The following is a 288,358-nucleotide window of genomic DNA, read 5'->3' on the forward strand; positions in this document are numbered from 1 at the left end:
CTGGCCGCTGGCTAGATTCTTGTCAATAACCCTAATGGGATACTTGAAGTCTATAAATGATTACTATGTCCAGGATGCTACACTTCACGGGAGGTGCTCTCAAGACCCTTACCCTTAATTTTAAGCTGTATACATGATTAAGTACCCCGTGGACATCTCTACAGGCTAGTAGCTTGATTTTCTATTGAATTTTGCACGTTTTTAGTTCTCAAACTATGTACTCTTCTCTCTAGTTCTAAAGACCTTTGCACTAGAGGAATCCTAAGATGTGTAAATATCCTTTTATCTGCAAATAAGATCTTTGGAATCCATGGAATCTTTCCAGAGGCTTTGATCAGATCAGGTTTGGATTTTAGGGCAAAATTGCCTCATAGGCTTGCTGTGTTTTCCTCCCCAGAGGCACGTCAGGTCTTTGGTGGCTGTCTTCTGGCAATTTCAGCATACTTTTTGGATTTCCAAATTATATTCAATTTTGGATATCTCACATGGCTTTGTCTCAACTGTGGTCACTGAATTTGAGATTGTCTTGTTGACAAGAAAGTATAATATATCCAACTGGCAAGCTATACCTCTTGATTTCTTGCTGTTTGCAGATATACGGTAGAGAACACAAGTTCTTTTCCTTCTGTTGCTTCTTGCCCAGACTACTCTGTCCCTGGAATTTTCCAGACAAGAATACTAGAGTCAGTTGCCATTTCCTACTCGAGGGGATCTTCCTGACCAGGGATCAAACCTGCATCTCTTATGTCTCCTGCATTGGCTTCCCTGGTGACTCAGACAGTAAAGAATCTGCCTGAAATGCGGGAGACCTGAGTTTGATCAGTCCCTTCAAATGTTAGTTGATGATATTAGGGAATTATTTTTTTTTAAATTTAGATCAGATATGGACTTCTCTGGTAGTGCAGTGGCTAAGACTATGCTCCCAATTCAAGGGGCCCGGGGTTCAATCCCTGGTCAGGGAACTAGATTCTATATGTAGAAACTAAAAAAGATCCCTCATGCCGCAAATTGATGCTTTCGAACTGTGGTGCTGGAGAAGACTCTTGAGAGTACCCAGTTTGCATTACCAGTTGCCTCATAAACATCACAGATTTTTTTTTCCAGTTGCTGCTGCTGCTAAGTCGCTTCAGTCGTCTCCGACTCTGTGGGATCCCATAGACAGCAGCCCACCAGGCTCCTCCGCCCCTGGGATTCTCCAGGCAAGAACACTGGAGTGGGTTGCCATTTCCTTCTCCAATGCATGAAAGTGAAAAGTGAAAGTGAAGTTGCTCACTTCACTGTGAAGAGTATCCAACTCTTCACAACCCCATGGACTATAGCCCACCAGGCTCTTCCATCCATGGGATTTTCCAGGCAAGAGTACTGGAGTGGGGTGCCATTGCCTTCTCCCACACCATGCTACTAGTTCCTATGTCTCTTTAGTTTTTTTTTTTTTTCTTTTTTCTCCTACAGGCTCCCTTTCCATCTCTCTTCCCCTGTCCCCTCCTATCCCCTTAGAGCTTATTTTTGGAAGAAACAAGGTCACTTGTTGGACATCAACTGGGATTTTGCTGATAGTATTCCCGACTTGTTAACTGTTTCTCTGATGTCTGTATTTCCTGAAAGCAGGTAACCAGATCTACAGGCTTTCATCCCTCAATACGGATTTGACTTTTGGGCAAGATTATGTCATATGTGGTGTGTTTTTCTGAAAAAACACATCAAGTCTGGTCATCTGTCTTTCTATGATCTTAGCAACAGTGGAAACTCAGTGCCAGGATCTAGTCAATTCATGGGGGAGGGATCTTCACTTTAATTCTGATGCCATCACTCCTTCTTCAGGCTAAGCTGAAATGTTTCCATAAAGAGACATTTCTTGAATTGCGAGAACAGCATGGAAACACATCCATTACCATATGTAAAATAGATAGCCAGTGAGAACTTGCTGTGTGTCACAGGGAGTTCAACCCAGTGCTCTGTGACAACCTAGAGGGGTGGAATAGGATGCAAGATGGGAGGGGTTTAAGGAGGGAGGGGACATATGTAGACCTATGGCTGATTCATGTTGATGTATGGCAAAAACCATACCTGTAGAGCAATTGTCCTCCAATAATTGTATTTTGTTCTATACTTCTCAGTATTGTAAATTATAATCTTTGATAAATATTAGTGACTCGAAGGAGAAGGCAATGGCAACCCACTCCAGTACTCTTGCCTGGAAAATCCCATGGATGGAGGAGCCTGGTAGGCTCTGGTCCATGGGGTCGTGAAGAATCTGACACGACTGAGCGACTTCGCTTTCACTTTTCACTTTCCATGCATTGGAGAAGGAAATGGCAACCCACTCCCGTGTTCTTGCCTGGAGAATCCCAGGGACGGTGGAGCCTGGTGGGCTGCCGTCTATGGGGTCGCACAGAGTCAGACACGACTGAAGCGACTTAGCAGCAGCAGCAGCAGCAGTGACTCAAAATAGATAAATATCAGGAAAAAGAGACTCTTCACACATCTCCAGGTTGGACACCTAGTGGTCCAAGGTAATCTGAACTTTGCGCAGCACATGGCAAAATCAGACACTTCTGGTCTACACTGGATGTTAATGGAGTCAAGCAGGTCATACCTGGGGCTCCTGGGTTTGGTTGGATTTCTGGGGGCTGTCATGGCAGACTTCTGTTTTCTGGGATTTCCTAACACTGGTCAGGACACTTCTATACATTCCAATCCAGCCTTGAGCAACAGCAGGAGCCTGGGGACAATTTTCCAGGAGTATTAGTCTTCTGGGGCCACAGTAGACAAAGTGCCACAGACTGGGTGGATTAAAGCAAAAGAAATTTATTCTTTCACAGTTCTGGAGGCTCAACGTCTGAAATCAAGGTGTCAGCAGGGCCACACTTCCTTTGAAGGCTCTAGGAAAGGATCTGTTCCAGGCCTTTCTCCTAGCTCCTGGTGTTGCTCCACAGCGTTTGTTGACTTGTAGACACATCACTCCAATTTCCGCCTCCTTCATCACAGGGCCTTCTTCCCATGCGTCCGTCTTTTCTTTTCTTCTAAGGACACCAGTCATGCTGGGTGAAGGGTCCATCCTACATCATTATGACCTCATCATAATTTAACTAATTGCATCTGAAATGACCCTATTTCCAAATACTGTAATGCTCACAGGTTCTAGGGACAGGACTTAAATATATTTTGGGGGGCACGTAATTCAACCCGCAACACCAGGGAACCCAGTGTGTAGGGGCAGTGGATGTTCCTCTTGCCAGCAGCATCCTGCTGACCTTGGGGAAGTAAGTGGGCTGGCAGAGAAGTCCTGAGGAACAAGTGGTTGGATTTGCTGGGACGGTGCTTCTTTCCCCAAAACACTCTTCTGTGTTGTAGCTGAAATTGCTGTCCCTTTGGAATGTTCAAAAGACACAATGACTAGATGTCAAAGGTATAGACAGGACCCTACGTTCTGATGGGCTTTTGCTAATTTTAATGCTGTGTGACACACGGAGCTCAACCCAACATCACCATATTGACATTATTATTAATATTTTTTATACAAGGGGTCTGCTGTGGTCTATTATGTTGATGTGCCCCCACATTCATATATTGAAGTGCATGCGTGTGTGCTCAATCACTAAGTCGTGTTCAGCCCTTTGCAACCCCATGGACTGTAGCCCACCAGGTTTCTATGTCCATGGGATTTTCCAGGCAAGAATACTGGAGTGGGTTGCCATTTCCTCCTCCAGGGGATTTTCCAGACCCAGGGATTGAACCTGCATCTCTTGCATCTCCTGGATTGTGGTTGGATTCTTTACCACTGAGCCATCTGGGAAGCCCATATGTCAAAGTCCTAACCTGCAATGTGATGGTATTAGGAGATGGAGCCTTCAAGAGCTGTTTAGGTCATGACGATGAGCTACGAGAATTCAATCAATGTTCTTTTGAAAAAGACCTCACAAAGCATGGGAAGAATTCTCCCTCAGAGCTTCCACAAGGAACCCAACCTGGCCACACCTGGATTTTAGTTTTCTGGCTTCCAGAATGTGAGAATAAATTTTTGTTGTTTTACACCTCAATAAAATAAAATAAAGGCAACCTCACAGCGCTCCCTAAACCTTTCCACCCTGTGAAGACACACCCGACCATGCTGGCACCCTGACCAAGGGCTTCCCAGCCTCCACAACTGGAAGAAATGAGTGTCTCTTGTTTATAAGGCACTCTGTTTGTGGTGTTTTGTGGAAGCAGTCTGAAAAGGGTCCTGCCTTTTCATCTGGCACTGCAAAATGTACATGGCAAACTGTGTAGTCAGTCCTGGGTAGGGACATGAGGCAGAAGAGAGGCAGAGGAAACAGGCAAAAATCAAACATTGCTGATGGCATGGTTGGCTCAGGGTTGACTTTTTGCCCACTTCTACTTCTGTGCCAGGTAAGCCAGGCTGGACTTCACAGAGACATGGCCTAAAGTTAAATGACAAACAAATCCAGATTGTTAAATAAGCTCTCTTATCATGCACAGCTGAGTAGCCCTTGGCACCTCTTAAATGCGAAACAAAGCCCTATTGATTATGAAGTTGAGTAAGGAAAACACTAAGCAGATGGCTCCCTGAATCAGTATTGTAAAGTGTGTGTGTGTGTGTGTGTGTGTGTGTTAGTTGTTCAGTTGTGTCCAACTCTTTCGTGACCCCATGTGCTGTAGCCCTCCAGGCTCCTCTGTCCATGGGATTCTATCCATTTTTTCCTGCCTTTGGACCCGAAGTGACACATCAGCTCTTCTGGGGTCTCTAGCCTGCTAGCCTTGGACTGAACTCATACCACTGGCTCTCCTGGGTTTCCAGATTGCTAACTCAACTTTTCCTTACTCAGCCTCCATAATCACTTGAGCAAATTCCTTATAATGAATCTCTTGATATATGTATCCCATTGGTTCTGTTTCTCTGGAGAACTCTGACTAATATAGAGGTCAAATAAGATGGTTGATGCTTTTAGCAATAGCCAGATCACATTGCCCTCAGTTCAGTTCAGTTCAGTCGCTCAGTCGTGTCCGACTCTGCAACCCCATGAATCGCAGCACACCAGGCCTCCCTGTCCATCACCATATCCCGGAGTTCACTCAGACCCACGTCCATCGAGTCAGTGATGCCATCCAGCCAACTCATCCTCAGCCGTCCCCTTCTCCTCCTGCCCCCAATCCCTCCCAGCATCAGAGTCTTTTCCAATGAGTCAACTCTTCGCATGAGGTGGCCAAAGTACTGGAGTTTCAGCTTAAGCATCATTCCTTCCAAAGAAATCCCAGGGCTGATCTCCTTCAGAATGGACTGGTTGAATCTCCTTGCAGTCCAAGGGACTCTCAAGAGCCTTCTCCAACACCACAGTTCAAAAGCATCAATTCTTCGGTGCTCAGCCTTCTTCACAGTCCAACTCTCACATCCATACATGACCACAGGAAAAACCATAGCCTTGACTAGATGGACCTTAGTTGGCAAAGCAAAGTCTCTGCTTTTGAATATACTGTCTAGGTTGGTCATAACTTTTCTTCCAAGGAGGAAGCGTCTTTTAATTTCATGGCTGCAGTCACCATCTGCAGTGATTTTGGAGCCGCAAAACATAAAGTCTGACACTGTTTCCACTGTTTCCCCATCTATTTCCCATGAAGTGATGGGACCAGATGCCATGATCTTCGTTTTCTGAATGTTGAGCTTTAAGCCAACTTTTTCACTCTCCTCTTTCACTTTCATCAAGAGGCTCTTTAGTTCCTCTTCACTTTCTGCCATAAGGGTGGTGTCACCTGCATATCTGAGGTGATTGATATTTCTCCCGGCAATCTTAATTCCAGCTTGTGTTTCTTCCCACCCAGCGTTTCCCATGATATATTCTGCATAGAAGTTAAATAAGCAGGGTGACAATACAAAGCCTTGACGTACTCCTTTTCCTATTTGGAACCAGTCTGTTGTTCCATGTCCAGTTCTAACTGTGGCTTCTTGACCTGCATACAGATTTCTCAAGAGGCAGGTCAGATGGTCTGGTATTCCCATCTCTTTCAGAATTTTCCACAGTTTATTGTGATCCACACAGTCAAAGGCTTTGGCATAGTTAATAAAGCAGAAATAGATATTTTTCTGGAACTCTCTTGCTTTTTCCACGATCCAGCGGATGTTGGCAATTTGATCTCTGGTTCCTCTGCCTTTTCTAAAACCAGCTTGAATATCAGGGACTTCATGGTTCACATTGCCCTAGTTACTTATATTCTCTGGGCCTTGATTTCCCCACTATGAAGCCTAGGTACACCAAATGTTACCATCAATTATATGTATATTACAGGGCTTCTCTACCAGCACTAGCAACATTTGGGTCTTATGAGTTTCTGCTGTGGGGCTGTCCTGGGCCCTGTAGGATGTTGAGCAGTATCCCAGGCTTCTTTCTACTCACTGGGTGCCCGGAGCATCCTTCCATCCAGTTATGACAACCAAAAATGTCTCCAGATGTTGCTAAATGTCGCCTCGGGGCCACAGTTGCCCCGGTCGAGAAGCACTGGTATGTAACAAATATCTCAGGCTTGTTGTTCCAGGATCTAATGACGTTGCCTGTGTTCCAAAACTGTTCCATTCACGCTACAAAAGAGACTGATTTATAATGCTGGTGTCATCAAATGAAAAAAAAATTGTTAATAACCCAGAAAGTGCTCATTTCTGTGTCGGATAAATCTGCCCTCTTGTTTCTGTAAGCCTGAGACTTCCAAGCTGGTCTGCTTGGCTCATAAAGCAGAGGTCTGCAGTTGAAGAGTCTGTTTTTCCAAATCCACAGGGGACCAGAGTCATAATCCTAAACAGGAGAGAACCCAGCCAGGAGGAAGCATGTGTAGTATGCCGGCTCATGGCAGCTGTGTCTTCTGAAAATTATGGTTCGCCTGGAATACATTTCCATTTGGCTCGCTAGCATTCTGTCGAACATTACCCAAGGGTTGGGAAGGAGGAGAAGCAAAAATATAGCTTTGGGAGGGGAGACTTGGAGAGGAAGGAAGTGGGTGACAGCAAATGTTCTAAGTTTGGATGAGAAATTGGTCTTTTTTTTTTTTTCCTTTAAACCTGAAGTTTAATAACCCAGGTACAAATGGGGAGTCCGCCTACAACATGACAGCCATGAACTGATGCCAAGGACATTGCTGTGCACGGAGAAGCCAACACATAGCAGCAGAAAGCACTAAAATGACCAAACAGACTGCCTGGTTCATCCACACAGCTGACTCTTTTGGAATACTTTGCACCTCTCTGGAGCGGAAGATCAGGCCGTGAGAAAACTTCATCTCAAAACTGCACAGATCTTCCCCAATCAAGGAAGTCCTATTTGACGAAAGCACTCCCTTGGTCCCCGTCCACACTCAAAAGTGAAACAAGGGCTTCCCTATCACAAGTCACATAAGCGTTTGAAGTTAAGAGACTGAAAGCCATGAAAGAAAACCTCAGGGAATAACCCCACGCACCCCCTTTTCTCCCGGAAATAGTGAAGGACAGGGAAGCCTAGCGTGCTGCAGTCCATGGGGTCTCAGAGTCGGACACGACTGAGCGACTGAACAACAGCAACCCCTTTTAGCTCCCAAGCCTGGGGAGAGGTCTCGGATTAGAGATGTCTGTGTTGCTCTCTGCCTTTGCAGTCTCTAAACCGGCAAGACAAGAATAAGCCAGAACTCCATCTAATCTTCCCCACAGCTTGGGGATTTGCATTATTTAAATATATGGGAAGCGCCCATCATTGAGTAACTATTCCAGCATTTAAAGAATGCCAAACAATGAGCCATTTCTTCTTCAGACCCACTCCTGCCCATTTCCGTTTTCCTCTCAGCACATTGTGTAGAATTACCCAATGTGTCACTTCCTAGAACACTGGATTGTTTATACAAGCAAGCAAGACTTCTCTGGCAGTATTTATTTCTCTCATTTTCGACATGACGATTGCAAGCTTCCCGGGGCTCCCTTTTTCCAGAAGCTTCTCAGGTATTGAATGTGGAGAGAGGCATTGAATGTGTGAGTTTCGTCCCTTCCTTGATAAGTCAAGGTTCTCCTTTGGGAAGAGAAAGTGGAATCTAAGTAAAAAACCTTCCAATTCTGTATGCTTGCCTGGCATGCAAGGAGTGTGCTGGATTGACTCCTTAACAAGCATTTTAAAGAAAATATTCTCCAAGCTCCACTTGAGGGCAAATTTTCACAGTGGGGCAAAGGGATTTCCCAGAGGGTCTGCGAGGAGAACAAGTATTCGCATCGCCAGTACCCAGGGTCTAAATGGATTTTTCCTGAGCTGTATTTCCATCAGAAATCTTGGTGGGAGGAGAGGTCATTACAATGTTTGTACTTTTGTTGTTGGCAAGGCTGTGGTTTGAATATGGAGGCAGTGAAGAATGCGTAATTGTGTTTTCGGCTCGGAGGAAAGCCTCCTCTCCCTGCACTGTTTTATGTGTGCTTGTGTTCTTTAGTCCAACATGGAAAGCCCCACTCGACTGTGGAAAAGACTGGCCTTATTCTCCCAAACACAAAACACATGCACTCAGTTCTTCCCAATTTATGGCAAAGCCAGAAGGTGACAGTCCCTTCGAGACAGTCTCCATAAATTTCTCTTGCATCCCAAAGCCCCACACAGGTCTTTAGGGACCATCAGCTTCTGCCTGGGGCAAACATTACAAGTCAAAAGGGAAGATGGAGCAATACACAGGCCTCAATCATCCCATGTTCTAGTTTCTTCCTTTAGTTGCCTCATTTGAGGAAGACAAATGCAGTGGGCCTGCTTGGCTTTTCTGAGTCAGAGGTCCCGGGATGCTGTGTGGGCCTGTGGATGAAGCTTTTTCAGGTAGGGGCTTCAATGTGTCTCCACTTGCATGCATGACATTTCTTCCGAATTCTCCTCGGTTGATGTGCAAATGAAATTAGGAATACCTGTAGATGTTGTCATGATAACCAAATGGTGTATATTTGCTAAGTGTTCCAAAGAATAAGCACAACAGACTGTCTCTCGGCAGCTACATGTGCCAAGGGGCGAGAGCTCAAGACTTGGGAATTTAAAGACCCGAACCTCATTTTCCTCATCCACACCATCTCACCATCTTCCTTTCAGTCTCCCAAGGCCTCCCCTGAGTTCTGAATCTGAAGCTGGCACACTGGCTTGGTTTGTAGAAAAGTCACAGTCCCAGGTGCCTATTTCGGGTTTAGTCCTTGACTTGAGGGGTAGGGGTGCACAGACCCTTTCCTGTTCTATGCAGCATCGCTGCACCTTGTGGGTCCACCGTCAGTCCAAAAGAGTCCAGAAGAAGATCTTATCGTCAGTGAAAGGCCCGTCAACACTTGCCTCTTAGCTCCTCATGGGCTGTAGCTTCCCCCACCCCTGACTCTTTATCTGATACTTTTTCATCTTGCCTTTCCTTCTGTGAGTCCTTTGATGTGTGTGGGTGTTCTCTCTCTGCAGAGGTTGGCATCACTCCAATGTACTCCAGCCCCATTCAGGATAATTTCGATAGCGCCCAGATTTGTGAAATTCTGAGATGACACGATGCCTGGGAGGGCGGGGCGGGAATGCGGCTTCAGCTTGGCCATGGTGGGTGGTAGGGTGACTGTGGTGTGGGCAGGGGGAAGGGCACAAGGTGGTGGCAGACCCCTTGGTAATAAACCACGGCAATCACAAGGGAAGATGTCACGGCGGGGATTCTCAGCACTGGGCCATTCTCTGGAACATGCCAAGATCACAACATATTTGCTCTTTTGATACTCTGTGCCCCTTTCCCTTGGACATTTAATAGCTGTACATGTTTCATTAAAAGGACTCCAGCGGTGGAATTTCCGGCATATGACATTCGGGTGGGGGTAGACTCTAGCGGAGCAAGGAAGCTTCTGTGCTCTGGTGGGAGAAGAGGCGGAAAGGCTTCCTCGGATGTGTCCTAATTACAGTCTCCATGCCTGCACATTCCTTTTTAAAACAATTTTCCCCTTATAAAAGGAATAGAACCCTTTTACAAACCATTTCGAAGGCAAATAACTAAAAAAGCAACCATCCCACTGAAGGAATGCAAACTACTGTGAGCATTTGGGGACATTTTCCTCCCTTGCTTCCCCTATGTAGCTAGATTTGAATCGCTGTTAGGGTTTTTATTAGAACTTTTTGTGTCACTGTAACAGTGTTTTAAAACCTCTGATACTTTCCTGCGTTTCCTGGCATTGTCTTGTGGCCAGAGATCTGGGGCACTAAATAACTGGGGAATTTGGAGCAAGAAGAGAGCCAGCCCTGTCTTTGGACTTCAATTTCTCCAGCTACGAGCTGTGCATGTAACATAAAGTACCAATAGCCATAGAGGTTTCATGTTTTAGGAGCTGACCTGGCTTCCTCTCAAGCAGAGGCCTACTTGGGTCTCCACTCAAACCATCGGATCTCCCAAACTGGAAGATGGAAGAGCTCAGGGCAGGTCAGCGGGTCTGAACCGGAGTGGGGACTTCACATCAACCCAGCTGGGGCTCTCCTAGCAGGGACGAGAAGTGGCACCTAACCAGCTCCCCACTTTCAGGTGTCCCCCAGGCCCCAGCCCAGAGGACCGGCCTCAGGTTCCTCCTCCAGCTAGGGAGCTCCTTCAACCTCCCTTCAGGGGACCCACCCACATTTGCGGGGGGCATCCTTGGTTTTTGGGAGACCTAAGGCGCAGCTCCCCTCCCCCATCACGTGGGCAGAGAGGAGGACCCCAGACATCCAAGGCCTGGGAATGGGTGCAGTGAGGTGACCGCCCTCTCCCCCGGGAATTGTTTGGGTCCCAGGAGTCAGCCCCCGGCAGGCCGCGTCTGCAGCCCGGGTGGGGCCGCTAACCTCCCGGCCCTCCTTCCTCTCCGCGGTGGCCCGGGGGCGGACGGACGCGGCGGCGCCCATCCTGGCCCCCGTGCGGTTTCCCGGCGAGGCCCAAGGAGGTGGTGGAGGAGAGAAGAGGGAGGAGCGCGCGGAGCAGGAGGGGAAGACCGAGGAGCAGGGGGCGAGCGTTGGGAGGGTCGGAGCAGCAAGCGGGGGAGGAGGAGTAGAAGCAGCGGGCGGGGGTGAGGGGGTGGGGGCCCGAAGGGCCGAGAGCCAAGGAGCCCCCAAGGGAGATTGGAGGCGGAGCGGCCAAGGGAGATCGAAGGGCTTGCAGCAAGCGGGGGAGGAGCCGCCGAGGACTAAGGAGTGGAGGGAGGGCCGGCCGGGCCCACTGACAGGGCGGGGCCTGTGTAGCCCCGCCCCCAAGACGGTGCTGTGAAACGAAGATGGCCGGGCGAGCCGCGGGAACTGAGGGGCTGCTGGCAGCGGCTGCGGCAGCTCTGGGGCTGTGACTCCACGCGCGGCGGCGACCCGAGTGATCCAAGCACTGCAGGCGGCGTCGCGCAAGGCCGAGTGGGCGGTGGGCAGGAGGAGGTAGGCGGGCACCGGTGCGCGGGCGCCGGGCGGAGGATGCACCGGGCGCGGCGGGAGGGTCCCCGCGGCCGCCCCCGCGCCCCGAGCGCCGGGCCTTAGTGCTGGCGGACGAGGCGGCGCGCGTGGGGCGGCCGGGCGGCGGCGGGGCCCGCGCCGTCATGCCGTGGCTGAGCGGCGGCCGGCGGCGGCGGCGCGGACAGCCCCGCGAGGCCCCGCGGGAGCCACCGCAGCCGGCGCAGCCCCCGCGGGAGCCACCGCCGGCCGCGCCCCCCGCAGCGGCCCCCGTGCCCCCCGTGCCCCCCGCGCCCCCCGCGCCCTCGGCGCCCTCCGCGCCGCCACCGCTTCGGGCCCGGGAGAGCGCCGAGCTGCCGCTGCCTGCCGGCTGGGAGGAGGCGCGCGACTACGATGGCCGAGTCTTCTACATCGACCACAACACGCGCCAGACGTCGTGGATCGACCCCCGCGACCGGTAAGGGGGGCGCGTGGGCCAGGGTTAGGGCGCCCCATACGTTGGGCCCAGGGAGAGGATCAAGGACCCGGGGGCCCTCCGGGGTCTGGGCGAAGATCGTGCGTCCTCTGGGCCCGGAGAGAATCTGGGTGCCCCCACCCCCGGGACCCTGGTCGAAGATTGAGGCTCTCCCTCTCCCGGCCTCGAGCCCCTGGTGTGCGGAGCCCCGGCTTCCACCGCGGGACGAACACTCTGACTTGGTTCTCTCACGTCACCCGCTGACCGATGCCTGGGAGCTGGGCGCCTGTAATTTCCTCTCCAGGGGCTGATGGATGGCCATCTTCCTTTTTCCGCTGCAGTCTCGCCCATCCCTGCCGGGCCTCTGCGGCCCACCGCCCCCGACTGTGGGCCCACAGGCGCCCCTCAGCCCCGCGGTGGCCAAATGAGCTGTCATCTTGTAGCACAACCGTGCGTCCCAGCCTCGTGGTGTGGGTTCCTTGTCTGGCGGCTTCAGCCTAGTTTCCAGTGAAGACTGTGCCAGATGGGACACTTCAGAGTCTTTGGAGTAACCATCAAACTGGGGTGGTTACTCTTCAGCGCCTTAGAAAGTGACTTCAAATTCTAGTTGAAAAAGCCTTGTGTACTGCGGCCAGAATGGACTATGATTAGACCCATATGCTTCTGGGATAAAGGGAAAACAAGAGTTGAATTTTAGGTTTCCTTTCTGTGCAAGATGTGAGGAGAGCCTTCAGCTGTCTCATTATTCATGTGAATGAATCCCCCGGAGTGAAAAACGGATTCTTCCAAAAGTAGTGCTAGATTGCCATTAAGTTTCATGTAATGACTGTTTTCGATAACTTTTTGTTCCATTGCCTGTTGGTTTCAGTGGCTCAGCTGCTTTTGGGGAGAGGCATTTCGGGATTCTCTTGAAACCCAGGGATTCCAGTGATTAACTGATATCTTGTCCTCTCTGGAGCAACTTCTCCTCCAGGTTGGGTCTGAGTACCAGAAAGGAAATACTGCAAGCTTCCCAAATGATTTTAAGACTTGAAAAGGCCCAACGTGGTGACAGGCTCTTACATCTTCTAACCTGCACAGGAAAGGCAGCACTACATGGCACTGGCCTTTGAAAATAAACTTTTCAGGAGGGAAGCTGCTGAATTATTGTTTGAAGATTTCTCTAGGTTCAAATAGGGAAAGACCAAGAAAGGCAAAAGGCTCGTGGTTCCCTAACATTCTCTTTGAACCTGGCCAACTTCTGGACTCAGAAACTCAGAGAAATTATAGCACAGTTTATTGGCTTAAAAAGGTGCTTCGTTATTTTAAAAATCAGGTGAGATCATATTATAATTTTAACTAAAGCCTAGAGCCACAGCTGTCTGATCAAGCCTTGGAAGGTTCTGGAGTTGGTAGAACTGCTTCGAATGTAGTGCCCTTCTATGTTGTATGTCTGTTAAAAATCCAAACAACTGGAAAATGAGCCAATTAAAAGTACTGTTTTGCTTAGAAAAGGTGAAGACCCATTTTATGAAGATAATATAAAACAGTTGTGGTCACATTGGAGTGTAGATTCATGAGGAAAAGTATAAATACAAGAATTTTAATTTTATCGGCACAATTCAAGACATAGGTGAGCTGACCCCACAGAAGACAGCTGGTAGAAACTTCCTTTCTGTGTATTTCATACACATTGCCTGCGTTCCTCTTTCCAGAAAGCTGTGTTACTGAATGACATTTTCACCCTTTTCAGACATCACTCATGCTACAAATTTTTAAAAAGTCCAGTTTCTAATGCTCAGAGTGTCGATGGAGTGAACAAAAGTAGATGTTTTGCATTTTTTTGTAAAGTAAAAACATGTGTACAGTTTTATGAGACATTGTTTTTATAGTGAGTGAAAATTCAGTAGGGGACAGCTTGCACTTCAGCTCCCATAATACCTTGCCCGAAATATGTATGGAATGTTCAGCAAGCCACAAACATTTAAGTGGAGTCTACGGAAGGGTGTAAATGCTGTAATAGTCATTCTCCTTCTTCTTTCAAAACAGAGCCCTGCCGATTTTTATTAGTGACTGATTATCCTTTAAGGTTGTGATTGATTTTTATGATATGGAAAAAATTATGTGTTGGAGCACAGCATTTTCTCCTTGTGCATCTGACACTTAAAACCCTTTTTGAGTCTAGTTTGATTCACAGGACCAGAAAACGGTATTCAAGAAATGAAGACTTCCCCCAAACAGCTTCCAAATGGAGAACTGTCAGAAGAGGCAAATAAATAGGTTCTTAAAGGCAATGAATTATGGAGAAATAGATGAATGTAGTTGGTTAGGTGAAGATTCTTGCTGACTGAAAGCATTTTATATATAATTTATGAAAACTGTAATAGCATAAAATATTTATGCTGCTGTAAGCAAAGTAACCGAGGGCCAAGGGTTGTGAACAAACTCTTCTAGAGTTGTACAGTAATTCTATTCAGTGTTGTGTCTAACAGCATTTGTATTGCCAGCTCAGGGCATGTTGGTGAATTATTGTAGCTGTACTTTCTTTTTCATGTTACAACAAAGAGGTTGCAAACCTAGGGAAATATCTTTACAGATGTGGTTGCAGATGTGTAAAAAAACTCAGTATTTTCAAAACAGAATTTTTTAATTTTTTAAAAATTAATTTATTTATTTTAATTGGAGGCTAATTACTTTACAATATTGTAGTGGTTTTTGCCATACATTCACATGAATCAGCCATGGGTGTACATGTGTCCCCCACCCTCAACCCCCCTCCTGTCTCCCTCCCCATCCCATCCCTCAGGGTCATCCCAGTGCACCCGTTCTGAGCACCCTGTCTCATGCATCGAGCCTGGATTGGTGATCTATTTCACATATGGTATTAGACATCAAAACAGAAATTTTTTAGTTGGATTATGAACTCACTGTAGGTTTAAATTCACCATCTCTGCAGATCAGTACTGTGCATATAATTTTCATAGTTTTCTGGGAGTCATACCCCAAAACTTTGTTTAAAAATAAACAGTTGGAACCTCCCTGGCAGTCCAGTGATTAAGACTCCTTGTTCCCAATGCAGGGACACTGGTTCGATTCCTGGTCAGAGAACTAAAATTCCACATGCTGCACGATGAAGCCAAAAAAATCAAATCAACCAGTCAATAAAGTTAATTCACTGTTTCTGTGACTGGTATTTTCTGTGGGTGAGTTGCGTGTGTAGTGGCACATATGTATTCCACATATATCAACTTGGAGGTCAGTGGCCACTTTATAAAAAGGTATTTACCATTTAGATGGAAAATACAGGAAGAACTTTTTTGCCTCTCTTAGAAAAATTCAGGGACTTTGATGGTTGTATATTTGTCTGCTTTTGACATTGTATTGTTATTAACCTTTAGATGGACTGAGCAGTTGAAACTTACTGTTCTGTTTTCCATAGCTCAGTTGGGACTGTACATTACTGGAAATGCCAACCTCAGGCACTTTAAGAGTGGTGGACATAGCACATTTGAGATCAAAGCAGAGTATAAACGATCAGGATGATGGCGGCAGGCCCAGCTTTTAGGTATCCATTTGTTCACTAGCTGGGGTTTGACCTGCGCCACATGTAGAAATCCTGTGATATATCAAAAGTTCTTTGAATAGGCTGTTGCTTTAAAGAGAAAACAATCCATGGTTCTCGAATTTTGCCAGGTTGGAGCCCCACATAACAGGGCCAGATGACACCCTTGCTGTGTTCTTAGAACCTTTATTCAGTGTTAATAGGAGGTTTACTGTATTTTGGGTTTCCCTGATGGCTCAGCAGTAAAGAATCTGCTGCAATCCAGGAGACAGGAGATATGGGTTCGGTCCCTGTGTCGGGAAGATCCCTTGGAGAAGGAAATGACAACCCATTCCAGTATTCTTGTCTGGAAAATCCCATGGACAGAGGAGCTTCGCAGGCTATAGTTCATGAGGTTGCAAAGAGTCGGACACGACTGAGCATGCACTCAACTCAACTTAGTATATTTATCCCACAGGGTCTATTTTGGGATTATTACCAACTTTGTGATAAATAATGATTTTTCCATTTTTCATTCTTTAAGGTTATAGGGGTGTGTGTGTGTGTATTTGTATATACATAGAGGAGTGTCTTGCTTTTAAATCCATAAAGAGTGGACTTCTGTAAGAATCTTCTTCCATTTAGATTATCAACAACCATTTCTTGATTTGTTCTTGGTCTAATATCTTTCTTTTTTTTTGTTTAAGAAAAGTGAGTGGAAAAGTCATTCATTTCTAAAAATAGCTCCCGGATGTTTGGAAATCTCTTAGTTTCCTTTTCTTCCCTGTTGCTCTGATTTTGGAAGTGGAAATTGTGTTTCCCCTTCTCCCATAGGTTCTACTGCAGAAACCCGTGGGTCAAGTGACGTGTTAAAGGTCACTTTAACACTTGAGCCCAGTGAGCTCTTCTTGCCCAGGTCCTTTTGCTATTTGGCTGCCTTTCCAGTAAATTCAGTAAAATTAATCTGATGGAATAAAAGCAGAGCTAAAATTTCCTGAGTTCAGTTATTCTTATTTCAATCCAGTCAAATAAAGTAATATTCATAGGTTCTTGGCCTCCTGTGTGCTAGGATAGTGGATGGAGACCAGGTTTGTGTGGGAGATGGGAGACCCAGAAAATGCAGACAGTGGTGGTTGCCAGACACCCTCAGTAGAAGGTGGTGGCTTCTGAGAAAAGGAGGTGGCTCAGTAGAGCCTGGGGGTTCTTTATCCTTGTCCATTGTCTCCTAGGTTGAGTGTATCTCACGCTTCCTTAGCATTGGGGATGAGAAGAATGCTGCGGACAAGGAACTGCTAGGTGTTTGGAATAAGGATGGGAACCGGTTAGCTTGACTGACCCAGAGTCTTTGTGTTAGGCAGGTCAGGCCCAGGCAAGACCACGTGGAGCTTGAATCCTCCAGCTTTGGGCTTAAAAGAGCCAGGATGGCTTCTTTCCTCTCCTCATCTTGCATGTGAGGGCCACAGCCAAGGGGTACGTTCCACCCACTGTGGGAGGAACTGCGACTTGAGCTGAATCTTCTGACCATGATCAAATGCTCTGTCACAGACGCCACCCCACTGCCCTGTTCCTATTCAATTTGAGGCATCCTGACTCTCTTCATTCATTTGTTGGCTCATCTGTCCATTCATTCAGTAACTGTTTCACAGCCTCCCCATCTCAGGTACCCTTCCGGGTCCAGGAAGCACCAGTGGTGAGCACCAGCAGACGGGTACCTGCCTCCAGTGGGGCTCACACGTGTTCATGTTCTATTTACCCTGAGGCCTCACTGTGTTCTTCCTGCCTCCTGCTTTCTCCCTGCTGGGGTCCCTTGGGTCTTAGGACATACGAGCGGTGCTGCTTGTGGGCCACCCACTCCAGGGCACTGTCACTGAAAGCTGACAAAGGCTGCGTGAGCTGTCAGTGGGACGATGATGGAAGTGAAGCCCAGGGGCTTGCCTTAGTAACCTTGCTTCCCAGAGCCAACAAAGAGTGGCGTCTGTCTGACTCCAGACTTGAACCGAAATCGACCTTCCCCTCCCTTGGCTTGGTAACCGTGTGCCCCCTGTGCTATGTTCGATTCCCCTGGTTACTTTTATCTTATATTCATTGTTGTTTGATATTTAAGAGACCTCCTCCCTGTCCCTCCCACCCAGATAGAAGAATGGCACTCCAGAGATGTCCATGGCCTAGTCTCCTAAATTGATAAATAAGTTACTTTCCCAAAGAAATGGCCTTGGTAGGTGGGATTAAGTTAAGAATCCTGAAATGAGGTGATCATCCTGGATTATCTGGCTGGGCTTAGGGTAAGCAGAAGAGACCTGACCAGAGGGAAGCAGAACTCTCAGAGTCAGAGAAGGAGATGGCGACAGCAGAAGCAGATGTTGGAGCTGTGTGGCCAGGAGCCAAGGAATGTAGGCGGCCTCTCAAATCCGGAAGAGCCAGGAGGTGTATATTTCCTTTGCGCTTCCAGATGGAGTGCGGCCCTGCTAACACCTTGCTATTGGCCGAATGAAACTGATTTTTGACTTCTGACCTCCAGAGCTGTGAGACGGTAAACGTGTGTTGTGTTAAACTGCCTGATTTGTGGCAGTTCCTTACAGCAGCAGTAGGAAACTCCTGCACCCTGTGTGTTGTTTCCCAGAGAGAATGGAAGGGTCTGGTCAGCCTGGTGTTGTTGATAAGAGCCGCACGGGCTGAGGTGTCCTGGGTGCTCAGGGGCTGCTGGGCCAGGCATTTTACATCCGTTTTTCTCCCAGGCTCCTCACAACACCCCTAGGAGTCCTGTTCCTCGTGAGTGGGGCCTGGAGTTTCAGTCATGTGAGGCACCAAGTCCTGCTTGATGAACTAGCCACGTATGTGTGATGGACAGGGTGCACTTCTGAGAGAAGAGGGCAGTCAGAAATTGTCGGAGGTTTTCACAGATGCTGATGGACCTGAGCTAGAGATATTCAGGGCTCTTGGATTAGAAAAATTGAGGATTATGTCAGAGAAATTGTGAGGAGACAAGCAGTGCACAGGACTAGCCAATGCTTGAATTAAGGCAGGGGAAACCAGGAGGTGGGGGGTGTCAAACGAACCTTTTTTGCTGACACCTTAGGAGTAGTTGGGACTCAGCAGGGGCCGGGGTGGAGGCCTCCTATCAACCCCACTATCAACCATCACTATTTTTGCCACCATTGTTGATGATGGTGTTATGTTTAGTGATTTGGTTACATAGAGAAACAAGTGGGGTCATTCAGTGTGCTGTACTGCTGATAGACAAGGGCCTACAGGGTGTCCAAACTGAGCAGGTGTTACTTTAGACTGGGGTTTTGGAGCCCTGGCACTGTAAATGGTTCAGTTCAGTTCAGTCACTCAGTTGTGTCCGATTCAGGCTTCCCTGTCCCTCACCAACTTCCAGAGCTTGCTCAAACTCATGTCCATTGAGTCAGTGATGCCGTCCAACCATCTTACCCTCTGTCGTCCCCTTCTCCTCCCGCCTTCAGTCTTTCCCAGCCTCAGGGTCTTTTCCAATGAGTCGGTTCTTTGCATCAGGTGGCCAAAGTATTGGAGCTTCAGCTTCAGCATCAGTTCTTCCAAAGAATAGTTGGGACTGATTTCCTTTAAGATTGACTGGTTTGATCTCCTTGCTGTCCAAGGGACTCTCAAGAGTCTCCTCCAAGCTGTGTCTGTGAATGTTTAGGGGTGGGGTAATCCTTTATTGTGGGACTGTCCCGTGTGGTGGAGGATAGTTAGCAGGACACCTGGACAGGTTGCAGCATCTCTGGTCTCTCTGCTGAGTGCCTGCCAGTAGCGCACCTCTCCAAGTCACGGCAAAACCAAAAGTGATTTCAGACATGACCCAGTATCTGCCTGGGAGCCAGATGGCCTGATGAAGATGCTCAGTTGTGTCCAACTCTTTGTGACCCCATGGACTGTAACCCATCAGGCTCCTCTGTCCATGTGATTCTCCAGGCCAGAATACTGGAGTGGGTTGCCATGCCCTTCTCCAGGGGAGCTTACCAACCCAGGGATTGAACCCATGGCTCCTTCATTGCAGGTGGATTCTTTACCATTTGAGGCACCAGGGAAGCCCTCACCTACCATAGAACATACCATTTTAAACTGCACCATTTAGTGTTCATACATTTACAAGGTTGTGTGATCACCACTGCTGTGTGATTCCAGAGTAGTTTCATCGCCTCAGAGAGAAAGCCTGTACCCATTAATAGTCATTCCCTATCTCCCCATCTCTTGCAACACAGTTCTGTTCTGTGTCTCCAGATTTCTCTGTTCTAGACATTTCGTGTATGTGGAGTCATGCAGTCTGCGGACTCCTGCGTCTGGCTTATCTCACTCAGCATCATGTTTTCAAGATCTGTCCACATCGCAGCCTGGATCAGTGCTCCATTCCCTTTCCTTGCCAAATACTGTTCCCTGGTGGGGCTGCTGCCTTGGAGCGACCCACCTGTCCAGGTGTCCTTGCAGGATCTAGGAAGTAACTGTGTCTTTAATTCGATGAATGTCAGCTCCTAGCTGTTTTACTCACAGAAAAATGATCATTTCTCTGTTTACAGTGTCAAAATGTAAACATGACCTTGTGTACTCGGTGGGGGGAAAAAAAAGAGCTCTCAGACTGGCTGTGATTAGCTGTTGTCTGTTCCCATTGGTCTTCTGCTTGTTTTGGCTCCTTGAGAATGGGGAGCAGGCTTCGCCGCTGGAGACGTGCACAGTCTCAAGCTGGCTGGGAGCTTCAGGAATGCTGGTGCCTCCACAACAGGGCCCGGTAGCCCCAAGTTTTAAGCTCTCCTGGAGATTACAATGTACAGCCAGGAGTCACAGTGTGGCTCCAGGGCTAGTGGAGAAGTAAGGCTTAGGAAGTGCTGATGGTTAACAGAATTGGGGCACTGGGTGCATTTATGAATTTTTCTCTGTCAGTTGGGCAAAGATGGTTATCTGTCTCATTCAGAAAGAGGAGAAGGTACCCTCATCCTGTGCCTCATTGCTCGCACGACTGCAGGACCTTGCCTGTCATGTCAGGGACCAGGCTGTATCACTCCAGCCAGTTTGCCAGGGCTCCAGTCTCCAAGGGGTTGGGGAAGCCTGGCATTCAGAGAGCAGCCCAGAGATGGTCTGGCTGCAGCCAGCCATCCTTGCCCCCTCCCCTCCATTGCCCTGTCCAGAAATGCCCCTCTTCAAAGAGAAAAGGAAAGATTGTAAAGGGTGGTAGTGGGAGGGGGTGGTGCTGGCCTGACACAGGCTCTTCTGAGGCCTGCGGTACTCATTTATGAAACTTAACGCACTTCATGGGATGGACCAACTTCGATGCCAAAGGAGCGAAAAACTTGGTAAAAATTAATTGCTTGACATCCTAGTGACCAAAGAGCTGCTTGATGGAGTTTTTCTTTGCAAGCAGCTGTGCACACTTCTCTCCTGCAGACCAGCCCCCTCCACCGCGACACCCCAAGGCTCTTCGGGTGCTGTGCTCTGATACACAGGTGTGCATGCCTGCCCTTTAATAAAATGTGCAGGCCCTCAGGGACCTTGGGGTGTTTTTCTATGACATGGGGGACCCACTGAAGCATTCCTCCCTGCCTTATTGGAATGACACAATGTGGAAATATGTAGAACATGAGAAACTCCCCAGCTGCCCCCCTCCCTGGTAGAGCAGCAGCTTGCTGTGTGGCCTTTTCTCCACCTGTGCCTAAGTGTATGTGCAGAAGCCCAGATCTTTGTTTCGGAAGTTTACATAAATGCAATCTTGCTGTCAAAAAAAAATCTTTTTTTTTCCTGTGACTTGCTATTTTCATTTAACACTATGTCTAGGTGCTCTTTCCGCCGTCAGATTGTACAGGTCTATGACCATGTTCTAAAAAAACTTGTTTTTATTGAGGTAGAGTTCACAAAACAAAATAACTCATTTAAAAATAAACTACTCAGCAGCACTTGGTACATCACCAGTGTTGTATAGCCACCTACTCTATGCAGTTCCAGAACATTTCCATCAGCCCAGAAGGAAACCTTGTGGCCATGAAGCAGTGGCTCCCCAATCCCTCCTTGCCAGCCCTTGCAACCACCAAGCCACCAGTCTACTTCCTGTCTCCGGATTTACCTGTTCTGGGCTTTTCATACAGGTGAAATCATCTCTATTTAATTCTGTACACATGGCCTCTTATGTCAGGCTTTTCTCACCTTGCCTAATATTAGTGAGGTTCCTCCACATTGTAGGGACCTGGTTTTGTGCTTTTGCTCTTAATGCAGAGGACACACCATCCTGTGATCCTGAGGGCTGCCAGGTGAACTTTGCCCACAGGAGCTGCTGTCACCCTTTAAGAAAAATCAACTGAGGGTCAAAGAAAAGAGCATCTTAATTTAGGTTTTAGTTTGTTACTCTGAGAAAGAGTCTAAAATATTTCACATTTCTTTTTAAAAGTAGGTACAAGTAGCCAGAAACGAGCATGCGGTAGGATTTTTAATAACCTAGATGTGCCCTGTGAGATGGAGGATGAAAAGTGTTAGTCGCTCAGTTATGTTCGACTCTTTGTGACTCCATGGAAGGTATCCCGCCCTGTCCATAGAGTTGTCCAGGCAAGAATACTGGAGTGGGTTGCCATTCCCTTATCAAGGGGATCTTCCCTACCCAGGCATTGACCTGGGGTCTCTTGCATTGCAGGCAGATTCTTTACCATCTGAGCCACCAGGGAAGCCCCTGGAGATGAAAGATAACACATAATTAATATATCCTAGCCCTTTTCCTCAAGGTGATGCAAATACAGCTGGGGAAACAAGAAGGACCTATAGAAAATAATAGGCCAGCAACACAGTGGTTACCAGCCTGCTGCCAGGGTTGCTGGCAGGGGCAGTGAATGGGGGGAAGACGGTCAGCCTTGAAGTCAGAGAATCTCGAGGGTCCAAGTACACTCCTGTGCCTTCACCATGCCCCTACACAAGTCCCTGAAGTTCCTTGTGGGTGGATTCTCTTACATGTACGAGAACAATAAGGCTTGTTGTCAGTCGCTGAACTGATGCTGCCCCTGGGAGGTCTTAGGACAGGGGTTGGCAAACAGCAGCCTACAAGCTGAATCCGGCTGGCCACCTGTTTTTTATACAGCCTGCCAGATAAGAATGGGATTTTCACTTTTAATTGGTTGAGAAAGAATCAAAAGAAGAGTCGTATTTCATGGAAGTGATGTGGATTTCAAGTCTGTGTCTATAGATAAAGTTTTATTGGAGCACAGCCACACTTACGTGATTAGTTATTGTCTGTGGCGGCTTTTGCCCTTTAAGGACAGAGTTGAGTCTCTGGACAGAGACCATGTGGCCTGCAGAACTGGAAATATTTACTGTCTGGCCCTTGATAGAAAACCATTTGTGGACCTCTCATCTTAGGAGAATACTGGGTCTAATCAAGGTAACTATTAGTTACTGGGGGTTGGGTGGGCAGGAGTGGGATGGGAGACACAGGATAGGAAGACCCCTGCAGGAAATAGGAAGACCCCAGCAGGAAGTCTAACCAACCAGAGAAAAGGTACTCAGAATCATAAAATCCAGTGAGAGACCCTTTTGTCACATGAACCCTCTCAGTAGAGATTTCTTTCCTCCCCCACTTGCCCCAAGGATGCTGCATCTAACTGTCATTACGACAACCAAGGCAAGTCAGATTAGATTTTTTAAACAACATGCCTATTAAGACTACAGTTGACCCTTAAACAACTTGGGTGTGGACTGTCTCAGTCCATCAGATTTTTTTTTCAGTAGTGAGCACTACAGCACAGAACTGTGGATACACAGGGCAGAATATAAGTTATATGCAGATATTCAACTTTGTGGTGGCTGAAGAAAGTGAGTGAAAGTGCTAGTCATTTAGTCATGTCTGACTCTTTGTGACCCTGTATGGATTGTAGCCTGCCTGGCTCCTCTGTCCATGGAATTCTGCAGGCAAGAATACTGGAGTGGGTAGCCATTCCCTTTTCCAGGAGGTCTTCCTGACCCAGGGATTAAACCCTGGTTGCCTGTCATATACCCCAGTACAAAATACAAAATTTAAAATAGTGGGGAAAAAAAAAAAAGAAACTAAGGTTTCAAGGTAGAAAAAGTTTTAGTTCTTGGAAGAATTCAGATATGGGCCTCTCATTCTTTTGTGTTCCTAGGTAAGCAAGGGCCCCATTCTCCCATCTGTGCTCTATGAACTTGCATGGTCTTTAAAGGCCAGTTAAAGGAATTATGAATTGTGCACATGCATATCTGTGCTTGCTCACAGCTGCTTTCCACCTTCCCTTATCCCCTTCACAGACCTGGAGTCACAGAAAGACCCCCTGGGACCCCACAGCTACTGATCCATGATGTCCAGAAAGGCAAATCCATCCAAGTGGATTAGTGGTTGCCTGGGGGTGGAGTTAGGAAAGGGGAGTGGGAAGCAAGGGTATGATTGGGGTGATGGAAATGTTCTACAATGTCCTAAATGTTGCACATCTAAGTAAATTTACTAAAAATCATTGAAATTACACATAAAATGGGATGATTTTAGGTTTCATAGATGATACCACAATCAAGTTGTTTGTAAAGTTCTTTTAAAGTGGTCTTATTTTTAAATTCAGGTGGTTGCCTTGTTTTAATAGTTGAACAGACCAGGCTATGTAAATTAGGCTGGCAGCCTCTAACCATGAAGAAGGCTTCTGGTTTTCTTAAAATGTTCATACAATGACTCCAGACACTTACCAAGAAGCCACATGTTAACATTGCCCAGGAGTTTGACCGACTGTAAGGGAAGAGTACCACCAGCAACAGCCTGATTTTACTAGGTTAAAAATATAGTTGATTTCACAAAGGCAACTGACTCTTTCATTCAGAGGGATTTATCTTACAGAAAGACTTCCTGGCACTGCTGTCCATTTTAGAAAAGTTGATGTGGTATGTGATTATGTGTCAGTGTTTGGGGTGAAATGAAATTTGTGGATGAGAGACCAGTTGATACTTGGCGCTTTGGAGATCAGCATTTTTATCTTTCACATCTTTTTGAAAGAACATCTTAAAACTATATTGTATGCTTCTTATTTCTTCTTGGATTTACTACAGTGTAACATTTTCTTGATAGTTAAGGTTTGTATGCATGAACATGGATAATCATATGTTCTTGGAATGTACCAGTAACCACAGAGACCACTCAGACATTGTTAGCCTTGATTTTAGGCATGGATGGTCTTGGCGTTTGACTCAAGGCTCTGTTGTTTCATGTGTGCCCTAAGGCAGTATTTGGAGTCTCTGAACCTTGTGGTTTCTTCTTTCAGAAATGGGGACACTAAGGTCAATGTCTAGTGTGTAGTAGACACTCACATTTTAATTGTTCTTGTGGTCATACTGAATAAATAGTCATTCAACTTAGTGATTCTTCGTCTTTTCTTTCCTGCCCATCAAAATTTCCTCCTTCTATTATGTCACTTATGCTTCTGAGTTGCTTGCTTCGTTTTCTTCTTGTATACCCCTGGTGACCCACCAGAGTAAGGACAAGTGCTCAGAGAGTGCATGATAACTTTTTTCTCTCTGCTTGGAGCTGTTCTTTGCATTCCCTTGGTTTTGTGGCTGGGAACATGAAGTTGCTAGAAATGAAATGTTACAAAGAGGTTAGTACAGAGCCATCAAGCTTTGTGGGTACAGGGCTAGGTAGTGTGGGGGAGAATGGATACATGTATATGTATGGCCGAGTTCCTTCACTGTCCACCTGAAACTGTCACAGCATTGTTAATCGGCTATACACCAATACAAAATAAAAAGGAAAAAAAAAAAGAAGGGCTAGGTAGTAAGTATTTTAGGCTTGGCCAGCCTTAGAGTCACTGTTGCAACTGCTCAGCTCTGCTTTTGTAGCTAAAAAGCAGTCATGTGTGCATGCTAGGTCGCTTCAGTTGTGTCGGACTCTTTGTGACCCTATGGATTGTAGCCTGCCAGGTTCCTCTGTCCATGGGATTCTCCAGGCTAGAATACTGGAGTGGGTTATGATTTCTTCCTCCTGGGGATCTTCCCTACCCAGGGATCAAACCTGTGTCTCTTATATCTTGTGCATTGGCAGGCAGGTTCTTTACTCTTTGAGACACCTGGGAAGCCCCAAAACAGTCATAGGCAATCCCTAAATGTGAATGTGCCTGACTGTGTTCAATAAAAACTTACAGAGAAAGGAGGCAGGCTGGGTTTGGCCCTTGGAACCTAGTTTGCTGACTGGTGATCGACGTCATGCTTGTTTGTATACTGTGTTAACACCACCAAAGCTCTTACATCTTCAGCTTTCATTGTAGTTGTGTTAGCTTGGATATAGATCTGAAAACACCCCAAATATGTACAGAAATATTGACTTTCAGGTAGAGATATCATATTGCGGAATTTGGTCTTTGTAATATTTGGTGATGTTAGAGGTTTTACAGATTCCCATCACATGGTGAGATCTTGTTTCATAATTAATAGACACTTAACATTGGACAGGTATTAAGAATTGAGAATTAAGAAGTTGGGCTTCCCTGGTGGTCCAGTGGTTAAGAATCCACCTGCCAGTGCAGGGGAAATGGATTTGATCCCTGCTCCGGGAAGGTCCCACATGTGGTGGAGCAGCTAAGCCCATGCGCACAACTACTGAGCCTGTGCTCTAGAGCTTATAAGCTGCAATCACTGAGTTTATACACTTAGAGTCTGTGTTCTGCAGCAAGAGAAGCCACTGCAATGAGAAGCCCATGGACCGCAGTGAAGAGTAGCCCCTGTTGATGAAGAGTAGCTGCCAGCATCAGCACAGGGGAGCCGGGCCTTTTGCCTGGCTTGTACCAGGTTTGCCAACGGGGCTGTGAGGAATGCCATGGACCAGGAACTGCTGTGCAGCAGATGTGTTTCGTTCCTATTATTTTAGCAGTCAAGTGGTGCATTTTTAAAGAGTATGTCTTTAAAGAAGATTTACATATACTTTTGGAATGCCCATATAATATTATCAGTTCTTCGGTTTAGAAATGAATTATTGTTACTTAAAGAAAAAGAGGTGGATAGTTACTTTCTAATGGCTGGGTGGTTTGAGATCTAAAATGATGAGGCTGAAGCCCATGGCGGTCAGCTCTGTGGAATTCTTTCACATTGTGACTTTCCCTCAGGAAAGGCACGTAGTCGACCTGGCGGCGCCAGGTTATGGATGGACTGACTGCTTTGGAAGGCATCTCACATAGATCATTCTGATTGATCCGACCCAGGTCAACCACGATTGCCATCTCAGTAATCTCAGTACAAAGAGCCAAGACGCCAGAGAGCAAGCCTCCCCCCGCCTCCAATATCACAAACCTCCAAAATGTCACCATGCAGATGGCATATTGACAGAAATGTCAAGGATTACCAAGAATAGCTCCTTGCATTCTCATGTACTGAGGAGGAGAAAGACAGAGTACCATTTGCATTTTAAGTGCCACTGTGGTGGCCAGAACCAGTACTTTCCCCAATTCTGTCTTGGGGCTTTAGGTGTACTTTCCATTTTGAAACAAGACCTCATGTACTTATTTTACCTTGAAAATGATTAATAGAAGTCTTTTTCTTATGGTGTGTTTTATCACCTGGCTCCTTTAAAAATACAGATCACTAATAAGGTTCTATATAAACGTGTAACTGATCAAATCCTTGTTTTTCCTGAGTCAGTGTCAGCATTTCAGTTCTACTCTAAATCTAGTGCCAGTGCAGTAAATATTTGGAATCCAAAGTCTGCATTTCCTTCAGGCTAACTTTTATCTGGTTATATAAAGTAGAGAAACACAGACTTTCTTTCCGTCTGTTTCGAGGTGCTTAGTAGCCACTCAGTCATTGGCTGGTGCGGGCGTCATCCCTTTTTTGCACCAGTGAAAATGATACCCTCACATGTCCCTTCAGGGATGAGTGCTACTTTTGTCATTTTCAGGAAAATCACGTACATTAATCCCAACCAGGTTGTGGAGTAGGAAGAAGAGCTAAGGTTTTTCAGGCAGTTCCACCATCCTGAGCTGCCAGATGAGTTTGGAGCGTACTCTCCAGACTCGTGGATAGTCCAAGCCAAGTTGGATTCCACAGGAGCCCCTCATGGATTGCAGACCAGAAAACACGCCTGGGTGTCTTTCCTCTTTCCCCTGGCCTTTTTTATGTGTCACTGGTGTTAGATTGCTTTACCTCTCCACCTGGAGTTAAAGAAGGTGCCTTGACCCATTCCAAACTACTAAAATAGATAAAAAGTGGGAAATTTTCCGAGAAGCAAACCAGTGACATAATGGTACTGCAGGCATACAAATTACTGGAATTGGTTTTGTGAAGCAATTGGCTGATACTGTTGGCAAAGCTGGGTTTTTTTCTCACCAAAAAGGTAGCCCTAGATTAAAGTTGATTGTTCCCATATCAAGTTCTTTTTTCGTCCCTTGAAAGTAAAGGTAAAACAGAAGTATAACCTTGAGACTGTTGTTCTTTTGATCATCAGGTGTTATTATACTTCCTGGAAAGATGGATCAAAGGCAGAACTTTCCAGAAATAGGGATAGGAAGGTGCTGGAGAAAAAGTGTTAATTGTAGTGCAGTTTGTTTATAAAGGAGCCAATGAATACTATGTACAATGGTCCATCATGGAAACTACCTCCACTTCGGTGGAATTGTGCAATGAAACAAAGCCTCACATCTCTAGTCAGGATTTCTCAAGCCAGATTTCTGAAACACCTTCAGGAATTGTCACAGGGAACACTGTTGGAACGCCAGACACTTGAAGCCACAAGGCATCATGCCTGTTTCAAGAGAGGTCTTGAGCCTCAGGCTTCCATAGCCATCACAGCCTGTATGCGGGGCCATCGGCAGTCAGGTGGCCTGATGATGTCTCTGACCGTGAGTATCAGCCAGCTCAAGAGTTAGATCATTCTTTCTTTTGTTGAGCTGGCCTGGGTGGCAGCTTCTGTTTAACCTTTCCCTCTGGTCCTTGTCGGCTCTCACTAGGGTCCATTAACATTAGCCCTAATTTGGGTGTCCATAAGGAGCTACAGCCTCTGACTGTGTGAATCAAACTGGAAAATTCTTCAAGAGATGGGAATACCAGACAATCTGACCTGCCTCCTAAGAAACTTGTATGCAGGTCAAGAAACAACAGTTAGAACCAGACATGGAACAACGGACTGGTTCCAAATTGGAAAAAGAGTACGTCAAGGCTGTATATTGTCACCCTGCTTATTTAACTTACATGCAGAGTATATCATGTGAAATGTCCTCCTCAAGGGGATCTATTCGACCCAGAGATTGAATCTGCATCTCCTGCATTGGGAGGCAGATTCTTTACCACTGAGCCACCAGGGAAACCCACAGACATATCAAACCTTCATTCCTTTTCAGGGCTGAATCCCATTTCATTGTCTGAGTAGAGCACATTGTGTTTACCCCTTTCTTTGTTGATGGGCATTTGGGTTGTTTCCACCTTTTGGCTGTTGTGAGTGGTGCTGCTGTGACACTCGAGTATCCACTTTCAGTATTCCTGGGTATATACCTAGGAGTGGAATTGTTGGGTCATGTGGTCATTTGATATTTACCTTTATGAAGAACCATAGAACTCTTTTCCACAGTAGCTGTATACCATGTTACATTACAGAAGCAATGCATGAGGGTTAGTTTCTGCACATCCTTACCAACACTTACTGTTTTCTGTTGTTATTTTTTGTTTGCTATTTGAAGAAGTGACCATCCTATTGGGTGTGAAGTGGTATCTCGTTGTGGTTTTAGTGTGCATTTCTATTTCCCTAATGGCTCAGGATGATAGGGCTCTTTCCATGTGCTTGTTGACCGTCTGTGTATCTTGGAGAGATACCTGTTCAATTCCTTCATCCATTTCTTGCCCATTGGGTTGTTTGCCTTTTTGTTGTTGAACTATATATTGTGAATGGGCTTCCCCAGTGGCTCAGTGGTAAAGAATCTGCCTGCAGTGCAGGAGACACAGGAGATGCAGGTTCAATCCTTGGGTCAGGAAGATCCCCTGGAGGAGGACGTTGCAAATCCGTTCCAGTACTCTTGCCTGGAAAGTCCCATGGACAGAGAATCCTGGCGGGCTACAGTCCATGGGGTCGCAAAGAGTTGGAAACGACTGAAGCGACTTAACACATAGCACATATATTATGAATACTGAACCCTTGTCAGGTATATGATTTGCAACTGGTATCCATTTTTGCAAAGTTTTCCTGGTGAGTTCAGTTAGCAACCAGGCTCAGGAACCACTAATCTGGACCAGTGATTCTTGGTGCTACCTCCAAACACCTGGGAAACTTTCTGAAAATAAAAAAAAGTGCAGCCCTTTGCCCCCTACCCAAGGGGTTCTGATAACCCCTCTTTCCCCCTCAAACAGACAGCTACCTGGTGAAATAGTAGTTTAACTAAGGTTACTGACAACCTGGCTGCATGGATGGTGCATGCATGCATGCTCAGTTGTATCCAACTCTTTTGCGACCCCATGGATTGTAGCCCTCCAGACTCTGTACATGAATGGACTGGTGTCATCAAAGCAGAGAATCCGGCAGGTCTGTAGAAGGTCAGCTGGCATCAGCTACCTATTCCCTGTTCTCCAGAATATTCTGCACAGAGTTTATATTCTGTGGGAACTTGAATAGAATTTTTGTATCCTACTGTTGTGTGAAAATTGTATAAATCTCAATTACATCAAACTGGTTCATAGTGCTTTTCAGGTTCACTATATCCTTCTACTTCTCTGTATCTTCATTCTATTAATTTTTGAGAGTTTGATATTGAAACTCCACCTAAAAATCTCAACTTATCTACTTAAAAAACCATTGTAATATATAGGGGAACTATATATAACTTTGTTCTGTATTTTGCAAGTCTCCTGTACCTGTAAATGTGTTATCGCAGTTTCATAATTTAAGAAATTTTTAAAAAGAGAGAAAAAATTCAATAAAAAAGAATATTCTGTGCAGAGCCACATGCTCACTCACATCACAGGATGGCCTGGCCTCCCTGAAGTACCACCAAGGCTTGTGTTGTCAGGCCTCTTGGGAGGTGACATTTCAACTGCCTGTTTCTTCTCTGCCCATGGGAAGGGCACCTCAGCTCACATGTGACATGCTGAGCTGTACACTTATTATTTCTTTCCAATCTCTTCTCATGCAGAGCGCACTGTTGGTGCTTGCTCGCAGCATTTCTGCTTTAATCAGGGTAGTGTGGAACATTGTGGTTTTCTACTCTGAAGAAAGATTCTATTGTCAGTCAGTTTCCCCCCTACCTCATGACTCCTGCATTTTCATTGGAAGGACTGATGCTGAAGCTGAAGCTCCAATATGTTGGCCACCTGATGCAAAGAGCCAAGTCACTAGAAAAGATCCTGAGCTGGGAAAGATTGAGGGCAGGAGGAGAAAGGGGTGGCAGAGGATGAGATGGTTGGATGGCATCACCTGCTCAACGGACATGAGTTTGAGCAAACTCGGGAGATGGTGAAGGACAGGGAAGCCTGGCATGGTACAGTCCATGGGGTTGCAGAGTCAGACACAACTGAGGGACTGAACAACATGACCCTTAATTCTGAAGGAGACCGAGAGCTTGGCTCAGAACTGAGAAGGTGGATGATTGTGGGGTGGTTGGTGGAGTTTTTTAACTTTTGGTTTATTTTTATATATTTTTGGCTGCCTGGGTCTTTGTTGCTGCTGGGGCTCCTCTCTAGTTGCAGTGCACAGGCTTCTCATTGCACTGGCTTCTTTTGTTGCAGCGCACAGGCTCAAGAGCGGGCAGGCTTAGTTGTTCTATTCATGTGTGTAATCTTCACATGCTAGGAATCAAAGCCATGTCCCCTGCATTTGATAAGAATAGAACCACAGATTCTTAACCACTGGACCACCAGGGAGGTCTGGCTGCTGAAGCTTTCTAGTGGAAGTTCTCGTCTGATAGGAGGCTGGATGTGGGGGCAAGAGAGGGTACACTCCCTGGGGTTCTCTGTATCACAGAATCTCTTCTTCCGCTCACATGGAAGTGTTTCCCGCAGCATCTTTATCACCCTGGTGGGTCCCGTCTTGCCCCTGGGTTCCTAGGGGCTGAGGCTCTGCCATGTTCTTCCTTCCTGTACCTTCTGCTCCAGGCCATCCCCGCCCCCCCCCACCCCCCATGTCTCCTGCTGTTCGGAAGTGACTTATTTCCATACACACTTTGGGAACAGCGTAGGGACTCGTAAGAACAGATTTTGATGGGCAGAAGAAAGGTCATCTTGAAAGGATTCAATTCCATAGAAGCGCATGTGTTTTATTAAATTCCAAGTTAGGGCACAAAGTATATTTAGCTGGGCATTTTTATAGGATCGTTCTGCTCAAGTGCTTCATCATGGTCATGCTTAGAAAGAAGGCAAAGGAAAGTGTTTGGAATAATCTCCTGGCCATCCTTCCATCTCATGCTTATCACTTACTCTGTGTACCAATTTTAAAGCAACCTAGACGTCCATCAGCAGATGAATTGATACAGGAGTTGTGGTACATATAGACAGTTATTACTGAGCCATAAAAAGAAACACATTTGAGTCAGTTCTTATGAAGTACATGAACATAGACTCTATTCTACAGAGTGAAGTCCCTCAGAAAGAGGAAAACAAATGTGTGTGAATGAATATATATGTAATCTAGAAAGATGGTCTTGATGAACCTATCTACAGGGCAGCAGTGGAGATGGAGATGCAGAGAACAGACTTGTGGACACAGTGGGGAAAGGAGAGGCTGGCACCGATGGAGACAGTAGCATAGAAACATGTAAATTACCATATGCAGGAGAGAGCCAGTGGGAATTTGCTGTTATGAAGCAGGAAACCCAAAGCTAGTGGTCTATGACAGTCTGGAGGGATGGGATGGGGTGGGAAGTGGGAGGGAGGTTCCGAGGGAGGGGACATACGTAAACCCATGGCTGATTCATGTTGATATATGGCAGGAACCAACACAGTATTGGAGAGCAAGTATCCTCCAATGAAAAATAAGTAAAAAAATTGATGCCTGTTTTAGAATCATTGTCTGCTTCAGAAAAAGGAGAAACTGACCCTGGGGTGAGCGTGGCATTATACTGGTTACCACGTGCAATATTGTCGTGAAATGTTTTAAGTCCATGTATTTGGCTGGTGCTTTCCCTTTCTCTCGTCTTTGCCAGCCTGACCTCATCCCTCTTGTTTCCCACGCCTGGGCTGAATAAATAATTATTTGAATTATAAAGATATTTTAAATGTTCTAGATGTAGTACTCTCAGTTTGAGAAGCAGATGCTGGTTAAAGTAGCTGATCATGTTCCTTACTCTGCTCACCTCCCAACTTCCTTCTTCATGGAGATGCTTGCTACCTCTCCCCCCATACCAGATGGATGACTCTTTACCTTTGAGAGCCATACTTATATGAGATGGCTCAAGCTCGTATAAGGATTTCAAGTGCTGATTATCTAAAGAGTATTTAAAAGTACTCCTGCTCATGCGCCCTGAAAAATCAGTGAGGTCTAACTTCTAGGGTGAATCTGGAAGTCCCCGGTAATCTCGTTGCAGCCACTGTGAACATCCACTGTCGTCTGGACTCTGTCTTATTCACAATAATGAATGAATGTTTGCTGATGATTGCAACCCCGTCATGAAACTTTGGCAGATAAGCCTTCACCTTAGAAACCAGAAACATTACGTTTTCTAAAGGGGAAAGAAAGGTGAAATAGCGAGCTTTTGTATTGTTGTATACAAATGCAAATGCTGTTGTATTGTTGTTTGGGAGCAGTGACTGGTGGTCAGAGTTTGCTGTCCTGCTGAACGTGAAAACCACTTATGTTTTTGTTGCATTGATTTCTTCCCTGAGCGTCCATCGCCCTCTTTGTGCCCCTACCATTGAGGGAGTTTGTCAGGTAGTAACGATTTGTTATTTATTTGCTCCCTGACTGAGCTGAATTCCTGGCGGAAAACTCCTGATGCCTAGCATCTTAGATAGCTTTCCTGCAGTGAGTACTGAAACAGATGAATAGCACTGTACAGTTTTCATAGAGCTTCTCCTAGGGTGGGGTCCCCAGGCCCACTCATCCTTAGCTAAGATCACATGCCTGAGACCATGAGCATCATTTATCCAGGCCGTGGGCCCTGGCTCTGCATGGCAGGAGCTCCCTGTGCAGCTGGGACCATGTTCTGCCAAGGGTCTTCCCACCCATACATCTCACCTTGGCAGGGTGACTGCAGCCTCAAATACCCACCAGTTGCTGGGTCCCCAACCAAACCACCAGATGTCAGAGACAACAGGGAGTGGTGGGCACTGTGGCATGCTAGTGGGTGGCCCCTCCTCAGGGGATGGCCCTCATCAGCTTTAGCCATTTTCGTCTTTGGGGATTATAATCCGCATGTGCCAGCCCTTCCAATTTTCAAGAAACTTAGAAATTCAGGTGTTTGGAACCAAATCTCCTGAGGTTAAATGCTGGAAATCCACTCGAGTTTCGGTAGATGACCCGAGGACTGTTACTGCGCACCAGACAGAACGTCACCGGCAGGCTGAGTTGGCCTCAGGGCAGCCTTGGAGTCATGTCCTTCCAGCTCTTGCTGCCTGGTTACCCTTCTCCTAGACAGAGAGAAGAGGAATCTGGGAAGAATTCATAAAAGAATGGAATACAATATTATAAAGCATCTGTACCCCTATACTGCACCCCCCGGTATGGGATGCCAGGGCACAGATTATACTGAAAAAAGAAGCATATTTTACTTATTTTTATTGTTTTAATTATGAAAGTATGATACTACATCTACAGGAAACTTGAAAAATACAAAGTTATGTATAGTTCCACTATGTATTACAATTATTTTTTCAGCAGGTAAGTTAAGACGTTTAGTTGGAGTTTCAATATCAAACTCTCAAAAAATAATAGAATGAATAAACAGAAAGGGCTTATTTTATTGGTATGGACATACCACAGTTGCATCTAGTCCTCTACCTACAGTAGCCACTGTGTTTGGGTGTCTTCTCTAGCTCATCTTTTTTCTTTCTGTAAATAAAGAATCTAAAATGTGGTCATATATCAAGTAATTTTATAGCCACTCTTTCTTCCTGACGAGTAGGCAAAGCACTTTCAAGTTATTACAGTGTCTTATTAAACACACTTTAAACATTATCCCAAGTAGGTCTCACAAGGAGGGGAATTCTGTTTTGCTGTTTGCTCCGTTGGGCTTCCCTGGTGTCTCAAGAGGAAAGAATCCACCTTCAATCCAGGAGATGTGGGGTCAATCCCTGGGTCGGGAAGATGCCCTGTTGAAGGAAATGGCAACTCACTCCAGTATTCTTGCCTAGAGAATTCCATAGACAGAAGAGTTTGGCAGGCTGTAGTCCATAAAGTTGCACAGAGTCAGACATGACTGAAGCGACTAAACCACCACCACCACCATTATCTGCATTGCCTGAGTAGAGCCTGGCATGTGGCAGGTCCCCAGTGACTGACTGTTGCATGATTGTTGCTGGGCAGTAGTTTATTGGATCCCATCCTATTGTTGGCCATTTGGCTTGTTTCCTTTTTCCTGTTATTGTATATAGTACTGTGATGCCCCTCTGTATATATTAAGCTCTTCACCTATTTTAGATCTTGGCCTGGGTGAGTCTTTGTGGGGGAGGTGCTCTGTGCATTGTAGAGGGTGTAGCAACATTCCTGACTTCTGCTCTCCAGACTCAGTAGCACGTCCCCTCCACCCCTGTAACAACCAAAAGTATCTTCAGACACTACCAAGTGTCTGCAGGAGGCACCGTGGCCCTTAGTTGAGAATCACTGTACTGGTAGGATTAGTGAACCAAAGAGTGTCCATGTAGTTTAAGATTTTGAACCTTAAAATATATGCTGCTTGGGGAAAATACTTCCGTGAGCTGTTGTCTGCTGCTTCTCTCTATTCCTTTTCACCCAGTCTCCTTCCCATGAGACATCAGTGTCCTCCCCTGTGACTGTCTAGAGCAGTGCTGTCCAATACAACATTCTGTAATGATGGGATGGGAATAGTCCATGTCTGCCCTGTCTAGTATGGCAGCCACTAGACGCACATATTTCTTGAATGCTTAAAAGACGACCAGTGCAACCAAAGAATGAACTTTTCATTTTAACTAATTTCAATAGCTAGCCACATGTGGCTAGTGGCTGCCTGCATGGACGGTGCAGGAAAGTCCCTCTCTAGGGCACCCTCAAATCATCCACCCTTTCTCAGAGTGGCCTCGCTGAGAATCAAATCAATAGCAGATTTTGAGGTGACTTCTTGATTGGTGTGTGGTTTGAGTTCAGCTCCTTCTTTTGTTACCTTCCAGCATCTCAGTTAGGAAAGCAGTCTAAGGAAATAAAGCCTAATTGAGACACGAAGGAATGGGGCTGCCCTCTGGCCCCTTAAGCCTGCCTGGAATGTGTTTGCCTATAAGTCCTAGGGGGCCTGATTTGGGAATTCTGACTTGTAGGAGAGACACGATAGGAAGATAGACTTTTCCCTTAACTCATTCCATTCTCTTCTTCCTTTGCTAGAAGTTTCTTCCCCACTAATCTGTATAGATGAATTCATCTCCTCATCCCTCCCTTTATCCCTCCATCCTTCTGTTCATCATCCATCCATCCCTCTGTATATCTTTCCTTCCTTCCTTCCATTGACCCATGTACTGATCCAACTGTTTATCCATCTATCCATCCCTTCATCAGACCCTTTGTCCATCCTCATTCCATCCATCCTTTCCTCCATCCATCCTTCTCTCTGTCCATCCTTTCCTCCACCCTTCCATCTCTCCCTATCACTCCATTTCTCCCTCCATCCCTCTAAGCATAGTGCACTTCTACTATAGGGTCAGTGTCTGTGCCAGGTACTGAGGAAGAGGACTTCTAGGATCCTTGACTTTGTGATGTGCACGTTTCTGGTGGGAGTGTCTGAAGACACTTACCCTTTGATGAAGATTCAGAGCAGAGTCTCGGGAGCAGGATTGCCCCTACTTGTAGTCAGATAGCCTCTGCAGGGAAAGGGGGCTGGGGACCCTTGGAGTCAGAAGATGGGTTAAGGTCATCTCAGTCGAGAGCATTGGGCTGGTTTTGAGGAGGATAAGGCCTGCTCTTTGCGATCTCATTCTCTGCAATTGGATTGCTGGGCCTTGATGTCCCAGGTAACTCAGCTGGTAAAGAATCTTCCTACCAATGCAAGAGTCCGGGGTTCGATTCCTGGGTCAGGAAGATCCCCTGGAGAAGGAAACGGCAACCCAGTCCAGTATCCTTGCCTGGAGAATCCCATGGACAGAGGAGCCTGGCAGGCTACAGTCCGTGGGGTCGCAAAGAGTCAGACACAACTGAGCGACTAAGACGGGATGCCCCAGAGCCAGGCAGGCAGAGCCCATTGTTCTTCCTTGGTTTCTGGTCCTTGGAAGAACTCCTTCCTTCACTTGTGTCCCCTCTGCCATCATGAAGCAGACCCCAGGCGCATGATGGGAAGCAATGATCCAGGGGCCGGCCCCATTGACCTTCAGGGTGGTTTGGGGTGACATCTCCGAGCTCTGACCAGGTGGGCTCAGGTGCCGAGTGCTGGTGGCTTTAGGTCTAGGAGATGTGCACCAACAAGTAGTTAAAAAAAAAAACAACAACAACTTGTATTTCAAAAAAAGCATGAATTACTTGTCCTAGATGTTGCTTTCTGTTTTGGATGCAGGTGGGCCTTGTGTTTTTGCTCTCAGCAGCCAGCAGTCCTGCCCAGCCTGACCCCAGCTCCCCAGCCAGTGTCCAGCAGAGCATGCGCAGAGCCTCTGCCCTAGTGCCTGCAGTCTGGCGGGTATTTCTTCCTAGTTCCTGGACACTCTCCTCCAGCCTAGTGGTCCCTGCCTGCCTTGCTCGTGCCTGCGCTCCCCGCTGGTGTCTGCCCACCAGTGATGCTGCCGTAGAGGCAGTGATGCCCCATCCTGCCTCCTTGGGGAGTCTCGAGCCCCTGTGAGGTAGAACCTTTGCAGGGAGAATGAGTTTCCCACGGGGCGGGCCCACATTAGTGCAGAGGCGCACCTCTTCGCCCCCCGGCTGCCTCAGAGACCTTCAGCCCTGTGTTTCCTGATGTCCCTGTTGGGGGGGAACCCAACAGGAACCCGGAAACAGTGGCAGTGCTGAGTCCTGTTAGCCTTCCCACCTCTTCTCCCTCTTCCTGCTGTCCACTTTCCCTGTAGCCTGAGGGACTTTCCTCCCAAGAAGCAGATCGGATGTCTACGCCCCGCCTCCATTCCTCAGGCCTCCGTGCAGCTTGTAAACTGCAGCCTTGCACGCAGGCTGGGCCCGTGCCTTCCAGCAGAGGCTTCCTTGTGACTCACCTGTTCTCACCCCACCTGCACGAGGCCTGGGCAGGTCCCCTGTCTTCCTTGGCAGATCAGAAGTGGCCTGGATGCTCCTTTCTCTAGAGCTGGAACTGGTCTTTACCTCAGGAGCTGGTACGAGGAGCTCTCTTGCCTCTTGCCCCTGGGTGGGGTGCTTTGGGTACAGGGTTCCCAAAACTGGACTTCCCAGACAGGCAGCATTTTGTGTATATACGAGGGCAGCTCTTTGGGTATTTGTGTAAACACATTTTTCTAGGGAGGAGAGTGATGGCTTGTCTCAGGTTCCCAAAGAGATTGAAGAACTGAAAGACTGAGAATTTGCCAGTCCCCACATCCTTAGCTGCCACGTATTCCTTCATCCGAGCTTGATGGGCGACTGAACGCTTTAGATGTTCAGGCATTTTCCTTTCTGCTTTTATTCATGGATTCAGATGCTGATATGTGCGAAGGGGCATCTATAAAGAATGGAATTCTCATTCCCAAAAGAAAACACGTTAAATTACTGCTGAAGAATCCACTTGCCAGTGCAGGAGACACGAGTTCTATCCCTGGGTTGGAAAGATCCCCTGGAGGAGGAAATGGCAACCCACTCCAGTATTGTCGCCTAGAGAATCCCATGGTCAGAGGAGCCTGACAGCCTACAGTCCATGGGGTTGCAAAAGAGTCCGACAGACATAACTTAGTGACTGAGCACACATGCAAAAAGTTGTGTGTGTGTCTATTTCTTATTTTTATTTTTTGGTGGTAATTAATGCAAAAAAGGGTGGGCGATAAAATCCTTGAGCTGTTACTCTTAGAAGCCTGGTGCAGGACTTCTGCAACTGGGAACAATGCTCAGGGAAGAGCTTGATGCCGGCAGTATTTGCAAACCTGACACAGATCAGAGAGTCCGGAGTTGTGTGCCTTCTCCATCGCTGTGTGCCTGGGCCGAAAGGATGGCCAGACCTTCCCGAGTCGCCTCCCCATGTGATGCCATTTCTAAAGAATGTTATTGTTGGGTCTCTTTGCTCTCCTTGGCCAGTGGGGTTTTCCTCTCCTATTTCAGTTGAATTTTCTTCTTCCGTCAATTGTTGCTGGGTTTTTTTTTTTTCCCCAAATCCTTCCTTAAAACCTCCCCTTTTGATTTTTAAATATCCCTTCCTGTCTGTTGTACTCAGTAGTAAGAACCAAAAGTTTATAATACTGTACTTTTTTTTTTTTTTGAGGAGTATTTTAAATTCCTCTTCTGTCATTTTGGTCATATTAAAAATAAGAAGATGGTCATTAACTTCCCAAACTGTAATCTCTTTGGAGCAATCATCATTAGCAATTTGTCAGGAGAGTTAAGAAGGATAAAGATTACTGAAAATCTGCATATGGTGCGTATATCCTTATCCTTGGGCTTCCCAGGTGGTGCTAGTGGTAAAGAACCCACCTGCTCATGCAGGAGACATAAGATACTTGGGTTCAATCCCTGGATTGGGAAGACCTATTGGAGAAGGGCACGGCAACCCACTCCAATATTATTGCCTGGAGATTCCCACGGATGGAGGAGCCCAGCAGGCTGCAGTCTATAGAGTCGCACAGAGTTGGACACTAATGAAGTGACTTAAGTACACACGCACGCATGCTTATTCTTATTAAGCTTATTCAGCATCTTAATTTCTAGTATTTTTCTCAGAGATGGTGGTTCCTGGCTGACAGGAACCCTTTATTCTTGCCTGGAATCCCTTCTTTGCACTTGATGGACGTGCAGAGAGCCCCCGGTGACCCGTGCAGGAATCTCCTCCTGGTCTCGCCAGTTCTTAGGTGCACATCCCTGAACTCATGGCCCTCCTAGGTAAAGTGGAGATGGTGATAATGGTGCTGATTGAGGAAGATTTCTCCCATCCGCCTGAGCACAATGGGGGCTCATGGCTGTGGCTGTACACTTTCAGTGCTGTCTGCAAAACCTGCAGGCTGGTGGGCAGGAGCCCCACACATTGAGCACGGTGGTCCTTGTGTGACTGGATACACTCACCTGTAGGTATATCGTGGAGCATTGCCTTTCTAAGTACTGCTGACTGCTCCAGAAAGTAGGAGAGCATTTGTGTCACATGTGCAACGGAAAGAAAAGTTTCATGACATAGTATGTACCATCTTAGCCTTGTGTGGTGTTATATGCTCCAGTATTTTCTTTTTAAACCAAAACACTGATTGGGACATACTCTGTCAATTTCAGAGCTCACTGATGGGCTGTGGCTATAGCACGAGCATGATGTTGAGTAATGTGACTCAAATACAGAGGACTGGGAATGATGGGTTTAGAGAATGTTTTAATATGTGTTTAGCGATTTGGAAGACTTCTGGGACATTGATCAGCCATGACTTAGAATGTATGAATCAAAATCACCAGATAACAGCTTAACATGAGTGAGATGACAGTCACCTATGTCCTTGGTTTTTTTTTTTTTCCTTCTCTCCAGAATTTCATATGACTTGGAATCCTGAAATTGTCTCTTCCCACTGTAAATGAAGTACTTGTTAGGAGTCTCAGTGCATGTGTGTATTTATTTTTTAACATACCTTTTAGTAAGGTGTAATTTACATACCAGGGCTTCTCAGGTGGCTCAGTGGTAAAGGATTCGCCTGCAACACAGGAGATGTGGATTTGATCCCTAATCCCAGAAGACCCCCTGGAGAAGGGAATGGCCACCCACTCCAGTCTTCTTCTTTTTTAAGATTTAAATATTTATTTAATTTATTTATTTAGCCATGCCAGGTCTTAGTTGTGGCACACTAACTTTTAGTTACCGCATGTAGATCTAGTTCCCTGACCAGGAATAGAACCTCAGCCCCCTGCATTGGGAGCTTAGAGTCTCATCCACTGGACCACCAGGGAAGTCCCCCACTCCAGTATTCTTGACTGGAGAATCCCATGGACAGAGAAGCTTGGCGGGCCACAATTCATAGGATCGCAAAGAGTCCAACACGGAAAGTGACAAAACAACAACAGCAATTTACATACCACAAAAGTCACCATTTTAGTGTAGTTCACTGAGTTGTAGTGACTGAATGCAGCTGGATGACCATCACCTCAATTTGGTGTTAGAACATTTCCATCTTCCATCCCCCACTTTCCCACTCTAGTCTCCGACAGCCTCGGATCTGCTTTCTGCCTGTTTATTTTGGAATGCCTGCTCTCCTGGTTCCTCTTTGTAAATGGCGGGTTCCAGAAATCAGACTCTTGGGAGTCATCATTTCTCCATGCCCCCCAGCTTAGAACTCCAGGGGCTGGGCTTCTCCACAGTGGCCAGCCAGCCTGGTTGGGAGCCCAGGGAGGAGGAGCCATTGGCGTCCATCAGAAGTGGACTAGATTCTGAGGGCTGGTTTGGGTGGGTGCCGGGGGCTTGGAGGAAAGCAGCTGTGGCAGATTGGAAGGCCCTGAGCTGACTGTGGGTCTCCCAGTGAGGGCCCTCCAGCCCACACTGGCTCTCTGTTGTTAGCACTGTGCGTCCAGGATGCAGTTGCCCACCTTTCCTGGCGCTCTGGTAAATATACCCCAAGCACCTGTCCCTCCCAGCCCTGAAGAGGAAGCCTGCATCCACCGTGCAGCAACCCTCTCTCTTGCATCCAGTCTCTCCAATCTCAGATCTGCACACCTGCTCGTGAGCATATTCTGTGAATACAAAGATGTGGGAGAACAGCTCTTGAGCGGTGTGGATGTATATTGGGTGGCAGGCTGCCTTTGCCATCGATTGGGTTGTGTCTGACTCATGCTGTGTGTGCAGCCAAGCACCTAGTGGGTGCGCTGTGGAACTCTGTGGGGGCAGATCAGAGCCAGAGGAGGTGCCAGTCTTGCCCAGAGGAAACAAATATTCTGGGAGGTGCTGTGTGAGCCGATAACCACATTCTACATAGAGTTTAGGAAATGTCCCAGGAGGAGAGAGGAAATGCTGAGGCTGGCGCAAGAAAGGACAGCTTACTTCCTGCTGCAGTGGGCTGGGGCTGGACAGGAGGAAAGTGAAAGTGAAATTCACTCACTCATGTCCAACTCTTTGACACTAGGCTCCTCTGTCCATTGGATTCTCCAGGCAAGAATACTGGAGTGGGTTGCCAGGCCCTCCTCCAGGGGATCTTCCCCACCCAGGAATTGAACCTGCATCTCCTGCATTGCAGGCGGATTCTTTACCACCTGATCTACCAAGGAAGACCCTGGACAGGAGGGATCTGCATCAAATCTTGGAAGATGGAACAAGATTGAGCAGGAAGAGGGCAGGAGGGATGCATGGGAAAGAGAGAGTGCTCCAAGTTTGAGAATAGCTGTTCAAGCAGAGCTTGCTAGGCAGGTGGGTGGACAGATGGGGCCGGGGGCGTGGGGGCAGTGGGTGTTGAGGGAAGGGAAGCAGTTCCCTGCCAGAGGTTTTATGCTCTTAGGAACCTGGCTCTTTCCAGATCCCCACCAGAGGCTTGTGAAGGACAGTCTCTTGCTCACCCCTCCATTCTAGCACCTCAGTCCTAGGATTTTAAACTATGTTGTTCCACTCGTACAGTATTATACTGCCAAATGAGAATAATGATCACATTCCCCCAGTTTTTAGAGGGAAAATATAGCATGGAAGGAAAATGTATGTTTACGCAGTATGTAAAAAGTGCCCCAAATCTTTGTAATGGTTACAGCCTTTCAGCTCCACCACCCCATAGTAAAGATGAGAAAACTGAGGCACAGCCAAACAGTCATTTTCCCAGGCTCATCCTCACTAGTAAGTTCTTAAAAATATAGTTGCCTCAGTTGGACTTTTTTCTCCCATGACACCTTTACAAGTTGTGGCAGTGTCCATCCATTGTGGACAATGGACACATTGTGACAATCACACATTGTCAGTGTGATTTAACAGAACATACACTGTGAAGGACCTTACTTAGTCACCAGTTCGTGGTCTTTTTCAGGTGTTGTGACTTCTGTTCACCAGTGTGTGAACCTGTGTGATTACAAAGTGGTAAGTGCTGTCAATAACAGAAATATGGACAGTGGTCCTGCTCACCCCTTCCCTCTCCAGGCTCCATGGCAGGAGAAATATAAGATATCCAGCCCTTTCCCAATAATATCTATACTTGGCTAACATGCTCTGAATCACTAACAATGCTCACATAACCAAATAAGGTTAAATGTTCAGACTTCTTGCAGGTTCTGAGTATTTATCTCCTTTTTCCAGATCCCCAGATGTGTTAGTTAGCTGACTGTTCTAACAAACAACTCAAAGTCTCAGTTGCTTAACAGAATAGAAGTTTGTTGCTTATGTCAATTTAATGTGGCCTATCGGGGTGGAGAAGGGGCTCTCCAGACTCTTTGATCCACCCAGACTTCTTCCGTGGCTTGGTTCTCTCAACTTCTCAGGTTTTGCTCTGGTCTTACTCCACCCATGCTGCTATTACAGAATATCGCAGTCTGGTTTGCTTATAACCAGCAGACATGTTTTTCTCACAGTTTGAGAGGCTGGAGATCAAAGATCAAGGCTCCAACATGGTCAGGTTCTGGTAAGAGCTCTCTCCATAGTTCAGAGCCAGCAGCTCCTCATTGCGTCCTCACAAGGTGGGAATGTTATGGAGCTCTCTAGGGTTTTCTATAAGGGCACTAATCCTATTCCCAAGGGCTGCACCCTCATGACCCAAACACTTCCCTCAGGTTCCACCTCCTAATTCCACCATGTTGGGTATTTCAACATGTGAATTCTGGGGGACACATATTCAGACTGTAGCACTCATTCTCTGCTGAGTTGTTTGTTTCTGGCTGACAGACAAAAGATGTGAGAGGGCATGGAGGGTCCTGCCAGGAGCTTGTGGGACAAGCCTGGAAGGGGTGTACGTTACCTTTGCCTGCAACTGATTGGCTAGAGCCAGGCCATGGGGCTCCACTCAGCTACACGGAGGCTGGAGAATGTGATTTTTCTGTGAGCCCAAGAGGAAGATGAAGCAGAGGTTTGGTGGAACTGTTTGTCTTATTCCTACTCAATTGCTTTGGGTAACAAAAGTGGACTTATAGGAGGGTAGCCTTTAAATATTGGCTCACCTGACCAAGCAGAACTGTTCTATTGTGACTAATGAAAGTTGCATTTGCCATGATTCTCAATGGGGTTCTATGACCCAATTGATACCCCCACTGGGATTTCAGTAACAGTGAGTTTTGAACTTGAGTGAGTTGACTGTGGTCAGGTTCCACCTCCTTTCAGGCTAGCCAGCCCATTTCTCCACTGCAAAAAGCTGTTCCCTTCCATTCACGATGCCACCTGGGTTTGCATGCGGAGGTTCAGGAACACAAGTGCGTCCCTAAATGATGTTTGGTCCCTCAGAATGACACATAGACAAATCTCAGTGAGAGGTATCTGGTTGAGGCATCAAAGATAGTGGGAACACCTGTTGCCACTGAAGCAGTGAGTCTGCTGCTGGGCTTTTGTTTTTTAAATCAAAGATGGTGGAGACTGGAGGTCTGCAGTTGCAGTCTTGTGCTACTGGGGGAAAAGGTTTTACCTGCATGTGAGTCTCTGTGATCATTTGTCTTGTGGATTCACTGCTATTCATGAAACCTGTGTCTCCTCTTCCCCTAAGATTTGTTTGAGGAGCTGTTTGCTCTTCAGATTAGCCTGTGAATCTGCGTGTGAACTGTAAGTGTTATTTTTTTGTTTGAGTCAATGAAAAGCAGAGGGAAGATGCCTGGAAAAGACCCTACTGACCATGGCTGGCTTTCAAGATGCTGGAAGCCACCACGGATGCCAGCAGTCTCAAAGCTGGAAAACGAGAGAATGGCTTCTCCCTAGGGCCTCCAGAGAATGCAGTCTATGGACATCTTGGTTTTAGTTCAGTATAATCAATCTGGGCTTCCAGTCTCCTGAGCTGAAAGATGACACATGTTGTTTAATGTCACCTACTTTGTGGCAGTTGGTCACAACAACATAAGACTAGTACAGTCTCAAGCAAGTCTATTGGAGGTGGAGGGGGAGGCAGGAGGTGGAGTGGATGGAGCTGGTCTCCGTGCTATAACTCAGGAGGCCACACCCAGCCAGCAGGACCCCATGAGATTCATCAGATCACCTCCATTTTAAAGACTAGGAAACTGAGGCAGGCCCAGGAACAGAAGGAATGACTTATCCAAGGTTTCTCGGCAGTTTCTCTGGGAACTGGTAATGGCTGAGATGGTCCAGTGCCGCTTCTTTTTTGTTGTTATTTTATTTTGTTGTTATGTTATTTTCTTTATCTTTGTTGCTCCACAGGCTTTTCCTCTAGCTGTGGCACACAGGCTTCTCACTGTGGTGGATTCTCTTTTTGCAGAGCACAGGCTCAGTAGTTGTGGCGCAGGGGCTTAGTTGTTCTGTGGCGTGTAGGATCTTCCCTGACCAGGGATCAAACCTATGTCTCCTGTGTTGGCAGGCAGATTCTATACCACTAAGCCACCAGGGAAACCCCCCAGTGCCACTTCTTAAAGAGCCCTACAGGATGCAGTAGGCGAAAGGGAACAAAAAGAAGCCCATGTCTGCATCCTCCAGATTCTCCCCCTTCCTGTGGACCAAGTCTAATAAGAACGACCAGCAAAACGTATTCATTTCCTCTGCGGAGGCCAACAGGAGCTGTTTGAGAAGTGGGGAAGTCAGCGACTCCGGGTCAGTGTTGCTCAGATAGGAGGAGACTGGGGAGAAATGACCACACAGGGGCTTCGCCTTGGGGAACACTGAGTGCCCAGCCCCTCAGTTCATCACCCAGCTCCTCCACATTCTGAAAATGCTGAGGCACTTATGTTGTGCGCCATACCTGCTAGTTCCTTGATAGTGAAGCATGCTCGTGCTGTCCAGGTTTGTCCTGAGCCCTTGAACAAATGTATTCAAGAGATCCCCACAGGGTGATGAAAAAGCCCATTTCTTATTCCACTGCTAGGAGCATGTGCTGATGTTAAAGCAGTTTGGCAGTGTGCATCAAGGGTTTGCTATAAGCTCACATCCATTATTTATAAGAAAGAACAGAACATTGGAACGTGGCTAAATTGATGACTTGAGGTTCCTGGTAAAACAGTTACGGTTCACTGCATGTGGCAGAAGATTCTCACATGATAGAAAGCAATGGTGACAGAGACTTAAAGGACACGAGGGGAAAAAAAATGAGTGTATGAAATTGTATCTAGTGTGATATCAGCTGTGGAGAAATGTAGGAAAATAAGCTAAACCATCAATCCAGGACTTCTGGATCATAGGTGCTTTTATTTCCTATGCTTTATATTTTACTGTCTGAATATTTTACATTGGATTTACGATAAAGAGAAAAGAGCTTCATATCCTTTAACACTGTAAGTTTATTTCTGGAATCTTTCAAAGAAAATAATTGTAAATCCAGTTTACAAGCTGTATGCATAAAGATGTTCCCTTCGTCATAGTTTTTTAAATGAAGATATAATTCATGTATACCATAGAAGTTTCCCTTTAAAGCATGCCATTCACTAGTTCTTAGTGTAATTACCCCCTAAAGGAAGCCTAACAACCTCTTAGCAATCACACCCCATTCCCACTTTATCTCCAACCCCTGAAATCACTGATCTACCCTCTGTCTCTGTGAACTTGCATGTTCTGGACATTTCTCGTAGATGAATGCATACAGCATGTAGCCTCTGTGTCTGGCTTCTGTCACCCAGCACAGTAACTTCAAAGTTCATCCATATTGTAGTGTTTGCCAGTACTTCATTCTTTTTTTATGACTGAATCACATTCCATCCATAGACCACATTTTATTTGTCCATTCATCAGTTGATGGCCCTTAGTTGTTTTCACCTTTTGGCTACGGCGAATAATGCTGCTATGGACATTCTTTTGGGTGGATATATATTTTCGTTTCTCGTAGGTATACACATAGGTGTAGGATTTCTGGCTTACATGGAAACTCTTCGACTATTTGAGAAATTGTTGAAATGTTGAATCGTGAATACTTACACTAGTGGAAATTAGGAAATAATATATCTATTAGGAAATAATGTATCTACTGATTGTAGGAGAGTGCTTGAGTTATGTGCTTAGTCGCTTAGTCATGTCCAACTCTTTGCAACCCCATGGACTGTAGCCTGCTAGGTTTCTCTGTCCATGGGATTTTCCAGGCAGGAATACTGGAGTGCATTGCCATGCCCTTCTCCAGGGGATCTTCCCAACCCAGGGATCTAACCCATGTCCCTTGTGTCTCCTGCATTGACAGGCGGATTCTTTACTGTAAAATATATTAATTCTCCTTCCCTTAATGAACAAAATGTTTGTAAAACTGCAACGTACTTATTCTTAGGCCAGGTGCTGGGGGTCAAAGGCAGTTGAGACAGGGTCATTGTTCTCTGAATCTGCTGTTCGGATTTATCCATCTATTTATCAGGATGACACATCCTCCAGGGGCTTCCCTGACGGCTCAGCAGGCAAAGAATCCGCCTGCAGTGCTGGAGACACAGGAGACATGGATTCGATCCCGGGGTCAGGAAGATCCTGGGAGGAGGAAATGGCAACCCACTGCAGTATTCTGGCCTGGAGAATTCCATGGGCAGAGGAGCCTGGTGGGCTACAGTACATGGGGGTCACAAAGAGTCGGATACAACTTAGCGACTCAACAACAACAACGACACAAATTAAGTGAGCTGGGTTCAGCAGCGCTGGAAGAGCAGGCTTCCCACATATGTTTGTTGACTAAATGAGGTCATATATATAAGAGATGCTTTGAATGCTCCTGTGCTTGGCCATTTTCTCTAGGCTTATGCGTGAATCTAGAATAGCAGAGATGTGCTCAGAACTCAGTTTATCTTCAGGTGACACTGTGTTGTGGTTTGGTCCCATTCAGGACTTGAGTCATGCACAACACCCTGCCGTTACTTGTTTGACTTGGAACCATGCCACCACTATCCCATTCCCTACCTGTAAAGGAACTGTGCTGTGGACGTTGGTGTTTGGGGCCAGGACAAAGGGTATGCAGTAGGCTCATCTTGTGATGTTGTAGGGTTTTGAGCGCATTGTATTTAAGAGGATTTCCAAGGATGTGTTTTACTTTCTATATGTATATTTCTGTTTTGATATTGACTCCTAACTTCTTAAAACCATATGTTTAAAATGAAGATGAGACCGATTAGTGTTGTTCTGATGGTGCTGATCAGTTTGTAAAAGCTGCTGAGAGAGACAGAACTTTGTTGTCAAACCAGTTTGGGGAAATAACATGTTCAAAATTCATACTGGTCTTGTGGGGTTTGGCAGTGGTTGTGGTGTCTCACTTTTCTGGGGCGAGAGACTGAAACAGAGATGTGGGAAGATTGAGTTAGTGAAATTTAGGTTATCAGATTCTCATGCATACCAGTCACTGTGCAGTTTTAGAGACAACTGAATAGATAGCTGCCCTGACTCAGACAATTTTAGGGGTGGCCTGTTTTATACCACAGCTGTCCTGTCAATCTCTGTGATCATGAGATGTAGGGGAGGGGGAGGTTCTGCTTATCTGGAAAACCTTTCCTTTATCTCTCTGTGTCAAGCCAAGCTTTCCTGGATCAGATTGACTTCAAGGAGAAACGTCTGTAGACAATATGCTTTTGTTGTTTTTTGCCAGAAAACAAAGAGGATCCTTTGCAGTTTCTGACGCCTACTGAGTAAGGAATCCAGGCAGTATTTAGTAGGCATCTCCTTGTATCGTTACCATGCTTGTTTGGCTTTTTGCCTTTGGTCAGTGGTAAACATTTAACTCCTTTGCTTATGCCCGGTGGGGGTTGGGGTATAGATGAAACTTACAAATACATTTTAAATACATTGACACTGTAATGTACAGAAACCGAAAGTTGAGACCGGGGAACATTTGTCAGAGAATGAGAACAAAACATAGGTGCTCTCATGTTGTGGCAGAGCCACATTCCATTGTCATCAACTCATTAAGCATACAGCTTCGGAGATGCTTGTTTTACCTGTTTTGTAACTGTCAATATCTGTTTTCACTGGTGTTTAAGGTTGCGTTGTGGGATAGTCATGCTTTTAACCATGAGTATACTGATACTGTTACTGATGATTATTTAGGCAAAGTCAGTGACTGACTTTTCCAACCAAATACTTGGAACAAAAGCAGTCAGTTTGTTAAGATGATACAGAATTTTGTATTGAAACCAAATTCTAGAGTTGGCTCAGCAAACTTAGGTGAACCTGACCTCACTTTCATATTTGCTTTCGTAATTTTATTTTGCAGGATAACAAAGCCATTGACCTTTGCTGACTGTGTTGGGGATGAACTTCCTTTAGGATGGGAAACTGTATATGATAAACAAATTGGAATTTATTACATGGACCACATAAATAGTAAGTAGAATGCCACACTTGAGTTGTTATATATGGTTGAGTTTTCATGTTGATCTCACAGATGCTAGGAACTCTTTCTGTAGAGTGAAACAATTGTTACTCACTCTCCAACACAGCATTAAACTAGATTTTATAAATGTCATCTGAAGTCTTCGTTAGCTGAGTTGTTCAAAAATTGAAGCGATTGTATGTTGGCTTGTATGTTGCCCTGTATGTTGCCCAGGACTGCATGGAATATGTTGAATGCAGAGTTTCAATACCTGATAGAAGGAATAAATTTTATAAATTTCCCAGGCAGTCTGGTAATAGAAGTTGCTAACCAAATGAGGAGAGTATTTCTTGCAGAGTGGAATTTACAAGTTCTTCTAACAATGAATGCCCAAATGATGATCTGAACTTCATTTTGTCTTATCCCTTTGATTTTTAACTGTAATGTGCCAAACTTTTTGGAGCTTTGGGAAGGGAGAAAATGATGTAAAGACCACAGCTAAAATCACAGGTCCTAGACCATGCCAGCCTTCTCTGTAGAATTGTTGGGAGCAGTGGTTCTCATCCAGGGCTGGCGTTACCTCCAAGGGACACTTGGTGTTGTCTGGGGGCATTTTCAGGCACTCAGCCTGCAGTGATTTGGCTCTTAACCAATGCCTGAGCAGAGGGGTGAGTGTGGCCCCAGCTTTGCCACCCTCTGCTGTGGTTACCCCATGGGCAGGAGGGCTTCTTAGGCAGATCCACTGCTGACAGGATGGACGTGGTGCTTAGCAAGATTGCACCCAGGGGCCACAGTCCCCTGGCCTGGCTGCCGAGCACCTCAGGGCTGCATGCAACTGGAGTTTCTGGCCATCTGGGCCACCTTCCCCTCAGGTCAGGGCTCCACTGTCTCCGGGCCCGGGTGGCGTTACTGAACGGCACAGGGATCGGCCTTGCATGACTTTTCTGGAAAGCCTGCCAAGGCCCAGGACCACCTTGTGCTGGCTCTTCTCCTCCTGCTCTCCTCCTGCTGTGTCCCCTTCTTTGCTGTGGGTGTGCCTTGCTTGCCTGCTCACTGAGTCACAGCAAGTTTTAAAAAGCACCCCTCCATGCTGGCCACTCAGGAAAGTGAGACCCAGGATCCACCCTCAAGGATTCGATATGACACATTAGACATGGCCACGAACCAGGAAACCAAGTAATCACCAAGGACTTTCTTCCAACCACCTTGAGTATAATTGGGGTGACCCAGCACCATGGAGGATGTGGCTGAAGACGTCATCTCCAGGGTCATGCCACCTCCTCTCTCTGACACCTTTAGTGAACTCAACTTTTTTTTCTTCCCTGAGGACAAGAAAGGTTTTTATTGTGATAATGGGCCAAAGACGCCATTCCAGAAAACTTGCTTCTCAGAATCAAGCTCTTCTTTTCTGTAGATTTATTTATTTATTTATTTACTGTGATGGGAGCTAAAAAGCCTCTTGATGAAAGTGAAAGAGGAGAGTGAAAAAGTTGGCTTAAAGCTCAACATTCAGAAAACGAAGATCATGGCATCCGGTCCCATCACATGGCAAATAGATGGAGGGTGGGAAACAGTAGAAACAGTGTCAGACTTTATTTTTTTGGGCTCCAAAATCACTGCAGATGGTGACTGCAGCCATGAAATTAAAAGACGCTTCCTCCTTGGAAGAAAAGTTATGACCAACCTAGACAGTATATTCAAAAGCAGAGACATTACTTTGCTGACTAAGGTCCATCTAGTCAAGGCTATGGTTTTTCCTGTGGTCATATGTGGATGTGAGAGTTGGACTGTGAAGAAGGCTGAGCACCGAAGAATTGATGCGTTTGTACTGCGGTGTTGGAGAAGACTCTTGAGAGTACCTTGGACTGCAAGGAGATCCAACCAGTCCATTCTGAAGGAGATCAACTCTGGGATTTCTTTGGAAGGACTGATGCTAAAGCTGAAGCTCCAGTACTTTAGACACGTCATGCGAAGAGTTAACTCATTGGAAAAGACTCTGATGCTGGGAGAGATTGGGAGCAGGAGGAGAAGCGGACGACCGAGGATGAGATGGCTGGATGGCATCATGGACTCGATGGACGTGAGTCTGAGTGAACTCCGGGAGTTGGTGATGGACAGGGAGGCCTGGCGTGCTGCGATTCATGGGGTTGCAGAGAGTCAGACACGACTGAGTGACTGAACCAAACCGAACCAAACTGTGATGGGTCTTTGTTGCAGATGTGGGCTTTCTCTAGTTGCAGTAAGCAGGAGCTACTCTCTAGTTCTAGTGCTCAGGCTTCTCTTTGCAGTGGCTTCTCTTGATGTAAAACACAGGCTCTAGGCACACAGGCTTCAGTAGTTGTAGTGTGTGGGCTCAGTAGCTGTGACACACAGGCTTAATTACTGTGCAGCATGTGGAATCTGCCCAGACCAGGGATTGAACCCGTGTCCATTGCATTGCAGGGAGAATTCTTAGCCACTGGACTACCAAGGAAGCTCCCCTGGAATCTTAACTCTTGCTAGCACAGATGTAAGGGGAAAGCTCTTTAAAGACAGAGAACCTGAGCAGTCACATGTTAAGTTGGAACTGTGCTGATTGACAGTGCAGTGAGGGACCAGAGGGGCCCTGGGCTGGTCACCTTCGGGGTTCCCAAGACCCTCAGGGGCCCTGGACAGAGTGCATACGATGCCTGTTGATCTTGGTGAGTCTGATGCCTAAATCATCATCAGAGACATCTGGGCACTTAAAACAGCTGTGACCTCCCCCTGCCTCCCACCCAGGTCCACTGAATCTAAACTCCAGGGCTAAGTCAAGACCCTGAGTTTTGTTATTTTTTACTTCTCCATGGGAGCTTTTAAGACCCAGAGAGGCTTTCCAGGGGGGGCCCTGGGCTAGCAGTGTGAAAGAGGTTAGGGGATGTTTCTCGAAGGAGATTTCAAAAGAAACTTACTTTAAACATCCTAGTGAGTGCTCCTGTGTATGTGTATGTGTGGTGGGGCGGGCGGGGGAGGGGGTAGAGATGACATAGAATTTACATTTGTAACCATTTTGAGGTGAGAGGCACAGACTGTAAGGTTCACCATTGAAAAGTGTACAGTTCAGTGGTATTGGGTGCATGGAGTGTTGTCCAGCTATCATCTCTAATTCCAGAACATTCATCATGCCCTGGTAAGACCTTGTGCTTTAAAAGAGGCTCACGTGGTATAGAATCGGAAGCAGAGTTGGGAAGGTGACTGTGGCGAGCGCTCAGAGGATGGCTTTTGGTGGGATGAAGCAGGCAGGTGTTTTGGGACAGAGGTTCTGAGAGTCTGATTGAACTAAGGGGAGAAGGAGGGACATCCCAGCATCAGTCACTATTATACACAGGGGCAGGAATGGCCAGTTCTGGAGGGCCCATGAAATAGTCTGTGTGAGGGATGAGGGGCAGGTGTACTCTGAGGGTAAGTTCTCGGTTGGCTCAGTGGGTCGATGAGGATGAAGCCACTCATTCCAAGGGGGCAGGTGGAGAAGCAGGCACTCATCAGTGTGGCTTCCTTTGGGTTGCTGTGGTTTGGGTAGCAAAAGGGTGCTGTGTGAGACTGAGTTGTTTTGGACCAGTGACTCACAAGTACTTTGCGTCCGTCCGCGTGGTGATGCCTCTTGGAGGCAGGAGGAAAGAAAAGACGGGCACTCAGGAGAAAGGTCGGAGCTAGAGGTAGGCGTGAACCCTTTGAGGAGCTGGTTAAATGACAGAGCCAGAGCAGCAGGTGGGGGATTTATAGGAAATCCATGAAGGGGATTTCCCATGCAGAAAGTTCTGGTCTGGCATGGGAGGTAGGAGAAGAGGAGCGAGCTGGTCCCAGGGAGAGCAGAGGCAACAGCATCCCAGGTTGAAAAAGGCAGGGAGAGAAAGGTTGTATGTGTCTCTTAGTTTGAGAGTGATGGGCTCCTTTGGGTTCCTGTCCACCAACATTTACTCATAGATAGCTAGTGGGAAGCTGCTGTATGATGCAGGGAGCTCAAACCAGGGCTCTGTGACAACCTAAGAGGACTGGGATGGGGTGGAGATGGGACGGAGGCTCAAGAGGGAGGAGACATATGTGCACTAATGGCTGATTTACGTTGTATGGCAGAAACCAACAGCATTGTAAAGCAATTATCCTCTAATTAAAAATAAATTAAAGGGGCGCTCTTTCTGCTCCCTTCTGAAGTCTATGTGAGGAGCTTTCTCTATGTCTTTTTTACTTTAATAAAACTTTTAAAAAAATTAAAAAAAATTGTCTGGTATCGTCTTCCCTTACGCATCTACAGAGCTTTCTTCTCGACCCAGACATGGCTGTGTTGATAGGAGGTGACCCAGACTCTGGGAGGGTTCAGCATACAGATGCTTTCATGGTGTACATCATGGTCAGTCATTAACTTTTGTATTGATTAGACACGTAACTGCACAATTATTCAGCCTAAAGATTGGACTTGGAAGACCCTCATGTTCTTCCCCTTTCCGTTTCAGAGCTGACCCAGATTGAGGATCCCAGAGAGCAGTGGAGGCGGGAGCAGGAACGGATGCTAAAGGAGTATTTAATTGTAGCCCAGGAGGCTCTCAATGCCAAGAAAGAAATCTACCAGATTAAGCAGCAGCGCTTCGAGCTGGCCCAGGAGGAGTACCAGCAGCTGCACAAGATGTGTGAGGACGACAGCCGCTCGTACACCAGCTGTGAGTTGAGCATCCCCCTCCAGGAGCACGTGGGGCTTCCAGAGTTGGGTCTCCGCGGATCCTGATCTCTACAGACCCCAGGCGCAAGTTGAGCGAGACAGCTGCATAAAGTGTCTGATCGCCTACTGTTAGGTAGTCAGCCTCCCATGCCGGCATCCAATGGTCACTCCCTACCACTCCATTGGCAAGTGTTTTTCAGGTGCCCACGCAACACGGTGGAGCTGAGATAGGAGAGGCCCCTTCCCTCCTGGAGTTTCCATGTAGGGAGGGAGGGCAGGGAGAAAGCAGGCAAGCACAGTTTCAGATAGTGATACGAAACCACCTCCCAACTCACATTTGTCAGCATGGAAAAGGGCTTCCCTGGAGACCCCTGCTCATCTGGGGTGATCCTGGGGAATTACTTACAATGGTTTTATTGCTCAGGAGCCTCCACACATGTCAGGCCCCTGTCTCTTTATAGCATCCTTTCTTGTGCAAGACACTGAAGGTGGAGAAACTCAGTATAACATGGGGAAAAGTGGGGAACTCTGCCCAAGTAAGATGGATGCACACTGATGTTCTCCAAAGGGAACCCCTCTGAGTTTCGGAGCCCGCCGAGCATGGGCTCCTGTTATTAGGACTCAGGAGATGCGCAGGAACAGAAGGAATCACTCAGAAGCCAAAACCTCTGGTTCCTGACCCATTCAGTCACTGCCTGAGCCAGTCCATTCTCGACAGAGTTGTCACACTTAACTGCCCACTGAAGGTGTGTGTGGCTGTGACTCGCCCAGTGGCAGTGAGCTTGGGGAGAGTGTATGAAGTTGGTACCACTAGATTTTATCTTATGAAAACCTAAATCTAATTGAGACTTGGAGGGACTTACCTGTGACGTGAGTGCCATGTTGCCAGGCGTGTAGCTCTGGTGACACAGCTTTGAACGTTAAAGACATGCTCAAAGCTTTGTTTATCCTGTGTTGCAGGTCAGAATGGAGTTGAGGCGAGGGGGCCAGACATCTTTTTTACTGCAACTGCTGTCGAAGGTGAATAAGCCATACGAGCTGTGGAGAAGAGAGCGGAGGGTGGAGTTTGCCCCCTGTAGCAGAAATTTAGGTAGCTGTGTTTCTATATACCGTAAAAGATTGCAGGCTCAGGTATGATGGTGTGTAGTTTCCAGGCTGCTTCATCTCTTGCCCTTCGCCTCTTGGTATGTACTAGGTTTTTTCTTGTTTGTTTGTTTTACTGTCCATCAGAATGTGATGGGTCAGCTCCATGCTAGTTTTTAGGAAAAGCTGGTTTCTTCGTAATTTTCTTTATTTGTCATCTCTTTTTCTGATTTTGGTATCAGGATAATATTGACCTCCCAAAATGAACTGGGATATGTTTCCTCCTCCCCAGTTTTTGGAAAGTTTGTGTGGGATTGGTTCAGTTCAGTTCAGTCGCTCAGTTGTGTCTGACTCTGCGACCCCACGAATCGCAGCACACCAGGCCTCCCTGCCCATCACCAACTCCCGGAGTTCTCTCAGACTCACGTCCATCTAGTTGGTGATGGCATCCAGCCATCTCATCCTCTGTCATCACCTTCTTCTCCTGCCCCCAATCCCTTCCAGCATCAGAGTCTTTTCCAATGAGTCAACTCTTCGCATGAGGTGGCCAAAGTAGTGGAGTTTCAGCTTTAGCATCATTCCTTCCAAAGAAATCCCAGGGCTGATCTCCTTCAGAATGGACTGGCTGGATCTCCTTGCAGTCCGAGGGACTCTCAAGAGTCTTCTCCAACACCACAGTTCAAAAGCATCAGTTCTTCAGTGCTCAGCTTTCTTCACAGTCCAACCCTCACATCCATACATGACCCTTGGAAATACCATAGCCTTGACTAGACGGACCTTTGTTTGATATTTAATTCATTGACAGGCAAATTCTTTACCAGTGAGCCACCTGGGAAGCCCAGTGTTGATACTTTCTTAACCGTTTGATAGAATTCACCCGAAAAGCCATCTGGTTCTTTGTAGGAATGTTTGTAACTATAAATTCAGTACCTTTAATAGACATGGGCCTGTTCAGGTTTTCCTGTTTTTCTTGAGTCAATTTTGATGTTTGTGTGCTTCAAGGAATTTGTCTCTTTCATCTAATCCAAAAATCAGTAAGCTTTTCTGTAAAGGATCAGATAGTGAGTGTTTTAGGCGCCATAGGTCATATGGTCTCAGGTGCAACCACCAAACCCTGTTGTTACAGTGCAAAAGCAGCCAGACATGACACGTAAGTGACGTGTGTGGTTTATTCTGATAAAAAGTATAAAAATAAGAAACAAGCTGAATTTGGCCCACAGGGAATCTGCTGACCGCTGATCAAGCTGTCAAGTTTTTTGAAGTTTTCATAGAATTCCCATGTGATTCTTTCAATGTCTAGACTCTGAGCTAGTGTCCTCTCTTATTTGTGATAATAATAATTTGTGCTTTATTTTCTCAATCAGTGGAGCTCAACCTTTATCGATTATGTGTAGCATTACAGCAAACTGGGTTTTGGTTTTCTGTTTTCTTCCCCTATTTTTATCATTTTTTAATTTTTTAAATTGATTTGTTCTCTTTAGTTTTTCCTTCATTCTACTTAGTTTGGCTTGAATTTCTTTTTCTGCCTTCCTAAAGTGGGAGCTTAGAGCATTGATTTCAGACCTCATTTTCTCACATAGCCTCTAAAGGTATAAATTCTCCTCTAAGTACTACTTCAACTGCATCCTACAAATTTTGGTTCATGTTTTATGAACCAAATATTCATAATATTTTCTCATTTTCTTTGTGATTTATTTTGACCCATGGATTGTTTTAAAAGTAAGCTATTGGAACTTTTTAAAGGTGTGATGTTGTTGATTTCTAATTTGATTGTGGTCAGAGACTAGACTATGTAAGATTTCAGTTTTTAACGTCTATTGAGATGACTTTATGGCTCAGCATATGGTCTCTTTTAAATGATCTCATGGACTTGTGCCTCCAGGTTGCATCTGGTTGAAGCAGTGGCTTAGAACTGTTTCTGAGAGTATAGTTAGTGATTCCAGACCTTTCCAAAAGTTACTTGGTAGAAGTAGGTTGGGCCATATAAAATTGTCACTTTTGTAGATTAAAAAGGGCCAGTTATTGGCAGTTTCATATGATTCAACCTAATAGAGTGTTTCTTCCCAGGCAACTGGTCAGGTTTGGTTAGGTTTCCAAAGAGACTTGCCTATCAGTCTTGCTAAGAATTGAACGGAAAAAAGAACATAACAGAAGAACTTGGTAAGAAGTTTCTTGCCAGCAATTGAAAGGAAATATTAGATGACGAGAAGGTATGTTGGACTTCCCTGGTGGTACAATGGATAAGAATCCGCCTGCCAATGCAGGGGACACAAGTTCCATTCCTCGTCCGGGAACATTCCACATGCCGCAGGGCGACTAAGCCCATGTGCCCTACAGCCCGTGTTTCATCACAGGAGAAGTCACTGCAGTGAGAAGCCTGCGCACCTCAAGGAAGAGTAGCCCCTGCTCTCTGCAATGACAGAAAGCCACTATGCAGCACCAAATGCCAAGCACAACCTAAAATTAAATAAATAATTTAAAGAGAGAGAGGAGGTATGTCTATGTACTGGTTACTGTACTGGTGCAGCCAGGACTTCAGTTGCAGACCATGTGGGGACTCAGGACTGGAACCCTTGATGCAAATATAGGAAGACCTGGTTGCAGCCTATGGGATTCCACACCCAGCTGGAGGGGAAGATTCCTGGAGCATCGCGGAGCCTAGAGCATAAAAATATCCAGGACTTTTTATATCCAGGAGTTGGGACATCCCTCAGCATCAGTTTTTATATTTCCATGGGCTTTTCCCTCCCCAGACATTTGGGAAAATAGGGAGTTGCAGGTAATTTCATTCTTCCTGTGCCCTGTAAAATTTTATCAATGCACAGTAAAAAAGTAACAGTCCAGATGCTGTCTTTAAAGTAGTGTATGAAGAAACATTGAGTCAAGGAAGGTGATGACTCTGTGGTGTTGATTTGAGATTCTGAGACTCCACCTCCCAACCCACAAGAGGTGCTGGCATAGACTCCATCTCTGCTTCTACTCATGCAGTAGAGGAGGCCAGGTGGGGCCTCCCTGTTTTCATGAAGGGCTGGAAATGCCAGTGGCTCTTCCTACAGCCTGTCTCCTCAGGGAGAAAAACTGTGAATGGAATCTAGGAATTAATCCAAGCATTTTATCAAGTAGCTGCTGTTCCTGGGTTTTCACCAAGCTCCTTCCATTTGCCATTTAACCTGAACTCCATTGAGGATACTTCTGTTACATATGACTCAGACAAACTATTTCTGGCCACAGGCTAAAGTTCAAGACAGTCATTCTGGTGGCTTGTGCTATAACAGCCCAGACCTCTGTAAGGTCTGGGCCCATGTCAGGAGCTGTTGGTGGCAGGATCTGTGGCACACCTGGGCCCCTGTTGGCCACCCAACAGGTCTCACACAGCCTAGATCACTCACATTGTTAATCATCCAAAGCAGGGAGGTGTCTCTTTGCTTAGGTACTGGCAGCAGAAGGACCTTGGGACTTAGCGCCCGTAACTTCCTTCATTGAAAGTGACTCAAACTAAAGGAACCATCATTGAATGGCCTAGTGTTTTCCTGAATTGTTGCGACTGCAACATCATGAAGCATTGTAACACGGTGATGTTACTTTCCTTGTACACACAAGAAACAATATTCAGTAGACTGATCTTCTTGAAGGTTACACTTCCGATAAATGGTAGACCTTGGATTTGAGCCCAGATCTTTGGTGGAGCTAGTTATCAGTGCTGTGTATACTATTTTGGAGACATGGAAGAGTCAGCTTGGAAGAATGGATCATGTGATTTTAAAACAGCCTGCCCTCCCATGTTCAAGTGACCCGGAAATAAGGACCGACTGTAAACTGACAAGTCGTCTGGCAATTTCACAGCACCTGAAGGGACACGTGATAGGCAGAGATCTTTTTACTTCTCGATTTCCTCATGGCCCACAGTGGGATAGCCAGACTAGTTGTTTAGTTTTCAACAGAGAGTTCCTTAGCACCTGGTGTTGGGGGGGACACAATTTATCTGTCATGGCTGATTATAGGGGGGAAATGAGGCAATAAAGGTAAACAGCCATTTCTAATATTGGAGCAAAAGGGCATGGGGGAGGGCAAACACTCTCTTCCACAGCCTTCACAGATTTCCCCCTGAGTTATGGAAGTCCACAATAAATCTCTTGTTTGTTGGAGAGGAAAAATTTCACATCAATATTGGGCCATCTGGTGTCTGAGAATATCCAAGCGTTAACCTTTCTTGTCTCTGACCAAAGCAGATTCTGCTTTTCTGGCTTTGAGCAGACACGTCCCCTTGAGACTAGGAGCCCAACTCGGCTATAGTTCTTTATGCTCAGGAACTAGCTGACAGGGGCCCTGGTCCTGTGTGATGCTCTACAGAGCCCTGCCGTGGAACTTCTCTACCATAGACTGTTTCTGAGACACACCGAGTACTTTCTCTGCAGCTCCATCTTGTAGAGTTTTCTCCTACTTTCTTCATTGCAGTATGTTTTTCTGTTTATTTTCTTTTAACACTAAATACATTCGTTATTTCAGAAACTTTTTTTTTTTTTCATTCTTCTTGAGAAACTGGCCTCCAGCTGCATTCCGATGAAGTATGTGACCATTGCAGGACCTTTTGGAAGGAATTCTTGCTTGGGGTAAATTATAGTCTGAACCACGGGTCAGCAAAGTTTGGCCCACAGGCTGAATCCTAGGCACTCAGGGTGTTGTGTAAATAAGATTTTATTGGGACCTAGCCAGGTCCATTCACTTAACCATTGTCTGTAGCAGGTACAGGAGCAGAGTTGAGGGACTGAGACAGACGGTGTGGCCCACAAAGCCAGAAATATTTACTATCTGGTTCTTTGCAGAAGAATTGTCACACAGTGGTTATCAACTGTGGCTGCACTAGAGAAATCTCTTGAAGGGCTTTTAAAACATCTTACAGCCTGGTCCCTACTCCCACCCCTAGACATTTGGATTTAATTGGCCTTGACTGGGGCCAGACACTTAAAAAAAAAAAAAAAAAAAGCTTCCCAGGGGATTCCCAGAGTTGAGATCCACTGATCATGACCCTTTCTTCCAGCGGCAGGAGTATGACTTGTTTGTTCCCCAGGCTCCTGGGATCTCCCAGAATCCTCCAGCACAAGTCTCTTTGGTGCCTGGGAAAAAAGTCAGCCTTATCTCCGGTGAGAAAGCGCTGACCCGCCCTGAATTCCTGGCTCAAGCCTGGAGAGGCTTGACCTTATCAGTCCTCAGTCTGGCTTGCATTCTTTCTGAGGCTCCCGGCCCATCCCACAAAGACTATCTGGCCTTCTTTCCCTGGTGAGGGTTTCTCATCTCCTGCCTAGCCTGGGATAAGGGCCACCGTCCACCCATTCAGCCCTTCATCTTCCTGCTCACAGGCATGTTGGAGCAGGCAGGGGAAAAATGGCTCACGCAGCATCTTCCCAGGTATTAGTTGGCAGGACTCAACCTCAAAGGCTGTCGCCGAGCTCACATGTCCATCAGATCTCCCAGTCTGCCTGAGAGAGGGAATTCTTGGTTTGGATTCAGTGGCCTTTTGTGTTACTTGTATAAGTTGCCTCTGAGAGGGCTCATTTGATTTTTTTTTTTTTTTGTCCCTTTGCTTATGGTGCCTTTAAGAAAGAGGTCGTGCCCTCTTCATTTGGCCTCGCCTGATTATAGACACGTCTTGGTCGGCTCTGGTAATTACTGCCTGTCAGCACGGCAACTGTCCAGGCTTGCTGTCCTTTGTGCCCGAGTACTCCTGGGCTCCCTCGAGCAGGTGCCTGCAGTGCTGACTCCTGGAGGCGTGCACCTGGTCCAAAGGCATAGTCTGCTCACAGGATGTCTTTGGACAAGGGCTACCCTCTTTGAAAAGCATGGCCTCTGCCTGGGGCGATCTTGGGTTCTCATGGTCCAGAGATGTAAGAGGAGATGGAGACAGACACAGATGGACGCATGGATGGACACATTTCCCCCTTTTAATAGCCCATGAAATCGAAATCTGAAGTAATGACTGGGGTCTGCAGCATTCAGAGCGCTAAACACAGACTGAGTTCACTTCTTGGGCACTGGGGAGCCGGAGGCCCATTTCTTCTTCCGTTGGAAAAGCTAATCTGACCCCCAGGAGCCCACATTCTAGACAGAAGTCCCTCTTTGACTGATGGCCTGATGTAGATCAAATCATTGCCCACTCAGCCTTTGTCTATAAAAGCAGGGAAACATACTCGTCATCTCTCACAAGAGGCAGTGCTCTGTGACAACCTGGACTGATGGGTTGGGGAGGGAGGTTCAGGAGGGAGGGGACATATGTATGCCTGTGGCCAGTTCATGTTGATGTATGGTAAAAACCATGACAATATTGTAAACATTTTTCAATTTAAAAAATATATATATTTAAAGAAAAGAAAGGTGCAATAAAAAAAAAAGAATAAAATTCTCATTCCAAAGGGGAATAAAAAATAATTTCTGAGAATAGATGAAATTAATATGAAAGTTACATTGTTGTAGCCAGGTATAATAATTTATACTGCTGAGGTCCAGCTAAGCCTTAACCTTCTTATATCATCCAAAGCAGTGCTTTACGCCTGCACGGCCTCCTGAAACTGTTTAATAGTTCTGCCCACTCAGACTATTCAGATGAGAAGGGAGCTTCAGAGGTGAAAGTCTGGTATTTATCCTAAATCTTGAGATTAGAGACGTGTCTCAGCAGAGACGTTTCTTTTTCTCAGTGTTGTGGTGTACGTGCCATAAAAGGGCTTCCCAGGTGATTCAGGGGTAAAGAACTCGCCTGCCAATGCAGGAGACACAGGTTCTATCCCTGGGTCGGGAGGATCCCCTGGAGAAGGAAATGGCAACCCACTCCAGTATTTTTGCCGGGAAATCCCATGGGCAGAGGAGCCTGGCAGGCTACAGTCCATGGAGTAACAAAGAGGTAGACATGACTTAGTGACTAAACAACATGCCATTAAAAATGGGGTCCAGAGTTTTGAGCTTTTCCCTGGATTCTGCAAATGGCTTCCATTAGACTTACTGGCAAACTTCAGGAACTGAGAATTTGTCTTTAAACTCTTGAGTTATATTATTAAGTTACACCAGTGTTTATCACTCTCCTTAGCACATTAAGATACAACGTACTCACTATCTTAGGTACTTGAGTTGCCTTTTCCCTCATCCCAGTCTTGGATTTATATAGTTTTAGAGACTGTAGCAAAAGTAGCATGAATGGTATCTCTAAGTAAAACCTTTCATCATTTAGGATTATTTCATCTATAAGTAACAGAAAAGACTAACTCTCCTGGGCCTAAACAGTAAGGCCATCCATTGTGACCTAGCAGTGTCCAAGGTGGGAGTGGCCTCCCCATTGGTGGACTCAGCAGCTCAGTGATATCATAGTATGTCAGGATCCCCTCTAGGACTGGCCCAGGCTGAGTATCCTAGGGGAGAGACAGATGCCCGAGAGCCTTAGGACTCAGCTACGCCGGAGACCTGGGCAGCAGGTTGCCATGTGTCTGTCCATCTGTACCCATCACTACTGCAGTGTGTATGTACTTCAAGTCTCTTTACTAATTTACCCTATGAAATTGCAGACAGAGTTTTGGCAGTGATTTCAGACCATTGTTACTGATGTTTAACATTGCAGTTAACTTCCCTGGACTTTGGTGGTGGGGTTACTTTCAGTTTGGAATGGAAAAGATCCCAGGCAGTAACTGTTGGCATTGTCTTCCTTGCCTACAAGGTGACAAGCGGACACACGTGGTAGGAGTCAGGAAGCCCTTGGCTCATTTGCTTGTTATCTGGGCACCAGTGGAAGTCCCTTCCACTCGGGCCTGGGAAATTTACGTCCCAGGAGTTAAATTTAGAGGTTTTGTAGAAATGATTTTTGTTTCTTTATGATCATTGTTTGAAGTGTTCCTTTCCTTAGTGGACTTAAACGAGACCAACTAGTCAGGCAAAATGGAGGTTCTTGGATTTGGAAATAGACGTTCTTCATCTAAGAAAGAATTCTGTTTTAAAAACATTTTACTCTGTGTTTTGAGATTAGAATTCTAAATATAAGAACATTTGAGGTAAAGTTGACAAATACTTAGCTCCTCCAGGTATTTATTTCCAGTAGATTCTAGTAGTTTGACATTCTGACTGATGGGGACTTCAATAGTAGACATTCCATAGAACTATTTTTTGTTTGTTTGTTTAAGGAGACATCTGGAGAGCTCAGATTAACTTGGGATGTGGTTCTATTTGAGGATATTAAATAATCTTGCCATTTAAATCACTTGATGGCCTTGAGACATCTTCTTCAGTATTAAATCAGGACATGATTATAAGCTAGTTTCTGGATGTTGACATCTAAGTTACCTGAATGACAGTCTTTTCTACCCAGATCAAAGGAGTTAAAGAATGCATGCTGACATGGAACTGTACTCATTGTCCTGTGGCAGCCTGGATGGGAGGGGGATTTAGGGGAGAATGGATACATGTGTATGTATGGCTGAGTCGCTCTGCTGTGCCCCTGAAACTATCACAACACTGTTAATCAGCTATATCCCAATACAAAATAAAAAGTTTAAAGTTTTTTTTTTTTTTTTAAAGAATGGATAGTGGCCTTGCAGATGGCCCTTAGGAGCAGGTGAAACTAATGAAAATGACCTAGAGGCAGATTCCATAAATGTGGGATGACTCTCAGATGAAGAAATAGGAACCTACACAGCTCAGGGGGGGGCAGGAAGCAAGTCACTGCAGCTGCAAGGCCTAAGAGAAAGGAGACAGAAGCATGACAAGAAAGGGATGCAGAGAAGTGGACGGGGTGATAGAAATTAGAAGTGGCTGAATGCTGCTCCAGTTGCTGAGACAGCAGAGAAGGCTTGACTGACCATGCCTAGCATGCAACTGGGTAGCCGAACGTGTCTCATTCACCCCCGGGTATTGGCCATCTGTAATCACGATGCTGTGTCTGTTACAAGACTTTAACTCATATGTGCTGCACTGCTGAAGAAAGCATTTAGCTATGTGATCTGATTTAGTGGAACATCCATCAGAAACAAACTAGAATAAAAGTGTGGGTGCTTCACTTCGGCTCTTGGGGAGCCAACACCATGAACACTCAAGCTTGCCACATACTGGCATTTGACTAGGAAGTAGTCGTTTTCATTTTTTACAAATCTTTAGGTTTTTTTTCCTTTTCTGTGTCAAAAATCATTCATGTGGAAGCTATAGATATGAAAAGAGTAAATATAAAATCTTTTGGAATGAGACCATGGAGAAGAACAGTCAGCTTTTGAGTTCTGTCCTTCCAGTGACTTCCATGGTGTGTACGTTTTAAAAGGAAGTAAAAGTGGTTTCATACTATACTGTTTTCATCGTAAAGAATAGTTTTCTATACCATAACCATACCTCCCCCACCCCCACCTCCTGTGTATATGTGGTTTTTAAACCTGATAGTTTTGCAGTTGAAGTAAACAGAGTTTTGATTTACCTATAGCTATATAGTTTATTATGTAGAATCAGGTAGAAGGTAGTCATGTGAAAAATCAAACATCAGGATTCAAGGTGGTGAGATGTATGTTCTTAGGAGCGAGGACCAACTTGGAAATCTGAGACTGGGAATTCATTACTTAATATAATGATTTAGAAGCTCCTGTTTATGTGTATTTGTTTACTTTAAAGGACCCATTATAAAATTATGTTTTCCTTCTCTTTAGCCTTCTCTGGATATTCAACAAATACAAAGTATGACCCATACCAAATTAAGGCAGAGATAGCAAGTCGTCGGGATAGGGTGAGTAAAATGAATATTTTCATAACTAGAAACCCTGTATATATTTGTACGTAATATCACTTATCATGGTTCATTATCTGATGGTCAGTGTGTCTCACACTTATATTTTAGTAAGATTTTCAGTTTCATGAATTATTATTATTATATTTGGTTATACTTTCTACTATTTTATCAATAGGAGGAGAAAAGCTTCATTCTCAAGCCTCAGCTCATCTAACAAAAAAATCGCCCGCACCCCTCCGTGTTTCAAGGGGCTAGATTTACTCCCCATTTGGAAAGATTTGACAGTGTCAGGGCCCAGCCTCAGAGGACTGGATGACTCTTAGCAGGTTTAGCATCTGTCTGCTGTTCTTTCCTTGTGGCTCTATTCCCAGAGAAATTGTGCCTGCCATAGTGTTTGACCAGAAGGTTCCGAGGCACCTTCCCAGTGGTGCCCAGTTCTTTGGGTGCCACCATGTCCCATCCCTCAGCCTTTGTCATGCGTGTCTGGAAGGAGGGATGGAAGACATCGTGGAGCCCAAGCCTCTGGTCCTGGTGTCTCAGTCCCTAAACCAGAGCATCTCTTTGAGTGCCATGGCTCTCATATTCTACCACACCCTTAAAAACACTGGGGGCATCAGTTCGAAATGAAAACTCCAGGCCACCCCCCAGTTTTAACACAGGCCTGGAGTGAGTCCCAGCACATTTTAAATAAGCGCTCTCCGTGACTGAGTTCCAGGTACCCAAAGCCATGCTTTGAGCAATGGCATCTCCTAGGTGGGACTTTAAACAGAAGGGAGGATGGGGAAAAAAAAAAAAAAAAACCATGACAGAGTTTGCTCATTGCATTATGTCAGTTAATACCTTGAAAAGAAAATCATTGACGATTCCAGGGTTCCCTGTGGGTAGAAAGCTCTTGGGGATCTGGGCCTTGTGTGTCTCAGCCAGCCAGCTCCTCTGCCAGGGCTGTGTGTTAGGCCTGTCGATGGAAGGTCCTGGCAAGAGGGTGACCCAGGGAATTGCAAGCCAATCAGAAATTAAGAGGACAGTGCTAACAACTGTAGAAAAACCATTTTTCACAGCATGCTTTTGAGAAAAAAAATATGTAATTTGTCTTTAGCTTTCTAGATTAAAACGAGAGCTGACCCAGATGAAGCAAGAACTGCAGTACAAAGAGAAGGGAGTGGAGACCCTGCAAGAGTGAGTGGCCTGTGGTGATGGGGGGAGCATTTCCCTGCGGTTTCCTGTTGTGCTGACCTCTTCTATGCTGGGACATGTGTCTTAAAGCTTCTTGGGTGTTCGCTTTTCTGCTTTTATTTATGCTCGTTATGTACCTGTCATAAGCATCAGATCTCTTTTCCTTGAAGATACCTTGTTCTTGTTTCCTTGGGAAGCAAGATCTTTATTAGAATATTTGTGCACATTTTTGATAGCTAGCTGTCTAAAACACACAAGGCTATTTCCATTTGAATTATTGTTTGGCTAGTTTCAGTCTCTTCAGTGTTTTAGTTCTAAATTTTAAATTAATTAAAACTAAATAAAGTTAAACTGTTAGTCCCCAGCCTCAGTAGCCACATCTGAAATGCTCAGTAGTCATGTGTGTCTAGTGCAAATCTTCTCCACTTCAGTGCTCATGACTTTTTGGGCCAGATAGCTGTTTGTGGTGGGAGCTCTCCAGTGCACTATAGGATGTTTAACAGCATCTGTGGCCTTGACCTCCTATGTGCCAGTAGCAGCCTCTCACCCAGTTGTGACAGCCAAAAATGTCTCCAGATATTGCCAAGTGTTTCCTGGAGGGCACGTGTTTCCGACGTGGAGGACCACTAAGCTAGTGGCCCCTGCATTGGGCAGCACAGATAATAGGCTATTTACATCCTCACAGATGGGTGATCCCCTGGAGAAGGAAATGGCAACCCACTCCAGTATTCTTGCCTGGAGAATCCCATGGATACCAAGCCTGGTGGGCTACAGTCCATGGGGTCACAAAGAGTCAGACACGACAGAGAGACTTATCATATATCTACACAGAACGTTCTGTCAGGCAGCCTGATCTATAGGTCATCCTCCTGTTGACATCTTTGCAATTAGAACTCTATCCCTACTGAGAGTTTGGAGATTTTAAGGTTCTTATTATTTGCAAATTCTATTAAGTGAGCAAATTAAGTGAACAATAGTTACTGTGTTAGTGGTGATATTAGTGGTCTGAAAGAATTAATTTTCTCTAGAAAGGGTTTTGCATGCCCGTTGGTTCTAAGTCTGTTTCCTTTTGATTCAGATCCTGGTTTCACTTGCTGAACTTAGGCATGTGCTTCACACCTTCTACGCTGACTCTTCTCATGTGGTTGTCTGAGTTTGACTGCTCTGACAAAATACTTTAGACTGAGTGACTTAAAGAGCAGACAGTGACTTCTCATGGTTCCAGAGGCCAGAAGTCCAAGGTCAAGGCACTGGCAAATCCATTATAAGCCTTTTGACTGTATCTTGACATGGTGGTGTTGTGTGGTGGGGGACTCTGGTCTCTGGTGTCTCTTCTCTTTCTTTAAGGACAATAGTCCCTTCATGGGGCCCCACCCTCATGACTTCATCTAAATCTAATAACCCCCTAAAGGACCCATTTCCAACAGCAGCCCATTGGGGATTGGGATTCACCCCAAGAATTTGGGGGGATGTGAACATTCAGTCCATAGCAGTGACCATTGGGCTAAATTGTCCAAGGACAGCAACAATGCCTGCTGCACAGTCAGCCTTCAACAAATGACAGGAATCCATGTGGCTACGATTCTTGGTAAACAGGGGCAGCGTTCTACTCTCTTGGCATCCTAGGTGTAGATGCAGTGACCGCATGTCAGATGTATCATTCTTTATAAGGAGGGAACATGGATGTGAGTGTTTGCCAAAGGTAATGACCACAGCCTCACATAAAGGGTAATCAAACCCTGTTGTTCAGCATGAGTAGAGATTCACTTTCTTACTCACCCAAGATTGCTTCGGCTGACGACTTTTTTGTCTGCTTCTTTATTGAGGACGTATTATAGAAACCAGGGGAGACACCATACAAAGGTGAGCTGGGTCCTGCTCGGAGGGCTTGGCTCTTCTGGCTCTGAGACACTGCCATGCCCCCTGCAGGTCCCCCCTGAGGTGGGATTTGGCCACATGCTTAGCATGGGCTGCAGGCTTTTAAGCTTACGATCAGCTTTTTGCTTTCTCTGCCACTACCTGCAGCAGCGTGTGTGCGTGTGTGCATGTGCATGTGTGCAAGAAAACCCCTTCCCCTTGACATTGCTAGGAAGTAACTTCATCTCTTGTAGGCAGTCATTCTTTAAAAAAATATTTACTAATCTTTGGCTGTGCTGTCTCTTTGTTGCTGTGAGGGCTAACTCTCTAGTTGAGGTGTGTGGACTTCTCATTGTAGTGGCTTCTCTTGTGGAGCATGGCCTCTCAGCATGTGAGCTTCAGTAGTTGTAGCCCCCGGACTCTGGAGCACAGGCTCAGTAGCTGTGGCTCAGCTGTTCACATGGCATGTGGGATCTTCCCAGACCAGGGATCGAAACCGTGTCTCCTGCGTTGGCAGGCAGATTCTTTACTTACCTGTGAGCCACCAGGAGAAACCTCAGCATCATTTTAAGACTGGAAAAAGGTGGCCTCGGTTTCTCCAGGTTTCTGGGACAGGAAGCAGAAGCCGGTACAGAAAGTTGTCAGTTTACACCTGCAGCCAGAGAGGAATATGAGCCTGCAGAGAGAATGCCAGTGCTGTTGATCCTCTTTCTGCTTTCCTTTGCAAGCCCCCTTGTGTGGGGTCAGCAATGGTAAACATGCCCCCTGCCAAGGGGATGGTCCTCACTCTGCGGCAGAGCCTATGGGAATGCCCGCCTTCCCCCATGCAGGCTGAGGGGTGGCCTGAAGGAAAGCTCTGGACCTGAACTTGGTCTTGGGGTGTCCCAGCCCAGCTTTCCAGATGAAACTGCCTCTTGAAGCAGCTTCTGGTTGGGTGCTGTATTGTCGTTGCGCACAATCACTCTATGCTATGACACGACATCTCAGGAAGGAGAAAAAACAGGAGTGCCTGTGCCATGCCTATTTGTTAATACAGTGCTCTGCCAGTGAAAAGGTGGCCTCATACCTTCCTCTGAGTTACACAAGCCATGTATAAGATGAAAACGGCCTCTTTATTTTCCTGGTATTGAAGACTGGCTCTTGTGTTTGGATCACATCATGTGGATTGGTATGCTTTATTGAGAAATTGGGAAAACCTTGGGTAAGCATCGATAATGTGATTACCCCACCCCTACTGCAAAATCCTGACTCTGAACACAGATAATACATGCACTGTTGTATGTCAATGGGCTTCTCAGATATTATTACCAACCTTGACTTAAGGCAGAAACCCTAGATTTCCCTCCAGAAAAGTTTCTGCTGTTCTTGCTTCCCAGAATATCCCGTGTATTTTTTTCCAGGGCACCTCACTGAGAGTTTGGCGACTCACAACATTTTAAACTCAACTTGTTTATCTTGGTGAACTTTCCTGGCTAGCAAGGAAATCCATCATTACGCTTGGGTCCAAGTGAGGAAAAAAGAGCCTTTTGTATTTTTTTTTTTTAAGTCTATGTGCGTTGTTAATTTTTGTAGATGGGAACTGACCATGAACAGAATCTTTGGGTTAATGATAGAATGTGTGTGTTTGTGTGTGTGTGTACTATATATAAACTTTTAATGATGGAAAATGTCAAACGTACACAAAAGTCAAGAGAATAGTATAAGGGAACCTTCCCGTATCTGTATCCCCACTTCTACAGCTAACTACACAATGGCCAGTCTTATTTTGTCACACAGCTACAGAGCCTCATTGCCCAAGCTTTTACCATGTTATTGAAGCAAATCCCAGAATCGTATTTAGTCCATAAACGTCTCCTAAAGTTACGGACTCCTTTTGAAAACGTAACTAATACCCATGCCACTTAGTAGTAACTCTTCATGTTGTCCATTCTCCAGTGGGTTTTTCCCCACCTCCCTGGTTTGTTTGGGTCCAGGTTCAGACTAGGTCCATACCGTATGTGTGGTTAGCATGTCTCTTCATCTCTACCCCCCTCTCCCTTTTTCTTTTTTCCTTCATTTCTTCGTTTTGACAATGTACTTGTTGAAGAAGCTACTCTCCTTGTCCCAAGGAATTGCCCCAATCCTGGATTTTGCTACAGGAATGTGCATCGCATCATTTCACATGCTCCTCTGTCCCCTGCTCTTTATTTATTTAAACTGGTGTCATTAATCGCACAGACTTGATCTGACTCAAGTTCCGTTGCATTTTCTCTTCTTTTGGGGGTTAAATATGGTTTGTAGCTGGTGGTGGTACTTTGATCAGGAGGTACACACTCTCTGGTTGCCTCGTGTGTGTGTGTGTGTGTGTGTGTGGTGTAAAGATTATAACTGGGGTTTGACATTGGCAGCCTGATACATCCATTTGTGTGTGTGTGTGTGTGTGTGTGTGTGCACTCAGTTGCTCAGTCATGTCCAACTCTTTGTGACCCCATGAACTGCAGCCCTAATTCTAGGGCCCAGGCTAAGTAGTTGTGGCATGTGGGATCCTCCCAGACCAAGGATCAAACCTGTGTCCCTTGCATCAGCAGGTAGATTCTTTACCACTGAGCCACCAGAGAAGCCCCCAGAGCCTTCTTAATAACTGCCCTCCAGCATTTCTTCTCTGCTCCTTATTGTACTATATTGTGCTTGAAGAAATCTTATTTCTACCACTGCTGTTCAAATCATAAAAGTAGGTGCTCGCTAGATGTGCCAGTAACCCCTTTCCTGGAGGTGCGTGCTTATCAGCCTCTGGGTCTGTGCTTCGAGCCTTTTAATTGCTTGATGACTGTCTTCCATCTTGGAATGCCATGATGGAGTTAAGCCCGTGTGTCTCCTTCAGTGACTCTGAGCGACTGCCCTCTAAGGAGCGTTCAGTATCACGGCGAGGCAGTGTTAGATCTTGGAATTAGCATTTTCTCTCTGAGGGAATTTACAGGTTTCAGGAAAGCATGGGCTTGTCCGCAGTCCACACAGGCTTAGAGCAGGATATCCTGTTACCATAGCTCAGAGGCTCCTCAAATAACAGTAAAACCTACAGAAGTGGGGGTGGAAACAAAAAGAGTGTTGTTCCCAGTCGTGGGATGGATCTGGTGTTCCACATGGGACCGACGGCCGATAGAAGCTGCCAGAAGCTCTTTGGGATTCTGGTTCGTTCAAGGCCACCTGCCAGAACCAGTGATGTAAAGATAGAGTCATAACAAGACTCCTCCTTCTTGGGGGTTGTAGTATGTGCTATTAACGTGGACGACCTTTCGAGACCTGGTGGCCCTTTCCTCCAAGATGTGGGTCGAAGAATTTGTTCGGTTTGATTTTTGCCAACACAGTTCTCTTGACATCTTAAGTTGAACAAGAAATATGGACGCTTGAGGGCAGGGGGAAGTTAATGAGAAATACCTCAAAATGCCTTCTCGGTGGTGTGCCATCAGAGTTTGATGCTGCGCCTTCTTTCCTCTGGCTTCCCTGGTGACTCAGACAGTAAAGAATCCACCTGCAAAGTGGGAGACCTGGGTTCGATCTCTGGGTCAGGAAGATCCCCTGGAGGAGGGCATGACAATCCACTCCAGTAATCTTGCCTGGAGAATCCCCATGGACAGAGGAGGTTGGCGGGCTACGGTCCATGGAGTCACAAAGAGTCAGATGCGACAGAGTGACTAACACTTTTAACGCACTTCTTTTCTCTCTAACAGTTTCTTTTAAAGGCAGGATGTAAAGAGTGCCAGTCTGCTTTGGCCCGCCATCTGACTGTGTGGATAGTCCTCAGATTTGACATGGTGTCACTTTGGAAGCTTGAGCTTGAATGTATTGCTAGCCTGGTGACAGAAGAGGCTGAGTGTGGCATGAAGGGCCTCAGTGTGGACCTCGCTGTGTGCCCTTGAGCAAGTCATTCAACCTTCCTGGTTGAATGTTGAGTGAAAAGTAAAGGCCAGGTGTTAGAGGGAATTTGAAAACTCCCAAATAAATCAATTTTGCAGATGTGATATAAAAGAGAGTTCCTGTTCTTTGAGGTTTTTGTTAGATGAAAATTGATCACAGTTGACAGATGGAAGTGGTTAGAGTTCTGTGGAGCCTGCTTCTTCCTCTTACCAAAGCATACGGACCCTACCCTGGCTACCCTGAGCAGGAGTGCACCAGCGGGTAGCAAGGGCCATTAGCTACACCAAGTTTTTCCATGCTGCTGCTGCTGCTGCTAAGTCACTTCAGTCAGACTCTGTGCAGCCCCATAGACAGCAGCCCACTAGGCTCCTCTGTCCCTGGGATTCTCCAGGCAAGAATAATGGAGTGGGTTGCCATTTCCTTCTCCAATGCATGAAAGTGAAAAGTGAAAGTGAAGTCACTCAGTCATGCCTGACTCTTAACGACCCCATGGACTGCAGCCTACCAGGCTCCTCCGTCCATGGGATTTTCTAGGCAAGAGTACTGGAGTGGGGGGCCATTGCCTTCTCCAAGTTTTTCCATAGAACAGCTAAAATGGAAAAACTCCAATTTGGACTTGAGAGCTGGGAGATGTGGGTTTGAGTTGTGGGTCTGCCAGATCTTAGCTTGTCCTCTTGGGCCACTTAGTCTCTCTGAGCCTCAATTTTTGCATCACAAAGTCTGGGAAGATTATGCTTATCTCATAAACCTGTTCAGGGGATTAAATGAGGTGAGACGTAAAGCATGCAGCAGGACAGTCACCTAGTAGGTGTTTGATACTTGAACTATTGTAACATGCTATTTATATACCTATCTAATTTAATCAAACACACACTTATATAATTCAATCAAATAGATACTTGTATAATTTAATCAGGGACTTGCCAGGTAGCAAAGAAGTGGTAAAGAATTCTCCTGCCAGTGAAGGAGATGTAAGAGACATGGGTTCATTCCCTGGGTCGGGAAGATCATCTGGAGGAGGACACGGCAACCCATTCCAGTATTCTTGCCTGGAGAATCCCATTGACAGGGGAGCCTGGCAGGTGACAGTCCATAGGGTAGCACAGAGTCAGACACAGCTGAAGCGACTCAGCATGCATGCATGCATGCATGCATGCATAATTTAATCAAATGCATATAATTTAATCAGATAAAGTATAAAATATCTTTATAAGGTTTTACTTACGTAACAGTATCATTTCACATAATTGCATATTCTATAATAATTCATAATTTTTTAAACAGTTACATTTTGGAGATTCCTAGAACTAAGAGCTTTCATACTTTTTTGTTAAAACGTGTGTAATCTTTTCCCTTATCCTTACCCTCCAATGACGTCTTCTGTGGAAGAAGACTGTCTGAGATGGAACGAAGGAAGGTGCTTGCCGAAGTAGCAGTGAGGGGCCCCAACTCGTGGGTGGGCTCTCCCTTTAGTGACCCCAGCTCACCGGACTGGGACAGCCTTGGGACAGAGTGAAAACAGCTGCTCTCGGTCAGTCTTCATTCCTTTTTGAGGTCTCAGAGCTCCTTGGGTGGAGCTAAGGTCAGGGCTGAGGCCTGCTGCCTTGAAGTTGAACTTTTGTTCTTGGGTGGGAGGGGGGGAGGGTCGGGGGGCTCTGCGGCATCTGCTGGTGAGATGTATTACAGGGTTTGCTGTTCTCTCTCCCTGGTGGGAACTGGGGCCTGTTTTCCTCCAAGCCACCAGCTGATGGTGCCTTGACAGGCGGCTGGCTCTGCCCCGGGCTTTACTGATGGCTGCACTTAGGCTCTGTCACTGCTGAAAGCCATAAAGGAATCACAACACCCAAGTATGAGCCGGAGCCGACGAGGTTAGCGTCTCACATTGTGGCCTTAACAGCGGCTGTGTGTCTGTACTCTGTGACCATCCGATGAACACTGACTTCTAAGCAGTTGAGAACATTTTGTGTGTTGCATTTGAGTTTCATTTTTCTATAGGGGTGTCGGTGTCAGGTGATGATCCCTTAGCTGTATGAAGTTTTCTTTCTAGAAGAGTCAGTAGACCTATAATAGCAAAGGCATTGGTCATTAACTGTTAAGGATAAATCACACTTTTCTGGCCTCGGGTTTTCTGTGTTGAAATGATGTCACCCTTTTCTACAGACTTCATCAGCCTATGTCTGTTGTGATTTGTGACATTAAATGAGATATATTCGAGAGCCTTTTATCAGAAGATGGATATCAGGAGACATTATTACATAAATGGGTCTAACTTTTCTCTGCAAGAAAACTTGAGCCCCTTCCTTGGCAGATGTAGTGATGAGAGATGGATGGCCTTTGTGTCTGCCTTGCATCAGAGACTCTTGATTCTCCATAGAACAGCTAAAATGGAAAAACACATGGCCAGGCCACATTGGGATGCAGGGATAGAATGAAGGATGAATGGATGTTTGGATGGAACGGGAGTACTAGAGAGGGAGTGATAAATTAGAACCAGGATAAAAGAACGAAAGATAAGAGGAGCCATAAGACTTCCCAAGTTTTGTGCAGGGCATCACTATTGAAAACTTCACTACTTTTTGCTGTTTCCCATATATTCTTGTATACAGACTTCATTGGTATGTTTACTGAATAGACATTTTGGACTACTAACTGAGATGCTGGGGCTAAACGAATAAGACATGATCCTGCTCTCAGAGAGGGAAGTTTAAAATCTCTGGAAATGATTAGGAATCTTGCCTGGCACGTCCCTGCCTACAGAAGATGCTCTTGGAGCAGAGGGAGACATCCACCACCAGTCTTATCTCCTTGTATTCACCACGAACAAGGAAGGGCTTATGGGATCTTTTTTTTCCTTTGCCAAAACATTGCTTTCAGCTGTTCCCCGCCCTTCTATGAAGCTTTTAAGTTCTGGATTATTACTGTTTAATGGGATGTTACACTCTCGCACAGAATGACTCTTTTATTTCTTTTTGAACCAGGATTGATCGCAAGATGTCTAATGCTCACACCAACTACAAACTGGATGAGGCACAGGCTATAATGAGCGAGCTCAGGACCATCAAGAAAGCCATTTATACAGGAGAGAAGGAAAGACGGGACCTGATGCAAGTAAGAGGCCGGGGAGCTCTTCAGAGCCCGCATCTGTCTCTCTGCTCTCCTGCGTATCGTTCCTTTATTTATTTATTTCCCTTTTTAAACATGTTCATAATGCCAGGGTTATCTAACTTTCCTTTATGTAAACATTTAAAAATATATACGTATTTATATCATATCGTTATTATATAATCATGCAAATTTTAAACACATACATGTTTGTACAATATATATGTGTATTTGATATCTTCGATATATGTGTGTGTACGTATATATATATATATATATATATTTTAAAATGTGCATGTTAGTTTCCTAGGGTTGCCATGACAAAGAACCACATACCAGGTGGCTTAGAACAACAGGAGTTTATTCTCTCCGAGTCTGGAGGACGAGAGTCTGATGTCAAGGTGCGGCAGGGCCACGGTCTGTCTGGCGGCTCTGGGGAGGTCCTTCTCGCCTCTCGCAGCCTCTGGGGGCTGCTGGCAGTCCTCGGTGTTCTCAGCTTATAGATGCATCACCCTAGTCTCTGCCTTCGTGATCACATCTCTGCATATAAATTTTTTCTTCTTATAAGGACACCAATCATTGGATTAGAACCTGTTCTCATCTTAGTTTGATTTCATCTGCAGACTTTTCCTTCCAAATAAGCACGTATTCCCAGGTTCTGGGGGTTAGGACTGAAGCATCTTTTTGCAGGACACAATTCAGGCTATAGTAAGGGGTGACATATTTATATCGTTTAATAACCAAAGTAATTTTAAAAGTGTATCATAAGAGTCTTGCTGTCACCCCATTTTCTCACCTCCTATAACTACTGTTATAACCTTCTTGTGTGTCCTGCTAGTGATCAGTTGCCCTCGCAGAAAGCTGGGCCTGTAACTCTGTATGGCTGCATAGTATTCCACCATGAGGATAGACTTTATACTGGTTTATATTTTTGCCACTTGAACTCCTGTAGCTTCTGTTATTTTTAGAAAAACTGAGTTTTTGCCAAGGGACGCATGCCGGGCTCTTGCTCCATGCCGGAAAGCATTTGATGCTCTCCGTCGTGGCTTTTCTTTCCAGCTCAGTTCACTGAGTCTGCACCTGGCACTAGTAGGCGTTGGTTTCAATTCTGCAGCATGTAAAACACACAAGGACATGGGAGCAAAGCTCACCTTCTTAGGCCAAGTGCAACAGGTGCGCACATGACCGCCTTGCATGGCGGTGCTTCCTAATGTCAAGGATGTGAGGCTGGAGTGTCCCCAGGGTGCTTGTTCAATTGCAGATTACCAGGCCATACCCCAGATCTCCTAGGTTAGACTCTCTGGGGGTAGGATACAGAAATCTGTATTTTCAGATGCCCTGTATTTCCGGGTCATGAGAGGTAAATGACACCCAGCTGCCTCGAGTGGGTTCCCCACCATGGAGGCTGGAGATAGAATTTCTGGAAGATACCTCAGACCACAGCATCTTCTCTGAGACACTCCAGGGAGACACACAAGCAGTGTCTTCATCTAGTAAAATCAAATAAGTTGTTTCATCTTGGCCCATCCCAAGACACCTTTGTCTAGATCCAGAGGCACCTGCCTGGGGTCTACTGCACCTGGGCATCTCGTGTCTGCAGTCTTTTAAAAATCTTAAAACATCTGGTTTCTCTTGAACTTTCACCCGAAGGGGTTCTAGGTACCAGAATTTATACTTACTCTAATATTTGGCCTACTGACATCCATATAAGATGACTTTGACCCTGTAGAATTATGACTGAAAAAAATTTGCTAATAAGAATATGTGAGCATAGTCTAGGAGTTGTTTTCACCTTCTGTGTGGTTTTGAAAATCTCCAGGTAGCATTCCTTTCTGATGGAATTATTTATTGAAGGAACATTTCAAATAGGAGTGCTATCTCCCTTCCCCTTTGCTCTATTGAGGTACAGTTGACAAATAAAATTTTATAAATTTAAGGTGTACGTGCTGGTTTGATAGACACAACTATTGTGAAATGATTACCACCATAAAATGAGTTCACACATCTGTCACCTCACATGGGTACATTGATTTTTCTGTGCTGAGGACTTCTAAGATCTTCTCTTAGCAACTTTCAGACCTTCACTCCAGTATTGCTAGCTATTCTCACTGTGCTGTGGACCTAAGATCTGGGACTTATTCCTCCTGCTTTCCTGGTGGCTCAGACGGTAAAGAATCCACCTGCCAGTGCAGGAGACGTGAGTTCAATCCCTGGGTCAGGAAGATTCCCTGGAGGAGGGCATGGCAACCCACTCCAGTGTTCTTGCCTGGGAAATCCATGAACAGAGGAGCCTGGTGGGCTACAGTCCATGGGATTACAAAGAGATGCAATTGAGCACACACGTATGCACATTGCTCTTAATGCATGGGACTTTGGACCATTTGACCAGCATATCTTCATTGCCCCGAGCTCTCTAGCCCCTGTCAGCTGCCTTTCTACTCCCTATGTTTTTGGCTTTTTGGAGGGAAGGCTTATTTTTTCTTTAGGAAACACAGAGGTTAAAACAGTAAAAATGGTCCCTCATTTGTTCTCTGTATTATTCCCTTGCTGCCAGGAGGACTCAGTTGCCATCTGACTTAAATCACTACGAGTTTCATGAAAGGTGCACGTGCTGATCAACATTTCTTTGGAATCTCATGAGAATGGGGTTGGGGTGGGCCTGCTCTCCAGGAATGAGGCTGCCGACCTGGAATGGGAAGGAAATGACTGCTTGGAAAGGGAAGAGATGCATCGCCATGGCTATTCAAGTTGCTTGTTCCCTTCTGTTCTAGAGCCTGGCCAAGCTGACTGATGGCTTCAGGAATAGCTGTTCTCTTACCGACCCTCTGCAGGAGTTCCCTCCTGGTGCAGGCGCACTGGGCGAGTCTTTATCTCACCAGTTTTGTGATGCTGGCTCTCAGACTGACATCATAGGCGAGGTATGCTCACCAGGCAGTGGGGGGGCGGGGGCGGAGAACCAAGTATATCCAGAGAGACAACAAAAGGGCTGCTTTCATGTGGCCATCACCCATTTGTTTAAATTTTCCACTTTCCCTTCAAAAGGGTTTTGGCTTTTGTGCCATTAAGTTTGAAGAAAGAATATGGTTTTTTTTTTACATCCAGGCATCTTGAAGGTTCAGAAGGGCCTGAGAGGCAATTGAATGGCTTATTACCTCTCTCTTCATAAATTAGATTTTTTAAAAAGGCAGAATCCTTTTGAAAGTTGAGTTTAGCTGTTTTTTTTAAATTTAAATGTATTTATTTTAATTGGAGGCTAATTACCTTACAATATTGTATTGGTTTTGCCATACATCAACATGAATCTGCCACAGGTGTACATGTGTTCCCCATCCAGAACCCCCTTCCCACCTCCCTCCCCGTACCATCCCTCGGTCATCCCAGTGCACCAGCCCCAAGCATCCTGTGGGAGAGGGAGAAGGTGGGATGATTTGGGAGAATGGCATTGAAACATGTATAATATCATATAAGAAATGAATCGCCAGTCCAGGTTCGATGCAGGATACAGGAGTTTAGCTATTTTTTGACAGGTGTAGGACTCTTTAGAGCATGGATCAGCTAACTTTTTCTGCCAAGATCCAGATAATAAGTGTTTTAGGCTTTGCCGGCTATGCAGTCTCTGCCATAGTCACCTGTGAATGGGTGGGTGGGGCTTGTTCCAGTAAAACTAAGAGGTGGTGGGCAACATTCATCCTTTGGGCTGTAGTTCTCTGAGCTCTGGCTTAGACCAGTGATTTTCATCAGCTTTGTGGCTGTGTTACCCTTGGGTTATACTTTGATGCTATTTCTTATTCTTCTAAGAGAATGTCAGAAAATTAAATTGAAATTAATTTTGTTTGGGACTTGGAAGAATTTCATAATGCCCCTTTTGATAATTAGTGAAGCCTTGAGTTAGCCATCAAAGCAGAATTGGCTGCCATCATGTGAAGCAGGGCAGTGAATACTTAAAGACACTACTGTTATACTGTCATTGAGTGAAGTTTTACATTCATTTGTTACAAATGGAAAACCAATTTGTATGGATTCTTAGGGCTCACTAAGTAAAGTTGAAATATCAGTGAAATGCACAATGCCCTCCTAAAAGTAAATACATAAAAAGGGAAAACCATTGACTAAAAAACTGTGAGTTTTAAATAATTAACTATATTTTAAAATGTCAACAAATAGTGCCTCTTTGAGGGGAATATCATATAGGAAATAATGCCTCTGTGTCCTGGATGTCCTGAACTGCCTATGTGCAATGTTCCCCCTCATTGTTCTCAAAACTACACTTGGACATTTTTTTGACCAGGTTTAAGACAGAGAAGAATCTGTAAGTCAAAACTGTCTGGCATTTTTGCCTAAAGATTTTGGCATGAGAAAAGGAAAGAAGTACAATATGTATTGAATTCCATGAATAACTCATTGCTGCTTAACATAAGGTTAGAATTAGAATAACTTTAGCAGTAAATTGTCATTATTTATGAGTTTACTGGGGCTGGCCCTGAGTTGGCAGCTTCATGACTGTTACTTTGATTTAAGTAGCTGTTTCCATCTTCTTTTGTCAGCTGAGAGGGTCCAGGTACCAGGTTACCTAAGGTTATATAGCCAGGGAGAGGCAGATCTGGGTTTGAATCAGCAACTCTGATCCCTAAACCCCTGTGCTTTCTACTACATCTTGTTATTGAAAAATATATCAAAAGGCTTTAACTGTATTAGTTAGCTATTGCTGCATAACAAAACACCCCTGAAACCTAGCATTTGAAAACAGCACACATTTATTATCTCACACTTGTACTGTGGATCAGGAAACTGTGCTTCATCTTCTGCTTCAGGGGCTCTCAGGAAACTGTAATCAAGGTATTAGCTAGAGTTGCAGTCTCATCAGAAAGCTTGATTGGGAAGGGTTTACTTCCAGGCTTATATGATTGTTGGCAGGATTCAGTTCCTCACTGATTATTGGACTGAGAGCTTCTATTCCTTACTGTATGAACCTCTCCAGAACGGCAGCTTGCTTCGTCACAGCATGCATGTACTACACAAGTTGGGATGAATTTTTTTGTGTGTTTATATCAACTTTGAGGAATTCTCTATTTCTTTTCAAACTTAATTTGCTGTGGGCATTACAAAATAGACAAGTGTACTTCCACTATTTTAAAAAAAATCCGCCAGTGTTGGAACAACCAAAGTCTTACCAGTCGCATTCCCAACTCCCGATGACCAGAGGTGGCAGCTGTTATTGGTGTGTTTCCTTCCAGACCTTTGAAAAATGGAAATTAGAAGGTGAATTAAAATATTCTTCACTGGTGCTGGAAGTTTAAGTGAGTTTTCTCTTTTGAAAATGGGTTTTTAACATGTCTCCCCCCTTGTTTATCTTCCTTCTGTTCCGAAAAGTTCATCTTTGATGATAAAACAAGGCTTGTGGATCGAGTCAGGCTTAACTGGCAGTATGAGGAAGCCAGAAAGAGGTAAGAAGCTCCTTTTTCAAACCTTGCCTTCTCCTTATTTCCTTCCTCCTGTGGGAAGAGGTTTTATGGAGTTTCAATGTGTGATTTATCCACATCTTACCAGAAAGCAATGTCTGACAGAGTATAGAATTAAGACTCTTCAGTTTACGTGTAGCTTCGGAACGCATGTGACAGAATTTCACATGCATTTAAAATGGGAACTTCTCAATATTGCAAACAGTTATAAAGATGGGATATAATAAAAATAGAGACTTTTCAGGCTCTCTTTATCCTCTCAAGGAATTCAGAACTCCCTCCTTCCCTGCCTTCTAGCTGAGCATCAGTCCCTCAGAACAGCTTAAGCATAACTGTTTTTTTTTTTTAATATATGTGGCGTCTCATTTTATAGATTAACAACAAGAGCCATGTATCTTGGTTCAAAGACAGTTTAATAAGGATTAGGTCCATGAGTGACAGCAGTACCTAATCTATGTCATTCTGACAGAGAACTGAAACACAATCGTGTCTGTTAACCTGTGTTGTAGGTTACCTGCCTTCTGCGAATTGAGACTTGACCTTGTTTGTGTGTTTCAAAATGTATCTCTTCCTCCTCTCTGTCCCTCCCTCCCGGTCTCAGCCAGGATGCACAGGCAGCACCACCAGGTGGGCTGTTACCCTCGCAGGCAGTGTTTTGTTTAAATTTATTTTATTGGGCTGTGTCGGGTCTTAGTGGCGGTACACAGGCTTCTCTCTAGTTGTGGCACATGGATTCAGTAGTTACGGTGCGTGGGCTTAGTGAATCAATCTCTCTTGTGCCTTCTGAAAAGAGTCTTAAATTCAAGCTATTCCAAAATCTGGGCTTCAGAAAGCCATGGTGCCTGTCTTTTTCAAGAAGTTTCTTTAGTCACATATGAACTGCTGTGCGGGGAGTGGAGGAAGAGGAGCGAATGCCAAGCAGGTCGAGGGCGTCCATTCTGGAAGCTAAATAGTTGGGTTTGGTCAGTATACTGTATCATTCAGGGATGTCTGGAAATCCGCTTCATGGCCTTTTTAGCAAATGTAAAAATAGCATCCAAAGCAGATCATCTGACTCCCTGCTGGAGGGCCGGCTGGAGATGACCCAGCCTTTGCTCTGAGCCCCTCTGCCCGATCCTTCTGGCTCTTGCTCTGCAGGATGCAGTGATATCCTCAAAGGGGGCACTGCACTTCCCCGTGGACCACTTCCCTGGCCTCAGGCATCCACTCTCTGGAGCTTGCTGGTGGCGTTTGTCCGACGCTGTTGTCTCAATATTGAGAATATTGTCTCAATAGTCCTCTGCTCCTTGCATGTTTCTGTGGCACTATGTGGGTGTTGGAATTCGCTGCATTGTGTTAAACCATAGAAACTTGTTGGGTGCTGTACTTAACGTAATTGTTACTGTTTGGCTGTGACATTTACCAGCCATTGCAAGGGATATTTTGGTTTTCTAGAGATGAGATTGATACAGAGTGAGTAATCTTTTAAATATCGAGATAATAACATTTGGGCGGAAAGTCCAGGATTTAAGAGCATTCTTCAGGGGAGGACACTGTACTTCATCAGTATCTTTTAAAGGGGAGGAGTATCTCAGGGTCACCAGAACCTTGTTAGGAAAGGCACTGCAGTTGCAGAGGAGGGTCCTGTCCCCAGTGCGTCGACCTTTGTAGGAAAGTACGGGCTTCTCCAAAGTGCCTTTCTGAGCTGCCTTGCACACATTTAGAGATCTGAGATTCATTGTAAGGACGTGTCAGGTTGGCTCACAGTTGTTCTTTCCCACTAGAATAGTGGTTCCCACTGGAACAGGGAGTGAGGGAGGGGTGCAATGGTGGGACTCCCCCTACCCCCAGTGGGCTTCTGGCTACATTTACAGATGTCAGTAGTTGTCATAGCTCTAGGGGAGGCACCAATGGCATCAAGTGGGGAGATACCAGAGAACACTCCGGCCCCCATGTCACTAGTGCTAGAGGATTGTGCTGTCTCAGCAGGTCCACATCTGCGTCATTTCCATATGGGCAACCCCAGCAGCTTCCTCCACACCCGGCAGCCATTGGCAGAGAAGCTGCCAGGGGTTGGGTGGGGGTCTGGGAGACTGTACTTCTGACTAGCACCTGCCCTGTTCACAGACGTGGCGTGGTTTATGTGAGGCCATAAGGACATATAAACTCCCCCACAGCTAGCAGACATTGTGAGGACCTCAGTGAGTCTGCCTGGGGGTGGAGATAACCCCAGATAGTACCTGCAGGGTGTGCGCCTGCGTGCACGGACACTGCCTATATGTATAGACACACAGGGTTCAGAAGCATGTACAAATCTGCTTGTATGTCTATGTACACATGTAACATATGTATGCTTGCATTTATTTGTGTGTATATATAGGGCTTCCCTGGTGACTCAGACAGTAAAGAATCTGCTTGCAGTGCAGGAGACCTGGGTTTGATCCCTGGGTTGGGAAGATCCCCTGTAGGAGGGCATGGCAACCCACTCCAGGATTCTTGCCTGTAGAATTTCATGGACAGAGGAGCCTGGCGGGCTACAGTCCATGGGGTCACAGAGTCGGACACGATTTAGCATATATATACCTGTGTGTTTTCCTGCTTGTTTTTATTACATAAATAATACATGAATACATTGCTTTTGTCAAAGATGCAATCAATAGAGACCTCCCATCTTAACTTCCTCTCTAATCCTACCTCCCACCATTAATGATTTGGTGTGAAACCTTCCAGGTTTTATGTAAACATTTAAGTAAATGAAGCTCAGTGTAGTTAAATCTAGTATATGATGCATAGCTTTTCTAATGATTACAACCATCCTCTCTGGATGGACATCTCGATGATTCCAGTTTTTTTTTTATTTTCACAAATAGTGCACATCTGTGTATAGGCCCCAGCCTTGCAGGAATACCTGTTTCCTTGGACAGATACTTAGCAAGGAAACATATGGGTCTAAAGACCTTTATGTCGGAAGTTCTGATCGGTCCCACCGAATTGTCTTCCAAAATGACCTATATGCTTTACTCTGCCATCAGTAGCAACGGAGAGCCCTGATTTCTGTGTCTCCTCATCCTGGTTAAATACCATCATTTTTTGTACATTTTTTTGGAGTCGTGGACAAACACATTCTGTGAGTTGTCACGTCCTTCCCTGGTGAAGGTTGCAGGGAATGGTGTACTGATGGTGCAGATCAGCATACTTTCAGTTATTTAAATTGCCGGGTCTGAATTGTTTTTGCAGACAAGCACTCCTTTCACAACATGTTAGATTCCATCAGCCCCTAAGGGATGGGGGTGGCCCCCCAGGGGATGTTTTTGGTTCTCGTGACTGGAGAGAGGGCACTTCTGGCATCCCATGTGGGGACCCCAAGGATATTGCTCAACACCCCACAATACCCAGGACAGTCCCCCCCAGCAAAGACTCAGATGGCCCAGAGTTTCTTGCTGCCATCAAAAAATCTGACTCTTCGGCTTCTTATCTTGCTCTGAAATCCCAACTGTGTGTGGCAAGACCCAAGGACAAGTCTTCCACTGACTCAAGGCATTAGCCTGTTCCAGCCATTCTGGCTCCCTCAGTGTTCCTCACACACATTGGGCCTAACACCTGTCAGGCACACTCCTGGTTTAGTGCTGGAGGTTGGCACAGTAATGGCCCCTGAGATGTCCATATCCTAATCCCTAGAACCCATGACTCTGTTAGCTTCCTTGGCGGAAGGAGCTTTGCAGATGGCCTCAAGTTAGAGATCTGGGGGTGGGGAGATGATGCTAGATCACCTTGATGGTAGCCATTTAGTCACTCAGTTGTGTCCATCTCTTTGTGACCCCATGGACTGTAGCTCACCGGGCTTCTCTGTCCATGGGATTATCCAGGCAAGAATACTGGAGTGGGTTGCCATATCCTTCTTCAGGGGATCTTCCCGACCCCGGGTTTGGACCCGGGTCTCCACATCACAGGCAGATTCTTTACCATCTCAGTCACCAGGGATTACCTCGATAGGCTCAATGTAATCCCAAGGGTCCTTAGAAGAGGGAGAAGCAGAGAAGGAGATATGAGGATGGATGCCGAGATCAGAGTGATGCAGGCCCGTGAGCCAAGGAAAGTGAGCAGCCCCTAGAAACCGCTGTAAAATATATTCTTCCATTGAGCCCCCAGAAGAATCACAGTCCTGTCACTCATTGTTGACTTATGTCATCTGGAATTGTAAGGTCTACAGCCATACCACCCCAGATGTGCCCGATCTCATCTGATCTTGGAAGCTAAGCAGAGTCGGGCCTGGTTAGTACTTGGATGGGACTGTAAGGTAATGATATGTGTTGTTGTAAGCCTCCCAAGTTTGTGATCATTTGTTACAGAAATGCAAGGCAAGTAACACAGTACCCTTGGCCCCTGCTGTTTCCTCTGCCTGCAATGGGATGCTTGGCCTCAAAGGGTCATGTGGCCTTTGCTCTCCTTCTGCTCACTGTCAGAGACACTTTTCTCATCATTCTGAATAAAGGATCACTCCCGTCTACCACCCCATTACCCTGATTCTCCCAGCAAATGTAACCAGCTAACCTGCTCTATACTTTATGCATGTGCCTGTTAAGTCTCTTCCATCATGTCCAACTCTGGGATCCAGCCCGCCAGGTTCCTCTGTTCATGGGATTTTCCAGGCAAGAATACTGGAGTGGGTTGCCATGCCCTCCTCCCCAGGATCTTCCCAACCCAGGGATCGAATCTGCATCTCTTGTGTCTTCTGCATTGGCAGGCGGGTTCTTTACCACTAGCACCACCTGGGGAGCCCATATTTTATGTGTTTGCTTTTTCTACTGTTTGTTTTTCCCTGCAAGAATGGAAGCCTCCTGAGGGCAGAAATTTTTATCCAGTTAGCTCATGACTATAATTCCAGAAACTAAGTGTCTGGTGAATATTTACTGAAAGAGTAAACAGAGGTCCCCTTAGATCACACATGCTCTTTGACCTTCACCCCTATGAACAGGCGGGTGGAAGGAATTCTTGGACCCAGGTCAGTGCCAGGTCAGCTGCTCTGCTCCTGGCTCCTGCCCCCAAAACCCTCATCCTGGTATGAGCCTTGGGCTAATTCCCCTGGATTTACAAGAAGAAAAGGCCTTTAGACACGCATGCCCTTCAGGATCTCATGAGGGCAGGTCATGGTCTGTTCATTTCAGAAATTGTGTTCACATGACACATCATTGCTCCCAGCTCAGTTTGTGGTTCCTGGGCTTTCGTGGTCATTCAGAAGGGCTTGTGGTCATGGACCACCCCGTCATGAATCCTCCTCTTGGGTATTGGAAAAAACAGCTTTGGAGCTGGGCCCTGAGGGATGTTGGAATTCCCGCTGCCCATGTGTTGAGGAAAGCTTTCTCAATCAAGGGGGTGCAGGGATCAGGGCAGAGTTGTATAATTGCAAGTTTCTTAGGGGGCAGGGCAGAACAACCCCAGAGAGAGTTCTCTGAGGCTTGCTTTATGGTCAAGGATCACTTAGGCTGTGGATCTTGATATTTGATAGTTAGTTTGGTGCTTTCATTGGAGCTTCACCTGCTTGAAAACATCCTTGAGGCATTCCTCTTGTTGCCAGGCTGCACCCCACGAAGATTAGCTTCCTTCCCCTCTGTAAAATTTCCTGGGCTTTGCCACTTCTAAATGAGGAAAAGCTGATGCCTTGATGTATTTCCTTGTATATCTAGATTCGAGATTCTCAGAGCTGGGAAATCATCAAAAGACAATAAATGTTCTGAACAATGAGGGATTTCATGTCTCTTCAGATTTAAAGGAAGTTTATAGAAGTGGAACTCATAATTCCAAACGATGGTATGATTTCTAGAGAATTCTCTAGACCAGACCACCACTGTCATGGTGACTAGTTTTGTTTTCAACTCTGGGTCATGTGTGCCCAGTCACTCAGTTGTGTCCGACTCTTTGCAACCCATGGACTGTAGCCCACCAGGCTCTTCTGTCCATGGGATTCTCCAGGCAAGGATACTGGAATGGGTTGCCATTTCCTCCTTCAAGGGAATCTTTCCGGCCCAGGGATCGATTGTCTCTTGTGTTTCCTGCATTGGCAGGTGGATTCTTTACCACTTGGGAAGCCCTCTAGGTCATGTAAAATATATTCCAACAACTGTTTCTTCCTTTTCCTTCAGGAACATCACTTTGGTTCCCAAGGCAGACCTTATGATAGGAGTATTTTCACACTATTGGTTAAAAACTTGAAAGAAATTTTCAAAGCCAGTTTGGAGGAACAAGTCTTCTTGAAGCAACCCTGATGACGCAGATGTCTCCTTATTTTTAACCTAAGAGTGCTTGTTCCAGAACTGTGCACAAACTGTAGCTGTTTCCATAGAAACACTTGCCGTCCTGATAGGAACAAAACATTTGGCCTGGCCTGTGTCTCCGCGTCTCAGTGTTTGTTGCCAGGACGGGTCCTGTGCCGTCGCTGATGGAGCGTTAGGATTCCAGCTGAATTCGATCAGTCCTTTGGATTTTCCCTTCAGTTCTCCAGTGACGGTGTATCTGGGTTTGGGAGTGGGGCACGGCCGTGAGAGACAAAGGAAACAGGCCAAGAGAAAGAAACCTGGAGACCATCTGCTTTCCATTTAAAGAAGTCATTCTGAAGCTCTGTTTGTTCAGAGGGGACAAGATGTGAGGGCAGGGAGGGGTGTTGGGGTATTTGTAGGCCCATATTTTTTTTTTATAAATTTTTAAAAGATTATTTATTTTTGGCTGAGCTGGGTCTTTGCTGCTGCATGGACTTTCTCTCTAGTTGTGGTGAGCGGGGGCTACTCTTTGCTGAGGTGCATGGGCTTCTCCTGGTGGCTTCTCCTGTTGCAGAGCACAGGCTCTAGGTACACAGGCTCAGTAGTTGTAGCACACAGCCTTAGTTGCTCCACAGCACGTGTGACCTTCCTGGACCAGGGATGAAACTCGTGACCCCTGCCTTGGCAGGCAGATTCCCAACCACGAGCCCACCAGGGAACGTAGGCCCTTCTTATGCCGCATGGTCTAGAGTCAGACTCCATGAGTTTCCAGTGTAAAGACTTGAGCTGAATAGACACTAGTTGACCAAGATTTAGTTCATTGAGGTAAAGTGATTTCACTGTCCATACGACTCAGATCTCAGATGAGACTGTGGTGGACTTTTGATTTCCATTTAAATAGATATTTGCAGAAAAAAAACTAAAGAGAGAAAACATAAAAAGCATCAAGTTTACAGCTATAATTGACATCTGAAGGCATGAGACTCTAACCTGGCACCATGTCCTAGAACGTGGCATTGGGTCCGTCATGTCCCCTCACCCTGAGTCAGGGATGTGGCTGGCCTGGAGTTCCATTTCTGTTCCAGAAAGTGGCATTATTTTAGGAACGTGCAAAATTGTATCATAGATCCCAGAGTTGAGATATAAATTCAAAGAACTGGGGATTACTCTGAATATGTAAACTATGCAATATTAAAAGCACATTTTCTTCTTTGCAAAATGCAAGTCATATTTAAGATTTCCACATGAATCGTAAGGGTCCAAGCAGTTTCTGCCACATAAATGCAGGTTTCCATTCATGGTTTAATGGTGCCCAGGTTGTAACAGAAAAGGTGTTTGGGCAAAAATAGTAAGGGGAAAATGATTCATATTTGACTTCTGTCTACATTAGGCCTGTTTAAGGGGTGAAATTTAGAAATCACATGATAAATGTGAGACTGGAGTGCTTGACTGAGAACTTGCTTTCATTTCTTGACTATTCTGTGCACAGGGACGTGTGTCTTAAAGCCTTTAAAAGACATTTATGAGAGGATATATATAGGCTATAAAAGGGGTTACCTATCAAAAATAAAAATCAGTAAATTCAGCTGACTCTCAGGGAAAAAACAAACCCTCGCCAGTTTTAAGTTGATCTTGATTCTCTTTGAAAATGAACTTAGGCAGTTCCCTAGCAGTCCAGTAGTTAGGGTTATGTGCTCTCACTGCCATGGTCCCGTGTTCAATCCCTGATTGGGGAATTAAGATACCACAAGCCACATGGTGCAGCCAAAAAAAAAAGGGGGGGGGACTTGGAAAAGTTTCTTTTTTTGCAAATTTTAATTGTGACCTCGCTTTGTTTCCTTATGTTTCATTTCACTGAGAGAATATGGTAGGAAATAGCCTTTCTGGAAATGGTTTTCCCTTTATTTTCTAGAATTGGAATGATGGTATTTGCAAGAGTGGGGTTCCAATTTCGCACTGCATATCAGCTACTGGGTGTGGCTATAGAAGGGACATCAGAACTGTACATTTGTTATTTAGCCTGAGGTAGAAGGTCTCTTGGATCCAATAATCCTAACACAGGAAGGGTCCGCCTTGCAGATGCTCTTTTCTGGACCAGCAGCATGGTACACAAGGCTTATTGTTTTAAAGGTAAAGCCATCCTGCCTCTTCTGTGGCAAACATTCAAGACACCACTTGTGCAAGAAAGAATTCTAGCATTCTTGGTTCCCGGTACACACAGACAGACACATGCTTCTCTCAGCCTGGCTAAGAGCAGACCCCCAAATGTCTAACTCCAGATTATGGATCTAGAGAAAGAAATTACACTTTCTAGTCTATTCCAGTCAGCTTCCCTTGTGGCTCAGACAGTAAAGAATCTGCCTGCAATGCAGGAAACCTGGGTTTGATTCCTGGTTCGGGAATATCCCCTGGAGAAGGGAAGGGCAACCCACTCCAGTGTTCTTGCCTGGAGAGTTCCATGGACAGAGGAGCCTGGTGGGCTACAGCCCATGGGGTTGCAAAGAGTCAAACATGACTGAGCGACTAACACACACAATATATGCCAGTATTCCTCTAGATTCATAGGGAGCTCTGCAGTGATTTGCAGTGCTATGAAATTCAGTTACTTTTTTTAAAAAAAAAAACAATAAACCTTGTTCTTAAGCACAGTGTGCTCATCTAGTGCTCAGAACAGCCCAAACAACCTTTCCAGGTGGGTTACATTAAGTCAGCTTCACCCAAATTGTTTCTGCTACAGGAGTCACCCTTCACCATATGTCCATACAGCTTTTTCTTTTGAGCTCTGGAAAGTTACAGTACACTGTTTAATCCTGGTCACTGTACTGTTTTTTTTTTTTTTTATGAGTTTATTTCTTTTTTTATTTTTTTTATTTTTTTATTTTTTTTTAATTTTAGTTTTTTATTTTTTAAATTTTAAAATCTTTAATTCTTACATGCTTTTATGCTCACAGTGGGCAGACCTTTGGAAATCTGCCCTTTGCCTCTCTTTCCTCTTGTACTACAGTTTTTTCTTTATACTTTGTTCTGATAGTGGATATTACTTGGGGGCTTCCCTGGTGGCTCAGATGGTGAAGAATCTGCCTGTAATGCAGGAGACATGGATTCTATCCCTGTGTTGGGAAGATCCCCTGGAGAAGGAAATGGCAACCCACTCCAGTATTCTTGCCTGGAGAATCCCATGGACAGAGGAGTCTGGTGGGCTACCGTCCATGGGGCCTCAAAGAGTTGGACACGATTGAGTCACTTGAGATTTTCCTGGAAAAAGCAGGATTATCTAGGATTGGATCTCCACCCACCCTCAGCAACTTGAATCCCCGTGCAGTGGTGGCTGACCTGGAGCTGGCCAGTGCAAATGGAATCTTGATCTCCTCACATGTTAACTTCAGAAAACTCAAAAGGAGTGCTTTTAAAAATATGTGTGCTTGTAGTATGAGAATTATTATTATATATGACCAGGTAACACTGCTAACTTTACTTGGGCTCAAATAGGCTTTCCTGTATACATTGAAATGAAAAATTACGAGGACCCAATGGATTTGCTCTTTGTACATCTCTTCTATATTTATTCCTTACCTTTGACTTGGCTTGATCTACAGTAGAATGTTCCAAAAATTTTGCTGGGTCTAATGTCTGATTTGGTGCTAATTTATGGGTCTGCTTGGAGTGCTTCCTTGGGCTTCAGTTATATGACTGCCATAAATTTTAATTACACTAATTAGAGAGAGGTAGATGCTTAAGCTCAGTTGGATTCCTAACCCTGTTGAGCTGCATCTGTCATTAGTTTTTTCAGTGACATGGTTTGGCACCATTTTCCAACACATTTGCAGGAAATTGGTCTTATGTTAGAAAAGAATTTGCCTAATAAAGCTACTGACATTCAGCTATTTTCTTTACCTTCTTGGGGAATTGGGCTTGAGTAAAACGTGCACATTTAAACTATGACTTGTATACGCTTTTCTTTTCATGACTGTGGATTTTCTAATTGGTTTGGTGCTTGAAGAAGGTTGTTGTTGTTGTTCAGTCGCTCAGCCATGTCTGGCTCTTTGTGACCCCATGGACTGTAGCACGCCAGGCTTCCCTGTCCTTCACCATCTCCTGGAGCTTGTTCAAACTCACATCCATGGAATCAATGACCCCATCCAACTATCTCACCCTCTGTCTGTGGTCCCCTTCTCCTCCTGCCCTCAATCTTTCCCAGCATCAGGGTCTTTTCCAATGAGTTGGCTTTTCGCATCAGGTGGCCAAAGTGTTGGAGCTTCAGCTTCTTCCCTTGAAGAAGGCGCCTTGGCCAATCCTTTTGCCAGATTGACTAATCTCATGCTCATGTCTAGTTCAGGAGCAGCTCAGACTGGTACAGGGATATCCCACAGCCCTTAACACATGGGCCAATGCCAGTTGACTGTCAGTATCTGCGAGGAAGCACAGTGTTGAGACGGATTCTGAAGTTTGGACCCAGCGAGGACACCAGCTTCGATTCATGATATGTGTCCTGAGCACCAAATGGGACGGTCTCAGAAGTACTCGTGCCTTTCTCATTTTAGAGAGGATCATCCTATCCCTGCCTGATGGAAGCCCTAAGCTCCAAGGACAGTTCGCATTCTCCAGACCAGGCTGGGGTGCCTGAAAAGCAGTGGGTGTCACACTTGGCAAGAAGCACCTAGGAGGGCTTGTCAAAACCTGGGTTGCCCCACTCCATCTGCAGAGCATGGTGTTCAGCAGATCTGGGATGGTACCTGAAGTTTGCATTTGTAACGAGCTCCCAGGTGATACTGAGGCTGACTCAGGGACCCCACTTTGAGAACCACTGTCTTGAGGCTAGAGGACTGAGTGCACCTGCCACTTCACTACCCTCACAGCTCTCTGTGACCTCAGAGAAGGCATTGGATTTAGTTTTGGGCCCATGTGCCAACCTCTGTCTGGCACACGGCTGGCTTCTGGTCAGGTCTGCAAATCCTTCTCTCTGCCCAGAAGCCACTGCCATCTTGAGCCACATATAAACATAAAGGGCTTAAAACATCATGCTCCTGCTTTTAGGGATCTCTGAAAACACGGGCCATGTCTCTTTCATTTCCTCTGCCTTCAGCACAACTTCAGGACACTAGTCTGTCTGCCCAGTGGGCCCACAGGCCATTTGGGTGCACAGGGTGGGGGTGACAAGAGCTGTATTTCTGCAGCTTAAGGGGTACCCTGCATCACATCCAGGCTCACTGCGACTTGACTCCCATTCTTTCATATACTTGCTGGTGTGTTCATTCTCCATTTCACATGTTTAGCTTTGGTTGAGTACCTGCTCTCTGCCAGGCATTTTGAATATCCTTCATGGTCAAGGCCTCCGGCACTCTTGAGGATCCCATGAGGGCTGTGATTCTCTTCTGGGTTTTCTCAAGGTGGGCTCCGCAGCTAGGCGCACAGAGAAGGCAGGCGGCTGGAAGCATCTCTCATGCGTCTAGCACGGTATTCAGCTACTGATAAGGGAGGGGGTGTGGAGAGAAATGAGCCGGCTCTGTCTCGTTCCAAAACAGCACATATAGGAAGCAACGCCAGGCATGTGGGTGAATCGGGGTCTTCTTTGAAACAAACATGCGTGTGTGCTCAGTTGCTTCAGTCATGTCCAACTCTGTGACCCCAGGGACTGTAGCCCGCCAGGCTCCTCTGTTCATGAGACTCTTCAGGCAAAAATACTGGAGCGGGTTGCCATGCACTTCTCCAGGGAATCTTCCCAACCCAGGGATCAAACCCAGGTCTCCCGTAATGGCAGGTGATTCTTTACCACTGAGCCACCTGGGAAGCCCTGCAACAAACATCCTTACTGTCATCCCAAATGTCATAGGCCAGGGCAGATGATGCAAAGGGCTTCCACATCAGGTTCGTTCCACCTCACTTCCAGATCCCTTATTTGTGCCATGTGAGGTTGACTCAGTGCAGTCATTCTGCTATTGGTCAGCGTGAGTTTCTAGAATCTGCGTGACGGTGCTGAGACTGTGTGAAGACACGTGTGTTTCATCAAGTTCGTGGATCTTCCCATGTCCCTTTCCTGCAGAGTCTCGAACATCCAGCAGCAGCTGGCCCAGCTGGAGAGCGAGTCGTGGCCGGGCCTGGCTGAGGCTGACAGGGACCGGCTGCAGCTCGTCAAGGAGAAGGAGGCCCTGCTTCAAGAGCTACAGCTCATCATCCAGCAGAGGCGGCCGGCAGAGGACGTGGTGAGACTGGAGGAGGAGCGGCGGCGCCTGGAGGAGGAGATCCAGCGCGCCCGGGCCACGTCCATGCAGGGCGCCACCGAAAGGTGGGCAGGTAGCGCCGGAGGAGCGGCTGGCAAAGCCAGATTGCACAACTGCACATGGTCACTGATTCCTCCGGCAGCTACTGCCTGGTGGAAGGTGGAAGGAGCATGTACCTGCCTGTCCTCCAGGGGTCCCAGCTCTGCTCAGGGCTCCAAGACTCCTGGTCCCTGTTCACAAGTGGGAGACGGTCGAGAAGGGGATAGAGGAGGGAAGAAGACCGGGGAACCCATGACTTAGACCCTGCCTGCTCCCGCTGCAGGTGCCGGGTGCCCTGCCCCTGTATTTTCAGGACATTGTCCTTACTCACCCCATAGGAAAAAGTAGAGAGAAAACTACCTCCCACACTTGGGCAGTGGCTTTTTTATTTTGGGCTTGATCTTTGAATTCTGTGGATGTTAGAATTTCATATGGTTTTGCCTGGAAGAGGGCTTAAAAATGAGGGACTCTGATTTGTTCCAGGGAATTGCAGTAGATTGTGGCATGCTGGGCATTTGTATCCATCTTCTAGTCTACTCTCCATCTATCTGTTCATCTACTCACACCCATCCTCCCATCTTTATGCCCATCTTCTTATCTACTGTTGTCCATCCAAACTACTGTTCACTCATCCATCTATCAGCCTGCCATCCTCCCACCCCTGTATCCATCAGTCCATGCAGCTACCCACCCATTGATTTATCCATCCTTTTATCCACCCATCTACCCACTCATCCATCCATCCATCCGCCCATCCATCCACTCACCTATCTATCTATCTGCCTACCCACCCAGTGTATCAGGCGCTGTTCAGGGGGCTGGTGGTACATTTTCAAGCACAATACACATCTCTGTTATCTTGGTGTTTATGACCTGGATGTGCTTTTTAGAATTTAGTCATTCAAACCTCAGTCAGTTCGGGGGAATTAATAGTTGCATTTCTTGTTAGGAAAATATACTTGCTATCTTTGAAATCCACCAGTGGACTGTTTTCATACCTATAGGATTCTGCTTCAGGAAAAAAGAAACTGTCTCCTGATGCAGCTGGAAGAAGCCACCCGCCTCACGTCCTATCTCCAGTCCCAGTTACAAAGGTGAGTAGCTTGATTATCATCTTGTAATGATGTGGTCATGAGCTTCACAATGCCCTTAGCTTGGTTTTCTCTCCCAGAACTAAGAACCTGAAGTGGTTGTAAACACAGGACAGAAAAGTGGATACATGATATTTTTTAAGAGGAGCTGCTCGTATCATATATGATCCAAGGACACTGAGGAGATCACCAAGTGGGACTTCAGAATAACTCAGATTTGCCCAAGGATTTTGTAGCTCACAGCATCAGAAACCATATATTTTCATGTACATATATGCACACATACATTTTTATTTCTTTAAGGCACAAATATCTTTAAGATGTGGATGCTCAGTAATAGGTCTGGAGTTCAAGTACTTAACTATATTGGTGTAAAGGGCTTTCTGTGTATTATTTTCTCAGTTCCCCTCCTAAGAGTGCCTTGAGGCGGGAACTGTTCTCATCACAGCACTCCCCACCCAAGAAAGTGGGTGGCTCAGAAAGGTCAAAAAGCCCTTGACCAAAAAATACCTTCAGCTAGTTTGAGTGTGAGCTGGAACTTAAACTCGGGCAAGAGTCCCGGATGTTAACCTGTGTTCTCTACTGACATGTACAGAAACAAAGGAAATAGTCATGAACTCAAGGGTGGGGAGTGGGTGTCTTAAACAGCTCGCAGGTGAGGTTGATGAGCACGAGGCAGGGTTTTGCTCCTGGAGCTTCCCAGAGGCTGGCCTTGGGTGGGGTCGAGTGGGCTCCAGCCATGGGCTCCAGGCTGCTCTTCTCTTTTCAGCCTGTCTGCCAGCACCCTGACCATGTCCTCAGGGAGCAGCCGCGGCTCCCTGGCCTCCAGCCGGGGCTCTCTGGCTTCCAGCCGGGGCTCACTGAGCTCCGTCAGTTTCACCGACATCTACGGGCTCCCACAGTACGACAAGCCTGACACCGAGGGCGGCCCGCTCCTGCGCTTCGACCTCGTGCCCTTCGACTCCCTGGGCCGGGATGTGGGCCTGGCAGATACCGCGGCAGCCCCGGGCCTACACAAGCCGAGGCGCTCCCTGGACACGCCACAGTCACTGGCTTCCCTGTCTTCGCGGTCCTCCCTATCCTCGCTGTCCCCTCCCAGCTCTCCCCTGGACACGCCCTTCCTCCCGGCCTCTCGAGACTCGCCCCTGGCCCAGCTCAGTGATGGCTTCGAGGTGGCAGGCCTGGGTGCCCTGGACAGGCTGCGGGCTCAGGCTGCTGCCCTGGGAGATGAAGACCTGCCGGGCGCTGCAGCCCTGCCGCTGCATGGGTGCCCCGGGGACGGAGAAGGATCTCATGAGCGAGGACCCCAAGTGGCCACTGCTCCCACAGCTGCAGGTATCTACCGATGAGTCCCATGGGTGCCCTGGGCTGGGAGGCGAGGATCCAAGCTCATTGAGGAAGCCATGTACAGGGAGGCCAGCTGCCCTGCTGTGGCCTCAGGGGTGCTCAGCTTAGTAGGACCCTCGATGGATGGTCCTCGATGACAGATGAGGAAGCCCGCACGCCCACTCTGCCTGCGTGCTTTTGCTTTTGTCTTGTCCCTGGTCCTTGAAATGTCATGGAAACTGACAAGTTTCCATGGAAAGACTGTCATAGTCTTTCCCGGTATTTTGCTAGTTTTCAGAATGTTAGTTGTTATAAATAAAGATAAGAACCACCTGTTCCTCCACACTGGGAGCCTGATAAAGAAGTACTCGGGCCATAGTGAAGTTCCCAGGGAGTGTGCCCAGATGGAGCATTTCTGTGCGTGCCTGCCTCAGAAAAGCACGGGGGTAGCTGTCCGCCTATAGCCCCCCAGGAATCTTCCTTTGGCCCTGTAACTTCACCCTTTATCCTTTGTTCTTGTACTTGTCTATCATGGGGGAAGTGAAAAGGCATACCTGTGAGCATCAGTCCTTGCTACCAAATTGATTTCTCTGATGCTGTTCAGATCAAAAAACACGTAGCCATGAGAATTTCATCTGTCTAGTTGCTGTCAATTCAGCTTGTCAACATGTAGCCCACGTGGAAAACCAGTCTGCTGTTTCAGAGGGTATTCTGGCTGATGGATGGTGCACAAAGCTGAACCTGGGCTTCAGTCCTCCCTCTCTTGACCCCATGTGCTTTTGTGAGCCAACCTCCAGTGATTTGAACCCACTTCATTTTTGGAGAAGATAAAAAACCGCCGCCCATTTAATTAACTTCCATTTGCACGGCCAAACTGTTTTCAGACATTCCATTCAGGCAAACAGTAGATAATTTGTAGAGCACTGTGGATCTCAACCAGGGGTGTTTTTGCCCCCTAGAGGTACTTGGCTATGTCTCAAGACATTTTCAGTTGTTGTAGCTGAGGGGCTGGTGGTGGTGATGGTACTACTGGCATCTGGTGGGTGGAGACCAGCGGCACTGCTCAACATCCTTCAGCCCACAGCATGGTCCCCACTACAAAGAATGATCCAGCCAAGGTGTCTGTAGTAACAAGACTGAGAAACCCTGGTTCTGTACTGTTACGTGTTTTAGTAGCAAAGGAGAGAGAGAAAACGTGAGTATAAACCCAAGGTAGTGGAAATGGCTTCAAACTAGCAGCTTAGACCCAGCCCCTCTTCCCTGTCCTGTTGACTCATTAGCTGTGTAACCTCAAGCGCATCTTTGAATGGGGCTAAGTCTCACCTTTCTTGCCCTTAAATGAGGTAATCTTTGTGAACTCTTCCACTCACCACCATTCTGTTACCCATCAGTTCTTCTTTATGTATAACCATGTTGGTTGTTGGGCTTCCCTGATAGCTCAGCGGTAAACAATCTGCCTTCCAAGCAGGAGACATGGGTTCAATCCCTCGGTCGGGAAGATCCCTTGGAAGAGGAAATAGCAACCCATTCCAGTATTCTTGCCTGAGAAATCTCATGGACAGAGGAGCCTGACAGACTGCACTCTATGGCATCACAAAAGAGTTGGACACGACTTAGCAACTAAACAACAGCAGTGCTGGTTATTCAGTTCAGTTCAGCTGCTCAGTCATGTCCAACTCTGCAACCCTGTAGACTGCAGCACAACAGGCTTCCCTGTCCCTGTCCATCACCATCTCCCAGAGCCTGCTCAAACTCATGTCCATTGAGTTGGTGATGCCATCCAACCATCTCATCCTCTGTTGTCTCCTTCTCCCACCTTCAATATTTCCCAGCCTCAGGATCTTTACAAATGAGTCAGTTCTTCAAATCAGGTGGCCAAAGTACTGGAGCTTCAGCTTCAGCATCAGTCCTCCCAATGAATATTCAGTACTGATATATATATATATATATATATATATATATATATATATATATATATATATATTAGTTTCTTGTAACATTTATGTGTTTAACCAGAGATCTAGTATATTCTTAGGCAGTCCTGGAGCTTTTTGGCATCTCTTATTTCAGTGTCTTCCCCTCTCATATCCCCATATACGTCGTTTCTATAATTCACATGTCCAGAGGAACTTTATTCACTTTATTCTTCATTATAATCACAGGTTCAGTATGCCGTGTTTATTCCTGTGATTCAAAAAAGAAAATACAAAATAAGGACTGAATTGTGCGTCTGTTGTTGCTTGAGCTTACTTTTCTGTGTTCCCCGCCCACTTCCGGTGGCACAGTGATCCCTAGGTTGGGAAGATCCCTGGAATAGGAAATGGCAACTCCCTCCAGTATTCTTGACTGGATAATTCCATGGACAGAGGAGACTGATGGAATGCAGTCCATGGGGTTTGCATGTGTCCAAAGAGTTGGACACGACTGAGTACACACACCCACACACCCGTACCAACGTTTCTTTAAAGGTCGAGATACAAGAGTGTCAGACTGTGTATGCAGAAAGTCCACACAAGGCCAAACATCCCTTTCGGTCCAGGATAAAGATAGGGTGGGAAAGAGAAGAGCCGACTTAATTTCTGATCCTGACTTCCTTTTCTTTTCCTCTTTGTGATGGATGTTATGATGCTTCACAATTCTTAGACCGAGGGCTTTGCTTCTGGCATGGTCAGATACTGCCATCTGGTGGTGTACTCGTATATGACACTCTGAGTAGAACTATTCAAATTACAAATTAATTACTTAAATTATAAGCACTTCACAGGTGGAGCTAGTGGTAAAGACCCCGCCTGCCAATGCAGGGGATTAGAGACATGGGTTCGATCCCTGGGTCGGGAAGATCTCCTGGAGGAGGGCATGACAACCCACTCCAGAATCCCATGGACAGAGGAGCCTGGCAGGCTACAGTCCATAGGGTTACACAGAGCCAGACACGACTGAAGCAATTTAGCACACACTCAAATTACAAATACCACTTACAAACTAGAAGTATTTGACTCCATGAATGGGTCCTGATGGGTGCTCCATGAGGGCTGGGTTGGGTAAGCAGCTTGAGGCATGGACAATGGATGACTCCTGGCCTCTCTTGGTCTTTGGGAGTGCCCAAGCCTAGAGTCATCACAGCTTCATAAAGTTGGTGAGGATCTCAATACTCATTATATTAACCCCGCCCCTCATTTATGGTTCCCTGCAGTCTCCAGTCTAATAACAGTATGTGTTTAAGTTTGACTCAAGCAACCTTGAGTAAGATAAAATTTTAGTTACACAAAGTTCACAGTCACCCATTGTGTTTTAAATCAGTGTGAGGAGACTGAAGGTGGGACAGGGGAAGGGGAAAATAAATGGTCATCTTCAGCAGTTTTTACATGTTTACTACAGTTTTATCTTCCCCAGATTTTAAAAGTCAGATGTGTCATGATTTTGAAGTCCATTCCTATTTTCATTCCCACTGGTATTTGCTAATATAAATCCATGAATATTTTTACTTTATTCATCTGTTTATTGATGTTTTTATTACATTCTTTATCCTGTTTAAAATTGTTGGCTTAACTTCTGCAGTGCTTTCACTTTCTGCTTTTTTATCTCTTTTTTCATGCGGCGCAACAGAAACGTTCACTGTAAGTGACCTTGGACTTGCCTTTGCCTTGCTGGTCAGGCTGTGTGACATCTTTGTTCAGTGAATCAGTGTATTTAGGATGGTCAAGGCGTGGTCAGGAAGAGCATAGCTCATAGCTGTCCTTTAAAGTAGCTCAACAGTTATCTTATATTGTCGTTTCAGTGGTATTCATCTGGCTATGAAAGTCGTGTAAGAACTTTCTTAAAAGCTTGGAGTATTTCTTTCCTCCTTTCATTTCCCCCTAGACTTTAATATTTCCATTATTTTAGTATGTCAACTGGCAGCTTTGCCCACAGTATGATTTTCCTTACACTTTCTTACTTTTTGTCAAATGGTATTGTTGTCCTTAGGTCTCAGTGTCTGTCAGTCTGTGTTTCATGATGAAAAGTTCAGGGGCTTTAAAAATAAATGTGAAGAAGACTGTTTCTTCCTTACTTCATTGGCTGCTCCCCACTGTCCCATCGTTGCCTTGAAGCCTGAGAGCAGACAGTTGGGGTGTGTAGTGTGGGGTCTGCCATGTGTTTTTTTCTCACCCAGGGCAACAGATGACCATACTTCCTTCTTCTGTCTACTCCTGCATCCTGTTGTTCCATGAATGCAGTAAGCTTGTGAACACTGAGGATTAAGCCTTTCATTTCCTTTCTCTCTTCATCCATCTTCATCGCAATGAGAGAAATTTTGTCAGAGTCACGTTACCGGGTTGCCTGGAATTTGACTGGATTGTTGCATGGTGTTACTTCCTTGATGTGTAAGGCCAAGTGACAGAACTGGGAATGGAAGTAGTGAGCAGTTGTGTTTTCTGAGGTTCCATGCAGCAATCTGAGGGCTTCCATCTGCAGTTCAGACCTGGGGGCTTTGGTTTCTTCCATGGGGCAGGGATGATGAGCAGAGCTGGACTTGGGATTGGTGATCTATGATGTGTGAGTCGGTACCTCCAGCCACCCTGGGACTGAGTCAGTTTTTGCCTCTGACTGAGGCGGAACTGGCGGCCCCTAAGATGGGTGCTGCACGCCTTTGGAAGGTCAGCTTTTGTCTGCTTTTGTCTGCAGTTAACATCGTGAGACCAAGCCACAGACACCCCCATCTGTTTTGCACCCCACTGAATGTGTTTGGGTTTAATTGTCCTGTGAATGAATAATTTGGTTGAAAAGAGAGTTGGTCATTGGTGGACTGAGGGAATGCACTAAGCTTGCGATCACTGAGGATTAAGCCTTTCATTTCATTTCTCTCTTCGTACATCTTCATCACAACGAGAGAGAAATTTTGTGAGAAATTTTGTTGAGACATTCCCTCAACTTAGGGATGCGCAGGTATCTAAATTTTCAATTTCTAGAGCTTAGATGCCTGAAGAAAAGTAGAGAGACCAGAGGGACCTGCGTGACTTAACAAGAGGCATCGTGATGCCAGAGTGAGGTTCAGTTGCGGCTTCATGGTTTAAGCCTGTGTTCTAACCACATGTGCCTCTCTTGAAAGTGTGGAGGCCCCTTTGTCCATTGTCACAGTCAGCGGAGGGCACTTGGCGCTGTGAGGGAAGGAGTAGAAGGACTTGATGAGATGGTTAAGGGGAGAGTGTCAGTGGTTCTTGGTTAAAGTAGGCCTGAGACAAAAGTGAAGCTGCTCAGTGACAAGGCTGCCTAATCCCAGGAGAACCTTCTGGAAACCAGTGTGTCCCCAGGACTGCTGAGGAGGATGCTGCAGTCAGAGAGAAAAAAGGGCCACGGAGACACTGACAAAGGCCGAGTCTGGGTTGCATCTGTATATCCTCTGACTTGAAAGTCACTACGTTTTGTTAGGGATGATTTTTTTTTTTAATTCTGTTTTCCAATTGTGAAGCAGTGTAGTCCACATTTCTTGTATGAAGCGTGGAGGCTACCAGGCAGCATCGAAGAGGAAACACTGACCCTCCCAGCTCTCAGAGAACTCGCTGTCCTTCATGCCTGAGTGATCTGTCTCCCTGACACTCTCTCAGAGTGCCACCATGCCCAGGGCCTTCCCACCACCTTCTGTCCTGTGTGCTCATTAAGGAGGTGAAAGGAGATTTATGGTCATTTAAAGAGCTTTTAAAGAAGTAGCCGGAAGCCCGTATCTTCCAGTTTTCATTATCAGAAGGTTCTCGAGCAGCGTGTAGTTAAGCACACATCTGTGCGCATGCTGGCCTGTCTCTGCCGCTTTGTGCTTTTGTCTGTGCTGTGACCTGGCCTCCTGCACTGTCACTTCCTGAGCCTGCCATGTCTCTTGCTTACAGCAGTGACCCTTCGAGAAGACAACGCCCAGAGGCTGGAGCAGAGACCGTGCCACATGTCCACCTGCCTGTCTGATTACTCGCTGGCCAGCGACAGCGGCGTGTTTGAACCTCCCAACAAAAGGTTAGAATCTGACCTTCTCCCCTCCCTGGGCTGATTTCCCAAAAGACAGCCCTGCCCATACGTGTCTGGCTTGACACTGTGTGTCTGTGGGGTGCAGCTCTTCTACTTTCTCTCCACCCAGGAGGGGACTCTTAGCATTCCCAGGGAACCCCTCTACTCCCAGGTGGTGTCTGGGGTCTGGCCTGGCTCCCTGTTTCTAGGACAACTGCTCTCTCTCCAGCCCTGGGCGGGGGGCAGTGAAAGGCACAAGCCCCATAGAGCTGGAAAAGGAGAATCACCTGTTTTTTTCTAGAAAGGATGTTTACTTGAAATGAATGTCCATGTCTCTCCATCCCTCCCACTTTCCTCAGCTCAAGGAATCACTTTGCAAGGGCAGAATGATTCTGGGCTTTATTTTGTTTGAGACCTTTGATGTCATTTATTTTGCTTTGGGTATCTGTACGCATCTCATTTATTGTGTAGCATTTTAAAGGACATGGTTTTGAACTTTGTCCTAAACATCACATGTGGTCTTCAGAGGTATGCAGTTATTTTCTCAAAAATACCACTTGGTCGGCAGGCACCCTGGGCGATGGTGTCATGGATCCTGGGGACCTGCCGTACCCTTTCATTCACTTCAGAGCATTTATTTCAGTCCCCACTTAATAAAGCCCCTCTCACTAAGAAGCACTCCTAGCAGGAGTTTCTGCTGAGCCCACAGTAACCACATCCCCTTGGAGTAATGGGTCCTTTTCTGATTGTGTTCAGGAGTGAGGATGCTGACGAGCCTGTTCGTGGAGATGCTTGCAGTAACGAGGGGCCCCAGATCCATGTTGGATTTCTGTGAGTATAGAAGACTCTTTCCCTGTGGATTGTGAAGATGATGGGTAGATTGGGGCCTGCCCACCAACTCAGAGCTCCGCCCACAGGCCTGGAGGGATGAAGGGACCTGTGTAAGCAGTTCCATTGCTGTCCCCCAACACCAAGTCACAGCTGGGGACTGTCACCCTGTGGAGCCCGGGGAGCTGGGTGCTTTGCAGTGCAAAGCGTTTGAGATTCTAGTTACAGTTTCTTTCTTTTCTTAAAAAAAAATTTTTATATATTTATTTGACTACAACAGGTCTTCGTTGTGTGTGCAGGTTCTTTAGTTGTGGTATGCAACTTCTTGGTTGCAGCATGTGGAATCTAGTTCCCTGACCAGGGATCGAACTCCAGCCTCCTGCATTGAGAGCATGGAGTCTTAGCCACTGGACCACCAGGAAAGTCCCCTAGTTACAGTTTCTATCGAGGCGATAACTAGCAGTTCTCAGAGGAACAAGGCAGGATATTCACATCCCAGCAGCTTTCTTTTGCTTACTCATGTCATCCTAGCTGAGTGTTTCTCAGTGTTGGCGCTCATGACCTTGGAGCTGGGTCGTTCTTGGTTGGGGGCCATCCTGTGCACTCTGGAGTGTTCAGCAGCAGCAAGATCCAGTATCCGCACCCCCCCGCCCCCGCCACCTCCACTTGCTGTGACAATAAGAAATGTTCCCAGACTTCACACCAGTCTCCTGGGAGTTGGGTGAAGGCCACTGTGGTAGTTGCACCAGAAGGATTTGTCCACCTCAGGGAGTTTGCAGTCTGTGAACTCGTGTTTTATTTTCCAGGCTTGACAGGGCCAATGAGTGTCTCCTTGTAAACGTGCTCCAACTGAAGAACTTTGCTGGGCTGATGATAAAGGAAGACTGCAAAATGTAAGCTTCCCCAGGCCCTCCTCCACACCACACCGCTGGCTAACCTGTGTTGCTTGGCTGTTTGGGCAGGGGAAAAGACTATTTTAGAACCTGAATTCAGAATAAAACGCCAGGGCATGTCTGTCTGAAATATAAAAGATTGTAAGTTTTAAGAAGAGGCTGGTTTATTATTGGAAGCAGGTGGCATTCATGGAGCCAGTCTGGTTATGTGTGTGGCCATGATGAGAAAGGGCTGTGTGCCCTTCGTCGGTAGCCTTTGAGCTTAAGATGTCTCTCCTGGTCACAAGGCTTGGTGGTGACACAGCCACACTCGTCTCTTGAGACCAGATGAGGTGCCTGAACTGGGAGAAGGGAATTTGAGTTGTCCCCAGCGGGAAGATGGGTGCCTGAAGGGTGGGAGGGGGAATCCTACTTAGCCAGGTGGGTGAGCCCCCCGTGTGATGGGCGTTCAGGCCAGACGACACCCTTCCCTCCCATGAGTCATCTTCACAGACTGGCCTCGCAAAGCCCTTGGAAGCAGCCTGGTTTTGGGGTGGCTGAGGGTTTGCGGCATCCACTGGTTCTTGAGCGTCTCCTGGGTGCTGGCTTCCATGCCGGGGGTGAACAGGGCAGGGAGCACAGCCTGGTGTGGCAGGCAGAGCTTGGAGAGGGAGCCAAGGGGCCGTGGAGAGATCCGGCCAGATTTTTTCCCACAAAGATGGTGAAAGCAGAATATTCATTTGAGTCCCTCTCAAGTCCTAACCACTGACCTGGAAGTCTTCCCTTTGAGTGGGTTTTCTCCCCGTGATCTCTAGGGGCATGCAAGTTCTTTGACCTTATTCTTAGTTGACAAAAAGAATCTTCTCCAAAAGAGTAAAACTCTGCGTATGGGCAGTGAAACAAGGTGGCATATCTGCACGCTTCTGTGGTCCACGCGTGTCCCTTGCAGCTGTGTCAGTAAATGCTGCCTCCATCTGCTTTTTTCCTCCCTCTCTCGGTTGCAGACACATCCGTGTCTATCTGCCCCCGCTTGACTCCAGCACGCCAAACACTTACTGCTCGAAGGCTCTGGAATTGCAAGCCCCCCTGGTATTTAATGAAGTGTTCAGAATCCCTGTGCATTCAAGCATGGTGACGTTGAAGTCTCTTCAGTTATACGTGTGCTCCGTGAACCCGCAACTGCAGGAGGAACTGCTGGTACGGCCCCTCCCTGCCCCCGCCCCCTCCCTCCCCGCCTGCCTAAGTCCCCAATGGGACACTGATGAATTGTGCTGCTGTCAAAGGAACTCTGTCGTAGGGAGGAGACAAAGGGGTGATAAAACCCCTTATCTTGTCAAGTGTTTTGTACTTGTATATTATCTCAACGAATACTTGTAAAACATCTGCGTAACCACTTCTGCAGTATCCTCATCTTCAGTCACAGGAACTAATAAATAGGTCTCATAAACTTGGCAGACAGAACTATAGGATGGTCAGTTACATTTGAATTTCAAATGAACTATGGATCCCTTTTAGTATAAGTATGTCCCATGAAATATTTGAGACAGAATTGATTTTTTTAAATCTGCTGTTTATTTGAAATGACAGTTCACCCAGATGCACACTGTTTTATCTGGTATCCTTGGAACTGGGTGAGTCAACTATCCATCTTTACCTAGGCAGCCAGGGTGGGGCTTGGAAACCAGGCTGCTTTCTTCCCAAGGTTGGAATTTTCCCCCCTAGTCCCACTCCATCAGTGTCAGAATTAGAGAAGAATTTCACCAACCTTTTTTAAAAAATTCCTGTGAGAATCACCAGCTCTTCTAAACGACCCACCACTTCATGTTGTCCGTTTTCGGCCCTACTTCCCCTCCTAGCACTTTCTGATCAAGCTGAACCTGCAAGCAAGGAGCTGCCCCCATTAGATCTTTTGTGATGACTTTCATTTCACTGCAGCCTTTTTAGGCTTCCCTGGTGGCGCTAGTGGTAAAGAATCTGCCTGCTAATGCAGGAGACTTAAAGAAACATGACTTCGATACCTGGGTCAGAAAGATCCCTTGGAGAAGGAAATGACAACCCACTCCAGTATTCTTGCCTGAAAACTCCCATGGACAGAGGAACCTGGAGGGCTACAGTCCATAGGGTCACAAAGGGTCGGACACAACTGAAGTGACGAAGCATGCATGCATGCAGCCTTTGAATAGCAGTGAAAGATTGTGTGGCCTTTGTGGTTAACATTAAAGGGTGACTTTGTTTGGTGCTCGTTGGTTGTTAAGATGTGGTCATTCAGGACCTGTTGTGCTTTTTTTTTCCTTAAACACCTTGCAGGGCATTGCTCAGATTAACCTGACCGATTACGATTCGAGCGAGATGCAGCTGCGATGGTACTCAGTCCAGGTGTTCACTGGCCCAGAGCCGCCCCGGCGGGAGGAGGAGCGGCCAGGAGACTGTGCCACCCAGGACCTGACACTGGCTGCTTGCAGGAAGACAGTAGGTGGCCCAGCTTTGAGACAGGCTCTTCCTGGGGACATTGTTTCTAAGAAACAGCTATGTAAACATGGACTTCCCTGGTGGCTCAGACAGTAAAGAATCTGCCAGCAATGCAGGAGACCTGAGTTCAATCCCTGCATCAGGAAGCTCCCCTAGAGGAGAGCATGCCGGCCCACTCCAGTATTCTTGCCTGGAGAATCCCACAGACACAGGAGCCTGGCGGGCTCTCCAGTCCATGAAGTCACAAAGAGTTGTACATGACTGAGGGACTAGCACTTTAATAACAGAGTTTGTGGTGATAGGAATAGAAGTGGTTTTAGAACACAGTGGCTATGAAGAAGTAGGGTTTCAAGAGAAGTAATTAAAATGGACTATAGTGATGCTTGGGCTTCCCCGATGGTTTGGCGGTAAAGCATTCATCTGCAATGCAAGAAACGTGGATTCAATCTCTGGGTTGGGAAGATCCCCTGGAGAAGGAAATGGCAACCCACTCTAGTACTCTTGCCTGGAGAATCCTATGGACAGAGAAGCCTGACGGGCTATAGTCCATGGGGTCACAAAGAGTCAGACACAACTCAAGTGACTTAGCATACACACGTTTGTTTCAGAGAAGACCCTGCTGACTCACCCACTGAGCAGCTCTGCACATAGTGATGCATGTGGCTGTTCAGGATAATGTTTTTTTTAATGCAGTGTGTTCTTGATCATAAGTGATGCGTTGGTTGCTTTAAAATTTGAATCTTCAGAGCTCCCTAAAAAGGCCAAGTCAACTGACTTTGTGTCAACCAGGGCTGAGCTGCTTCCTACTGGAGGGCAGCCGGGGATGGCCACTGGACGGCTGCCAGCCGGCCAGGGCAGGAGGGTGCTCCCCCAGGCTTTCCTTTTTGCCACCACATACTGCTGGCCTCAGATGCCTCTCAGTGTCATCCCTTTGGTCCTGCAGGATGCAGTGACGGTGCTGCTAGCGAGAACCACAGCACAGCTGCAGGCAGTAGAGAGAGAGCTGGCCGAGGAGCGTGTGAAGCTGGAGTACACGGAGGAGGAGATCCTGGAGATGGAGCGCAAGGAGGAGCAGGCCGAGGCCGTGTCTGAGAGGTGAGTGTGGCCGGCAGCCCCTGAGAAAGACGCAGCTCATCTTCCTGGAGTAAAGCAGCTACAGTGTTAGTTTCTGTAGAATGTGCTGGGCGGCTCTTGGATACCTTTGCGCAGAAGTCGGAATTCTCATGAGGGGGTCGTATGGTTGTCTTCATGAAGGCCATACTTTGACTCCAGCTGTAGGCACAAGCTTTTCACCTTTCCTCCTATTCCTAAATTTTCTTAAAGTTGGGGGACTGTTGAGGGCTCCCTCTGCCAAGATTGGATATGATAGATCTTTAAAATTCTGGGTTTTTTTTTTTCTTTATTAACTGCTTTATTGGTATACAATCTCCCTACCAGGGTTTCCCTGGTGGCTCAGACAGTAAAGAATCTGCCAGCAATGCAAGGGACCCAGGTTCATTCCCTAGGTCAGGAAGATTCCCTGGAGAAGAGAATGGCTACCCATTCCAGTATTCTTGCTTGAAGAATCATCATGGACAGAGGAGCCTGGTGGGCTACAGTCCATAGGGTCTCAAAGAGTCAGACATGACTATGTGACTTTGACTTTCACATTTCAATCTCCCTACCAACAGTCACCCCTTTAAGTACACACAGTTTGGTGGATTTTAATACAGGCACACAATTATGCCCCCAAAGCCACAGGCAAGTTTAGAGCATTTTCATCCTGCCAAAAGGAAACCCCATCCCCATTAACAGTCCTCTCAGCCCCTGGCCACTGCCCATCTCGATGCCGTCTTCAAGGATTTGCTTGTTCTGGGCATTTCATGTAAATAGAATCATGCGATGCCCCTTTATGTCTTACCCAGAGCTCCCTGTGAGCAAATGCTTGACTAGGGCAGATGTGTCTGCAGTAGAGGAATCACTCAGAGGAGTGGCACCATCAGTGTATTGCTTTCTGGCAAATCCTTTCCAGGGACACTTTCTTATTGCTTTACTTCCACATTTTTCCATAAAGAGCATCATGTTTCCAAAGCTTGCTACTTTTTCCTAATAGCTTTCTCAGGGTTTATTTTCAAAAGGAGTTTATTTTTGGGAGGGAAAGTGCATGGCAGAGGGGTGGGCTCAGGGATGGGCAGGAAGATGAGAAGACTCAGAGAGGTGGTCCCAGGGTCCTGGCATCTTCAGCGACTGCAATTGGGCGAGACAGATAGACAGACCCTCTAGATGAAAGGCCTCATAGCACTCACTCTCTTCCCTAGAGAACCTAAATGCCTTTCACTTTATGAGAAAAGTGCCCATCTTCAGTCATCAGAAGCAAATATTGAGCGTCTCTGCTACAGTGCTTTAAGTACAGCAGTGAACTCAGTCCTTGATGAACATTTTGGGGGCTTTTGCCATGTCCACCTGCAGGAGTTGGCAGGCAGACTCAGTAGACAGTGGCTGTAGCAGCTGTGCCCAGACCAGCCCCCCGCACCCAGAGCCCTGCTGTGTTGGTGTTGACTCTATCCATGGACACACGTTTGCTGGCCAGGCAGATCCTTACAGCCCTGAGAAACTTCAGCCCCCAGCTCTTAAGGTAAGTAGAAAAGGTCAAGGGGTATGATGGACCCCCTAATATTTTGCCTGACAGTACCAGGCACTGCCCTGGAGTGGGGAGTGTGTACCCCACATGAGGGAAGCCAAGCAAATGCCCTTGCATCTGTAAACAACAAGTACGATGGAAACATTTGTCTTCTTTAAACTAAAAAGGTTGGATTTTTACTCATTCATGAGCCGTCTGGTGATGATCCATTCCCATCTTCAGGGTCATGTGTGGCTTGGGATATTTCATGGGTCCCTAAGGTTTTGGACACTTGTAGTTATTTTCCATTTGTGACATTAAGAACAGTGCCTCAGGAGGAGATGCTCTGGGCATGGCTACCAGTCATTGCCAGCATCCAGCTTTCTCAGACCTTTACAAGCATTGGTCCAAGTCAGGGGAGTGGCTTGCTTAGTGTCTCTTCCTCCCACAACTTTTCATTGTGAAGCATTTTGAATCTATAGAGAAGTTGCTAGAATAGTACAATAGATACTTGTAACCCCTTCACCTGGATTCCTGAGTCGCTAGTTCTTCAACCACATTTGCGTTCTCTGTCAGCCTGTGCTCTTGGTAGCTGCTAGGCATTGCAGATGCAGCAGCAAAGAAACAAATGGCGAGTCCTGCCCTGTGGGCAACAGACAGGGTAAATCAGTACAACTCAGCAGCAATGGAGGTAGTCAAAAGGGCTACTGAAGAATGAAATGATAGGGAAGCAGGGCTTGCATTTTTAGAAAGATTTCTCATTTTAGAAAGGGGTACATTTAGAAGTGTAAATTGGTATCTACAAAGATCAGGACTCTAAAATGGTGCAGCCACTATAGAAAACAGTGTAGAGGTTCCTCAGAAAATTAAAGATAGAATTATCATCTAATCCAGCAATTCCACTTCTGGATATACATCCTAAAGAATTGAAGGAAAGTCTCCAAGAGATACACGTACATCCACATTCATAGCAGTATTATTCACAGTAGCCAGGAAGTGGAAGCAACCTACATGTCCATCCGCAGATGAATGGATAAGGAAAATGTGACATGTGTACAATGGAATATTACCTTTAAAAAGGAAGGTAGTCATGTCACATGCTACCACATGAATGCAACTTGAAGACATTGTGCTGAGTGAAATGAGCCAGTCACAAAAGAATGAGTCCTGTATGATTGCACTTATATGAGATTCCTAAATTTAGTAATTAAATTCACAGAGACAGGAAGTAGAATGGTGGTTACCATGGGCTAGAGATGGGGAAATAGTTGTTTAATGGTGGCAGAGTTCAGTCTGGGAAGATGAAAAAGTTCTGGAGGTCTCTTTCACAACAATATAAATACATTTAATACTACTGAGCTGTGCACTAAAAAATGTAAATTTTATGCTTTTTACAAACCATGAGAAAGAAGAATAGAGCTGGAGGTACCATGTTCTCTGATTTCAAACTATACTACAAAGCTATAGAAAGCAAAACAGTATGGTACTGGCACAAAAAAATATACATAGATGAATGGAACAGATTAGAAAGCCCAGAAATAAACCCACGCTTATATGGTTAACTAATCTATGAGGAAGGAAGCAAGAAAATACACTGGAGAAAAGACAGCCTCTTCAGTAAATGGTGTTGAGGAAAATGGACTACTTTCTCATTACATTTTTAAATGGATTAAAGACTTAAATGTAAGGTCTGAAACTATAAAATTCCTAGAGGAAAACATAGGTAGTATGCTCTTGGACTTTAATCTTAGCAATGCATTATATTTTAGAATTTCTCTCCTCAGGCAAAATAAATAAAAAAAAACAATAAACAAATGAGACTTTATCAAACTAAAAACTTTTGCCAAGTGAAGGAGCCTATCAGGAAAACAGACAGCCTACTGAATGGGAGAAGATAGTTGCAAACATTATAGCTGACAAGGGGTTAATATCCAAAATACACAAAGAACTCAAGACAACATCAAAAAAAACAACCAACCCGATTAAAAACTGGGCAGAGGACTTGAATTGACATTTTTCCAGGGAAGACGTTCAGATGGCCAACAGACATATGAAAAGATGCCCAACATCACTAATCATTAGGAAAATGTAAATCAGAACCACAATGAGATATCACCATGTACCTGTTAGAAGGACTGTCATCTAAAAGACAGCAGATAAACGCTGGAGAGGATGTAGAAAAAAGGGAACCGTTGTGCATTGTTGGTGGGAATGTAAAGTTGATGGGAACACTGTGGAAAACAGTATGGAGATTCTTCAAAAAATTAAAAATAGAACTACCATACACCTAGCCATTTTACTTCTGGATATTTTGCTGAAGAAAACAAAAATGCTAATAGAAAAGATACATGCACTCATATGTTTATTGCAGGTTGATTTATAATAACCAAGATACAGAAACAACCTAAATGTCCATCAATAAATGGGTAAAGAAAATGTGGTGTGTGTGTGAAATTAAATACTAGCCGTAAAGAAGAAGGGAATCTTGTCATTTGCAATAGCACAGATGGACCTAGAGATTATCATGCTAAATGGAGCAGTCAGACAGACAGAGACATATACTGCATGATTTCACTTGTTCAGTCACTCAGTCGTGTCCAACTCTTTGCAACCCCATGGACCGCAGCACACCAGGCTTCCCTGTCCATCACCAACTCCCGGAGCTTGCTCAAACTCATGTCCATCACGTCAGTGATGCCATCCAACCGTCTCATCCTCTGTCATCCCCTTCTCCTCCTGCCTTCAGTCTTTCCCAGCATCAAGTTCTTTTCCAGTGAATCACCTCTTCACATCAGGTAGCCAAAGTATTGGAGCTTCAGCTTCAGCATCATTCCTTCCAATGAATATTTAGGGTTGATTTTCTTTAGAACTGACTGGTTGCATCTCCTTGGAGTCCAAGGGACTCTCAAGAGTCTTCTCCAGCACCACAGTTTGAAGGCATCAGTTCTTCAGGACTCAGCCTTCTTTATGGTCCAGCTCTCACTTGTGTACATGACTGCTGGAAAACCATAGCTTTGACTATATGGACCTTTGTCAGCAAAGTGATGTCTCTGCTTTTCAATACATTGTCTAGGTTTGTTGTAGCTTTTCTTCCAAGGAGCAAGTGTCTTTTAATTTCATGTCTGCAGTCACCATCCGCAGTGATTTTGGAGCCCAAGAATATAAAATATGTCACTGCTTCCACTTTCTCCCCTTCTATGGGCCACTTATATGTGGCATCTAAAAAAACCGAACAAATGAACAACCATAACAAAACAGCAACAGATTCATAGATACAGAGAATAAACTGGTGGTTGCCAGGGTGGAGGATGAGGGGGAGGTGCAGGGATGAGGGAAATAAGGGAGATTATAAAATAAGGAAATCATATGGTCAGTAATACTGTATCAGCTGTAACTTGGCAGATGGTAACTAGACTTATCATGGTGATCATTTTGTAATGTGTAAAAATATGGAATCACTATCTTGAGCACCTGAAGCTAATACAACAATGTAAGCCAGTTATACTTGAGTAAAAATGAATGAATGAATGAATGGCATCATACAATATATGGCATCTTGTGACTGGCTTCCTTCACTCAGCCTGATGTTTTCAAGGCCCAACACACTGTCATCGCCTGTCAGCACTTCCCTCCTTCTCATCCCTTGTGTGAGTACAGGGCATTTTGTTTATCTGCTCATCCGTCCATGGAGGTTTAGACTCCTTCCACCTTTCAGCTGTTTGACTAAGGCTGCTGTGAATCCGTTTGTGCGCAAGTATTTGAACACCTGTTTTCAGGTCTTTAGGGTATACACCTAGGAGTGGAATCACAGGGTCCTACTTCAATTTTATCAGGATGTCTCTGGCACTGGGTTGAGAAGTATTTGAAAGGAAGAGGGAGGTGTGGAATCAGGGAGCCAGGTGAGAAGCCTCCTGCACTGAGCAGGCAGAACATGATGGTGACCCAGATGGAGAGTCAATGACAAGAGGTCACAACATGCTTAATCTTGAACACAGAGCCAACAGGACTTGATCTTGGACCAGATACAGGGCGTATGAAAGGGAGCTGAGTCCAGAATGACATGAAAACTTTTTTGCTTGAACAAACTAGTTAGGTTGAGATGCTTGGCCGAGGGAATATCAGAAAATCTGGACGTATTAAGTGTTAAATGCCACCTAGAAGTCCATGTGGAGGACGGAAGAGTGGGTCACATGGAGTTGATTGCTTATGTCCTAGCAAGAGTCATGGTAATAAATTGTGTCTAGGTTGATAAGGAGACCAACACAGAAGATCTTTTCCCCGAAGAGGTAGCGAGTCTTCGGAAGGAGAGGCCCAGCCGCAGGGCCCGCGGCTCACCCTTCGTTCGGAGCAGCACCATTGTCCGTTCTCAGACTTTCTCGCCTGGAGCACGAAGCCAGTACGTTTGCAGAGTAAGTTGGGATTCCTTGCCACTTGTCTAGAAGTTTTCTTTATGTCCCCTTTATTATTATTTTTTTTACTTATTTATGCAAAAGACATCTATGTTCTCACAAATGATACCACTAAAGGCACACCATGCATGGGTGGGTAGGAAATTGATGTTGGTCTCATCTCCTCACTTTGCCCCAAGCAAATCTAACTCTGTGTGGAAAATAAGGCCATGAAGGCAAGGACTTTGCTTTCATGCAGATATACATTGATCCCAAAACAAGAACCTGCAGCCAAATAAAATACAGGCTGTCTTGGCTCCCATGAAGCTGGCATTATTTATTTTTCTTTTTAAAAGCGGGCCTTTTCTCTTGGTGAGCAGAGTGGGCGTTAGTGGTGTGCACTTGTCCTCCTGCCAGGAACGGGGCTCTTTCCTGGAACGCCGTTCTTTCCAGCTCTTGCCAAAGCTAGAAACACAGCAGACAAGAACGATTGATAAAAAAGTGAAAAATGCTGAGGGCAGCGCAGGCTTTCATGAGTGTCCCACTGTATCAAGTGGCAGTTGGCACTGATAAGATGGAAATTGTGTTGCTGGATCAGCCTGGAAACCTGACCTGGTTTGGCTGATGGACGCAAGGGAGGAATGGGGATGAGGGTTGGTCCGCTTATTCGCTCTGCCTTTGTTTTGCTTGAAACTCTTGTGTAGGTTTTCTTTTAAGTGATACCCAGAGTCATGGTAAAAACTCTAAAAGCCTTAAGGGTGAGTACCTGCAGGAGAAACAGAGTAGTCCAATTCAGAGTACACAGAGGATGCATGTGAATTCTTAAGGAAGTGTTTCTGAACCTTCGTCTTTTCGATGCAGCTTTATCGTAGTGACAGTGACAGTTCCACACTGCCTCGGAAGTCCCCCTTTGTGCGGAACACTCTGGAAAGACGGACCCTTCGCTATAAGCAGGTATGTGCCCACGTAGACTAATGTGTAGTCTTTATGTACCCTGGGAGCTATTTCTACAAGCCTGACAAGGTAAGATTTTAACTATATTATTCAAAAGGTAATATATTTATTTCCTTCTTTACTTAGATATAATTTCTTAAAACTGTATATAAAGCCAACATTACCAATATTTATGTTTCCCAAGATAATGTCACAATCAAAGATAATACATGATCTTTACATTTTAAAATATAGTAAATTAATAAACAATCAGCCATCCTATATCAGATTTTTTTTTTCTTTTTTGAAAAGCAAGTATATACAGTTAAGAAAATTTGAGGCTTCCAACGTGGAGCATTCTTCTACATAAGACTGTTCCTTTCATGTCCTTTATATAACCAAGTTTTTTTCCCTACATCACACCAGTGTACAAAGTTTTGCTACTTTTAGTTTGTAAGTTAGTGGTTCCCTTACTTTCCTGGGGAAGGATTCTTTTAAAGAAAAATAAATTCCCAGATCTCCTTGTGGTGGTTTTGTTTAGAGTAGCTGCTGGCTGAGAATGATAAGAAAATACATAATTCAGCTACAAACATATTCGTCAACAGCAATGCTGTTGGCATTTTGGCCTAGATCATTCTTTGTCATGGGGGCGTCCTGTGCACTGTGGGAAGCTGAGCTCCATCTCTGGCCTTGCCAGTAGCATGCGCCACCCCCCCCCCCCATTTGTGACAAACAAGAATATCCCCAGATGTTGCCAAGTGTCCCCTGAGTGGCTAAGTCACTCCTGGTTAAGAACTCTGTTATGAATTCAGCAGTGCTTTTATATAAATTTGTATTTATCAAGTCATTTATATTTGCATTTAACTTCTGCATATGTGCAAAATAGTGTTATGAGTATGTAAAACACATACGGTGATTCAGTCCTCTGAAGAACGTTGATATGCTCATGGATTTGTGATTTTGTTGCACTAACTGCCTTCCCCAGGGTTGTTTGCCATGCAGTGGGAAGTACTGCTTTCAACTCCATGTACAAAATTCTTTTCTCAGAGCTTAAAAACAGCAGACTTGCTTATTACTTCAGGCTTATACAGGGAAGAACATTTTTTGTTGTTTGGCTACATCACGTGGCTTGCAGTCTTAGGTTCTCCAGCAGGAATTGAACCTGGGGTGAGGGGTGCCCTAACCACTGGACCATCTGGGAATTCCCTGGGAAGGAACTTTATTTGACATTGTGTGTGTGTTTAAACAGAAAGCCCTCACATGGTTTATTTCATGCTTTTTTTCTCCCTTACACAGTAGATCTTTAAGATTTTGCCATGTTGGTATAGGTTTCATCTTTTTCAATGCCTGCGTTCTCTGCTGCCCTCATAATGTATTTGATCACTTTTCTCTTGTTAAGTGAAAGTGTTAGTCGCTTAGTGGTCATCACCTCTTTGCAACCTCATGGACTGTAGCCCGCCAGGGTCTTCTCCATGGAATTTCCCAGGCAAGAATACTGGAGTGGGTAGCCATTCCCTTCTCCAGGGGATATTCCCAACCAAGGGATTAAACCAGAGTCTCCCCTTTTGCAGGCAGATTCTTTACCATCTGAGCCACCAGGAAAGCCCTTTCTCTTGTTAGCTATTTAGAATTTTTTCCTCTCATAAACCTTTCTGCACAACATTGCCTGTGCCTTTCAAATGCAAGTCAAAATTAAATGTCAGAACCAAAGAAAGCTCATGTCAAGTTAACTTTCGCTTATATTGTCAAACGGAGAAGACAGTGGCACCCCACTCCAGTACTCTTGCCTGGAAAATCCCGTGGACGGTGGAACCTGGTGGGCTGCAGTCCATGGGGTCGCACAGAGCCGGACTCGACTGAGCGACTTCACTTTCACTTTCCACTTTCATGCATTGGAGAAGGAAATGGCAACCCACTCCAGTGTTCTTGCTTGGAGAATACCAAGGAGGAGGGAGCCTGGTAGGCTGCCGTCTATGGGGTCGCACAGAGTCGGACACGACTGAAGTGACTTAGCAGTATATTGTCAAATAGCATTTGAGAAAGATGACTCCCGCCTGCCCCATGTGAGAGGGTATATTTCTGTGCACTTGGGCCAAAACCTAAGATGGTCCTTCCAGCGGACAGTTGGCTGTCACTGGCTTGTTCTTGGACATGGGTTTGAACCCCGGTCACCCACATGGATGGATGGTGTGTTGAGAAATACCCCTCCAGTGGCCCCTTCCCTGGAGTAGGGGACGGGAGATGGGGACAGGCCAGGGGAAGAAGCTGCTGGCAGGGCGCGGGGGGTGGGGGGTGGGGGTGAGGTGGGGTGCTCACTGCCCTGGACTGCAGCCCTGCAGGTCCTCCCTGGCGGCGCTGGCAGCGCGCACATCCCTAGACCTGGAGCTGGACCTCCAGGCGTCGCGGACGCGGCAGCGGCAGCTGAACGAGGAGCTGTGCGCCCTGCGCGAGTTGCGCCAGCGCCTGGAGGATGCCCAGCTCCGCGGCCACACCGACCCACCGGCCTGGCTGCTGCGAGACGAGCGCTTCCGGAGCCTGCTGCGGGAGGCCGAGCGGCAGGTGAGCGGGCGCCCTCGGCGGGGCGAAGGGGGCGGGCCGGTGGGCGGGCCTTTCTCCCCCTCCCGGTGCCCCTCCCACACCGGAGCTGGTGGGGCTTCCGGCGTTCTTCTCGTTGACCCCGCGTTGCTGGTTGCTGTTCCAGACGAGACAAACCAAACTTGACTTCCATCAAGAACAGGCAGCCGAGAAGATGCTGAAGAAGGCCTCTAAGGGGGTGTGCCAGCTGCGTGGGCAGAACCTCAAAGAGCCCATCCAAGTGCAGACTTTCAGGTGAGGAGAAGCCCGGGCCTCACTTTCCCGCAGGCTTTTTACTGTCAGCCCTTTGTCGTTTTAAAAAGTCAAGTTAAGTATTGAAAAAGACCCGCAGGAGGTCGAGAACAAAGCAGAAATCTTCACTGCTGTTAGCATTGTGCTGTTCTCTTCTGATCTTTTTTACCCCAAGCACTGTTTTTTTCAGCTACTTGTAATCATACTGTGCATTGGAGTTTGCATTTAGCTCTTTTTTAAAGTAAAATATCCCCTATTGCTGCATCATCTGTTACCTTTTTCGGTAGTAATCTCTCATCTAATAGATATAATTTACTTCTAACCAATTTATCCTCTGCTTCTTTCCAGATGTTTGCTTTTGTAAACAACACAGTGATTCACATTTAGATACATATACATATCACCTTTGCCTTTTTAGTTTTTGATTGAATCATAATAGACATTTAGGGAAGCCTGTATATCCTACATATGAAATGTGTCAGTGAATTGTCATAAACACTACACAGCAATAATCAAATGTTACTAGCATTTCCAGATTTCCCACACCAGAATAACCACTATCTTGAATTTGAATAGCATAGACTAGCGTTCCCTGTTTTTATTTTTTTAATGTGAGGAAAATTACCTAGTTATATCCATTTTGTTTTGTGTTTGGCTTTTTACAAAACCGAGGTGAAATTCACATAACATAAAATTAACCGCTTTAAAGTGGACAGTTCCATGCCAGTTAGTAGTCACAATCTGTCCAGTTTGAAAGCATTTCCATCACCCTGGAAGGAAACCCCTGACCCATTAAGCAGTCATTCCCCATCCCAGCCTCCCATCAGCTCCTGGCCGCCACCATTTTCCTTTCTACTCTGTGGGTTTGCCTGTTCTGGACCTTTCATGTAAGAGTAGTCGATTATGATTTAGAACTTGTATAGTTTTTCATTTATTCATAAAGAAAAAATATACTGAGCATCTCCATATGCCAGGCACCATTCTAGTTACTGAAGAAAAACCCTTGCCCTCATGGGGCTTTGTAACCTCTATTAAAATTGGGAGGGGGGGTGCAAAAAGATTTAGAAAATCTATATACAAACAGATGTGCTCCTGGGAATTGAAATTCAATGCATTCTCTCAGTAAGAAAAGCTCTCATTGATAGCAGATGCTCTTGCCAGATTTTGTTGGATTTCCATCAACCCCTAACCTGTTATTCTTTCCAATCCCAGGGAGAAGATAGCATTTTTTACAAGACCAAGGATTAACGTACCTCCTCTGCCTGCCGATGATGTTTGATGTAGTGCTTTGTACACATGAAGTATTTATCTGCCTGTTTTATTTTAATGAAGTTCTTAGGCTAGCTAAATTTGTCTTTAAAATATTTGTGCAAAGCTATTAATATACACATTTTGTAAAAAAAAACAAAACACATATATCTATACATACATATTTTATAATAGTGACGGCAACAGGGCTTGGTTTTTCCTTGTTGTGAAATTGACATCTCTGAAGACAGGTTATTTTATAAGAGATCAATTATCATGTTAAGAGTGTACAGTTTTTAACGCTGTTTTATTTGACTTAAAGGCTGGAAGACAGAAACGAAGTGAGTTCAGGCAAATTCACTGTATTATAATTTATTTATAGTACTTTTTTTTTCCTTGAAGGAAAATACTGACTTTAAGATGTATTTTAAGACTGAAATTTTGTTCTTCAGTATTTGTCATGCGGTAGAATGGAACTTTGGGGCCGGTTTTGTATCTGACACCCGAAATGCAAACACTATATGCTGAATTCTCCTCCTCCATGCATTTATCATGTATATCATACACTTTGGCACCCTTTGTGTTCCCTTAAGATGCCACCGCAGGGGCTCAGTCAGGTGCCACCGCAGGGGCTCAATCAGAAGTCAGTGCCTGGTGCCCTGCGGGCACCTAGTGTCCCTGTGGCCCCAGGTCTGAAGGCGGTTCTAGAGCCCCTGGCGGCAGCCACACAGCCCGCCCTCCCCCGGCCTCTGCCTTTCTAGTCCGCCCTATCCAGTTGAGACCGAGACCCAACAAAGAGGGCAGTGGTGGAGCTTCTGCTCTGCTTGCAGGAAAGTGAAAAGAGAAGGAAGGTGCATTTTCAGCGAGTCAGTGGATCCGCTGATGGATGGAGCCGTCACAGCACGGACACGAGAACCTTCCAAGGCGCTTTTTTTGAGGAGGCAGGCTTCTGTGGGAGCCATATCTAGCCAGCAAGTGGCTCACAGGAGAGCATTTGCTTTCAATCAGATGGCCTCCGCCCCATACTGGAGTCGTCCTGATATTTCTTAAGAAATCTTAGAATTAGCTGACGAGGAAAAAAATTCTTTACGTAATACAACTATACCATCCTCATAAAATGCCAAATGGTATAGTTTGTCTACTACGTATTTATTATCTATGGAATGCACTCTCCTTCATGAGGCCTCGGAGAAGTAAACGAGGTGAATCACACAAAATGTAAGAGAAAATGCCCTCGTCCCCACACCTCCGTCTTTCTGCCCTTCCCTTGAAGGTGTCCCCCCTCCCCCCTTAATCAGCAGCATCTCTCTTCTCATTAGTCTATAACCACTCCCTTGTATAATCTGCCTTTATTTTCACATTTATTAAAAATGAATTTTGTAAATGCATTTCATTGACCTATCACGGACAGTGAAGTTGTCAGTGGTGGTAAAGCTGAAAACTTTGTGCTTTTTCACACTTGCCATTTATTGCTAAGAATCTCTGCCTCTAGTCTCGATTTTTTTTCCTTTTTTCCTTTGCTCATTTCCCTGTATACATACCCACAACAGAGGTAGAGACACATAAAACATCAGTGCCTGCCAAAAATGCCAGAAGACAGCGTTAGTGTCAGGATGGTGGCAGGCCCTCCCTGTCCCCAGCTGTTGAGACTGACGAATTGGCTGGCGCTGGACTCTGGGGTGTGTGGAAAGAATCATGTACATTTCAGGTGCATGGCTCCCCAGAAGTGGGGCAGTCCCAGCCACCTTGCCTAGGCGCTCTGTAGCCACATTGCCACTTGAAGCGCTCAGTGGGTTGAAGGGTTGAAGCAGCTTTTACTTTCAAGCTCTACAAAGTGGCAACGTAGGGAAACCCACTGTGCCTGTACAAAAAGCCTGCAAGGATTTGCAGATAAATGTCACTGCCCAGTCAAGACTGATGATTTTTGTTTGGCGTGCTTCCCCACCCCAGAGTTTAATGAAAACAAAAAGAAATCCCTGCTTTGCCTCAGTAGAAACAGATATAGTCTGTGCTTTGACATCAGTTCCGGGAGCGCTGCTTGCACCTTTCTGTGTGTCCCTCCCTCTCTCCTGAGTCTGTCTGCTTTTGCACCTGAATGGGACCATCCTAAGAAAGCAAAGAAAAGCCAGGCAGATGAAGGAGGGGAGGTGATGGGTTTCCTGCTGCTTGGCAGTCTGTGGACAGAAGGGGCAGGTGGACAGCGATAGAGGCCAGCTGAGGAGGCAGGAGGACACAATGTCCCCTAATTGGCTTCTCTTTCCTGACTTGATTTTGCAGCTTCTGACTAGTTAAAACTACCACCCCCTGGAAAATATCCCACATGTCTAAAAAGTGAAGTCCTATCGTCTTAAGGGGTATTTTCTTATGTTTAAGTTTGTCCATAACTGTGCCTTGTGGTAAGAAACCTCTGCCTTGTTTTATCAGCAGTTTAGTCCAGAAACAATCCAAAGTCTGCCACCAGGGTCCTTTAGGAACACTACAGCAAATAAAAGGGAATTTGGTCTTCCGTTCATCTGGTAACTTAACTGTCACCACCGAAATATGTAACCTTCTGTTGTGGGAATAAGTTATAATCAGTATTCATCTCTATTTTTGTCTCTGTTCTAATTGTGTCATTTGTATCTTTTGAAAGTATTTCTTCTATAAAATTAAACTAACCTGCCTTAAAAACAGAATGGAAGTTGTGTGATTTTTTAAAAATGTAATTATAGACTTAAATATATAAAAATGTATGTAAGAGATGAGATGGTTGGATGGCATCACTGATTCAATGAACATGAACTTAGGTGAACTCCAGAAGATGGTGATGGACAGAGAGGCCTGGCTGCAGTCCATGGGTCGCAGAGTCAGACGTGACTTTGTGACTGAAAACAGCTTTTTCAACATAAAAATAGAGGTATGAAAATAGAATAATACAGTGAACACACATAAAGCCCTCTCCCCCAACCCCTTCAACATAAATCATTCTTGGCCCATCTTGTTTGGTCTACACCGAACTTTCCGCTGTCCTTGGTTCCATCTTCTGAAGCAAATCCCATCTACCTTCTTGGTTCAGCTGGAAACATTTCAGTATGTATGGCTAAGAAAGAAAGGCGTGGACAGTAGCCTTATCACATCATAACGTTTAATAACTCCTCGATGGCATTTGTCATCTATGGTTCACCTTTTCACTTGTCTCAAGGTCATTCATTTTTTAATTGAGCAGAATCCAAATATCTGTTTTGGGGATTTTTTTTAAAAGCCCATGTGCTTTTTTTGGTGTGTGTAGGGGGGTGAACTTTCTCTGGATAGAATTCACATACCATACAATTCACCTGTTTAAAGCATGTAATATGTAATTCATCCGTTTTTAGTATATTAAGAGTTGTTTATTCATAGCACAAAAGCTACAATCAATTGTAGAACTTTTTCCTCACCCTAGAAAGAAACCTTGTGCCCATTAACTGTCATCCCTATTTCTCCTCCCCCACCCCCTGACAACCACTGATCTTTCTCTGTGGATTTGCCTATTTTGGATGTTTCCTAGTAACGGAATCAGTTGGTATGTGGCCTTTGTGTTGGCTTTGTTTTCTCAGCATCATGTTTTCCAGAGTCATCTACGTTGTAGCCTGTGTTAAGGACTTCATTCGTTTTTATTGCTGAGTAATATTCCTTTGTGTAGATAGACCACATTGTGTTTATCTGTTCAGCAGTGGATGGAGATTTGGGTTTCCACTTTTTGCCTAATAGGGATAATGCTGTTATGAACATTTGTATACAAGTGTTTTTTTTTTTAATTGGAGGATAATTACTTTACAATATTGTATTAGTTTCTGCCATACATCAACATGAATCAGCCATAGGCATAATGTTTGCCCCTACCTCCTGAACCTCCTTCCCACTTCCCACCCCATGTTACAATTTTTTGTGTGGACATAGGCCTTTATTTCTTTTGGGTCTATACCTTAAAGTGGAATAGCTAGATCATATGATAACTCTTTGTTTAATCATTTGAAGAACTGCCAAACTTTGCCAAAGCAGCTGCCCATTTTATATTCCCTACCAGGGATAGGAATATACAAAGGCTTCAATTTCTCCACTTTCTGGCCAACACTTGTTATTTTTATCCTAGCCATCTTAATAGGTGTACAGTGATATCTCACTGGAGCTGTGACTGTTTTTGATTCACAGAACCTATCCCCCCCAACACATACACACACCTTTGTTGAAGAAACAAAGTTTTGTGTTCTCTAATCTCCCACAGTCTGGACTTGGCTCATTGTATCTCGTTGTAAGTATAATTTTAACATGTTCTTCTGAATTTTATTTCCTAAAATTAAATGCAGAGAAGAGCTATTGTTGAATCTAAAAGCTTGATCAGAGTCCAGTTTCTTTTTTTTTTTCCCTTTCTTTTTGGGGGTATGGGATGAGGAGCAAGACATACCTTCATCTATCAAGTGAATTATTTTTCTTTTTATAGGGTTTGCAACTATTGATAATCAATACCTTAGTTCAGTTCAGTTCAGTCACTCAGTCGTGTCTGACTCTTTGCAACCCCATGGACTGCAGCACACCAGGCCTCCCTGTTCATCACCAACTCCCGGAGTTTACTCAAACTCATATCCATTGAATCGGTGATGCCATCCAACCATCTCATCTTCTGGGTGATGAGACCCAGACCCATGTTTTACCCATCTCATCTTCTGTCATCCCCTTCTCTTCCTGCCCTCAATCTTTCCCAGCATCAGGGTCTTTTCAAACGAGTCAGTTCTTCACATCAGGTGGCCAAAGTATTGGAGTTTCAGCTTCAACATCAGTCCTTCCAGTGAATATTCAGGACTGATTTCCTTTAGGATGGACTGGTTGGATCTCCTTGCAGTCCAAGGAAGTCAATAGATAGATCCATCAATTCACTAAAGGTTGCAAAATGATGATCTCTCAATTTTTAAGACATTATTATTTACTTTGAAACACTTAGGTTACAGTCCATGGGGTCGCAAGAGTTGGACATGACTTAACGACTAAACCACCACCACAACTTTTATAACGAGAAATTTACCTATTTGGTTATTCTGTGGTACAGTTTGGAAAAAGCAAGATAACTGCTTGATGTTTTTCTTTATTGACCAGTTTTAAAAATGATTCCCAGCACTGTTACAGTGGTGACCTTTTTTTTGGGGGGGGGTTTGGAAATTTTTTTTTAGTATGATTTTTGTTGTTATTCAGTTGCTCAGTCGTGTCTGACTTTGTGACCCCATGCACTGCAGCACGCCAGGCTTCCCTGTCCTTCACTATCTCCTGGATATTTTTAATAATTATTGTTACTAACATAAATTTAAACATGTTTGATATGCTTTAATCCATTGGAGTTGTTATCCTTACTGATGCTCAAATTCTCCCCTCTGTGGCTGAAGCAGCCTCTACTGGTTGACTCCTGGGTCCTTTATATGTGTCCCCAGGAGTCTGAGATGGCTTCATTGTTACTGAAATGGAACAGGACGCTTCAAAGCCTTCTCAGGGACAGACACTGCCCAGGCCCCATGTCATCTACCCACCTCATTTGTAGAAAAGCATTAGCATCCTAGACCTTCCCTAAATTCCAAAAAGAAAAATTTAATAAGAAAAAAATACAGGAACAAAAGAAAATGTTCAAGCAACATTAGTAATAGTTTAGCCCTAAAACAAAGCCAAGAGTCTTCGGTTCCTCCTCAAGGGCTGTACATATTACCCTGGGCCATATCCTTCAGTTGTTGGGCAGACATGAGGTGGAAGGAGTTAACTGCATGCTGATCACCAGCATGTATGTAGACCTCAGACACATTGGAACCAGAAGGTTGGTGATTGAGATTCCTGAAACATCACCCTGTTAGCTCACCATCAGCCAATCAGAGAATTGTGCATAAGCTGATTACACACCCTGCCACCTTCTCCCTCACACTGTCTTTGAAAATCCTTTCCTGAAAGCTATTGGGGAGTTTGGGTCTTTTGAGCTAAGCTGCCCATTCTTATTTGGCCTTACAGTAAATGCTGTGCTTTACTTCACCGCAACCTGGTAGCAGTAGATTTGCTTTGCTTTGCAATGGGCAAGCAGACAATTTGGTTTTGGTAACACCACCCTGCGTGACTAGATGTTTCTGACCTAGACACGGTCATTTCTCCAAGGAGACTTGGTTTCTTGGTGCCGAGATGTTGAATGGGCTGTTGTCTAACACTCAGAAATAAATTGTCCGAGGAAACACACCTGCTGACAGAGCAAGAGACTTTATTGGGAAGGGGCGCCTGGGCAGAGAGCAACAGAGTAAGGGAACCCAGGAGAACTGCTTCTGCCACGTGACAAACTCTCAGGTTTTATGGTAATAGGATTAGCTTCTGGGTTGTCTCTGACCAATCAGTCTGATGCAGGGTCCTTCCTGGTGCACATGTATGCATTGTTCAGCCAAGATGGATGCCAGCAAGGAGGATTCTGGAAGGTGCTAGGACTTATGGACTGGCGTCTCCTCTCTCCTTTGGAGTTTTCCTCAAATTCTTCTGGTTGGTGGTAGGTTGTTAGTTCCTTGCTCCTTATCAGGACCCTCTGTTGCGATAACTCATGCAAGTGGTTACTATCATGCCTGGCCAGGGTGGGCGGTATCAGTCAGTGTTTCCCGAACAGGGTTACTCATTGCTGCAGTCATTGTTTTTATGGTTTTAAGTAGATAGACAATATTGTCTGGTCATGTGTCTCATTTTTTGCTTTGACAAAAGTAATCACACATGCCCTCTCATTTTAAAAAAAACATTTAATTAATTAGTTTGGCTGTGTCAGGTCTTCATTGTGTCATAAAGGATTTTTGTTGCAGAGTGCCAGCTCTCTAGTTGTGAAGAGAGGGTTTAGCTGTCAGGAGGCATGTATGATATTAGTTACCGACTAGGGATTGAACCCACATCCCCTGCATTGCAAGGCAGATTCTTAACCACTGGACCGCCAGGGAAGTCCCTCACGCCTATTATTTTGGATCAAGATTTGCAGGCCCCTGGTTAGATCCAAAGGCAGAGGTTACACATTTTGTGGTGTTTGGAAACATCTTGCCTGGGACCTGCGGCCAGAGGCATGCAGCCTTCTGGAATCTGTGCTTTTCTGTCTTTCTCACCAACAGACACTCTCACCAGATTGCCTTCCCTGCTCTGTAATTACAGGCAGAATTCCCTGAACAATAATCACAAATTGTTTTATTGCAATGAAATTAGTTTAAAAGAAATGCTTTACAGCACTATCCAACAGAACAATCTGTGATAATGGAGTTATTTTATATCTGCACTAAAATATGGTTGCCACTAGCTGTGTGTGGCGATCAGGCACGTGACATATAGCTAGTGTGACTGAGGAACTGAATTTTTTATTTTATTAATTTAATTAAATGTAAGTAGCAGCTTGTGGTGGTGGTTGTTCAGTCGCTCAGTTGCATCCAACTCTTTGCAACCCCATAGACTGCATCAAGCCAGGCTCCTCAGTCTTCCACTATCCCGGGAAATAAACTCTTTCCTCGCACCTAGACAAGGGGCAGCTTTTCTTACCCAAGACCTGGCTTTTTGAGAAAAGCTGTTCCTTGTCCAGGTGCTTCAGATTGGAAATATGATTTTTGTAAAATTGCGCTGCTTCAATATAGTAGCCACTAACCACATGCTGGAGAAGACTCTTGAGAGTCCCTTGGACTACAAGGAGATCCAACCAGTCAAATTCATGTTGACTGAGTCAGTGATGCCATCCAACCATCTCATCTTCTGCCACCCTCTTCTCCTTTTGCCTTCAATCTTTTCCAGCATCAGGATCTTTTCCAATGGGTCAGTTCTTCACATCAGGTGGCCACAGTACTGGAGCTTCAGCTTCAGCATCAGTCCTTCCGATGAATATTCAGCAATTTCCTTTAGGACTGACTGGTTGATCTCCTTATAGTCCAAGGGACTCTCAAGAGTCTTCTCCAGCATATGGTTAGTTGCTACTATATTGAAGCAGTGCAGTTTTACAAAAATCATATTTCCAATCCAAAGCACCTGGACAAGGAACGGCTTTTCTCAAAAGCCAGTTCTTGGGTAAGAAAAACTGCCCCTTGTCTAGGTGTGAGAAAAGAGTTTACTTCTGGAACTTCCCTGTTGGTCCAGTGCTTAAGACTGCATTTCCAATGCAGGGGACACTATTTCAGTCCCTGGTCAGGGGACTAAGATCCACATAAAAGAATGTACTTCAATTGCCTGGATACCATGGAGATATATAATGCCACTGTCCAACTACAGGCTCAGTAGTTTGAAGCTGGCGGTGGTGGGAGAATTTATACCCTTGCCATCTGCAACTGCTACAAATCAAGCATTCCAACCCCTCCCATCCCCTCTCTTAGAGAGTTGGGTTTTTGAACTTTGACCAGCATTCCTCTGTGTTTATGCTAATTTGAGGAGCCAAGCCTACTGAATTGACTTGGAACAATCTGAGTCTACTGGCACCCAAAGAGAAAAAGGAAAGGCTATCTACTAACAGTTCTTTTCTGAAAGGGCAAGGATTTGCTTAGCCCTCGAGGGTGGCTCAGATGGTAAAGAATCTGCTTGCCAGTGCAGGAGACATAGATTCAATCCCTGTGTCAAGAAGATCCCCTGGAGGAGGACATGTCAACCCACTCCACTATTCTTGCCTGGGAAATCCCATGAACAGAGGAGCCTGGTGGGCTATATAGTCCATGCAGTTGCAAGGAGTCAGACACAAATGAGCAACCAACACTTTCTTTCAGTGCTACCCAGGATCTTCTCTCAGGCTTCCTGGAATGACAACATCTTTGACAATGATGCTGCTGTAGAAGCGCAGAGAGCTTTCAAGGCTGATGTTTGTCACCACAAACAGGGTAATGTGGTCCACATTTGTAGCCTTCAGGTGTGCATCACAGTCTGTGACCACAGCTCAGAGTATCTGGGGAAGGTTGGATGGCATCTTCTTATCATCTACCTTTTTCACTTACTTCCCAAATCTTTTGTGAGTTGGCCATGTGCACAGCACCCAACTAGGGAAGGGGGCTCGCATGCATTTGCTCACTTGGACAGTGTGACTGGATGCACATGAGCTCAGGACAAAGAGATGGAACAGGTCTTCACCTCCAGGCTTTATCAGATACCCCGCTTATAGTACAATGTACCAGCTACACAGGGCTAGAATTTGTAGGAGGTGAGAAAGGCACTATAGCCTTGGAGGCAAAATTTAAGTGGGCATCAAAAGATTTTGTCATCAAGATAATAGATTATTCATGAAAATCAAAATTAATGCCCACATTCACCATGAGCAAAATGTCACCTTTTACAATAGAAACAAGTTGTGTGTTTGATGACTCTGTATTACTGTGCCAGGGGCACAGTCATTTCCAACTGGCTGGGAGTTCCAAATGTTCTCTCACACATGCCCTGCTTGCACCTGTGGGTGCATTTATATGAGTTAGGAATGGTGTGCAAATGAATTGGGTCATGTGGGGCTTTATATGTAGGTGTGTGTGTGTGTGTGTTTGTCTTTTTAGCATTTTTTAATTTATTTATAGTTTTGGCTGTGCTGGCTCTTCATTGCTGTGTAGGCTTTTCTCTCTAGTTGTGGCTAGCAGGGGCTACTCTCTAGTTGCGGTGTGAAGACTTCTCATTGCAGTGGCTTGTCATGCTGTGGAGCATGGGCTCTAGGGCACGGGGCTTAGTGGCTGCAGCTCGTGGGCTCTAAGTGCAGGCTCAATAGTTGTGGTGCATGGGCTTAGTTGCTCTGCGGTGGCAAGCGGGGTCTTCCCGGGCCAGGGATCTAACCTTAGTCTCTTGTGTCTCCTGCATTGGCAGGTGGATTCTTAACCACCAAACCATGAAGGAAAGCCCTGATTGTGAGTCAGTATACCTTTTTCTACTTGTATGAGAGGATATTTTGATAAGCATATATAGGGGTACACATTTTTCCTTGTGTCTCAGACTTCACGAAAGCTCTATCAACACTGCTTACTCTTTCCAGATCTATCACGTAAGCCTCGAAACTGCGGCAGGTGGTGGATACTGTTACTACCCCTACTGCTCCCCACTTTCCAGAAGGAAAAATCCAGACTTGCAGAAGCTTGGCAAATAGCGCAGACAGTAACATGTAACACAGTCATGTATTACTTTAAGGTAGTATCTGAGAACATTTAGAGACCATGTTGGTTCTGGTGTAACACGGTATCTCAGAGAGAGTTTTTTTTTTTTAAATTTTAAATCGTGTTACGTGTTCCCATGTCTATGAAAACTTTCCTCTCCTCTCGGTGCCCCAGCCACTAAGCTCTGCTTTCCAGAGATGACCACTGTTCACAGTTTCCTGTGCACTGATTCTGAAATAGTTTATGAATATACAGGCAATTAGGGCTTCCTAGGTGGCGCTGTGGTAAAGAATCCACCTGCCGATGGAGGAGACACAAGAGATCAAGGGTATGATCCCTGGGTCAGGAAGATCCCCTGGAGTAGGAATTGGCAACCTCCTCCAGTATTTTCTTGCCTGGAAAATTCCATGGACAGAGGAGCCTGGATGGTTACAGCCCAGGGGGGATGTCACAAAGAGTGGGACACGACTGAGTGACTGAGCACAGACACACACATACAGGCAATTAGACTTTCCCTGTGCCAGCAGTACCACATTTAAGGGATTATCATGAAACAGAGATTCCAGCATGTTATATGACGGTGAACAGGAAGGGGAATTTCCCTGGTGGTTCAGTGGTGAAGGATCTATCTGCCAGTACAGGAGACATCCACTTGATCCCTGGTTGGGGAAGATCCCACATGCCCCAGAGCAATTAAGCCAGTGTGTCGCAACTACTGAGCCTGCGTGCCTAGAGCCTGTGCTTTATAACAAGAGAAGCCACCACTCTCTGCACCTAGAGAAAAGCCTGCACAGAAAGAAGACCCAGCATAGTCACAAGTGAATAAAGAAATAAAATTGTTTTTTTAAAATAGAAAATGGAGATAACAACATTATATACATATTTTTAAAAAAATGACTGGAAGGGCCTTCCCTGATGGTCCAGTGGTTAAGATTCAGAACTTTCAATGCAGGGGTCCTGGGTTTGATCCCTGGTCTGGGAACTAAGATCCCACAAGCCTTGTGGCCATAAATAAATAAATAGGCTGTGAAATGGAAAATTCGGGGCATCAAATTATACTTTATATGCAAGGTTTCTTGGCACCCCCCAACCCCCCCACCCAGTTGCGACAACCCCAACTGTCCCCAGGCCTTACCAAATGTCCCAGCAGCAGATAAGAGGGGGAAAATGTAACACATTCAAAGGGATTATCAAGTAGAAATGTGTGAAGAAAATAGAAGGCACCAATATGGAGAAATTAACACTCAAAGGTTATTACACAAGTGTTTGAAGAATCTTTTTAGGAAGGATCGTAACAGCTAACTTTGAATCTTCACACAGAGCAGAATAAGGAGTGACTTTATATGGATGAGAAATTAAGGCTGAACCTACAGAGGATGAAAGGGTAATTCCAGTTCCGAGTTGCCACCTTCTTTCTTAAACATTTTTATTGGCAGAATAAACTCAGTTCAGTTCAGTCGCTCAGTCGTGTCCGACTCTTTGCGACCCCATGAATCGCAGCACGCCAGGCCTCCCTGTTCATCACCATCTCCCGGAGTTCACTCAGACTCACGTCCATTGAGTCCGTGATGCCAAACTCAGATGACTAGGAATTGTTCTCTCCTGAGGTTAAAATCGATAATCTTCAAGTCATGAAATATGCATCAAAAAGTAGCAAAATACACATATTCCATGATCATGTCTCCTACGGTGCTTAAAAAAAAACAACAAGCAATAGCAATTGCTTGTTACAAACACATTGTAGGTTAATCATAGGAAAATTAGAACACCAGCTAAGCCAAAAAGAAGAAAAGGAGAAAAACCCTTAATCTCACTAATGAATGAAATACTAAGGGTGATACTTTAATGAATATGCTTCCCAGTTGTTTTCTATGTTCATATATAAAACATATGTAAAACTTTTCCCTTCTTCCCAGTTTTTTGACTGGTCTAATAATTAAATTGATACAAAATGGATTAACAGCAGAAAAATAAATTTAATTTCCTACTGTAGGGGACTCCAAGAAGTCATCAAAGCAGGCAGCTTTTATACCTTCTAGACAGGGAAACAATGTAGCAAAATGGAGAAACAAGAGGGTCCCAGTAGGCTGGCAAATTAGTGAAGTTAGCAAGGCTTGTTTATACAGCCTTCCAGGAGGTGAATTCCTTTTATCTACTGGTACAGGGAGGGTAATTTCACATGCTTTTAGGGGGACCAAGGAAGGTCAGTGTCTATTTTGCACAGACTGTTTAAAAATCGAAATGCCAAGTGACATATTTGGGGTGGCATATTTTGCTTCCCTTCAACACGTACAGACATACATTCGTTCCATCATTCAGCACATAATACTTTGGAAGTTGCTTTTTTTCATTTAATAGACCGTGAATGTCTTTCCAGGTCAAAAAATATCTGCTACCGGATATTTTAATTCTTCCATTGTACCTATGTCTCACAACTGAACCCACCCTCTGGTTTTGGCCACTTAACTTGCTTCTGGTGCTTTGAGGTCATAAATAATATTGCAGCAGTTTTTCCTTTCACAACTGTTTCCATTCCTTCCCTTTTTTCCCCCCTGGAGCAAGTTCCTGGCCCACTGTATGGGCCTGCTCTTATTTGCAAGGCTTTTGGTAGGAATTGCTAAACAGCCTATCAGGAAGATTGATCATTTACATTTTTATCGGTTGTATCTGTTTTTATATTTGTTTGCTTTAGTTGTGTTGTTTTCTGTTTTTGTTTTTATTTTGGTAAACCTCTGCCTAAAGGATAATTTCATAGGTGGAGGTGGAGGATGTCGGAAGTGACCTCATTCTGTTGAAAATTACTGCGCCCTGAATCGCCTGTTTGCTGTAATGTTTTTCACACTTGAGCAATCACCTGGAGAAGAGGTGAAACCTACTGACAAAAAAAAAAAAAATCGCCCCACGCCGAGGAAGGTGACTTTTAGTCATTTCCGTTAAGTCAAAGCACAAAGCAAATCATTTCAGACCTCGGAGGGCATAATAGAGATCATCCCCGGCCCCACCGCCATTGATTCTTGGAACGCCCATCACTGTCGTCCACCGAGCCCAGTCCCAGCGGGTTGCGCGTCCCGTATTGGGGACGCGGAGTTCTCTCTGGACCCGAACGCACCGGCTGTACGAGGCGGACGAAATGGGCAGGGCCAGCCTCCGAGGTGACCGAGCCGGCTGGGTAGGGTTGAGTGGCTGGGTGGAGCACGTGATACTCCCAGACTGGCTCTCGGCGGGGGGTAGTTGGGGGGGGGTTGGGGGTGGGGCCGGCCCGGGGCGCCTGAGGCTGAAATCGACATTTGCCTTTGGCAGGAAAATGAACTTGTCTGACCCTCAACCCACTGGAGCAGGGGATTATGGTAGCATTTAAATTTTATATCCCACGAAGCTGAAAGCAGAAGGTAAGTTACTTATCCCTCAGAAAAACAGATGAGAGGAGGGCCCGAGAATACCATGTGGCCACTTTGTAGATTTTTTAAGTTGAGTTGAAAATAATCGATTGCTGTGAGAGGCAAGGGCCAAATTACAGACTGACCTTCTTAACAGAAATTCGGTTAATCCGGAGGGAATGGTGGTAAAAGAGTCCAGGTTTAAATATAGAAGGACACGAAAGCTGCCAGAATAAATAGCAAGTAACCCTGGCCTGCTCGTAAAACAATCTATTTCACATCTCTTTCAGGGGCGCCAGCGAAGGGAATGTTAAAATTGCCATTTAAACTCAAACGAAAAGCAACTAATCTATATGAAGCTGGAAATCAAATAAAAACAGTTCCTGCTTTTGCCCTTTCACATTTCGAAAACGTTTATGCGGTTTGGCAAGAAAGTTGATATTTTCACAGTTTAAGTTTGAAATATGCCATTTCAAATTTACGAAATGGTCACAGTTGGAATTTTCTAAGTCTTTCTAGGCAAGGCTGTTTCAGTTGTGAATGAGAAATATTGACATTGTACATATTTTCTGAAATAGTGAGATGATTCACTTCTGCAGAATGTGATAAAAATTAGAAAACGTGAAATAATGAGTTACTGGGAATTAACTTTCATGTCTGAGAGATTAAATTCTTTGCCAGAAGATTTACGAAAACAGACACAAGTACAACGTTCATGCAATAGCACTTTATTTTAAATCATCAAATGTTCAAGTAAGAAGTATAAATATGCGATGGCACCGTTTTTTTTCAAAACCACATTAATATTGGCATGCAGTATTTGTTATGGATTAATAGCATTATAGTGCAATTAGTATTATATGCCACAATGAATATACTTCAGATTAATGCTTTTGATGTACATTTGAAACATGGACCCTCTGTGCAAAGTATGTATATGCACTCCATATTTTAACTGTCATTTTGATTTGCACAAAATAGATTTATTTAGTTCTTCATTGCATTTGATGAAGACTGAAAAATAAAAGACTAAATCATTTCCTTTCATTACTAATCCCCTTATTGCTAGCTCTTTTGAAATCCTATTACCTGCGTGGAGCCTGGAATCATTTGAGTCTTCCCTTTTGTGTGCTGTTTGTTTCCCACAGTTCATGCAAGTCTAGGCCAGCTGCCCACATCAAACAAGCCGCCCAGAACCGAGGCCAGAGCGGGGCTTCCTGGCCACTCCCTCCTCACTTGCAGGGTCTTCCCACCCTCCCCTCTTTGCCCCTAGGGCGTCACGTGGCGGTGTGGGCACCGCCTCCCGGTGACGTCAGCGCGCTCGCAGCCGTCGCGCTGAAGAAAGGATGCTCTAGGATGCGGTGCAGGTGGGCGACCGGCCTGCGCCATGCGGCACTGCAGGTAAGAGACTCTGCAGGCGAAGCCCCTGCAGCCCGTCGGCACCCCAGAAAACGAAAGTAGGGTCTCTGGCTGTTGGGGCTGCTGCAGGCATCAGGCATCAGGCATCAGGGGGGCGCGGGGGCGGGAGTGGGGGACGACTGTTGTAAGGCTCACGCGTGACTTGGGTCTTGTGCCCATCCATCCCAGGAAAGTGGCCTGGGGCCAGACAGAAAGACCCCGGCCTCCTGCGCAGGAGGGGGAAAAAAAATCAGGAATGATCACAATACATGCATTGTAAGAGAGAGAGGGGCTTGTCTGAGAGAACTGTCAACTGTTTACCGACTGTCAGAGTGATTCCTAAATAATGACACATTTACTAATTCTTCTTACAGGGGTTTGTTTTGTTCTCCGTATTTAGCCTGATTTCTTTCAAAGCCAAAGCTGCTTTGCTTGAAATGGAACGGAAACTTACTGGTTAGCAATTGAAGAGCTAGATGTTCTGTCTAAATTGTTTTGCATTATTTTGCAAGATTGTAGCATTTAAAGGGGATATGTCAGAAATGTTTGTTTCATCCCGGTGTTTTAAATAGATTTTAAAAAATTAACAGTATCCAATTAAAATAAAGCTTCCAATAGACGTGTAAGAGAAGGCAAACCAGTTATATCTCTTAAGAACAAAATGGTCTTTAGAAGGTGGTGGAGCTGAACACCAAACCCTATGATTTTTCAGTGTTCTAATTCCCTTGCTAAATAATTTGCTTGCTGGAAGAAGGGGCTGATGATGCAGCGACAGATGAAGGGGGAATCAGGTGACTTCAATTTTAACAGGACAGGGTGTGATTTTAATGAACACTTGAGATTTCCCACCTGTGTTTGCATTCCTTTCTCTCCTTCACATATGAGGCCGGGATATATGCAGTACCCTTAGGAAGAGAATGTAGTCGATCTTACCTGTAAAACGTGATCCCCTGGGAAGCTGTGGTATTGCTAAATTGTACTGGACCTCACACCATGTATCCTTTGACCCATCCAGCAATTGTTGGAGGACCAGTAAAGCAATGCTGTTTTAGTTGATAATTGAAGAAGGCGTTTCTTTCAGCAATTGGACACCCTGATGTTTTGCTACAGTAGTTTAGTTATTAAATTTACTGCAGTTTTCTTCATTTGGCTCAGGTTGACTATAAGACTTTTATGATCCTCTTGTTCCCATGTTTCTTTCTCCCCCAGCCCAACCCTAGACAGAGCAGAGCAGATGATAGATGGCAGAGACCTAGCTCCACCTCTGCCTTTGGGACTGTGCAACTTGGACCAAGTCACTTTGTGCCTTTGGGCCTCAGTTTTCTTGTTTTCAAAGTAACCGAGGAGTATTATATCAAGGTTTCTCAGCCTTGACACTATTGACATCTTGTCATTGTCTAGTTGCTCAGCCGTGTCCAACTCTTTTTGACTCCATGGACTGTTATAGCCCACCAGGCTCCTCCATCCATGAGATTCTCCAGGCAAGAATACTGGAGTGGGTTGCCATTTCCTTCTCCAGGGGATCTTCCGACCCAGAGATTGAACCCCCGTCTCCTGCCTTGGCAGGTTGACATTTGGGGCTGGAGAAATCTGTTGTGGGGGTGTTCACCTGCACCCCTGGCCTCTACCTACTAGATGCCCCTAGTTGTGACAACCAAAAATGTCTTCAGACCCTGCCATTGTCCCATCATGGGACTCCATTGCCCCTGCTTGAGAATTGTTGATTCAGATGACCTCTCAGTGTTCTTCAGGCCGCAGTATTCTAGAATTCATTTTCTTGTGAGTTGTTTCATGCTGAGCCCTCGGTCAGAGATCTGATTCCCTTTCATGATGGTGTATATATTGGGAAACACAGTGTGAAGGCTTTTTTTTTCTGCTGTGGGGTTCCAGAAATAGCTTCTGTTAAAAAGGGGAGGCCTGTGTGTGTGCCAGTTGTAGCTGGGAAGCTGGCTTGGCAGAAGGGAGAGTGTCAGGGAGAGACAAAAAAACACAAGCACTAGACCATCATGTCTGGAACTAGAGTAGCCCAGAGTCACCATCCTTATCTGCAGAAGTGGGAATAGCAGGACCGGGTGGAGGTGTCACAAGCGGGGAGGGAGATAACGGGGGTGCTGTTGCCCGTTGTGGCAGAGAGATGCTGGCAGCACGTATGGCTGGAGGAGGCCAGCGCCAGCTGCCCCCAGAGTCCCCGTCTGGCCCCCGAAGGTGGTGGTGGTCACGGTCTTGCCCTTTAAGCTTCAGTGCAGGACTGACCACTAAAGCTCTGGCTCTGACACTTTGCAGAGCCTCACTTCCACTCCCAGAACTGTTGCCGAATCCATAAAATAGGGCTGCTGTTCCTGCTGGTCCTGCTGCTTTGAGTTTTCAGGGGGTCAGATGGATGGTAAAGGGTCAGCACACTGGGAACTCCTGGGAGACGGGAAGCGAGGGTGGCAGTTGCATTTCAGGATGAGGGCCATGCGCAGTGGGTTTGGGGGAGGAGGCTTGGAATGATTAGAAAAATTATCCTTGTCCCTCCGGGGGCCTGGCACTGCAGTGTGTCCCTCCTCCAGTTCCCTTGCTCTCAGCTCGCTCTCTCTGCCTCTTTGCGGCCCCATAAAAATGACTCTCCTGGGAAGAGGGTTGGTGTTTAGTGAGAAAGGCCCAGTGTGCAGAGGCCAGGGCCCAGACAGCCTCCTTTGTCCACTTCCAGCCATTTTCTTTGCAGGTGGCACCCGCAGCTGGCCAGGAACCTCCTCCCCAGAATGGCTTGGCACCCTGGGCGGGCTATCAGGTGCTGTCTTTTCACGCAGGCAATACTGAGAAAGAAAATGAAAAAGGAGGCGTATTCTCCATCAAATGAGACATAAGACTTAGAATCACTGTGCTAGGCAGCTCTGGTTCTATGACAGAGTACCACACACTAGGTGGCTTATCAACAACAGACATTTATTTCTCATAGTTCCAGAGGCTGGCAGTCTGAGATCATGGTGCCAGCATGGTTGGATTCTGGTGGGGGCTCTCTTCTGGATGCAGAGGGCCATCTTCTCCCTGTGTCCTCATATGGTGGGAAGAGAACACGCTAGCTTTCTGGTCTTGTCTTGTTGTCGTTGTTCAGTTGCTAAGTCGTGTCCGACTCGTTGCAACCCCATGGGCTGCAGCACACCAGGCTTCCTTGTCCTTTACCATCTCTCGAAGTTTGCTTAAAGTCATGTCCATTGAGTCAGTGATGCCATCCAACCATCTCATCCTCTGTCACCCCCTTCTCCTCCTGCTCTCAATCCCTCCCAGCATCAGGATCTTTTCCAGTGAGTTGGCTCTTTGCATCAAGTGGCCAAATATTGGAGCTTCAACTTTAGCATCATTCCCATGAATATTCAGGGTTGATCTCCTTTAGGATGGACTGGTTGGATCTCCTTGCAGTCCAAGGGACTCTCAAGAGTCTTCTCCAGCACCACAGTTCAAAAGCATCAATTCTTTGGTGCTCAGCCTTCTAGATGTTTCAACTCTCAGATCCACACATGAGGTCTCTTCTTTAAGGGCACTAGTCCCATCATGAGGGCTCAACCTTCATGACCTCATCACCTCCCAAAGGCTTCACCTCCTAGTATCATCACATTCAGTTCAGTTCAGTTCAGTTGCTCAGTCGTGTCCGACTCTTTGCGACCCCATGAATTGCAGCACGCCAGGCCTCCCTGTCCATCACCAGCTCCCGGAGTTCACTCAGACTCACGTCCATCGAGTCAGTGATGCCATCCAGCCATCTCATCCTCTGTCGTCCCCTTCTCCTTCTGCCCCCAGTCCCTCCCAGCATCAGAGTCTTTTCCAGTGAGTCAACTCTTCGCATCAGGTGGCCAAAGTACTGGAGTTTCAGCTTTAGCATCATTCCTTCCAAAGAAATCCCAGGGCTGATCTCCTTCAGAATGGACTGGTTGGATCTCCTTGCAGTCCAAGTCACATTGGGGTTTAGGATTTCACTATATGAATTCCAGAAAGATACTTTCAGTCTATGACAGTAACCAAATGTAACTTGTGCCCTTGACTGGATCCTGGCCTGGACAGGCATCTATAATAGGTGTTGGGGATACCTGGGTTATTTGTATGTGACTGCCTAGTAGATGACATGAGGAGACTACTGTAAGTTTGATTAGATGTGATAATCTTACGGTGCAGTTGGCACCCAGCTCAGTCACTCCTGATTCCTGATACAGAAACAGTGAGATGAGACATGGTTGTTTCCTGCTGTCCTCTGTTAGGCTAATCTGTTACACAGCAGAAGATAACTGACACGTGTGTATGTAGAAGAGTCTTATTGTTCAGTGGTGCATGCTGAAGTATTTAGGGCTGAAGTGTCATGAGAGCTATAGGGTCCTTTTAAAGTGTTTTTTTTTTTTTTAATGCCTTGGAGCTCTCTTTTATGTACTTCTGAATAGAAGACAGATGAATTCTAAAACCTGCTTTTGCATTCATTGCTGCAATATCACATGTCATGTTGCCTCTGGAAAATTCCACTGTACACTCCTGAGAGAATGAGAATGGAAAAAGGCAAATAATGTAAGATTATTATACAAATGTTTTTGACAGCACAGACCCCTTTAAAGGTCTTGGGAATCTCAGACACACTTTGAGAACCACAGTAATTTATTTTTTCTTTTGAACTTTTTATTTTGTATTGAAGTATAGTTGATTACTTTGGCCAATACTTTGGCCACCTGATGCGAAGAACTGACTCATTGGAAAAGACCCTGATGCTGGGAAAGACTGAGGGCAAAAGAAGAAGGGGATGACAGAGGATAAGATGGTTGGGACGGCATCACTGACTTGATGGACATGAGTTTGAACAAGCTCCAGGAGTTGGTGATGGATAGGGAAGCCTGGTATGCTGCAGTCCATGAGGCTGCAAAAAGTTGGACATGACTGAGTGACTGAACTGACTGACTGATAGCTGATTACCGATGTTGTAATAGTTTCAGGTGGAAAGTGAAGGAAGGGATTCAACCATACATGTACATGTATCCATTCTCCCCCAAACTCCCCTCCCATCCAGGCTATCATATGACATGGAGCCGAGTTCCATGTGCTATACAGTAGGTCCTTGTTGGTTATCCATGTTAAATATAGCAGTGTGTATACACTTTGATCCATTGGAGAAGGAAATGGCAACCCACTGCAGTGTTCTTGCCTGGAGAATCCCAGGGACAGGGGAGCCTGGTGGGCTGCCATCTCTGGGGTCGCACAGAGTCGGACACGACTGAAGCGACTTAGCAGCAGCATACACGTCCATCTCAAACTCCCTAACTATCCTTCCCCCCATCCTTGCCCTCTGGTAACTAAGATTATTACAGAGTATTGATCAGAGTTACCTGTGCTGTACAGCAGGTCCTTGTTGGTTATCCATGTTAACTGTAGCAGGATGTACATGTCCATCCGAAACTCCCTAACTATCCCTTCCCCCTGGCAAGTAGTTCATTTGATAAGTCTGTGAGTCTCTGCTTTGTAAGTTCATCTGTATCATTTCTTTTTAGATTCCACATATAATGCACCTATGGTAACAGTAGTTAACTTTTAAATGGTTCAGTTGAATGGAGAGACAGTGCGAAGAGGCCAATACAGTTAAATAGGAACACTGATGGAGTCTGATTGGTGTGTTTCATTAGACTCTCCTCCATAATGTGCTGTGTATTTGAAAATGTGCCCAATAAAAAGTTTAAAAGAAGCTAGAAAAGAAACACAGACTCTTGGGCTTGTGGGGGATTCTGATTGAGATCTGGGGAACATTTTTAACCTGAGCTCAAGGTGCCCTTGACTGCAGGGACCTGAGGTCCCAGTTGAGACCTACTGGCTTGCAAGTTCCCAGCTCACCCAGAAGCCCTCCTGAACCAGACCTAGGAGGGTGAGTTAGCAGTGAGGAGGGGATGTATGTGAGCACTTGGCAAACTCTGGCAAGTGGGTGGTGGGAAAGGCCTTATTATCAAACCCTTGCTTGACTGTATCTGCAAAGGGTGACTGGAAATGAGTTTTCCTTTCTAAGAGAAGGGATGATTTTCTTTGCAGAACGTGGTGGTTTTTGAATGACTTGTTTTCTATTGAAATAGTAATACTTGCTGGTTGTGCGAACTTCCCACAGGATCAAGGTTATGAAAATGAAATGAAGTCTCTTTCTCATTCCCAGTCCCTCATCCCCCTTCCAAAGGCAACCACTAATGACTTTCTTATATATTGTTTCTGAAAATGTCTGTGCAAAGACACCCATGTGTAGAATGTGTATAGCATTTTCCTTTCTCTTTTTTCTTCATTGGGATGTAATTTGCATGGAGGGAAATGCATGGATCTTAATTCAGCTGATTTTGACAAATCAGGATTCTCAGTACTCCTAGGGGGCTCCATCTTGTCCTCTTTTAGCCAAATCCTCCGGCAACCACCATACTGATTTCTGTCAGCACAGTTTACTTTTACCTGTTCTTGAACTTCATATACCTCAAGTCCTGTGATCTTTATACTTTTATATCCAGCTTCTGTCACCAGGCATGATTGTGAGATTCATCCATGTTGTTTCACGTAGCAGTGATTCATTCATTTCATTTTATTGTGAAAGTACTTTTAAAGAGAGAATGGAGGCAGTTGGTATACGTTGCTTCTTTTCATTCTTTGGAGGCTGTTTTACATCATCTCACTTACAGTTGAGTTCCAGAGTGTAGACGGTATGGAAGTTTACTTAACCAGTCTCATTTTGATGGGCATGTGGATTCCTCAATCTTTTGTAATCTGTGTTCATGGTATTATGCTCATGTAAAAATGCCAAAGAGGAAAAGACCTCTCTAGGATTAATTATGGGCTTCCCTGGTGGCTCAGAGGTTAAAGCATCTGCCTGCAATGCAGGAGAACTGGGTTCGATCCCTGGGTTGGGAACATCCCCTGGAGAAGGAAATGGCAACCCACTCCAGTATTCTTCCCTGGAGAATCCCATGGATGGAGGAGCCTGGTGGGCTACAGTCCATGGGGTCGCAGAGTCGGACACAACTGAGTGACTTCATTCACTCACTCAGGATTAATTAAATGCACAGAGTATAGATGTTGGGACTTAGCTTCGAGATCAAAGCAACTCTTATATTTTACATATGACCAAGAGATGTCCAGAAAAGTCAGGTGACTTGCCCAAGGTCACATGACCGATAGTAACACAGTTGGGGAACCCTCCAGGTCCCAAGATGCCTCTAACAGAGTGTTTCCTTTGGCCCTGCCGTGTAGCATGTGGGATCTCAGTTTCCTGACCAGGGACTGAACCTGAGCCCCTTGCAGTGGGAGCATGGAGTCTTAACCACTGGACTTCCAAGAAAGTCCCCAGAATGTTCTTTCCTGCACTATGAGCTCTGTGAACACAGGAACTGTGAGTGTTTTGCTCACCAATGTAAACCTAGCACATAACTCGTGGCAGAGTAAGTACTCATTAAATATAAATTAGAGGAAAAATTAAGGGAACTATTAGTCCTCTGAGAAAAGCCCACTGATATCCCTGAGAACTGCAGGGACATTCGTATGAGACTTGAGCCTCCAAGTTCTTTTGTTCATTCGCTCCCTCATTTACTTCTTTGTTCTGCCAGTGTTTGTTGGGTCCCTGCTGTGTGTCTAGGACAGGGCTCCTCACCCTGGACTCTATGGGCTTTGAGGCTGGAGGACTCTCTGTGGGGGGCCATCCTGTGCCCCAGAAGATGTTGAGCAGCATCTTCTGGCCTCCCCCCACTTGATGGGGGTTGCAACCATGGCCCCAACCCCGACTTGTGACAGCTGAATTCGAGACATTGCCAAGTGTTCTGGGGCAGGTGAAATTGCCCCTAGACTGGTTGAGACCGACAAGTCTAGGCACTGGGGTTTGCTGTGGAACCAAACGGACAAGGTTCTTGCCTGGGTGGGAGTGACCTTCAAGTGGAGGAAAGAGAAGATAACTGGATTTGATAGGTTGTGCGATCATGTGAAGTACAGTGAGAGGCAGAGGGTGGGCAGCAGTGGATTCAGAATCCTGGTTAGACGGAGTGTTTACCCAGGCCCCTCTGAGGGCTCACATGTGACCAGGGACTGATGGGGGGCCATGTGAACACTGAGGAGCTGGAGAGCTCAGGGTTGAGGAAGCAGCTGTGAGGTGGGTATGTCCAGAGAAGAGCCACCCAGAGAAGCATGCTGGGCAAGTGCTCGGAGGGGTAGCTAGGGTGGACCATGCAGGGACTTAGTGGGAGTGAAACCAACCCTGGGTGACTAAGTGTGGTGACAAGCCATGGAGTGCTTTTGGGTTGGAGAGGAACACATCAGTACTTGTGTTCGAAGGCCTGGCTCTGACTGCTGTGAGAACAGTCAGAGGTGGGCAAACGAGGTAGCCGGGTGGCCAGTGAGGAGGCTGGGTGGCCACGTGAGCTTAGAAGACTGTGCGTGCGTGCATGCTCAGTCATGCCTGACTCTTTGTGACCCCATGGACTGGAACCCCTCAGGCTCTTCCATCCATGGGATTCTCCGGGCAAGAATACTGGAGTGGGTTGCCGTTTCCTTCTCCAGGGGAATCTTCCCTGATCAGGGCTTGACCCCGGATCTCCTGCATTGCAGGCAGGTTCTTTACTGCTGTGCCACCTGGGAAGCCCTTGGAAGGCTGTGACCCTGACTAATTGAGCAGCCTTGTCACGCTCAGCAGCAGGCAGGCCTTGGCTATCACAGGAGCGCGTGGGTCAGGTCACACTGTAACCCTGTAACTATGGTGCCTCAAGGTGGAGGCCACCTGCATAGCCTCTCAGGACAGTGTCACTGGGGCTAGGCAGCGGTGCACAGGGACAGCAGAGGCAACAGCTCTTGCATTCCACATATGATACCAGCAAGGCTTACCTTTAGGCCTCCTGTTGTGGATGAAGTCACCCAAGCTTTCTTGAGGCCCCTTGAGCCCACCAGCTCCCCTGCACCTGTGAGGTGGCTCTTCTTTGCCTGGAGTGCTGTCCCCCACCCCCCCATGCTGGCCAGCCCAGGTCACCCATGGTCACCTCTCAGCAAGCGCTCTCGTGCAGGTCCTTGTGTGGCCCTGAGAGCTGGCCATCAGTTGGTGGAAGTTGGAGACCAGAGCCTTCCCCGTTGGTGGTAGCTGTTCCTGCTCCTGGGGTCCTTCGAACTCCCCAGGATGCTATCAGGCTGCTTCCACCAGCAGCAGCACCAGTGCTGGGATGGCTGTGGGGTTTGGCTAGAGGGAGCCTCACCAAGATGCCATGTTCCGTTTGTCCCCTCAGGAAGTCTGCTCCTCGCCTTGGTGCCCGGGGACCTGCTGACTCATTTCTTGTGGTGGCCGTTGCTTCTCTTGTGCTTGCCCAGCACTTTTTAACCACATCCCGGCGGATGAATGGAGGTTACCTCCTTCTGGGATCTTAGTCTCCCTTCTGGGTTGTGATATAACTCAGGGTGAAATTTTCTTTTTCTGTCCACCGGAACCCTTGGAGGCACTGATTGGGTTAGGAGGAGAGGGGCCACCCCAATGATTACAGACATATTCTTTTTCCTCTTAACTCAGTCCGGCCTCCCACCAGCACCCACTTTACCCAAAACATAGAAATCAACTGATGTTTCAGCCCTCCCCGGGGTCAACCCCGCTGGGATACGCTTAGGACACCGGGGAGGACAACTCAAGGCTGTGCTGGAGGACTCCCTGCATTTATCCTTCATGGAGGTGCTGGTTGTGAGTGTCTATGACATTGTTTTCATCCACAAGGGTACGTAGCCCACATAAGCACAAAGTTAGATTGTTATGGTGGAAGGTGGTTTGCAGAGCTCTTGGGAGAGGGAACTGTACTGCACGGGGTTTCTTACCAGCATTGTCTTCAGCTGCTGTTATGGGCTGAAACCATGTCTTAAAGTGCATTTGAATTCCTAACACCTATTACCTCAGAATCTGACCTTAGTTGGAGATTTTGTTCTTGTTCAGTCACTCAGTCGTGTCTGACTCTTTGGAACCCCATAGACTGCAGCACGCCAGGCTTCCCTGTCCCATCACCAACTCCCGGAGTCTACTCAGACTCATGGCCATTGAGTCGGTGATGCCATCCAGCTATCTCATCCTCTGTCACCCCTTTCTCCTCCTGCCCTCAATCTTTCCCAATATCTGGGTCTTTTCCAGTGAGTTGGTTCTTTGCATCAGGCAGCCAAAATATTGATAGAGTCTTTAAATTTTTTTTAATAATTTTTATTTATCAATTTTGGCTGTGCTGGGTCTTCACTGCTACTTGGGCTTTTCTCTAGTCGTGGAGAATGGGGCTGCTCTCTAGGTGTGCCTTCTCTTGAGGCAGAGCAGAGGCTTCAGTCTGTGCAGGCTTCAGTGGTTGCAGCTCCCAGGCTCTAGGGCACAGGCTCAGTAGTTGTAGTGCACGAGCTTAGTTGCTCCGCGGCATGTGGGATCTTCCCAGACTAGGGATTGAACCTGTATCTCCTGCATTGGCAGGTGCACTCTTTGCCACTGAGTCACCAGAGAAAGCCGAGATAGGGTCTTTATAGAAGTAATCAAGTTAGAATAAGGCCATGAGGGCAGCCTCAGTCCAGCCTGACTGGGGTCTTTATAAGAGGAACTTTCTGCAGACAGGCAGAGAGAGGAGAGGATGCATGGTGTGCTAGAAGACGGCCATCAGCACTCTAAGCAGAGAGGCTGTGGCTGGATCCAGCCCCAGGAAATCAATCGTACTGGCACCTTGGCCTCAAGCTTCTGTCTCTGGAACTGGGAGACAAGTTTCAAGCATTTGAGCTGCCCAGTCTGTGGGGCTTGTCAGGGTAGCCCTGATGAACCAGCCCAGCAGTGTTTCCCAGTGCATGGGTGCCTTTGTTCACCTAGGAGAATGGAGGAGAGCCCAGCAGGCCTTTGCTTTGGTGCTTTCTGCACAGTTTAGAAGCTTGACGAACAGGACCTTCTCTGTGGGAACAGGTAGCTCTTGCTTCCTGAGAGGAACGAGACTTCTTCGGTCCTCCCACAACCCAAGAGGAAGGGCCTTTGGGGCCCTGGTGGGGATCTGGCTCCCCACTCACTATCTGGGGAACTTGGGCCAGGGACCTCACCCCCTCCTCTGCCTCAGTTTGCTAACCTGTCAAATGGGCCTGAGGCTGACGGTATTTAATTCAGAGAGTGTCAGGAGCCCTGGTGACTGATCCGTGTGAAGTGCTTAGACTGGGATTGTTGTTAATTATCATGAAGATGATAAATTAATTGAGGACTTCCCAGGTGCCACTAGAGGTAAAGAACCTGCCTGTCAATGCAGCAGATGAAAGAGACATGGGTTTGATCCTGGGGTCTGGAAGATCCCTGGGGGAGGAAATGGCACATTACTCCAGTATTCTTGCCTGGAGAATTCTATGGATAGAGGATCCTGGTGGACTATAGTCCATGGGGTCGCAGAGGCCCTGGGGACGTTCTCCATCCTTGATCCTAGGCACCTGAAACGCCAAGACCTCAGGGCCCTCTCCCTGCCCTCTGGAGTGGGGGGTGTGAGAACACTGAGTCCATTGTGTCACCCGGAGGAGGCTGTTTGCAGTTGGCCTTATCCCCTTCCCACACACAGGCTATGTTCTGAAAGGGGACAAAGAGCCCCCCTGAAAGGGGCCACAGGAACTGTGCCATGGCAGAGGGGGCTGCTGGGCGGGGGCCGAGGGGGATGCAGGAGCTGGAGGCGGAAGTCACCCTGCTTGACTCTGCCAGCGCCAGGCAACAGTTTGAAATTGACAAAGGTTAATACTTGTGTCTCTGTCTGGGCGTCCTGTGGCTTTGAGTTTTTTTTTCTCCTGGGCCACCAGGGGGCTCCTGTCACTGTTGGTGCCTCTCTGTGTAATCCCCACTCCCTGCCCAGGGAAAGGACTGGGGCGTCACTCAGAGGCTGGAGGATTGGCTAGAAGGGCATACAAATCATGGCCCCTCACTGTCCTAAAGGTGTCTACATTTTAAAAGCGAGACTTCATCATCTCAAGGGGATTTGAAGTTGGTGGAGTTTCAGGTCAGATGGAGAGGGGAGGGAAAAAGCTTTGAGTGGTTGGGGAAGTGACCAAGACATTGCTTTACAAAAAAGGCTGAGGACTGCCTCCTGCATTCATCACACCGCAGTCTTCATCCACACCGAATCCATCAGGAGTGACTCTGCCACCAGTGGGGCATGCTGGAAGGGACAGCATGTCTTGAAGCATGAAGAGCAGCCTGGCTTGTTGGGCGGCTACAGGAACTGCTAGCTTGCAGTCCATCCCCCACCCCGCCGCCCGTGCTGTGACAGGTCCAAAGTCCACTCCTTTGGGCCCCTGTGATTCTGGGTCACACACCTATGGTGGGGTGTCAGCCAGAATGCCGGCCGGCTGCTCAGAGGAGGAGATGTGTCTTTATATTTGTCAACCCAGTTTTTTTCTGGGGTTTAAAGCAATAAGGGAAAAATCAAGATGAATTGAGCAGTTAAGGAAACCCCCAGAGCCTAGTAGGGGAAAGCAAGCCATGCCTTCCAAACTCATATTGAGGCAAAGGATAGAACTGGTATGGGAAAGGCATACAGTCAAAGAAGCGTGTCCCAACTTCTCTCATTTTCATCTAGTGAGTTGAGTATGGTTTACATATTCTTTTTATCCTGTATATATGCACAGACAAGCTGTTTTTCTTGTATTTTTGAGTTTGCCTCTGCAGTGATGGCCAAAGCATTGAGCTCACTGCTTGATAGAGTTATCTGTCTTGATGGATGTAAATTTTTTGTTTTTTTGAAAAAGTGTTCATTGAAATATAGTTGATTTACAGTGTTGTATTAGTTTCAGGTATATAGCAAAGTGATTGTTTTTTATATATGTATATAAATATACTTTTTTCTACATTCTTTTCCATTATAAGTTATTATAAGATATTGCATAGAATTCCTTGTGGTATAGAGTAGATCTTTGTTATTGATCTATTTTGTATATAGTAGTGTGTGTATTTTAATTCCAAACTCCCTCCCTATCCTTTTCCCCTTTTGTAACCATAAGTTTGTGTTCTGTGTCTGTGGGTCTATTTCTTTTTTTATAATTAAATTTATTTATTTTAAATTGAAGGATAATTGCTTTACAGTATTAGGTTGTTTTCTGCCAGATATTAACTTGAATCAGCCATATATCCCCTCCCACTTGAACCTCCCTCCCGCCCCATCCCATCCTTCTAGGTTATTACAGAGCTCTGGTTTGAGTTCCCTGAGTCATACAGCAAATCTGTGGGTATATTTCTGTTTTGTAAATAAGTTCAAGTGGATCATTTTTTAAGATTACACATATAAGGGATATCATATGATATTTGTCCTTCTCTAACTTTCTTCACTTAGTGTGATCATCTCTAGGTCTAGATGGATGTAGTTTTTAAAATTTATTTTTAATTGGAGGATAATTGCCTTACAATGTTGTGTAGGTTTCTGCCATACATTAACATGAATCAGACACAAGTATACATATGTATCCTCCCTCTTGAACCTCCCTCCCACCTCCCACCCCATCCCACCCTCTAGGTTGTTACTGAGTCCCAGTTTCAGCTCCCTGGGTCATACAGCAAATTCCCCCGGCTATATATTTTACATATGGTACTGTATATGTTTCCATGCTAATCTGTCAGTTGGTCCCACCCTCTCCTTCCCCCACTGTGTCCACAAGTTTGTTCTCTCTGTCTGCGTCTCCATTGCTGCCCTGCAAATAGGTTCATCAGCACCATTTTTCTATATTCCATGTATATGCATTAATATATGATATTTGTTTTTCTCTTTCTGACCTACTTCACTCTGTATAACAGGCTCGCAGTTTATCCACCTCATTAGAACTGACTCAAATTCGTTCCTCTTTGTGGCTGTGTAGTGCTTGGTTGCTCAGTCATCTCTGACTCTTTGCAACCCCATGGACTGTAGCCCGCCAGGTCCCTTCATCCATGGAATTTTCCAGGCAAGAATACTGCCGTGGGTTGCTGTTTTCTTCTCCAGGGGATCTTCCCAAACGAGGGATCAAACCTGGGTCTCTCCTGCATTGTAGGTGGATTCTTTACCCTCACAGGGAAGTGTCTAAAAGGCTCCTTTGATCCAATTTTGGATTAAGGCAAAGAATTTCTCCACTTCAGTGCTGTTGGCATTTGGGGCTGTCCTATGCATTGTAGGATATTGAGCAGCATCTTACACTAGATGCCGGCAGCATACCTCATCAAATGTGAACCACTGCACTGGTCTGCCCATCTTTGGTGTCTGCTACCCGGCCTTATTCCTTCCTGCAACCCCAAACCTGCCCTAACAGTGGTGGCTCCCAGGTTAACCACTTCCTTCAAAGGAGGGACCTGGTTTTTCCCACCATCTGCACGTGGCTTTGTGTGGGTCCCTTGCTCACTCCCCAGTCAGTGGCTGTGCACGGTGGTTGGAGACTTTCATTGGCCAGCCTGGGTCATGTGCCCACATGGCAGGGAGTGGGGGCAGCTTTGGTACCAAATGGGCGGAGGGACAATTTTAGGGGGTGAGAATGGCCCACTCTTGCACCCCTGTGTGGAGCTAAATGCTCGACTGGGCTGTCATCCACTCAGTAACAAGCTCATCTGTCAAATGCCAGGTGCCATCCTTTCCTGACCCATCCCCAGGCTACCCTTGGAGGGTGTTCAGCCCTTTTTCAGGTGAGCAACCTGGACTCCACCGGGCCGAAGATGTGCCCACATTGGCCTGCAGGGCCCCAGGATCCTAATCCCCTAATCCCTCTTCAGTTTCTTCCCCCCAGGTCGCCTTCCACAGGGCTGTCACAGAGCTGTTTCAGAGCGTCCTGTTCTTCTCTGGACACTTCTGCACTTTGGAAGAAAGTGAGCAGGATGTCCCTGGTGATCTAGTGGTTAAGACTTCACCTTCCAGTGCAGGGAGTATGGGTCCCATCCCTGGTGGGGCACTAAGATCCCAGATGCCTCAAAGCTAAAAAAAAAAAAAAAAAAAAACCTGAATATAATATGGAAACAGTATTGTAACAAACTCAGTAAATACTTTAAAAATGATCTACATCAAAAAATATCTAAAAAAAATAAACCCCAGAACATTATACAGAAATAACACTGTAACAAATTCAATACAGACTTAAAGGTTATCTGCCTTGAAAAAAAAAAAAACTTTTTTAAAAGAAGCGAGCGTTTTTTAGACAGCCCCAGAGTACCTGCCCATCGAATGGGAGCTTCCCTTGCCACCATAGTCCCTTTGGACCTAAACTTCCATGACCATGAAGAGTGGGGAAGGGCTTGTGCTCCAAGGAAAAATGACACTACCATCACTGGAAGAAATAATAGATGTCCTGGGCAAAAGCCACAGATGAGAATCACGCCTGAGAATCTGCATTTACTGATGAGCAGGTCACATTTTCAGACACTTCTTCAAATTGCAAAGTATAGCAAACACTCCCCGAAGTGCGTAACACCTAAGTGTATGGCTTAATGGATTGTACAAGAAGCGTCCATGCCTCCACCCCGCTTATAATGTATATGATTCCTTGTAGATGGGATCACTGGAGGAGGAAATAGCAACTCACTCCAGCATTCTTGCCGGGAAAATCCCATGGACAGGGAAATCTGGCGGGCTACAGTTCATGGGGTCTCAAAGAATTGGACCTGACTGAGTGACTGAGCACTCACAGATGAGATCACAGTCCAGATTCTAACGGGTCTCAACTCTGATCAGCAGGCTTGTGAGAGCTGCCCATTACAAGTACATTTAGGGAAGCACTGGAGTCAGAGGGTGATTATTGAGTCAATGGACATGAGTTTGAGCCAACTCTGGGAGATGGCAAAGGGCAGGGAAGCCTGGCCTGCTGCAGTCCATGGGGTCGTAGAGAGTCGGACACGACGGAGTGCCTGAACAGCAGCAACAGAAGCTGAGAAGCCACTGAAGGTGACAGAGGAGTAACCACAGGTCACAGTGGAAATTGCTCTTGAGTTGGCTCAGGGCACAGAGCCCAAGCTGTGGGCTGTGGAGACAGGACTTCCCGTGACCTCAGGCAGGAGTTAGGGCTAAAGGAAGCTGAGGGAAGGATGGCAGGGGAGGGAGGGAAGGGTACTGGTTGCAGCAGGTGGAGAAAAGAGGAAGGCTCTGCCCAGCAGACTCATCTGCTGGTGGCAGCAGGGCTGCTTGTAGCGCACCCTCTGGTGGCCCAGTGTTGCAATGACACCCTCTCTGAGCCCAGGGGCGCTTAGGCTGGTGGCCTTCAGAGAAGTGGCCGGCAGGCATCAGCCCTGAGGTTAGTGCCTGGTGTAATCCATGCAAGTTGCAAGAAAATCGACTTTGTAAAGGCTGCTTGTGGTTGGTTGATGGAGCCTCTGGAAAATCTGTAAGACTTGCAGTGTTCTTGCAGTTTTTTGGTTTTTTTTTTTTTCAGTTGCCATCCAAGGTCTGGCTCTGAACTCAGTGTTCTTCCTTTTCCACCATGTCCTGTGAATATGTGTGACCTCTAGCCCTGATGACCTTGACCACTTTGTCAGAGAGATGCTATGACCTTATTTTTATTGACATGCCAGGAGCATCTGCCGTCTTGAAGCATTAGGATAGCTAATTAGTTGGAGAAACTTCTCTGATAGTAAGATGTCATAGAAACGTGTGTGTGTGTGTGTAGAACTACCTTTTGTTTCCCTGAAGCTTTCAGGTTGAAATGTTGCTAGTGAGGTCCTGTGGTTGCATTTCCGGGATCTCATCCTTCCCTTCCAGAATCCTGTGCGAGATGGCTGCACCTCTTTATCTTTGTGAATTCCCAGTGGATTCTGATGCTTCTTTTGCTGTTTCTGTTGGTAGGTGAGGCTTTCAGGGCTGTCAGTGACTCTGACAGCTTGGATAGGGGTTGGGCCAGTAGCAGATGCCCCGTGAGTGCTTGTGTGAAGCAGGGCCGGCAGCCCCCAGCCACCAGCTTGCTGCCTGTTTCTGTAAGTCACATGTTGGGGCCCCCTGGCACACGCCTTCTTTCCATTCTATCTGGGCTGCTTTGAGCTTCAGTGACCAAAGGGCCGACTGGAGTAATTGTGACCGAGATTGTATGGCCCCCTGAGCTTGAAAGAGTCCCCATCTGGCCCTTTGTAGGAAACATTTGCCAGCCCCTGAAGGGCAGTTACGTTACTGTGAGGAGGAAGGAGAAAGGTGGTGAAGCCGGACTGCTAGAAGGGTTTATGAAGCCAGGAGGAGAATTTGGTAGCAGTTTCTACCATGCCCACACTGCCAAAGGAACCTGCTGGAACTCCCCCTCAAGTGACCAGCCTTCCTTATCGACTGGAGACTTTTAATCTGAATTATGACTTTGCATTCCACCTGCTCAAGTCATCTGGGGATTAGCTAGTAGAGTCGGTAGGCAAATAAGTTGTCACAGTCTGACTTGGGAGAGGAACTGGCATGAACGTTGTCAGGGTCTCATGGCACCCGGCCCTGCTGAGCAGAGAGAGGAGGGGACGGGTGGAAGGGTTTTTTGCAACTTCTTGGAGGGGATGTACGTGGAAAATGATGGCGGCATGATGTGTAATTGATGGAGGCACCATGTATATTGGTTCCAAGTGGGAAATCAGCCCAATGTCCATCCACAGGAGAATGGATAAACTCATTGGGGTTTGTTTCCAGCATCGAATACCATAGAATAGAAAGAGGCAAAGTACGTCATCTTGTGGACCAAATCCAGCTTATCCCCTGAGCCAAGAATGAGCTCAGAATGGTTTTTACATTTTTAATGATCAAAAGAAACTGAAAGAATATTTTTTTGTGACAGGTGAAGATTATATGAAATTCAAACTTCAGTGTCCATGAATCAAGTTTTATTGACACATAGTCCCAGTCATTCATTTGTGTATTGTCTCTGGCTGCTTCTACGTGACAGAGGCAGAGTTGAGTAGTCCTTGTCAGAAGCCACGTGGCCCACAAACCTCCAAACCTTTGCTATCTGGCCCTTAATGGAGAAAATTTGCTGTTGAAGAGCATAGAGAATGAGCAAATGGTAATTAGACAAACTCAACAACATGCATAGATCTTATAACATAGAATAAAAGAAGCTGGAAACAAAAGAATCCATTTATATAAAATTCAAAAACAGGCCAAATTAATCTGTGGTATGAGGATAGTGAATACCTTTAAGGGTGGAGGAGGGCCTGGAAAGGCCCATGAGGGAGCTTCTGGAGGCTGGTCATGTTCTGTTCTTGATCTGGATGCCAGTTATGTGGGGGATTTCAGTTTGTGAAAATTTGTTGAGGTGTATACTTAGGATTTTTGCCTTTTTATAAACATGTTTATTTCAATAAAAAAGACTTCACTAAGAAAAGTGGTTTCAGTCTGGCAGCTCCTCAAAGAGTTAAGCATACAGTTTCCATATCACCCAGTAATTTTACTTCTAGGTGTCTACCCAAGAGAACTAAAAATACATGTCTGCATGAACACTTGAATGATCATAGCAGCATTAGTCACAATAGCCCCCAATTGCAAACAGCCCGGATGTCCATCAGCTGTTGAACAGATAAACACAATGTGGTCTGGCCACACAATGAAATATTACTCATAAAAAGGAGTGAAGCATTGATGGTCCAACATGGATGAACCTTGAAAACATTATGATAAGAGAAAGAAGCCCAGCACAAAAGACATATATGACATGATTCTGTTTCTATGAAATGTCCAGATGAGTGCTTACCAGGGGCTAGGCCAAGAGAGTGACTACTCTGGGCATGAGCTTACTTTTAGAGAATAAAAGTTCTGGAGTTAGATAGTAATGATGGTTGTAGGACCTGGTGAATGTATTAAATCTCACTGTAAAAGGGTGAATATTATGGTATGTGAATTATATCTAAAAATATGTAGAAAAAGAACAATTGCTATCACCCCCTGTGCATCTCTGTAAGCCAAAAGGAAAAGGTTCCAAGATGGCAGCCACCTTGCTTGCTCTTCCGTTCCCCTCTTCCAAATACAGGTGACACAAAGGTTGACCAGGGGAAGGTCTGACTTTTCCACAGGGTAATCCAGACCTGCCCCCAGGCCAGCTGAGTAGCGCAGAGCAGTTACTAGAATGTAGCTAAAATGAGGACATTAGATTTGCTGCTTCTGTTTACTAAAACTGGAGTTCTACCAAAACCAGGGCATAACAGAAGATTGTAAATAACTTGCTTCTTGGACTTCCCCAGTGATTATGCCCATATGCCCAGCTCCACACCCCACTTTCCTGATTGCTCTTTCCATCTGGTCTGATTGGAGAAAAATTAGATTGTGGCAACTACTGGTACGCATGCACTTCCATCAAAGAAGGGAACACGGACTCTTGGCTTCTTGCTGGTTACAAGATCCCCCTACTTACCCGGGGCTCACTTTTTCTGTGTGTTTAGTAATCTCTTGTGTGTTATACTTCTGGATTCCCATTTGAAGTATGAAGGGCAATATGCTCACATATATTACTATAATTTTTGAGGATGTGAGATTATCACTCAGATGATCTCATTTTAACTTTGCCAACAGGGAAGAGTATGTTTTTTTAAAAGATGCTTTTCTGCTCTGTAATAACTGATATAAACAGTTGGCGGTGAAGATAGCTCTTAAATTTCTGGAAAGTTCCCTAAGCTTAACCAATATCTGTACAGAGACAAAAAGTTTTGAGGAATTCAAAAATGTTTGCTTGTCCCCACGCATGTGAAAGGGGCTAGTAGTAAGTTTCAGGCTCTGTGTCATGTGCGTGCACTCTGGAGTGGAAAGCACCTGAGAAACAGTCCAGCCCAGGACTCTGGGTTTTGAGAGGAGGGAGTGAGGGTCAGTGGAGATCAGTGGCGCTCACACAGCCAGATGGGATTAATGCAGATTTCTCTGTTAGTGAAAATAGATGTCTTTCATTTGAAAGAAAATAGTCTCTGATAAATGTAAAGACTTTGAAGAGTTTTCAGGGAAAGATATTTAAAATGCCAGGCATGGGTTCATGTTTTAATGGCCTCACGGGTTCTTGGTAAACAGAAATCACCAAGGGTCCCCCAGAAGTTCAGTTTGACTTTGCTTAATCTCCTTGAGCAGAAATGGGATCCATCAGGTTGCTTCTATCAGCTGCAGACATCAAAGGATGGATTAGATAAACTGTGAGAACAAGGGAACGTGTGGGGTGGTTAGGAAACGTGTTTTCATGAAACACTTCAGGTTTTTCATTTGACAAACAGTTGTGAAGCCCCAGCAATCCTGTATCAGGAGTAAAGTGCTTCACAAATGTCTGCTCTTTAAGTGTGCTAACAAAATTCGGAGGTAGATGCTGTTAGACCACCCCTACCCCTGCCCCCGCCCCCCAATTCAGAGATGCGTAGACCAAGGCACAGTAAGGTTAAGCAACTAGCTTAAGATCACGGAGCTACTCAGTGGCAGAGCTGAGATTTGAACCAAGGCAGTGCTGTTTCAAAGCCTGTGTTTTTAACCACATGCCATGGTGCCTTTCCAGTGGTAATTATTCAAAAAATGTAGAGGGGAAAAGCATGAAATTAAACAGCCAAATATGTGATACTTTGAATTCTTTTAAAATATATCTGTGAAGAAAATATACCAGCATGTTACAGTGAATCTCTCTCTGAAGAATTGAAAGGTTGCTGCTAGGAGCCGTGAACAACGCTGGGATTCTTGGCCTCCGGAGGAGAGGAATTCGATCCAGAGCCAGTGACGAGGCTTGATTGCTCAGAACTTTTTGTGTAATAAAGTTTTATTAAAGTGTAAAAAACCACAGATTTTTGAACTGTGGTGCTGGAGAAGACTCTTGGGAGTCCCTTGGACAGCAAGGAGATCAATCCAGTCAATCCTAGATGAAATCAGTCCTGAATGTTCTTTGGAAGGACTGATGCTGAAGCTGAAGCTCCAATACTTTGGCTACTTGATGTGAAGAGATGACTCACTGGAAAAGAACCTGATGCTGGGAAAGATTGAAGGCAGGAGGAGAAGGGGATGACAGAGGATGAGATGGTTGGATGGCATCACCGACTCCATGGACATGAGTTTGAGCAAGCTCTGGGAGTTAGTGATGGACAGGGAAGCCTGACATTGCTGCAGTCCATGGGGTCGCAAAGAGTTGGACACGACTGAGTGACTGAACTGAACTGAAAATATAAAAAAGATAGAGAAAGCTTCTGACACAGACATCAGGAGGGGACAGAAAGAGTGCCCCCTTGCTAGTTTTAGCAAGCAGTTACATACCTATTGGTCAGTCAGTCAGTTCAGTCTCTCAGTCATGTCTGACTCTTTCTGACCCCATGAACCGCAGCCCACCAGGCCACCCTGTCCATCACCAATTCCCGGAGTTCACACAAACTCACGTCCATTGAGTTGGTGATGCCATCCAACCATCTCATCCTCTGTCATCCCCTTCTCCTCCTGCCTTCAATCTTTCCCAGCATCAGTGTCTTTTCAAATGAGTCATCTCTTCACATGAGGTGGCCAAAGTATTGGAGTTTCAGCTTCAACATCAGTCCTTCCAATGGACACCCAGGACTGATCTCCTTTAGGATGGACTGGTTGGATCTCCTTGCAGTCCAAGGGACTCTCAAGAGTCTTCTCCAACACCACAGTTCAAAAGCATCAATTCTTCGGTGCTCAGCTTTCTTCACAGTCCAACTCTGACATCCATACATGACCACTGGAAAAACCATAGTCTTGACTAGATGGACCTTTGTTGGCAAAGTAATGTCTTTGCTTTTTAATATGCTATCTAGGTTGGTCATAACTTTCCTTCCAAGGAGTAAGCGTCTTTTAATTTCATGGCTGCAGTCACCATCTGCAGTGATTTTGGAGCCCCCCAAAATAAAGTCTGACAGTTTCCCCATCTATTTCCCATGAAGTGATGGGACCAGATGCCATGATCTTTGTTTTCTGAATGTTGAGCTTTAAGCCAACTTTTCCACTCTCCTCTTTCACTTTCATCAAGAGGCTTTTTAAAAAGTTCCTCTTCACTTTCTTCCATAAGGGTGGTGTCATCTGTATATCTGAGGTTATTGATATTTCTCCCAGCAATCTTGATTCCAGCTTGTGCTTCTTCCAGCCCAGCGTTTCTCATGATGTACTCTGCATATAAGTTAATAAGCAGGATGACAATATAGAGCCTTGACGTACTCCTTTTCCTATTTGGAACCAGTCTGTTGTTCCATGTCCCGTTCTAACTGTTGCTTCCTGACCTGCATACAGATTTCTCAAGAGGCAGGTCAGGTGGTCTGGTATTCCCATCTCTTTCAGAATTTTCCACAGTTTATTGTGATCCACACAGTCAAAGGCTTTGGCATAGTCAATAAAGCAGAAATCGATGTTTTTCTGGAACTCTCTTGCTTTTTCAGTGATCAGCAGATGTTATCAAGTTCATCTCTGGTTCCTCTGCCTTTTCTAAAACCAGCTTGAACATCGGAGTTCACGGTTCACGTATTGCTGAAGCCTGGCTTGGAGAATTTTGAGCATTACTTTTACTAACGTGTGAGATGAGTGCAGTTGTGTGGTAATTTGAGCATTCTTTGGCATTGCTTTTTTGGGGAAAGAAATATAGCTATTAGCAAGCTGCTAATTAGAGAAAGGAAACACCTCAAAACTGAGAGAGCTACATCAGGCCCCTCACCCACAACATGCATTTTGAGACGGCATCGTCTCTTTTGAGACCAGCACAAGGTGAGTCATCCCAGGCCGTAAAACAATTGACATGAATCTTGAAGAAAGGCAAATTTCCAAGCAAATGCATAGTTCATTAACATAGCTTAAGAAGACATTTCCATAAGAAAAATTGCTGCACTCAATATGTCAGCAAATTTGGAAAACTCGGCAGTAGCCATAGGACTGGAAAAGGTCCGTTTTCATTCCAATCCCAAAGAAAGGCAATGCCAAAAAATGTTCAAAATACCGCACAATTGCACTCATCTCACAAGCCAGCAAAGTAATGCTTGAAATTCTCCAACCCAGGCTTCAACAGTATGTGAAATGTAAAGTCCCAGATACTCAACCTGGATTTAGAAAAGGCAGAGGAACCAGAGATTAAATTGCCAGCATCTATTGGATCATTGAAAAAGCAAGAGAATTCCAGAAAAACATCTATTTCTCCTTTATTGATTACGCCAAAGCCTTGGACTGTGTAGATCACAACAAACTGTGGAAAATAAAGAGATTGGAATACCAGACGACCTTACCTGCCTCCTGAGAAATCTATATGCAGGTCAGGAAGCAACAGTTAGAATGGGACATGGAACAACAGACTGGTCCCAAATTGAGAAAGGAGTACGTCAGGCTTTATATTGTCACCCTGCTTATTTAACTTATATGGAGAGTACATCTTGAGAAATGCTGGGCTGGATGAAGCATAAGCTGGAATCAAGATTGCCAAGAGAAATATCAATAACCTCAAATATACAGATGACAGCACCCTCATAACCGAAGGTGACAAAGAACTAAAGAGCCTCTTGATGAAAGAGAAGAGTGAAAAAGCTGGCCTAAAACTCAGCATTCAGAAAACGAAGATCATGGCATACGGTCCTATCACTTAATGGGGAAGCAATGGAAACAGTGACAGACTTTATTTTTGGGGACTCCAAAATCCCTGCAGATGGTGACTGCAGCCATGAAATTAAAAGACGCTTGCTCCTTGGAAGAAAAGCTATGACCAACCTAGACAACATATTAAAAAGCAGAGACATTGCTTCATTGACAAAGGGCCAACTAGTCAAAGCCATGATTTTTCCTGTGGTCATGTATGAATGTGAGAGTTGGACCATAAAGAAGACTAATTGCTGAAGAATTGATGCTTTTGAACTGTGGTGTTGGAGAAGACTCTTGAGAGTCCCTTGGACTGCAAGGAGATCCAACTAGTCAATCCTAAAGGAAATCAGTCCTGAATATTCCTTGGAAGGACTGATGCTGAAGCTGAAACTCCAGTACTTTGGCCACCTGATGGGAAGAACTGACTCATTGGAAAAGACCCTGATGCTGGGAAAGAGGGAAGGCAGGAGGAGAAGGGGACGACAGAGGATGAGATGGTTGGATGGCATCACCAACTCAATGGACATGAGTTTGAGCAAGCTCTGGGAGTTGGTGATGGACAGGGAAGCCTGGTGTGCTGCAGTCCATGGGGATGCAAAGAGTCAGACATGACTGAGTGAACTGAACTGAGCTCAAGGTTTGGGATAAAGTTACCTTCGGGCGGAACCAGGTTTTGCCATGACAACATGGGATTAGAGAAACGAAAAAAGTCTGCCACTTGCAGTTTTAGTTCCTCCTGCTGCTTGGGGATCTCTGGCCTGCCTACAGAGGCCATTGACACTTTCAGTATGATGACAGATAATTGCTCTTTTCTTCTTGCTACTTTTCCGAATTTTCCAAGATTTTTTTTTTGCAAGTTGGGTGGTAAGTTGTATTTTTGAAAAATGGTACAATATTTCTGATTTTGAATGCTCTTCTAGAGCCTTGCCATTCCCTTTAAAAGTAATGGAATTTCCTTCCCTCCCTTTGAACCTGAGCGGCGTTTTTGTGACTTCCTCAATGAAAGTAATGTGGCCAGGGGAATTCCCTGAAGTTCCATTGGTTAGAGGGGCTTTGCAGGTGGCTCAGTGGTAAAGAATCCGTCTCCCAATGCAGGAGATGTGTTTTCAATCTCTAGGTCATGAAGATCCCATGGAGAAGGAAATGGCAATCCACTCTAGTATTCTTGCCTAGAGAATCCCAGGACAGAGGAGCCTGGCGAGCTACGGTCCATGGGGTCGCAAAAGAACTGAATATGACTTAGCAACTGAACAACAACAACAACCAGTGGTTAGGACTTGGTACTTTCACTGCTGGGGCCTGGGTTCAGTTCCTGGCCAGGGAACTATGCAAAGTTACCACCTCCTTCTGAGTCCCCTAAAAGGCCCCCAGTTAGATCTACAGATTAGATCATATTTATTTTCCTTTACCAATTATGTCTGATTGTCATGACCATGTCATGCTCTATCAAAAAGCTTAAAGTTGCAGTTGTTCTCCAGAGTGACTTTTTGTTTCAACCATTATTGCCCAGAGTTGTTGCTTGTTTACAGATTTGGTAAAGTTTCAGGTAACATGAACTTCTTTATAATAGAACATCCAAGTGTCTGGAGTTCTTTGCTCTGCTGCTGGTTAGGTTTTTCTTACAGGGGCTCCCTGTGGTGAGTTAACAGCCTGCCACCTTCTTTTTTCCCATTAGAGATTTTCTTCACCGCATATAATACAAGGCTATTACCATCTTGTTTTTGTAAAAGTGAGAATGAAATCTTTGCTTTCTAACTTTATGCCTTCCCTTTTCTTATTGGTTGCTACTGACTTCGGCAGTATTCTTTGCTGGGCACTCATCAGTGGGTATAGTTTTCAGCTTGGCATGGCTCAGACCTCAAACTTCTGAAGTTTTAAAAGCAGCTAAGTTGCGCTGTCAATAAATCCATTACTATGGCCACTTTACTGTGTGTAGGGTGATTACTCCACTTTGCTCGTAGCGACTTCTCAATGTGATCAAAATGCAGTTTTGTCAGGTCATGGGTGAGTCCTCCAGATATAAAAATACATAAAGCAGTGAGAGAAGCTTGTGCTCAAATAGTTTAATAACCACCCTTCCCTTCTTTAACCATCTTTTGCTGGCACTTTTGTGGTCTCCGCCTTATAATTCACATTGCCATGCTGTTTGCCAAAGTAACTTTAATTTAGTGCTTATTCCTCCTGTCTTTGTAAGAGTGTATGATTTTTCTCGCTAACTTGGGGTGAGTGTTGGTCCTGCTGCAGGGTGTTTTCTCTGGGTCAAATGAGTTCCTATGTGATCTGTAAATCAGGTTCTAATGGCAGTATAACTGCAGGAGATGTCTTGGTTTATTTGCGATTATTTTCCAGATGAGGGGAGCCAGGGTGATGGGAGCGGAATTGTTATCTTAGGCAGAGAGGAAGAAACACGCAGCTTTGCTACTGCCCTGGCAGCAGGCGCCCTTTTGACTGGATTTTAAGGAAAATTAGAAGTGAGTGCCTGCACTCAGGGCAGCTTGCCCAGGGCAGTGTGCCTCCAGCCTGGCATGGCTCTTGGCTTGTCTTAGTCTGTTCAGGCGGCTATAACAAAATACCACAGGCTGGGTGGCTTATAAACAACAGATATTTATTCCTCACAGTGCTGGAGGCTGGAAGTCTGAGATCAGGCTGCCAGCATGGTTGACTGAGGGCTCTTCTCCCAGTCACAGATTTCTTGTGTACTTATGCGGTGGAAGGGGCCAGTGTGCTCCCTGGGGCCTCTTTTATATGAGCGCTAATCCCATTTATGAGGACTCTGCCCTTAGCATCCAATCGATTCCCAGAGATCCCACCTTCTAATACTATCCATTGGAGATTAGGGTTTCAACGTATGAATTTGGGATTGGGGCACAAACATTCAGACCATAGAATGACTCTCCCACCAGTTAAGTCTCACCAGCATTTTCACTCTCCCATTGCTGCTCCTGGTGGTGGTGTTTTTCAGTCACTCAGTCATGTCTCACTCTTCGCAGCCCCATGGACTCCAGTACGCCAGGCTTCCGTGTCCTTTACCATCTCCCGAAGTTTGCTTAAAGTCATGTCCGTTGAGTCAGTGATGCTATCCAGCCATCTCACCCTCTGTCGTCCCCCTTCTCCTCCTGCCCTCAATCTTTCCCAGCATCAGGGTCTTTTCCAGCGAGTCAGTTCTTTGCATCAGGTGGCCAAAGTATTGGAGATTCAGCTTTAGCATCAGTCCTTCCACAGAATACTCAGAGTTGATTTCTTTTAGGATTGACTAGTTTGATTTCCTTGCCGTCTAAGAGACTCTCAAGAGTTTTCTCCTATATCATAGTTCAGAACCATCAGTTCTTCGGCATTCAGCCTTCTTTATATTCAGCCTGAATATTACATTCAGCCTTCTATATATATATTCCATATACTCACATCTGTACACGATTATTGGAAAAACCATAGCTTTGACTTGACAGACCTTTGTAGGTCTTGGCTATCCACACTACAGCCCCAGAGGCTGCCTGCCTGCATGGTCCACTTTATCTCCTAGGGGAGCTGGTTACTGGTTTGATTACAGTGCTTTGGTTTTGAGTGATAGGCCTCAACCCTATTCCCTTCGACTCCACCACCTCTCTCATTTTGATGTCCTGCTTTTGCAGAATGTGAGGTTTTCCAGAAATGTGTATAGTCGACTGTCAGTATAACTGGCTCCGTATTTGTGAATTTGCCTTCTCACTAAAATGTATTTGTAAGCCCCAGAGCACTCAATACTTGTGGTGCTGGCCCAGTCATTTGCTGAGTGCACATGGTGAGCTGCCAGAAATGCGTGATCCTTGCTGAGGTTGGAGAAGGTGGTGCTCAGCCATCTTGTTTTAGTTCCCAGACCAGAAACAAGTGTCCTTTTCACAATTTGTTTGGTGCCATATTTTTCCCATTTTTGTTCCTTTTTTTTTTTTTTTTTTTACTGGTAATTTCATTGTTTCCAACAGCCCTGAGATTCAGGGCAGGAGGGCCTGTAGTGTTTCTGAGCCTGAGAAGGCTACGCTATGCCTTAAGGAGAAAATACATGTGTTAGACAAGCTTCCTGCAGCATGAGTGACAGTGCTGTTGTTGTAAGTTCAATGTGAATGAGTCAACAATATATATTTGATATTTTTGCTGTCGTTGTTTAGTTGCTAAGTTGTGTGTGACTCTTTTGCAACCCCATGAACTGTAGCTCACCAGGCTCCTCTGTCCATGGGATTTCCCAGGCAAGAAGACTGCAGTGATTTGCCATTTCCTTCTTTAGGGTATCTTCTCAACTTAGAGATTGAACCCACACCTCCTGTATTGGTGGGTGGATTCTTTACTACTGAGCCATCTGGGAAGTCCATATGTATTTGATAAGGTGTCTTTAAAAGGAAACACAAAATAAAGTTATATATTGATGTTGTGACTAAAGGCTTCAAGTAACCTAACCTTACAATTCTCTTAGGGACAGTGCTTCAGTACTCACTAATTCAGTGGCCATGGTGACTTTATAGCACATAACTGCTTCAAATAATAAGTAATTAATGTTTGGGTTTCCCAAAGTGAAAGTGAAGTTGCTCAGTCGTGTCCGACTCTTTGTGACCCCATGGACTGTAGCCTACCAAGATCCTCCGTCCATGGGACTTTCCAGGCAAGAGTACTGGAGTGAGTTACCATTTCCTTCTCCAGGAGATCTTCCTGACCCAGGGATTGAACCCGGGTCTCCCGCATTATAGGCAGATGCTTCACCATCTGAGCCACCAGGGAAGATATGTTGAAACCTAATCCCTAGTATGATAATATTAGGAGGAGGGACCTTTGGAAGGTGATGAGGTCATGAAGATGCGGCCCTCCTGGATGGGGTTAGTGCCCTTATGAAAGAGACCCAGAGACCTCCATCACATGAAGACACAGTGAGTAGACGGCCACATGAACTAGGAAGTGGACTCTCAGCAGGCACTAAATCTGTTAGTGCTTTGATCTTGGACTTTCCAGCCTCTGAAACTGTGAGAAATAAATGTATGTTGTTGATAAGCCAACCAGTCTGTGGTATTTTTTGTTACAGCAGTCGATGCTGACTAAGACAGACTCTTTTCATCACAGCAGAACCACTTATGCTGAAATGAGTCTTTCTGGTACCAGAAAATAGAGCACATAGACTGTCCTTCCAGGACTGTGCAGATGCCCTGCTTTCATTTCTAACCACAGATTTTCTCTTCCAGATGTAAGTAGCATGGTCAATACAGGAGTGATCAGTAGTTCTGGAAACCTGATGGATTTCCTCGACGAGCCATTCCCTGATGTGGGGACATATGAGGACTTCCATACCATCGATTGGCTGAGGGAAAAATCACGGGACACCGACAGACACAGGAAGGTCTGTGCTGTTCATAAAGCTACATTGAGGGGAATCCCTTCAGAGGGCTTAGTCATGCTTTCAGCAGATAGTTACCAAGCTAGTACTTGGATTCATGCGTCATGTTCTAAGGCAGGGTCTAGAGAAGAGAAGGAAGTGATGTGAACAGATACTTATAGTACCAGGTGCTTTGGGTGGGAGGCTGTGTCATACCAAGGTGTGGTGTGGAGGGCGAGGAGGGGGCTGTGGAACCAGATAGATGGAGTACATCCTGACCATGCCACCTTCAGGCTGGGTCACTTTTGGGGTGCTATTTCTGGACCTTGTCTTCTCATTTGCAAGGATGAAGTTAATTATACCTATAGATAAATGAGGCTATGTGTGTATGAGAGCACATATTACAGCACCTGGCATCTCGCTGGCATCAAGATGCATTTTAATGGACTCCAATAAAGTTGTGTATCAAGTGCTGTGGGATCATTTAGGAGGGGCCGTGAAGGAGGGACTTTTTAGTGCGGGTGGCATTTCAATGGCGTGTTGATGGATGAGGAAGAGTGTGCTAGGCAGAGGAAGGGGAAAGGGTCCTAATCAGGAGCTGCCCTGTTTTAGGTCGCAGGAACATGAAAGACTGCACATTTAGGCAGTTTAAGGAGCTCTGAGGTCTGGTGGCAGATTCAAGGAAGGAGAGGACTGGAGATGAGTTTGGGTGCATGGGCAATGGGGCCACATTGGGAATGACTGAGTAGAAGAGTTGACATTTCCTTTTGATGGCCACAAGAGAGATGTTCCACCAGGGGGTAAACAGGAAGGTTGGAAATGAGTTCAGGAGAAAGGAAGAAGATGTGACAAGAGTGCCAACGAAGAGAGGCTTGGGGTCACGATCCTTCACAGGAGCCATTGGCAGGATGGAGGGCAGTACTGGGGTCAGGATGATGGCCTGGCTGTGGTCAGGAGGGGGTGAGGCCTTGGATGACGAGATGGGAGAAAAGCAGAGCAGCAGATTTTAGGGGGAGGCCACTGAGTTGTGTTTTAGCTGCTGTGAGTTTGAGCTGTTTGTCCAGCCTGCATCCCTGTACCGTTCAAGGGCATGGTCAGGATTGTGGTGGAGAATGAGGTGTCCTTGGCATGTGAGTAGGTGCTGAAGCTTTAGAAGTGGTCCAGGTGGCCTGGGTCTGGAGAGGGAGAGATCAGGAGTGTTGCCAGGATTTAGTGGGTTCCGTGGGAGGGGCTGGGGACCAGGGATGGATGCTTAGGTGAAGGAGGGCAACCAGCAGAGTGGCTGTAAATAAAAGGGGGAGAGAGTGGCGAGGATGGAGCACCTTCCACCGAGAAGTCAGGTCAGAGATGCGGCAGCCACAAAGGCGAGAACAGCTCAGAGAGTCTGAATGAGCCGCCATATCCAGAGTGAGCCCGAGTCACACCACGTTACACAGTGGCAGGGAAGGGAGGCTGAGAGACGTGTAGGGAGTGAGGTCCCACGGACACTGATGCAGGCGATTGGCTCTGACCTGGAGGAATGGAGGCGAGGGGGCAGCCTTCCGTCTGGAACAGGGGTGGCACACTGTGGCCCGTGGGCAAATCTAGCACTTCGCCTGTTCCCAGAAGTCCCACTGCCTTGGCACACAGCCGCGCCTGCGCGTACTCTTTATGGCTCTTTTTGTGTGACAACCGCAGACTCCAGTAGTTGCCACGGAGACCATCTGACCTTCCAAGCTGAAAATATTGACTTTCTGTCTGTTTATAGGAAATGTTTGCCAGCCCTTGCTCTTAAGGGTGTAGGGAATGATGATCTCAGGGATGTAGGATTCTGTTAACACAGGGAGGGAAAGGGGGCTCCTACAGTGTGTGTAGACCTAACCATCTGCCTGGAAAATGTGGTCCATGCTGCTTCATTCAGCGTTCTTGCTGTTGGTTAAAACCACAACAGGTTGTCACCTCATACAGGTCAGAATGGCCATCATCAAAAAGTCCACAAATAATAAATGCTGGAGAGAGAGTCTACAAATAATAAATGCGGAGAAAAAGGAACTTTCCTAGACCATTGGTGGGAAGGTCAGTTGGTATAGCACTATGGAGAACAGTATGGAGGTTCCTTAAAAACTAAAAATAGTGTTATCATGTGATTCAACAATCCCACTCCTGAGCATATTAGAGAAAACTCTTAACTGTTTACATGTAAGACATGGAAACAACCTAAATGTCCATCGGCAGAGGAATGAATAAAGAAGGTGTAGTATATACATACAGTGGAGTACTATCCAGCCGTAAAGAATGAATGAAATAATGCCTTTTGCAGCAACATGGATTCAACTAGAGATTACCATACTAAGTGAAGTAAGTCAGACAGAGAAAGACAAATATGATATTGCTTATATGTGGAGTCTAAAATATACAAATAAACTTATTTAATACAAATGAACTTATTTACAAAACAAAAACATTCCCAGACACAGAAAACAAACTTACGGTTACCATAGGGGAAAGAAGGGAGGAGGTAAATTAGAAGTTTGGGATTGACAGATATGTACTACTACATATAAAATAGATAACAACAAGGTCGTACTGTATAGTGCAGGGAACTATATTTAATATCTTGTAATAACCTATAGTGGAAAAGAATCTGAAAAAGAAGATATATAAAAAAACTGACTCACTTTGTGGTACACCTGAAATTAACACATCATTGCAAATCAACTATACTTCAATAAAAAGTTAAACACTTTAGAAAAAAGATGTCCAAAAGTCCATAGCTGTAAACACACACACACACACACACACACACACACACACACACACACGTGTTCTTATGCTTGCAATGTACCAGTTAAATAAAATGTATTTGACCAGGATGTCCTTGCTATTAACCTGTAGCCTGGAAAACCAAAGAAGGAAATGAAATCTTTGTTGAAGAGGGTCTTTTGTGAACAGGCCTTACAACATAAGCTGAAATAGTGATTCATATTGAAAATGCTGACACCGAAGTGATGTCTCCCTTCAGAATGACTTTGGAATAATCAGGGATCCAGTCATGCTTAGTAAGGTTTTTTTAAGTGATTTTTTTTGGGATTCTGATTCTTTGGAGATCATCATCTTCATAGCTCTGTGAACGAGAAAGCCCATTTGACCATCATGCTCGGTAACTGAAAGAATCACCTAAGTGGCCATCTAGTTGCTTAATTACATTTGTTTTCTCAGTCACCCTGTTTCCTGAGGAAACAGTTGCAGAAAAGGAAGTTTGAATTGGAACATGTATCCACATCAGCTCTGATGTTTTTTTATTTCTAGATAACCAGCAAAAGCAAGGAGTCCATATGGGAGTTCATCAAGAGTTTGCTGGATGCCTGGTCGGGATGGGCAGTCATGCTGCTCATCGGCCTGCTGGCAGGTACGTGCTGTTTCTCTTGTACTTCATGCCAGGAGTTTGTGGCTTGAAATATCTTAGAGCAAAATACATGACTTACCAATCTATCATCAGTGAAGCAAGGAGACCCCAAGGCATGAGTGGACCAGGTACAGTCATTGGAGAGCGGCGCCAGGAGAGCTGTGCTTCCCTGGTAGCTCAGCGGTAAAGAATCTACTGGCCAGTGCAAGACACACGGGTTCGATCCCTAGATTGGGAAGATCCCCTGGAGAAGGGAATGGCAACCCACTCCAGTATTTTTGCCTTGAGAATCCCACGGACAGAGGAGCCTGGCGGGCTACAGTCCATGGGGTCACAAAAGTTGAACGTGACTGAGTGACCAAAAGCACACGCTTCACATTCTGTAGGACTTGGCTATGGAGCAGGCTAGAAAGGATGGGAACATTTTGCTCTCTAAAACATCCTGTGAGAATGAACTTGACTAACAGTGGCAGGCCCTGGGATGAACATTGAGAGACGCTCCCAGTAACACGAGACGCTGCAGGGTCTGAGAGAGGCCTGGGAGAGGTGCCTCCAGTCCTTGGGTTGTTCTGACCCTTCTTCATTTTTATAATCCCAACACCATGTTTGTGACCCCTCAGTGTTTTCAGAGCAAATGAACGTGTGTCTGGAGGGGATGCCTCCCCTTTTAATCGCAAACACTCCAGCCCTCCATGGAAATTGTTTCCTGAAATTTCCTTACTCTTAGGAGGCTGTGAAGGTTAATGTCAAAGAGGAAAAAAACTGATCAAGTTAAAGAAATTTCCTTAAGAAAACCCTCTTCCTGTAGTAACATCATAGTTATGGTTATAGGACTGATCAGAGAATGACTGTGATATGGGTCCAGTGTAGTTACTTGCTGTCTGACAGCACTCCCATGGGGCACAGAGTGAAATTTTGATTGGAGGACTCTGATTTCTGGCCACCTCTCATTTGTTACATCTACAATGGTTGGAGGGGCTCGGTTGCCAGGGTGGGTCATAAAGGGCCCAGAAAAGTGCTGAAGTGGCAGTGCTCTCCCTCCAGTCACAGCAGCTGTGCATTCGCCCCATCCTACCCTTCTGCTCTCCATGGATATTGGTAGCAGTTCGTAGATATACAACATTTTGCCACCCCTTTGTTTGACTGCTAATGTGAAGACCTTTAAAGGAAGGCAGAGAAGTAGTTTGCTGTGAATTTTGATGTCTTTGTTTAGAATAGATTTATAAAACTCTACCCAGGGTTATTTTTGGTTCCTGGAAAGGAGAGATGGACGTGGGAAATGAAGGAGTCCGAGTAGATATTCTGGCCTAGATTTATTAACTGATCCAAGAGCCCAGTTGGGCTGACTTTAACACATCAGATACCAACAACCTGGCTTCTCTGGTAATCCAATTTCCCTCATTTCTTTTAGGTGGGATCACCTGGGGATTTAAAACTACTACTGCCCAAATTGCAATTAAATAGTACTCCAGAAATGACGCCCTAGCATTGAGTTAGGCCCCTTCTACCTGTGATGCTGATGTGCAGCCAGGGATGAGGACCACTGGCAAAGGGTCACATCAGGAGATGAATAGAGGAGGGAGGCAAGAAATGGATGATCCTTGACGATGAAGGCAGCCAAAGTGTTCTTTTGATCTGGATGTACTGGGAAGGAAATCCAGAAAACTCTGCCCCATTCACCTTCCCATTCCCCAGCTGTCTAATGGTGGTGAGACCCAGGAGTCCCACTGCCTGGCCTGTCACCTCCTTAGTGGCAGCCTGGGTATTCTGACTCCTAAGATGGAGCGGCCCAAACTGCGGCTCCTATGAGGGGCGTTAACCCAGAGCTACCGCTGGAGGTCGCTGTTGTTCCATACAACGTTTTTGTTCTAAGGTCATCTTTCTTGCCACCTTTTCTAAAAGTACCTTTCTCTCTCTCTCGGAGCTTCATCCCCCTCCCCTACCATTATGTAAGTATGTGTGTATGTATGTAAAAGTTTTATTGAGCTATAACTCACATGCCATACAATTTACCTTGTTAAAGTGGTTTTTAGTGTATTCACAGAGTTTTGCAGCCAACACCAAGGTCGATTTTAGAACATTTTCACCAGCTCCCAAAGAACCATTTTCACCAGCTCCCAAAGAACCTCCCTACCCTTCAGCTATCAGCCGCAGTGCCCTCAGCCTCTTTTTAGTCTTAGACAGCTGCTGATCTACTTTCTCTCTCTGTAGTTTTGCCTATTCTGGACATTTCATAAAATGGAATCATATAATATGTGATCCTTTCTGACTTGTTTCATTTAAGCATAATGTTGCCAAGGCTCATCCACACTGTCACATGTGTCCATACTTCATTCCTTTTTGTTGCCATCCTAGGTGGACCACATTTGGTTCTTCCATTCAGCAGTTGACAGGCATATGAGTTGTTTCCATTTTTTGGCTTTTGTGAATATGCTGCTCTGAACATCTGTGCCCACATCTTTGTGAGGACATATGTTTTCATTTCTCATGGGCAGACACCGAGGAGTAGAATTCCTTGGTCAGATGGCGACTCTTGGTTTGCCTTTTTTGAGGACCTGTTCTCCGGCACCACTGTGGGGGGTGGCCGCCCCTGGAGCACACTGTATTCTTTTTTCCATCACTTACACCTGTTGTCAGAGCCCCTCACTTGGTGGTTTAGTAGCTAAGTCATGTCCAACTCTTGCAACCCCACGGACTGTAGCCCTTCTCTATCCATGGGGTTTTCCAGGCAAGAATACTGGAGTGGGTTGTCATTTCCTTCTCCAGGGAATCTTCCCAGCCCAGGAATCGAACCTGGGTCTCCTGCACTGCAGGCAGATTCTTTACCAACTGAGCTACAAGGGAAGCCCCCTTGCTTACTTGTTTAGTCTAATGTCTTTCTCCCTGCATGAGGTATGATTCCGTGAGGTCAGGGACCTGAGTTTGCTTTGTTCAGTGCTGTACCCCAGGGTGTGGAGCTTACTTCCATAGTAAGTAGGTGCTCAGTAAGTAGCCCTTGAGGGAATAGATGGACCTGCGTTTTCTGATTTTCATTCATTCACTGCTCTCATTCATTCAACCTGATATATAGTTCCAGCTGTACACCTGACATGCATACAACAGTGGACAAGGCTGGGGGCCCTTGCCCACTTAAAGGGGACACAGGATCTGGATGCCTGGCCTGATTCCCATGGTGGCACATGAACCAGACAAGAGACTCTCTCCCTGCCCCACTTATAGACTAGTCAGAGTGTGTGTGTGTGTATGGGTGTATACACACACATATATAAATATAGTCATATCAGGATGTAATAAGTATGGGGATGGTGGGATGCCTGGGAAATATACTTAGCCCAGACTTAGGAAATCAGGGAGGGCTTCCTGAAGGAGGTGATGGAAATGCCAGGATCTGGAAGATAAATAGGAGCTTGCCCAGTTTGGGGAGGGCAGCACTGTCTGAGGAAGTGCAGAGAGGAGGGCCTGGTGTGCTCAGGAGCATGGCGTGGGCAGCGTGTGGGGATAGTGGTGGAGAGAGAGGAGCCTGGAGAGAAACTCGGAGACTGAGGAAAGAGCCTGTGTGCTGCTGAGGATTTGGGCAGTACTGGAAAGAACAGTGGGTGACTGCTGATGCAACAGGAGAGTGGCAGGGCCAGGGGGCCTTTTGTTGGTGTATGGCTACCTTTGGTATTGATGCTGGCAGGGAAATAGTATTGTAGTAAAGGCTAGTAAAAGTTTGAAAACTTTGGTAGCTTGAGAGTATTCTCTGCCTTTGCAAAGGACTGGAATGGATTACTCTAGTAAGATGGCCTTTTGTGACCCACTGCACACTCTATTTTATCCCCCTTCTATTGGCCTTTAGAGTAGTTATTTACTTATATTGCTCCTCAGTCCTTCAACCAAAATGTAAAAATTCAGAAGATTCTAATAAGTGACATTTTTCAAGTTGGGTTCCACTTGGATGTAAAACTTGATTGAAATGATGAGGCTGTCATAGTTGATTTCTCTCCATTTTGTCTGAATTGTCTTTTCTGGAGAGATAAGTTTGTGATTCCAGCATCCTGCCCTGGAAGTCGCTGAGGGGGTTCCATCTTTTATTGGGTGTTGGTACCCTAGTTCTAAAACTTAGAAGGGCTGGGTTCTGAAAGCCCCAGGGGGTTGCAGTGAGCTCTGCCCTGCAGGTCTTTCCCTCCTGTGTGATCGAAGCCCCCTGAGGACTGTATATCGTTGGCCTTTGTGTCTCAGTGGGCTGGGTGCCACCTTTGCCACACCATGGGCCCTGCCACATGCTCAGGCAACCTCAAGACTGCTGAAAGAGGTTTCTGGGGCATGTGGCAGCCCAGGGCGTGGGCATCTCTGCCTGCCTTCCGTGCTGCCCAGGTCCAGCCGGCTTCCATCTCAGTGGTGTTTGCTGCTTCTTCCAGGCACTCTGGCCGGGGTCATCGATCTCGCTGTCGACTGGATGACCGACCTGAAAGAGGGCATCTGCCTGTCCGCCTTCTGGTATAGCCATGAGCAGTGCTGCTGGACTTCCAATGAGACCACGTTTGAGGACAGGGACAAGTGTCCCCTGTGGCAGAAGTGGTCGGAGCTGCTGGTGAATCAGTCAGAGGTGAGTGCGTGGGTGTGTCCTGGCTGGGAGCTCCCTGGCTGGTGTTGGGGAATGTCCATGCACTCACCTTCTGTTCTGACCTTCATCTGTGGCTAATATGAGTACCATTTCCCACTCGGCTTTTTCTCTAGCCCTAGGGTTCAAACTTCAATTGGAAAGTCCTTCCCCACTATTTCATGTGTACAACGTATGTAGTTTTTATTTATTTTTTTTTTTTATTTTTTTTTATTTTTAGTTTTTTATTTTTTACATTTTAAAATCTTTAATTCTTACATGCATTCCCAAACATGAACCCCCCTCCCACCTCCCTCCTCATAACATCTTTCTGGGTCATCCCCATGCTATTTGGTTTTATTTTTCTTACCGAGATTGGTCTTTTGATCATGCTAAAGAAATAGGGTTAATTTTTATTACTTCTAACTAAGGAGAAAAGATATTGTTTTAGAAAAATGGCTTTAGTGAATGTAATTCGTATTCCAGAGGATATTCTATGTGTATACATTAATCTGTGTAATCAATATTAATATTAATGAATTAATATTCATCAACATGAATATGCTAATATTCTTTTAGAATATTCACACATTTGTGCCACCATCACCCTGATCTAATTTTAGAACATTTTTATCACCCCCAAAGAAACCTTGTACCTGTCACTAATCTGCTTTCTATCTCTGCAGATTTGCCTATTCTGGACATTTCTTGTAAATGGAGTATACAATCCATGGACATTTGTGCCTGGCTTCATTCACTTAGCATAATGTTTTCCAGGTTCATTTGTGTCATACTGTAAATTGGGACTTCATTCCTTTTCATGGCCAAATAACATGCCATTGTCTGCATACAGCACATGTCATTTCTCCACTCAGCAGCTGAGGAACACATGTTGCTTCCACTTTTGTGCTTTTATGAATGACTTTGCTTTGAAAGCTTATCTACAGGTTTTTGTGTGGACATATGTTTTCATTGCTTTGGGGTCCATACCTAGAGGGGAATTCCTGGGTCACATGGCAACCCTATATTTAACCTTTTGAGGAGCTGCCAGTCTTCCAAAGTGGCTGCACCTTTTTACATTCCAGCAGCAGCGTATGTGGGCTCCAGCTTTCCCACATCCTCACCGACCCCAGTTGTTAACCTGGTTTGGATCGTAGCCCTCCTAGCAGATGAGAAGTGCTGTCTCCCTGTGGAGACAGTTATCATCTTCCAATGCATCTTAGGAACACATCAGAGAGGATGTTTGTGGGCCTTCTGCAACGGGAATATCCCAGGCTAGGGGCTGTAGCAGTGAAGCACAGACCAGGTGCTAGCCTTCATGGCACTCTGACTTTCAGATCCACACAAATCTTTGTCCAGGAAAAGAGTTAATTTTTAACTGAGTTCAGTGGTTGCTACAATGACTGAGGGTCATCAACAGATCAGAAACCCAGGTGATAGGGAGCTAGGTTGCCAGGATTCACGTTAGGGTTCTGTGAGGACCGTTCACCAAATAACTGTTCTTGGAAGATGCATATTCCCCTCCTCGCTCCCGCATTCTCCTGTGTCCGGTTGATTTACCTCTGTTGCAGACTTCTGGAATGCACTTTGCCATTTTGCCCAACCTTTCTCAGTGGAGTTGAAAATGAATTCTGTCAAAGCTCTGAAGTTGACGGGCTCTTGAAATTTCACACATCCTCAGTGCTCTCCATCACTTCCAAAAATAGATTCTCACTTGGATGGATGGAGGTAGGCAGGCTGAATTGGCTGGCCGCCATGTTTGGTTTCTTCGCTCCCACTTTTGGGGGGAGCTATGGCCGTCCAGCTTCTCGACCATCTCCAAGATTTATGAATCCAAGGTGAGATGTTATTTTTAGTCACAGAAAAGTCCATTTTTCTCCGGGTGAAATGTATTCCTGATGTCTCACCACATCAGGTGTGAATGAATATCTCTGGTTGTTAAGGCTAGAGCTATCTCCTGGAGCATGTTTTTGTGTTTTACAGGCACACGTATGGCCGTGTCAGTGGCCTGGCTTAGAGGCACTCTGGCTTTTCCTGCTCATCATGTGACAGATCCAGATGGTGGCAAGAAGCTGAGGCCTAGAGAATCGTAGTCTCTGCCCAGCACACCAGGTCCTCAGCCTCAAAGACTCCAGTCTGTGTTGTTGGTTCAGAAGGTGTTCCCCACACATCAGATTATTTGGAATATTGGAGCAGGGCCTGAGACTGCGTTTCCAGTCCACGCCAGGTGATGCTGCCGGTCCAGGGTCCACATCTGAGTAGCAGTATTCTAAAATGCAGTTCCCCTTGGATGGGACAAGAGTTTAGGGGAGAATGGATATATGTATGGCTGAGTCCCTTCTCTGCCCACCTGAAACTGTCACAACGTTGTTAATAGGCTATACCTTAATACAAAATAAAAAGTTTAAAAAAGGCAATTCACACACTTCCTCTTTGGTTTTAATCACAGCGTGGGTTTGGCCTTCACCAAAGCAAAGAGGCTGATCCACTGCAGACGAGACCAAACAAACTTTCTGGGGGTTCGAAGGCAGAATTTTCTGTTACATGCCTTTTATTAACTCGAGCGCACAGAGTGATTCAAACCAAGCCTCATTCACAGTTTCCAGGACTGCTGAGGTGTCACCTGGTGGAAGATGTGTGTACACAGCTCCCGGAAAAGCAGCTGGTGCTGTGTCTGTGTGAACCGTTGTAGCAATAGCAACAGCTGATAAAACTAACCTGCCTCTTTGTTGACACAGGACCAGGTGAGAAGCTGCCCAGTCAGGTCAGAGGGTCCTCTCTCATTCTAGAGGGGTAGGCGTGTTGCTTGGGTCTGCAGTGGCTCACGTGTCTTTTCTTGTTCTGTGTCTTGTCTAGGGTGCCAGTGCTTACATTCTGAATTACCTAATGTATATTCTGTGGGCATTGCTGTTTGCATTTCTGGCTGTCTCCCTGGTACGAGTATTTGCACCATATGCCTGTGGCTCTGGTATACCCGAGGTGAGTGGGGACTGGCTTTTTGTGCCAATTATTAGAAGAGCAAGCACTTACGTGGCGCTTAGGTGCTAAGCGTGGTTCCCAGCATTGGACATCTGTTTACTCATTTGTTCTCACAGAGAGCCTATGAGGTCGGTACTCTTATTCTTCATCTGATGGTTGGGAAAAGTACAGAGACGTTAAGTAACTTGCCCAAGGTCACTAAGCTGGTCAGCTGGGAGTTGAACCCAGCTGTCTGGCTTCAGGATTTACGCTCTGTTTATTCTCAGATGCTTCAATTCTTGTCTTTGCATACCAGGCAGAAGTTTTAAAGCCTGTGGAATCGGAGTTCATTAACCACACATGCAGGCATGGTCCTATATTAACCCTTAAGTGCATTTAGGGCTTCCTAGGTGGTGCATTGGTGAAGGATCTGCCTGCCAGTGCAGGAGACTCGGGTTCGATCCCTGGGTCTGGAAGATCCTCTGGAAGAGGGCATGGCAACCCACTCCAGTATTCTTGCCTGGAGAATCCCAAGGGCAGAGGAACCTGGAAGACTATAGTCCATGGGGTCACAAAGAGTCGGACACAACTGAGCAACTGAGCATGCACGTATGCAAGTATATCAATGATAAGATGTGAAAAAGGGCAACAGTGGAAGTTTGGTGTTCAGAAAGTTTATTGATTAAACTCCCTTGCCACATTTTTGCTCTGCTTGTGAGAGGATAATAGCAATCTTTAAAAAGTAAATTCCATGTTCACTACATGTGCTGTGAATGCACCCGTGTGAGTTTAGAGTTCTTATAAATATTTTCAGCTCTTTCTGGTAACCAGAGCATGAGGGAAGTGACCTCATCGGTCAGGAAGAATGCCCGGGACTAAACTTCAAACCACGGAGGATCTGCTGGGTTCGAAAAACCATAATTGAGCCAATTCCCAAAAAAACCCAGACAGTGCAGCTTTGAGCCAGAAATCATTTTTAAAGTTCTTAGACGATCGCTCTAATCACTGCTGTTGCATTCTCCTTCAAGTTGGTGCTTCAGCAGCTCCCATAGTGGAGATGCTGAGTTTATAAAGATGTGAGCGGTCATGGCAGCGGACCCACAGTCTTTGGCAGCGCCGCCAACAGCACTGCTGGTCCGGGCGGTTCATGGGAAGGGCTGGGGTAATTAAAGGATTGTTGAAAGGAAAGCTCAGCATTATCTTGTTCCAGGAAAAGATGTTTTAAGAAGGCAATTTCATGCTGAATTTTGGATAGTTTATATTAACATGTTGCTGGAGGAACCTAAAAAATAAGCTGCAGTACCAACATATTTGCTCCGTACAGCCAGTGCTGCTGTAATGCACTGTGTGTGCGTGCTGAGTTGTGTCTGACTCTTTGTGACCCCATGAACTGTAGCCCGCCAGGTTCCTCTGCCCTTGGGATTCTCCAGGCAAGAATACTGGAGTGGGTTTGCCTTTTCCTTCTCCAGGGGATCTTCCCCACCCGGGGATTGAACTCATGTCTCCACTGAGCCACCTGGGAATTTCCTAATGTACCATATGCATGCCAAGTCATAGGGCGATGTGAAACTGCATCACCAAAACCACAGAGCTTGTTGGGAAGATGGAGTTAGGGGCACAGTGCCCAGAAACCTCATTGGTGGCACATAAAAAAGATGGGAACCACACAGAACCAGTAGCACAGTTTGACACATGTTAAATGGTTAAGGAATGTATGAATACTGCCCTAGTGCGCATGCAAGCTGGGAGTAGTCCGAGACGTGTGCTTGTGTGTTGGCTCAGTTTGGCAGCTGCAGTTTTCTGCCTTGTGTTTCTCTCAGAGGAAATCGTGCAGAAACAGACACGAAATTGGCATCATGCTCAAGTTCTGCCCTGATGCATGAATCATATTGGAACAAATTTGTGTTTTCCAAACAAGTGTCCGGGCAGAACTGACTGCATTTTATTGGATATTGAGACAAAGAAAACAGATTATTGGCATCTTAGTTTCTGACCCCAGTACCCAGCAACAGGTGCTTTTGGACTCAAGCTGCCTGTCAAAATAAGGAGATGGGTAGTGGGGAGTTGGTGGGAAATTGAAGGCAGCAATAAAAGGTGTTGCAAGTGGGGATACCATCTTCCTCTTCCAAGAACCAGAGGTGCATGGTCCAGCTCATAGACAGGGAATTCTGTCTGGGAGGGTGTCTGGTGGACCTGATGTTCATCCACAGATGGCATCTTCATTTATGACAGCTGAACCCAAAATGAGTCAAATACCAAGTTCAGCATTGTTTCCTGTGTGACAAAGTGCAAGGAACACATTGATGTGAATAAAGTTCAAAAAAGTGATATCAAGTGGAAAAAGTAAGTTAGAGAAGAATATGTGAAGTACGGTTCCATTTCTGTAGAGGCTCTGAAACAGCCTATATGAAACAAGCATACTGTTTAGGCATACCCAGATGTGCTGCAGCTCTCAGGAAAGGCAAGGAAATGATTGGAAGAGTCCACTGAGAAAGCAAAGACAAGGTGTTCACAGGTTCCTGCTCTTCTGTCCTAAACTTGGGAGTGGGTATGCTCAAAATTCTCCAAGCCAGGCTTCAGCAGTATGTGAACCGTGAACTCCCAGATGTTCAAGCTGGTTTTAGAAAAGGCAGAGGAACCAGAGATCAAATTGCCAACATCCGCTGGATCATTGAAAAAGCAAGAGAGTTCCACAAAGCCTTTGACTGTGTGGATCACAATAAACTGTGAAAAATTCTGAAAGAGATGGAAATACCAGACCACCTGACCTGCCTCTTGAGAAATCTGTATGCAGGTCAGGAAGCAACAGTTAGAACTGGACATGGAACAACAGACTGGTTCCAAATAGGAAAAGGAGTACGTCAAGGCTGTATATTGTCACCCTGCTTATTTAACTTATATGCAGAGTACATCATGAGAGACGCTGGACTGGAAGAAGCACAAGCTGGAATCAAGATTGCCGGGAGAAATATCAATAACCTCAGATATGCAGATGACACCACCCTTATGGCAGAAAGTTGAAGAGGAGCTAAAAAGTCTCTTGAAAGTGAAAGAGAGTGAAAAAGTTGGCTTAAAGCTCAACATTCAGAAAACGAAGATCATGGCATCTGGTCCCATCACTTCATGGGAAATAGATGGGGAGACAGTGGAAACAGTGTCAGACTTTATTTTTGGGGGCTCCAAAATCCCTGCAGATGGTGACTGCAGCCATGAAATTAAATACGCTTGGTCCTTGGAAGAAAAGTTATGACCAACCTAGATAGCATATTCAAAAGCAGAGACATTACTTTGCCAACGAAGGTCCGTCTAATCAAGGCTATGGTTTTTCCAGTGGTCATGTATGGATGCAAGAGTTGGACTGTGAAGAAATCTGAGTGCTGAAGAATTGATGCTTTTGAACTGTGGTGTTGGAGAAGACTCTTGAGAGTCCCTTGGACTGCAAGGAGAGCCAACCAGTCCATTCTGAAGGAGATCAGCCCTGGGATTTCTTTGGAGGGAATGATGCTGAAGCTGAAACTCCAGTACTTTGGCCACCTCATGCAAAGAGTTGACTCATTGGAAAAGACTCTGATGCTGGGAGGGATTGGGGGCAGGAGGAGAAGGGGACGACAGAGGATGAGATGGCTGGATGGCATCACTGACTTGATGGACGTGAGTCTGAATGAACTCCGGGAGTTGATGATGGACAGGGAGGCCTGGCGTGCTACGATTCATGGGGTAGCAAAGAGTTGGACACGACTGAGTGACTGAACTGACATGATAGTAGGTACATGAATATGCTTTCAGCTGTATATAGTATGTAACAGATTCATGTCTCTATTTATAAAAGAGTTCACAATAATTTTTTCAAGTGTTAGGAACCCAATGGAGATTTTATCTTTGAAGTTTAGTTATTATGACTCAGTAGTAGCAGATTTTCATTGTTATTATAGTAGAGCTAGAAATTCCTAACATTTACTCCAGTTCTTGGAGGAAAGGAGGAGAGTAAAAAGTAAATGCAAAGAAATCATTCATGGGTACAAATAACATCCTTCCAGTCAAAACCCAACTAACTACGCAACCAACTCCACTCAGTTGAGATACCGAGCTGATCTTCATTTCGGCAAAGACACTAAATGAGCTTTTTTAGAAAATAGATTTCCCATCATAGGAGGTGATCTGGGATGCAGTGGTCAGTGGTTAAGAATCCGCCTTGCAATGCAGGAGATGCAGGTCCTGACCCCTGGGTCGGGAAGATCTCCTGGAGGAAGAAATGGTAACCCACTCCAGTATTCTTGCCTGGAGAATCCCATGGACAGAGGAGCCTGGCGGGCTATAGTCTATGGAGTCCCAGAGTCGGACACGACTGAGCGACTAAGCACAGCACACAGCACAGAGGTTTTAAAGTTACCATCAAGTCACAAATGTGCTGCAATACATTGCCTTAAAGCCCTGCTTGATTCAGTCTCTATTAATTCAAATTAAAGCGAGTGATTAGATTTTGGCATCTGCTGGGAACAAATTTGCCTTCTTTAATCCCTAATTTGATCATGACAATTTTATTCAGTCACTTTCAAGAATTATGAAATACCTCTCACATTGTTCAGTTCACCACATGTCATGGCTGGCAATGGCTCAGGTAATTTAGATGCTTATAATTTTCTAAATGGTATCATGCTCTTCAAGTGTACCCTTGGGTCCAAATCCACATTAACTGACAAAAAATTATAGATAATTTTATTCTAGGCAATACAAAAGGGCAGGATTGTGGCAGGCATAATAAAACATCCCTTAAATAAAGGGATATGGGCTCCCCAGAGCACAGGCTCAAATAAGCCCACTACCACTAGTTAAAGACCAGTTTAACCACTGCTAGTTTGTGTGCCTTTAGTTAAAGGCTAGTTTATCTGATTAGAGAGCTGGAAGACCTCCCTTGTGTTTTCTAGGAAGGAGCTTGGTGATTTCTTTCAAACAGATGCCCACATGATTGCTCACTGTTGGTCTTTCTCTTTGAATTAAGAAAAACAGATCTCTGTCAGTAATTCCTGAGATGAAAATGGCCCATTCAAACCCATTGTAAAATTTCCAGTATTAGCATTACAGCTGAGGAAAAGCCAAACAGTATTTCAGGACTGCCCTTAAATAGTGAGAAATTAGGAATACTTGTATTGCTCTTCTCAGGATGGGAACAGTGCCTCTCTACCTGGGCTGCCTTTTAGAATGGGTTTGGGTGGACTCTGGGAGTTGGTGATGGACAGGGGGGCCTGGCGTGCTGCAATTCATGGGTCACAAAGAGTTGGACACGACTGAGCGACTGAACTGAACTGTGGAGTCTGTAAACCCCCTGTGTCCATGATACACCTCAGATCAATTACATCAGATTTCTGGGGGAGGGGATTAACTAGTCCTCCTTGGTTTCTAAGTCCCCAGAGGATGCTGTTGAGCACCAAGCTCAAGAAGGACTGGGATAGCTATTCAAGAAACTGATTTCTTGGCAGAACAATGCCCACTAGGAGGCACTTTGATGTTATATAAACATCCTGACGGTGACAAGAGCTGAGATTGTCCCATTATGCATTATACAATGGGAAAATGGATACTGACCACAAATTTCATTGGCTGGCTCACTCTGTGTGTCTAATGAATCTCTGATTACAGGCTTGTAAATTGCTAGCTAGGCAGTAAACATTCACTTCATTTTAGCCAATTGTGGGAGAAGTTGAAGATAAAATGTTATTTATCCGTTGGTGACGCTTCTGTATCCAGCACATGCATGTATGTTCCGTCATATCCGACTCTTTGTGACTCCATGGACTGTAGCCCAGCAGGCTCCTCTGTCCATGGGATTTTTCAGGCAAGAATACTGGAGTGGGTTGCCATTTCCTCCTCCAGGGGATCTTCTCCACCAGGGATCGAACGCACATCTCCTAAATTGCAGGCAGATTCTTTACCACTAGCGCCACCTGGGAAGCCCAGGCTTTGTGAGTCAAGAGGCAAAATTGAGGAACTGTTCTCACTAACAGCTAAGTCGTGTTTGACTCTGCGATCCCATGGACTGCAGCATGCCAGGCTTCCCTGTTCTTTACTGTCTCCCAGAGTTTACTCAAATTCATGTCCATTGAATCAGTGATGTCATCTAACCATCGCATTCTCTGCTGCCCTCTTCTTTTACCTTGTTTTCATATTACATTTAAAATGATTAAAAGCTTAGGTTTTAAAGATCTTAGCTTGTGGGTCGTATGAAAATAGGCTGTGGTCTGGATTTGGCCCACTGGCCATAGATAGCCAACCCTTATCTAAAGTTCCATTGATATTTTATTGTATTTGCTTTGCAACAAAGCTAGCCAGATGTCTCTATATTGGCCATCTTTCAGTAGTCAAAAATTAACAGTTAAAATCAGGAGATACATGCATCAGGATTTCTATTTGCTCCATTATTGACAATGTGTTCATCAATCATTTAATGATTTGTGATTGTTTGATTAAAATGATTAATCTGTTAAAAAAATAGATACATGTATCTTTAACACAACAGAGGGTAATCTGCATAGGATAAAATGCTATACATAAAATTAGACTGATAATTACTTATTCATTCCTTGAATGATCTCATTACTCTGGAATTATTAAGATTTACTATGCAGTGAATTGTCTTGAGGGTTCCATTAATGTATAAAAGTATGCATTAATATAAATTATAATATCAAATTATAGCTAAATTACCAACGAAAGCAGCCTCTGTTCCATACAATTTAGTGAATCTCAGCTTGAAAGATGCTTCTCGGAGGAGGCAGGTGTTATTTTCCTGGTAGAGGCACTGAGGCGGCTCACTCCCCCACCTTCTCCGTCCTGTGTTTCAGATAAAGACCATCTTGAGTGGCTTCATCATCAGGGGCTACTTGGGCAAGTGGACCCTGCTGATCAAGACTGTCACGCTGGTGTTGGTGGTGTCCTCAGGCCTGAGCCTGGGCAAGGAAGGGCCGCTGGTGCACGTGGCCTGTTGCTGCGGCAACTTCTTCAGCAGCCTTTTCTCCAAGTACAGCAAGAACGAGGGCAAAAGGCGTGAGGTGAGCATGCTCAGGGTGAAGCCCCGCCCTCTCCAGGCTTACCTGCACCTGCTGACTTTCCCGAAAGACCTGAAACTGACGGGAGCTCTTTGCCTCACAGGTGCTGTCAGCCGCAGCCGCTGCCGGGGTCTCTGTGGCCTTTGGTGCCCCGATTGGGGGTGTGCTTTTCAGTCTGGAAGAGGTGAGCATGGGCAGTGGAGGGGCCCCATGGTTCTGAGCACTGAGGAACACATTGCGGGGAGAAACACATGGGGGGGTCAGCAAGGCAGGAGGTGTTCTTCTTCAACCCCCTTGAGGACTGGATCCAAAGGAGGATTGAGAGATTCCTACAACTCATGAAGGAGCCACAGTATTCTCCGTGAAATACCGTTTTTTTTAAAAGTCTTGTTTTAAAAATTGCCAGTGTGATTTTGAGGGGGCGGGGTAGAGATTTGGTCTCCTTTCTCTTCCATAAGCAACGTAATGAATAAACAATTTTTATTTTTTTGCCACTGGAATGGATCTAGTCCAGTGCTTGGCCCATGTTGTATGTCAAGAGCCAGACAGTAAATACTTGAGGCTTTGCATGTCTCAGTGCCCGGTCCCAGCCACTGATCTCAGCCCTTGTAGCTTAGAGGGTGCAGCAGGCCACGTGCATGTGCGCTGCCTGGCTGTCTTCCAAAGAGACCTTCCTTATGAATGTTGAAGTTTGAATTTTCTGTCACTGTCACCAGATATTGTCCTCCTTTTGAATATTTCACGTCTCAAAATAGTCTTTTCTCCCTAAAAAGTATAGTTGATTTACAATGTTGTGTTAATGTCTGCTGTATAGCACCGTGATTCAGTTACATATATATAGATTCTTTTTCTCCCTGAACCACTTAAGAGTGTAAAAACCATTCTTAACTCATGCACCTTCCAGATACATCTGCTGAGCCAGGAGTTTCAACCCAGGCTCTGTTGTCTGGAGAATCAAATCAGAGATTGATTTTCCTTTAGGAGGCGCTCTCTGCCATAAACAGAATTATGATACAGTGTTCACATTTCTCTTATAAAATAGCTCAAATGCACCTTAAATGGTATCTGTTCCAATTTTAGACAGAGTCCTTTAAAATATCTTTGTTCGTGTGTTTGGGCCTTATTTACACCACTGATTGAGGAAGTAAGTTCCTCCCATCTTTGATTTGAACGTGACTTTCATGGCAAATGCCGGCAGGGGGCTGCTGATCAGTGGGTCTGGGGCCCTGGGGCAGCTCTTTTGTCTATCAGCCTCTTACTTTTCACTCGTTGGTTGTAGGTCAGCTACTACTTTCCGTTAAAGACCCTGTGGCGGTCCTTTTTTGCGGCCCTGGTGGCAGCCTTCACGCTGCGATCCATCAATCCATTCGGGAACAGCCGCCTTGTCCTCTTCTACGTGGAGTATCACACGCCCTGGTACATGGCTGAGCTCTTCCCCTTCATCCTGCTTGGGGTCTTCGGGGGCTTGTGGGGGACTCTCTTCATCCGCTGCAACATCGCCTGGTGCCGGAGGCGCAAGACCACCAAGCTGGGGAAGTACCCAGTGTTGGAGGTCATCGCAGTGACTGCCATCACCGCCATTGTTGCCTACCCCAACCCCTACACACGCCGCAGCACAAGTGAGCTCATTTCCGAGCTCTTCAATGATTGCGGGGCCCTTGAGTCCTCCCAGCTGTGTGACTACATCAACGACCCCAACATGACGCGGCCCGTGGATGACATCCCTGACCGGCCAGCCGGGGTTGGGGTTTACACGGCCATCTGGCAGCTGGCCCTGGCGCTGATCTTCAAGATCATCATTACCATATTCACCTTTGGCATGAAGGTCAGTGAAGGGGAGGAAAGGTGCCAGGGGTGGTGGGCAACCCTGTCCTTCTGAAGATGGGACCCCAGAATCCAATCATGCCAGGAGAAAGAGGGAGCTGAGCTTTGCTGAATGGTCTCAGGTGCCAGCCACTTGACATTCTTTCAGCCAACAAAAAACAATGCTTTTGAGAAACATTAAGCCTGTGGAATAGTTTTTTTTATTTTTTGGAGTAGAGATTTTTAACCCCATTTTACAAGTGAAGAACCTAAGGCTCAGAGTATATCATTCATACGGAGATGTGTACAGCTTGGTGAATATTCACAAAATATACTTGTGTGACCAGCACCTCAGACCAGGAGCAGAACACTGGGAACCTTCCAGAATCCAATCGTGTTCCACCACAGTTGTTTTTGTGGTATTTCTATGAATTGTTTCTTTTTAAAAAAGTCTTGAGAAGCTGTGTACTTGGGTGCAGTGGTCAAACACAAACCTGAATTTTTGCTTTGAGAACAAGGAAGAATAGGCGTTATTAAACAGGTGACTGTGATGCAGAGGGATTTATTTTCATTCTGGTGCCTGCTGGGAGAAGTCTGCTTTGAAGTCACAGGGGATTAGATGAAGGGGGGTGGGGATAAGAGATGTTCAAGGAATAATTTCCTCAGGAATGTCACACACTCTTGAAATTACACCGGAGGATCCAAACTTAACTTGAATTTGGTTAAAGACCCACTTCCATCCTCAGATTCAGGACAATCGGCCAGGAAGGGGTTGCGGTTCATAAATGCAGCTGCTGGTCACAATCGGCAGCCATGTGCTGTCTCTGTGAACAGAGTCAAGTCTTTTCTGTACCATGTGTCCGATGACTAGAGGGATGAACATGTATTCTCACACAGCAAAATACAAAATGCGCTATTACTGAGGCCTTTCAGTTTATATAGTCTCTCTGACAGGTGTTTGGCCGCTGTATTTTCAAGAGGCCACTAAGTTCATGACAAGGTTTTTGGAAGATGCAAGGCAGGTCCACTGATGTTTTTAGCTTCTTTATTTGACCTGTGCACAGTTAAAGGCCTTGCTTTTCCATTGTCATGCGGTGGCGTGACATTTAATTTTAAAAGCTGATCTGAATGATGGGCGAGGGGAGAGAGAGTGGTATCTCAAGTGACAGATGCGCACTTTGAATGTTATTTGCAGTGGGGCTTATCATCCTTTAATCCACAGCAGGCAAACCAGGCCAGCTTTTGAAGGCAAGGAAATGAAAGTGTAAAACTGCATTCTCTTCAAGTCACAATAGATCACTGGTCCATGGTTTCCCAGTTGACCCATATTTTGAAGCGTTGCCCCGCCTTTGAAGACTGAAGGAAGATACCAGCTTGTTGAGGGAGGCTGAGTTTCCTTGGGGGTGTGGTGGCGGGAATGGGGACCCCTTCCCTCATGCATGTTTCTCCTGTGCTCCCTGCAGATCCCGTCCGGCCTCTTCATCCCCAGCATGGCTGTGGGGGCCATGGCCGGCAGGATGGTGGGAATTGGTGTGGAGCAGCTGGCTTACCATCACCATGACTGGATCATCTTCAGGAACTGGTGCAGGCCCGGTGCAGACTGTGTCACCCCAGGGCTCTATGCCATGGTGGGGGCTGCAGCTTGCCTAGGTACTGTGTGGGTGTGGGTGTGGGTGTGGGCGTGGGTTTGTGTGTGTGAGAGAGATGTGAGTAGCAGGGCTTTTCTTTGCTTAGTCATCCAGGGACCCAGGCTAATGGGATCTCTGCTATCTTGCCACTGTACCATCTAAAATAGTGCGTAGGCAGCAGAGGGCTGCTCAACATCCTAGAATCTATAGGACAGCCCTCCCCCACCCCCACCCCAGTGAAGGAAGAATGACCCGGCTCCAACTGTTCCTCATTGCAAGATCGGGAGTTAGTTTGGATTCTTCCTTTGAATACCAAGGGACACAAGGATGGGTGCATCTCTTGTCTGTTGTTTGTCATCATTTAACTGCACAGTTGTGCTTGACTCTTTGGGACCCCATGGACTGTAGCCCACCAGGCTCCTCCGTCCATGGGATTTTCCAGGCAAGAAAACTGGAGTGGGGTGCCCTTTCCTACTCCAGGCCATCTTCCTGACCGAGGGATTGAACCCATGTCCCCTGCATTGTCAGGTGGCTTCTTTACCACTGAGCCATTTGGGACATGGCTATCTATAGCCCTTAGAAATCTCTACCATTTCCAGCTTGAGGGGTTTGAGAAAAGAGCCACATGTACTGAGACAGAAACCTGCAGAGCCCATATAGGATCCACTCACCAAAATGCAAAGGGTGTGAAAGTGAAGTCACTCGGTCGTGTCCAGCTCTTTGCGACCCTGTGGACTGTATCCCACCAGGCTGCTCCATCCATGGGATTTTCCAGGCAAGAGCACTGGAGTGGGTTGCCATTTCCTTCTCCAGGGGATCTTCCCAACCAAGGGATTGAATCCGGGTCTTCTGCATTGCAGTCAGAGGGTGTGGTCCTGGATGAATAGACACCTCACTGTCATTCACAGGAGGAGACCCAGACAGATGTGACTTATGGTGCTGATGCGAGGCTGTGTTTACCAAGGTCCAAGCATGGGCACCGTGTAGGACCATTCCTGTAGAACAAGGGCCAGGAGGATGGAGCCGGCTTGTCAGTCTCCACAGTTCATTTCCTCTTGCAGGTGTGGAGTGGAGTCCTGCGATTCCCTTCCTCTCTTGTGTTGCAGGTGGTGTTACCAGGATGACGGTGTCGTTGGTGGTCATCATGTTTGAATTGACGGGAGGCCTTGAGTACATCGTGCCTCTGATGGCAGCGGCCGTGACCAGCAAGTGGGTGGCCGATGCCTTCGGGAAGGAAGGCATCTACGAGGCCCACATCCACTTGAACGGATACCCGTTCCTGGACGTGAAGGACGAGTTCACCCACCGCACACTGGCCACTGATGTCATGCGGCCGCGGCGGGGGGAACCGCCCCTGTCCGTGCTCACCCAGGACAGCATGACTGTCGAGGACGTGGAGACACTCATCAAGGAGACTGACTACAATGGCTTCCCCGTGGTCGTCTCCAGGGACTCAGAGCGCCTCATCGGCTTTGCCCAGAGGAGAGAGCTGATTCTTGCCATAAGTGAGTAAAGTAGGGAGTCTCCAGGGACAAATGTGCCCCCAAATTCTCCAAGAGGTTGGAGAGGGTGGATGAGGGTCAGAGGGCTTCAGGCCAAGCTGAAGGCTTGTTCATTTCACCTGAGGATCTGGCCAGACTGCAGGAGGTCTGGGGTGGTACCTGCCTGCTAAGTTGCTTTGGTTGCGTCTGACTCTTTGTGACCCCATTGACTATAGCTTTCCAGGTTCCTCTGTCCAGGGATTCTCCAGGCCAGAATACTGGAGTGGGTAGCCTTTCCCTTCTCCAGGGGATCTTCCCGATTCAGGGATCGAACCCACGTCTCTTACATCTCCTGCATTGGCAGGTGGGTTCTTTACCACTAGCGCCACCTGAAACCCTGCATTTCTCCCAAGCTCCCTCTTTTTTTCGATCGAACTTTTAATGAAAAAATCATAAAATAGCAATATCTCGTCACTGTATATTAGGAGTGCATGCTCTGAATGGAGTGATCAGTGAGCAGCTTTACCATGACGCTGAGGGCTGTGCACCTGTAGCTTTGACCTGAATTTATTCAAACTCTTGCGGGAGGCCAATGGAGTAGGGTGGCTGACAGCAGTGGCCAGTAAGGAGTGTGATCATGGCATCCCCCTTCCTGGGAAGGGCACCTAGCAAGACACAATCCCTCATCTAGTTCCCATTCAACGAAACAGTGAAACCCCATCCCCTCCTCCCTGGTGAGGTTTTTGTGAATGGGCCAGTGCCCATGGACTTCCGGGGGGCTCACCAACCTAGATGCTGAGTTCTTTGCCTCAGAAACCTCCCTTGGTCTCAAGCCCTTGATGTCACTTCATGACGTCATATCTGGTTCTAGCAGGTCAAGTCACGTGGGTTCCACGTGGGTCAAGTCAGTACTGTGGGATGGTTTTCCTCCTCACAGGCTAACTGGGCGAGCTGTGCCAAGGGGCAGGCTATTCACTTGTGAGAGGAGAGAGGAAATGGTGCCCAGCTGTTTGTTATGTCCCAGAGATGGGCGGCTCAAGCCTGAGGTCCCCTGTTGACCTATGGATGGGCACCTTGAAAGGGGAGCAAGAGGCAGAAGGATTACAAAGACAGGCCTAGGTGTGAGTCTGTGAAGGCCCTGGCAGGGAGAAGCGTTCCCCTTGTCCCCGTGGTGGTGCTGCCAGACCTCCTGATGTAGCCAGGGCAAGGAGCCACAGAACGCATCCTCGGTGTGAGGTCAACACAAATGCCCTCCCACTCAGCATGTCCCTCTGTCTCGCAGTATGCTGGGGGCCCATGGCCTAACTCCCTTGATAATTGAGCTTCCAGAACGTTTATGAAGTTTGCCTCAGGGACTTTTCCAGGTGCGATGGCAGAGCGCCTCACTGGGAACATACCTTTGCTTATCCCTGCCCTTTGTTAACTATTTCTCAGGCTCTCCATTTGAATTTCTAGAACCTTTTCACAGTGTTAAGTAGCTTTTAAAATATTTTTAAAGTATCTTCATCAAAGGCTTTATAAAAATAAGTTTAAGCAGGCTATAGTGTCTAATTTTAGCATGTTCCTGAAACATATTTACCTCTTTCCAAAGCAACAATTGATTTTATGTTTTAGACACAAAAGCACATTTGCTTTCTCTTTATTATAGGTCCTGTCACTTAATAGGTAGGTGCCTTTAAGCATGACTATAGCCTTATAAATAATGAAATTTTAAAAAAATTGTATAGTAGGTTGGGTTTCTTTAATGTAATCAGCAGCCTTTAAAAAAATTTATTCAATCCCTAAAATCTTTTAAGCAAAGGTTGAAATTTTAAAACTCAAGTAATAAATGTCACAGAATCCATTACCTATTGTGTAGCTGCAGGCACACCTGCTAAGAGACAGCTTACTAATTTTGCTGAAACCCATTACTGTAATCAAGTGGGAAGCAGTAATTGTCATCAACCAGTTCGAGAAGAAATTTCAGCTTGCCAACTGAGTGCTCTCCTAGAAGCTATGTTTGAAGTGTTTGGAGAGGCAGCACGCAGTGTAAATAGTACCTATGTGCTTTCCATCAGATGGAAAATAGTGTAAAAGCTGCTATTTACATGGTTTCTGGGAAGGTAAGGTGTCTTTGGGTGTGAGCAGTCAGAAAAGCTGTTTTCCTTCCAGAAGAGTCCAGTACCCTGGTGGAGTGTTTGTGGAATGAGATGCCCTTTTGTGGATATAGAAAGAGGACCTGAACATTGAGCTAGTAGGGGCTTCCCAGGTGGCTCAGTGGTAAAGACTCTGCCTGCCAATGCAGGAGATGCAGGTTCAATCCCTGGGTTGGGAAGATCCCCTGAAAGAGGATATGGCACCCCACTCCATTATTCTTGCCTGGAGAATCCCTTTGGATGGAGGAGCCTGGTGGGCTATGGTCCACCGGGTCGCAGAGAGTCTGACTTGACTGAGCTTGAGCACAACTGAGCTAGTAATGATCCCAAGCCAGTTTTCCTTCCAGGGAACTCAGGAGCAGAGATTTTAGATAGATCCAAGATAAGAAAAAGCTGGTGTACTTTAGTTGTGTCCGACTCTCTGCGACCCCATGGACTGTAGCCTGCAAGGCTCTTCTGTCCATGGAGTTCTGCAGGCACGAATACTGGAGTGAGCACCCTGCCCTTCTCCAGGGGATATTTTTGACCCAGGGTTCAAACCCAAGTCTCTTATGCCTCTTCATTGACAGGTGGGTTCTTTATCACTGAGGCACCAAGGAAGCCCAGTAGATGAGACAAAGAACAATTTTTTTTCTTATGTATCGTGTTTAAAATAGTATATAAGTTGCTCCTATGAAGCTGGGAATGTTGTATATCCAGTCCATCTCTGGTATGCCAAACCATAGCTGCTGTCTTTATTGGAGAGCAGCTAGTACATGTGGCCCCCTTCACCATCACATACACACGAGGCAGTATATGGCCCTGTGCAAGGTCCTGGGACATGGGACTTTACTTCTTGGCACTCTTTGCAATGATGCGGCTCTTGCTGCATTCAGCAGGCTGAGGCTCTTCTAGTCTTGAATTCTGCAATTAAGTGAGGACAGACCCAGAGAGGACTCCATGGGAAGCCACAAAGATGATTAAAGGGATGGAAAGTTAGAATCACGGGCCAGAGTTAAGGGAACTCTCTTTTTTTTTTTTTTTTTTTTTTTTGCCTGGTGGATGATTTGATGATGATTCTCCAGTGTATGGAAGAGGCTTGCTTACAAGAGCTCTGTCCAGAACTGAGCACCAAGAAACGTGTCTAATCTGTTGGGTGAGCTCTTTGTCCCTGAAGAGATTTCTTCCTGAGAGTGCTTTTAATGATGGGAGAGGCCATGGGGAACAGTGGTGTCATCTGCTTCTTTCTGCTGGGGATGAAAACATACGTGCAGAGGAACTTCTCCATGCCTTATAAGCTATATGCATGCTAAGTCCTTCAGTTGTGTCCAACGCTTTGCGACCCCACGGACTGTAGCCTGCCAGGCTCCTCAGTCCTTGGGATTCTCCAGTCAAGAATACTGGAGTGGGTTGCCTTGCCCTCCTCCAGGGGATCTTCTGACCCAGGGATTGAACCAGTGTCTCTTGTGTCTCCTGCACTGAGGTGGCAGGTTTTCTTTTCTTTCTTTCTTTTTTTTTTTTTTTTCTACTGATGCAACCTTGGAAGCCCTTATAAGCTATAATTTGTCACAAAATAATCTACTTTTTCTTCTAAATAGTTTTTACTTTTTTTTTTTTAACCACAACAGCTTTGTACTGACCACCACTATAGTTGCTTCTAGTTTTCCTTTTTAACCTTTCTTGTTAGTTATGTGTGTTTTATGGAAGCTTTTATTTTTTTAAACTTCGATATCTGGTATCTGCCTAAGCTTTTTTAAAATTAAAATTGTTTTAAATTTCAACTTTTTATTGAAGTATAGTTGATTTACCATCTTGTGTTACTTTCTCCTATACAGCAAAGTGATTCAGTTATACATAGATATACATTCGTTCTTTTTCATATTCTTTTCCATTATAGTTTATCACAATATATTGAATATACTTCTCTGTGCTCTACAGTAGGACCTTGTTTATCTGTGGAAGCATTTTTAATGAACAGGATGATAGAGTATTACCTCCCTAAAAATATGATTAGAGTTTCTCAACCATTGACACTGAGGCTGGATCATTCTTTGTTGGGAGGTGCTTACCTTTGCGCTGTAGTATTATCCTTGCTCTCTACTCCGAAGGTGGAGGCAGAATTACTCCCAGTTGAGAACTATTGCTCTGAAGCCATTGTAGTAACTTGTTGAGTCGCTAAGTCATGTCCAACTCTGTAACCCCATGGACTGTAGCACACCAGGCTCCTCTGTCCTCCACTATTTCCTGGAGTTTACTCACATTCATGTCCATTGAGTCAGTGATGCTGTCTAACCATCTCAGTCTTTTAAAATTCCTTGGCCTGTGACAGTTTTTGAAATTCACTTCATCAACACTTTCCTCATTACCCTCTGTGAACCTGACATGATGAGCAAAGTGTCGATGAAGTGGTGCCTTTTTGGTGAGCAGCGGAGAGCCCAAGGCTTTCATTCTAATGCCTCCTTTGTGAGATAGACTGTGTTGTGTATGGGAGGCAGAGCCAAGGGCACTGATGGTCAGTAGACCTACTCACTCATTCATTCATTTTGAGTGATTGACTCATGTGTGCATTTGGCAAATATCTGTTTTGTGTCTGCTGTATTCTAGGCATTGTCCAGGCTCTGGGAACACAGCACTGAGCAAGAAATGACAGAGCTCAGTGCTGTTAGAATCAGGGCTTCTAACTCAATCAGTATATTCAGAGGCAATAGAAGCTTGTTATTTATTTCAACAAGTGGATCCACAGTTGGCTAAGTTGTGTTTGATTTTATAAAGGATGGGGGAGCGTGGTTGGCTGCTGTCTATGGGGTCGCACAGAGTCGGACACGACTGAAGTGACTTAGCAGCAGCAGCAGCAGCAACAAATCCATGTGATCAGTTCCTGATTGGGGATTGGGGATTGATCCAAACCTGATGTTCAACTGGACTGTTGAAATAGGTGAAATTCCTGTTATGTGGGACTTTGAGAAAATCAATCTGTCGATGAAAATGAGTAGGCTTCCCAGGTGGCTCAGATGATAAAGAATCTACTTGCAATGTGGGAGATCCAAGTTCAATCCCTGGGTCAGGAAGATCCCTTGGAGAAGGAAATAACAACCCACTCCAGTATTCTGGCCTGGGAAATCCCATGGACAGAGGAACCCGGTGGCCTGCATTCCATGGGGTCACAAAGAGTTGGATACGACTGAGCAGCTAATGCTTTCACTTTCATGAAAATGAGTAGTAAGTATGTGTTGACTGTTGCTTCTCACCTTAGTGCTTTAGGATAGGACTGTCTTGATTTAGGAGAGAAGTGTGTGGTCTGTATCGTGTAGCATCTATATCTGCAAACACGTTGTGCACCAGTGTCATCTGGTATTTGGGGTTGAATCTTACTCCATTTGATGTAACTCGATTGAACCTGACGCACATACTGTGCAGGCATTTGCCCAGCGGGCCCTCTGTTCCCCTTTTAAACAGAGACCCCTTTTCAAACTCAGTCTGACCCCGAATGCTGCCAGTTTTCCATTAGAGTATTCTGTGGCAATAAATGGCTTTAGAGCCAGCAGTTAGAATTTTTATTTTTCAAAGAACAATATAGGTGAATAGTCGTCTTTGAGAAGACAAAAAAAGTGTATTATAGAAACCAGGATCCATTTTAAGGCAAGCCTTGCTGTACCTTTTCCTTAACCTTTTCCCATGAACCAAAAGAAAGATTAAAATTCCAACAGAAGGAAAATCGCCTTGGAGAAATATCTGGAGACCGATGGATTTATTTCATGTGTGACTTAAAATAGCCTGGGTTTCTAGTACCACATAAAGCTGTATTTCTAATGAGTTCCTGTTACCCTACTTTTTCTGCAGCTTTTTTTCACATGGGCCTGTCTACAGATAGAAATAGGCTAATTGTTACCATAACAGTGTTACTATCTTTCTTTGAGAAATCCACAAAATGGCCCTTTTTTTTTTTAAGAGAGACAATCCAAAGGATTGGCGGTGGGGGAGGAGTGGGGAATGCAGCTTTTTCTAGGGCTATTTTTTTGGTCCCAAGGCTTATATTTGGAATTAAGCTGTGTTTCTGGGCTGTAAGTCTGGGATGGTCCTCTTGGTTTCTTGTTCCTTTCAGGATTTATAAATGCCATTTGGGCTCATTATAAGTTAGTTTGTGAAAATACAACAAAGCAATGTATTAAGGTCATTGGGCAGCTCATTAGGGTTTTTTTTTTTTTTTCATGTCAGAGTTCAGCCCCTGATGAGGTGTGTTAAGAAAGCAGGGGTGCCCTGGCGTCCAGGCAAAGGCAGTGCATTCCCAGGAAGGAACCATCCTGCTCAGGCCCATCTTGCAAGTCTTTGCAATGGATGATCAGGTCACACACAGCAGGGGAGTCTTGCGCAGCATTAGCTTAAGAGAAAGAGATGCCAATTCCACCGCTATTTGGCTGAAGCCCCTCATTAGGAGTGTACAGTTTGCCCTCTGCTCCCCTTCTCTGTGGGATTTGAGGTTGTTGGGGAGGGGGAGTCGTGTATGGCTGTGGGTGGGGTGGGTTGGTCTGGGATGGGGAGAGGGACTCCACACGGGAGTCTTGTGCAGCTCACTGTCCTGCTGGCCCATTCCAGAGAATGCCAGACAGAGGCAGGAGGGCATCGTAAGCGACTCGGTCATGTACTTCACTGAGGAGCCCCCTGAACTGCCGGCCAACAGCCCACAGCCCCTGAAGCTGCGGCGCGTCCTGAACCTCAGCCCTTTCACGGTCACTGACCACACCCCGATGGAGACGGTGGTGGACATCTTCCGGAAGCTGGGACTCCGCCAGTGCCTGGTGACCCGGAGTGGGTGAGTGGCCGGACCCTGGGTGGCATAAGATGAAGGGCCCATGGGAGGCTGATGGGGACAGGGGACCAGTCCTCCTAAGAAATGTCAGTAGGCTGTGGCGAGTGCAGGAGGAGATGCCAGCAGGCTTGGAGGCAGGCTTCCAAGTGGGGCTGCTGTCTTCTGCCCTGAGGCTGAAGTTTGAGTCTAAAGGGGGGAGCCCCAGCTCCCACAGTGGTCCAGGTTCCTGGAGAAGGTTCACCCTGTTCTGCTAAAATGAGCAAGGAAAATCTCAGCTGATGAGAAAAATAGCTTGAGGTGCACGATGCTCCAACACTCCGTCGGTGACATACTAAGAAAGAGAGATGGGAATCTCATAAAAACTATTGCACATTTTTCACACATGCAGTGGTTGAGAAGAAGGATATCAGTCCCTTCACCTTGAGAAAGCCATGCAGTTGGCTTGTGGAAGCGGGCATGGCGAGGGCTGCAGCTGGTTTTTCCCATGCCACTGGGTGCTCCATTCTGGACTTTTCTCATAGACAAATCACCATGCACAAACGTGAGGTGCACATTGTGCTCAAGTTGTTCCTTGATGCACCAGCCTGTTGAAAATGACTTGACGTTTCCCTGTGTGACCGCAGAGCCGTAAGCTTTGGTAGCTTGTGGCTCAATCTCTGCCACAGCAGTATTGCTTTTGCACCATGTTATCAGGAAGCAGAAAACCAGTGCTGTAGAGATCAAAGGTTCATGATGGTGTGAGAGGTGCAGTGCCCTGTGGCTGTGCCTTGGGCTCAGGGGCTCTCCCTAAATGTGAGGGCCTTAGAAACTTGGGTGGAGGAAGGAATTGGTTTGGTTCAGGTAGCTTGGAATCCGGGATTCTCTGCCTAGTTGATTGCTTTATGGGCTGGAGGTGGTACCTGAAATAGCAGTTTTGGCCTTTAGAATCCTGAGGCTCAACTCTCTGACACAGTTTCCAGGGCTACCTCGCTCCTGGTTAACCCAGCAATTCTCAAGCAGGGTGATTGGCCCTGCAGAGATTTGGAGGTGTCATAAGTGGAGGGGGCAGATGCTACTACTGGCATCCAATGGGTAGAGACCAGGGATGCTGTTTAACACCCTCCAGTGCACAGCATAGCCCCCATCAAAGCAAAGACTTCATCAGGCCCAAGTGATATTCCTGTTCCAGCTGAGCATCCCTGGTGGCGGCCTGGGGTAGCCACAGAGCACACCTCACTTGGGCTTCCCAGGTGACTTATGGGTAAGGAATCTGCCTTCAATGCAGGAGACACAGGCAGATGCAGGTTCAATCCCTGGAGACAGACATGGCAGTGTACTCCAGTATTCTTGCCTGGAGAATCCCCACGGACAGAGGAGCCTCTGTCAGCAGGCTACAGTCCATGGGGTCGCAAAGAGTCGTACACGACTGAGCGACTGAGCACACAGCAGGCACCCCTCACTTGCAGAGATTTCTTCCTGCCGCCTTGCTCATGGTGAGCAGCACGGGTCTCTGCAAGGGGCTGAATTTGCACTTGACCCAGAGAATTCCTAGCTGACGGGATGAGTGTCCTCCTTAGCTCTGACTACAGCTGGTGGGTGTCTTGTGCTTGAGGAGGGGCAGTCAGTGAACAGATGAATAAGCATTTGAGGCTAGAGATCATTTTTCCTGGTGGGTTCTTTTTTTTTTTTTTTTGTCAGCTGTGCAGCTTGCAGAATCTTAGTTTCTAGACCAGGGATTGAACCTGGGCCCCCTGCAGTGGAAGTGCAGTCTTAACTACTGTACTGCCCGGGACTTCCCCTCTACTGGTGGTTTTTAAAGGCACCCAGTGGTTCTCAAACTTGAGCGGGCATCAGAATCTGAGAGGAGTAAACCTTCAGGTTAAACCCCGAGTACCAGGCCCTCCTGCAGTTACTGATCCTTCCAATCTGGGAGGGGCCCTGAGAATTATACTTGTAACCAGCTCCCAGGGGCTACTGTTGGTTGAGGTCCCCACTTGATAAATGACTGAAGCCCACTGATGTGCTTGAATTTCCAGTGCTCGGCAGAAATACCACCGCGATTACCCGTGTCGTCTCAAGTGTCTTGCAGTTTCTCTTTCCCTTTAAAATAATAATCCCATGTCAGTTATCATTGGAATTTTCAGTTCTGCCAGGAAATTCTGCCCTTGACGCTCGCTCACACCTCACGGAGCCCCATGAGTTTTTCCTGTGAAGATCTGGGTGCCGAAATTGGCTCCGAATGTTCTCTGAGAACACAAAATCGCTCTCACTCTCTCTCGCTGTACATATTTTAAACAAACACAGATGCTGATACGTTAGTGCTGGCAGGAGATCCTTATTTGCCGGGCCTTTCATCTCCTTGGGCTTTGAGCCAGGGCAGGCCCGGCTCAAGCCAGCTCGTGTTTTTGATCTATTCCATCACCGTATACTGTCCCAGCTCTTGGCCGAGCCCCACAGCTCGTACCCTTGACTAGTGTAGTCTGAAGGACTTCTCAGGGCCTGGGCTCTACGGTGATCATGAAACCAGACCACGAGCCAGAGAAGTCTTTGTCCTCATAAAGTTGAAGTCTTGGAAGCGTCCAGTGGCCAAGAGTGAATTTTGGATTTTCTCCATAGGGGACCTAGAAAGAAAAAGGGAGCAGAGGAGATGCTAGGTGGGTCTTTAGGTCCTGAGCAGGGTGGTCTTCTTACAAGAGCCCCGGTGCTCTAATCTGAATTATGTTCATGGTCATAGATGGACTGTTTATCATTCCAAAGTTTCACTTGAACTGCTACCCAAAGAGGCTGGACATTGAAACAGTTGATTTAGCTCAAGTAGGACATTTCATACCACTAACAAACCCCCTTGGATTGAATGCTGCCTCCTTCTGAGAGGTTGCTCATCTTTCTTCTTTTTTGATATTTGAATGGCATCACTGACTCAATGGACATGAGTTGGAGCAAGCTCTGGGAGTTGGTGATAGACAGGGAAGCCTGACGTGCTGCAGTCCATGGGGTCCCAAAGAGTCAGACATGACTGAGCAACTGAACTGGACTGAATTACTTTCGCGGGCCAAGGCACAATTTATGCCTGAACCCAAGGCAGCTCCTGAATCCGTATTTCCCCAGAACCGTTACAACCAGCTTGACTTTCAGACATTATAGTTACCAAGCTTTAAGACAGGGCTGTCAGGACTGCAGATGCCTAGTGTTTTGATACTGTCTTAAGGATGGACATAAGGAAACAAAACCCAGGCTTTATAGATATGGGAAGAGTGCCTGTGTGTGTTGCAGTTAAGTTCTTGTCACTTTGCAGATGCTACCAAGTCTGTTTTTTGAAAGCAGTATTGGTTTCCTCAGCATCTTACTGAGCTTCTGTGTGAGGGAGAACTGGAGGAGGCTCAAAGAGTGTTACAAAAAAGAAAATCAAGGAGCTTGTCATCCACCAAGGAACATGGGTATCATCCAGTTTGAGTTACGTTCTCCAAGTGCTCTGGTCCTGAGCCAGGCTTTCAAATACAAATGTCCGAAAGGACCGAAGAGACTTTTAAGCTGAACGACTGTCTGCTGATTGGTGGCCGCCAGCCTCAGAACTCCTTCCACCTCAGATGAAAAGGTTCTTCCTCCTTTCACGTGCTGCTACTTCTCTGATGATCACACCTTTCTTAGTTGTGTATTATAGGCATAAGCTGCTTGCCTTCTAACTATTCATTTTTTAGTTTAAAGGGAGTTGAAGGACTGTAATGGACTAAATTTTGTGCCCCAAGCCCCAAATTCATACACTGAAGCTCCAGCCTCCAATATGGCTGTCTTTGGAGACAGTGTCTGCAGGTGTGTGTATGCATGCTGAGCCACTCAGTCATGTCAGACTCTTTGCGACCTCATGGACTGTAGCCCGCCAGGCTCCTCTGTCTGTGGCATTTCTCAGGCAAGAATACAGGAGTGTGTTGCTATTTCCTCCTCCAGGGGCTCTTCCCGACACAGGGATTGAACCTGCATCTCCTACGTTGGCAGGTGGATTCCTTACCACTGAGCCACCAGGGAAGCCCACTTTAAGGAGGGAGTTAAGGTTAAACGAGGTCATAAAAGCCCCATCCCTAATCAGATGGGACTGATGTTCTTAGAAGGAAAGGAGACACTGGCGATGCCTGCATAGAGAAACAGGCCGTGTGAGGACACAGCAGAGGTGGCCGTCTCCACACCCAGGAGAAACCAAACTGGCCAGCACCACGATCTCGGCCTTCCCAGCCTTCGGAACCAGGAGAACATACATTTCTGTTGTTCAGTTACCTAGTTTGTGGTACTTTCTTATAGCAATACAAGCTGACTCCGTCAGAACTCAGACTCACCTTGGCAGATTTAAGATAATAGCATCTTGTTTTATGGGGCATCTTTGATTTTACTGTATTTTTATAAATTTTAGAAGTGTGTATTAGTCACTGATCTATAAAAATGGTTAAAGTCAAGTAGCTCCAAATAGCGGAAGGAAGAAAGTGTTAGTCACTCGGTTATGTCTGACTCTTTGCAACCCCGTGGACTATAGCCCACCAGGCTCCTCTGTCCAAGGGATTCTCCAGGCAAGAATACTGGAGTGGAATGCCATTTCCTTCTCCAGGGTGTCTTCCTGACCCAGGGATTGAATCTGGGTCTCTTGTGTTGTAGGCAGATTTTTTAATGTCTGAGCCATCAGGGAAGCTCAAGAATACTGAAGTGGGTAGCCATTCCTTTCTTCAGGGGTCTTCCTAAGCCAGGGATAGAACCTGGATCTCCCATATCACAGGCAGATTCTTTACCATCTGAGCCACTAGGAAAGCCCTACACAGCTGGAAGGAACAATGATTCTTAGCTCTGTCCTCCTTCACCACCCCTGGCCCTTCCATTCAGACAACCACTTTCTTCCCTCCTGAGAATTTTGTCTTCTTGAATTAATAGACTATATTTTCTGAGCCATTCAGAATTACGAAATAATTGAGCAGAAAGCATAGAGTTCCCCCTCTGGTCCTCTCTGTTTCTCTTCCTGTTAACATCTTATATTTATGGTTTATATTTGTTGCCCTCAGTGAGCCAGTATTGCGATGTTATTATTAACTATGATCCATCTCCCTGGTGGCTCAGTGGTAAAGAATCTACCTGCCAATGTAGGAGATGCAGCTTCAATCCCAGGCTTGGGAAGATCCCCTGGAGGAGGAAATGGCAACCTACTCCAGTATTCTGAGGAGCCTGGAGGGCTACCATTCATGGGGTTGCAAAAAGAGTCAGTCAGACACGACTGAGTGACTGAACAAGAGTAATCATTCACTTTAGGGTTCACTCTTGGTGTTGTGCATCCTGTGGATTTGGATAAATTCATAATGACATGTATCCACCATTGTAGTATCATCAGGAATAGTTTCACAACCCTAAACATCCTCTGTGCTCTGTCTGTCCATCCCTCCCTCTCATCAACTTCTGTTAACCACTGATCCTTTTACTGTCTCCATCGTTTTGCCTTTTCCAGAACGTCATAGAGTTGGAGTCACACAGTGTGTAGAGGAGGGAGGGGTGTGCATTTCAGGTTCCTCGTGTCTTTCCCTGGCTTGATGGCTTGTTTTTCTTTCCAGTGCTGAGTAATATCCATTGTCTGGATGGACCAGTTTGTTGATTCACTCACCTACCGAAGGACGTCTTCAGTGTTTCCAAGTTTGGGCAGTTATATTTGAAGCATACATTTTCTAAAAGACTAAGGACATTCTTTTTCATACCAGTAATTACGTATATCATTCACTATCTAGTTCATATCATTTTCAGTCCAGAATTCCTTCAGTGTTCACACATTGCATTGGTTTGTTTTGCTTCTTTAGTCTCTATCTAGAAGAGCTTCCTGTCTTTTTTCCTTGTTATTTATGACCTAGATTTGTTTTTAAGAGTTCAGACCAGTAGTCCCACATTGTGAATTTGTTTGATTGCTTCCTCATGGTTTGATTTTTTTTAAGTAGCTTCGGGCAATGTTCCAATATTGATGACGTCATAATGTCAGCTTTTCTGACTTGGCTGGTGATAAGCTCCATCACTGGGATGAGGTGGTGATGGCCAGAGCCCTCTGTTTTAAGGGGACATTTTTCTCTTTGTACGTAATCTGTGGAGGGATACTTTGAGACCATGTGAATTTTCTGTTTTCCAGCAACCATTTACCCAGTGGTTTTGGAATCCATTGATAAATGATTGACTAAACTAATGATTGCCCTGGGAGTTGCAAAATGTTGATTTTCTACTTCTTTTGTGCTTGGTACATTTTTTTCTCCAGTTTTTGAGACTATTGCTTTAGTTGTGGTGCTTTCTTTCGGTTTTGTCATCTGTGTTGCCATTATTCTTTTTGTTCAGCATGTTTTTTTAGAAAACACTTTCAGCATTTTACCTGTAATATTTCTAAAGATTCATAGTCAATTATTTACTTTCTCTATTGACAATATTAAACATTAACTAAAATTTAATGTGGCTTGTTTAAACACTTTAAGCAATTTAACATAAATATGTTATAAATGTGATTATTATAAAACTTATTACTGTCTTGTTTAGAGGTAAACTGCTGGCTAATTTCCAGTTATCTTCATTTTTTGCAGTTAATAGACAACTAGGAAAAGCAAATTTGACTCAGTCACACAGAAGTTACTGTCATATCTGCTCTTTTTCTCTTTACCTTGTATTTTGTATGGGTGTTACTGAGAAGAAGGAAGAGAGTTACTACTATTCCTTTTCACGTATGGAAACTATATTAGATCCTATGGATGTTCTATTTGTAATTAGTTTAGTATGCTTTTTATTTATTTTAAAATATAAATTTATTTATTTTAATTGGAGGCTAATTACAATATTGTAGTGGTTTTGCCATACATTAGTAGTATGCTTTTTTTAAAAAAACTTATTTATTTAGTTTTTGTCTATGCTGGGTCTTTGTTGCTGCACAGACTTTTCTCTAGTTGCAGTGAGTGGGGACTCCTCTTCCTTGCTGTGTGTGGGCTTCTCATTGCAATGGTTTCTCTTGTTGTGGAGCATGGGCTTTAGGTGTGTAGGCTTCACTGGTTGTGGCACGTGGGCTCAGCAGTTGCGGTTCCCTGGCTCCAGAGCACAGGCTCAGTAGTTGTGGCATATGTGGGAACCTCTTGGACCAGGGATCAAACCCATGTCTTTTGCATTAGCAGGCAGATTCTGTATCACTGAGCCACCAGGGAAGCCTCTGTGTATCATGCTTTTAAAGGCCTTTCTTGCTCTTTCCCTCTCTCTCTTGATGTTCCAATGAGATGGAGGGAAAGAAGTCCCTCTCTGCCGCGGGGTGTGATAGATGGGGAAACTAACACAAGAAATCAATCGCTTTTTCAAGGTTAAGGCCCAGCGTGGTCATGGACAAAGAAGTCAGAATTCTGACCTTACAGTTTCACTAGCCACTGTCTGTTTCACCAGCTATACCTTACTGCAATACTGCTATGAGTACTTGTGCCCCCATCTTCATGTTCACTTCCTATTAGTAAGAGATGAGTTTGATACTTTGGCTTTAATTAAATAAATGACAGTGTAGTACAGCTTTGTTTTCGTATTTTTTGGTATATCATCATTTTTCACAGATAGGAGAAACCTATCATTTAAAAAAAAATCTTTTCTTTTTTTTGGACGCACTTTGTGTGGCTTATGGGATCTTTGTTCCTCAACCAAGGATTGAACCGGCACCCTCTGCATTGGAAGCAGAGTCTTAACCACTGGACCACCAGGGAAGCCCCAGAAACCTTTCATTTTAATAGCCATATAATATTGCAGGGTGAAACTGCCATCCTTCTCTCTTCTCCTCTTCTTGGGGATGATGAAGATGAGGTGAGCAGAATTTTGCAGGTTAAGTTTGCAGTGGAACTTCTTTTCCCTGGAGAACTTGTGTACATCCCCTTTTTTCACTCCTTTCACTTTCCCCAGGGGGCATGATTTGACCCCAGCAGATGTTCATTTAAATATTTAATGAAATTGAGAAGAGGCAAGGGCTGCCATGAACAGTTGTGCAAGTGTGTGTTCATGACCCAGGAACACTGTTCACATTGTGTTTGTAAAAAGTAGGAGTTGGACAGTTTACAGTATAGGTGGCCCTATACCAGGGGCTCTGGGAAGTAGCATTGTTTTGGTAAGGGGACAGCCATGGAACTTTGGAAGAGGAGGTAATTTATATAAATAGTCAGACATGAATGCCAAACTTTACCCTTCCAGTAAGATAGGTTTAAAATTGAACCAATTGTTATACTTAAAACTTCTTAGACTTAAAATGCCTTACACATGGGATTTCTGCAGTGTGATCAAGTTTTGACATTGGCTTTTGTAAGCCCTTTTTAACTGATTATATTATTAAAAATTGGGTGAGTATATATTAGTCATCATAGGCTTACTGCAATAATAAGCAAGCCTGTAATATCAGTGGCCAAACACAATAAAGGTTGATTTTTTCTCCCATGTCACTCACATCCAGTGTGAGTTGCAGCAGGTGTGAGCTCTGTACCACACAGTCATCCCAGGGTCCAGGTCTTTGAATCTGATGGCTCCCGATTCATCCTCTGTGACCTCAGAGTCCTTTACTGGCTCCTCTGTCTGGAACCATCAAATGAGAGAGGAAATGTGCAGGTGACTTAGGAGGGGCATCACTCACCTCCACCCACATGCCATTGTCCAGAGCTCTCTCAGTTGGCCCTACCCATCTGCAAGGATAGCTGGGAAATGTGGTCTCTCTCTGCGCCCAGGTGGGAAGGGCTCTGGGGATCAGAGAGATGTGTGAATCAATATTGCAAGGCTGACCTTTTTTCTCTATTTTGTTTCTTCTCCAGGAGACTTCTTGGCATCATCACGAAAAAAGATGTTCTGAGACATATGGCCCAGATGGCAAACCAGGACCCTGAATCCATCATGTTTAATTAGAAACAAGATGGTAGTTTCTTTGAGAAAAATACAACTGTATCATTAGAAAGAAATAAACAAATGATAGTTATTATCCTAATGAACCGTCATGCACTGGGAGCAGTGGAAACAAAAGCTTTGTTTGAAAGGAAGGGGAAAAGAATGAAACTTAAAAAAATATACATCTATGAGTAGGCATTTTATCGCTTTAACCCCTTATGAGTTTCAAGCTGTGTTGTGAGTTTAGTAACTGCTGTGGGGGCATGTGGGTGGGGGTAAATGATGTGGTTTGTACAAGGATCTGGAACACAATTGCTGAGTCAAGAAACATTTGCCCCTTCTGTTGCAGGCTGGTGTTGGTAAAGCTTTGAATGTGAAAGGCCGAGGGGTATTGGCATGTCAGTGTCCTTATTTATTGGTTCCTGAGGTTTGGCTGCTATGTTACTGAATCAGACTAAAGATATTTGCACTTACTTTGTTGGAAAAGAAAAAGAAATTAAATGTGAACATAGCGAAAGCTGCAAGTATGCTAGTGGGTTCACTTGTGACCAGCCATTGCTGGCTCCTGTTCTCAGCCTGTTTTGTTGCTTATCCCTCAGTTTCTGAACCAAGATTGGGTCTTCTGCCATGTTGAGTATGAAGAAAACATTTCTCTCTGCAAGACCAGCACCTGGGGGTGCACGATGAACTTTTGAGCATTTGGTGCTGTGCTGTTTCGTGCCACAAAAAGATTTGTCCTTATTTTGAGGGTATACATACCCATCATTGATTTGCATCTCCATTGCATCTGCTTCATTTATTGCTGTTGCCTGTGCATTCTTAAATATTGATCAGTCTAGCGCTTTCCAAGGGCCATGTCCTATATTCTGCCAGCTTGCCATAGTGACTTAAATTTCCAAATAGCATATACAAGTGTCAAAATAGACTACCCAGTGTTAGTGCTTATTTTTCTTCTCAGATCTTATTAAATACGGCTGCCGAGAGGGTGAGGCAGATGAGTTCTCAGTGGGAACTCCTCCAAATGGATTGTAAGAGAAATACTAAATTGATTCTAAATCTGTTCCATTCTCCTCTCTGTAGGATGCAAAACATCCAGCTTTAATGTATAAGCATGCACTTTCATATTAGCAATCAGAGCACAGGAGGACAGAGTTAAATTTGAGACAGCCAATTTGAGCATCTTTGAGTTGAACGTAATGATACATTTATTCTTTTAGTCAGGACTTCGGTCGTGTCTGTGGGAAAGAATTAAGCTATGTTTCTTAGGTCCACTGGGTGACCTCGGTAAGATTGATGCCCCTTGTCCTTTCCCTTTTGTCTTTGTTCTTTCCTTTTCCCTGAGTCATCCTCATCCTTTTCAGTCTCATCATTGGCTTTTGATGTATCAGGTGTGCATTTGGCTGCAAATAATAGAAAACACACAGTCAAGAGTGGACTAAGAAACCTGGAGGTGGGCTCCCAGGACTGTTTCCACGGTATCCTTGATGACTTGTGGCCTTTGGTACTTTTTCTCCACATCCTTACCCCTTACCCGTTGGCTTCCTACCTCGTAGTCACAAGATGGTCACTGACCTGCCAGGTCTGATAACTGCTCTCTAAGCTGGAAGAGGAATGAAGACGCAGGTGACAAGGTGTATTGTGTGTGTGTGTGGGGGGGGGGACACAGAGCTTTCCTAGAGATAATTGGCTTACCTCCATTGGCTGAAATTCTGGTGCCCCCCATTGCACATGAGTCTGGGAAGGAGAGTATTTAGCTGTGTAGGCATGTTGCACTCAATGAGATTGAAACTCTCTGAATAAGGAAAGGGGATTGGCCCTTGGGAGGGGATGGTGTCTGCTCTATTGGATGCTGTCATTGTATGTTTGTCATTGTTCTCCCTGCCATCTTCCCACTCTGTCTTGCTGACGTCAGTCACTCTCCTGTGACCTTACTGCCCCCTCCCCTCTTGGATTTGACCTGGCACTCCCAATTAGAAGCCATTCTTTCTTAGCCCTAATAAAAAATGTTTATTCTGGAGAGAAACCCAACTATAAGAGGGTTTTGGTGAAACTTCTGGTAGATACAAGAAAATATACTGATGGGTTTAACCTGATTGAAAACTTAAAGGAGTTGAAGTCAGATCCCGCTGACAAAAGTATGGAATATGTGTCTGTAATTAACTGGCCTCCTTCCAAATAATAGCAGATAGCCACTTCAGTGTGGGACGGTCAGTCTGTGGTAGTAGAATATAATCTTAGGTCCTATAAGAGAATGACATTTGTGGTCGCACTCACAGGACCTACGTGGGTCATAATGTTTTGTTGCTGTTGAGGTTTCTGTGGAACAGTGCGAGTGAAGCTGGATTCTCCTGGGCTTTCAGTCCTCAAAAGTCTTAATGTAGTTCCCCTCTTAATCCCGTATAGGCTCTTCAAAGAGTTTTAGTCATAGCCTGGATTTATATAATCCAGGACACCCTGTTAGCTGAAACATGGAGCTTCAGAAGGGAACACAGAACAGTGAACAGACAGCCAAAGTTCAGTAAAACCACAGAATGCCCCTCCCCCAGCTGAGGCCTGGGAAGAGGAGAGGAGAGGAGAGGAGGAGGGAGTTGACTCTGGGCTGAGGTCAACCATGGTCATGTCCTCTCCCCCAGTCCTTAGCTTAGAGTCAACTGGGGCTCAGAGGGCCAGCACTAGACAGCCAGGTCAGGGCTGGGATGGGGCCCTTGTAGCACCACTGCCAGAGCCAACTGCTTGGCTCCCCTGGAGCCCTGACTAGCCACTGACCCTGGCCTCAGACAGACTCGCAGGGAACATGCCGCTGGGCCCTCTGTTGCATGTGGATGGGGATTCTGAAGTGCGCTGTATCCGCGTGTAGAACTTCGTCCACTTTACCTGGTGATCTGGTGAACGAGATGAGTAGATCTGGAACTCTGACTCACGTTGAATACTGTTTTTGTTTCTTTTTCCAGAACCAAAGTTTGTAGACATTTGTAGAACTTTCTGGGTTCTCTCTGAATAGATTTTTTTATGTGAATAAAATATAAATATGTAATGGAAAAGGAGTTCCGTAATGAGGCACATTGACCTACTTCTTGCTGTCTTTTTCTATCACTGAAGGAATGTGTTGTAGAAGGACAGATGGCAAATAAAGAGCATCCTGAATGTGACATGTGGATTTCTTGTGTTTTTCAGCACATCCCCTGGGAATGTCCATGTGCATATGGCTTTTACGGAAAGGCAAGTGTGCTAGAAGCAAATCCATATTCAGTGTTTGCTGTGGCAATCTCATAGTTCTCTATTTGAAATTTCTAGATGACTTGATAAAGGAGAGGACATGTCAATAGGTTTTTTTTTTGTTTGTTTGTTTGTTTTGGGGCTCTAATAAGTCACAGAAACTGAAAAAAATTTCCAGCAGTTTGTTTCACTTAGGTGAGAACCGTTTCCTTTAAATTATCAACACATGCAAAATCTGTTCAGCATTCATTGTATTCATTATTCCGATGCTGAGCTAGAAAAGGTGAGAAACTCGAGGAGAACTATTGAATTTCAAGTAATTGTAATATTATGTCTTCATTTTCATTTCATGTGGACAGTGTTTTATTAGACTCTGCTTCTAACCTTTGAAATGGTTGACATGAGGAGGGAGCTTGTCCCTGTCTACATTGAGGAACATGAACCAGACTCCATTTTCACTGACGTGGGTCTCACTATTTATTTGCAGTTCTAGTTGTGCTGGGAAAGAAATACATTCACGTTTGGTGTTGGAATGATGGCATAGCTGTTTTTTTTTTTTTTAATTATTGTAACACTCTGTATAATTGGCAAATTACTAAACATTGTATGTTTGAACTCTGTATTTTTATTTTTTATTTTTTTGAACTCTGTATTTTTAAAGAAACTTTATTTTTAAAAATTTTATTAGAGTATAATTGATTGACAGTGTTGTGTTAGTTTCAGGTATACAGCGAAGTGATTCAGTTATACACACGTTCATTCTTTTTTAGATTCTTTGCCCTTGTGGATTATGACAGAGTGTTGAGTAGATGAGTTCCCTGTGCTAAAAAGAAGCTCCTTGTTGGTTATCTACTTTATATATATTAGTGTGTGTATAGCTTAATCCAAAACTCCTAATTTATCCCTCCCCTCACCTTTTCCCTTTGGTAACTATAAATTTGTTTTCAAAATCTGAGTCTGTTTCTGTTTTGTAAGTATGTTCATTTGTATCTTTTTTAAAATTAGATTCCAGGTATGCGTGATACCATGTATTTCTCTTCTGTCTGACTGACTTCGGTCAGTACAACAATGTTTAGGTCTATCATGTTGTTGTAAATGGCATTATTTCATTCTTTTTTACGGCTGAGTAATATGCCATTGTATTATTTCTTTATCTATTCCATCTTCTTTCCGTCTTCTTTATCCATTCCTCAGTCAGTGGACATTTAGGTTGCTTCCATGTCCTGGCTATTACAAATAGTGTTGCAATGAACATTGAGGTGCATTTATCTTTTCAAAGTATGTTTTTCTCTGGATATATGCCCAGAAGTGGGGTTGCTAGATCATATATGTTCAATTTTTAGTTTTTTAAGGTACCTTCATACTGTTCTCCATAGTGGTTATATCAGTTTACATTCCCACAAACAGTGCAGGAGGGTTTTTGAAAAATGAAATGAGCATGAGTCCTCAAGCAGCATGTTGTAAAATGGAAGAGAGGCTGCGATATCCCAGCCTGTTGCTACCCTGGAGAACCTTCAAAACCTGATTCTGGTGACTGTGGAAGTGCCTGGCAAGGTTAAAGATCCATTCTTAAGATTGTCGTGCGAGATTGGGACTTGAACTTGGCTCAGCTTTTAAATCCCTTGTTCTTAGCCTGGTGGGTTTGAATTTCATCCTTCCTGACCAGTTTTGTATTTTGAAATGGTCAACTTTACAGAAAATTTGAAAAAAAAAAAAGCACCAAGAATGCTCATGTATCTTTGACCTGGAAGAGGCAGTGAGGGGAGCCCCCTTCGACAGGGACAGCTTAGGAGGATCACCCTCAGCAGGGTGGCCCACACGAGCAACTGTCCTTCATAAAGCAGGCCTGGGGTGATATCAAGGGCCACCACCGGTGAGTAGCTACAGGGTATGGAGCCTGGGGAGGCAGTGGAGGTTTTAAAGTTGGTTTTGTTTTTCCTGTCAGGGAGGAGGAGATGAAGGAGATGCTTCTCCATCATGGAAGGCCAGGGAAAGATACAGAATTCAGAGGAAGGATGTGATTGGATTTGCCTGGTACACAAACCATTCTGGCTGTTCTATAGCAAGCCCAGAAGCTATTGCAAATAGGTGAGCTGGGATAGAGGCTTGTCCCAGAGAGGTTCTTGAATTTTGGTTGTATTTCCAAGGCAGGACCAGCAGATTTATTGTGGGATGGATATGAAATGGTACAGCTAGGTCACCATCTGCTGAGGTGGGCTAGTAGCAGTGAATAGCTCCATTTTGGAAGTGCTACACTGGAGATACCTGTTGGACATTCCAGTCCAGAGTTCAGGGGAATCATTAGAGTTGGAGATGGAAATCAAGCCATTGGCATATCTGTGATATTAAAGCCATGCCTGGAAGTTCCTGTGGTCTAGTGGTGTCCCACTTCATGGGAAATAGATGGGGAAACAGTGGAAACAGTGTCAGACTTTATTTTTGGGGGCTCCAGAATCACTGCAGATGGTGATTGCAGCCATGAAATTAAAAGACGCTTCCTCCTTGGAAGAAAAGTTATGACCAACCTAGATAGCACATTGAAAAGCAGAGACATTACTTTGCCAACAAAGGTCCGTCTAGTTAAGGCTATGGTTTTTCCAGTGGTCATGTATGGATGTGAGAGTTAGACTGTGAAGAAAGCTGAGTGCTGAAGAATTGATGCTTTTGAACTGTGGTGTTGAAGAAGACTCTTGAGAGTCCCTTGGACTGCAAGGAGATCCAACCAGTTCATTCTAATGGAGATCAGTCCTGGGTGTTCTTTGGAAAGACTGATGCTGAAGCTGAAACTCCAGTACTTTGGCCACCTCATACGAAGAGTTGACTCATTGGAAAAGACCCTGATGTTGGGAGTGATTGGGGGCAGGAGGAAAAGGGGATGACAGAGGATGAGATGGCTGGATGGCATCACCAATTCGATGGAGGTGAGTTTGAGTGAACTCCGGGAGTTGGTGATGGACAGGGAAGGCCCGGCGTGCTGCGATTCATGGGGTCGCAAAGAGTCAGATACGACTGAGCAACTGAACTGAACTGAACTGAGTGGTGTCTGAAGAGCAAAAAGAACCAACATTCTAACAGAATTTCAGCATTGGGTTTTCAGGGAGTCATGCTGACTTAGATGCCTGTAGAACTGCCCTTGAATTCCAGCTCTGTAGCTTCTTGGGTGTGTGACATTGTTAAAGAATCATACCTCTCTGAGCCTGGGTTTCCCCATTACTGTAGAGTGGGTCAGTGCTCTTCACTAGAGATGTGGTTGTGAGAGTTAATCAGTGTAAAGCACTTGGCCTGGAATAAACCATACAAATGGTAAATGTTATAGCCTTTTCATGTTATGCAGTCCTCCCAGTAAGTTTAACTGGAAGTTACTTTAATTTTGTGTAGTTAATGGACATAAGACATTTTAAGACTGCTAAAAATAAACAAAAATTGAACTAACCAGTTGCCTTTCCCACCAACTCTTTCAGTCATTCCCTCCACCCCCAAAACAAAAATGAAAGCAAACAGAAGAACCAAAATCTCAGCTCTCTTAAGGGATGTTAAAAAAAAAAAAAACCCTCACTGACTCCAGATTAATGGGAAATTATTAGGAAAGAAATCACTTGATAGGAAATTCCATTTCTCTATGGCTTTATATTGACTTTATTTACAGTATAGTTGGTTTACAATGTTGTGTTAGTTTCACATGTACAGCAAAGTGATTCAGTTATACATATGTATATGCTATTTTATAATGACTTTTGAGCAGAAAAGCATAAATTCACATGGATGCTGAACTATTAATTAGCTTCAGATTTAGAGCAAGAGTTCTTATTAAACACAAGACTGTTTGCTGCTGCTGCTAAGTTGCTTCAGTCGTGTCCGACTCTGTGTGACCCCATAGACGGCAGCCCACCAGGCTCCGCAGTCCCTGGGATTCTCCAGGCAAGAACACTGGAGTGGGTTGCCATTTCCTTCTCCAATGTGTGAAAGTGAAAAGTGAAAGGGAATTTGCTTAGTCGTGTCCGACTCTTCGCGACCCCATGGACTGCAGCCTTCCAGGCTCCTCTGTCCATGGGGTTTTCCAGGCAAGAGTACTGGAGTGGGGTGCCATTGCCTTCTCCGACTAGACTGTTTAACTTACTTTATTTTCAGACAGTATAAAACCCTATACCCACTACTCTTGCAGACAGAGAAACCTGACTGTGGCATGGTATTAATATAGAAAGATGTCTCATTAGCCTTTTATAGGTTTTGGCTATTTCCCTTCAATGTGCATGCTCAGCCGCATCCAACTCTTGGTGATCCTAGGGACTGTAGCCCGCCAGGCTACTCTGTCCATGGGATTTCCCAGGCAAGAATACTGGAGTGGGTTGCCATTTCCTCCTCCACGGCATCTTCCTGACCTAGGGATTGAACCCGCGTCTCCTGTATTAGCAGATGTGGTCTTTACCACTGAGCCACCTGGGAAGCACTTCCTTCAACATTAAGTAGTTAGAAGCCAGAGCGGGGAGAATGAACTAACAGTTGTCCGAAAGGTGGCAACCCACCAGTTTTAATTCTAGCTCAAGCTAACCGGAATGACCTTGCAAATAAAGTGTCCGGGTCAGGCAGGCTTCTTTCTGGGCTTTCGTGAATCAAGACGGGCAGAGTTTCATGTCCTCCCAGGACTCCATGCTCTGGCTGAGCCCAGGGGAGCCCAGCATGCCTGTTGTTACAGTGCTTCCCCAGTTCACTGGTAGTTAATTGGCTAGAAAGAAGCTACCATCTGGGAAAGCAGGTAGGGAGCATCTATTTCTGGCAGTTCCTCAGCACTGCGTTTCATTAGAGAAACGGCTTTTTCTTTCTGAATGAGCAATAACCAAAGAGCACCTTGTGGGGATTTCCAAACCCCTTTGGTCAGGGTTTGGCTCCCAGAATGAAGGGAGCAATTTCTCTGTGATTCCAGCATTTGTGATAGAACACATATTTCAAAGATTAAACAGCCATCCTCAATCCAAACAGATTCTGTCAGAGAAATTGAAAACACACACGTAAATTTCAGTCCGCAGGCTGCTTGACAGGTTGAGTCCCAGGGCTGCTGCTGCAAGTAGAACATCTTTCCTCCCTCCCTTCCTACTGCGTGGCTCCATGTTCATTTCATGCCTCAGGCTTGCCCCCAGGGCTCCCTGACTTGTGTCCTGCCAGGGATTCTGAACCAAGTGGAAATTGGTGCTAGCTCCCTTCCGATGATTTCTTTTTCTGACATTTCTCAAACTTCTGTCGGTCCACAGAGAGACCTGAGCCTTTCTAGGACTGGCTGTGGGTGGTTTACATCATCACCAAGGAACTCTCCAGGGAGTTGCCCAGCACCGAGTTTTTGCTCCATGGAGTGCTGAGTCACTTCAGTTGTGTCTGACTCTATGACCCCGTGAACTAGCTTGCCAGGCTCCTCTGTCCATGACATTCTCCAGGCAAGAGTACTGGAGTGGGTTACCATGCCTTCCTCCAGGGGATCTTCCCAACCCAGGGATGGAACCCGCACCTTTTACATATCTTTAGCATCAGCAGGCAGGTTCTTTCCCACTAGCGCCACCTGGGAAGCCCTGCTCCATGGAGTAGAGGGTCTCAGAGCAGGTCTGCATGTGGTGGGGTTGCCCTTCCTCAAGTGTTTCCAAGATTCAGTATTTCTGCCGGGTGCCCAAGGGAAAGAGTGGATTCTGTGCTTCACTAAACTGGAAAGTTCCGTCTCATGGGGTTCCCCAGACTAGTCTTAGAGAGTTGTAACTATGGCATCCAGAGTGTCTGTTTTTGTTTCTTTTCAGAATCTCTGTGTGAGTGACCTGGAAGAAGCGAGGCCCCTTTAATGAACTTTAAGCACATTTTCTGTGAGGCAGGGACATTTCCTTATGCTTCATAACCTGTAAGATATCTAGGGATTAGCTGAGTGTAGATCCCACAGCTGGTTAGAAATGAGTTCCAAGTCCCTCCCAGGTCTACTGAGTCAGATCAGCATTTGAACAAGATCCTCAGGGATTTGTGTGCAGAGTTAAGTTTGAGAAGTGCTTCCCACTCCAGTGTTCTTGCCTGGGAAATCCCATTGACAGAGGAGTCTGGTGGGCTACGGTCCATGGGGTCACAGAGTTGGACACGACTTAGCGACTAAACAACAGCCCTAGGTGACAGGTCTCATGAGTTCACTTCCAGCTCTGAGATCCACAGTTCTCCAAGATTCTTTCACTTCCAGGGAAAGAAACAGCGGTGGCTTCAGTGACTGAGGCACTGAAGGAGCCTGTCCAGAGAAACGTGGTGGAGTGAAACTTGGCGTGAGGTCCCTGAATCCCATTTCTCAGTCCCCAGACTTTCCCAGTCACCTCTGTCCTGAGGGTTTCTCAGCCGCAATGCTAGTAGCCTTAGGGGTTCCATCATTCTTGGGGCGGGCCCATGCACTGGAAATTGTCTGACTGCATCCCTGGCCTCTACCCACTAGGTGTCAGTAGCAGCCATCCCCCTGGTTGGGACAACCCCAAATGTCTGGACAGTGCCAAGGTGAATGTGTTGGGGGGAGCAAATCCCACCCCCCCGCCTCCCTACAATTGAATTCTGTAGAAGTGAGCATTGACATTTATGAAGCCCAGACAAAGGGACCATGTTTGGTGGTGTTTAGGTGAGTTTTTCATAAAGCTGGGATAAGGGGAGAAGGGGGAAGTGCCTTGTGTCAGGCAAGGATGGGGTGGGGAGTCCAAGGTCTGGGGACAGGCGTTGCTGTGCCTGGTGGCTTGGGAAGTCTGCCCCCAGCTTTAAACAGAAAACACAGATGAATGGGAGAGGGGCTTCTGCTTTTTTCAAGTTTTTAGAAGTTTTTTATTGATTTGAGTATAGTTGAATTAACAATGTTGTGTTACTTTCAGATGTACAGCAAAGTGATTCGGTTATACATATGCGTATATCCATTCTTTTTCAGATTCTTTCCTCATATGGTTATCACAGAATATTGAGCTTCCTGTGCTGTCCAGTAAGTCTTTGTTGCTTTCAAAAAACCTAACATGGGCCACCGGCGAAGGCTATAGTCACCTTACCTGGGCACACAGCTTACACCAGGTAGCAATTGTGAAGCAAGTGACTTGACTTTCAGCCAGTTCTGTCCTTTTCCCTGTCCTCCTTTGCCAGATATCTCCCACTTTCTCCACACACACACACACACACACACACACACACACACACACACACACACACACGTGCGCACGCGCGCATGGAGAGAAAACAGCTTTTTGCTCATGACATTTTGTTAGAAAGATACCGAGCTGCTAACTTGAACTTTTTTGTGACTTTACTGTAAGTTGAGAGAGACGGTTGGCAAACTGCAGCCCACAGGCCAGCTCTAGCCTGCCACCTGTCTTTGTAAATAAAGTTTTATTGGCTCACAGCCATGCCCATTCATTGCGAATTGTCTGTGGCTGCTCTCAAGCCACAAAGGCAGAGTTCAGTAGTTGCAGCAGAGACTGTATAGCCTGAAAAGCCTCAAAGATTTACTATTTGGCCCTTTACGGAAAAAGTTGGCCAACTCCTGGCTTAGAGTTAATTAGGGTCACCAAACCACTGGCGAACCACCAAGAGTAATTGAACTTTCTTCCTTGCACTGGGTGGAAAACACAAAGACATGTTTTCAAAACAGAAGCAAGGAGAGGCCTGTGTGTTGGTGGAGCAAGATGAATGTGTTGAAAAGCTTTTCTCTCCTCCAAGAGATTAACTTTTGCCAGAGATATCTGTTCTGACTTAAATATTAATAGAAGTATTGGTAAGCTCAATTAAAATTGAAATGTTTTCTGCAAGGGAAATGTAATAGCTAGCATTTGACTGGTGCTTTGTCACTTATGAAGGTATAATTTTTTTTTTAATTTTTAAGAGTTAATTTTATTGAAGTATAGTTGATTTGGTGGTGGTTTAGTTGCTAAGTCCTGTCTGACTCTTGCGACCCCATGGACTGTAGCCTGCCAGTCTTTGTCCATGGATTCTCCAGGCAAGAATACTGGAGTAGGTTACTATTTCCTTCTCCAAGAGGTTTTCATGACCCAGGAATCGAACCCAGGCTTCCTGGATTGCAGGCAGATTCTTTACTGACTGAGCTACAAAGGAAGCCCATAGTTGTTTTACAATATTGCGTTAATTTCTGCTGTACACCAGTGATTCAGTTTTACATATATACATTCTTTTTCAGATTCTTTTCCATTATGATTTATCACAGGATGTTGAATGTAGCTCCCCATTCTATACAGTAGGACCTTATTGTTTATCCATGCTATACACAGTAGTTTGCACCCACCAATTCCAAACTTCCAGTCCATGCCTCCTGTACCACCTTATCCTTTGCAATCACACAAGTCTGTTCTCTAGTTCTGTGAGTCTGTTTCTGTTTTATAGATAAGTTTATTTGTGTGTGTTTGGGTTTTTTTTTTTTTTAAATTTTAGAGTCCACATACAAATTATATCATACGATATTTGTCTTTCTCTTTCTGACTTAACTTTTAGTATGATCATCTCTAGGTTTATCCATGTTGCTGCAAATGGCTATATTTCATTTTTTAAGACTGAATAATCTGTTGTGTATGTGTACCACATCTTCTTTATCCATTGTTCTGTTGGTGGACATTTAAGTTGTTTCCATGTCTTGGCTCTTATAAATTATGCTTCTCTGAACATAGGGGTGCATGTATCTCTTTTGGGTTAGAGTTTTGTCTGGGTTTATGCTCAGGAATGGGATTGCTGGATCATATGGTAATTCTGTTTTGGTTTTCTGAGGAACTTCCGTACTGTACTCCATAGTGATGGCACCAACTTACATTCCCACCAACAATGCAGAAGGGTTCTCTTTTCTCCACATCCTCTCCAGCATTTATTGTTTGTAGATTTTTTGATGATGGCCATTCTGACCCACGTGAAGTGGTACCTCATGGTAGTTTTGCTTTGCGTTTCTCTAATAATTGGCGATGATGAGCATCTTTTCATGTGTCTTTGGGCCATCTGTGTATCTACAAAGGGGTTTTAATATTTGTGTTTTTCCCCTCAGTGGTTCTATGGGGTAAAAATTACTATCCCTATTGTTTAGAAGACAGAGCTGAGGCCTGGAGAGGTTAAAGCACATGGAAATCACCCAGAGGTTCTGATTCAGTCCATCTTGGGTGGGCCTGGCATTAACTTGATAAATGGCTGCCAGGTATTCTATAGTGTGATCAAGATTGCAAAGTCCTGCCCAAGTTGGCCGAGCTTATTGGGGGCCTGACTAGAGCTCAGACTTGGTTCTTCTTGTTGACTTTCAGTCCAGGAACTTTTCCCTCAATATGACGACTCACTTTAACTCAGTCTCTGATTTGAACTGGTTGGTCTAACCCAGTGATTCTCAGAGTGTAGTCCCTGGACCAACAGCATCATGATCCTCCAGCAGTTTGTTAGAAATGCAAATTTTCTGCCCAAGACTGGACCTAGAGAATTGGAAAGTCTGGGGACAGAACCCAGGCATCTGAGTTTTAACAGCTGATTCAGATGCAGGTCTAATTTTAGATCCTCTGGTCAAAGTGATGGGCGAGTTGTGATGGAGGTAAGATGTTAAAACCAGAACATACACGCCCCCTTATCCCCTACTCCCACACACCCACTCCCCCATACCCCGCACAGGCACTGCGTGTGTGCATGCTAAGTTGCTTCAGTTATGTCCGACTCTTCACAACCCTATGGAGTATAGAATGCCCAGCTACTGTGTCCATGTGATTCTCCAGGCAAGAATACTGAAGTGAGTTGCCACGTTCTCCTCCAGGGCATCTTCCTAATCCAGGGATCAAACCAATGTCTCTTATGTCTCCTGCACTGGCAGATGGGTTCTTTACCACTAGCAACACATGGGAACAGGCACTGCCTCTGGGAAATTAGCTGAGGGTGTGGCCAGGCAAAATGAGTATGAGAAGGGATGTAATAAGAATCTATGGGCGTTTGGGGAACTAGGAAAACACCAGGACGATGAAAAGTGAAAAAAGGTCTCACCATTGTCCTGGGTGGAGCCTCTGCTAAGTTAATGTTACTGTGAGCAACCCTGAAGGTGTCCGCAAGAATCCTTGCATTCTTTTAATGTGCTGGCAAGTCAGAGGGTGTTCTGCTTTTTTTTTTTTTAAGTTTTGGGGTTTTTCTGAATCAAGCACTTTGTGGAGATGAGCATTCTTACGTGATTACAATGAGCCCACTTCTCCTTGGATCCAAAGTCACATTCCTTGCTTCAATTTCAGCCCAGGTGCTCCTTTTTAATTGCACTTCATATTCAAGTGTGCAGCTACCCCCTTCCTGGAGAGGGCTGGCCCCCTAATCACTCCAGTTCTTTGGTTCCTGCAGCTGGGACTTCAAAGGCCCCAGAAGTCATATTGTAATGTGAGCTCCAAAACGGAGAGGCATCGTCAGTCAAGGCTTATCAAGGGGAAGGGACACCTTGGTGTGGCACGGGTGGGGGGTGAAGAGTCCAGCATCACCCTGTCCCTCTTGAAGCCTCCCCTTCTCCAAAGCATCAACATTCCTGATCTGAAAAACCTCACCAAGATGTACGGAATTCAGGGCTATGCGCTGATGCCCCAGATCAAGGAGACAGACATTCATGCCCCGGGAAAGAATGTTTGTTTCAACCAAATGTTCACAGAACCAGCTGCCAACAGGAGAAGAAAAGCAGAGAGAGGGGGACTCCCGCAGACTGACATGGGAAAGTATAAACAGTGATTACAGACTCCGAGAAAGGGCTGTTGTTGGGTGAAATCACATCATCTGATTTGGGTTTTTGCTTTGCAATTACTGGACCTACAGGATGAAACTGCAGTGCATATGCTGTTTCCAGGATGGGTGGGACCGTGTGAGCTCATGATGGTTTCAAGTCTGCACTTTGACATTCAAGTTGGACCCTGAAAGTTAACAAGAGCAGGCCTCGCTTTATGGGGTACCTTCATTTTAAGTTCCAAAGTACAGTATCTAGAAGCAGATGCAATCACTTGTGGTTTTGTTTGATTTTTCAGCCCAGAACTAATACACATAGAGTTTTGATTCTGAAAGTGGGAGTTCTGAAGGTGAAAAACTGAGATTAGCTTTCTTGGTCAAATCTGTGAGTTTCTCAAGGTCAAAGAGTGATGTCTCCAAGATCTTTCTTCAGTGTCACTTCTAGTACTTTGTATATTGATAACCATTACGTGTTTTTGAAGAACAGATAAGTGCTAAAGACCTGTTCCTTACTTGTGACCTTTTAGAATAAATCAAGAAAATAATCCTGGCAGAGTTTTCTAAAGACACAGAGCATTTCCCCAGAAGAGACCCATCTGTCATTGTGTAAAATGTCACATAAAACACTCCATGTCAAAAGAAAATGGTAATTGGCTTGGTGTTTCATGGCCTGAGAAGGGCTGCTGGGTTAAGGGATCGTGAACTTGAAAAGAATGATTCTGAAAGTGCAGTCTGAAGAATCTGTGCCCTGGTGTATCTTTGATCAAACTCAACCTACAAAGAAGCGTGGCAGGTTCTAAATTCCGCAGAGACCAACAGCTCAGGAAATCCATGCCCATGGCTTTACTGAACATGTCACATCAAAGGGGAAAATTCCCTAGTAACTGGAAAGTTCTTTTGGTGTTTAGTGTTGAGAGAGAATAAAAAAGAGATTAAATTTCAGTATTTCTGGATTTGGTTAATAGATCTTCTCTCTTTTAAATTTAAGAACTTGAAGTAATTCTCTTTACTTAGTAGAAAAATTGGGTTTCCCTGGTAGCTCAGACAGTGAAGAATCTGCCTGCAATGCAGGGGACCTGTGTTCGATCATTGGATTGGGAAGGTCCCCTGGAGAAGGGATGGCTACCCACTCTAGTATTCTTGCCTTGAGAATTCCATGGATAGAGGAGCCTGGCAGGCTACAGTCCATGGGGTCACAAAGAGTCAGACATGACTGAACAACTAAACAGCAGTAGAAAAATCCAAAAGACATGTCTCATAACTGTGTCTGAAGGGTAATAAAAATAGACCTGTAAGTAGAGCATTGTCATCTTTAGATAAATGGTTCCTGAAGTGGTTTTCAGCCGTGACATTCAGCATGGCTGAAACTGACCAGCACAAATGCTCCCACAGGGAGATGTTGAGTTTGTGGGCAAATCCTGACACCATTTGCACCCTGGTTAATTTTGGGGGGATTCAAGGAGACTGAGACAAAATGTTGGGGAATGATATTGAAAGAATAAGTATACTAATTTATAGTTTTTAAGAATAGATACTGTGCATAGATGAATACTTCATATTATTAACAAACTGCTTGGACCCCATGTCATAGCTGTCGACACATAGCTGTGTTGGGGGATATCTGCACATCCCTCCTGGCATGACCACAAAGGTTGCTCGTGGGGCCCCATCTTGTTCTTGGAAGAATCCATTCCTGCTTAAGGCTTACCCAAAGACAAAAGCCAGTGTCTGAAAGTTTCAGTTCTCAACTGTAAAAGATGTTAGTCCATTTCTATCCATATAAACTTGTTGAGCATGGTGTCTGACACATGAATGCTAAAAATATGATTGTGGCAGAGACAGCTGATGCCCATTAAATCCATATTCTCTTCTGGGCACACAGCTTAGACTACACTTCCCAGGATCCTTTGCAGTTAGATGTGGCCATGTACTAGTTCTAGCCAATGGAATATGGGCAGAAGTGAGGTCCAGAAAAATGTCCCATGTGTTATCCTCTACAGGTTTCTACTCTGCTGGGGTGGAATGGAGATGACCTGAGATGACCTTGGAAGCTATTGAATGACCATGAAAGAGAACTCCCAGCTCCCTATTTACTGGCCCAGCACTGACACATGACTGAGAAACAAAGCTCTGTTATGTTCGGTCATTTTCCACTTTGGGGGTCACTCTGATAAGGCAAATAGCCCAACTGAACTATGCAGTTATTGCAGTTATAAATTCCTAGAAAAGTGGGCAGTGACGTGATAAAGTCAGCTTGTACCGCTCACAAGAACCATGGTTTAATTTGTAGGAATTTTGCCAGCAGGTTGATGTCACATTCCTAGCTTGAAATCAGCCATGGTGGGAAAATTACACCCCAGAGATTGGCGGGTACCACAAGCTAGCCATTTTTTGGTGGTGGTGGGGGGCTCCTTTGGAGAACATTTATCAGAACACAGCTGACTGGGGATATATCTTTTTCCTCTTTATCTCATTCAGAACCTCATAATGTAGTGTGTTGTGTATGTGTATGACTTAGAAGTGTGTGTGGTTGTGAATCAAGGTCAGCTTTGAATAACTCAACAGAGGAGACATCCTGAAAGGATGCAAGCTGGGCCCAGTTGTTTAGTTGCTCAGTTGTGTCCAATTCTTTGTGACCCCATGGACTGTAGCCCACCAGACTCCTCTGTCCATCAGATTCTCCAGGCAAGAATACTGGAGTGGGTTGCCATTTCCTCCTCCAGGAGATCTTTGTGACCCAGGGATGAAACCCAGACCTCCTGCACTGCAGGCAGATTCTTTGCCTCTTGAGCCACCAGGGAAACCTTTTGAGATAAGGGCTACATTTTTATGTCTGGGGTCTTTAGGACTTTCAGGCCTTTTGTTGCACCCTCCCTCCCCACTTTATCTGGTTGTCACTGGTCCACCTGGCCCGGGACTGTCTTCTGAAGCACGCTGATTCTACTGTCACTCAAGCACTGGGTAATGACAGGCACCAGGGAAAGTGTCGTTTGCCTTGCGCTCCCGTGAGGGCTGATGCCTCCCCGTGAGGGAGGACAGAGGGGGCTCAGTCTGGATTCTTCTACCAGCAGATCCCAAGATAAGGACTCAAGGACAAGTGATTTGTTTGGAAGGTGATGCTGGGAAACAGCATAAAAGAACAGGAAGAGGTGAGGCAGAGAGGGAGAGACGGCCAGTGAAGGGTGTGTTATCCAGCAAGTTGCCTCTGTGGGCAGCTGGAGACGTGAGTGACAGTGCAGACCACACACCCCAGAGATCTTGCTGCAGAGGGGCAAGGACTGGGGTATCTGTCAGCTCTTTCTGGCCATCGACATGTTGAGGATGCCCGGAACCTGTCCAGATAGCCAGCTTGCCTCTGTTCTTTCCCCAGCTGGCCCCTGAGAATCTCCCTACTCTTTGCTTTATCAGAGGTGAGCCAACTCCCTTATTTTGACCTCTCTGTCTAGACTTGGTGTGTTTTCTCTTGGCTGCCCTTGACCATGACTTTGATCATATATGCACCCTGACCTCTGTATGCATTCAGTCCCTTCAGTGCCTTCATGTATAAAAGAATGATCAAAACAATGATTTGAATCACACTCTTAAAAATGACAGAACTGGAGAGTTCTCTTACAATCTACCATAATTATGGTCATCTCGGATTAGATATGTATGTCATTAGAATTTCTGCACTCTGGTAGATACAAAAATTGTCCCTCAAATATGTCCACATTATAGTCCTTAGAACATATGAATATTTTTTACCCTCTATGGGAAAAAGGACTTTACAGGTGTGATTCATTTAAGGACCTTGAGATGCAGAGATGATCCTGGATTTTCTGAGTGGGCTCGTAAAGGCTCTTATAAGGGGGAGACAGGAATGTCACAGTCAGAGAGGGTGATACATGATGGAAGCAGATTAGAGTTATGCATGACCAGAAGCTAAGGAATGTGGGCAGCCCTTAGAAGGTAGAAAATACAAGGAATACCATAAGACCCATGTGGATTTCTGCTGTATAGAACTATAAGATAATATGCTTATGTTGCTCTGTTTGTGATAATATGTGACAACACCAAGAGGAAACTAATATACCCACATGTGCTCAGTTGCTCAGTCATTTCTGACTCTGCAATCCCATGGACTGTAGCCCATGAGGCTCCTCTGTCCATGGGATTTCCCTGGCAAGAATACTGGAGTGGGTTGCCATTTCCTTATTCCGGGGATCTTCTTGATCCAGAGATCAAACCTGCGCCTCCTGTATTGGCAGGCAGACTCTACCACTGAGCCACCTGCAAGGCCAATATACCCACATAGTCAAGTTTTAAAAATCATAAATTCTTAAATCGCCTTTGAGAATCCAACATAATTGTGATGTTGGGGCATCTATTTTCAGTTATTTTTCAGAATCTGCTTTGTGGGTTAACTGTGATGAAATCAAGGTCAGGGTTGGCGTGTCTTAGATCTGCTATCACTCGTCGGCTGGGGCTTCTCAGAGCAGAGCCCCTGACCTTGCACGCAGGTAAGTTAGCTGTTGCCAGGAGGGAAATTGCCTGGTGATGGTGGCTGCTGATTGCTGTCCAGGTGTTTCTGGATTAACTGCTGCTTTTGATTACCTGAACTATTTGTGGATAATCCCTCATCCAGATAATTGAAAATTCTCTGCCCAAACACTTTGGCTGCTTGGAATCCAGTGTTTTGTTGTTTTTTTTTTTTCAGCTCTGAGCCTCTTGTATGGTCTTCCAAGAAACAGTAACTTTTATGTTCTCACCAAACTGGTTGGCTAATTCAGGAATGGGCTTCATTCTAATTAATAATCGCAAGTATTTCCTTAACACTTGACCCGTCAAGCTTCAGGTTGAGCACTTTTTAAGATCATTACATTTTTGACAGCTCAATCTGAGCTCAGTCCCCTATGGCTGCCCCCACTTGCATAGACTGTACAGACGAGGATGTGGGGCTCTGGGTAACTCACTTGACTAGTGCATGGCAGAACCCACCTCCAAAAGCAGGTGGCTTGATTCTCAAGCCCACACTTCTAACCAGCACTGATACTGTATGTCACCCTCTTTTTGGAAATGGCTCGAGTTTGTTCTTGGCAATAGAGAAGTCAGCATCTCGCCTTAGCTAGTGGTGGAACAGGCCATGAGTCAGTCAAGGCAGCCTTTTGGGAACTGTTTCACTGGCTCCCAGAGATGTGTTTTTGTGAAGGGAGGGGGCTCCTGGGGTTTGATGGATGTTGGATTTCACCTTCCACCTCGCCAAGAAGTGAAGTTTCCAGGTCTCTTGATGTTTTGTGATCAAAAAGGGGTTAAAAAGTATTCTTGAGTCCAATGGTGATTCACAGAGAATGTCTGAGCAACAAAAGAAGCACTGTGCTGCTCATTCCGCATCTCCAGTCCCTCCATCCAGGTGTCTGCTTTTGCCTGGCATGTTGGTGGTCTCTACCTGGGCACTGTTTGTATGATGCCTGAGTAGCATTTATGGACTCAGGAATTCCTTCCTTTTAGATGGCATGATCCCTTCCCTTTCGATTCTAGAATGTGTCATGCTAACACAGTGGGTCTCAACCAGGGGCAGTTTTTTTCCTCAGGAGACACCTGACTATGTTGGGAAGTATTTTTTTTCCATTTCATTTTTTTAGTCTTTATTAAATTTGGTAAAATAGTGCTTCTGATTTTTATGTTTTGTTTTGTTTGGTCATGAGGTGTATGGGATCTTAGCTCCCTGACCAGGAATCGAACCTGCACCCCTGGCATTGGAAGGTGAAGTCTTAACTGCCAGACTGCCAAGGGAAGTTCCGGGAGGTAGTTTTGATTGTCACAACTGAAGGACACTGCTACTGGCCTCTAATAAGTTATATTCATTTCCTGATGCTGCTGTATCAAACTCCCACAAACCAGGTGGCTTAAAAGAATAGAAATGTCCTGTCTCACATTTCTGGAGGCCAGGAGTCCAAAAGATGTCTGCAGCCTTGGTCCCTTCTGGAGACTGAGGGAGACTTCCGTTCAGGCCTCTTTCCCAGGCTCGGGTAGCCACATCACTGCAGTCCCTGCCTCCAGCTTCCTGGGGCCTTCCCCTCTATATCTCTGTGCCTCAAATCCCCCTTTCCTTTCTCTCATAAGGACACTCATCATTGGATTTAAGGCCCACCCTAAATCCAGGATGATCTTATCTCGAGAGCCTTAACTTAACATCTGCAAAGACCCTATTGCCCAGCACAGTCCCAGTCCCAGGTGCTGGGGGTGTGGACTTGGACATATGTTTTAAGGGGGTATGGTTCAACCCACAACAGGAGTAGAGGCCGGGGAAGCTGAGAACCAGGCTACAATGCAAAGGACAGCCCCCAACCACAGAGGAGCTGAGAAGCCTCACACTGTCATGAGCGAGAAGTTTGCTTGTGGCAGAGAATACCTTTCAGCGTGTACCCCATCCTTCGACAGCTGTCACGTGTGGTGTGACTCAGCTGGGCTATGCGATCAGATGCCAGCTGTCACTGCCCAATTTGTTTCCAATGGGTGGAGGCCACTCGTGCCCAGCAGATGGCTGGCAAATACCCATGAGAACCAAGTGTTATTTGCTCAGTTGTGTCTGACTCTTTGTGGCCCCATGGACTGTAGCCTGCCAGGCTCCTCTGTCCATGGGATTTTGCAGGCAAGAATACTGGAGTGGGTTGCCATTTTGGTATGCAAATGAGAGGAAAGGTAAGAAAGTAATGTATTGCTCAGAAGTGTGCGTATTCTGGTGTAGACATAATCTGGTTTGTGCCTCTCTGCTGTACACCTATGAAGAACCTCTGATTTTCCAGTGTAGGCACCCAAGGCTTCCCCCTCTCCAGCCCCCTCCTCACTGTCATGATTTATCTTTTGGAGAAGACATTTTATGGAAATCTGTGTCAGTGGTCTCAACCTTTTTCTGTAAGAGAATAATAAATCTTCCTGATTTGCAGGTCGGGAGGCAAAGCAGAGCCTCTTCTGGAAGTTCTCATAGAACAAGAGAGACAGAGTTCTGCCATGCCTCCATCCATCGGCCCAGGTCTTGGGTGCTGGGCAAGTTCATGTCCAGTTGCCATCTGCTGGAGCCCTCCAGTGGCTGAGTGTTCTGCCATTGCCTTGGGGCCCTATGCTGGCTGGAGCAGGAGCTGGGTGTTGGGAGAGGGGCATGCCCCCTAATCAGTTTCATTCTCTGCCTCAGGGACCCCCAGGTCCCAGCACACTCCTCTCTTCTGGACATCTGAGTCATCTTAACCCAGGCTCCTGGCTGGAGGCCCAGGCTGCTCACCACCCATAGCTGTGGCCCCAGTGTGTAAGTGGTGACCAGCATGGACCCAGAGTCAGGTTCTGGGTGCAGAGGAGGGAGTAGGAGTAGAGGGCAACACCCTGGCTGGTCTCCAGGTTCTCAGCTGTCAGCCTGCTCCAGTCACATCTGCAGCCCACACACCATAGGCAGAGTGAATAAGTGTGTGTGTGTGGGGGAGAGCGGGGGGTGAATTGGGTCCGAGGGCCATCTTTGGCCAGTCCCTGATTTGACCTCATGGCAGATACTTTTCTGCTAGATGGCAGGACTCTTCTTTGGCTTGACCAACTGCTTACCTCATTTGCAAGTTCATGATGTTGAGAGCAGTGAGGACCATCTGACACTCCTGCGCTAAGCCAGTCCTCGGGTTTTTAAAGATAACGCGAGGAGGCTCGGAAAGACAGGAGATGCTAAGCCTCCCTTTGCAAACGAGTGTGCGACCCAGGAGACCCCCAGTATCAGGGCGGTGAATGGAATGTTTTTGCCTTTTGATGTTTAACCTCTCTTCTCCTAATCCCCCAGTTATCTTATTGGAGTAAATATTCCTGGAAAAATGCAGGTGCTCGGGGTCAGGTTCTATTTCATCCTGTGATAGGTATTGGGTTGGCCAAAGTGTTCATTTAGGTTTTTCCATAAGCTGTTACGGGAAAACCCAAATGAACTTTTGGGGCAACCCTAGTTTAGTTTGGGCAACTAATGTTTTAGGAATTGTGACTGATGAATTTATCTTCTCTTTTACTGGATAGTCCTCAAAGGCACATGTTAGAAGCAGTATGTTTGGAAAGAAAGAGCAGAGAATTCTGCCATCTGAGGTTGTAAATGTCATTATGAAGTGTGCGCTGCGTGCACCAGCCATCTGGCATTTGCAATATGGGCGCATTGGTTAAGACAAAATACCTTCCTACTCAAGGCCCCAGAAAATTGTCTGCTATCATAGTAGCAACTACTGTCTGTCAGCAAGTATCCTTTCCTCCCTTAGAAACTTCATTAAGATGCCTTCTCAACAGTCAGTTGTCACCTCCCATTTTACTCAGCTAACCTCATGCTGTATCATCATTCTGACACACACTTCCCAAGCCTCTCTAAGCCAAGTTCAGTCAGGTTTCTGGAATGTCAGCTCTCTCCCCAGCCCCTCTTCAATTTCCCTTTGATGCAGTTTGAGCATGATTGCAAAGCCCGGGGACCTTTGCTGGGTCCTCAATTGTGCACAAATTCAGAACTAAGTAAATCTCAGGCCTGCTGCTTGGCCATGATCAGCAACCACCAGAAATGGAGAGGTTTTTTTTAATGGAAAAGTGAGAAAGATAACAAGTGAGAGATTTGAGCCTAGAAAAGAGGGCATAAATTGGTTCTCTGCCCTCCAAACTGCACTTCTGCCCCAGTCAGTCATCTTCTGTGATCTGATCAGTGCTGACAAGGGAGCTATCTTGGAGGGAGCCTCGATACTCAGAGATGTGGCTGAAGGTAGAGACTTGTTTTCACCTCCTCATCCTTGTGATGCCCCAGTTGGAGTCCATCTGAGAGGAAGGGGGCCCTCAGTGAGGGCTCTGCTGCCTCCTGGGTCTTTCTTTATCTTCTGCAGCACCTGAAATTCTGCTGCTGAGCTTTCCTCTGGGCCTGTGTAACATACCTGTAATGTTGGGGAGACCAACAGTGAACACTGTTCTCCTCCAGTCTGTAAATATGCGCTTGTAGGCTCCAGCCTCGATCCTCCCCTCAGTCAAGATGTTTCAGCAACCTCATCCAGGCTCTTGGTTTTGATCATCCCTCACTAGTGGAAACAGTGGCTGTTTATTTTTCTGGGCTCCAAAATCACTGCAGATGGTGATTGCAGCCATGAAATTAAAAGACGCTTACTCCTTGAAAGGAAAGTTATGACCAACCTAGATAGCATATTCAAAAGCAGAGACATTACTTTGCCAACAAAGGTCCGTCGAGTCAAGGCTATGGTTTTTCCAGTGGTCGTGTATGGATGTGAGAGTTGGACTGTGAAGAAAGCTGAGTGCCAAAGAATTGATGTTTTTGAACTGTGGTGTTGGCGAAGACTCTTGAGAGTCCCTTGGACTGCAAGGAGATCCAACCAGTCCATCCTAAAGGAGATCAGTCTTGGGTGTTCATTGGAAGGACTGATGCTGAAGCTGAAACTCCAGTACTCTGGCCACCTGATGCAAAGAGTTGACTCATTGGAAAATACCCTGATGCTGGGAAAGATTGAGGGCAGGAGGAGAAGGGGACGACAGAGGATGAGATGACTGGATGGCATCACCGACTCAATGGACATGGGTTTGGGTGGACTCTGGGAGTTGGTGATGGACAGGGAGGCCTGGCGTGCTACAGTTTATGGGGTCGCAAAGAGTTGGACACGACTGAGCTACCGAACTGAACTGAACTGAACACTAACGTCTGGCCTTGACCTTCTCAGGTACTCCAGATGGCTTCTCTACCTTCCCGATCGGGTACAGCTGAGGTCTCCCAGGCACTTCAGGGTCAAGGTGCCATCTATAAGAGACACATTTTAGATGCAGAACACTGAAAGCTTGCAAGGTTTGACATCTGCTTGTAAGTGGGAGGAGATGGATGAGAAGGAGTCAGTGATGACGCTTTGTCTTCCTGGAGCTGACCGGGAATATGGAGAGTACTGGGAAGATGGACGTGGTGGTGCTATAATGGGGGTGATCAGTGACTTAGAAGAAGAGAATAGGGTTGTGGGACTGAATTCTTTTTGATTGCAAATCACAAAGACTCAACTCAAACTAGCTTAAACACACACACACAGCAAAGAAAGAAAAAGAAAAAAGAAACTATAATTTTATTGACTCAAGGAATTGAGAAGTCCAAGGGAGTGGTTTCAGGAATAGCTGGATCCTGGTGCTCCCATACTGCTATCTGTCGTAAGCTAGGTTCCTCCATAAAAGAACATAAGACAAAGGCTTGTGTCCCAGTGGTCTATTTGGGAGCAGCATTGGAAAGGGAAGGCAGCAAAAGATGCCTGGCAGGATGGGAAACTGGAGCTTGAGTTGTGGGATCTTCAGGAGAGCCTTCCAGGGCATCTCAGGACTGTCCTTCCTGGAGACAGAAGAGGGAGGCATGGATTCATCGGCTCTCTCCTGAATTCATCAAGCATGGCCCATGGGTGTTGACTCCTCTCACATTGATGGGTGGTGCATGGGAGTGCTGAGCAGCTCCCACAGGTGTCCCACCAGAAAGAAGCCTCTGGGGAAAAAGTGAACTCAGTGCAGCCACAGGGAAGTCTGAGGGTGGCACATATCACAGACAGTCTTCACAATGCTGGGCGAAGCCTGCACAAATCTGATCTTGGTAGCGGTGGCTGGAATAAGGGCAGAGGCCAAGAGGGTTGGAAGAGGCCAAAAGGATTGGAAGTGGCTCAGACAGGTGTCTCCCTCACATCAGTGTGTCTCCACCTCCCTGTCCCTTGTGCCATCTCTTGATTGTGTTTGCTTCTGCCTGATCCTCTGATAGGCTTATGCACAAGGTGACAACATGCTCCCCAGAGGCAGTAAGCTGCCATGGTCCTTAGAGTTCATCCCTGCAGAGAAAAAGAGAGAGACCCTTGCTGCCTTCTGCCTAATGTTCGAAAGCTGATTCTGATCATCCTTCCGTGGGGCATGTGCTCATCCCCGTGATCAAGAAAGCAAAGGGTCTCAATTCGTTGCCTTGCTAGAATGACATGGAGTTGGGCGTGGGGCTGGGTCCCAGGGGAGAGGTAGCTGGCTCTGGCAGACATGGAGTTGTGCTGCCCAGATCTTTCTTCCAGCTTCAGGAAAAAGTTAGTGATGAGTTGCAGAGTCTGTTTGGCCAACTGCCTCCACTTTGGAGCCAGGGTCATGCTCTTCCAAGGGCAGTCCCGGGCCAAGGCCTGAACAAGGTGGTGCTACAAAGATCCTAGCCATTTCTTCCCAATGCTGGCTCCTCTAAGGGCGGTTTTTGCTCTGGAGCTCACTGTCATAGAAGCATTGTTATGGAGGCTCACTGATGCAGGCATTGTCAGGTCAGCATCATAGTCCGGCATCTTCTTCTGCCCCATCCCTCCTCTTCCCTTTTTTCCTTCAGACATTCCTCTCCAATACATCTTTTGCATTTCTAAATCCATCTTGGTGCCTGCTCTCTGGAGAACTCAGCTGGCACATGGGCAGATGAAGAAGCAATCATTGTTCTTTAAAGGGATGAAAGACCTTGAAGAAGGAGGAGGGAGGAGGGAGGCGAGAACATTAAACTTTGAGTGGGTACAGTAAAAGACTTCTAATCACCACCTCATTGGTGCTTCTTTTCAAAACCACTTCCAAGGACTTCCTTGGTGGTCCAATGGTTAGGAGTCGGCCTACCAATGCAGGGGACACAGGTTCAATCCCTGGTCTGGAAAGATCCCGCATACTGAGGGGCAGCTAAGCCCGTGCACCATATCTACTGAGCCCACGCTGTGTAACAAGAGAAGCCACCACTAGAAGCATGCACACCACAGTTATAAAGTAGTTCCTGCTTGCCACAACTAGAGAAAGCATGCACCAAGCAGTGAAGACTCAGCACTGCCAAAAAAAAAATACCACCCTCCACCACCAAAGCAAATACAAATAATACTGTTAAAAAATATACAAGCAGAACCACTTCCAAGGTGACCTATGTCCCTCTCTGACACTTGCCCTGGAAATACAAGGCAGACCTGGATTTCAAAGCTATGCCTATAGCTTTGGGTGGGCCACCAACTGCAGGGTGTAGACTTTACTTTGATGAGGCCATGGCCTCCATCAAGGCGGGGTGATGAACACAGAGAGCAAGGAGATGGCCTGCCCATCCACATTCTTTGGGGTAGCCCGTGTAGCCACGGCCACTTCTCATGGAGGCACTGACCCTGGGTAGAACCTTAGGTGAGACCACACGAATTCCATTGAGAATCTTCCATGTGAGTTGCCTTCTGCCATCAGGCACACTATGGAAAGGGTTGGGGTTCTTTTGTTTGGGGTTGACTTTGGTCTTGCTAAACTGGAAATCCAAGGTCGAAAAAAGAGTCGGGAAACAGGGTATTACCCTGGACTTGAGTGTCATCAGTTCTCTGAGACCACTCTGTCTAATGTATATTCAGATACCTAATTTGCACACCACTGGCCTTGGGATTAAAAAGCAGGAGTGAATTTTATGGGAAGGTGGCACATAACATTATGGGTCTATAAATGGCCATCGGAAGTCAGGCAACTAAAAGGCATGAATTCCAAGTCATATGGTCTGAAAAAATGCACTTGCAGTTGCTACTATCTTCACTGGCAGGTAAACAAAAGTGATCAACATTCTTTCTTTTCTGAGTGGCTGAGAATCATAATATATTCCCATAGTGACTTTTCATGACCTACATTTGAGGGAACAGAATAGAAGCCCTGCTTCACTCATCTGACTTCTAATTACTGAGATTTGATGTGTATACAAATAATAGTGGTTTTCTGTGGAACCTTCAGCGTGGAAACCCAGTGCGAGTCAGTAACAGTATCCTGAAACTTCCCACGGCCTCAAGGGGCAAATTGAAGGCAAATGGTATTACAGGCATGTCTGTAGCTGGGTAAATTTAACAAGCAAAGGGCTATATAATTGCTACTTTGTAGTTGAGAATCGTGGAGAAGACAATGGCAACCCACTCCAGTACTCTTGCCTGGAAAATCCCATAGATGAAGGAGCCTGGTGGGCTGCAGTCCATGGGGTCGCGAAGAGTTGGACACGACTGAGCGACTTCACTTTCACTTTTCACTTTCATGCATTGGGGAAGGAAATGGCAACCCACTCCAGTGTTCTTGGCTGGAGAATCCCAGGGACAGAGGATCCTGGTGGGTTGCTATCTATGGGGTCGCACATAGTCGGACACGACTAAAGTGACTTAGCAGCAGTTGAGAATCGAGCTCTTTTTGTGTCTATTCCTGTTAAATCATAAACTGTAACCGAGTTGAGTGACTTCATTGTACCGAGTGTCTGTGCATACATCCAGAAAGGTGTTGTGACTGGTGTTGCCAAAGCCAGGAGAGAGATGACGTGAGCTGATGGACTGACAGCTTAGGCAACATAGGGGCTCACCATGTTCTGGGTTTTCAAGGACAGAAAGTCTATCTTATCAATGTCATCAGTGATACTGAGCTCTTGGGAATTGACTCAAGCTAGCCAATCACCTGATAGACTGAGAAAACATAGGGCACAAATGCCAGCTCTAATGGGTGCTGGGCGGGGGCATCTGTGCCAGCCTTCCTGATGCCTTCTGTCCTGGTATCCAGACATGTGGGGGAGTTGGCTTAAAAATCAGTAGACTGGGTGGATGACAAGGAATAGGATCAAGGCTAGTGGATTGTCAAGGCTACTCTCTCCAGGTCGTGGGGATTCTGTTAAGCCACTCGACTCTCTCCCTAGTATTTATCTCTAAGAATAAGAACATTTGCATTTGTCAGATTCAGTGCCCTCTTCTCTTGCGGATGAACATTACTATATTTTGCTTCTGTTAGGTGGTGCTAGTGGTAAAGAACCCACCTGCCAGTGCGGGAGATGTAAGAGGCGTGGATTTGATCCCTGGGTTGGGAAGATCCCCTGGAGGGGGGCATAGCAACCCACTCCAGTATTCTTGCCTGGAGAATCCCGTGGACAGAGGAGCCTGACAGGCTATAGTCCATAGGGTCCCAAAGAGTTGGACATGACTGAAGCAACTTAGCACACATGCAAACATACACATTTTTCTAGTTTACAGGTAGACTAGTACCATCTAACCTTAAAAAAGTCTTTCTTTAAAAAGAATGTCAGTACAATTCAGTTCAGTTGCTTAGTCATGTCTGATTCTTTGCAACCCCATGGACTGCAGCATGCCAGGCTTCCCTGTCCATCACCGTCTTCTGCAACTTGCTCAAATTCACGCCTATTGAGTTGGTGATGCCGTCCAACCATCTCATCCTCTGTGGCCCCCTTCTTCTCCTGTAATCTTCTTTTCAATTTTTCCCAGCATCAGGATCTTTTCCAGTGAGTCAGCTCTACGCATCAGATGGCCAAAGTATTGGAGTTTCAGCTTCAGCATCAGTCCTTCCAATGAATATTCAGGACTGATTTTCTTCAGGAAGGACTGGTTGGATCTCCTGGCAGTCCAAGGGACTCTCAAGAGTCTTCTCCAACACCACAGTTCAAAAGCATCAATTCTTTGGCCCTCAGCTTTCTTTATAGTCCATCTTTCACACCCATACATGACTACTGGAAAAACCATAGCTTTGACTAGACAGACTTTTGTTGGCAGAGTAATGTCTCTGCTTTTTAATATGCTGTCTAGTTTGGTCATAGCTTTTCTTCCAAGGAGCAAGCGTCTTTTAATTTCATGGCTGCAGTCACCACCTGCAGTGATTTGGGAGCCCAAGAAAATAAAGTCTCTCACTGTTTCCATTGTTTCTCCATCTATTTGCCATGAAATGATGGGATTGGATGCCATGATTTCAGCTTTTTGAATGTTGAATTTTAAGCCAGCTTTTTCGCTCTCCTCTTTCACTTTCATCAAGAGGCTCTTCAGTTCCTCTTCGCTTTCTGCCATAAGGGTGGTGTCATCTGAGTATCTGAGGTTATTGATATTTCTCCTGGCAATCTTGATTCCAGCTTGTGCTTTATCCAGCCCAGCATTTCACTTGATGTACCCTGCATATAAATTAAATAAGCAGGGTGACAATATAAAGCCTTGACATACTCCTTTCTCAATTTAGAACCAGTCTGTTGTTCCATATCCAGTTCTAATTGTTGCTTCTTGACTTGCATACAGATTTCTCAGGAGGCAGATCAAGTGGTCTGGTATTCCCATCTCTTTCAGAATTTTCCACAGTTTGTTGTGATCTACACAGTCAAAAGCTTTGGTGTAGTCAATGAAGCAGAAGTAGATGTTTTTTCTAGAATTCTCTTGCTTTTTCTATGATCCAACCGATGTAAAAAGAATATAACACAGTGGAATAGTTTACAATCACCTTCTAGACCTGCCTCTCTAAGTTGAGGCTGGTATAATTCTGATCTTACTGGGATCAGGGGCAAACTCTTACTAGTCCTAATTAGCTCAATGGTTTTTGGAAGTGTTGGGATGGACATTTCAAAACAGAAAGAGGTAAACAAAGAAAAAGAAGTGTTTTTCTCTCATTTCTTTTTTCCATGACAACATCAAGTAATAATCATTTATTAACCACATGTGGTGTTTTAGCCTTATATCAGTGCAAGTTTCTTTATCTTTCAAATGTTGGAGCTGGGTGTGCTCATCCCAAGATTGTGGATGGGGCAAATGGAGCCATGCCCAGTGACTTTAATTCATCTTGGGGCAGAAATGATGAGAACTGATGTTTTCTGCTTTCGGTTGACTCTTCTCGTTGGAAGGTTTGCTCTCATAGGATCTTTAAGATAGCAAGTCCCAACTTTGGAAGAGGAAGTTCTAGCTCAGGAATTTATACTTGTATCTGTAATTCTCTTCTCTTTTTGCAGCATGTCTAAATTATATTTGGGGTTGAAACAAGAGTCTGGCAAAACCTTGCCTTATTGACAAAAGCATCAATTTTAGGTATCTCTTCTTTTCCCAGGTGAAGGAAAATTTGACATACTGCCAGTGACCAGAAGCACCAAGGCCTTTTAATCTCCAGATTAGCCAGTGATTTTTCAGGGCCTCAGGGTCTTCATGGAGCTCTGGGTATCTCTCAGACTCTTCAGTCACCCATTTATACACATGTTCCTGATTCTTAATTGCATCCAAAATATGTTTAACTTTTCAGAACTAATTTTATCCCTCTTATATGGCAAAGATGGTTAGTCATCAAAGTTACTATGTGTTCCCCAATATTTCTCAGGCTTCTGTAAAAAGGGGGCCATCTGACAACTTCTAGTGAGTGAACTGAGTATGAAAAAGCCATGTGTCACTGAAGGACCAAGGAAATGAAGAGTTGGCCCGTAAGTGCCACATCCCTCTCTTTCCCAAGCATGGCAACCCTGGAATTCACAGATTATGATTGGCAGCATGGAGGAAACAGATACCTGTGTCACCACATGGGAGTGAGCTCTGGCCAACTTGCTCTGGACTTCACGTAAGTGAGAAGTAAACTTACATTGTGCTAAGCCTTTGAAATATTTATTACCGCAGCACAGCCAATCCTATACTGACTAAACTTCATTTCCACCTCCTTATAAAAATATACATGGTATTGTCTGTGAATTGATGATAAATATATTTGAAGTATAGTGATCTCAACCTCAGGTATCTGAAGAATCAAAATAGGTTAGGTGGAAAAACCTAGTTAAACTCCTTTAGGACTCAAAGTAAACAAAAATGAACTGGCAAATACAAACCCAAGTTTTCTACTCAAATAATGTCTTCTTTCAAACTACCCAGGAGCCCTATGTAGTTTGTCCGTGTAGAACATTGCTTCTTCAGGGATATTAAGTTATTTATAAGATGGATCAGAGTTGGTGTGAAAGTAGTGTTGAGGAGTGTCTCTGGTGGGGCAGGGATGGAGGGGACTGTGGAAAATCATGCTTTTGCCTGAGGTTTCTGTATTCATGTCCCTTCTGTCTTTCATTCTTTAGGTACTGGGCTAGAATTGACTGTCTGATAGGCAGACAGTGTGTGGGTTAGGATACTGGTAACACACACACCATCAAGAGTGGCCAGAAATTAGATGTTTCAAAAGTAGAGCAAACTAATAATCATAGAAAATCAGAAACTTGTTGGACTTCCATATATTTATTCTTTTGACCTTTATTTCAGTTGACATTGGGAAAGGAAATGGAGTTTCTCTTATACCTTCCAGAGCTTAGAGTGTTAAAGCTCTTTAGAAGAACACTGCTTAGGTATTTCTTCAGAATTATATCACATATCAGTTTTCTCAAATGGCTGCTAATAGGCATTAAATGCAAATATAGCATTTTTTTTCAATAATGGGAGTTATGTACAATTTATAAAGGTAGGGATGGGTGAGTAAGAGTTTGTGGCAGAGTTCGACTAGTTGATCTCCAAATTGTTTTCCTTTCTTTCTAAGGCATGAGCTTGACAGCATTTCCCAGATTTCCTTGGAGTTAGATGAAATGTTGTAAGCCATCTCTGGGCCTGGCCCATCTAGTTTCCTTGTTATTTCCTATGCTTTCTCTTTCCCTGAGGGATGATCTAACAGAGAGCTTCTAATGGGAGGCTTTAAGATCCCCAGGGATGTTAGCACCATTAGATGGAAGGAACTTGGGCCCTAGAATAACTGTGTAGAGCAAAGCCTGCCTGATGGGCTGCACTGAACTATGATATGCCTGAGAAATAAACCTTTAAATTAATGTGAGACCACCAAGATCTGGGAGTTGTTCACTGTGGTAGTTAGCCTACCTAACTAATGCAAACCTCTTGTATTAATACAATACAGACCAGTCACAGTTTATTCTTCCCTAAGAAATGTTCACTGTATGCAGCCCTTTCAGTTCAGTTAAGTTCTGTTCAGTTGCTCAGTCGTGTCCGACTCTTTGCAACCCCATGAATCGCAGCACGCCAGGCCTCTCTGTCCATCACCAACTCCAAGAGTTCACTCCGACTTGGGTCCATCGAGTCAGTGATGTCATCCAGCCATCTCATCCTCGGTCGTCCCCTTCTCCTCCTGCCCCCAATCCCTCCCAGCATCAAAGTCTTTTCCAATGAGTCAACTGTTCGCATGAGGTGGCTAAAGTACTGGAGTTTCAGCTTTAGCATCATTCCTTCCAAAGAAATCCCAGGGTTTGATCTCCTTCAGAATGGACTGGTTGGATCTCCTTGCAGTCCAAGGAACTCTCAAGAGTCTTAAACTCCTCTGCTAAAGTGCAAGGGTTGGAGGAGTACCATGGAGGGTTTCTACCTTTGTGAAGAATTTCCAGATGCATCCTTCCAAATCACTGTTGATTATTTCCTCTGTCCTGACAACATAATAACAAAATTTACACCTCTGATGTCACCTGTCACATAGGACTGAAATTTACTGTCAGTGGTGTAACTTGAGAGCCTTAGGCAAAATGGTGGATTTATTTCCTCTGAATAAGTGGGGAAGAAACTCTCCAAAGATGGGCACCATCAGTTCCCATCCTCCCTATACACACATGCTGTTCCACACCAAGGGTGGAGTCTATTTCCACCCTGGTGGAACTTCCACTCTTCCCTGGTATCTGAACTGTGGCATTGGGACTTGCTTTCCCCAATGGAATGTCAAGGATATGACATTCTAGGAGTTCTGAGTCCCAGCCTTAAAAGGAATGGCACCTTTATTATCCACCCTTTGGGAAACCAGCTGCCATTTGAGAAATCTGACTATCCTGAGACCACCCCCATGCTGTGAGCAAGCCCAAGGCAACCATGTGGAGAGCCAGCTAAGGCACCAAATGTGAGTAAAGGCTTTGTGACCCAGCTAACTCAGACCCTGCTAAATAAGCTGAGTGAGAGACTCCAGCCAAGGCCAGAAGAACCACCAGCTGAGCCTAGTCAGCTCAGATTTGTTCAAAAATTGCTAGTTTAAGCCACAAAGTTTGGAGTGGCCTGTTACACAGTGGCAGATAACTGGAACAGGAGGGACTCTACATGTGAGGTTCTGACTGGTTAAGGAAAAGCTTGTGAAGTCTCCCATTGGATTTTCATTGTTAAGCCATGAAGGTGGAAACCTGGCTTACAAAGAGGTCTGAGAAAGGCTGTCATGGTCAGAGGCATACAGTGGCCACTTTCCCATAATCATACTTGAGCCTTGGCAAATATTTCTTCAACAGAAGGGTTTTAAATGAAAGTAATTCTCACGTACCTCTCTGTTCCCTAGCTTAGGCCATGGGCTTTTCCAGGGGTGATCATTGTCTGGGCAAAGAAGAGTGCTTCTGCAAGCTTGCAGGCTTCAAGCAAGCTTCAAATGTTTATTGACTGAGTTAATGCTGGGCTTGGAGGGGGCCTCATCCTTTCAGAGGATAAGAATGTGATGAGGATGAGCACTTGCCTTACCCCTCATGTCTCACCCAAAGGTCAAAGGAAGCGTCTAAGTGAAGAAAGCTTTAGTGCATCTAGATGGTTGCAGTAAATCAATAAATGCTCCACTCTTTTTTACAAAAAAAAGAATTCAGTTGCCACTCAATAGGAGAAAGAAGTTCCTTATCATTAGGCCAGAAAGCACTATGTGAGGATAAAGATCAATCAAGTTGCATTTGAAACACTCTTTATTGTTCTCAGGGTCCTTTTCTAGAGTCATGATTTAGCACTCACTGTAGACAGGACAGTGACCTCTAGGGACAAATAACAGCAGAGATCACCTTGAACTAGGAAAAGCAGATGTGAAATGGAGCACATCTGGGAAGAAATAAACCTGATGGAGATAAAATACACAAGGGCTGTTTCTCACCTGTCTCCCCCCGTGCTTGGGTATAGTTATCTTGACTTTAATAGCCAGGGAGAACTTGTTCAATGTATATATGGATTTACAACAAAGCAAGAGGGATTCTTTAACCTGGACTTCATGAAGATAATAAAAGGTTTACCCGAGATGAGATGAGCCATGCTATGGAAAGACAGGTGTATCCATTTTAATACTGTTAAATAGATATTTTCCACAAGCTCCAAAGAATATGCTATAGAGTTGTATGATAACTTCTAGCTACTATTTTGTTTGTATGTGCTGTGTGCTCAGTCATGTCCAACTCTTTGCGACTCCATGCACTGTAGCCTGCTACCCTCCCTCTGTCCATGGAAATTTTCAGGCAAAAATAGTGGAGTGGGTTGCCCCAGGGATCGAACTCGCATCTCTTATGTCTCCTGCATTGGTAGGTGGATTCTTTACCACTGCGCCACCTGGGAAGTCCACTATTTTTTAGAGAGCTGATTGGAACTTCTACAAGGACTGAGGGTGCTGTACTCAGAATTTCCTTGCTTCCTTTCACCCATCAATCAATCCATCTACCTATCTATCGATCCATCTACCTACCCAACATTCAGAAAACGAAGATCATGGCATCTGGTCCCATCGTTTCATGGGAAATAGATGGGGAAACAGTGGAAACAATGTTAGATGTTATTTTTTTGGGCTCCAAAATCACTGCAGATGGTGACTGCAGCCATGAAATTAAAAGACGCTTACTCCTTGGAAGAAAAGTTATGACCAACCTAGATAGCATATTGAAAAGCAGAGACATTACTTTGTCAACAAAGGTCCATCTAGTCAAGGCTATGGTTTTTCCAGTGGTCATGTATGGATATGAGAGTTGGACTGTGAAGAAAGCTGAGCACCGAAGAATTGATGCTTTTGAACTGTGGTGTTGGAGAAGACTCTTGAGAGTCCCCTGGACTGCAAGGAGAGCCAACCAGTCCATTCTGAAGGAGATCAGCCCTGGGTGTTCTTTGAAAGGAATGATGCTAAAGCTGAAACTCCAGTACTTTGGCCACCCCATGCAAAGAGTTGACTCATTGGAAAAGACTCTGATGCTGGGAGGGATTGGGGGCAGGAGGAAAAGGGGACTACAGAGGATGAAATGGCTGGATGACATCACCGACTCGATGGACATGAGTCTGAGTGAACTCTGGGAGTTTGTGATGGACAGGGAGGCCTGGAGTGCTGCAATTCATGGGGTTGCAAAGAGTCAGACGCGACTGAGCAACTGAACTGAACTGACCCACCCATGTGCTGCACTTCCCCAGTATATCAAGCACTGTTCAGGGGGCTGGTGGTACATTTTCAAGTAAAACAAAATATCTCTGTTATCTTGGTGTTTGTGACTTGGATGTGCTTTTTAGAATTTAGTTATTCAAACCTCAATCAGTTCAGGAGAATTTATAGTTGCATTTCTTGTTAGGAAATATACTTGCCACCTTCAAAATCCACCAGTGGACTGTTTTTGTACTTACAGGATTCTGCTTCAGGAAAAAGAAACTGTCTCCTAATGCAGTTGGAAGAAGCCATCTGCCTCACGTCCTATCTCCAGCCCCAGGTACAAAGGTGAGTAACTTGATTATCATCTTGTAATGATGTGATCATGAGCTTCACAATGCCCTTTAACTCAGTTTTCTCTCTTAGAACTTAGATTCTGAAGTGGTTGTAATCAGAGGACAGAAAAGTGGATATATGATATATTTTTAAGAGGAGCTGCTCATATATGATCCAAGGACTCTGAGGAGAACCACGTGTGACTTTAGAATAACGAATCTAAACTCAGATTTGCATAAGGATTTTGTAACTCACAGCATCAGAAGTGTATATATTCATCTACATACATGCATAGGTACATTTTTATCTCTTTTAAGGATACAAATATTTTAAAATAAGGTTTGCATGCTTAGGCTCTTGAAGCCATCTGGGAGCCCCCAGGCTTTTTTGTGCTTAATTACAGACCATTCATCTCGCACATGCGTGTCCATAGCCATGGTTATTTTGTGATATTTTTGAAATGTGCAGTAGCTTCCATTTCCTTGTGGAGTCCCTGTCCTTTGGTACAATAATAAGAAGCATAATAATCATTTGCAAACAAATAACTGTATCCTGCCCTTTGTGACTTTTCCTACCTTGTGATGACTTCTCTTATTTTAATCACAATTTTATCTCTTCTGATCCTGACTCTTAAGCTCTGGTTTCTCTTGATCTGAGGAAGCTTTGAAGTTCATTTTAACCCAGTTTCGCCTGAGGAAATATATTTCAGTACTAGAGGACTCAGTTATCTCCTGTTACTTGCCCCAGACCCTAACCCTCTAGAGATCATCCTAGTTCTTTGCAAACACACACAGGGAATTTTAATGCCCAGTTAATTGGAAGGTTTTACCAACCTCTGCCCTTCTACATGTTCAGATAGCACAATGTTTACTATAGAAAAGTTTTTAAAATTGTAGAACTAAAAAAATTGGTTGTGACTTGTCATGTTTTTGTGAAGAATCTTCATTTCTGTATGGGATCAAAAATGAATTAATGAATGCCTTTTTTTCGGTTTTCAATTCTGCCTTCCAAAAAGTTTGAAGCTGCCCATGAAAAATGGGAGCCATCTCTGAAACATTACTGTAAGCCGTGTGAAAGAACAAGGACTTGGCAATGAAGTAGACAATCACTCAGCACCACTGTCAGTCAAATTGTTCACTCTCATTGAGGGTTTAATATATGCCTCCATATATCCGGAGAAAACTAATTTGAAAAGATGCATATACCCCAGTGTTCATTGCAACACTATTTACAGTAACAAAGACATGGAAGCAAACTAAATGTCCATCCACAGATGAACAGATAAAGAAGATGTATATACACGTACATATGTATATATATGGTATATAAGGTATATGTATATGTATGTGAGATGTATATATATATATAATGGAATATTATTCAGCTATGAAAAGATTGAAATAATACCATTTGCAGCAACATGGATAAACCTAGAGATTATCATACTAAGTGAAGTAAGTCAAAGAAAGACAAATATCTGATGTTATCACTTATATGTGAAATCTAAAAAAAAAAATGATGCAAATGAACTTATTTACAAAACAGAAATAAACTTGCTGGCATAGAAAACAAACTTATGGTTACCAAAGAGGACAGGGAGCAGGAAGGGATAAATTAGGAGTTTGGGATTAACAGAAATACACTACTATATATAAAATAGGTAACTGGGACTTCCCTGCTGGTCCAGTGGCTAAGGCTCCATACTTCCAATGCAGGGGGCATGGGTTGCCAAAAAATTAAAAAATAGAATAGGTAACCCATAAAGACCTACTGTATAGCACAGGGAATTATATTCAATATTTTAAAATAACTTACAAGGAAAAAGACTGAAAAAAGAGTACCTATATTTATATAACTGAACACTTTGCTGTACACCTGAAACACAATATTGTAAATCAACTGTACTTCAGTTAAGAAAAACATGCCTCTATATTCAGCAGTGTAAGACAGCCACAGTTTTCCTGGACTCTGCGTGTTGAGTAAAGTGAGACATGTCTGTAGGTGATAAAAAGGACAACAGCCTCCTTGGTTGATCTTGCAATCAAAAATATGCTCAGTGGAAACCGCAAAGAAGGAAGAACTTGCTTTTTTCCTTGGTAGGAAAATAATGAGTCATCATATTCTTGTGATACACAGAATTATCATTTCATAAATTCCGTGTAATAGGTTCTCACTTGCCAGGCACTAAGTGCCCCATTCTTTTACTTATGGGAAATAGCACCATCGAGTTCCTGGTATGGACAGCTGCCAAGTGATACATGTTAGCATCTGTTGGTTTCTGACCACATCTAATGAGTGTGTTCTGCTCATCATGATGCCGCCTCTAAAATGGAAGAAATATTAACATCTTCTAACAGCAGCTGTGGAGGCGGATGTATTCCTCAAGGCAGGCACGAGCTTGGAATACATTATCTGTTTGGCACAATTTATTCATGATAAGCTGCAGGTTGCCTGACTGAGACTGCCTGACCTTCTCAGTATAGGAAAGGTCATTCCACCCTGGCTCTCCCCAAGCTGAGCTGGGCACAGCCATTCACCACTGAAAAGGTCTTTCTCTCTCTGTAGGCTGTGTTCCAGGTCACTGTTTGGGTCTCAGTTTCAGAGACGAAAATATTTAATGATGTTGAGTCCACTGGTCTCTCATCCATGGAGTTTGTTTTAACCCAGAGTACGTGAAAATCTGTCCTGTAAACCGATTTCCTCTTTTTTTGGCCTATAGGTTGCCATAAGAAATGAATCATCAAAAACTGACAAATGTGACATTAAAAAACTCAGACACATTAAAAAAAATTAAAGAAATCTATGTACGTGATTCTTAGGTCATCCTTGTTAAAAGTGATTTTCTCTGGGCAAATGTAATCTATAAGCTCATTGTTTCAAAACTAGTCATTGTTCTTGGGCTGATGAATCTTATGAGCTCACAAACCATGCACGTATCTTTTCACCTCCTGCTTCCTTAATGTTATAGCCGTGTACATACATTGGACACGCTGGCTCCCTCACCTGGTTGGGGAGTTGGTTTGCTAGCTGTGTCTCTCAGACAAATGGAGATGTAGCAAGTCTTTGTCTAGAAGGCTGAACAGGAGCTGAAAGGATGGGCTCTTGAGAGGAGATGGCCAGGGGCGAACTGGCAGGAGGCTCCAGTTTTAACACCAGTAATTGCTAACTTGGTGACTTTGAATAAGTCACTTAAAACAATTTTTCCTCCATAAAGCAAAAAGATTGGCTGTGTCTTTTGAGAGCTCATCACTTCTATGGTTCTGGTTTCTAGACCTCCACCTATGTGGGGTCACCCAGACTAGACAGTCAGCTTTTGTCTGGAACTTTGCAGGCATTGCTCACAGTTTCTGCCCCCAGATAACACGATTCCTTCATTTGGAACACTTGACTGATGAGAATGTGTTTCCCAAACACCAGTGATTTCCTACAAGGGTCAGATTTGTGCCATGTCCCTGTCCTACCTGAATTTGTATTAAATATTTTTCTTTGACTCACTTTTTAAAAATTGAAGTGTTCATAGTATTAATTTCTGCTATTCAGCAAAGTGACTCAGTTATATATATCTATACATTCTTTTTTTTAAAAAAATATTTATTTTTATTTATTTGGCTGCACCAGGTCTTAGTTGTGGCACTCGGGAAATTTAGTTGTGACATGTGGTATCTAGTTCGCCAATCAGGAATCGAACCCAGGGCCCCTGCATTGAGAGCACAGAGTCTTAGCCACTGGACCACCAGGGAAATACCTATATATTCTTTTTCATATTCTTTTCCATTATGGTTTGTCATAGGATATTGAGCATAGTTCCTCATGCTATATAGTAGCACCTTGTTGTTTATCCATCCTATATATAATAGTTTGCCTCTGCTAGTCCCAAACTGTTCATGGGATTCTCAAAGCAAGAATACTGAAGTGGTTTGCCATTCCCTTTCTCAATGGACCACATTTTGTCAGAACTCTCCACCATGACCCGTCTGTCTTGGGTGGCCTTACATGGTATGGCTTAGTTTTCTTGAGTTAGACAAGTCTGTGGTCCATGTGATCAGATTGGCTAGTTTTCTGTGATTGTAGTTTCAGTCTGTCTGCCCTCTTATGCCCTCTCTCAGTGCCTACCATCTTAATGGGGTTTCTCTTACCTTGGACGTGGAGTATCTCTTCATGGCTGCTCCAGCAAACCTAGTAAAGTAACGATCAAAATTCTCCAAGCCAGGCTTCAGCAATACATGAACCGTGAACTTCCTGATGTTCAAGCTGGTTTTAGAAAAGGCAGAAGAACCAGAGATCAAATTTCCAACATCTGCTGGATCATCAAAAAACCAAGAGAGTTCCAGAAAAACATCTATTTCTGCTTTATTGACTATGCCAAAGCCTTTGACTGTGTAGATCACAATAAACTGTGGAAAATTCTAAAAGAGATGGGAACACCAGACCACCTGACCTGCCTCCTGAGAAATCTGTGCAGGTCAAGAAGCAACAGTTAGAACTGGACATGGAACAACAGACTGGTTCCAAATAGGGAAACGAATACGTCAAAGCTGTATATTGTCACCCTGCTTATTTAACTTATATGCAGAGTACATCATGAGAGACGCTGGGCTGGAAGAAGCACGAGCTGGAATCAAGATTGCCAGGAGAAATATCAGTAACCTCAGATATGCAGATGACACCACCCTTATGGCAGAAAGTGAAGAAGAACTAAAAAGCCTCTTGATGAAAATGAAAGAGGAGAGTGGAAAAGTTGGCTTAAAGCTCAACATTCAGAAAACAAAGATCACGGCATCCGGTCTCATCACTTCATGGGAAATAGATGGGGAAACAGTGGAAACAGTGTCAGACTTTATTTTTTTGGGCTCGAAAATCACTGCAGATGGTGATTGCAGCCATGAAATTAAAAGATGCTTGGTCCTTGGAAGTAAAGTTATGACCAATCTAGATAGCATATTGAAAAGCAGGGACATTACTTTGCCAACAAAGGTCCGTCTAGTCAAGGCTATGGTTTTTCCAGTGGTCGTGTATGGATGTGAGAGTTGGACTGTGAAGAAAGCTGAGCACCGAAGCACTGATGGTTTTGAACTGTGGTGTTGGAGAAGACTCTTGAGAGTCCCTTGGACTGCAAGGAGATCCAACCAGTCCATTCTGAAGGAGATCAACTCTGGGATTTCTTTGGAAGGAATGATGCTAAAGCTGAAGCTCCAGTACTTTAGACACGTCATGCGAAGAGTTGACTCATTGGAAAAGACTCTGATGCTGGGAAAGATTGAGGGAAGGAGGAGAAGGGGACAACAGAGGATGAGATGGTGGGATGGCATCACTGAGTCGATGGACAGGAGTTTGGGTAAACTCCAGGATTTGATGATGGACAGGGAGACCTGATGTGCTGCAGACCATGGGGTTACAAAGAATCGGACATGACTGAGCAAATGAACTGAACTGAACCCCAAACTCCCAATCCATCCCTCCCGCAGCCCCTCCCCACTGGCAACCACAAGTCTGTCCTTTAAGTCTGTTTACTCACTTTTTATGACTGAAATTTATTTAAGGCGACACAAGTTGGTACTGATTATAGTGGAAATAACTACAATGACAAAAAAAAATTATTCAGGGGTCTCAGGTTCACAAATGAAGAACTAGAAAGATTTTCAGAACTGATCAAATTCATTGCTAGCAGCCCTGCACTATGAGAAATACTAACAGCAGTTTTTCAGGCTGGAAGGAAGTGACCATAGATCATAACTTGGACCTTTAAGAAAGAATGAAGAGCAGTTCCTGGTGTGCTCGCTGGTATTGGAGCTGTGTCCCTTAGACAGACAACAGACTGGAACATGCCACAAGGAGCCATGTCTGGGCTACCCTGATGGTCTAAGAGGTAGTCAGCAGCTACATGAAGGTGCTGCTGTAGGATTTTGAGTTTTCTCAGTAAAGAGACTGCATCTAGTACAGCAGCCTCAGTTAGAATCACCATCCAACTTGCCATGACCCATTTCTCTTTTTCCCCTTCATAATGCAAGAGGTTCATGGAGATGAATAGATATCTTCATAAGTGCTTCCAGTCAAATTCGCCTGGGTTCATGGTGTTGCTCGTAATTGCCTTTGTTGCTCTGGAGGGAAGACTGGAGCCTTCCATGCCCCTCTTACCATGAGCTGGGAGCACAGTTGGTATTTAGCTCATGGCTGAGAGTACACTCAGTATTTGGAAGAACTAAACACAGGTGCAGCTGAGGTCCCACTGGGCTTCCCACTAGTTGAGCGTGCATGCATGCTAAGTTGCTTCTGCATGCAAGTGTGCTAAGTTGCTTTAGTCATGTCTTTGTGACCCCACTGACTGTAGCCTGCCAGGCTCCTCTGTCCATGGAATTCCCCAGGCAAGAATACTAGGGTGGGTTGTCATTTCCTTCTCAAGGGGATCTTCCCCACCCAGGGATCGAACCCCTGTCTCTTATGTCTCCTGCATTGGCAGGTGGGTTCTTTACTGCTAGCCCACATGGGAAGCTCTATCACTTGGTCAGCTCGGCTCAGATTCTGTTTAACTTCTGTTCCCCATTAAGCTCCAACTCTGACTAATGGGCAACAGAAACATTCTGGTTCTCTAGACTTTACCATTGGCTCAAGGACCCGAGCTTCCCTAATAGCTCAGACGGTAAAGCATCTGCCTACAATGCAGGAGACCCAGGTTCAATCCCTGGGTTGGGAAAATCTCTTGGAGAAGGAAATGGCAGCCCGCTCCAGTATTCTTGCTTGGAAAATCCCGTGGATGGAGGAGCCTGGTAGGCTACAGTCCATGGGGTCGCGAAGAGTTGGACATGACTGAGTGACTTCACTTTCACTTTCACTTTCAAGGACCTGAAGGGATCTGAACACGGGTCAGCCAAAGGAAACCAGAACCCCAACATCTGCTTTCCCTGGTGTTGTGTTCTCCTTATGTCCTTGATGAGTATTTTCCTTGTTCTACCACAAAGGGTTCCATGGTAAAGTAATAGTGTTTTTCTTTTTTAAATTATTTTATTTATTTATTTTTGGCTGTGCAGAGTCTTCGTTGTTGCATGGGCTTTCTCTAGTTGTGGTGTGCCGGCTTCTCATTTCAGTTGCTCCTCTTGTAGAGCACAGACTCTAGGCATACAGGCTGTATTAGTCATGGTTCCTGGGCTTTAGAGCACAGGCTTAGTAGGTGTGGTGCACAGGCTTAGTTGCCCTGTAGCAGGTGGGATCTTCCAGGATCAGGGATCAAACCTGTGTCTCCTGCATTGGCAGGCATATTCTTTACCACTGAGGCACCAGGGAAGCCCCTATTTTTCTTAAAATATTTTCAGTGTTCAGCTTGGGAAACCTGACCTCTTTTGCCAGGGGCAATTAGTTACAGAAATCGGGGTAATGGTTGGCAGTGGGCTGGGGAGAAAGGGTGAGGAGGGAGCATATTCTCTTGGGGAGAGCCTTTCCAGGCCCTGGTTGTGTGTCACTGGCGGCCCATCCCAACACATGTTTTTGTTGATGCTTAGTCTCTCAGTTGTGTCCAACTCTTTGTGACCCTGTAGACTATAGCCCACAAGGCTCCTCTGTCCATGGAATTCTCCAGGTAAGAAAACTGGAGTGGGTTGCCATTTCCTTCCCCAGGGGATATTCCTGACCCAGGGATTCAACCCTCATCTCCTACATTGCAGGCAGATTCTTTACTCCTGAGCCACCTGTGAAGCCCATCCCAACAAGGGACATGGTCCTAACATGGGAGTCTGTCATGGGCAGGAACCTAGTGTTGTCTGCTGTGGGCTGGGGCATCTTGACCTCAGTAGGAAGGCTGCTCTTATTCCTGGTAGGTATTAGTTCCCTATGGAGGCTGTAACAAATCAGTACAAAGTGAGCTATGTGAAGCACCCAAATTCCTTATCTCATTGTTCTGTGGGTTCGAAAGGGGCTAAAATCGAGGGGTTGGCAGGACTGCTCCCTTCTGGAAGGTCTGAAGGAGTATCCCGTCATTGCCTTTTTGGCTATTTTGGTCCATTGGCTCCCTTCCTACCAGCCATGGCAGGACTCCAAGATCCGCTCCTCTCAGCATGTTCCCTCCTCGGCCTCTTCTGCTTTCCTGTTGAAAGGACCCTAGTGATTCCATGGGCCCATCTGGATAATCCTGTCTAATCTCCCCATCTCAAGACCCTTAAGTATATCACATCTGCAAAATCCCCTTTGCCATTTAAGGTAACACCTTCTCGGGTTTCAGGGATTAGGGTGTGGACATCTTTGGGGGCTATGACTCTGCCTGCCACACTGTGGTCTGCATATAACAATCCATGATGGAGTTCATTAATCCGGGACCTTGAGATTGTGAAAGAGGGATGTGGTGCTGAACCAAAAGGCACTGTAAAAACTACTTGAAGAAGTCCTGTCACCCAACTCCAGGTCCTAGTCATCAGTGATGTTCACTGGGCACCTCCAAGGATGGCCTCCATTTAGGTCTAGATGGGACTTCTCTCTCTCCCCTCTCTAGCTCCTGCTGATCTCTTTTGAGTTCCAGAAAGGGAGTGGGTGCATAGAAATAAGCAAGAATGCATGAGCATTTCACCTCTTTGCCATCTCTAGTGCTCTGAACCCAGTTCAGTTCAGTCGCTCGGTCGTGTCCAACTCTTTGCAACCCCATGAATCGCAGCACACCAGGCCTCCCTGTCCATCACCAACTCTCGGAGTTCACTCAGACTCACGTCCATCGAGTCAGTGATGCCATCCAGCCATCTCATCCTTTGTCGTCCCCTTCTCCTCCTGCCCCCAATCCCTCCCAGCATCAGAGTCTTTTCCAATGAGTCAACTCTTCGCATGAGGTGGCCAAAGTACTGGAGCTTCAGCTTTAGCATCATCCTTTCCAAAGAGCACCCAGGGCTGATCTCCTTCAGAATGGACTGGTTGGATCTCCTTGCAGTCCAAGGGACTCTCAAGAGTCTTCTCCAACACCACAGTTCAAAAGCATCAATTCTTCACCGCTCAGCTTTCTTCACAGTCCAACTCTCACATCCATACATGACCACTGGAAAAACCATAGCCTTGACTAGACAGACTTTAGTCGGCAAAGTAATGTCTCTGCTTTTGAATATGCTATCTAGGTTGGTCGTAACTTTTCTTCCAAGGAGTAAGCGTCTTTTAATTTCATGGCTGCAGTCACAATCTGCAGTGATTTTGGAGCCCCACCCCCAAAAATAAAGTCAGCCACTGTTTCCACTGTTTCCCCATCTATTTCCCATGGAGTGATGGGACCGGATGCCATGATCTTCGTTTTCTGAATGTTGAGCTTTAAGCCAACGTTTTCACTCTTCACTTTCACTTTCATCAAGAGGCTTTTTAGTTCCTCTTCACTTTCTGCCATAAGGGTGGTGTCATCTGCATATCTGAGGTTATTGATATTTCTCCTGTTCTTAATAAATAGGCATTGTTACTGGGTTACTAGGGGAGGGTTCCATTCTTGGCACTTTTGTAATAAATATCGATTGGCTGCCCCTAAACCAAAACTGAGATGCCTAAAGTGAATGCCAGAACCCTAGGGCAGCTGCCATTGTCGTCTCCCTGTAGCCAGTTGTGCCAGAGAGAGTGGTCAGAACTAAAGCGATGGAGTTCTGCTGTTCCTCTCCAGGACTGAAAAAGCAGGCACAGTAAATAACAGGAGAGAATGAGCTACAAGGGTGCCCAAGCCCAGGGGGAATATTTAGGCCCAGACTGTCAACCAGGGCTGCAGACAGGAATCACCGGGAGAGATTTCCACAGCGCCTTTGCTTGGCCTGCACTGCTGAAGATTCACATCTAACTGGTTTGGGCATCAGAATTGTAAAAGGTTCCCAGATGATGCCAATGTTGAGTGCTAAGAACCAAGGCAGAGGGCCCCACAGGAAGAGGCCTTGCACCCACAGAAGCTGCCCGCACCTGGGTCTCACCATCTTCTGCATGTATTCAAATCTCGTGAGTCTTGTTAAAATCTGACACTGACCCAGTGGGTCCAGGCTGAGGAGCCCAAGGTTTTGTGTGAGTTTCTAACCAGCTTCCAGGTGATACTGATTTTGCTGGTCCAAGGACCAGGCTTTACTCATTTCACAGGAGGGACACTAGTGGCTTTGGGCATGCTGCTGCATTTCTGCAGGCTTATGGCCAAGTTGGAGAAGGCAATGGCACCCCACTCCAGTACTCTTGCCTGCAAAATCCCATGGATGGAGGAGCCTGGTAGGCTGCAGTCCATGGGGTCGCTAAGAGTTGGACACGACTCAGTGACTTCACTTTCACTTTTCACTTTCATGCATTGGAGAAAATGGCAACCCACTCCAGTGTTCTTGCCTGGAGAATCCCAGGGACGGGGGAGCCTGGTCGGCTGCATATACACATGTGTATATGTACCACAGCTTTCTTATCCGTTCATCTGCTGATGGGCATCTAGGTTGCTTCCATGTCCTGGCTATTGTAAACAGTGCTGCAATGAACATTGGGGTACCCATGTCTTTTTCAATTCTGGATGAAACATGATTTTAATGAGAAGAAACCCTGATGACTATTAGCCTGTTAGTGGTGAACCCTGCACATGAGTCCTGTTGAAGGAGTGGGACCAAAGTTGGAGATGGTTGTTTCAAACCATCTGAGAGTGCTCAAATGGACACATGGGGTGCTGTCCTGCTGGGGGATATCTCTGGTTGCTCTGTTATCACCAGCAACAGAGGATTTTCTTTCCTTCTTTTCATTTTCCTTGTTTCCCTTTCTCCCTCTTTCCTCCATACCTCCCTTTCTTTCATAAACATATAATGTGCTGTGCTGTCCTTAGTTGCTCAGTCATGTCCAACTCTTTTTGACCCCATGGACTGTAGCCCACCAGGCTCCTCTGTCCATGTGGATTCTCCAGGCAAGAATACAAGAGTGAGCTGCTATGCCCTCCTCCAGGGGATCTTCCCAACCCAGGGATTGAATGTAGGTCTCCCACGCTGCAGGTAGATTTTTTACTGTCTGAGCCACCAGGGAAGCCCTTAAAATGGGTGCCCTGAAAACTCTTTGGTCTCTGAGAATCTCGCTACCCCACTCTAGTACAAATGTTTTAGAATGTTTAGCTCTTGAACCTGGATAAACGAAAAGGAAAGCAAAGTCAAGGTTGCTGACTTTACAGTTTTGCACCATGGCTGAGTGGAAGGAGGTAGGCTAAGAGCCTTACATCTGGGGTGCCTCCTCTCCCCACCTTTCCCCATAGCTCTTTGCCCTTGGAAAAGCCATTTAGACCTTGCTTAACCCTTGCCTGGAGAATCCCATGGACGGAGGAGCCTGGTAGGCTGCAGTCCATGGGGTCGCTGAGGGTTGGACATGACTGAGTGACTTCACTTTCACTTTTCACTTTCATGCATTGGAGAAGGAAATGACAACCCACTCCAGTGTTCTTGCCTAAAGAATCCCAGGGACGGGGGAGCCTGGTGGGCTGCCGTCTATGGGGTCACATAGAGTCGGACACAACTGAAGTGACTTAGCAGCAGCAGCAGCAACCCCACTGGTTAGAAGAAGCAGTAACATTATTTCTCTTGCTGGTGTGTCTGCTTGGGACAATGTGACTTTATGAAAAGCAAAAATTAAAACTCACATGGCCTGAAGAATCATCACCTAGAGATGGCATTTATTCAGAAGGAATGGCTAAAGAAAAGATGATAATTAAAGAGAAATAATAAAACATGACTAAAACACTGAAGCCTGTAATGTCAGTGTCCACCATGCTCAATATCAATGCCTTTTGGAGAGGCTGTGCTGGTGGATTGTTTGTTTTTCCCAGTTTACATTGTCTTTAAAGTCTGCCCTACATCTGAAAATACCACTGGCAAGAGAGCATGACATTAGCCTAGGATAACATTGAAAGCAGTTGTTTACAAAAACATTGTTGGGTGCAGTTCTCATATTTTTCTTGCATTTCTTGAGTTTGGGTTATGAAAAGTTGAAGTTTGGATATTGAAGAGCTGTAAGGAGCACCCGGGGATTGTGGGTGAGGAAATGGATCTTGACATTGACCCTAAGCCCTGCTGTATAAGTGACAACCAAGCGAGATGTATGGATGATTCCAGGCCACTGGCCAAAAAGCTGCCTGGGGTCTTCCTTAAAAATGTAGATTCCAGGGTGGTGTCCTTGAGGCTCACAACCCAGGTGGATTAGGGAAATTGTATTTTAAAAGCTCTCCTGTTGGTTGTACAGCTCAGCTAGATTGTACTCGCTTTAGGCTGCATGGGACATGGGACTGTTTGGGGCTAAGCTCGCACTCTTCAGCCAAATAGGATTGATAAGTAATTGAACTAGATCAAGGGGGCAGGGACTTTATAGGAAAATGTGGTTCCAGATTGCATTGTGCAAATTTGCTTCAGTCATGTCCGGCTCTTTGCAACCCCAGGGACTATAGCCTTGTAGGCTCCTCTGTCCATGGGGATTCTCCAGGCAAGAATACTAGAGTGGGTTACGATGCCCTCCTCTGGGGGATCTTCCTGACCCAGGGATTGAACCCATGTATCTTGCATCTCCTGCACTGGCAGGTGGGTTCTTTATCACTAGCGTACACCTGGGAATCCCAGAGAAGGGAAAAGAGGTAGCAATTCTTGAATACTTTCTATGGATCAACCACCATGCTAAAAGCTTTATAGAGATTAATCTTTGGCATTTATATATGTATTCATTTTTAGCAAATGAGGAAACTGACACTTAAAAAGCTTAGGCAATTTGGCCCAAGACATACAAGTCCTGGGGTGGTGGTTTGAACTCAAGTCTGTATGACTGTGCAGTTCAAAGCCCAAGAAGGGGAGGAAAAGAGACAAAGTTGTATTCTCCCGCATCCCACCCCCAGAAAAGACAGTTTTTCTTTGGAAAGATTTGAGTGAATTTACATACAACTACTGCAAGGAACTGACAAAAGGACACCAGAAAATTTTTAGTTGCTGTTAAAAATCTCATTATGTTTGAGAGGATGAATCTTGTTAAGTGTGGTCCAAACAAAGAAACTTAGGGAAGAAGTATAATATCACAGAGATATTAAACATCTGTGTGATTAATTTTGTTTGGTTAACACCAGAGGCCAGTGTTTTTCCTTGGAATAACCTTAAATGTAATAAATTGATGTTTTAAATATAATAGTAGCTATATAATTTTATTCTGCTTTGTTAGCTTATGTTAGCCCAATAAAATCTGACAATGGAACGAAAGACTCTCCTTGGGGTGGTATTTTAATTGTCATAAAAATGTCATATAGATTAAGGGGCCAGCTGAGCCCTTACAGTTTCTCAGGGACTAGAGAAATCATTAAAAAAAAATAGGCATGCTATTTCAAAGATAAAATACTGACCGTGATTCCAGCCATAATGTTCTTTTTATGTGAATTTTGCCAAATACAAAGCCATGAATTATACTAATTGCCAGAAAACATCTTCCAAAACACTTACATGAAATATTAGAGATTTCTTCTTCCTCCTCCTTTTTCTCTTTGCTCCTCCCCCACTGTACTTTTTTAAAAAACTTTATTTTGTGTTCAGTTCAGTTGCTCAGTCATGTCCGAATCTTTGTGACCCCATGAATCGCAGCACGTCAGGCCTCCCTGTCCATCACCAACTCCTGGAGTTCACTCAAACTCATGTCCATCAAATTGGTGATGCCATCTAGCCATCTCATCCTCTGTCGTCCCCTTCTCCTCCTGCCCCCAATCCCTCCCAGCATCAGGGTCTTTTCCAATGAGTCAACTCTTCGCATGAGGTGGCCAAAGTACTGGAGTTTCAGCTTTAGCATTATTCCTTCCAAAGAGCACCCAGGGCTGATCTCCTTCAGAATAGACTGGTTGGATCTCCTTGCAGTCCAAGGGACTCTCAAGAGTCTTCTCCAACACCACAGTTCAAAAGTATCAACTCTTCGGCGCTCAGCTTTCTTCATAGTCCAACTCTCACATCCAAACATAACCACTGGAAAAACCATAGCCTTAACTAGACGGACCTTTGTTGACAAAGTAATGTCTCTGCTTTTGAATATGCTATCTAGATTTGTCATAAGTTTCCTTCCAAGGAGTAGGTGTCTTTTAATTTCATGGCTGCAATCACCATCTGCAGTGATTTTGGAGCCCAGAAAAATAAAGTCTGACACTGTTTCCACTGTTTCCCCATCTATTTCCCATGAAGTGATGGGACTGGATGCCATGATCTTCGTTTTCTGAATGTTGAGCTTTAAGCCAACTTTTTCACTCTGGGTTAGAAAACTGTGACAGTTTCAGGTGAACAGGGAAGGGACTCAGCCATACATGTACATGTGTCCATTCTCCCTCAAATTCCCCTCCAATCCAGGCTGCCCCAGAACACTGAGCAGAGTTCCCGTGCTGTATAGTATGACCTTGTTGGGTATACATTTTAAATGCAGCCATGTGTACACATACCCCCAAACTCCCTAACTATCCCTCCCTACCTTCACTCTTTATTATGGGGAATTTTGAGTTAATACAAAAGTGTACATGATTGTATATCAAATTCCTTATACCCCAAGGACTTAATTCTGTAGCAATTTCTGCCCTTCCGCTTGTGCTCAGCTTTGAGTCCAGTGGATTCTCTGGTCCTTTATTTCTGGCTTTCCCTGCAGCAGTTGAGAAACATAAGATTAAGTAGATTTTTCCTCTCAGTTATGATTACCTCCTTCCTTGGAGTGTCTAGCCACCCTTCCCCTATTGGGAAGGAATACATCTAGCCTCTAAGACCGAGTTACTTGGATCAGTAGGTTAGATCTTTGGCAAACTACTACTGCAGGTTGAATCTGGCTGCTACTTGTTTTTGTAAATAGGGTTTTATTGACCCGTTCTTTTATGTTTTTACTGACTATGGTACTTCCTTGCTAGGGCTTCCCTGGTGGCTCAGTTGTAAAGAATCCACCTGCCAATACAGGGGACTGGGAATTTGATCCCTGAGCTGGGAAGATCTGAAGGAGGAAATGGCAACCCACTCCAGTATTCTTGCCTGGAGAATTCCATGTGCCGAGGAGCCTGCTGGGCTATAGTCCACGGGGTCAAAAGAGTTAGACACGACTGAGTGACTAAACAACAGCCATACTTCCCTGCTACAGGGTGGTAGGCTTGTAACGGACTACAAAGCTGAAAATAGGTACTTTCTGGGCATTTCCAGAGAAAATTGCCAAACCCCTGGGTTGCAGGAACTGCTGTTCAGACAAGGGTTTTAAATTAAGGTATACTCAGGAAAAATGAGTGTCTCCCAGATACGTGTTAAATACCCAGGCTGACCATGTGAAAACACTGACCATGTGAAATTTGCTGGTTACTATGGCCGAGGAACAGAGAGCCATCTATGGATCTGAAATCTCCTGCCTGAAAGTGACATATCACATTTGCTCACATTTTATTGGCTTAGGCAAGTCAGCTGATTGTACCTTTCAAGGAGATATAGAGTGCAGTTGTACTGTAAGCAGAACACTGATGAAATTCACTGCATGCATTGGATGACTCGCCAAAACCTCAACAAATCACTGCCAGAGGCTGACACACACATTTAGAAAATACCAAAATTCTAATATTTCTAAAATGTCTAAAAATGTTTCTAGTAATTTAACTGAGTTGCAATCTTGTGTTGTTCACTTAAGAATTTGCTGAGGAAGGGGATGACAGAGGATGAGATGGTTGGATGGCATCACCGACTTGATGGACATGAGTTTGAGCAAGCTCTGGGAGTTGGTGATGGATAGGGAAGCCTGGCGTGCTGCAGTCCATGGGGTCTCAAAGAGTCGGACATGACTGAGTGGCTGAACTGAACTGAACTCAGGAGTTTCCATCTTAAGGGCTTCCCCAGTGGCTCAGTGGAGAAGGCGATGGCACCCCACTCCAGTATTCTCGCCTGGAAAATCCCGTGGATGGAGGAGCCTGGTAGGCTCCGGTCCATGGGGTCACGAAGAGTCAGACATGACTGAGTGACTTCACTTTCACGCATTGGAGAAAGAAATGGCAACCCACTCCAGTGTTCTTGCCTGGAGAATCCCAGGGATGGGGGAGCCTGGTGTGCTGCCATCTATGGGGTCGCATAGAGTCGGACACGACTGAAGCGACTTAGCAGCAGCCAGTGGCTCAGACTGTAAAGAATCTGCCTGGAATGCAGGAGACCCAGGTTCAATGCCTGAATCAGGAAGATCCCCTGGAGGAGGAAATAGCAGCCCACTCCAGTATTCTTGCCTGGAGAATCCCATGGTCAGAGGAGCCTGGTGGGCTACAGTCCATGGGGTCATAGAGAGTCAGACATGACTGAGTGACTAACACTTTTACTTTTCCCCTTAAAACTTCAAATGCCTTGTTTTTCAATATTATATATACAAATCACTGTGTCTGGGGAAAAAAAGAAAACATACATGTCTACAATCAAATTAGAATAGTTGCAGTTTTACACAAACTATTGAAAGTGACTTAAAACAGAAGTAGTGAAAAGAAACAAAACAATGATATCTATATATGGTTAGAACTTGGGGGGGGGGAAATTCTAAGTGTTTTAATTTGTAGGCACAGCATATCATAAGTATGCTGATAAGGCAGAACTTGTCTCTGCCAGAAGCAAACACCTCTCAGTTCCCAGGAACGTTGACTAGCGTCTTTGATGGTTACAGGGCTGACAGAATGCCCTGGAATGTTCTTGGCATCAGTCTACAGTTGCTGTGAAAAGTTGCGCTCTTCTGGCTGTGGTTTGTTCACTTCCCTCCTTTTTGGCCCCTGGTTGTGAAGAAGGGGAAGGTCTGTAAAGATATTACTATGGATGAGGAGTCCTCAGATTACCTCAGGGCAATTCTGGCCCACTGCCTGTTTTTTTTTAAATAAAGTTTTATTGGAGCAGAGCTGTGCTCATTCATGTCCATGTCCTTCATGGCTGTTGTCCTGCTACTGTGGCAGAGTAGTTGTGACAGACAAGCCTGTAAATCTGAATATATTTACTATCATGTCCGTTGGTGAAAAAATTTACTGACCCTGCTTTTAAAGTCTTTCCCATTTGCATAAAAAGGCCTTTATGTAAGTTTTACACCCACCTAGAAAGTTATGTCGAACCTCTCAACCGTGTACAGAGTAGGATGCTGTAACATATGAATTTTATAAGGATTTTAATGATTATTACTTTCTTTTCTTTTTCTTTTTTTTTTTTTTTTTACTTTACAATACTGTATTGGTTTTGCCATACATCAACATGAATCTACCACGGGTGTACATAAGTTTCCACTCCTGAACCCCCCTCCCACTTCCCTCCCCATACTATCCCTCTGGGTTATCCCAGTGCACCAGCCCCAAGCATCCTGTATCCTGCATCGAACCTAGACTGGCAATTCCTTTCTTATATGATATTATACATGTTTCAATGCCATTCTCCCAAATCATCCTGCCCTCTCCCTCTCCCACAGAGTCCAAAAGTCTGCTCTGTACATCTGCATCTCTTTTGCTGTCTCACATACTGGGTTATCGTTGCCATCTTTCTAATTTCCATATATATGTGTTAGTATACTGTATTGGTGTTTTTCTTTCTAAATGGGTCATTTTTCTTCTTGATCTTCCTGTTTTCCATATGATACCTTCAGTCCACAGAAAATTCCAGAATGTTCTGAATTCAGCATTACTCATTTCATCTTCTTTACTGGACTTTGCTTGTGGCTCAGCTTGTAAAGAATCTGCCTGCAATGTGGGAGACCTGGCTTCGATCCCTGGGTTGGGAAGATCTGCTGGAGAAGGGAAAGTCTACCCACTCCAGTATTCTGGCCTGGAGATTTCCAGGACTATATAGTCCATGGGGTCCCAAAGAATCAGACACGACAGTGACTTTCACTTCCTCTTGAAGTGTGTTTCTCTATTCTCTGGCATTTTGCTTCTTTTTCTCTAACAAACCCTTCTTGGTCCCTTGTCTGCCCTGTCTTCCTCAGCACCCTGGAAATATTGGCATTCCCCATGATTTTAGGGGAATGCCAATGCCGGATCTTTCTCCTGAGGGCTGGGCTCTTCATTCTAGAATCCTCTCTCCTGGATCTCTCCATAGGGATTACAAGCTGTGCATCTTCCTCACTGGGCTCACCCCCTTGTCCTCTAAACCTGCTCTCCCTTCTGTCTTTCCTGGTCATAGAAACTCCATGACCCTAGCTAGAGATTCAGGAGTCCACACTGATTTTTTTTCCCTCTGCCAGTTGGCTGCCAAGACCCACAGATTCTATCATCTAAATCTTTCCCAAACATGTGGTCTTCTCTCTGTGTCTGTTGTTTCTTCAGACTCTCATCATGTCTTGTCTGAACTGCCTCTCATGGCTCTCCCGGTGCCAACCAAATCCACATTAATCAATACCCACACTGACACCAGAGTCACCCGCCTCAAATGCGCATTTGATGACACTCACATATTGAAAACTTGCCTGTGGGTCCTCATCACCCATACAACATTTAAGGACAAGTTCAAGGAATTTGGATGCCTTCATGGCATGGCTTTTAATTAGCTGTTCAGCCCCATCTCCCAGCATCCTTTTACCTCAAACTTTTTGCTGCTTGCTCAAGCCAGAGCATTCTTCGGCTCATGATACTGCCTCTGACCCGATTGTCTTTTTCTACCTTTTTAAAAAATATATATTTTTATTGAAGGATAATTGCTTTACGGAATTTTGTTGTTTTCTGTCAAACCTCAACATGAATCAGCCATAGGTATACATATATCCCCTCCCTTTTGAACCTCCCTCCCATCTCCCACCCCATTCCACACCTCTAGGTTGATACAGAGCACCTGTTTGAGTTTCCTGAGCCATACAGCAAATTCCTGTTGGCTATCTATTTTACATATGGTATTGTAAGTTTCCATGTTACTGTTTCCTTACATCTCACCATCTCCTCCCATCTCCCCCGTCCATAAGTCTATTCTCTATGTCTGTTTCTCTATTGTTGTCATGTAAATAAATTCTTCAGTACCATTTTCTGCTGCTGCTGCTGCTAAGTTGCTTCCGTTGTGTCCGACTCTGTGCTACCCCATAGACGGCAGCCCACCAGGCTCCGCCATCCCTGGGATTCGCCAGGCAAGAATACTGGAGTGGGTTGCCATTTCCTTCTCCAATGCATGAAAGTGAAAAGTGAAAGTGAAGTTGCTCAGTCTTGTCTGACTCTTTGCGGACCCCATGGACTGCAGCCTACCAGGCTCCTCCGTCCATGGGATTTTCCAGGCAAGAGTACTGGAGTGGGGTGCGGTTGCCTTCTCCAGTACCATTTTCTAGATTCCATATATGTGCATTAGAATATGATATTTATCTTTCTCTTTCAGACTCACTTCACTCTGTATAATAGATTCTAGGTTCATCCACCTCATCAGAGCTGACTCAAATGTGTTCTTTTTTATGGCTGAGTAATATTCCATTGTGCATATATATGACAACTTTATCCATTCATCTGTCAATGGACATCTAGGTTGCTTCCATGTTCTAGCTATTGTAAATAGTGCTGCAATGAACAATGGGGTACATGTGTCTTTTTCAATTTTGGTTTCCTAAGGATATATGCTTAGGAGTGGGATTGTTGGATCATATGGTGGTTTTATTCCTAGATTTTTAAGGAATCTCCATACTGTGTTCCAGAGTGGCTGTATCAATTTACATTCTCACCAGCAGTGTAAGAGTGTTCCCTTTTCTCTACACCCTCTCCAGCATTTATTGTTTGTAGACTTTTTGATGATGGCCATTCTGACTTTTGTGAGGTGATATCTCATTGTAGTTTTGATTTGCATTTCTCTAATAATGAGTGCTGTTGAGCATCTTTTCATGTGTTTGTTAGCTATCTGTATGTTTTCTTTGGAGAAATGTCTTTTAAGTCTTTTTCCTACTTTTTGATTAGGTTGTTTGTTTTTCTGACATTGGTGTGTATGAGCTGCTTGTATAGTTTGGAAGTTAATCCTTTGTGAGTTATTTCATTTGCTATTATTTTCCCCCATTCTGAGGGTTGTCTTTTCACCTTGCTTATAGTTTTCTTTGCTGTGCAAAAGCTTTTAAGTTTAATCAGGTCCCACTTGTTTAGTTTTGTTTTTATTTCCATTACTCTAGGAGGTGGGTCATAGAGGATCTTGCCTTGATTCATGTCATCGAGTGTCTGCCTATGTTTTCCTCTAAGAGTTTCATAGTTTCTGGTCTTACATTTATGTCTTTAATCCATTTTGAGTTGATCTTTGTGTGTGGTGTTAGGAAGTGTTCTAATTTCATTCTTCTACATGTAGCTGTTCAGTTTTCCCACCACCACTTATTGAAGAGGCTGTCTTTGCTCCATTGTGTATTCTTGCCTCTTTTGTCAAAAAGAAGATACCCATAGGTACACGGGTTTATTTCTGGGCTTTATATCTTGTTCCATTGGTCTGTATCTCTGTTTTTGTGCCAGTACCATACTGTCTTGATGACTGTAGCTTTGTAGTATAATCTGAAGTCAGGAAGATTGATGCCTCCAGCTCCATTCTTCTTTCTCAGGACTGCTTTGGCTATTCAGGGTCTTCTGTGTCTCCATATGAATTGTGATTATTTTTTGTTCTAGTTCTGTGAAAAATGCCATTGGTAATTTGATAGGGATCACATTGAATCTGTAGATTGCATTTGGTAGTATAGTCATTTTCACGATATTGTTTCTTCCTACCCAGGAACATGGAATATCTCTCCATCTGTTTATGTCATCTTTTATTTCTTTCATCAGTGTCTTATAATTTTCTGTGTACAGTTCTTTTGTCTCCTTAGGTAAGTTTATTCCTAGATATTTAATTCTTTTTGTTGCAATGGTGAATGGGATTGATTCCTTAATTTCTCTTTCTGATTTTTCATTGTTAGTATATAGGAATGCAAGTGATTTCTGTGTATTGATTTTGTATCCTGTGACTTTGCTAAATTCAGTGATTAGCTCTAGTAATCCTCTGATAGTATCTTCAGGGTTTTCTATGTACAGTATCATGTCATCTGTAAAAATTCCAAGAGCTTTACTTCTTCTTTTCTGATTTGGATTCCTTTTACTTCTTTTTCTTCTCTGATTGATGTATCTAGGACTTCCAGAACTTTAACAGAACAGAAATTTAATAATTTTTTCTTAAAAATTCACTTAATACATTTACACTCATAATTAGATATGAAATGATCAAGAGTTTTTATACTATGTTTATTTTCTGGACATTTATTATTTCCTTTAATTTATGAATGTAACTAGAAAGTTTCTATTGAATGGGTATTAAAAATTACTCCTCTCTGTGTGAAACACACTGTTTACTGTTGGGAGACATTTTGTTGCCTAAAACTTTTTATAATTTAGCTCTAGTGTCTAGATTTTTATAATTCAGCTCTGCTGTCTAGGCTTCTTGTTTTGCTTTGTTTAGGCTGAGAATTTTCTCATCTATTTCTAGTATCTTAAGAGTTTCTGTTCGGAATGTGTGTCTGTTGTTGTTTAGTTGCTCAGTCGTGTCCAGCACTTTGCCACCCCATGAACTGTAAGCTGACAAGGCTCCTCTGTCCATGGGAATTCTCCAGGCAAAAATACTGGAGTGGATTGCTATGCTCTTCTTCAAGCGGATCTTCCTGACCGAGAGGTAGAACTCATGTCTGCTTTGGCTCCTGCATTGCAGGCAGATTCTTTACCACTGTGCCAAAATATATGTTGTGTACAAGAAACCCACTTTAGTTAAGATTCATAATCAGTGAAAAGTAAAGATGGAGAAGCCCAAACAAGCATTTATCTTTTACTAATTAATAATAAGCAAAAATCTTCATTTTATTTTGCTTTCATTTATTTCTTTTTTTAATGACACTCTTTCTTTCTTAACTCATAGCTTCTCTTTATTATCATCTTACTGTGTATAAATAACTACTTTTAATATTTCTTACAGACCAGATATCTGTTGAGAATGAATTCTCTAATTTTTTGTTCATATGAGAATATCTACTTTTCCTTTATTTGTGAAGGATAATTTTCCTGGACATAGAAGTTAAGTTCAGTAGTTTTTAAAAAAATATTTGTTAGTTTGATTAGTACATGTCTTCATGTGTTTCTCCTTGGTTTATCCCATATGGGGCTCTTTGCACCTCTTGGACTTGATTGACTATTTCCTTTTCCATGTTGGGGAAATTTTCAACTATAATCTCTTCAATAATTTTCTCATACCCTTTCTTTTTCTCTCTTCTTCTGGGACCCCTATATTTGAATATTGATATATTTAATATTGTCCCAGAAGTCTATGAGACTATCCTCAGTTGTTTTCATTCTTTTTACTTTATTCTGCCCTTCAGCAGTTGTTTCCACCATTTTATCTTACAATTCACTGATCTGTTCTTCTGCTTCAGATATCCTGCCGTTGATTCCTTCTAGAGTATTTTTAATTTCAGTAATTGTGTTATTTGTCTCTGTATGTTTATTCTTTAATTCTTTTAGGTCTTTGTTAATTGAGTCTTGCGTTTTCTCCATTCTGTTTTCAAGGTTTTTTGATCATCGCTATTATCATTATTGTGAATTCTTTTTCAGGCAGTTTGCCTCTTTCCTCTTAATTTATTTGGACTTCCATGTTTCTAGTTTGTTCCTTCATTTGTACAGCGTTTCTCTGCCTTTTCATTATTTTTCTAAAAACATTGTGTTTGAGGTCTCCTTTTCCCAGGCTTCAAAGTTCAGTTCTTTCTTCCATTTGGTTTCTGCCCTCCTAAGGTTTGTCCAGTGGTTTGTGTAAGCTTTGCATTGGGTGAGATTTGTGCTGAGTTGTTTTTTTTTTTTTTTTTCCTTCTGATGTGCAGGGCTGAGTGAGGTGGTAATCCTTTCTGCTGATGACTGGGTTTGTACTTTTGTCTTTTTGTTGTTTGGATGAGGTATCCTGCAGTGGGTGCTACTGGTGGTTGGGTGATGCCAAGTCTTGTATTCAAGTGGGTTCCTTTGTGTGAGTTCTCACTGTTTGATACCCCCTAGGGTTAGGAGTTCTCTGGTTATCTAGGGTCTTGGAGTCAGTGCTCCCACTCCAAAGGCTCAGGGCTGGATCTTTGGTCAGGAACAGAACTTCCACAGGTGGTTTGTTATGGCAGTAAGTTAGATTAAGACAAATATCCAAAAGCAACAAAAGATGAACCCCAGACAAATGCCAGTTACAATTTCAGGCAAATAATAATTAAAATAATGGATATGTACATATACACCCATAAGCAAAATCAAAACAGTTCAACAAAAATAAAGTACAATAGATTGAGCTGGTGAACAAAAGAAACCAAAAGTGATATCTATCAGTTAAGAAAAAAACTAACTAAAGCACAAACTGGAAAAGAAAACTAAAGGAAGGTGCCAAGTGGGGAATAAAGCAATTAAAACTAACAAATATGGTAAGAGAAAAGGAAAGAAAGAAAAGAAAAAAAAGAATAGATATGCAAAGTTAAATAGAGGTAGATAAAGAAGATTTATATACATTAAACATTAACTGCAAGTGGGAAAGAACAGTAGGAAAAGCGAATGAAGAAATAATGTAGAAAAATAATAAGTTTGAAAATTTTAAATTAAAAAAAGAGAAAAAGAAAAAAAAAACTCCACAGAACTACAAAAGCCCAACATAGAGGCAGAGGTTTATAAAAACAATTAGAGGTATGATTAAAAAAAAAAAGCCTCAAAAGCTTAAGTAGATTTCATAAAAGTGAAGTGAAATTCAGTCAGCCATGTCCAACTTTTTGCGTCACCGTGGACTATACATTCCGTGCAATTCTCCCAGCCTGAATACTGGTGTGGGGAGCCTTTCACTTCCCCAGGGGATCTCCCCAACCCAGAGATCGAACCCAGGTCTCCTGCATTGAAGATGGATAATTTACCAGCTGAGACACCAGGGAAGCCCAAGAATATTGAGAAGCAAGACTTGCATGGTCCTGACTGCTCTTTTTTGATGCCCAAGTTTAGGAGAAAGACTCGAGTTGTTTTTCTCATTTCGTGAGTGAAATTAGATTTCATAGTGCTAATAAAATTGACAACTACAACAGAGAGGGGGAAAAAGAAAAAGAAGAGAAAAAATATCCAAAAGAAACTGCAGAACAAGTCAAAATATAAGAATAGTATATATTTTTCTTGAGGCACTGCTGTCAGCGTCCTTTCCCTTGCTGGGAGTCATAGTCCACCTCGACTTCCTAGGATGCCGTCCAACACTGTGTTGGTCTCTGGACCTGCTGTGGGGGCAGCTCAGACTCTAATCTGGTCCTACACCTGTGTGTTCTTGCCTCCAATGTCCATAGCTATCAGAACTAGGGCATTTTCTTTTGTGGGAGCTCTCAATGTCCTTTTATATACTCCATAGACAGAATCTGCCTAGTTGTTCATCTGGATTTAATCTGCAGCTTGTATAGCTGGTGGAAAGGTTTTGGGTCTTCTTCCTTAGCCACACTGCCCCTGGGTTTCAATTGTGGTTTTATTTCCATCTCTGCATGTGGGTCGTCCACTGGGGTTTGCTTCTGAGGCTGCCCTGGAAGACTTGGATTTGCCCCTGTGAGGGCCAGGTGTGGAGGTGTTGCAGCTGCTTGGATCACAGGGGTTCTGGCAGTACTCAGGGGAGTTGGCGGCTAGAGCAGCAGGGAATATAGTGCTCTAGAAGGGTATGGCAACCAGTATTGACCAATATGCTCCAGTATTCTTGCCTGGAGAACCCCCTTCCCTGACAGAGAAGCCTGGCAGGCCACCGTCTAGATGGTTGCAGACAGTCAGACACTGCCAAGGTGACCCTGAGCTCATAGAGGCAAGGCTTTTTTTTTTTTTGCCTGTGGCAGTTCTGTCCCAGTGAGAGTTGAGCATGAAGGTGGCACACCTTCTTGGCTTGTGGGGACCCTGGCAGCGCCAAGTGTGCGGGGACACGGACTGCCTGTGCCGGAGTTGTGGCCCTATCAGAGTCTTTTTCCAGCCACTTGTAGCTGGTGATCAGGAGGCCTCTTTGGCCAGTCTTTCTCCATATCTCTTCCCTTTCAGTCACTTTGAGGACTCCCTTGCCTGGGGTTCTTCTCTCTTGTTTGGCACATCAGGCGCACAGAGGGGCCCCCCTGGATAGGCTTCTACTCCATAGATTGGCTCATCAGTCACTTAAAGGAGCACAATGGGTGGGGTCCTACTCTGTAGTTCAGTGAGTCAGGCACTTGATGGGCCAGCCTCTCTATTGTTTGGCTGCTGATGCTGGTCTGTGGGGTGAGAGAGGCTATGGTGATGGCTCCACCCCCTTCCAGTGACTCAGCAGTATCGCCTTGCTTCCATGGCTGCCTGGCTTACCTCCACAGGCATATCCCACGACAGTCTCTTCCCTCACGTCTCCTCGGTCCGCCTTTCTACAGTCAACAGCAGCCCTCGCCCTGGGATTGCTCCATAATCCCTATGTTCCCAGCTCACAGCTGCTGCACCTTCTAGGGGACCTGCATCCCTCTCTGGGGTGTGTATGGCTGTGGCAAGGATGGTCTGATTCTCATTGCATTTAGGCTGCCACAGATCAGCTGTTTCACTCTCAGCCTTAAATGTTTCTCCTTTGATCCAGACAGTTGCTCCCATGTGGGGATAGGACACCTACTTCAGTTCTCCCACCAACCGAGAGCAGTCCAGGCCTACTAACACTCCTTTTCCCCCCCTAGTTCCTTCATCCTACCAAGTTTTGAGTGGTTCCATATATTCTTTTCCTCTCGTCAGGTACTCAGGTCTGCTCTCAGCTGCTGTTCTGCAAGCACTTCTGTGTCTGAATGTGTATTCCTCATGTATCTGTGGAGAGAGATGTACTCCATGTCCACCTACTCCTCTGCCATGTTGTTCATCTCAGCTTTTTGACTATTAGAAATAAGACTGCTATGAACATTCATGTGCACGTCTTTGGGTAAACATTTATTTTGTTCATTCTTGTTGGTATAAACCTAGAAGTGGGATCACTGGGTCACATGGTAACCCAATATTTAATTTTTAAAGCAACTTCCAAAGTGTTTTCCACCAGGGTGTACCATTTGGTATTCCCATAAGCAGTGCATGAAAGTTCAAATTTTTTCACATCCTCATCACACATGTTCATGTCTGTTCTCTCATTACAGCCATCATTTTCTTGTGCTGTGGGTGCTTAGTTGCCATCTGTATATCCTTATTTAGTGAATTTCCTGTTCAAATATTTTGTCCAATTTTTTTTGCATTGTAGCCTTTCATATATTTTGTCAAATTCTTAAGTTTTTCAAACTTCAATGTTATTGTTATTATCTTTTATTTTGATTTTCAATTGTCTATGTTAACATAGAGAAAAGCGTTTAATTGAATTTTATATATCAACTGTCTATCTTGCAACATTGCTTAAATTACTTCTTAGTTTTAGTTTTAATTTGTTTTTGCTGTAGATTTTATTAGCTATTCTACATAGATGTTGCCTACAAATAAAAACAGTTTAATTCTTCTTTTCCAAACTGGATAACTTCTCAATCATTTTCTAATATGACTTCATGAAGAGAAATTCAGTATAGTGAGAGTGGACATCTTGTTGTAGATCCTGATCTTAGAAGTAAAGCACTCAGTCTTCTACCATAAAGTGTGATGTTAATTATACAGTTTTTTACCTTCATCAGGTTGAGGAAGTTTTCTATTTCTAGTTTGCTAAGAGTTTTTTATACAGAATGTTCTCAGTTGTTCAGTTGTCCAGCTCTTTGTGACCCCGTGGACTGTAAGCCCACCAGGCTCCTCTGTCCACCGGGATTCTCCAGGCAAGAATACCGGAGTGGGTTGCCATACCCTCCTCCAGGGGATCTTCCCAATCCAGAGATGGAATCCAGGTCTCCCAAATGCAGGCAGATTCTTTACCAGCTGAACCACCAGGGCAGCCCAAAAATACTGCAGTGGGTAGCCTATCCCCTCTAGAGGGGATCTTTCCAACCCAGGAACATATGTTAGATTTTTTTCAACTTATTTTTCGGCATTTATCAAGATGGCCCTAATGTGTTTCTTTCTTAGTTCTTTAGTAAATTGAATTACAATGATTGATTTTCAGATGTTTAACTGATCCTGATTCTTAGGGGGACAAAACTCAACACATTATGCTGTGTCATACTTTGTATATATTGGTGTAGTCTGTTCTTCATTCTGGACACTTTCTATTGCTACCTCTTCAAGTGCACAATTTTCTGCTGCTGCGCTGGCTAATCTGTCATTTCTTCTATCCACTGAGTTTGTCATCTGACACTATAGTTTTCATATCTGTAAGGTCAAGTTGGGTCTATTTTAGGATTTCCATGGCTCTACTTAATTTTAGAACACACAAAACACAGTTATTCCAAGTATTTTATTGTCTCTGTCTGCAATTTCTAAAATCTATGCCACTTCTGCCTCAGTTTCACTTCTCAAGGGAATTTTAATATGATTTTGCTTACCTTCAGTTCAGTTCAGTTCAGTTCAGTGGCTAAGTCGTGTCCGACTCTTTGCGACCCCATGAATTGCAGCACACCAGGCCTCCCTGTCCATCACCAACTCCCAGAGTTCACCCAAACTCATGTCGATCGAGTTGGTGATGCCATCCAGCCATCTCATCCTCTGTTGTCCCCTTCTCCTTCTGCCCCCAATCCCTCCCAGAATCAGAGTCTTTCCTAATGAGTCTACTCTTTGCATGAGGTGGCCAAAGTATTGGAGTTTCAGCATCAACAAGAGTCCTTCCAAAGAACACCCAGGACTGATCTCCTTTAGAAAGGACTGGTTGTTTTTCCTTGCAGTCCAAGGGACTCTCAAGAGTCTTCTCCAACACCACAGTTCAAAAGCATCAATTCTTTGGCCCTCAGCTTTCTTTATAGTCCATCTTTCACATGCATATATGACCGCTGGAAAACTCATAGCCTTGACTAGATGGACCTTTGTTGGCAAAGTAATGTCTCTGCTTTTTAATATGCTATCTAGGTTGGTCATAAGTTTCCTTCCAAGAAGGAAGCATCTTTTAATTTCATGGCTGCAGTCACTATCTGCAGTGATTTTGAAGCCCCCCAAAATAAAGTCTGACAGTGTTTCCACTGTTTCCCCATCTTTTTCCCATGAAATGATGGGACCAGATGCCATGATCTTAGTTTTCTGAATGTTGAGCTTTAAGCCAACTTTTTCACTCTCCTCTTTCATTTTCATCAAGAGGCTTTTTAGTTCCTCTTCACTTTCTGCCATAAGGGTGGTATCATCTGCATATCTGAGGTTATTGATATTTCTCCCGGCAATCTTGATTCCAGCTTGTGCTTCTTCCAGCCCAGCGTTTCTCATGATGTACTCTGCATGTAAGTTAAATAAACAGGGTGACAATATACAGCCTTGACATACTCCTTTTCCTATTTGGAACCAGTCTGTTGTTCCATGTCCAGTTTTAACTGTTGCTTCCTGACCTGCAGATAGGTTTCTCAAGAGGCAGGTCAGGTGGTCTGGTATTCCCATCTTTTTCAGAATTTTTCACAGTTTATTGTGATCCACACAAAGGCTTTGGCATAGTCAATAAAGCAGAAATAGATGTTTTTCTGGAACTCTCTTGCTTTTTCCATGATCCTGCAGATGTTGGCAATCTGATCTCTGGTTCCTCTGCCTTTTCTAAAACCAGCTTGAACATCTGGAAGTTCACGGTTCATGTATTGCTGAAGCCTGGCTTGGAGAATTTTGAGCATTACTTTACCAGCGTGTGAGATGTGTGCAATTGTGCAGTAGTTTGAGCATTCTTTGGCATTGCCTTTCTTTGGGTTTGGAATGAAAACTGACCTTTTCCAGTCCTGTGGCCATTGCTGAGTTTTCCAAATTTGCTGGAATATTGAGTATAGCACTTTCACAGCATCATCTTCCTTAGTGAGATTAAATATATTTTTGATGTGGTTAGGGGCTAGTTCCATACTTTTCTTGTGAATTGGCTGCTCATGTCTTTTAAACATGTCTTAATAAAGTTAAAGGCCAGTGATACATCTTTCTTATAAACTGTTGGCTTGTGTCTTTTTCATATTTTTCTATCAGGTTTTAGGATCTTTCTTCTAAAAATTGTAAGAGTCATCTTTTGGGTTTGTTTATGGTGTGCTTTGTTCTACCTCTTAAAATTTTAAGCAGTGTGATGGACCGTGGGTGTATAAGCAACAAGTGGACACCAGGATGTGAACACTTCACAGGAAACCCAGGAAGACCCACTAAGTCAACAACCTGTCCCCAGGGATGCACCTCAGGCTGGTTGACCCTACTAGTCAATTAGAAAAACAAGGACTGAGGTGGAGCACACAATTCATTCCCCTTTCTTACAGAGCCAACCACCTCAATGAGACACCTTGGGAACTAGATGCACAGGACATGATTATTCAGTGATTCATCCAAGAAGTTGGAAGCTTGTGGCAGCTATTAATGGAAATGAATTCCACCATGGTTTTGACTGTGAGGTGCTCCAAGGGAGGTGCCAGCAAGAAAACAAGATGAGAAAAGAGATTTGTGAGGGCAAGTGTTGAGAAGACCTTTGCACACGAGGTTCACACACATCTGGGCAAGCTCCACCCCTTCCTGGGCATACTAATCAGTCACAGGAGGTAATTTCCTACATGGGATCACCCAGCACAACCTGACACATGCATTTTGCTGCCTCATCCCTATCACCCTGTTAAAAGCGAAGCCTGGGTAGTACTCCTAGTGAGGTGACCGTGAGTCCTAGACTTGAAACGAGACACCTCCATATGGAGCAAGGGCAAGTGTATTCGGAGCAGACTCACAGCCTGAAGACAGGGGTTTCAGAATGGAAAATAGAAAACAGAGAGAGCTATGTAAACACTGAGAAAAGGAGGTGGGATGGGAAAGGTTTCTGTTGGCTGGTCAAGAATGAAATGCTCTTAAAGTTGCATTAAGAACACACTGTATGAGGAAAGTAGAATGATTCTAATTTACACACACAATTGAATACATCCTACTTGTCATGGAGGAATTTTAGGAAAGATACTAAAAAGGAGATAATGTGAAAGGTGAGAGAGAACGGAATGAAACACTGAATACTGTGTCTGTGAGACAAGGTTTGGAGGAGACACGCTCTCCCTGCCATGTGACCAATCGCAGTTGACATAGAAGAGGATGGCAGGTGAGTTTGGAGGCCTCCTTACGGGAATTATAAATGCCTCATTTCTCCCACCAAAATATCTCAATTGCTCTCCACCTCCGCAAGAGGTGTCAGGATGAGGCCTTGTGATGTCAAGGCTCACCCAGGGACATCATTGGCTGGAGAAGGACTTGCTGACCTCATAAAGCATGAGGGTTTGTCTCCCTGAAGAGGGCTATATATAGGGGTGCTCAGGGGCTCTGGACCAGACTACTGGGAGGCCTTAAAATGACTAAGGTGTCTGGGAAGCCACAAGGCTCCAGAGTAGTTATGAAACACGTGGCTCCTGTTACCCGGGACAACAGGATGAAGACTTCCAATCAGCTGAGGTCCAAGAAAAATGTCAAGGTGAGCGGAACCCACCCAAACACCTCTGGCCCATTGACCCCACCCCATAAGTCCCCTGCCCTGTCCTTGCCTGGCACATAACCCTTCGCTGCCCACACCCCTTCTCCTGAAGCTGTCGTTCCCATCCACCTTCACCCTCTTCCCCAAACCAGTGCCATTCTCTACCCCTCTCTTGTTTTCTCCAGGTGGCCAGGGTACCTGTGAGAGTGAATAATCACCTTCAGGCAAAGCTGACCAAGAAAACTTCTCAGAAACCACCCACCACAAGGAAACTTAAAAAAATCAGAGGCCCAAAGCTCTGTAGCCGGTGCTCCAAGGTGAATGAAGAGCTGAATCAGAACGGACCAGAGGAGGTCCCAGAGAGTGTGTAGGCCCCTGTCATTCCAGCAGGAACGCTGGGCAGCCAGTGACCTCAGAGCATGGCTAGAGACCTCAGAAATCTTCGGGGGTCTTGCCGCTGAGGACTGGCCAACAGTACACACGTTGACTATTATACCAACTGCATACATTCATAATGAAAATAAAATGAACCTGATGTGAAATTAAGTTTGTTTCGGAGTTTTGTGAGAGTGGGTGGCAGAGAAGGCAGGGCAGGCGTAGATGTGTGAAGAGGGAGGGAGATGGGTCCTGTGGGGTTGGAGATGGGACCAGGAGGTCGAGTTTGCCAGGGTGGGGGAAGAACTGGTTCCAGACTCAGCTTCAAAGATATACTTCCCATGGGAGAAGAGGAAGAGGACTTGGTGTTTCTCTGTGTGAGTGCAGAACTGGAAACGTGGCTGGGGAGCCGTGTCGTGTGTGGAGTGGCAGTGCCATTGGCTAAAAAGGCATAGAAAGAAGGTGTCCCATAAAGAGAATGGAATATTGACATTTGCAGCAACAGGGAACGTATACTATTAAGTGAAATAACTCAGACAGAGATAGACAAATACCGTATAGTATCACTTCAGAATCTACAAACTCCACAAAGTAGGGAATATGACAAAAATGGAGGCTCACAGATATAGAGAACATTCTACTGGTTACCAGCGGGGAGGGGAAGAGGGAGGGGCAATACAGAGGTGGGGGAGCGGGAGGCACAGCGTGTTAGGTGGAAGATGAGCCCAAGGATGGACTGTACATCATGGGGAATAGAGCCAGTGCTCTGTAAGAACTATAAAGGGAAAGCAAACGTTCACAATTGTATAATAAGAAAGAAAGGGAAAGAAAGAGGGGGGAGGAAGGAGGGATGAAAGGAAGGAAAATGATGGTGTTTTTGGAGGGCACAAAGCCCACATTGATTAGGCCCTTTTCAGCAAAGGAATTTAGTTTGGTTTTTTTTTTTCCATTTTTATTTTTAGTTTAGTTTGCATTACCATACTGTATTGGTTTTGCCATACATTGACATGATTTTTTGAAATTTATTTATTTTAATGGGAGTCTAATTATTTTCCAATGCTTGGTGGTTTTTGCCGTACTTGTCGGGAATCCGCCGCGGGTGTACATGTGTTCCCCATCCTGAAGCCCCCTCCCACCTCCCTGCCCATCCCATCCCTCAGGGCCATCCCAGTGCACCTGCCCCGAGCACCCAGTCTCCTGCATCGAACCTGGACTGGCGATCTACTTCTCGTGTGATAATATACATGTTTCACTGCTGTTCTCTCAGATCATCCCACCCTGGCCTTCTCCCACAGAGTCCAAAAGACTGTTCTGTACATCTGTGTCTCGCATACAGGGTTATCATCACCATCTTTCTAAATTCCATATATATGTGTTAGTGTACTCTATTGGTGTTTTTCTTTGTGACTTATTTCACTCTGTATAAAAGGCTGCAGTTTCATCCACCTCATTAGAACTAATTCAAGTGTATACTTTTTGATGGCTGAGTAGGATTCCATTGTGGATATGTACCACTGCTTTCTTATCGCTTCCTCTGCCCCTTGTAATCTAGGTTGCTTCCATGTCCTGGCTATTGTAAACAGTGCCGTGATGATCCTTCGGGTACACATGCCTCTTTCAAGTCTGGTTTCCTTGGTGTGTATGCCCAGCGGTGGGATTGCTGGGTCATATGGCAGTTCTAGTTCCAGTTTTTGAAGGAATCTCCGCAGTGTTCTCCATAGTGGCTGTACTAGTTTGCATTGCCACCAACAGTGCAAGAGGGTTCCCTTCTCGACACCCTCCCCAGCATTTATTGCTTATAGATTTTTGTACAGCAGTCAGCCTGACCAGAGTCAGATGGTACCTCATTGTGGTTTTGGTTTGCATTTGTCTGATAAGGAGTGATGGTGAGCATCTTTTCATGTGTTTGTTAGCCATCTCGATGTCTTCTTCGGAGGAAAGGAATTTAGAATGGAGCAGTGGGCTCCCACAGGTGGGGCAGGGGGAGTAGCCCACATGCCCTGCACGCAATACTGGGGTCATTGCCCACGAAGAGTTTTATTACAAGAATAAAGCCAAGTAAACGCCGCTGGTTCTCTTTTGATTACCATCCCCATCCTCCAGTATTCTAAGACAAGGTCAGTAATTAAATACTTTTACTCTGCACACCAAATTTTGTTGGTTTAAGTTTTCAACGTTTGTTGTCATAGATGTCAGGTTTTAATATTTTATATATTATTCACAAGGGACAAAGATTCACTGGACATATATACAAATGCAGACACATATGTGTGTATATACATATAAACACACACTCATAAGTGTGTATATTTAGATATATTTTTTCATATGTATATATATTCATACAGCCACAGTTTTAGTAGTTACCTTTAAGAATTCATTGTCTTCTGTGAGGGAGTTCATGAAGAGAAGGCCCTGTTAAACCATTGTCACCAACACAGGCTGCCATGGTTACCACTGCTCCATTCCACAGAGCATCCTGAATGGTTTGCAAGGCCTTGAGATCACTTCCTGCACAGCCTGCAGTCCCCTAGGGAACGTACACACCTCACGTTCAAACAGTCGATTCTAAACACACAGTGATACCACAGACATTGTCAAGGTAAAGACACACAATGTGCTCTTATTTATGTCTAAATCAGTGAAACAAAGTATTCACTGCAAGGTACAAACTTTTTTAGCTTGAAAAGAACAACATCGTCTTGTATGTGAACATCGAATATCTTGCTCAATTTGAAACATAGGTTTTAAATGAAATTCATTCTTAATGGTCTGTTATTTTGAGACTATGGAACAAGAAAATAAACCTCCGTTAATTGGGGCTGCTGAAGCTGTATCTTTTGCAGATTTTTTAAAAATTCCCTTACACTTTTACAGTCATAAATAGACATAATAGACCAGCTCTGGAGGAGACACACCCTCCCTGCCCTGTGACCCATCGAACTTGACTTAGCGAGATGAGGGTGGCAGGTGAGTTTGGAGGCCTCCTTACGGGAATTATACATGCCTCATTTCTCCCACCAAAACATCTCAATTGCTCCTCATCCTCGGCTAGAGGTGTCAGGATGGGGCTTTGTGATGTCAAGGCTCACCCAGGGCCACCATTGGCTGGGCAAGAGACTTGCTGACCTCATAAAGCATGAGGGTGTGTCTCCCTGACGAGGGCTATATATAGGGGTGCTCAGGGGCTCTGGAGCAGACCACTGGGAGGCCTCAAAATGACTAAGGTGACTGGGAAGCCACAAGGCTCCAGAGTAGTTATGAAACACGTGGCTCCTGGTAGCCGGGACAACAGGATGAAGACTTCCAATCAGCTGAGGTCCAAGAAAAATGTCAAGGTGAGCTGAACCCACCCAAACACCTCTGGCCCATTGACCCCACCCCATAAGTCCCCTGCCCTGTCCTTGCCTGGCACATAACCCTTCGCTGCCCACACCCCTTCTCCTGAAGCTGTCGTTCCCATCCACCTTCACCCTCTTCCCCAAACCAGTGCCATTCTCTACCCCTCTCTTGTTTTCTCCAGGTGGCCAGGGTACCTGTGAGAGTGAATAATCACCTTCAGGCAAAGCTGACCAAGAAAACTTCTCAGAAACCACCCACCACAAGGAAACTTAAAAAAATCAGAGGCCCAAAGCTCTGTAGCCGGTGCTCCAAGGTGAATGAAGAGCTGAATCAGAACGGACCAGAGGAGGTCCCAGAGAGTGTGTAGGCCCCTGTCATTCCAGCAGGAACGCTGGGCAGCCAGTGACCTCAGAGCATGGCTAGAGACCTCAGAAATCTTCGGGGGTCTTGCCGCTGAGGACTGGCCAACAGTACACACGTTGACTATTATACCAACTGCATACATTCATAATGAAAATAAAATCAACCTGATGTGAAATTAAGTTTGTTTCGGAGTTTTGTGAGAGTGGGTGGCAGAGAAGGCAGGGCAGGCGTAGATGTGTGAAGAGGGAGGGAGATGGGTCCTGTGGGGTTGGAGATGGGACCAGGAGGTCGAGTTTGCCAGGGTGGGGGAAGAACTGGTTCCAGACTCAGCTTCAAAGATATACTTCCCATGGGAGAAGAGGAAGAGGACTTGGTGTTTCTCTGTGTGAGTGCAGAACTGGAAACGTGGCTGGGGAGCCGTGTCGTGTGTGGAGTGGCAGGGCCATTGGCTAAAAAGGCATAGAAAGAAGGTGCCCCATAAAGAGAATGGAATATTGACATTTGCAGCAACAGGGAACGTATACTATTAAGTGAAATAACTCAGACAGAGATAGACAAATACCGTATAGTATCACTTCAGAATCTACAAACTCCACAAAGTAGGGAATATGACAAAAATGGAGGCTCACAGATATAGAGAACATTCTACTGGTTACCAGCGGGGAGGGGAAGAGGGAGGGGCAATACAGAGGTGGGGGAGCGGGAGGCACAGCGTGTTAGGTGGAAGATGAGCCCAAGGATGGACTGTACATCATGGGGAATAGAGCCAGTGCTCTGTAAGAACTATAAATGGAAAGCAAACGTTCACAATTGTATAATAAGAAAGAAAGGGAGAGAAAGAGGGGGGAGGAAGGAGGGATGAAAGGAAGGAAAATGATGGTGTTTTTGGAGGGCACAAAGCCCACATTGATTAGGCCCTTTTTAGCAAAGGAATTTAGTTTGTTGTTTTTTTTTTTTTCCATTTTTATTTTTAGTTTAGTTTGCATTACCATACTGTATTGGTTTTGCCATACATTGACATGATTTTTTGAAATTTATTTATTTTATTTATTTTATTTTATTTTTATTTTTATTTTTTTTTTTAGGTTTAATTTTTTATTTTTTTTTTATTTTTAGTTTTTTATTTTTTACATTTTAAAATCTTTAATTCTTACATGCATTCCCAAACATGAACCCCCCTCCCACCTCCCTCCCCAGAACATCTTTCTGGGTCATCCCCATGCACCAGCCCCAAGCATGCTGCATCCTGCGTCAGACATAGACTGGCGATTCAATTCACATGATAGTATACATGTTAGAATGCCATTCTCCCAAATCATCCCACCCTCTCCCTCTCCCTCTGAGTCCAAAAGTCCGTTATACACATCTGTGTCTCTTTCCCTGTCTTGCATACAGGGTCGTCATTGCCATCTTCCTAAATTCCATATATATGTGTTAGTATACTGTATTGGTGTTTTTCTTTCTGGCTTACTTCGCTCTGTATAATCGGCTCCAGTTTCATCCATCTCATCAGAACTGATTCAAATGAATTCTTTTTAACGGCTGAGTAATACTCCATTGTGTATATGTACCACAGCTTTCTTATCCATTCATCTGCTGATGGACATCTAGGTTGTTTCCATGTCCTGGCTATTATAAACAGTGCTGCGATGAACATTGGGGTACATGTGTCTCTTTCAATTCTGGTTTCCTCGGTGTGTATGCCCAGAAGTGGGATTGCTGGGTCATAAGGTAGTTCTATTTGCAATTTTTTAAGGAATCTCCACACTGTTCTCCATAGTGGCTGTACTAGTTTGCATTCCCACCAACAGTGTAGGAGGGTTCCCTTTTCTCCACACCCTCTCCAGCATTTATTGCTTGCAGATTTTTGGATCGCAGCCATTCTGACTGGTGTGAAGTGGTACCTCATTGTGGTTTTGATTTGCATTTCTCTAATAATGAGTGATGTTGAGCATCTTTTCATGTGTTTGTTAGCCATCCGTGTGTCTTCTTTGGAGAAATGTCTATTTAGTTCTTTGGCCCATTTTTTGATAGGGTCGTTTATTTTTCTGGAGTTGAGCTGCAGAAGTTGCTTGTATATTTTTGAGATTAGTTGTTTGTCAGTTGCTTCATTAGCTATTATTTTCTCCCATTCAGAAGGCTGTCTTTTCACCTTGCTTATATTTTCCTTTGTTGTGCAGAAGCTTTTAATTTTAATTAGATCCCATTTGTTTATTTTTGCTTTTATTTCCAGCATTCTGGGAGGTGGATCATAGAGGATCCTGCTGTGATTTATGTCTGAGAGTGTTTTGCCTATGTTCTCCTCTAGGAGTTTTATAGTTTCTGATCTTACATTTAGATCTTTAATCCATTTTGAGTTTATTTTTGTGTGCGGTGTTAGAAAGTGATCTAGTTTCATTCTTTTACAAGTGGTTGACCAGTTTTCCCAGCACCACTTGTTAAAGAGATTGTCTTTACTCCATTGTATATTCTTGCCTCCTTTGTCAAAGATAAGGTGTCCATATGTGTGTGGATTTATCTCTGGGCTTTCTATTTTGTTCCACTGATCTATATGTCTGTCTTTGTGCCAGTACCATACTGTCTTGATGACTGTGGCTTTGTAGTAGAGCCTGAAGTCAGGCAAGTTGATTCCTCCAGTTCCATTCTTCTTTCTCAAGATTGCTTTGGCTATTCGAGGTTTTTTGTATTTCCATACAAATCTTGAAATTATTTGTTCTAGTTCTGTGAAAAATGTGGCTGGTAGCTTGATAGGGATTGCATTGAATTTGTAAATTGCTTTGGGTAGTATACTCATTTTCACTATATTGATTCTTCCAATCCATGAACATGGTATATTTCTCCATCTATTAGTGTCCTCTTTGATTTCTTTCATCAGTGTTTTATAGTTTTCTATATACAGGTCTTTAGTTTCTTTAGGTAGATATATTCCTAAGTATTTTATTCTTTTTGTTGCAATGGTGAATGGAATTGTTTCCTTAATTTCTTTTTCTACTTTCTCATTATTCGTGTATAGGAATGCAAGGGATTTCTGTGTGTTGATTTTATATCCTGCAACTTTACTATATTCATTGATGAGCTCTAGTAATTTTCTGGTGGAGTCTTTAGGGTTTTCCATGTAGAGGATCATGTCATCTGCAAACAGTGAGAGTTTTACTTCTTCTTTTCCAATTTGGATTCCTTTTATTTCTTTTTCTGCTCTGATTGCTGTGGCCAAAACTTCCAGAACTATGTTGAATAGTAGCGGTGAAAGTGGACACCCTTGTCTTGTTCCTGACTTTAGGGGAAATGCTTTCAATTTTTCACCATTGAGGATAATGTTTGCTGTGGGTTTGTCATAGATAGCTTTTATTATGTTGAGGTATGTTCCTTCTATTCCTGCTTTCTGGAGAGTTTTTATCATAAATGGATGTTGAATTTTGTCAAAGGCCTTCTCTGCATCTATTGAGATAATCATATGGTTTTTATTTTTCAATTTGTTAATGTGGTGAATTACATTGATTGATTTGCGGATATTGAAGAATCCTTGCATCCCTGGGATAAAGCCCACTTGGTCATGGTGTATGATCTTTTTAATGTGTTGTTGGATTCTGATTGCTAGAATTTTGTTGAGGATTTTTGCATCTATGTTCATCAGAGATATTGGCCTGTAGTTTTCTTTTTTTGTGACATCTTTGTCAGGTTTTGGTATTAGGGTGATGGTGGCCTCATAGAATGAGTTTGGAAGTTTACCTTCCTCTGCAATTTTCTGGAAGAGTTTGAGTAGGATAGGTGTTAGCTCTTCTCGAAATTTTTGGTAGAATTCAGCTGTGAAGCCATCTGGACCTGGGCTTTTGTTTGCTGGAAGATTTCTGATTACAGTATCAATTTCCGTGCTTGTGATGGGTCTGTTAAGATTTTCTATTTCTTCCTGGTTCAGTTTTGGAAAATTGTACTTTTCTAAGAATTTGTCCATTTCTTCCACATTGTCCATTTTATTGGCATACAATTGCTGATAGTAGTCTCTTATGATCCTTTGTATTTCTGTGTTGTCTGTTGTGATCTCTCCATTTTCATTTCTAATTTTATTGATTTGATTTTTCTCTCTTTGCTTCTTGATGAGTCTGGCTAATGGTTTGTCAATTTTATTTATCCTTTCAAAGAACCAGCTTTTGGCTTTGTTGATTTTTGCTATGGTCTCTTTTGTTTCTTTTGCATTTATTTCTGCCCTAATTTTTAAGATTTCTTTCCTTCTACTAACTCTGGGGTTCTCCAACTCTTCCTTTTCTAGTTGCTTTAGTTGTAGAGTTAGGTTGTTTATTTGACTTTTTTCTTGCTTCTTGAGGTATGCCTGTATTGCTATGAACTTTCCTCTTAGCACTGCTTTTATAGTGTCCCACAGGTTTTGGGTTGTTGTGTTTTCATTTTCATTAGTTTCTATGCATATTTTGATTTCTTTTTTGATTTCTTCTGTGATTTGTTGGTTATTCAGAAGTGTGTTGTTCAACCTCCATATGTTGGAATTTTTAATAGTTTTTCTCCTGTAATTGAGATCTAATCTTAATGCATTATGGTCAGAAAAGATGCTTGGAATGATTTCGATTTTTTTGAATTTATCAAGTTTAGATTTATGGCCCAGGATGTGGTCTATCCTGGAGAAGGTTCCATGAGCACTTGAAAAAAAGGTGAAATTCGTTGTTTTGGGGTGAAATGTCCTATAGATATCAATTAGGTCTAACTGATCTAATGTATCATTTAAAGTTTGCGTTTCTTTGTTAATTTTCTGTTTAGTTGATCTGTCCATAGGTGTGAGTGGGGTATTAAAGTCTCCCACTATTATTGTGTTATTGTTGATTTCCCCTTTCATACTTGTTAGCATTTGTCTTACCTATTGTGGTGCTCCTATATTGGGTGCATATATATTTATAATTGTTATATCTTCTTCTTGGATTGTTCCTTTGATCATTATGTAGTGGCCTTCTTTGTCTCTTTTCACAGCCTTTGTTTTAAAGTCTATTTTATCGGATATGAGTATTGCCACTCCTGCTTTCTTTTGGTCTCTATTCGCGTGGTATATCTTTTTCCAGCCCTTCACTTTCAGTCTGTATGTGTCCCTTGTTTTGAGGTGGGTCTCTTGTAAGCAGCATATAGAGGGGTCTTGTTTTTGTATCCATTCGGCCAGTCTTTGTCTTTTGGTTGGGGCGTTCAACCCATTTACGTTTAAGGTAATTATTGATAAGTATGATCCCGTTGCCATTTACTTTATTGTTTTGGGTTCGGGTTTATACACCCTTTTCGTGTTTCCTGTCTAGAGGATATCCTTTAGAATTTGTTGGAGAGCTGGTTTGGTGGTGCTGAATTCTCTCAGCTTTTGCTTGTCTGTAAAGCTTTTGATTTCTCCTTCGTATTTGAATGAGATCCTTGCTGGGTACAGTAATCTGGGCTGTAGGTTATTGTCTTTCATCACTTTAAGTATGTCTTGCCATTCCCTCCTGGCCTGAAGAGTTTCTATTGACAGATCAGCTGTTATCCTTATGGGAATCCCCTTGTGTGTTATTTGTTGTTTTTCCCTTGCTGCTTTTAATATTTGTTCTTTGTGTTTGATCTTTGTTAATTTGATTAATATGTGTCTTGGGGTGTTTCGCCTTGGGTTTATCCTATTTGGGACTCTCTGTGTTTCTTGGACTTGGGTGATTATTTCCTTCCCCATTTTAGGGAAGTTTTCAACTATTATCTCCTCAAGGATTTTCTCATGATCTTTCTTTCTGTCTTCTTCTTCTGGGACTCCTATAATTCGAATGTTGGAGCGTTTCATATTGTCCTGGAGGTCTCTGAGATTGTCCTCGTTTCTTTTAATTCGTTTTTCTTGTTTCCTCTCTGATTCATTTATTTCTACCATTCTATCTTCTATTTCACTAATCCTATCTTCTGCCTCCGTTATTACTATTTGTTGCCTCCAGAGTGTTTCTGATCTCATTTATTGTGTTATTCATTATATTTTGACTCTTTTTTATTTCTTCTAGGTCCTTGTTAAACCTTTCTTGCATCTTCTCAATCCTTGTCTCTAGGCTATTTATCTGTGTTTCCATTTTGATTTCAAGATTTTGGATCATTTTCACTATCAATATTCGGAATTCCTTCTCCGGTAGATTCCCTACTTCTTCCTCTTTTGTTTGGTTTGGTGGGCAACTCTCCTGTTCCTTTACCTGCTGAGTATTCCTCTGTCTCTTCATCTTGGTTATATTGCTGCGTTTAGGGTGGCCTTTTTATATTCTGATAATTTGTGGAGTTCTCTTTATTATGGAGCTTCCTCACTTTGGGTGGGGTTCTATCAGTGGCTTGTCAAGGTTTCCTGGTTAGGGAGGCTTGTGTTGGAGTTTTGGTGGGTGGAGCTGGGTTTCTTCTCTCTGGAGTGCAGTGGAGTGACCAGTAATGGGTTATGAGACATCAAAGGTTTTGGGATAATTTTGAGCTGCCTGTATATTGAGGCTCAGGGGAGTGTTCCTGTGTTGCTGGAGAATTTGCGTGGTATGTCTTGTTTTGGAACTTGTTGGCCCTTGGGTGGAGCTTGGTTTCAGTGTAGGTATGAAGGCATTTGATGAGCTCCTATTGCTTAATGTTCCCTGAATTCAAGAGTTCTCTAATGTTTTCAGGCTTTGGGTTTAAGCTTCCTGCTTCTGGTTTTCAGTTTTATTTTTACAGTAGCCTCTAGACTTCTCCATCTATACAGCACCGATGATAAAACATCTAGGTTAAAGATGAAAAGTTTCTCCACCTTGAGGGACACTCAGAGAGGTTCACTGAGTTACAAGGAGAAGAGAAGATGGAGGGGGTAGTTAGAGGTAACTGGAATGAGATGCGGTGAGATCAAGAGAGGAGAGAGCAAGCTAGCCAGTAGTCTCTTCCTTATGTGCGCTCTATAGTCTGGACTGCTCAGAGGTATTTACAGAGTTATACGGGGAAGAGGAGAGGGAGGAAGTAGACAGAGGTGACCAGGAGGATAAGAGAGAGGAATGAGTAGGAGAGAGACAAATCCTGCCAGTAACCAGTTCCTTAGGTGTTCTCTACCGTCTGGAACACACAGAGATTCACAGAGTTGGATAGAGAAGAGATGGGGGAGAAAAGAGACAGAGGCCACCTGGTGGAGAAAAAGGAGAGGCCAGAGGAGGAGAGAGTGGACAAGCCAGTAATCTCGCTCTCAGGTAAACTTGGGTAGTGAAGTTTGGGTTTTTAAATGTACAAAATTGACAACAAAGATTAAAAATCTGGAGTAGAGGTTGGATTTTCAAAGATACAATATTAAAGAAAAGCAGAAGGAAAAAGGAAGAAAGAAAAAAAAGAATTATTAAAAAACAAACAAACAAACAAAAAAAAAAAACCAAAACACCAACAACCATCCAAAGAGTATATATGGTGTTTGCCTTAAAAAAAAAAAAAAAGTCTTTTTTTAAAAAAAAAAATAGTAATACTAGGTTATAGAAATAAAAATTAGAGGAGAAATAGAAGACTTAACAATTAAAAAAAAGCTCGGAAAAAAAGAAAAAAAAAAGCAAAAGGCAAAAAAAAAAAAGAATGATTTTAAAAATATTAAAAAATTAAAAATATATCTGGCTCTTCTCTGATGTTATGGGCCGTGTGGGCTCACTTCCAAGGTGGTTTCCTCTGTTTAACTTCTTCTGTTTGCTGGTTTTTAGGCTCACTAGTTCAGTCGCGCTGTGGGGAGGGGGGATGCTGCAAACAAATAGCACTGTCGTATGTACACAGTATCTCTGCCCCGCTTGACCTGTCCTTTCTCGCGGCGCACAAACCGCTCCGGCTCTATGATGCTCAGCCGGGAACCGTCTGGGGCCAGCCCTAGGCTGCGTGCACTTCCCTGGTCCAAGCCGCTCAGGTTCGGCCCTCAGGCAGCCCTCAGAGGCACAAATGCGGCTGGGACTGCGCTTTGTGCCCTTCCCAGGTCCGAGTAGCTCAGGAGTTTGGCGAGCGCAATCGCCGCGGCTTGTCACCTTTTCCGCCGCTGCTGCTCAGCTCTCTGGGTGGACTGCTGGCGCACCCCGTGAGGCAGACTGTGACTGTCCAGCACCCCCAGAAGTCTTAGCAAAGGAGCCTGCTTGCAGTTAGGTAAGTAAAGTCTCTCCGGGTCTGCAATTGCCCCTTTCCAGTCCTTACGGCTCTGGCTGCCTGTCCCCGGCGGGGAATGGTCTGCAGCCGGCTTTTTCCGCTCCATCCTTTGTTCTGTGCTCAGTCCTGGCGGTGTCTTATGTTCGAGCTTTTCGCGTGGTAGCTATCCCACAGTCTGGTTTGCTAGCCCAGGTTAGATCGTTCTGGTTGCGCGTGGGGCGTTCCTGCCCGATTCTTACAAAGCACTGCAGCCCGCGCCTCCCGCGCGTCCCTGCCCTGCCCCCACTTCCCAATGGCGGATGCAGGCGTCTGTGCTGCTTTTCCGCTGGGGGAGTTACTGGTGGGCTTGTAATCTCTTGGTTTTAATTATTTATCTATTTTTCCTTCCTGTTATGTTGCCCTCTGTGTTTCCAAGGCTCGCCACAGACTCGGCAGGGAGAGTGTTTCCTGGTGTTTGGAAACCTCTCTTCTTAAAATTCCCTTCCCGGGACGGGCTTCCCTTCCCGGGACGGAGCTCCCTCCCCACCTCTTTTGTCTCCTTTTTCGTCTTTTATATTTTTTCCTACCTGTTTTGAAGAGAATGGTCTGCTTTTCTGGTTGCCTGATGTCCTCTGCCAGCCTACAGAAGTTGTTTTGTGGAGTTTGCTCGGCGTTGAAATGTTCTTTTGAGGAATTTGTGAGGGAGAACATGATCTTCCCGTCATATTCCTCCGCCATCTTTTGAAATTTATTTATTTTAATGGGAGTCTAATTATTTTCCAATGCTTGGTGGTTTTTGCCATACTTGTCGGGAATCCGCCGCGGGTGTACATGTGTTCCCCATCCTGAAGCCCCCTCCCACCTCCCTGCCCATCCCATCCCTCAGGGCCATCCCAGTGCCCCAGCCCCGAGCACCCAGTCTCATGCATCGAACCTGGACTGGCGATCTACTTCTCGTGTGATAATATACATGTTTCACTGCTGTTCTCTCAGATCATCCCACCCTGGCCTTCTCCCACAGAGTCCAAAAGACTGTTCTGTACATCTGTGTCTCGCATACAGGGTTATCATCACCATCTTTCTAAATTCCATATATATGTGTTAGTGTACTCTATTGGTGTTTTTCTTTGTGACTTATTTCACTCTGTATAAAAGGCTGCAGTTTCATCCACCTCATTAGAACTAATTCAAGTGTATACTTTTTGATGGCTGAGTAGGATTCCATTGTGGATATGTACCACTGCTTTCTTATCGCTTCCTCTGCCCCTTGTAATCTAGGTTGCTTCCATGTCCTGGCTATTGTAAACAGTGCCGTGATGATCCTTCGGGTACACGTGCCTCTTTCAAGTCTGGTTTCCTTGGTGTGTATGCCCAGCGGTGGGATTGCTGGGTCATATGGCAGTTCTAGTTCCAGTTTTTGAAGGAATCTCCGCAGTGTTCTCCATAGTGGCTGTACTAGTTTGCATTGCCACCAACAGTGCAAGAGGGTTCCCTTCTCGACACCCTCCCCAGCATTTATTGCTTATAGATTTTTGTACAGCAGTCAGCCTGACCAGAGTCAGATGGTACCTCATTGTGGTTTTGGTTTGCATTTGTCTGATAAGGAGTGATGGTGAGCATCTTTTCATGTGTTTGTTAGCCATCTCGATGTCTTCTTCGGAGGAAAGGAATTTAGAATGGAGCAGTGGGCTCCCACAGGTGGGGCAGGGGGAGTAGCCCACATGCCCTGCACGCAATACTGGGGTCATTGCCCACGAAGAGTTTTATTACAAGAATAAAGCCAAGTAAACGCCGCTGGTTCTCTTTTGATTACCATCCCCATCCTCCAGTATTCTAAGATAAGGTCAGTAATTAAATACTTTTACTCTGCACACCAAATTTTGTTGGTTTAAGTTTTCAACGTTTGTTGTCATAGATGTCAGGTTTTAATATTTTATATATTATTCACAAGGGACAAAGATTCACTGGACATATATACAAATGCAGACACATATGTGTCTATATACATATAAACACACACTCATAAGTGTGTATATTTAGATATATTTTTTCATATATATATATATATATTCATACAGCCACAGTTTTAGTAGTTACCTTTAAGAATTCATTGTCTTCTGTGAGGGAGTTCATGAAGAGAAGGCCCTGTTAAACCATTGTCACCAACACAGGCTGCCATGGTTACCACTGCTCCATTCCACAGAGCATCCTGAATGGTTTGCAAGGCCTTGAGATCACTTCCTGCACAGCCTGCAGTCCCCTAGGGAACGTACACACCTCACGTTCAAACAGTCGATTCTAAACACACAGTGATACCACAGACATTGTCAAGGTAAAGACACACAATGTGCTTTTATTTATGTCTAAATCAGTGAAACAAAGTATTCACTGCAAGGTACAAACTTTTTTAGCTTGAAAAGAACAACATCGTCTTGTATGTGAACATCGAATATCTTGCTCAATTAGAAACATAGGTTTTAAATGAAATTCATTCTTAATGGTCTGTTATTTTGAGACTATGGAACAAAGAAAATAAACCTCCGTTAATTGGGGCTGCTGAAGCTGTATCTTTTGCAGATTTTTTAGAAATTCCCTTACACTTTTACAGTCATAAATAGACATAATAGACCAGCTCTGGAGGAGACACACCCTCCCTGCCCTGTGACCCATCGAACTTGACTTAGCGAGATGAGGATGGCAGGTGAGTTTGGAGGCCTCCTTACGGGAATTATACATGCCTCATTTCTCCCACCAAAACATCTCAATTGCTCCTCATCCTCGGCTAGAGGTGTCAGGATGGGGCTTTGTGATGTCAAGGCTCACCCAGGGCCACCATTGGCTGGGCAAGAGACTTGCTGACCTCATAAAGCATGAGGGTGTGTCTCCCTGACGAGGGCTATATATAGGGGTGCTCAGGGGCTCTGGAGCAGACCACTGGGAGGCCTCAAAATGACTAAGGTGACTGGGAAGCCACAAGGCTCCAGAGTAGTTATGAAACACGTGGCTCCTGGTAGCCGGGACAACAGGATGAAGACTTCCAATCAGCTGAGGTCCAAGAAAAATGTCAAGGTGAGCTGAACCCACCCAAACACCTCTGGCCCATTGACCCCACCCCATAAGTCCCCTGCCCTGTCCTTGCCTGGCACATAACCCTTCGCTGCCCACACCCCTTCTCCTGAAGCTGTCGTTCCCATCCACCTTCACCCTCTTCCCCAAACCAGTGCCATTCTCTACCCCTCTCTTGTTTTCTCCAGGTGGCCAGGGTACCTGTGAGAGTGAATAATCACCTTCAGGCAAAGCTGACCAAGAAAACTTCTCAGAAACCACCCACCACAAGGAAACTTAAAAAAATCAGAGGCCCAAAGCTCTGTAGCCGGTGCTCCAAGGTGAATGAAGAGCTGAATCAGAACGGACCAGAGGAGGTCCCAGAGAGTGTGTAGGCCCCTGTCATTCCAGCAGGAACGCTGGGCAGCCAGTGACCTCAGAGCATGGCTAGAGACCTCAGAAATCTTCGGGGGTCTTGCCGCTGAGGACTGGCCAACAGTACACACGTTGACTATTATACCAACTGCATACATTCATAATGAAAATAAAATCAACCTGATGTGAAATTAAGTTTGTTTCGGAGTTTTGTGAGAGTGGGTGGCAGAGAAGGCAGGGCAGGCGTAGATGTGTGAAGAGGGAGGGAGATGGGTCCTGTGGGGTTGGAGATGGGACCAGGAGGTCGAGTTTGCCAGGGTGGGGGAAGAACTGGTTCCAGACTCAGCTTCAAAGATATACTTCCCATGGGAGAAGAGGAAGAGGACTTGGTGTTTCTCTGTGTGAGTGCAGAACTGGAAACGTGGCTGGGGAGCCGTGTCGTGTGTGGAGTGGCAGTGCCACTGGCTAAAAAGGCATAGAAAGAAGGTGCCCCATAAAGAGAATGGAATATTGACATTTGCAGCAACAGGGAACGTATACTATTAAGTGAAATAACTCAGACAGAGATAGACAAATACCGTATAGTATCACTTCAGAATCTACAAACTCCACAAAGTAGGGAATATGACAAAAATGGAGGCTCACAGATATAGAGAACATTCTACTGGTTACCAGCGGGGAGGGGAAGAGGGAGGGGCAATACAGAGGTGGGGGAGCAGGAGGCACAGCGTGTTAGGTGGAAGATGAGCCCAAGGATGGACTGTACATCATGGGGAATAGAGCCAGTGCTCTGTAAGAACTATAAATGGAAAGCAAACGTTCACAATTGTATAATAAGAAAGAAAGGGAGAGAAAGAGGGGGGAGGAAGGAGGGAAGAAAGGAAGGAAAATGATGGTGTTTTTGGAGGGCACAAAGCCCACATTGATTAGGCCATTTTTAGCAAAGGAATTTAGTTTGTTGTTTTTTTTTTTTTTCCATTTTTATTTTTAGTTTAGTTTGCATTACCATACTGTATTGGTTTTGCCATACATTGACATGATTTTTTGAAATTTATTTATTTTAATGGGAGTCTAATTATTTTCCAATGCTTGGTGGTTTTTGCCGTACTTGTCGGGAATCCGCCGCGGGTGTACATGTGTTCCCCATCCTGAAGCCCCCTCCCACCTCCCTGCCCATCCCATCCCTCAGGGCCATCCCAGTGCCCCAGCCCCGAGCACCCAGTCTCATGCATCGAACCTGGACTGGCGATCTACTTCTCGTGTGATAATATACATGTTTCACTGCTGTTCTCTCAGATCATCCCACCCTGGCCTTCTCCCACAGAGTCCAAAAGACTGTTCTGTACATCTGTGTCTCGCATACAGCGTTATCATCACCATCTTTCTAAATTCCATATATATGTGTTAGTGTACTCTATTGGTGTTTTTCTTTGTGACTTATTTCACTCTGTATAAAAGGCTGCAGTTTCATCCACCTCATTAGAACTAATTCAAGTGTATACTTTTTGATGGCTGAGTAGGATTCCATTGTGGATATGTACCACTGCTTTCTTATCGCTTCCTCTGCCCCTTGTAATCTAGGTTGCTTCCATGTCCTGGCTATTGTAAACAGTGCCGTGATGATCCTTCGGGTACACATGCCTCTTTCAAGTCTGGTTTCCTTGGTGTGTATGCCCAGGGGTGGGATTGCTGGGTCATATGGCAGTTCTAGTTCCAGTTTTTGAAGGAATCTCCGCAGTGTTCTCCATAGTGGCTGTACTAGTTTGCATTGCCACCAACAGTGCAAGAGGGTTCCCTTCTCGACACCCTCCCCAGCATTTATTGCTTATAGATTTTTGTACAGCAGTCAGCCTGACCAGAGTCAGATGGTACCTCATTGTGGTTTTGGTTTGCATTTGTCTGATAAGGAGTGATGGTGAGCATCTTTTCATGTGTTTGTTAGCCATCTCGATGTCTTCTTCGGAGGAAAGGAATTTAGAATGGAGCAGTGGGCTCCCACAGGTGGGGCAGGGGGAGTAGCCCACATGCCCTGCACGCAATACTGGGGTCATTGCCCACGAAGAGTTTTATTACAAGAATAAAGCCAAGTAAACGCCGCTGGTTCTCTTTTGATTACCATCCCCATCCTCCAGTATTCTAAGATAAGGTCAGTAATTAAATACTTTTACTCTGCACACCAAATTTTGTTGGTTTAAGTTTTCAACGTTTGTTGTCATAGATGTCAGGTTTTAATATTTTATATATTATTCACAAGGGACAAAGATTCACTGGACATATATACAAATGCAGACACATATGTGTGTATATACATATAAACACACACTCATAAGTGTGTATATTTAGATATATTTTTTCATATATATATATATATATATATATTCATACAGCCACAGTTTTAGTAGTTACCTTTAAGAATTCATTGTCTTCTGTGAGGGAGTTCATGAAGAGAAGGCCCTGTTAAACCATTGTCACCAACACAGGCTGCCATGGTTACCACTGCTCCATTCCACAGAGCATCCTGAATGGTTTGCAAGGCCTTGAGATCACTTCCTGCACAGCTGCAGTCCGCTAGGGAACGTACACACCTCACGTTCAAACAGTCGATTCTAAACACACAGTGATACCACAGACATTGTCAAGGTAAAGACACACAATGTGCTTTTATTTATGTCTAAATCAGTGAAACAAAGTATTCACTGCAAGGTACAAACTTTTTTAGCTTGAAAAGAACAACATCGTCTTGTATGTGAACATCGAATATCTTGCTCAATTTGAAACATAGGTTTTAAATGAAATTCATTCTTAATGGTCTGTTATTTTGAGACTATGGAACAAAGAAAATAAACCTCCGTTAATTGGGGCTGCTGAAGCTGTATCTTTTGCAGATTTTTTAAAAATTCCCTTACACTTTTACAGTCATAAATAGACATAATAGACCAGCTCTGGAGGAGACACACCCTCCCTGCCCTGTGACCCATCGAACTTGACTTAGCGAGATGAGGATGGCAGGTGAGTTTGGAGGCCTCCTTACGGGAATTATACATGCCTCATTTCTCCCACCAAAACATCTCAATTGCTCCTCATCCTCGGCTAGAGGTGTCAGGATGGGGCTTTGTGATGTCAAGGCTCACCCAGGGCCACCATTGGCTGGGCAAGAGACTTGCTGACCTCATAAAGCATGAGGGTGTGTCTCCCTGACGAGGGCTATATATAGGGGTGCTCAGGGGCTCTGGAGCAGACCACTGGGAGGCCTCAAAATGACTAAGGTGACTGGGAAGCCACAAGGCTCCAGAGTAGTTATGAAACACGTGGCTCCTGGTAGCCGGGACAACAGGATGAAGACTTCCAATCAGCTGAGGTCCAAGAAAAATGTCAAGGTGAGCTGAACCCACCCAAACACCTCTGGCCCATTGACCCCACCCCATAAGTCCCCTGCCCTGTCCTTGCCTGGCACATAACCCTTCGCTGCCCACACCCCTTCTCCTGAAGCTGTCGTTCCCATCCACCTTCACCCTCTTCCCCAAACCAGTGCCATTCTCTACCCCTCTCTTGTTTTCTCCAGGTGGCCAGGGTACCTGTGAGAGTGAATAATCACCTTCAGGCAAAGCTGACCAAGAAAACTTCTCAGAAACCACCCACCACAAGGAAACTTAAAAAAATCAGAGGCCCAAAGCTCTGTAGCCGGTGCTCCAAGGTGAATGAAGAGCTGAATCAGAACGGACCAGAGGAGGTCCCAGAGAGTGTGTAGGCCCCTGTCATTCCAGCAGGAACGCTGGGCAGCCAGTGACCTCAGAGCATGGCTAGAGACCTCAGAAATCTTCGGGGGTCTTGCCGCTGAGGACTGGCCAACAGTACACACGTTGACTATTATACCAACTGCATACATTCATAATGAAAATAAAATCAACCTGATGTGAAATTAAGTTTGTTTCGGAGTTTTGTGAGAGTGGGTGGCAGAGAAGGCAGGGCAGGCGTAGATGTGTGAAGAGGGAGGGAGATGGGTCCTGTGGGGTTGGAGATGGGACCAGGAGGTCGAGTTTGCCAGGGTGGGGGAAGAACTGGTTCCAGACTCAGCTTCAAAGATATACTTCCCATGGGAGAAGAGGAAGAGGACTTGGTGTTTCTCTGTGTGAGTGCAGAACTGGAAACGTGGCTGGGGAGCCGTGTCGTGTGTGGAGTGGCAGGGCCATTGGCTAAAAAGGCATAGAAAGAAGGTGCCCCATAAAGAGAATGGAATATTGACATTTGCAGCAACAGGGAACGTATACTATTAAGTGAAATAACTCAGACAGAGATAGACAAATACCGTATAGTATCACTTCAGAATCTACAAACTCCACAAAGTAGGGAATATGACAAAAATGGAGGCTCACAGATATAGAGAACATTCTACTGGTTACCAGCGGGGAGGGGAAGAGGGAGGGGCAATACAGAGGTGGGGGAGCAGGAGGCACAGCGTGTTAGGTGGAAGATGAGCCCAAGGATGGACTGTACATCATGGGGAATAGAGCCAGTGCTCTGTAAGAACTATAAATGGAAAGCAAACGTTCACAATTGTATAATAAGAAAGAAAGGGAGAGAAAGAGGGGGGAGGAAGGAGGGAAGAAAGGAAGGAAAATGATGGTGTTTTTGGAGGGCACAAAGCCCACATTGATTAGGCCCTTTTTAGCAAAGGAATTTAGTTTGTTGTTTTTTTTTTTCCATTTTTATTTTTAGTTTAGTTTGCATTACCATACTGTATTGGTTTTGCCATACATTGACATGATTTTTTGAAATTTATTTATTTTAATGGGAGTCTAATTATTTTCCAATGCTTGGTGGTTTTTGCCGTACTTGTCGGGAATCCGCCGCGGGTGTACATGTGTTCCCCATCCTGAAGCCCCCTCCCACCTCCCTGCCCATCCCATCCCTCAGGGCCATCCCAGTGCCCCAGCCCCGAGCACCCAGTCTCATGCATCGAACCTGGACTGGCGATCTACTTCTCGTGTGATAATATACATGTTTCACTGCTGTTCTCTCAGATCATCCCACCCTGGCCTTCTCCCACAGAGTCCAAAAGACTGTTCTGTACATCTGTGTCTCGCATACAGGGTTATCATCACCATCTTTCTAAATTCCATATATATGTGTTAGTGTACTCTATTGGTGTTTTTCTTTGTGACTTATTTCACTCTGTATAAAAGGCTGCAGTTTCATCCACCTCATTAGAACTAATTCAAGTGTATACTTTTTGATGGCTGAGTAGGATTCCATTGTGGATATGTACCACTGCTTTCTTATCGCTTCCTCTGCCCCTTGTAATCTAGGTTGCTTCCATGTCCTGGCTATTGTAAACAGTGCCGTGATGATCCTTCGGGTACACATGCCTCTTTCAAGTCTGGTTTCCTTGGTGTGTATGCCCAGCGGTGGGATTGCTGGGTCATATGGCAGTTCTAGTTCCAGTTTTTGAAGGAATCTCCGCAGTGTTCTCCATAGTGGCTGTACTAGTTTGCATTGCCACCAACAGTGCAAGAGGGTTCCCTTCTCGACACCCTCCCCAGCATTTATTGCTTATAGATTTTTGTACAGCAGTCAGCCTGACCAGAGTCAGATGGTACCTCATTGTGGTTTTGGTTTGCATTTGTCTGATAAGGAGTGATGGTGAGCATCTTTTCATGTGTTTGTTAGCCATCTCGATGTCTTCTTCGGAGGAAAGGAATTTAGAATGGAGCAGTGGGCTCCCACAGGTGGGGCAGGGGGAGTAGCCCACATGCCCTGCACGCAATACTGGGGTCATTGCCCACGAAGAGTTTTATTACAAGAATAAAGCCAAGTAAACGCCGCTGGTTCTCTTTTGATTACCATCCCCATCCTCCAGTATTCTAAGATAAGGTCAGTAATTAAATACTTTTACTCTGCACACCAAATTTTGTTGGTTTAAGTTTTCAACGTTTGTTGTCATAGATGTCAGGTTTTAATATTTTATATATTATTCACAAGGGACAAAGATTCACTGGACATATATACAAATGCAGACACATATGTGTGTATATACATATAAACACACACTCATAAGTGTGTATATTTAGATATATTTTTTCATATATATATATATATATATATATATATTCATACAGCCACAGTTTTAGTAGTTACCTTTAAGAATTCATTGTCTTCTGTGAGGGAGTTCATGAAGAGAAGGCCCTGTTAAACCATTGTCACCAACACAGGCTGCCATGGTTACCACTGCTCCATTCCACAGAGCATCCTGAATGGTTTGCAAGGCCTTGAGATCACTTGCTGCACAGCCTGCAGTCCCCTAGGGAACGTACACACCTCACGTTCAAACAGTCGATTCTAAACACACAGTGATACCACAGACATTGTCAAGGTAAAGACACACAATGTGCTCTTATTTATGTCTAAATCAGTGAAACAAAGTATTCACTGCAAGGTACAAACTTTTTTAGCTTGAAAAGAACAACATCGTCTTGTATGTGAACATCGAATATCTTGCTCAATTAGAAACATAGGTTTTAAATGAAATTCATTCTTAATGGTCTGTTATTTTGAGAATATGGAACAAAGAAAATAAACCTCCGTTAATTGGGGCTGCTGAAGCTGTATCTTTTGCAGATTTTTTAAAAATTCCCTTACACTTTTACAGTCATAAATAGACATAATAGACCAGCTCTGGAGGAGACACACCCTCCCTGCCCTGTGACCCATCGAACTTGACTTAGCGAGATGAGGATGGCAGGTGAGTTTGGAGGCCTCCTTACGGGAATTATACATGCCTCATTTCTCCCACCAAAACATCTCAATTGCTCCTCATCCTCGGCTAGAGGTGTCAGGATGGGGCTTTGTGATGTCAAGGCTCACCCAGGGCCACCATTGGCTGGGCAAGAGACTTGCTGACCTCATAAAGCATGAGGGTGTGTCTCCCTGACGAGGGCTATATATAGGGGTGCTCAGGGGCTCTGGAGCAGACCACTGGGAGGCCTCAAAATGACTAAGGTGACTGGGAAGCCACAAGGCTCCAGAGTAGTTATGAAACACGTGGCTCCTGGTAGCCGGGACAACAGGATGAAGACTTCCAATCAGCTGAGGTCCAAGAAAAATGTCAAGGTGAGCTGAACCCACCCAAACACCTCTGGCCCATTGACCCCACCCCATAAGTCCCCTGCCCTGTCCTTGCCTGGCACATAACCCTTCGCTGCCCACACCCCTTCTCCTGAAGCTGTCGTTCCCATCCACCTTCACCCTCTTCCCCAAACCAGTGCCATTCTCTACCCCTCTCTTGTTTTCTCCAGGTGGCCAGGGTACCTGTGAGAGTGAATAATCACCTTCAGGCAAAGCTGACCAAGAAAACTTCTCAGAAACCACCCACCACAAGGAAACTTAAAAAAATCAGAGGCCCAAAGCTCTGTAGCCGGTGCTCCAAGGTGAATGAAGAGCTGAATCAGAACGGACCAGAGGAGGTCCCAGAGAGTGTGTAGGCCCCTGTCATTCCAGCAGGAACGCTGGGCAGCCAGTGACCTCAGAGCATGGCTAGAGACCTCAGAAATCTTCGGGGGTCTTGCCGCTGAGGACTGGCCAACAGTACACACGTTGACTATTATACCAACTGCATACATTCATAATGAAAATAAAATGAACCTGATGTGAAATTAAGTTTGTTTCGGAGTTTTGTGAGAGTGGGTGGCAGAGAAGGCAGGGCAGGCGTAGATGTGTGAAGAGGGAGGGAGATGGGTCCTGTGGGGTTGGAGATGGGACCAGGAGGTCGAGTTTGCCAGGGTGGGGGAAGAACTGGTTCCAGACTCAGCTTCAAAGATATACTTCCCATGGGAGAAGAGGAAGAGGACTTGGTGTTTCTCTGTGTGAGTGCAGAACTGGAAACGTGGCTGGGGAGCCGTGTCGTGTGTGGAGTGGCAGGGCCATTGGCTAAAAAGGCATAGAAAGAAGGTGCCCCATAAAGAGAATGGAATATTGACATTTGCAGCAACAGGGAACGTATACTATTAAGTGAAATAACTCAGACAGAGATAGACAAATACCGTATAGTATCACTTCAGAATCTACAAACTCCACAAAGTAG

General features: G+C 45.1%; 2 protein-coding genes and 1 non-coding gene across 9 annotated transcripts; all 3 read left to right on the top strand.

Moving 5' to 3' along the window:
• The first annotated feature begins 11,196 nt into the window (after nucleotides 1–11,196).
• On the top strand, nucleotides 11,197–119,568 carry WWC3 (WWC family member 3). Of its 4 annotated transcripts, XM_070289717.1 has the most exons (25): nucleotides 11,205–11,835; nucleotides 48,776–48,885; nucleotides 53,344–53,547; nucleotides 54,507–54,566; nucleotides 64,289–64,365; nucleotides 65,465–65,544; nucleotides 74,271–74,400; nucleotides 74,697–74,795; nucleotides 77,166–77,312; nucleotides 79,765–79,838; nucleotides 92,127–92,369; nucleotides 93,348–93,437; nucleotides 94,204–94,769; nucleotides 100,622–100,742; nucleotides 101,490–101,564; nucleotides 102,368–102,454; nucleotides 103,438–103,630; nucleotides 104,741–104,902; nucleotides 105,846–105,997; nucleotides 107,351–107,516; nucleotides 111,746–111,910; nucleotides 112,751–112,843; nucleotides 115,154–115,381; nucleotides 115,524–115,651; nucleotides 116,861–119,568. In XM_070289717.1, the coding sequence occupies exons 1-25, from the start codon at nucleotides 11,525–11,527 to the stop codon at nucleotides 116,925–116,927; spliced, it is 3,828 nt and encodes a 1,275-aa protein (XP_070145818.1). In that variant the 5' UTR covers nucleotides 11,205–11,524; the 3' UTR covers nucleotides 116,928–119,568. The 4 variants fall into 4 exon arrangements, with proteins under 4 accessions (XP_070145820.1, XP_070145818.1, XP_070145819.1 ...); XM_070289719.1 differs by lacking the exon at nucleotides 74,697–74,795 and having other exon boundaries at nucleotides 11,197–11,835; XM_070289718.1 differs by lacking the exon at nucleotides 54,507–54,566.
• A 10,345-nt stretch (nucleotides 119,569–129,913) lies between these two features.
• Nucleotides 129,914–203,372, top strand: CLCN4 (chloride voltage-gated channel 4). Of its 4 annotated transcripts, XM_070289722.1 has the most exons (15): nucleotides 129,933–130,139; nucleotides 130,288–130,376; nucleotides 130,655–131,117; nucleotides 131,513–131,765; nucleotides 160,411–160,565; nucleotides 163,830–163,929; nucleotides 168,327–168,514; nucleotides 171,365–171,487; nucleotides 178,306–178,512; nucleotides 178,613–178,693; nucleotides 179,789–180,334; nucleotides 181,776–181,962; nucleotides 183,047–183,445; nucleotides 190,129–190,345; nucleotides 199,132–203,372. In XM_070289722.1, exons 5-15 carry the CDS (start codon nucleotides 160,422–160,424, stop codon nucleotides 199,220–199,222), a joined length of 2,283 nt encoding a protein of 760 aa, XP_070145823.1. In that variant the 5' UTR covers nucleotides 129,933–130,139; nucleotides 130,288–130,376; nucleotides 130,655–131,117; nucleotides 131,513–131,765; nucleotides 160,411–160,421; the 3' UTR covers nucleotides 199,223–203,372. The 4 variants fall into 4 exon arrangements, with proteins under 4 accessions (XP_070145822.1, XP_070145824.1, XP_070145823.1 ...); XM_070289721.1 differs by lacking the exon at nucleotides 130,655–131,117 and having other exon boundaries at nucleotides 129,914–130,139; XM_070289723.1 differs by lacking the exon at nucleotides 130,655–131,117 and having other exon boundaries at nucleotides 129,914–130,139; nucleotides 131,638–131,765.
• A 37,569-nt stretch (nucleotides 203,373–240,941) lies between these two features.
• TRNAC-ACA (transfer RNA cysteine (anticodon ACA)) lies at nucleotides 240,942–241,013 on the top strand. Its single transcript has one exon. It is a non-coding gene; the product is annotated as a tRNA-Cys (tRNA).
• Nucleotides 241,014–288,358: the final 47,345 nt, after the last annotated feature.

This window comes from Ovis canadensis, chromosome X (genome assembly GCF_042477335.2).
Source record: "Ovis canadensis isolate MfBH-ARS-UI-01 breed Bighorn chromosome X, ARS-UI_OviCan_v2, whole genome shotgun sequence".
NCBI classification, from domain to species: Eukaryota; Metazoa; Chordata; class Mammalia; order Artiodactyla; family Bovidae; genus Ovis; species Ovis canadensis.

Bases quoted from the DNA above. Each gene is read 5' to 3' on its own strand.
- WWC3 (XM_070289717.1), top strand. From the start codon at position 11,525: ATGCCGTGGCTGAGCGGCGGCCGGCGGCGGCGGCGCGGACAGCCCCGC. The intron at 94,770-100,621 runs GTATCTACCGAT...TCTTGCTTACAG, and splicing joins CACTGCTCCCACAGCTGCAG to CAGTGACCCTTCGAGAAGAC. The intron at 111,911-112,750 runs GTAAGTTGGGAT...TTTTCGATGCAG, and splicing joins GAAGCCAGTACGTTTGCAGA to CTTTATCGTAGTGACAGTGA.
- CLCN4 (XM_070289721.1), top strand. From the start codon at position 160,422: ATGGTCAATACAGGAGTGATCAGTAGTTCTGGAAACCTGATGGATTTC. The intron at 178,694-179,788 runs GTGAGCATGGGC...CGTTGGTTGTAG, and splicing joins TGCTTTTCAGTCTGGAAGAG to GTCAGCTACTACTTTCCGTT. The intron at 181,963-183,046 runs GTACTGTGTGGG...CTTGTGTTGCAG, and splicing joins GGGGGCTGCAGCTTGCCTAG to GTGGTGTTACCAGGATGACG.